General features: G+C 42.1%; 5 protein-coding genes across 29 annotated transcripts; 3 read left to right on the top strand and 2 right to left on the bottom strand.

Annotated features, from left to right (window-relative positions):
• Window positions 1-55,857: 55,857 nt before the first annotated feature.
• On the top strand, window positions 55,858-183,860 carry MTSS1 (MTSS I-BAR domain containing 1). Of its 21 annotated transcripts, none has more exons than XM_048286215.1 (17): window positions 55,858-55,947; window positions 56,724-56,860; window positions 73,193-73,254; window positions 75,979-76,052; window positions 148,992-149,076; window positions 150,509-150,600; window positions 152,340-152,414; window positions 158,105-158,116; window positions 163,311-163,468; window positions 164,710-164,817; window positions 165,771-165,868; window positions 167,862-168,072; window positions 175,719-175,838; window positions 176,835-177,029; window positions 179,101-179,265; window positions 179,619-179,781; window positions 180,963-183,860. In XM_048286215.1, exons 2-17 carry the CDS (start codon window positions 56,789-56,791, stop codon window positions 181,652-181,654), a joined length of 2,382 nt encoding a protein of 793 aa, XP_048142172.1. In that variant the 5' UTR covers window positions 55,858-55,947; window positions 56,724-56,788; the 3' UTR covers window positions 181,655-183,860. The 21 variants fall into 21 exon arrangements, with proteins under 21 accessions (XP_048142172.1, XP_048142179.1, XP_048142189.1 ...); XM_048286222.1 differs by lacking the exon at window positions 55,858-55,947 and adding an exon at window positions 56,145-56,563 and having other exon boundaries at window positions 56,692-56,860; window positions 181,110-183,860; XM_048286214.1 differs by lacking the exon at window positions 55,858-55,947 and adding an exon at window positions 56,146-56,489.
• Window positions 183,861-186,429: 2,569 nt separating this feature from the next.
• On the bottom strand, window positions 186,430-190,395 carry NDUFB9 (NADH:ubiquinone oxidoreductase subunit B9). The gene is given in 5 exon segments (XM_048286238.1): window positions 186,430-186,675; window positions 187,651-187,764; window positions 189,692-189,884; window positions 190,020-190,119; window positions 190,122-190,395. Coding segments are annotated over 5 exon segments (642 nt in total). The 5' UTR covers window positions 190,225-190,395; the 3' UTR covers window positions 186,430-186,543.
• Window positions 190,156-207,059, top strand: TATDN1 (TatD DNase domain containing 1). 3 transcript variants are annotated; one of them, XM_048286236.1, is made up of 12 exons: window positions 190,156-190,226; window positions 191,558-191,623; window positions 192,819-192,868; window positions 195,217-195,229; window positions 196,484-196,627; window positions 196,726-196,768; window positions 200,636-200,721; window positions 200,831-200,871; window positions 202,242-202,318; window positions 203,000-203,070; window positions 203,941-204,067; window positions 206,803-207,059. In XM_048286236.1, the coding sequence occupies exons 1-12, from the start codon at window positions 190,205-190,207 to the stop codon at window positions 206,903-206,905; spliced, it is 843 nt and encodes a 280-aa protein (XP_048142193.1). In that variant the 5' UTR covers window positions 190,156-190,204; the 3' UTR covers window positions 206,906-207,059. The 3 variants fall into 3 exon arrangements, with proteins under 3 accessions (XP_048142193.1, XP_048142192.1, XP_048142194.1); XM_048286235.1 differs by having other exon boundaries at window positions 195,217-195,280; XM_048286237.1 differs by lacking the exons at window positions 190,156-190,226; window positions 192,819-192,868; window positions 195,217-195,229; window positions 196,484-196,627; window positions 196,726-196,768.
• Window positions 206,526-214,773, bottom strand: RNF139 (ring finger protein 139). Of its 2 annotated transcripts, none has more exons than XM_048286234.1 (2): window positions 214,574-214,773; window positions 206,526-209,636 (listed from the first exon to the last, which is right to left on the bottom strand). In XM_048286234.1, exons 1-2 carry the CDS (start codon window positions 214,752-214,754, stop codon window positions 207,826-207,828), a joined length of 1,992 nt encoding a protein of 663 aa, XP_048142191.1. In that variant the 5' UTR covers window positions 214,755-214,773; the 3' UTR covers window positions 206,526-207,825. The 2 variants fall into 2 exon arrangements, with proteins under 2 accessions (XP_048142191.1, XP_048142190.1); XM_048286233.1 differs by lacking the exon at window positions 214,574-214,773 and adding an exon at window positions 213,965-214,418.
• Window positions 214,774-251,721: 36,948 nt separating this feature from the next.
• On the top strand, window positions 251,722-281,738 carry TMEM65 (transmembrane protein 65). Of its 2 annotated transcripts, XM_048286292.1 has the most exons (8): window positions 251,722-252,120; window positions 255,114-255,353; window positions 271,251-271,295; window positions 273,359-273,426; window positions 274,180-274,234; window positions 275,425-275,467; window positions 276,117-276,222; window positions 277,746-281,738. In XM_048286292.1, exons 1-8 carry the CDS (start codon window positions 251,802-251,804, stop codon window positions 277,836-277,838), a joined length of 969 nt encoding a protein of 322 aa, XP_048142249.1. In that variant the 5' UTR covers window positions 251,722-251,801; the 3' UTR covers window positions 277,839-281,738. The 2 variants fall into 2 exon arrangements, with proteins under 2 accessions (XP_048142249.1, XP_048142250.1); XM_048286293.1 differs by lacking the exon at window positions 255,114-255,353 and having other exon boundaries at window positions 251,733-252,120.
• The last annotated feature ends 6,620 nt before the right edge of the window (window positions 281,739-288,358 follow it).

The raw sequence follows: 288,358 nt of genomic DNA, 5'->3' as shown, positions 1-288,358 counted from the left end.
CATCAGGAACAAACTGAAACTGGCCTAAGACTCAGATCACAACTGTTTATTTCCTTATTGCCCCACAGTCACTTCCTTCATCCACTTTGTTTTTTGTAACAGTTGTAAACATCAAGAGCTCTAGAACCAAGTGTTCTGTCTCTATTAATTTGGATAGCACCAAAGGTCAGAGATGTGAAGAGATGCACAATGGGCCAGGAAGATTTTATTTCCTAGGAAAAAATAAGTCAACAGGGTAACTGAAGGATTAATGCACTGAACAAGGGATTAAGGAAGAAATGGCACAGTCAGCAACACAGGAATGGAAAGAACAAAAGCTGTTGATTATCATATTAAATTGCGGTTAGTGGGTCAAATTAACATTTGTTACCTTTACTGGGTTTGTTTATGAAACCTGCAACTATTACAGAAAGTTGCATGTTAATTTAAAAGAAATCAAGAAAGACAGATAATATTGTTTATTGCTAAAATCAAAGTAGTCACTTAGTAGCTTATCTCAATAAGGCCTCACTGAAGTGCGGTGGCATCTTCTCCACAGACATCAAGCTGAAGAAACCTCTCAGGAACCACTTCCTTAAGCACACCTTCCACTGCCTTATTTTATTTAGTTTGCATATCATTTTCTAAGCACTTCTTAATTGATTAACATATTTTTAAGTACATTAGGATATAGCTAATACTGGCTATGCAAATTTGGTAAATCAAAGTACAACCCACAGCTCATCTGCAATACATTGAATTTGCATTGTGTTTTTCAGGCCTGTCTTTCCCTGCTTGCATTCTGCAAAGCTAAACTCAGCAGTAGGGAAGGACAGAGGGTGAAAAGATTTCCAGGGACTCCTCACATATCTTCTAACAAGGTGCAGCAGATCTTATCTCCCAGTCTCTCCTTCCTTGGGGCCAGCATCTCAAGAAACACCAGCAAGTATCAAACTGTGCAAGCAGGAATGGTCAGACAAGGGCCCCTACCAATGATGGTTCTGAGAGACCTTGGAGCTTCACCTGGCTTAATTCTCAGTACTCTCTGCTGCAAGATGGTCATAATTATACTCATCTGCTATGCAAACCGACAATGTTTTCATTAGCTAAGATGTCCTAAGTGTCTGGAAGAAACTGGGCTCATGTACAATGAGGGAATGGATAGAAAAAGAGAAAGAGCACAAAGGCAGTAAAAGTCTCAAAAGGTCTCTCCAGAATGAGAAGCCGTGCTCAGATTAAATAGGTGACATTTGTTTAAAAATACATTGGTGGTATGAAATACAGACACCCCGTCTTCTTATGCCTTGCAGGACCTTGTGCAGAACCTTCAGGATGCAGGGACGAGCCAGCAGGTGGCTGTAGATGGCAGCGGCTGCCTGGAATGGGGCAGGTTCCAAGGTGCCAGAGGAAACCCGGAGAAGGCTCACTGGAGTGGTTAATACCGGGTACCTTTACAAGTAGTCTTTTGGCAGAGTCCGGTCTTTAGTTACCCAAAGCTCAGCCAAAATCAATTTCTCCTGTTCCCAGTGTTTTGAAGTCAAACCACTCACACCAGGGAATTTCTACTTCAGAAGTGCCTACTACTGAATGAATCGTTGCTTTGCACTAAGTAAAAGGTAGTGGCAAATCATAAATACATTTATCAAAGTGTTTCCCAACTCAACAAGCCAGTATACATCAATTCTGAACTCACCTGAACTCGTTCACTTACAACACTCCTTGATACCCTAATTTTGTCAGGCTCTTTATCAGAAGTTTGGATCCTGCAATCTATCAGCCACACTCATCTTGTTACGGCAAGTGGAACTTTAAGGAGAAGGAAAGTGGCTTGCAAAATATTCTCTCTAGTCTCACCAAATGGGTATCAAAAAGCACTAATCTTACAGATTTTTCCTTAGAAAGAGATTAGGAAAGATTTTGTATTGGTCTGAATGCTGGACTCCCATGTACTGGGATTTCAAAACACAGTAGCACTTTTGGGGGGTCTGTCTGTCAGAACATTCCCATGTCAAAGAATGAAGAAATCACCAGGGCCAGTGGAGGCATTAGAGAAGGGAACAGTCTGAAGCCCGTCGTAGCTGCACAAACCAGCACTAAACCAAGAGAATTACACAAGCATTGCACAAGGGAGGCTTCACTGGAAGTGTTGCCTCTGGCTCGCATTCCTTTTAAGCTGTTATAAAACTTTAAATATAATTAATAAATAACCAGGCCTCTCAAGGAGAGATGAGTCCAAAGCTCTGCCCCCTGCATGAACCGAGTTTGTTATTTCAGCTCTTGATATGAAAGTCCAGTGTATCACCGCGAGCCGCAGCGCTCCTCCCAGCTGCGGGGCTGCCTGCTGAGGTCAGCCGGACTGGCCCGGCTGCATTGCTGCTGCCAAGGAAACAAACCTCGGCAGCTCCACAAGGTGGGGTAGGCTAAATCAGAGCCCTCATTCCAGGGCAGGATGGAGGCACCTCCTTCAAACTGCCGCTCGGATGAAGGGCGAGGAAGGTTATTTCTTCCCTGACATCAGGGCGCTTTCCTGCTCCCCCTCCCTTCCCTTCTCTTTCAGTATCAGCAGTGGCCTGAGCCACTCTGTGCTCACAGGGCTGGGAGCTCAGGGCTGTATCTGCAGCCTTCATTTCGGTGTCCCTGCAGGAAGGAGGGGCAAGGTGGCAGGAAAGGCCAAGGAGTCACTGGATTGACGGAAGAAACCTCTGCCTTTTAGTTGCCTGACGGGAAGGAATCTTCACCTCTCCCACCATGTCCTCCAGGCAATTCTCTAAGGGAAAACCCTTCGACAACAGTCCTCCCCCTCTTTCTTTTGTTTATCAGCCTTTGCAAAACTATTGATTAGCTCTGGAATTAAAACATTCTCAAATTCTTTAAGTATGTAAAGACAAGTTTTTAGATTCATGTTACACTTTGTTATTTTTATCCACTCACAATGATTTACAAACTATTAGAAATCTGTTCGCTGAGACACTTTTTGCAATCAGCATATTGGTATCCCCTGTGTTATGGGGTCCCTTTGTGCCATAGTCACTTCTGTGAAACATTAATATCAAATTCAGGAACTACTTTTCTAATATAACAGGCTGTTTAATGGGACTATCTGGGCTAAAGAGGTGGCCCTGGTAAAAGAGATATAACTAGACACAAACACATGACAGTCAATACAGAATACTGCTAATTAGACATACTAATAATTACACTTCATTGATTTCAGCTAGGATTTTATTGGACTTTTTATGTTTCTAAAAATCTGATCACTTTTATCTAAGGGTATAAAAAAGAATGCAGCTTCTGACAGCTTTGAAAACATTAGCTGTGGTTGCTGGTCTGAGACAACATTGACTCGATTTCTAGAGCTGAGAAAATCTCTGTGGGTGTCAAATACCGCACAGAAGGTTAAAAAATTAATGCCATAATCTCATGCTTTATATTGTAGTGTTTTTCCTAGTAAGTGCAAATCCAACCCATGAAACAAAATAAGCACCAAGTACTAAATACTCAGTAGCCAGAAGCCTGTAGGTAGAGATTAAGAACAGGAATATTACTACAGCTTTATAAAATGTTTGGCTAATACAAAGCAATAATTAATATCAGGTTTTGTTTAGATTTTTAAATTAATGATACATGACAAATTGCAGCTCAAAATTGACCTAAGGAAGCATTAAAATTCACCATAAAATATTTTCCAGGGTTGTCACAGAAGATAAAGCCCACAGAGTACATTAGATGGTTAATTTGTGACCCCTGGTTGATGATCCATGATTTCAAGACTAACTCTTGTAGTAATATATTCTTACAATAAATCAATTCAATATTTTACCATGTGTAAAATGGTGACAGGCACTTTATAATCTGCTAAGAACCTACTCACAAACTCTGGCTTTGAATTTGGACACATGAGTATACCAGAAGAACCCATGAATTTTCAGATTTTATCTAAGAATAAGACACAGTAAAAGTAAGGAAGATTAGATAAAGAAGAGTCAGGATCAACAAGCAGGATTTATGCCAAGGCTGATGACATACTCACCTAATGCATTTACATATCATGAGACAATAGGCTTGTTGGTTGCTGCAGATTTCCCTTGTCTTCAAGCGTCATTCTTGACTCATATCCTGGGACATCCAAGAAGAACTGAGACAGAGGCTAGAATAGGGACAAAGAGAGGATGCTGGTTTAGGAGCTTCATGTACTTCTTACAGACAGATTTTAAACGTATTGTTTTATCTGATATAGAGCACTTTAAAAAAAAAAAATCTGCTCTGTAGCTATGTCCTGTGGATGATATGCTATTGCCTTCTCTGCTATTCTCTCTAATAAGCAGCTCTGTGAAGTTTGGAGGACCCCAGGTTTTGTAACATGGTTGCTAATCCCTATTGTGTTATTGTGCCCAGGAAATGTGAAAAAATTCACATAGAAATATTGTTCTTCTCTTCTTATAAAGAAACAAGGAAATTACTAATTCTGCAACCAAGCTTAAAAAAAAAAATGAAAGAAAGAAAAAAATAGAGCAATGTACTTTAGGGGGAGACAGGAAATGGTTCAAGTCCTTGCTGTCCTACCCTGAGAGCACCTAAACTACAGGACAAACTGTATGATGGCTGGGAGACTTGTCCTAGCCATGTTTCCAAAAGTGGCAGTTGTCGTAGGAGGAAAAGGATGTTATAGGTGTTCACTGAGCACAACGACGAGATCAGGACCTTCAGGTGATGTGGGTGGCAGATGACCTGACTGTGAAGCTTGATTGGTGCTTCTGAGCAGGCCCAAAAGCAGAATTGTAGGTTGCTGGAAAAATTTATGAGGGAAAGTTTAGATCTCTACAGACATCATGCAGTGCTAAGTGAAAATTTTGAGATTTGTGTATTTTAAAGTGAGTACCTAAACACAACCAAAGCCTAACCTCAATCATTCACAGCCCTTCACAGATCCAACAGTGGGGTCAGAGAGATGTAGAGGAAAGATCATAAACCAAGTAAACATCAACATCTGTAATAAACAGATATTTGGTATACCAAAGTATTCAAGAAAGTCAATCTTTCCAGTTCTGGAGTAGTGCCCTCACGTCATCACCACTGATTTTATTGTGGCTTACGAAAGACAGGAGACTGACTGTGGACTTTTATACATTTTCATCCACTAAACTATCAGCTTCAGTCTAAAGGATCAATTATAGAGAAAGAAGGGAGTTTCACAGAGAGATAGAAAATAAGTGAAAACAGTTCTTCCAATATTTCTTAAAAATTACTTGTATAGAAGAAGATTTATTTTATAATTCCCAAAACCAGCAGAACATAATCCAGATAATTCTTTTTAAGGGGTTATATGCTGAAAAATGACTGTAAAAATATTAAAAGTATACTTTTTTTTCACATATTATTTGAACATTATAAAACACTGTTCTCCCATGTGTTCTGGGAGTCCGAACTGGTGATATGGAGGGTGTTGGGTTTCAGTGGACAAACTCCCATTATAATACTGTGATAATTTGGAAGGACTATTAAAGTGGTTTTGGCTGGGGTAGAGTTAATCTTCTTCATAGTATCTGTATGGGGCTGTGTTTTGGATTTGTGCTGGAAACAGTGTGGTAATACAGGGATTTTCATTACCGAGGAGCAGTGCTGACATAGTGCCAAGGCCTTTTCTGCTCCTCACCCCACCAGTGAGGAGGCCAAGGGTACACAATGAGTTGGGAAGGGACACAGCCAGGACGGCTGACCCCAACTGACCCAAGGGACATCCCACACCATATGGCATCATGCTCAGCTCATAAAGCTGGGAAAGGAGGAAGGGAGAACATTCCAAGTGATGGTATTTGTTTTCCAAAGTCACTGTTATGTGTGATGGAGCCCTACTTTCCTGGGGGTGGCTGAACACCTGCTTGCCCATGGGAAGTGGTGAATGAATTCCTTGTTTGGCTTTGCTTGTGTACACAGCTTTTGCTTTGCCTATTAAACTGTCTATCTCAGCCCACAAATTTTCTCACTTTTACTCTTTCAATTCTCTCCCCCATTCCACCACAGGGGAGCGAGTGAGTGGCTGTGTGGGGCTGAGTTGCCAACTGGGGTTAAATTACAGCAGTGGTCCACAAAGACCGTTTTTCTCTTGGTCTTTTTACACATCTTTATAACGCGTATCTTAAAATAACACAACAGCAGTCTGCAGGGAAATGAGCCTGATCACGGAATTGAGAGACAAGGATTTTCTTCCCACTGCCCTCTTGGCTAGCAGAATATGTCCCTCATTCACTCTCCCAATATGTTTTCCTGTAGTATTGATTTTCCATTAATTATGCTTTACAACCTGAATATACCAGCTAAAAGCACTTCATAAGAGCAAGATCTTATCACTTGATGACTCTTGATATCATTCATGTGTTTTAACTTTGGTGCCTATCCAAGCAGGTGTTTTATCTTTCTTATGAACAGCCTTCATGATTAGAATTCATTCCCTATTTGCATGTCAGTAATAACAAAAGAAAGCCCCTTCTTCTACTTAATAGCTGGATACTGTTCACTGGAGAACGAATATTATAGATACCATTACCAAATCAAAGAAGTAATTTTTTTTCCTTTTAAATAGTCACAGACATCAAAACTGAGTTGTACCACAAGTATTCTATCTGCTCAGACATGGAAATGTATTGAATGACAAAATCTTCACCACAACCATAAAAAAATAAAAATAATTAAACAGGACATGAAGCAACTTGCCCACCTTATGTTATACCTGGTGTCAGAAAAGCAGATGATGTAACCTCAGGCATTTTCACTCACATCTTAGCTGTTGATCACTACCATACACAGAGGACTGGCTTTAATACACCAAGAAGCTGATCCAACACTGCAGCACCTAATCTCACTGGCTAATTAGAAACACTTGAAATTGATTCTTTCTGAGGACCAGCAACAGCTGGTGCTTTCAAATCGGCAGAAGCAGCTCTGATGTACTAACTGCTGCAACTGAGAACTGTCAACACCCCCCTCCCCCCCCAGAAAAATGAGTCTTCAGGTGTTAGTTCTTTCCGACCTGGTGCAGTAGTGTGCTGGTTTTGGGGAGCCTTTGAGTGTTACTGGAAATAGTGAAAAAAGAGTAATAGCAATTTATGCAGAAAATAACCATAGCTACTCTGATGAGACTTCACTGCTTAGAAGGGCATGTTTTGCTCGGTAGCTACTCAGCAAATCTATTTCTTTTCTGCCTTGCACTTAGGTTGGGGCAAATTGTCAGCCTGCCCTTCATACGAGTGTGGCTTCAAGAAAAACAAAGAAAGAATGGGTTTTTTTATTCCTTCCACCCTCTTTCAATGTTCTGCCTGTGCTGTGTTACTGTGTAATCTTACCTACTGCTGGTTATTTGGGTAATGTAGACATTTACAGTTTGTCATTACAGAGCTGTAAGATAAGATATTGTAAAGACTTAACTTTTCTTATATTATCAAATACTGATTTGTAGCAGTCTTATTGCTTTCCATTGCTGATTAGCCTTTCATGAGGTCTGATAGCAGTGGTGGCTTACACATAAACTACTTGAACCCTCTTGCCTTTGCTTTGCAATTTGCCTGTTTGTTGACAGCAGAATTAGGACTTCTCTTGTCTTAGAACTGAAAGAAACAGCACAAGATGTGAGATTTCTAAATTGTTAGAATTTGCTTAAAGACAAAATTTAATTTAATTTTGGCTTGAGTTTGCCTTGGGTTACTACTTCTGTTGTTTGTATCAGCCCAAAACACTGACTACTCCTGGGATACCCTACCTCTGTAAATGAAAAGGCAAAAAATTCACTAGCATAACTGTTCTTGTCGTGAAGGTCATGTATTAAATTTACCTCAAACCATCTTTTTTTTTATTAGTTATATCTATCTTAAAATGCAGCTGTTTTAACTATTAAGATATATTTCAGTTCACAGTGAAAAACTGTGTGAAGAGTATAATTATGTGTTCATCCTTAACCCAGATCTTAACTCTAAGGGAAAAAAGATTCTTATATAAGAAATAGAGGAATAAAAAAAACTATTGGGTCTATTCTATTAAAGCTCACTCCATTCAGAAAACATTTCCCTGCGGTCAGAATCTAATTGCTTTCTGAATAACCATTATGTATTTGCCTTTGCCCACTGGGCCATTCCAAACGTGACATTCCTTAGAGGGGAAAAAATGACATCCAGCTGTTGTGTTTGAATTTCTTTTTTGCTAGCAAATACCAATATTTCATCCAAGAAGCTGTATTAGGAAAAAAATTGGTTACAAATGCAGTAACTCTGATGATGTGCTAAAATTAACATTTACCACATTCCTTAGTTTATTACCTGTCTGTGTGTTATGATACAGGTTTTCATTGCATCACTGTGTGCCATGTATTCCATATGATGCTTGCTTTGCTTAGTGTTAAGGAGGGGTGATTTCTGCTGAATGATCAGCTTCAACAATTTCACTGTGCATCTTCAGACCATGTTCAAATGTGTTCTGTTTAATACTACACCAAAGTCACAAATGTTAATTTCCTCACAGCCTCCTCTGTGGTTCTTGGAACTATCACCAATATTGAATTCATTTTCATACCTTTCTAGAGATTAATATAATTCCTTGTTTTACTAAGGCAGAGCTGAAGCCCAGTTAAGGAAATACCAAAGATATCCAGTTGTTTTGGATTTCCATTTTGGGGTCATGAGAATTTCAAGTTTCTTTGGAATACTTTACATGTGCTGTATATAAGAACATATCACCATGGAGAGAAAACAGATGAGTTGAAAAGTAGTAAATTGTCCATCCAGTACAGCCCCATCACAACTGCTTTTTCTTTATGTAGTCCCATTTTGTTGGAACCTTTCCATCCATTCTTCTAGTCACCTGAATACTATTTTCTTTGACTGTCAAGGTCAAGTCATACCACTGGCATTCTGATCTTCCTTCTGCTCAGTCTCCTCTAATTCAACATCCCAGGATATGTCCAAAGTAATTACCAGGAAGAACTATGCAGCTAACAGTGTGGGAAAGGGAAGTATCCCAGTATCAAGGCTGCAGTTGTGGCAGTCTTTGAACATGCTGACGTTTTCATGGTTGCTGGTGTCATTTGTATGGGAGGCATGAGAGGGACATGCAGTGGCAGCAGAAATAGCAAATATAAAGTGAGGAGGTGACTGGTGGATGAGTCAGACCAAGAGTGGTGCTGGAAAAAAGCAAGAACTGCAATGTTTGGTCTTATACTAATGAAATAGCAGCAATGGAAGGGCACAGACAGGTGATAGCAGCAATCCCAAAGGTAAGCAAATATGGCTAAGCCAGCAGTAACCGTGCTCAGACCCAGGAGCCACACATGGATTTCCACCAGTTCCAATGTAACTCCTGTTCCACAGCATCTCAGGCCTTGCTGTGGTCATAGACCTCACCTGTGGGATCAAGCAAGTCTTCAGCTGCCAAGGTTTGTGTCATCAGAGGCCAGCTGGGTACCTAAGACAGGTTTTACTGGCAAGGAAGAAGTGATGTCTTTGGAACCACTGATTTCTTTTCCTGGCAAAATCTGTTGGAGTTCAGCATCTGTCATCTCTCTGTAGCATCTTCATACTCCTGCTGGAGACAATTTCCAAAGAGATACCTCAAGTGGAAGAGAGGCTGTGGTGGAGATAGCTGGAGTTTTCTTAAAGGAGCGATGATCTGTGTGTCAAGCTCAATTGATGTGTTCCAATGAATCCTGTGGTCTGGGACCTCTGAGATGAGGGCCCGTCTCAGTATTTCTATTCCTGAATAGCTGACCATTGTATATACTCTGGCAGCTGCTGAGATCAGTTGGTTTGCATCTCCATGTTCCTCCTAAGGCTGTGGTTCCCCACTTGCAAGCAGAACCTGTGTCCTGTTGGATGAAATTAATGTGTGGGCTGTGAATGTGCTTTTGTTACCTCACAAAGACACCTGAGAGGAGGTTTATGCTGGTTTTGGCCAGCTACAGGAGAACAGGCAGCATAAAACACAGCAACACGATACTGGGTACTCTGCCTAATCTACAAAAATGATTTTGGTAAAAAAGAGCTAGCAAATGTAGAAGATATTAATTGAACCAGTCCTTATCATGATGTTTGAGACGCAGTACAAGGGCCTTGAATACAGACTTCAGCATCTCATCAAATCGTTGTCTGGGTTGTACTAGAGCAGACAACTGAGCTAATCTGAGAAGTAAAGGTAAATAAATAAAAATCTGCATTTTATGACAGAATTTAGTGAGCTCTTTTTCTTTCTCTTGAAACATATGTTTCTTTATAATGTACAGGTTTTTTCATCTGAAATATAGGCAGTTACAAAAATAAGGTATGTAAAAATGTCAGCAGGAGATTGACCTTTTTGAAACTTCTAAATAGCCATTTTAACTTTTAATCTATTTTTTTCTGAAAATACAGGTCTAAGTTTAAATGCTGGCTCCAGGCAAACTGTTTGAATTGTTCAACTGTCTAAAAATATACTTAAAAGCTGCATATGAGGAGACAAGACGCTGATGTAGAAGCAAAGGAAAAGACAGAAAGTCAGAGCCTTCGGGAAGCTCTAGCACAAAGACTTCACAGAAGTTCCTTTCAAATTATCCCTCATCTGCCTGCTCTGAGTGCAGATATGCTGAATTCTTCCATGGAAGTTACATAAAGAGAAGTAATCTAAAAATAACATTTTTTGACCAGGAGACCTAGAGGCAATGGAGAACAGAAAGATACAAAACATTAGAATTAAAGAAGGTAATTTGCTTCAGACAATCTTTCTAGTAAGCAACTAGGGACAAAAAAAGTAATGCTGTTTGACATAGCCCCTAAACACAGAAGACCTTGCAAGCTCCTTAGATTTTTCCTCACTACCATGACATAGCAAGACTTTTCTTGGGTGCTGGGTCTGCCAGGTCAGGAACTGAGGAATATAAAAGCAGAAGATTGTAACAGTGACCAAAGGAGCAAGGCTGATGAAATGGGTTCTTGGATTTTGTTCTCTGAAGCAAAGAAAATTTTGCAAGGCAGATCACCTGATTCCCTGCTCCATGCAATCTCTTTTCATTCAGTCACAGGAGGTTGGAGATAGTATGTTTCTTTATAAACAGCTTTGAAAGATTACTGATCTGCCTTTAATTGGGTTACCATCCTGTCTTTCCCTGCTGTTCTGCATGAAATGTTGCTTTGTGACATACATTTCCTCTTCCTTTCTGTACAAAAGCAAAAGATGAAGATCAAGTTATTTCTGAATAACAATGTCTAGACACTATTGCTGGACTCCATCCAAAAATGTTAAAACAGGTCATAGCTTAAGCTGGTGCAAACTGGCACAGCTGCACTGGCTTTGTTCTAGTTATCCTGACCAAGGCAGGTGGGGATGGAGCACATGTTAACCAGGCCCTTCTTGTTCCCGGTGCTCTGACAAAGACTTTTCTGAGCTTTACTCAGGCTTATTCATTTTGGAGTATTCTGAGTGATGGTTTAATGGGAGAAATTAGGAATGGGATTTAAGTGCATGACCCAGTGTCTAGACTATTGCTGGCACTTAATCTTCTGCCTTCCGTGTAGGCATTGCTTTTGTGCACTGTTTGACATTTTACTCCTTTTCCTGCCTGTGTGTTGGACTGTGTGCTCATTTGTGTGTGCAACTTAAGGAATGCACATAGGGGTGGCTGAGGATTGCAGAGAGATTGCTGTAAGTGCACTGTATTACTTCTTTGTGTCTTCTTTCTTCCTTCTCTCACCATCCTCAGCCTTTGGTTGACAACAGCTTCGACAAGTAATTATGAATCATCCAATCCGGGAAGAAATACTTCAATTGCTTTTCATAATCACTGGTTCTGTCATCACTAACTACAGAAAAAACAAAATACTATCAAGGTTGACCTCCACACTCTTGTAAACAATCTTGCTGTTTGCCTGCTGTTGAAACGATGAGGTAGACACTGGGCTGTAGAGAGATGGGCCCAACCCCTTTGCCCAGAGTTTGACAATGACTCATCTCAATGTGTGCTCATTGCCGGCATCGTACAGGTCTCAGCACGCTGTGCTTCATGACAGTCTTACTAACTCAACTTCAATCAGAGGAAGAAATCCTTTCCTTGTTAGCTTTGGAAAGATTTGGGTTCTGTTTCAATGCATTTCATATTAAAACAAAAAAAATATAGAGAAGTGAGACAAAATTGTTGCTGACACAGAGCTGGAAATGAGTGTGTTATCTCACCTAGAGGCACTTTGTTCAGAAAGACTCAAAATGCAAATTTAGTAATCTTGATCGTGTTCCAGGTGATGGCCCTGGTTAAGCAAATGAGTATGTTTCAACTTTGCAAACTGCTGAAAATGCAGGAAATAAAGAGAGAAAAGAGCATGAGCCAGCAGTTGCCTTGTTGCATGGGGTATGAAGTAGGAAAGGCCCCCCCCGTGGCCTCACTGCTTGGGAGCTGGAAGCAGAATGCTGTGCAGGTGCAGACTGCAGGGGTCACAGAAGTGGCCCTGCTGTCTGGGTGGCAGGGGGTTGCTGCTGCTGGTCAGCACAGGTGTGAGGCAGAGAAGGAGACAGCCATGTTACCATCGTCTGGGCAGTTTTAGTTTTGCATCTCTCTTATATTAATGACTAATTTAGTAAAACAGCTGAGACCCAAGGCACCCTCTGAAAAGCTTGCTTCTATATTAATGGATTTCAGGGGTTTGCCATTTGACTACCTAACTCTTTTAAGGGAGGGAGAAATATTCTTTGGAGACTCAGGGATCATTTAGACAGATTGAGTTAATACTTCTGTTCACAGGCAAGCCTTGTGTAGGCAGAGAAATGATGGAACCCTCTCTGTGCTTCCTTATAGCCCAATAGATAATGTGATGGAACCTGAGGGTATTTTTCTCAAATGTCTATAAAGGATAATGCCTGGGAAGTGGCATCTGAGACATGGTCTGTAGTTTAACTGTTGATACTTTTATAGCAAGGTATAAAAAGAGATTTCTAGTCTACTTTGCTCCCCATCAACCACCACAGCTGCCAGATCACCCTCCTCTTGTCAAAGCACAAACCTTTAGAATGTATTTGCTCTCATTTGATTTGGCCTTCCTCTCTCTGCTGTATCTCAGGAGGCCTCGCTCTTCCCTGGTGCCACCATGCAGTGGGTATAGGAGACCAGGACCTACATCTCTCTGTTCATCACCCTGTTCGAACTTCACATCCCTGCTGCAGCAGGGCCTGTCCTGTCTTGCTGCTGCCAGCCTCCTCATCTGGCCTTTGTTCCAGTCCTCACCTCCCCTGTCTCTGAGCTGTCTTCTCCTGTCAAACATACACCCACTCAGGTGTGCCAGATGTCTTGGTCCCTGTTTTATAGTTGGAGGTTGAGGCTTGGGTTTCTTCAGGGCTTTCCTGCCTCACAAAGGGGACAGGAAAAAAAGATTTCATGGGACTTCCTGGTGACATGGGAGAAGGAGGGAGAAGTGCCTGGACCTTCCCCAGCAGGCAGAAGCCCTCTGCACCCTGGCTTTCAGGGGAGGGCAACTCATGGGGCTCCAGTTCAGTGGCTGCTGCATGTCCCTTTGAGCCCAGCAGCTTGCAGATGGACAGGGAGGAAAAGAATCAAAACTTTGCATTCTCTGCTTCCCTTGCAGTCTCTAATTTTTCTTGATGGTACAGCTCACTTCTACATACAGAGCACCCCCATGTCTCTTTGCATTAAAGGATCAGGGAAGGCTTTGCTGTAGCTGGGGAAAAAAATGAAGCATTTGAAGGCATGTTTGGCATAATTTAAGCTATAGCTCCTGCTAACGTTTTTACACAGCAACTTCACTTCTTGTAAGTTGTTCATGAGTAGACTACATTTTTATGCACTTGGTTTATTGGTTGTTTTTTGGGGGGTTGGGGTTGTTTTGTTGGGGGTTTTTTTACACTTTGGTTTGTGTATTCTCTGCCAATTCTCTCCTTTATGTTTGTGAAAGATTGACTACAAACATGTAGTAGTTAACATTTGAGCTGCTACTATTGAGTATATAGAGATACATAAGATTTAAATTTCACCTAGTCATGACTTGAGACACTTAATTTGACTCTTTATTCAGGCTGATCATGTGGTCTAAGAAGTTTAAGCAAACCTTAAAATCAACTGATGGTTGAAAATAGAGGCATTAAGTTGCCTGGGAGCCTAGGTCAGTGCTCCTGTTCATTCCCAGAGGTATTGATAGGAATCCAAATACATTGAAATCTATGTCTCATGAACCTGGGCAGCAGTGAAATCTAGAGGAGAGGAGAAAGATTCTCCCCTTCAGCCTAATGGCAACTGACAGGGTATGAGCCCATTGCTTCCACTTCCTCCAAAAGTGTCTTAACTATCCCCATGTATATACAGAGAATGACGTTTTCTGGTGTCTGCTTTGGCAGGATGCTGGCTTTTGGTTTTGTAATGCTCTGCAATATATGCGGAAAACTTTTTGTGCATATTCCCGACAAACAAATCCATGGGCAAGAATATCCTTAGCAAGTAAGTTGCAGTTCTTTCTACCCTTTGTGCAGGTCCTGGCATGATGGGATGAGTGGCTGTAACCAGTACTCCAAGTCAATATAACACTAGGTATGATCTTCTCATCATCCTGCAACAGGAATTGCACTGCACACAATATGTGTGTTGAAGAAAGAGAGAGCTGGGTCTGGGAAGCATTTCTGTTGGATGTTAAATGCAATTGTACTAGAGTTTTATAGCAAGGTCTTTAAAGTATAGCAAAAAAAAAAAAAGCTAATAATTTGAACTGTTTGCAGTATTTTCATATGTTTTATATAGAATTTTATATGGTAGGTTCAAAGTGTAATTGTTTTTGCTTCAGTTTCTTAAGCTTCATTTCTCCCTGTACTGTCTCAGCAAATTAATTGTGTCAACACACTCCCTCCACTGACAGGAAAAGTGGTTTTTTAGGCACTGTCCTTCAGTAAGTAAGAGCCAGGGTATGAAGCAGTGGTGGTTAGTAGGATTTTTGAAAGGTGACTAACACCGCATTGCCATGGAAATCAATGGGATTTAACCAATTGGAAAATCTCTCCCCCAGATCTGTCTACCTATGCAGTGAGCTCAATGCTTTGTGAAACGTGGCCAGTCACCTCTGCTCAGGGCTGTCGTATTCTTCCTTAAGGGTATTTCAATTCAGGCACAGGGCAGGTTTCTGGCCTCATCAGAAAAGCACTGCAGTAAGAGGGAGCTGCCCTGGATTATGTTATTTCCAAGCTTCCAGTTCGCAGGCACCGGAGGGATGAAAGGCACTGAAGCCTCTCCCTGGCGCTCACTCTCTGATTGTAATGATAAGGTTTTGGGGGAAGTGGGATGGTTACACGAGGGAAACCGCGGTGCTTAAGGTGTCTCCAACCCCTCTGCTCTCTGCAAGTTTGGGACTTCCTAGAGCAGGAAGATGATGATCACATTCCCTCCAAGGTCAACCATCACAGTGGGCGCGTGGGAGTAGGAGGTGTAGTTTTGGCTCCTGTCCTTTAGCTAGTCCCTCTAGGAGACCTCCCACTGCAGCAGGCAAAGGCTGGAAACAACCCATTAGCCTCTTGCTAATGCTGGAGTGGAAATTCCTTTTGCCCTGACCCAGGATAAACACAACAGTGTTCTCTTCTTGCCTTAGCATTTTATTTTGCCCCAGTGAATAACAGCAAAACAGAAGAGAGAGCTTTGTGGTTCAGGAAGCTGACAGTTATTAAAAGTAAATTTTACAGGAAGGCAAGATGGAGGAAGGGGAATTCTGACAAATCCCTGATATGTATGGAATGTTTTTTTTATATGGGAATAAAGCAGAGTTCAGAGTTTCTTCAATTACATTTTGGGAGTTTTGTTATTTGAAAATAATTGTTTGTAGTTGCTTTATTTTTCTTGAGCCAGGGCAACTTTGACTGATGTAACTGGAACAAACAGGATTGCATAAGTCTGCAGAGGTTTTCTGGCATGCTGGCCAGGCTTTGTACTGATTTTTATCATAGCTGTGAAATTCTCACCTGACATCTGTGGTAGCACACATGTCATTTGCAGTAATGCTAACACAGGGCATTCCCGCAGAACGGTCTCCAGCATGTCACTGTGGAGGGATGGAATGCAGACACTGTAAGTTTCTGCTGGACACGGACACAGCAGCAATAAAAACAACACCCCTGATTTAGCAAAAGAAACCAGAAAGACCAGGTCAGCTTTGGGTCTACTAAAAATGGTTCAACACGGATGACATTTTTTTATATCACTTTTGTATTTAATTCTACAGTCTTGTCATCTGGAAGCAGCATGGGCAGGTGCACATGAATGAAAAGAACAGCTCCACGGGGCTTTTCCTAATTTATATTTTTTTAATATTGTCTGCCATTTGTATTTATAACTAATTCAAGAACTTCTGGTTTTATAGTCAATGCTTTTTGAGTGGTTCGGGGATTTCATATCAAAAGAACTCTTTGAAGGACAAAATGCAATATTCTGTTGGAGGCAAGGTTATTACCTGAAATGTTTGTTTGCATGTGAGAGAAAAGCAGGTTTATAGAAAAACAAACTGACATCCTGAATGTCGGCAGTAAGAAGAGAAACGACATCTGTACGTCAGACATCCTGTGACTGTGGTGGCAATAATTCATTATAAACAATTGAGAGCTGCAGAAAATCACCTCAGGAGGACAGTCTGTAATGACCAAATCTCCTGACATTGACACTGGAGTGGTTCCTTTGCAGGTAACATAAAAGTCCTTTGGGACACTAACTTGCATCCACAAGACAGATTCACAAAACCTAGAAGGCGTTTTTCATCGTCCATCTGGCACACTCTTATTTCTGCCTGCAGTGATATTTAGTGCTGGTCACACAGTAACAGAGAGGGGAGAGCCCACATGGTTATGCAGGATGGCCCCTGTGCAACCTCACTTCATCCTGTGCCCCCCTGGCCAGAGGGAGCCATCCAGCCACCACAGTGCTGCCCAGATGATCTGCAGGGTGGTACGGACAGCAGATCTTTCTCAAGAATGGTTGGGCTTTTGGACAGATGTGCAAGTAGCTTCGGGGTTGAGGTAAACTTTTCAAAACCAGCAAAAGCCAGACAAAAAAAAATTTCTTAGCTGTTCTTTGCTCCTGCTGATGTGTTTCACAAGGCCATATTAGGACAGCTAAGGACTCCAAAAACTCAGCACTTTGGAGTCTTTGTTCCATTTCTTATTTGTGAAACTCAAGCTTTTGGCGCAGAGTCCCAAACGTATTGTGGCATGTTGAATCCTACGGAGTCCTGTGATCAGGTAACTCAGCTGCAGCTGCCTCAGAGACTCGAGCTCAAGGGCTTCCTATCACTTCTGAGAAGAAGATTTGCAGAATTTTACCCATTATTTCCGGAAACAAAGAACCCTTTCAAAAGAGAAGCTTCTAATTCCATAGCATGAGGCCAGCTGTGCCATCATTCCCTGGGGTTAGGGCTGCTCTTGCTTCGCTGGGAGCAGCACCAAGCTCCATTTAGCAGGATGGTGAATTAAGGTTGGATTTTGGCACTAGAGTAGCCCTGTTGAAGGATATACCTGCCTGAGGTAACAACTGATGTTTTTGTTCCTCATTCCTGCTTATTTAGAAAGCAGGCAAATAGAGATAAGCTTTAAAACAATTCCAAGAAGTTTGCAATTGCAAACAGGCTGTGGGAACTTTGATTTAAATCAAATTTTTTGTTTTTCCACAGAACATACATCTTTTTACACCAGGAAGCTAATAAACATAGTGTCAACAAGAGCCATCAGATTCATTCTTTAGGATTTGAAGGGCAGTTTGTAACTTCATTCCCTCTCCCTCCTGAGTAAATCTGAGAGACAAAGGGCTCTGGAACAGCAAGTGGGCCCTGTGTCTGCATTTGGACTCCTAGGGATTTTCATTTCATTCTTCTCTATGAGCTTTGTATGAGCCTGTCACTGGCCTTCAGTAAAGAACAAATATGCAGCAATAGCTTGTGTGGTGCCAAAACTATAAAACAACTGACATTAGTGGGAGCTTCCAGTGCTTGTGAGATACTTAGAAATGTGAGCCCCAATGTGAATGACCCAAGGAACGATATTTCATATTTTCCCTGATAGTACAAAATGCTTAAGTTCATACATTATTTTTAAGAGGCTGTAGCTAAGTTAAAATTCTTGAGGAAAGTACAGGCAATGATAGGACTGGATAATGACTTTGTGATCTGGACTCCTGCTGTGTAAGGATGATCTCACATAGGATGCCCTATGATGTAGCTGTTCCTTTTTTCTGTGAATAACATTAAGATTTTTTTTTCTATTTTAGGAGGTCCAAAGCCTTGCAATGCCTCTATGAAAAATACAAAATTGCTCTGTACACAGTAGAAATAATGTAGTCTGATTTTCCCCTGTATTTGAGTCCTGTAACTGGATTTCCATTGTCTAAGAAGGGTTGAGTATCTCCTGTATCCCATTGTCCTGTCATGTGTCTGTCCGTTCACTCTGCTCCCCTCATGGATATATTTTTCCATGAAAAATGTAGTAGGAACTTTGCATGCTTGATATAGATATTTCTCTGAAATCAACTAGAAGATTCAGAAGAGAGCTTCATGTGAAAGAGCAGTGGCAGTGCCTGTAGCTTTACCTAGGGAGGGGTGATGAGCAAGCTGGGAGCTTATGGGTGAGGATAAAAGGGCAGACCAGCGTGAGCAACTGTGGTGGGTGTCTGCTACAGATCATCTGATTGGGAAAACGCAGCAGGCAACTGGGAGAAGTCTCATGTTTGCAGGTCTGGTTCTTGAACCACCCTGGTAGCTGCTGGGAGAACAACTCAGCAGGGCACAAGCAACCAAGGCTGTTTCTGGAGTGCATTGAGGATAACTCTCTTTGAGACAGGTGACGGAGGAGTCAGAAAAAAGGATCTGCTCTGTCTGACACTTAACAATGTGTAAAAACTGCTCAGCAGTGGGAAAGTCAGGGGTAGCCTTGGTTGCAGTGATGATGAGATGAGAATGGGGCAGGGAAATTGGTGACAAAGGACATGGAAAAGGTCAAAGTCAGTTCCTTCTTTCCCTTGTTTTTTCAGGTAAGATTTGAGTACAGGAATCCCAGGTGCCTGAAACCAGTAGGAAAGTTTGAAGCAAGGAAGACTTGCTCTTGATGGATAAGGATTAATTTAAGGAACATTTAGCCAGACTAGACATATACAAGTCCCTGGAATCTGATGGGATGCACCCATTAGTACTGAGGGACCTGGTCAATGTTATTGCAAGGCCACTCTCAGTTGTCTTTGAAAGGTTGTGGTAACTTGAGGAAGTTCCTGAGGCCTGGTAGAAAGTAAATGTTGCTTGTTAAACACAGACAAGGAGAATTTGAGGAACTACAGGCTGATTAGCCTCACCACAATCCCAAGGGTATGGAGGAAATAATCCCAATTTCACAAATTTATGAAAGTCAAATCATGCTTGACCAACCCAACAGCTTTTCTCAATGAGATGACTGGCTCAGCGGGTGAAAGGAGAGCAGTGGATGCTGTTTATTTTGCAAGGCTTTTGACACTGTCTGCCGTAACACCCTCAAGACAAAATGTTGAAGTACAGACTAGATAAGTGGACAGTGAGATGGATTGAAAACTGGCAGAACTGCTGGGCTCAGAGGGTGGAGATCAGCAGCTCGAAGTCCAGCTGGAGGCCAGTTACCGCTGAAGTACTCCAGGGGGTGCTACCGGGCCAGTAGTGTTAATTCTCTTCATTAGTGACCTGGAAAATGGGGCTAAATGCACCCTCAGCATGTTTGCAGATGATAAAGAACTGGGAGGAGTGATGCAAGAACCACAATGTGTCCTTGTGGCAAAGGTGGCCAGCAGCCTCCTGGGCTGCATCAGGCTGAGCGTTGCCAGCAGGTCAGGGCAGGTGACTCTGCCCCTCTGCTCCGCCCTGGTGAGACAACTCTGGAGTGGTGTGTTCTGGGCTCCCCAGTGCAAGACAGACATGGACCTGCTGGAAAGAGTCCAAGAAAAAGGTCACAAAGGTGGTTCGGAGCCATATAAGCAGAGGTTGAGTTGTGATTATGCAGCCTGGAGAAGAAAAAGCTACAGAGGATCTTACCAATATTTTAAAATATCTGACTGGAAGGGAGAGGGCAGTAAGGAAGATGGGCCAGACACTTCCCATGGACACTTCACATGGTGGTACCAAGTGACACCACCAGAGAGGCAACGTGCATGGAGAAATACAGGAAATTCTGCGTGAATCAAAGAAATAACTTTTTTACTGTTCAGTGGTCAAACACTGGAGTAGGTTTCCCAGAGAGTTTGTGGAAGTCTCCATCCTTGGAGATATTAAAAGCCTGACTGGATGCAGCCCTGAGCAAGCTGTTTTAATTGCCCCTGCTTTGACCAGGCATCAGACCAGATGGTCCCCAAAAACGCTCAACTGTTTTGTGATTCTGTGGGATGGGCACATCTGTACATTTATACATGTGTGAACACACAGTATGACTGCATAAGCTCTTCAGAAAAGCAGGCTTACAAAGATAACAGAAATTCTGTGAGGTTTGTTCCAGGGGCAGTTAAAATTTTGCCACTCATATGCAGAGCACTATTTTAATCAGTCTGTGTTTAGGTTTGGGTCTTTTGTGCAATACAGGTCACAGACTTTTTAGCATATAATACACCCAGAAGTGTATTTAATGTATTTCAATGCAAATCCTTCAAAACTAGTGGAAAATGCATATTAAATGCAACACCTTGTGTGTCAGATAAGCCAGTTGGACCAGATTTTGGCTGCCATACAATGTCTCTCACCAAGACATCATGTTCTACCTCTGTGGGGTCTTGGGCTGCCCAGTCTGCCTAGCCTGTGTTTATTCAGTATAGGGAACCACACATCAATTTGGGACCACCCACAACTGCCACAGAAATATTGGGAAGGACCTTCCTCCTTAATAACTATCCAGTGGTATAATTAAAAACACCCAAACAACTTCCACATTTTGTTCCTTCCTTGGGTAGCAGGCACCAGCATCTTACTTCCATCACTTCTTCTCTCCTCTGACAGTGTTTAAGCTCTTTTGAACAGCAGCCCATGGAGGGCAATGGGTGGACAGATTGCCTACTAAAACAGGTAAGTTATTTATTGTGCAATAAAAAATTCAGCACAAATCATAAAGTCTAGCTAGTCTGTTACTTTGAATGTCTTTAAATCAACACATTCTATACTTTATTTTCCAATCAGCTGCAAAAATGATGCAGAACACAAACAAAGCAAGATCAAAGGCTGCATATAATTACACTGTGTAAGTCTATAATTGAGATACAAAGGAAAACAATTTTTCCTCTTCTGTCTATCATGTCACTGTATGTCAAGGATAGTAAATGAAGGCTCTTCCCTGATGCTGAGTAAAATATTTAACAGGAAATCCTTGAGCTGAGGACAAGGCAGAACAGTTCTGGGGAAGTGCTCTTACTCTCCATCACCTGCCAGAGTCTTCTGTCAATCTCCAGGAGGAGTTTGGATCTTGAATCCAGTCTTGTTTTGAACCAGTTAGTGCAGCTGAGCCAGATAAGCTTGGACAGTCAGGGGAAACATGGATGTTATAATTGTTGTCTCAAGGAGTTCGTATTGTGTGTAGGATGCTAGTTAGGGTCTGAGTCAAGAAAACATATGACCCTGAGCTTTGTTCATTCAAATTCAGAAGGGCATTTTGGAGCTTTGTGTACTTAAATATTTTTCTGGAGTGTGATGGTTTCCTGAGGTAATGTCTGTAGCCATCTCAGTGGAGCTAATGGAGAAAGATCCTATTGACTCTTGGAATCAACTTTCTCTTTAGTAATGTTGACAATGCAGAGAAAACCCAGGGATCATCCATAGTATGTAGCCCTAGAAGGGGACAGGTTGAGTTAAGTCACCACTGTTGTTTTAACTTGGTCTGTCCTGGAGCTGCAGAGATTGATACCATTTGAACGTTTCAGAGGACCAACAGTGAAGATTCAATGACAGTTCAGACACCTGTGGAGGAGGTAAGTCTCTTTCTCTCTGCCCTCTAGCTGAGAGACAGTTAATATTATAGTGGTCCAGGTGACTTTACGTGACTGTGGAGACTAAACCATGAGACTGGAAGAGATGAGACCTCCAGAACAGTCATTTCTTCACCCCCCTCTGTTTCCCTCTAGCTGGTACCTGCCAGACCATAACAGAGCAAGGTCTTTGCTGAGGAAGGGGAATACCCTGGGCTAGAGGCCTAGAACCTACCTAAGGGGTGGCAGTGCCAGTCCCCAGGCTCTTCGCAGAAACACCATCCCTGCTACCAGGATGCCCTGCTTCTCAGAAGGCAGCTGTGTAGATGGTCCACAGGAGTCCTGCCCTACCTAGGAACAAGGCTTTCAATTCCCCCTGACACCACTCTGGCCTTTCTGCACCATATGAGGAGGTATGGCAAGTTCACATCTCTCCTGTGTATGTATTGCTGCTCAAACCAAGAGACCCTGTTAGCAACACGCAGCCAGGCCCAGCCGTGGTAACAGCGGATGTACAGTGACCTACTTTTAACACAGCTTATGTAGCCTTTCTTGCTGCTTTATGCTTGAATGGCAGATTTTGCAACAAAAGGTCAATTTATGGCAGCCTTTTATTGCAAGATTCTTTTGCTGTAGTCCAAAGTTATAATGACAAAATGCTCTGTTGGGTACAGTGAGGACTGCAAAAATCAGCCCCACTTTTTATGTAAGGCTTTAAACTTTATCTGTTTTAAACAACTTTTGGCGCTGAGTTTTTTGTTTGTTTGCTTTCTTATGAAGAGAGCTTTATTACTTGCATGGAGAGCAATAGAGTAACATATCTGAATATTAACAGAGAGGCTCAGAAATGGTGGGTTTAAGTAAAATCATAAAAAATACTTCTGAAGCTCAGCAACCCACCCCCCTGCATAGAGGGAAAAGAGCCTAAACCATGGCAGCCCAGAAAAGGGAAAACTGCATGGCAAAAATGAAACGGGAACCTGTCCCCTGCCAAGGGAAGGCACAAAGTAAATCTGATGTGACCCAACCACGCAGGGTCATAAACATGCCGAGATAAATACAGGAGGAAGGACACTGTGACAATAGTTAGCCTGGAGGGCTGAGACACATGGCTGAGTTCCTACATGTCAACTGTGCTGCAAGAGCTGACTGATTCACACACTCCGCCTACGGCAGCTGGGAGGTGAAACGCATTATGCTAAGCCTCAGTGAAAGAGGGTTGGATGAATGTGCGCTCCTTGATTCTTGTAAAGGGGTGAAAGCATGACCATGAGCTCCTGCATGAGTTCCTGCAATTCATCTAATGTGGGCACCCAACACTGCGCTGAGCATCCATGGCTCCCATTCGGAAATGACCGCAACCCCCTTCTAACGAGGCTTAGGCTGCTGCAAATAGGGGCTGTGGAGCACATTAGCATAAACCCCTTCTGCTGCCTGCTCAGGGTAAGCCTATGATGGAGAAAATTGTCCTTGACACCATGTGGGGACTCCATAGAAATTCCCTTCCTTGTCTGAGCCTTTAGCAGGGCCATGCTGTTGACAAACGTTGCTCTTGGGGAGATGTCCGAAGGCTGTACAGAGCCTTGTTGAGCTGACAGGGTGGCTTGTCCTAAATCCTGGGTGAGGGCAGCCTGTGTCACGCACTCCTAGCAGGATACCAAGGACCATGTCCCAGTATGGGCAGAGCCTTGTTTTCCTCTCTACTCAGCTTTCTTCCAGATAGCAAAAGCAGCTTTGCCAAGGTTGCTCTACAGCTTCTACTGCTGCCAATAATCTGGGTAATCTCTTATCTCGTCTTACTTTGCTGTTTATAGCCATGACAGCTGAACCCTAGACAATGTGTAATGGGTGAGTTATGTTAGACATTGTCGAGCCAACAATGATCTGGAGCCAGGGCATTGCGAGCTGTGTACTAGAGCTCAAAGCACCAGGGGTGGAAATCAGCAGTGGCAAGTGATTTGAGAAATCGCTGTGTCCTGACTTCAGTTTACCCATTCAGTGCACAGTCTACTCCTTGGGTCTGATGGAGAGTTTTGCCTAGAGGGAGCTGAGTGTTGCTAGTTATGAGAGACTCAGACACAACTTCAAGCAAAAGGCTTGTTAGTCATCTTTCCTTCTATCTCATGTATCATCACAGTAATAAACCTCTCGCAGCTGCCATTCAGGATGCTGGGAAGTTAGGCTCTCTCAGTTTGAGCCTTCTCTATCCCTGTGTGTTCCCAGTGCTTTGTCTGTATTTGTGAGGGTTAGGACTCTGGCTGAAGTGAATCTCCTACAGCAGTTGGAAAAGATACAAAGAAAACATATCTTTCTTAGCTGGAGTGACTCCTGAGTTTTGGCAGGACTAAGGAGCTCTTCAGCCAGTGTTGAAGCTGCTAATATAATCAGTTAGTCCACACAGAGCATCATCTTTTGCATATAAACATATTTGTACTGTCCCTTTCTGAGTCTTAATGACTGGGTGGACCTAAAAATAAAGGTGATTTAAAAAGTTCATCAGTCATGAACTGACATCCTTCTTTGCATCAAAGAAGTAGGACCACACTTCAATAACATCATGAAAGCTTAACACAAGCCATCACTGTAGAACTGGTGATGCTGATGGTCTTTTCTATAATAAATATGAAACAAGAATTCTTTTAAAGACCTGATCTTAAGTTGAACTGAACATCTCATAAGTCCTTTCCTGGAAGGAGCTCAGTACATTTCTGAATCAGCTGTCTGAAAGAACGATGTACTATGAAGACAAGTGCCTGGATGTATAAGTTTTCTCAGATACAGCCATAACCACATCCTGAGTTAGGGCACCATGTTTGCAGACATCTTATCAAACAACCCTTGCTGTTATCAGCCCATCAGTGACAGCAAGGCATGAGTGTTGAAGTAGAGAGGGAGATAAGGAAAAATGAGCAGCCAGCTGGGAAGACAAATAATGGGGCCCCATAGTTGGGTGTTCTCTCTGTGTAGAGGGTCCCCCCATCATAATGTCCCATATTAACCAAACAGTTTTCAGCAGGAACTGTTTTGAAGGATTTGTGCTTTATTCCTGATCACGATGCTGTTGGGAGAACAGTTTGACCAGGGTGGGTATTACAGGCCTGCTGGTTGTTAATATGAGTATTTTTGGGTCCCTTCATTGAAAGATACCACCAAGAGGAAGAGAAAGGGTGAGCATGACTCTCACCCCAGTGGTACTTGCTCCCCTTGGGAACACACCTGAAGAAAAGTATCAAGCTTGCAGGTTCAAGACCTTAAGAGTAACAGCATGAGAACAACAGCAGTGAGAACAACTGACAACAGAGGAAACAACAATCCCAGAAGTGCTGGGACACACTTCTGTGGCATCTTAGGAGAAAGGGTACAAAGCTGGAGGTGAAAGGCAGGCTATGGAATGGCAGCCAGAAGGCTCTGAGGATGACATGGGCTAAGGCACCTACAGCACTGCCACAATGAGGGGTCTGGTAGCCCAGCCCACAGCATCGAGGGTTCTGACCGGGACGTTGCTAACAGAGACTGAAATGTGAAGAAGTCAACCCTGAAAATGCCATTTTGACTTAGGTATTTATCTGAAAGCCCTGATTAGGTCAGCTCGGGACATGCAACTGTGTGGCTGCAGAACACTGATGATCCACAGTTCACCCCATAGTCCTCCACGCAGACAAGCCAGGAACCAGCTGGGGCAGGTCATCACTTCCAACCCATACACCCACATCTTCTTCCTGTGAAATCCAAAGAGTGGAAGAGAATGGAAGGTTACTACACACCTTGGTGTCCCCATGGCACAGTCAGGACGTGGCAAGGGCAATCATCCAGGCTGGGATTTGCAGAGCACTCCCATACATCACCATAATCCTCCCCTTGGGTGGAGATTACCAGTTGGCTCTTTTTTTTTTCTTCCTGAATACACTGGAAACCGGTAATTCCTTCTATTCGTACAAAGACCTGCTAATTCAAGCACTTGCCCAGAAATGGCGAGACCTGGGTTTCACCCTCAGCCTGAGAGATTTCAGTGCTTCTGCTTCCCTTTCCACTTGAGCATCTTCACAGGCTTTCTGAAAATCAGTGAGAGAAGGAAGTGCTCTGTACACTTCACATCCCTAACTCTAGCTGGTCTATCTTGGTCTTTCTTTGTGTAGGGTTCAGCTCCAACAGAAGGGAAGAGTCCACCTTGTTATTGCCCTGTTGCTGGGGTGCTCCCAAAGTTGGCAGCTTTGGATTTTCTGTTACAGTCTTCACTCTTCAGGTGTAAATTTTTCTAGGCAAAGCTCAGATTTTTTGTGATGTGTCTATAAATCAGATAGAATACCATTGCCAAGCACCTTGTTATTATCTTGTTACTGTCATTAATTACCTAATTAAAGCTAGTCATGATATGTTAATGATAAACCTTAACCTGATTTCAGAGGAAAACAGAAAATTGGCTTAATTTTCCTAGCTCTGGTCTCATTTAAGCCTCATGTCATTCTCATTATAATGGGATTTTCATTATTTAATCCATTATTTACTGCAGGGAGAATCTGAAATGCACAGAACATATTAAGAATGTGAAAAGGCTACTTGGATACTAGTCTTTGAACCAGTGATTTTGTATGAGAAATTGCTTTATAAGTCTGTCTTGTGGCTACTTTTAAAAATAATGCTATTTAAAATAGATATTTAAAGGATGAGTAACAAGTCTTGGCTTTGCAAATGCAGACATTAGATCACAGTGACCCTCCGCCTCCTGGGAACAACTTCCCTCTCACTTCCAAGCCATCAGATAATGTGTGTTGAGTAAAGCAAACTTAGGTCAGAGAGCTGGTCACATACACTGCTAATTGGTGAACTCCTCATTTAGTGTTTTAAGGGATCTGGCACCATGTAATGTTTCAGCCTTTCTCCCCAGAGGACTCCTTGATCCTGTTACACTTGCTCTTCACTACTTTTCATTTCAAATAGCAATCCGTTCTCCATGGAAGTCTTAGTATCCACAATACAAGGTGGTTTTTTCTGTTTCATTCAGAACACAGTACCTTGACGAGCACTGTGTTTTCCCATCCTTGTGATGGGTTCAGTGGTGACTCAGAGTGACACACCATGAACAGCCAGCGCCGCTCCCTGCAGTGTCTGGCCATTCAGAGAACTCCTCACCACTCATACGTCTTTGTGGTTTGAGAGGTCTGACAAGTCTGCCATCAAAAGTGGAAAGTTCAGGGAAGCCCAGCTCTGTTTTGACATCAGCTGTTGGTTTAAAATGCCAAAGCACAGAGAAAGCAAACCCACAAAGATAGAGGAACTTGAACACAACTGTTGTCAAGGTAAATCAAAAGCATGGGGTTTACAAGCTCAGTTTTTCCTTACAGTCTATCACAACTTATCTTCATGAGGACGCTGGAGGGGAAATGGCACAAGAATTCCCTTCCTTGTGTGTACCCATTGAATGGGCCAGCAAGAGCCGTGTCTCTTGCTCTCAGGAGGAGATGTGTCTATCATCCCCAAGAGAGATGGAAGGTGCAGGAATAATGTCAAGCTCTCTGTCAAGCAGGTCCTCGGGACAGATGAGCAGGCTTGAAGTCTTTCAACATTTTTATTGAACATTCTTCCTTACAGCCACTGTATTCTCCTGCTACCTGGCATCTACGGTTAAATCCATGGTTGTTTGACATGCATAGTACTGATCAGGAAGAGTCTCATTTCTCCAAGGAAAACAAGAAGTCCTGTTGCAGTGGGGTCTCCTGCAACATGTATTGGACAGCAAGGCCCGTGGAAATAAATAGGGACCGGTTCTTGATAGATGTTTCAGAGATCTTTCTTCTCCAGCTGCATGGCCGGGGTCTTCCCAAAGAACTCTGGCAATCAGGGGACCAGCAGGGTCCTTCCCGGGCAGGGGAACACAAAACAACTGATGGGTAACAGTATTAGGGTACATGTGACCAGGGAGCAGGGAGACCCCATGCCTAGGCCATGCCTCTACTCCAGGGTCCCCTCCCCTGGACCCCACGGCAGCGGGGGGGAACCCCAACAAAGTCCCTTGTCTTCAAGGCATCATATAGTTTCCAGTGCCTCCATACTTGAATATCAACTGAGAAGTCTGGTTTTGGTCAGGCACTTAGTGCCCCTGAACTTCACAACTATGAAAAGTGTTACGAAGCACCATGGTGGTTCAGTGTTTGAGAAGAAGCAGATGCCTGGAGTTAAAACACACCGTTTGGGGCAGTCCTTTGAAACACAGTGGAAAGAGAGTAGCCGTTGTCCTTACATAAAAGGAATAGGAGAGAACAGACTAAATCATGTCTCATATCTAGTCTTTGCCTTCAAATCCAGCCATTCATGATGCCTTTTTACTCTAAATGCAGCATGCCTTGAGATCTTGCTATCTGCTCTGTTTCCTCAAGGAAAAGTCTGCTTCATTTTACCTCCCTTAAAAGTTAACATCATAAAGAGGAATGCGTTTTGCTGTACTGGGTTGCAGTACACCAGGAGACAAAATGACCACAAGTCCATATCCTTGACCAAATTTATAGTATCTTGGCATGGATGTATTTATAACCTCTAAAAGGTATCCATGCCAAGTGATAAGTGGGCTGGAGCAGCAGTGTGAGAAAGCCACCTCTCTGTGCTGAAGGGTCATCTCTCTGCAGGGAGCCAGTACTGTGCTTGTAGTGTGGGAACATTAATAACTGCACAATGTTCTATCTCAAGCCATTGCCATTGTATTTGATATCCTAAAGCTGCTGCCCCTTCCTAAAGAGGAAGAAGGGATGACTTCTCTCCATCCATGGAAATCCCACCAGGAATAGTCCCAGATTATGTGCTGAATGCCTGGATGTCCCCATCTGGCCCACAGGTCTGCTGAAGGTTTTAAAGAGGCTGTATCTTAGTGGTATTTGGGACAGGACCCACAGTATGGTGTAGACTGGCAAGTTATAACCACATCTGTTTGGCTGAGGATGATGTGAAATGAAGCATGGAAGCAAGAGAAAGAGGAAAGCAGATGCCAATGTGGAAATAACCCTTCACCACCTCCTTCCTCACCCAAATTTCCGGTAGAAAACAAACCACATGCACTGAGGGGGCTGAAAATGTAAATTGAAGCAGAGGGAGAATGGGGAAAACCAGGATGGCACAGTCATGGTCAGATATAGGCCAGAATATAGAGGTGTCTTTCGAGCTGCTGCCCAGGCAGGACAGTGGTCAGCAAATTCTCAGGGACAACAAGACAGGACTAAGATTCCAAGATGGATTTGAATCTCAACAAAGTTTTTGTGGCAGAGGTCATGGAGACATCATTTCATGCTCCAAGTGAACTAGAGAGAACTTACTGAGTTATTTGTATGTGATCATGCCAAATGTCCTGGACATTATAAGAAAACCCCACTGCTAGCAGGATGAGGAAACCAGCAGTAAAGAGGTGTTGAAATGCTCCACACCAGCCTCTGTGGAAGTAAACTGGTATTTGGTGCAGTAAAATGCAATCAAATAATAATCCAAATGGAACTTGGGTTTCTTTATGCAGGGCCTGCTCTCATACTGCTTAATATAAAACAAGGAGGCAAAGAAAAAAAAGAAAAAAAAATGTTTGATTTCCTGATTAAAACTGAGCTCCATTTGTTTTGAATGAAAATTTTGTCGCTACAGCAATGACTCACAAGCTGCAAGTCAAGAAGAAAAGAAGAATTAATCACCAGGGAAGGGGAACACAAAAACAAAACCAAAAAACCCCAGAAGTTCTTCAGCTCTGTGGGGCTGAGAGAATGAGTGTGTATCTTGTGATGCACTTGGCTGTATGCAAGTGGTTTTCCTCCTGTGTTTTCATCTCAGTAAAATTAGAGGTTAGAGCGTGGGGGGTGTGAGCTCAGCTTTTGATTCTGCACAGCTGCCCATGAGGCATAGGATGAATTTTGAAATCTCTCTGGGTCTCACCTGTAAAACAGTAATAACATTCTTTGTCTATTTAAATTACTTGTTCTTCCTGAGTTTCTACTAGGCTTAGAGTAACAGGGCCCTAATGTATCATTAGAATCTCTAGCTGCCACTGTGCTATGAATAATAATGTTTATTAATCATAATAAACATGTCAGTGCTGTCAGAGCATGTGCATGGAGCAAGTAGAGCAGTGTCTGACAATCACATCCTGACATGTAAGGCATGGGGTGGAAAATGAGATTCATTTTACAGGCAATATAAAACCCATGGATGGTCAAAGTCTTCCTGCAGGCAATGCTGGAGGAGAAGAGAAAAGATTGTGTTTGTTCTAAAAAATAATGCAGCAATATCACTGTGTCCCTCTCCAAAGTGCCAAGATAGCTCCTCACATTTCCAGACTGTAGTAGTCAAGGATCCAAGTAGCGTGTCTCCAATCAAAAATATATATAACAGTAAGAAACTCTAACTTATATATTGAAATTACCTAAATCTGTTCCTTAAATCTTTCCCCCACTTGCTCTCCTCCTCTTCCTCCTTTATCCAAGTCACTATTTCGGTGAAGAGCCAATGAAGGACAGAATTCAAGTCATTCTATCCGATGATCTTAGTTACTGGTCTCTCCACCTGTGTGCCAACAAGGGACAGACCAGGTCTTATTCTGACTCACCACACTGAGAGAAAGGTGATGGCAGCCCACCTAGGAGAACCTCATACTTTGCATGCTCAAGAAGCTGATCTTAGGGTAAGACACAACACAAAGTGGGTCAGGTTACCCCAGATTAGACCTCATTTGCCAGAGTAGTGTAAAAACCAGAGATCATTCCAAAACCAGCTGGGGCAGGATCCACCCTTGCCCATATGAAATCATTGCTGCTGACAGCAGGGAGGTCAGCTCAGATTTTGGATTATTTATATTAAAACAAGACAGATAAAGCCTTTGATGCTCCTGGAGTTACTTGAGAATCCAGCTGGTGTAAAGGAGGTTAGAACCTGCTTCTAGGTCCTTTGGTTGCATCTCATTTCTTGATCTATGCTGGAGATACTTGCTGCAGGGTTAGTCATCCTTGTGTCCTGAAGAGACCTCACAGCACTTTCTATTGCTCAGAAATACCTGCTGGGAGGAATTGTCTGGTGAACTACAGGACTGGAACAAAAAAAAAGGAAATTCTGTATATTGAGAAAGAATCTAACCAACCCAAACTGTAAAAATGTGTGCTTTGCAATAGGGAAACAGTCTCTGTCCTTCCTTGATTGCCCATGGGTAATTACAGTGGCTGATTTATTCTCCTCTGGAGCACTCCTGGTCCCTTGCCCTGGTGTAATCCATCCCTGGCCACACCTGACACCCCACCATCTGGGAGCCAGACAGGCCACTGCCACCCTGCATCTACTGACATCAGCCTTTGACTTTCAGTGACAGCATCTCCTCAGCACTGCAGCCCAAGCCAGGAATCACTGGTCTGAACTGAGAAAAGTGCATTAATGCCCGTTTTTGTATTAAATTCAAGTATCAAGTGTTTGTTATTTTAAATGCTGACGGGTGCTGGGCACTCAAAACCCACTGAAAAACTGTAGGATCTGAAGACCCAGCTCTCTTCTGTTCTTCTGCAAATCCGAGCTTCAGAGGCGTACCGGTATGTGAACTCAGTCAACACGTCACGTGTGACTGCCTTTATAATTTTCTCATTGTGGCACTGCCAATATCTTTGTGCTTTTCAATCACTCCGTGTTTGTTTCAAAACAAAACAAACATTATTTGCAAAGTGTGTCTGCTCAAAGCAATTCTCTGAACTGTTCACATTGTGTGCATCACCCATGCCAGGAAAATATGTGTCTCCATGTAAAAACAAACTCTGCACCCTACCTTCATAAACTTCCCATGCTCAGCCTGTGGCCCAACTCCTCCATTACACCAGACGACAGTGATGATGCACTCACTGCTGTGTTCCCAGTGCTGCTGACAGACAGCAACAACCACAATGAAACAAAAAGTGCTTTTACTTAACCCATGTCCTTGCAGTCCCTGGAATTTCCAGCAGTGGCCACTTCATGCCAGGCTCTTGGTACACCTTGCTAATTTTCCAGAACCAGCATTTCTGCAAGGCAGGAAATACTGTTTGGTGCAGGCAGGAGAACAGCAAGAAAAACAAAGCCTTGCCCTAAGCCACCATTTCAAATCAGTGGTGGAAACTAACAAATGCCAGGAAAATCCCAGTCCCTTGTTTCAGCCACAAGGCAAATCCTATTTTTGCAGTGACATCCGTAGCTCACTAAGACCAATTGACTGTAGCATCCAATTCATTTTTACAAGCTTTGTGGCACTACAGTTTGCCAAGGAATCCAGAGTGAACAATAATTTTCATTTGAACCATTTTTCAGCTGTGAATATTAAAGACATAGGTGGATGGAAATAACCGCACATGGCGCATCTTTTTTCCACCTTTTTCATTGTCTTTGATGTGGGAGCTACACCACTGTGTCCTCCATGTCCCTACATCATCTAATACATTGTTTAAAGGGTTGCTGAAATGTCCATACTAAAGAGTGAAAACACGTCAGCTTATGTTTTATTTAGACTGAGAGTACAAATGTTTACCCTGCATTGCCTTTGGGAGAAGTGGCCATGCCTGGGACCAAAACCGTGGTGCCAGCCAAACCTCCGCTGATCCTGAGATGTCACCCCTGACATACAGGTTTGGAGATGCTATTTCCCAAATGCAAATGTCAAAAGGGTAGCACAGGTTCAAAAATCAGCCCCCTGCTTTTGTTGACTGTATGAAATAGCTGTGAATGTGTTTAAAAGCAGGCCAGGTCCCTTACAGCAGGCTGTGAAACAGAAAATCTGGGGTAGGGAGGAAACAACTTAGAAAGAGGCGAAGAGGACTGAGACAGGGAGAGGCCCCCTGCCAGCTGTGCCAGTGGCTGTGTGTCAATATGGTATCACCAGGAGATGAACTCTCTTCCTAAAGCAGCCTTATTTGAGGATTAGCTCTGGAACAGCATCATCTGTTCTCGATCCTTTCCAACATCACGTAGCTGCCATTTGGCTCCTGCTCCCTCCATGGTGAGGGCATCCAAGAGCCACACAGATGGAGTGGGAGCACTGACACTGGCACCTCTTTATAGACCATGTTACAGGGGCAGTGAAGGCCTGACAGCACATATCAGCAGCCTCACAGCAACGTGGGCCCTCTTCCCCTCAGTTCTTCACCAGCATGAACCAAGAAAACACCAGACATGCCTGACACCCTTCTAAATATCATGGAGGGACGGGTTCCTAAAGCCCGTCCAGATCCCATCTTTCCAAACAAATGAATAACAAGCAACTGGGTTAGCCCCCTCCTCTTGGAAGCATCACCCCACTTGGCCAGCAGAATGGGAGGAAACAATAAGATCTATTCTGGATGATCTGTATGACAATATCAAGCATTTCTTTTTTCTTTTTCCTTTTTTTTTTTTTTTCTGTTTGGTGCTGGGTGAGATTGCTTCTGGGATGCTTCTGTAGCTTTTGGCTCTGGCTAAATAGCAGGAGAGCTCCCAATAGCAGGAGTCATATGACCATGCTCTTGTGCACTTGTGAATGGAAAATCATGTGTCTTCATAAATCACAGGAATATAAAGACCAGATGTGATGTTCGGAGCTCCCACATATTCACATGAGAATGGGCCAATGTTAGCAAAGAAATATGAAAGGAGAATTATCTGCACTATGTGTTTCACTTTGCTTTAATACTGAATGTAAGTGGAGAAGGGAAAAAAATACAAATAAAAGAGAATGTCAAGAATAATGCAAAAAATGTGTTCCAGGCTCAGAGAAATTATTTTGACACCAGCTTTCACATTTTTTTATTATCACCCCTTTGGGCAAAGTCATTCAAAAGAACAAACAGAAAATCATACCTCAGACTAAGATACAGAACCTACCTCTCTTAGCAGACTGGATGTGACAGCAGAAATAAGACCCCAGGATCCAAGCATGCTAAAAATAAAAATGTTATTTTAAAACATTGCTGTTTTAACAAATAGGGAAGTGAGGGGTGAACCCTGTGTTATTAAAAAGGTGATTGCCTTACCATAACCTTACCCTAATTTTTCCCCAGTTTTAATACAGGCAGATTGAACCACCACATTCTGAATGTGATAAGCATCTGACAGGATTTCCTCCAGGACTCACCAGGGCTGTCCGTGATTTGCCCTTGAGTGTGTCTGTCCCCTGTGGATGCTGGAGAGCCACCCACAGTTGGTGCAGTGTGTGCTCTTGTGTCTGGAGCTATGTATGCTACTTCTCATCTTCACGAGGAGTACCTACCTACCAACCAACCAGACTAGAGTTAGCAAAGATTAGTTGGACTTCCCTTTGTAGCAGCTTTTCACAGACAACATGGTGCACAGCCCTTCCTTGATCTTTTCCATTCATTCTTTCTGTTTTATACTGTTTTTATTTTCTTTTTTCAGCCTCCTCCAGTATATCACTGTCATGGAAGTTGTTTTACTCACCTTTGAGTTGTAATATATGAACACACATACAACTAAGACCTTTGGACCATTGAATTACTATTCTTCTGCCCTATGGGGCTCTTTCTTTTCCCTTGGGATTTGCTTTCTGACTACTTTTGGAGCTATGCCTCTGGCCTATATGAACTAAGGTTGCTTCCACATGTTTTTATAGAGGAAAAAAAAGTTAAGGGACATAAACATGGAACAGTTTGGGTCAGAAGGGACCTCAAAGATCATCTAGTTCCAACTCCCCTGACATGGGCAGGGACACCTTCCACTGGACCAGGTTGCTCCGAGCCCCATCCAACCTGGCCTTGAACACTGCCAGGGATGGAGTATCCACAGCTTCTCTGGGCAACCTGTGCCAGTGCCTCACCACTCTCACAGTAAAGAATTTCTTACTAATATCTAATCTGGATCTACCCTCTTGCAGTTTAAAGCCATTCCCCCTTGCCCTGTGCCTTTGTTAAAAAGTCCTTCTCCAGCCCTCTTGTAGCCCCCTTACATACTGGAAGGTGCTCTAAGGTCTCCCTGCAGCCTTCACTTCTCCAGGCTGTACAACCCCAACTCTCTCATCCTTTCTTCATACCAGAGCAGCTCAAGCCCACTGACCATCTTCATGACCCTCCTCTGAACTCACTGCAACAGGTCCATGTCCTTCTTGTGCTGAAGGACCCAGAGCTGGATGCAGTACTCCGGCTGGGATCTCATGAGGCCATCATCTCATGAGGTCCCATCATCTATTAAATTTGAGAAAAATGTGCTCCAGGGGCTGCTATGCTGGCTTGTCTCTTGGAAAGACCTGTTTCCATGTCCTGTTCAGATTTTCCTCATGACCTTTAGTGAGCTATTTAGGACCTGATCCTCCAAGCTCTTCAAATCTTGAAAGGTCTGGGGCATAGGATGTGTCTATCTTGCAGAAATACTAGCTGGATGTGCAGCCTGGGACTCAGTAGGGATTGGTTTATCTTGCTGCAAATAACTAAGGGAAATTGTGAACTATGGTTTATGATTACTTTAAACCAGAGATTTTGGTTTTATCTCTACAACACTGCTGCCACTTTTTAATTGTAGAGAAGACACACACATAATGTTGCTGCAGATATGCCAAGGGAGACATGCACTGAAAACTGGGCTAGAATCAGGGGATTCACAGAAATCAGCACCAACCAAGCAGGGAAAAAAATCCTTCATGTCTGGAAATAAGATATTGCTAAACCACAAAGCAAATTAGCACTCATTTGGCATAAAGAGTACTGGGGAGCAGGGTCAAGTACTGGAACATCAACACTGTGAAGCTCTGGAGTGGTCTTGGCCATGACCATGGCCCAGGGTAAGCAGCAGTCTCCTCAACAAAGGTTCAGGAGTTAGCCTGGACCACGGACTAATAGTAATAGTAGGAAGTTTGCAAACTTGTTTTGGAAATGAAGCTAAAAGTAGGGAGATGGCCAGACGATGCCAGCTGGCCCCGGGACCCAAGGGTGGGCACTGGCACCAGTTCCTCAGCACAGGTGTAGCCAGGAGAGGCCAACAGGCCCCACAGTCATCAGCAACTTGGCACCTGCCACTGCTATTCATCAGCTACTTGGCCCCGTTCTGGGCCATAATTTTTTTATGCCCTAAAGAGCAGCTGGCACCTCCACAGACCCAACAGGTTTCTGCTCCAACAAATATCTGTTAAGGTGTAAAGGAAATGTATCTGGGCCAAGGATGGAGGAGGAGACATAGAAGGATATCACAAAGCTCTGAATGCTCAGTCTAAGTGTACACATATCTCAGGTGAATAAAAAGTGATGGTGCACATGCTGTGGGCAAAAACATGTAAACACAGACCAATGAACATTACAAGGAAGAATATTAAAGAATCTCAGTAAGACTTTTTGCCAAGTCCATCATGGTTTCAAAGTGACTGTGCCCTGCACAAATAGACTGAAGGAGTGAAAGATAAGAGGGTTTTTAATGCATCTCATTACATGAGCTGTGAGAAGACCAACCAGGTCAAGCTTTGCACGCAAGTAGAAGAAAATCTTTGGAATCTGACGAGGTTTAGACATGCACTTGATGTCTACAGAGGCATTTCTGGTCTCACCCCAAATCATACCTTGTGATGCACTAAAGAATTGTGGTTCTAGCTCATATCCCCACCTCACTCCCTGTGTCCCCCCTTTATCACTATGTTACACCCCTTGCCCAGAAGGTACCTAAAAACAGCAATACACTTGAATTCTCATAGCTGAGGCCTAATATTTTGGCTTATATTAAAATGTACTTCATAAATAGAGCTAATTTTTGACTTATTTTCCAGCAGACATATGACCGAGGTGTATCTTTTAGGCACACCTCTGGGTACAAGGGATGTAATGTAATAATCTCTGTAATAGAGGAGTTCTGAACTCACAGCACTGCCTGAGCATGGCCAGCAGTCTTCAGAATGAAGCCTCTGATCTGCATGTTGATGATTGCCCAGGGAAAATTGAATGGACTTTGAAACATTTGTCAAGGCTCACAGTAAAGATTCAAGGAAAAGGATGATTCACGGCAAAAATAAATTTTCCCAAGCAAATCAACCCTTCCACCAAAAGACACTTTTTGGGAACATGGACTTGAAGTTTGAACAAAATATCTTGCAAAAAACAGTTATGAAAGGACTCATCTAGTGCTTGAAATATCTGGCCTTGCTGTACTTTCACCAACTGCTGGGCTATATCAGGTGCAGGTGGATGGTTTTGCTTGGTTAAATCAACATACCTGTTCTAGTAACAGTGGCCTGCATGGAAAGAACCTGCAAACAGGTCCACAACAGAGCTGAGCTTTCGTGAACTGCAGCAAAGTGGCACTTTGGTCTGAAGGGGGACAGGGAAATGGAAAAATATGAATTTGAGGATAAAAAGTCCAGATAAGTTCATGTGGCTGTGTTCTTAGTTTGAGTCCTGTTTGGGGTTTGTCATTGTTAACTTGAGTCCTGATTTCCCTGTGTAGAAATATGATCCAGAAGAGAAACCCTGGTTTTGAAGTTCAGTCCCATGAGTAATGCATGAACTTTTCAACTTAGCACTGGTTTTCAAACAATAACTGGAAGTTTGCAGTTTTCCATCAGAACCAAAGGAAAACAGCAAAACATAATTTGCACGAAAAATGCATTCAGGCTGTCACAGTAGGGCAGACTAGGATGGAACTCCTTAGCCCCACATTCACAATGTGAATGATATTTACATTACATTCTTAGTGAAGGGAAATTAAGAAATAGGGGAAAAAATAATCTCTCCGCACCAGTGTGTAACTGTGCTGTATTTTATAGATGAATGATGATGGTTAATGGCTTAGAATAAAGCAAGGAGCTCAGGGTCTCCATTGAATGTCACCATTTAGGGCTGTAGTGCTATATTTTTTGATATAATTTGAATTTGTGAAGGTCTAATTCACCCATGCTTTAGCCTCTGAAGTGAGGAGGGGCGTGAGTGGGGTCCCAGACAGAGTAAGAGCAAGTCAGCGAATTTAAAAGAAAAATAACATCAGTAGATCAGAACATGGTGTCAGTCTAAGACCCTCATGAACAGCTGCTCTCTCTGCAGCACTCGGACTCAATGGATTCATAGATGTAAACTGCTTTGAGATTTCAATGGGAGAGGAAAGCAGGTGTCAAACATTGTTATTTACACCAAGTAATTGTGTAAAGAAAATCCCAGAATCGGATCTTTGTTCTACATTCACAAATGTATTCCCTTAATGATCTCTTTCCAAGCCTTTTGAGCTATAAATAGGTTTGTAAGTTTAAGAGCTGGAAATAAGCCACCAGCAACTGTGACTGGGTATTGCGAGAAGGGTTTCTTAATTTTGTGTTGGGGGAAGGGGCTAGGCTAAATCAGAGTGGAGCAGACATGCTGAAACCAGCCTGTGCCTGTTGGGAAGGAGACCATGGGCTAGGATCCACTGAGGAGAGGGGGCAAGGAATGAAGGGAATAGGGAAGAAAAGCAACACAAAATAATTGGGACTAATATGATACTACACGTTAAAGTTTTTGAAAATAAGCGGAGATAATGAAAAGTCCTTGCTTAGCTAAAAATAGTTATAGGTTATGTAAACAGAGGAAAAACACAAGCACATAGACATGCTGTAGGAATTGATGCAAGTGGCAACGGATTGTGTTTCTCACAGCTAAAAAAATGTTACACCACCAGACACTGGCTTTGCAATAATGGGCCAGTGTGGCCAAGCAGCAGCAGCACGTGAGAAGTGAGTGGCTGTGATGGAAATCAGGGGAAGAGGATCTGCTGAAGGATCTCTTCCCTCTCCAACAATTTGCAAGTGCTCTGCTTACCTTGCCAGCTCCACAGACTCCAGGTACTGAACTCAGGACATCATCTGCTGGAGCAAGCCAGCACCTGGAAGGAACACAGCAGAATCCTGAAGCATTCAGCATACTACTGGTGCTTCTCCCAGGAGTGGAAGCCAGGCTTTAGGCTTTGGACCATTTTACCCCTATTTGACAAAAGCTTTGTAGCTTCTCAAGGCCACTATTGTGGTGCTACTCACTGTGAATTTAGTAGAGACTAATCAGCCTTTCCCTATGCATGGAAATGTTTTATTCTCATGTTGTAACTCACAGAACAAAGAACTGAGTAACTGTATCACCAAGGACGTTTTTTAATGAACTGTGCTAGCAAAAATAACTCTAATCATCTCTGGCATCTTGGATGCATACATTTCCCTGGCTAAAAATTGTCTGAAAGGGACTTCAAAACCATCCTCCTCCACCACTGCTCACAACAGTGGAGGGCTGAGGTCTACAAAATGTCCCAGACTCCACACCCAGTCTGACTCCTGTTGAAAACACCAAAGTAGCTGTTGTGATGTCAGCAGGAGCCCTTCAGTTCTAGCTTTTGGTTCATCATCCACTTTCCCTGTCTTTCAACAGTATTTTTAATGAAATTTGCACTTAACTACCAGCTACATGATAGGGTTCCCGGTGCATTGCACCAGGATTCTGTCTCTCAGTGGGACAACCAAGTTTGTTGCTTGTGCTAAGAGATATACAAGGGCCCAGGGAGGCAGGTAGAGCTTGTGGGAATTAGACAGCAGTGGGACGAAGCAAGCAAAAGAGTTTTTTCCCGGTTTATTTTTTCTCTTCCTTTCCAGCAATGTTCAGTTAATAAGACACAGACCAGGCTCTTGAATTATTTTAATCTTGGTGGGTCAGAGTTGCTTTTTCAGCCTTTGAATACAGAGAACAGAGAAGATACCTGCCCTTATAGCCTCATGCATTGAGTCCACAGCAGAGGTGGGGATGTCTCTGAGCGTCCTGCTCCTGCACAGCCAGTCTGTTCCCAGTCCCACTCTGGTCTTGTCCCACAGGACACAGCCAAACCAACCTGAGGCTGGGTTTGGGGGTGACAAAGCAGTGCAGAGGGCAACCTCATCACATCATCTTTGTGTATAAAATGTATAAAAAGCTACAATCCCATCTTCTCTCTGGGGCTTCTCAAAGTGCTGCTGTCCCCTACTAGAGCTGAGGTCTGCAGAGAGACACAGGTGCCAGGCAAGCTGTGAGACAGGAAAGCGGCAGGCAAGGGATCCTCTGCTGCAGGCTGGGAAAGGATTGCAAGGGGAGATCCACTCTGGGTGCCTGGCTGCTGAGGCTGGTTCTACGTGGGCACACATGAGAGACTGACAGTGGAGGCAGATGTTGTGTGAGGAGTGGCTGCCATCCCCTCTCGCCGAGCCGACGTGTTTGCACACACGGTCTGCTTACTCCCTCTCAGAGTCGTCGTAGGAGGCAGGTTTGGCTGGAAACCACTTCTCACTGCTGAGTCACCCCTTGCTGCTGATACGCTCCCCGATCCCAGGCCCCTTTGAGGATGGTGAAACAAAGGCTCCAGAAGTGCTTTTGAAAGGTAGAGTGCAAGTGAAGAAATCAGTCTGAGTTCTTCTCGGAATGGGAAAAGAAAAGGGGAGGGGAGTGGGGGGTGGGGGGAGGGAGGGGGAGGAAAAAGATAAAGCCATTGGACTTCACAAATTTGAGTGGCTCCTTCTTTGCATCTATCTTTTGAATCACCAGTGTCTGGTCTCATCTGCTGGTTGAAGACCACCAGCTTAAGATCCTCCGATGTTCAAGTACCTTGGAAAATCAGGCCAATCACATCAAAATCGCTGTGCATTTATGGAAACATGGGCTCTGCACATTACATTAGAAGCCTGTTGTCAATAGCCCCAGACTTACACTTACCAAAAAGAAAATGTTTGTGCTTTTTCAATCATCAGAATTTTATTGAAGATTCAAAGCTACACTGCTGTTGGAAAGAGCACAGAAAGTGAAATATAGCGTAGATCCCACTGGGTAACACATTCCTTAATGGTTTTTTTAAAGCATTCCACATTGGCAATAAAATACAGAAAGAGGGAGAAAAGAGCACAGCCTTCATCGAAAATGGAAGACCAAAAAAAAAAAAAAATCACAAGAGTTTTTCACTGATGTGGGCTGTGGCATTGTGCTATCTGCTGCTCAGAGCAGACGACAGTGTTTCCAAAATATACAGAGCACAAATCCAGCAGAGCAACACTTGAATAGCTACTCATGATGCCCTGGATTTAAATAGGTTGTCAGCTCCCTATGGAAAGGGACACCAAAAATAACCAAATCTGGATCCCTGGAATATTCCAGTTGTCCCTCAAATAAACAAGCTCTGTAGTAACATGTGATTTCCAACAATTTCCCATTGAAACTACAAAGGTCTGGTCATGGTGTCCAGTGATATATGACACTGTTGATCCCATTTTCAGGATCATTAGGAGGTATTTATTTGTTGTTACCCCTTGAGAGAAGGATGTGATTTATCACAAAAGAATGGTGAATTTCACAGGAGGGTACCAGGCTCCGTTCAGCTGTGACAGAAATGTCAGCATGGAGCAGGCACTGTTTTTTGTACAGCTCTGGAAATGTTTTAGGGCAGTACCACAGCAAGGTGAAATTCAGACACCATTGAAGTTGATTCCAAAACTCCTGTTGACTTCACCAGAGCCAAGTTTTCCTCAAAAGAATCCCTATGAATATTTTAAGTCCCTGGAGCTTTACTTTAATAGCAACGTTTTCCCCATGGAACCACAGAAATAGAGAGGAAAAAAAGGGAAGTGAAGGCATGTGGGAGAAAGGGGAATCAAAGCTTCCCTCCCCCATCTCTTTTTTGGGAAGATGATCCTGATTACCCTCAGATGTCCACACCTCTCTGCTCTCCTCTACCTTTTGCTCCTACAGGTCTCATCCCTTCAAAGCAAAGGAGCCCATGGGCAGCCTGAGCCTGGTAATGCTCCACTGCTGGCACTTACGATCCATATGATCAGCCAACAGCTTAACAGCATCCTGCTTTCTTATTCACCTTTATACTCAGTCATAAAAGGTTGACAAGACAGAAATGTGATGCCTTCACTGCACCCACAAGTGAAGAAAAGACAATCATGTCTTCTTTCAAGTGAGTCCTGCTGAAGGTCCAGCTTACAAATGGGCTGAAGTGGGACTTTAGCTGAGGCACCTGACCAAGACTCATCACCAAATCCCTCAGTGTGTTGTAGGCAGTCAGTGCTGAAGAGGGAAGAAACATGACAAGCTGTATGTATGACAGTCTGTTTCTCACTAATGTCTTAATTACAAATAATCAGAGCCTGACTTAGTCCCCAAACAAGAAACTTTTTTCTCCTTTTCAAAATGTTATTGATTACAAACTGTCATTAGATGGCCTTGCTACTTATAGAATTGGCGAGGTCTCTGATTTTACTCCAGAGTCAACCTACAGCCAAGCTGTCCACAGCCAAATTGTATGTGAAATAAAAGCGATTTTCTTATTTTGGTGAAAGCTATTTGCTATTTCAGTCACATGAGTGGTAGTGCTTTGGGAAGATGTGGCGGCTGGAGTTTCAAAAGATGTTTTGCCAAGAAATCATCCCTTGGAGAAAGCTGCTTGCAACAGTAGACCTTGCCTCTCCTCCCTTCTTATCTTTTTTAAATCGATTTTTTTTCCAGGAAATCATCATTCCCCCAGCCTGGGGAAGGAGGGAGTGCTGCATTCATAAGACCAGCCAAAAGAGCCACTGCTCCCAGTGAGCTCCTACAAACACATTGCAGCAGGTGAGGAGCAGCACTGTCTGTCACTGTGAGCAGATCTCACCAGCCAGCTGATGGTGATTTCCTGCTTCTGGGACAGGCTGGAGCAATTGGTTTGTAATCCAATTGAATTTTGGCCAGAACGCAGACCAGGAGACTCACTACTGAACCATTTCACTTTGACAGCTGGCAACGATTTGTGGACCACAGGAACGCCTGCAGAGCTCTGCTCAGAGGTGGATGCAGGCTTTGACAGAGCTTGCTGATGTGAGAGACACCTGCTCCTGCCTCCCAGCTCCCACCTGGAGATAAAACCATCAGTGTCCCTTGAGACAGAAATTTTCCTATCACTTGTGAAATGCAGGAGCCCCTGGCATATAAACCATCCCTCTTTCTTTTTTCTTTCTCTATTTTGACCATTGCAGAAAATAATTTTATAAAAGCTTGCTTTCATTTCAAGGACTAAGTTAAGTTCAGAGTCCCGCTCCAGACAAGGCATGGACATGAAATCAATTCAATAATGCAGTGCCATATCTACAAAATCCTCATTATCAGATTTCACATACAATATGCTGTTATCACAACAGACAGTTCCTCCTCCCAGCATTGTAAGTGGGAGACTTGCCATTAGCATCAATAGAAAGTGCACTGAATACCAAAAAAATAAAATAGCAACCTGGCAAAATAAGGATCAGGCATTACGTAGACTGCAATGGTATAAATAAACACCCATATCTTGAAAAATTAATGCTCCAAAAGCCCTGTTTTATTGGGATATCAGAGAGACAAGCTGACACAGTGCTTCAAAGAGCTTATGCTGCAGCAGCTGTGCACGTAATGTGCTCTCTATGTTTGGTCCACGTGGGAGCAGAAGGACCAGGTTTCACAACACAGACACAAATCATCGCTCCTCCTTGGCACACTCAGCTTCTTGCCTGTGATGGAGGCATGGGATGGAGAAAGAAAACAAGCCCAATGAGTGATCACAGCGGGAGAGAAGGAACAAAAGCTGGAAGCATATTTCCTATTTGGTACCACTATCTCAGATTGCATTGGCAATCAATGAGTGATTAATGCAAGGGAATATTATTGTGCTCCTTGTAAAATTACTTCATCTAGCTGCATTAAAGTAAATTCATAAATAAAAATGGTGGAATGGAATATATCTGTTGTGCTAGACTGGATAAATATTTTAAATGCAATGCTTGCCATCTCTGCATTTACTTTATTACTTGGAAAGCTCAGTACCTTTAAGAGTAAAGTTGCTGAATTCAACTGAAAGTTAAAATCTTGGCAGGTGACAGACAAATCAGCTCACTGACTCTCATATTACCTTATTTGTAATCCACTGGTGCCTGTGCAATGCTATGCAGTGTATTTTGTATAAAGAAATAAACCATCTATACTTTTGTATCAGGTACTCAAATTAATTCAACAATTTGAGTACAACAGTTTCTAATAACAGCCTGTTCTTAAAAAAAAAAAAAATCCCAAGTATAGTCTACACAGTCAAATCATATATGTCTGCTTAAAACAGTCTCCAGACCTATATCTCTGATCACATCACACTGTCTGCCTTTGCAGGCTGGGGGAGATGGGCCTTGCAATATGCACCAAGAGGTGGGGAAGGCACGTAAATTCCCAGCTTCAGGAGCCCTTTGTGGGAAAGATGGAAACAAAAGATTCAACTTGTTTGTCCTGGGGCAAGCTTCACCTCAGTTTGGTTCTGCTCAGCTGAAATAAATTTGTGTGGCACTGGGCAACATGAAGCCTTTCCCCACGGTAGTGGAGCACCAAACTTTTAGGGCGTTGTGTCCTCTGTCACCTGATAATCTCCACACAAGTCAGCTGGGCGCTGGCTTCCAAGGCTGGCAGTCTTCCTTTGATGAAGTCCAGCCTCTATTCCTAACCACCCGTGTGCCCTGAAGTCTTCAGAGAGTGAGAAAACATCCTGTAAACACTTGTTCCTTGGGGATCTATTCTCAAAACCCAAGTTCTGTAGCCACACAGCTTCTCCATCATTCTCTCCTGCCACCCAGCTTTGTTACTCTGACTTCATTGTGCATTTGAGGATTTGGGCCTAGCAAGTCTGAGGATGTAGAAGAAAGATCAGAGGTTAATCAGAGGCTAGTGAAGGAGGAAAAAGAAGTGGCTTGAGGTAAAAATGGGGCTGACATTTCCCCAGACCAGCCCTTGTCACAGTCCCTCCATTGGCAAGAGCACTTCAGGAAACACTGTTATTTTTATTATCTCAAGAAGAAAAGCAGCAGACAAAGATCGCAGGGCTCTCAGAACTCATCTCCTTTTGGCTTCCCCCTTCTTTAGGAAAAGATGTCTCCTGAATTCAGGGAATCCCTCAATTCTCTTGAGATGCTCATCTTTACAGCATTGGGGTTTTTAAATTCTAAGAAATTGTCAGGCTCCAAAGTTGTATTTTTATATATCTTGGAATAAGGCCGCATTGTTTCCCCTGGCTTCTGTGCTATTCACTTTGCCCTGCAAATCCTGCTGAGTGAATTACAATGTTTATTGCTCTGTCTTGCGGTATTTTCTTCCCACTTATCTGAAAAATCTGCAAGAAAACCTGTCAGTAGTGGTCTCTTCTGTCATATGTGTCTGAATGATCAGTCCATCGCTCATCCCACCAAGCACCAAGCCAAAACCACATCATCCATCCCGCTGGACAGACACCACCACAGCTCTGGTGCAGCACACGGGCAGCCAGTCCCTCTGAGGCTGCAGCCACACTCTAATGAAGATAGGAAACCAAAGCATGGAGTTTGAGCACTCTGGTCTGAGTGATTAATTTCAGGACACACAGAAGTGGCATGGAGAAGCAGGGAACCAAGCCTGTGGCCCCTGGTTCAGAGCAGAAAGGAGCACAGGGATTTTATTCAGAGCAGTCAGTAGTGCACCAGGTTCAACCAAGGAGTCTCCAGGTCCAGGCAGCTCTTCTCCTTGTACTACCAAGATGGCAAGGGAGTACAGCACTATGCTTCATCCTGCTGCAGGATGCTGTGTCTTCTCAAGGCCTTGTGCTGTCACACAAAGAAGAACAGGAGGAGGAAGTTTGCATTCTGGGATCTTCTGCTAGTGTTGCCCTGTAGTCCTCTACAGGAAGACTGCAAAGATAAACATTCCCCTTTACCGATGTTTCCAGATACACCTTTATACCTGTTAAATTTCTTAGAGAAAAAAATTAGATTTGACAATGTAATTTGATTCTAGTGAAATTTTAGAGGCAATTAAGGGTTTTCTTTTTGGCTTTTTTTTCAATTCCTCTCTAGTAGAGACCAGCAGCTACAAAGACACTTTCATATTATCCACTATACTTCTTAGAATGACAGAATTAAGTTGGAAAAGACCTCCAAGATCATTGGGTCCAACCTTTGACTAATCACCACCTTGTCAACTAAACCATAGCACTAAGTGCCACGTCCAGTCATTTATTGAACACCTGCAGCAATGGTGCCTCCACCACTTCCCAGGGAATCCCATTCCAATGCTTAACAATCCTTTCCATTAAGTTCTTCCTGCTGTTCAACCTGAATGTCCCGTGGCACAGCTTGAGACTATGTCCTCTTATTCTGTCACTTTTTGCCTGGGAGAAGAGTGTGACCCCCACCTGGCTACTTCTACAGGTAGTTGTAGCAATAAGGTCTCCACTGAGCCTCCCTTTATCCAGGCCAAACACCCCCAGCTCCCTCAGCTGCTCCTGGTGTGACTTGCTCTCCAGACCCTTCACCAGCTCTGTTGCCCTTCTCTTGACACACTCCAGCACCTCAGTGTCCTTCCTGAAGCTGATGCCATGATGATTTTTTGCCTTTTCTTTTATACCCCTGTTATACCTTTTTACAACTTCTGTATTCTTAGTGCTTTTTGCCTACATTCTTGGACTTGTTTGTTCAGCTAAGAGACTAAACATTTTAGAAGCTTTGTAGGTAGGGATCAGTGTGCCCCAGACCCCAAGGTCCTCTCCAGAACACATTCTGTAAACTAAGACAGAACCATCCAGGGGAAGGTTCCTTGGGGAGGGGGGCTCATTCAAGCCTCTCATTGGGGAATTTTTGATAGATATGCTAATTAGTAAGACCTATAATGTTATACCAAATCTTTTGGGAGGCATTGCAGTGTGCATTTCGGTGCATTCAACCTGGACGTAGTGCACCGAAGGATCCTTAAAATAAATACCAAGGTAAAATCCCTTTTTCTCTTCTAACTGCATTTGACTCTTGATTTTAAGACCAGGAAAAGGCATCAAAGTGAGTGGCCCAGAACTGGACACAGGATTCAAGGTGCAGCCGCACATGCTGGACTGAGTATTTCAACATGAATACCTCAGGTGGCTGCTGTCAGGGGCCCAGGCTTGCCCTCGCTCTGGGCTCCCCTCTTTAGCTCATAAATTGCCTTCCCTACTCTCTGTTGACATAGCATGGCACACACGGAGGAGATGCAAGGAAAGCAGAGAATGGAGATGGCACATTTCTCTTCTCTTAAGGACAGCATATGTTAGAAATGTGTCAGGATTTCTGAGTTAAAGCAGCATAATGAGATGTCAGGGAAGGCGAACAGAAGGGGAAAATTAAGGCAACAGATTTCCCTGGGAAACTCTGTTTTGCAGAAAAATCATTGGAGGAAAATTCTATTTTGATTAACATTAATTTGTCCCTCTTTTTTTTTTTTTTTTTTTTTTTTAAATTTAATCTCTGAGGCAGGATATAGGGCAGAACAGAGACCAGGGAAATGGCAGCCTCGTCGCCGAGCCAGCGCTGCAGCAGAGCTGATGGAATATCTGGGTCAGCGTGCAGCAACTCTTCGCAGATGACTGAGATCTACAGAGCCAAAGGCCAGCCTTGGCAGTAGAGCCAAGGGCTCCTTTTGTAACTGAAGGGATGTAAAATCTGCTCCCCCATTTCAAGCAGCATTTGCAGGAGGGAACCCCATGCTGCAGCCTCCATCAGCTGGAACTAACGCCCATCGGCTCCGCTCACCCATCCCTGCTCAGCAGAGCACAGGCTGGGAAATCTGCGTTGCCATGGGATTCGGCTACAAAAGGCCAAAAGATGTGGATGTCAACCAAGTATCCAGATATACAGGGAGGGTATTTTCCGCTCTAAAACTGATGTGGAAGCTCTTCTCTAAGAAACAACATTTTGCTTTCTCACTCAGGAGAGCAATGTCACCCAGAGACAATTTTTTGTATTTTAAACGTCCTCATTTAGCTTTGAAGATCTTTGTGTTTCAGGCAGGTTTTAGGAAAAGCTCATACATTCAAACATTTGGCTACTTTTTCCAAATATCCTGCTTGGCCTAGTGAAAGATATTACCTTTGCTGACAGTTGTAGTGCCCTCAGAAGAGATACAGCTCTGGAGACCAGCACGCTGCCCACTGGGCATACACAGATCATGTATCATGGGATCTTTCTCCTTTCTGCTTCTATGCCTCAACCCACTGGGACAGGAGCATGAAAGGATAAGTGCTTTCCTTATATATCATCCCTGATCGTCAGTAGGACTGGCAGCTGTCTCTCAAGATTTGTGCTAAACCCTTTGTTAGAAGTTGATTCACACAGCCATAACCTTCAAAGTCAAATGGTACTGTTAGATCATCCTGTTGGGTCACACGGGCCATCGGGATTTGTGCTGATTTATGTTTGTTAAAACATGTCCTTCAAAAAAGGGTAGTCCACTCTTGATCTGACAGCCATAGAGAGGGAAGATCTGTTATTTCCCTGTACTGACCAAAGTTTAGAAAGTAATTCAGGGATTTTTTTTCTCAGATGTTGAAAGCACCAGGAGAATTTTTCTAATGATCTTGATTCCTGGCAGAATGCATCAAGTTTTGTGCTCAGGACCTGAACTGGTAAAATGTGATGCCAACCAGCTAACTAACCTGCCTTGCCACTGAATGTTTAAAGACACAAAATAGATGAAGTGCCCGATTTTCAGCAGTAATACTGAGGAAAGGTCAAGACCAGAAGAAATGTTTGTGTTTCTAGAATAAAGGCAGATGCTTCTGCAAATGCTTGAAAGAAGGGTGGATAATAACACAAGGATTTTGAGGCAGTAGCTATTTACTACGGGAATTTTGGATGACAGCTACCACATTATAGGTGTTTATCTAATAATATTCATCCTAATACCAGTATGCTTTGACTGAACTAGTCAGACTAATGCAGGTCACTCCTTTGTTTCTGCCATAGCAGAACTCGCTAGAACAGCATTTTTTATTATGAACATTTCTCCTTAAATCCTTCATGTTCTGATGCTGGATAATTTCCACTTCACACTGACAATACAGGGCAAAGAACAAAACAATCTGGGGCAGAGAACACTTAATTTACTGAGTAAATAGTATTGTACTTTTTTTATGTGGACACATAGAGGTACAGCATTTGACAAGACATAAGGATTCACACCAAACTCAGACCTGTCCATGCACTTTTGCCTTGGTCCATGGAGATGACCTCATAAATTAAGCGCAGGGATGGTTGTTCACAGTCTGAGTGATGCAGAGACATGTTCTGAACAGCACATAATGCACATTTAATTGTATTTATTTAGTGGCCATGGATACAGGTATGTGACTTTTGCACTTTTTTCACATTGTAGACATGTTACATTGAAAAACAGTCTGTCCATCACTAGCTCTTGCTTAGGTATATACTCATGAGGCATTAGCAGAAAATAAGAAGGCAGGAAGGACCTCCTATAATCTCTGCATCCTGCTGAGGCTTTACACATCTGCTTACTAAGAAAATAAAGGCTATTATATTTCCAGACAGGTTAACTCAGAGTCTTGTGGAGTCAGAAGTATTTCAATCCATGTGGTAAAACTGGTACAAAGTGTTGCTAATCAAATGCTTGAAAAGAAGATGAAGGGAAGAGGGAATGAAGCTGTAATTACCCACTATTTGGACAGTTGAATCTGGACTATTCATAGTAACACACCAACTGTATCTATCCAATTGCAGTAATGAGTGATAGCTCACTACTCAACAATTAAGTTTTCCTTCCCCACCTCTGAAATTAAGGTCATAACCTTTTCTATTTACTTTTGGGATGTGGTAAATTAGAGCTTTGGCTTCATTACAAAAATTAATTAAAATAGTCACACAATGGCACCATTCATGGCTGTGCTTGTCCCTCCCTGCAGTATGTCCTCCTGTCAGCTCTCTTTGGTTTTAGTCCCAAATTCCAGTATGTGCTAGTCTGCCTGTATTATCTGGATCAGTAGACTAGATTTTTCTTTTTGTCCATCTTCTTTGATTCATTGGAAAATCTCTTGTTTCTAATCCTTCTGGTTTTGGTTTTTTTTTTTTTTCTTTTAAGAAACTGTACACTAGCAGTCTCTTGGCATGATCTGATGTCCCCAAAATGCTTTCTGGCCACAGAGTTTGCAGTAGAACTTTACCTTTGACTCACAGCAGAGACCTCTGCCTAACAATTTCACCTTACTGACATCCCAACTGTCTAGGTCTGGAAAAGAGGATTAGTGTTCTTTTCCTCAGAATTTCAAAAAGTAAACAGAACTACAGAGATAGGAGGAAAAAAAGCCTGACTATTCCCCTATTCCCCAGTCACACAGAGTTGGGAGTCTGCCCATTGAAATAAGTTTTATTTTTTTTCTACGCCATTTCTTTGTGAATGTAGTGCTTGTTTTAAAAGCTGGATTTATGAACTGGCAAAAAATAGTATTTTCTTTTGTAGGAGAAAGTGTTGCATTATGTTTCACATGACTATGTCCTGAGGTGGTTCAACATACTGAGTTCTGTGCATACCAATAAATACAGATCTCAGAGATTTCAGGAATAGTGATTTACTAAAAATTATTGCTTGATGGGAAGTACAGAAGAGCTCAGATTCATTTACGTAACACCTAAAGGGAGAAATGGCCAACAAAGGCTTGGACTAATACGTGCTGGTGATAAAGCCCAACAGGCAACTTTGATCCATACATGTAATTATACTGAAGTCAAAGTTAATGTTGCTCTGAAGATGAGAACATGAGATATTTGCAAAAGTGACACTTATTATAGGCTTTATTTCTTCAGAGCATTTAATCATGTATGTAACTGCAAGTATAACCTGATTTTTTTTTTTTTTTAAACTTATTGCTTGACTACACAGGTGCACTCAGGAAATTTTATCCAAGTTAATTTAAGGTATGACTTCAAGACGCGTCAGCTGAACAGCTTTAGAATGTAAAAGTGAGGCCTGGTTTTGTGGAGTGAATGTGTCCACATTCCTGATACAAGGTAATGAAGCCAGTTTGAACAAGGGTTCAAATCAACAGTTCTGTTTCTAAACCCATGTCAGCTGCAGATGAGAAACAGAAGGTATCTACTGGGGAATGAGCATGGGAAGGGTTATACAAGCTGCCCCTTCTTTGTGAAACACAAAGAGGCAGGATCCTCCTCTGGGCCAAAATAATCTTTCCTTGTAGGCTTAGTTTTCAGCCAAATCAGGTCCCTGTGTGACCCATCCCATGGGTGCCTGAGTTGGTGCTGGTGACGTGGGATGGGGCAGCAAGGAGGCCGTGGGTGGGAGGTGACTGTGGAAATACAGTCAGTGCTACTGTGGACTTGCATTGGATGAAAGCGCCCACATAACCCTGGCCACAGGACCCCCTTGACCATTTACTGAGGTTGATCATGGAGGAGTTTTAAAAGCAATGACAGGAACATTGCTTGGAAGGAGGCAATAGACCTGAGCTCCTTTTCCGAATCTACCAGCCTCAGATGGCACATGTGAGCAAGGACATCCCACCTTCCCACTACTGAAAAATGTGGTCCCTCTGTAAAGCCCTTGATAGAATACACAAACCCCAATTTTCAGATTTTGTGCCTTGTGCATGGAGATACCTGGGGGCAGGACTTTTTTCCCCTATTTGTTTGAGAGGGGGAAATGGAAGACAAGTTTAGTCCCTTAAAAATAATCATCTTGTCCTCTATGTGCCCTGAATAAATGACATCCTGTGTTGAACTTTGCTGAAAATGCTTTTTTTTTCCTTCTGAGAGAAGCTGAAAATGAGACTGCATTGATATTTTGCTGCAGCGTTGTTGCCTGTAGGTAGGCTTTAGATGGAGCCGTTCTATGGAAATCAATCCTGGTACAGCAATAACAGCTGTTATTTTGCCAGCACACAGCAAGCAGAAACAATTGCAGAGGTACCCCCACTACAGCAATGCTACTTGGTAATTTAAAAACAGTGCAAGACATAAAATAACCTGGATAAAGCTATTTTTCCTGTTCTGAAACCGCAGACTGTAAACACACACTCATGAAAAAAAGGGAATTCTTCTTCGCCTCTATGTATGGCCAGTGAGTCATATAATATTTATAATGCTGTTGGGACAGCTGTGTGAAATGGATTCTGTTTGGTTTGCTCCATTTTTTATCAATTCCTTTTGTCATCTTTCTGTGTTGCCTGCTATCCTACCTCTCTGTCCCATTAGGCACTGCAAAGTGAGCTCATCTGCTTCCATGGACTGAGCAAGATTGTACCCTGTGAGCACCTTGAGGACTGGAGGTATGTGAGAGACTCCATCTCTTGGAAGCTCTTGGGCTCTTTTTTCTTAATCTATAAATAGGAAAACATCATCATCCTTCAAAATGTAAATCATTATTAGAAAGCCTCGAATGGGGACAGAATATACTGGTTTCAGAAAAAGAAAGTATTCATTTGCTTCTCAAGTTTATTGACATATTTTATGAAGGCTCAAGAATGAAAGATTCTGTGGCACTATAATGGAGTATTATAATATTAATTTGCATTAATTTCTTAAAGACATAATTCAATTACATAGTTCAGCCTTTAGCAACCTATTCGTTTAAAATCATATCTCTTTTTGAACTGTCAACCACTTGGAGGAACAGCCCTTGATTCTTTCTTGATTGTATGCTAGATGAGGCAATTTTTCCTTGGGGAATAACATTAGCTAAATTAGGAAGACTGTAATTTAAAGGTGATTAAGTACCTTTTGTGATTGTTGTTTTACAACTTCAATCTGATAACACTTAAGTGCATGTGTAATCTAGTCTTCCACAGGGCTACTCTCATTCATAAGTGGTCTTAAATCCTTTTAAGATCAGGACCTAAATAAGTACCACAGTTAAACCTTTTGTGGCACATTGACAGAGCATGTATTTGTTCTGATTCCAATGACATTTCACAGTTGTGCTTGGTGCATAAACAGTAGGAATTCTTTTAAAAATTGGGATTTTCATTTTACAGAAGGAAAAAGCAAGGAACAGGAATGTGAATGGATACATTCTGGTCATAAGGCAAGTCTGCTGGAACACCTGGGAACACGCTGTGGACTCCTGGCCCTCATGCATTTGTGTCCAGCTTCACTCTGGCTGTACTTTTTGCCTTGGTGCTCAGCATGGGAGGAGCAGAAGGAACCATCGAGGCCAGGCAAAGTGACCAAGTCATTGCTCAACCTGCCCACTGATGTTTGAAGAAATTCCTTCCTAACCATCAGCTTTCTTGGGGTTTCAGTGGAATTTTTGTCAGGAGAGCACCCAATGTGTTGAAGGATGTCAGAACATGGGCTACTATTGCACCATTGACAAATTTAGGATTGACATCTGTTGGGGGCTGCTGAGCAAGATGCACTCAGCTGACCCATTGTCAAGAAGTGGTGCTGGCATTTGTCCATGCACCAGGATATTTTACAGAATGTCATCACTTGGTAATGAAATGCTCCCCAGTAATGATGGCTTACGAACACAGAAATAGCCTTTGCCCATAATAAAGTTTTGCAAATAATGCTTGCAGGAAGTGATTTGCTAGGAATCAATCAAGCAGATCCCAGAAATAATGTGGCAGATGGTAACCCGACATTACTGCAACATCACCAAACTACTTCTTACTCGCACTTTAAGCAACCATTTGGAGTCAGGTCTTCAAAGAAAAATGTTCACTCTCACTCTACAGCTGGTTGAAACTGAATTGTCACCCCACAAAAAATTCTATCCTTAGAAGTCACTAAAAGGCAGAATAAAATTAAAAATCTGAAATGTCCTTCAATGAAAAAGAAAAAAGAATTCAGTTATCAAGACTCTATTTTGATGCCTTCAGGCTATGTGCCCGTTCTTTATTTTTAGCTGTGTTAGGCTACAAACAAAAATTTTAAAATATAAAATTAACACAATCTTTGTTCTAAGTGATATATATGAAGAAAATTTAACAAAATAGATTTGAAAAAGAAAATGCTGGAAAGAACAAACACCTTTCTCTTTGCATTTTGATTTTTTGTCCTATGAATACAAAAATTTGTTGAAATCATCATGTCTCCATTTTTCATGCCCTAGCACCTTCTGACAGAAGAATATTCCACCTGAACTGTTGTAAGGTATTTGAACCTTGATAGTGTGCCCCAGCCAAACCATCTTTAGCTATTCTTATCAGAGCCCTCAGAGTGGGACCAGGCTGGAATTACCCTCACTAGCTTCACCTGGCCTTTCCACCTTCAGCCGCAGCACAGCAAGAGGGTTTTTAAGCTCCAGTCTGAAGGTTCACGGGGGGAAAGTGAGAGGGGAGGGATAGGTCTATAGTTGCTTATTGGTCTTTGCTGTTTTGTTGTTTGGGTTTTCTGGACTAACTTGGCTGCTGATCAATGGATGGGTTTTGTTGCTGTCATCATGTCAATGCTGCTTGCCTGGATCAGAAGCCCCACCTGTTAGAGCCCTCAGGAATTCATCAAGGGCTGAAAGGGAAACTGTGCTAAATTGGAAAAGAATTGAGAAAGAAGAAGCTGAAACACTAAATACCAAGACAGCAAGGAATAGATAAAAAGGACTGTGCTGCACTTGATTAAAACCACTCATATTATCAGAAAAGTGTGTGTGGAGCTCATGGACAGAATAGAGAAACCAATCAAGCAATGTGAAATCTCATACACAGCAGTTGCAAAATGTGTACGTACTGTATTATGGATATGTATTATGGATAAGTATTATGGATAAGTTGTAAAATGTATAAGTAGAGTATCATATAAAGGTTGTAAGATGTAGAAGTAGGTAAAGTGCATAAGTACTGTGTTATGTAGAAGTTGTAAAAAGTGTAAGTAAGTAAGAAAATGTATAAGTAGAGTGATATGTGTAAGATAAGTAGGTAGAATGTATAACTAAGCAAAGTGTTTAAGTAGGGTATGATGTCAAAGTTGTGAGATGTGTGAGTGGAGTATATTTCAAACAATAAGAAGCTTCTGTGAAATCATACTGATTTGTTGATCAGAAGGCATGAGTTCCCACACTGAACAGTTTTGATTAGGTCTCTCTAGGTTGTGACTGGCTATGCTTGAGTTACAGTGGTTTAAAAAGTTACTCATCATAACCAGTGAGGTGCACTTTCTTATTTGCAAGGTAAAACCCATTTTCTTACATTGTATGCCTAACCTACTTGTTATAATTGATTGAGATGTGAAATTATTACTTCATTTTTCTGTTGTATACCTGCATATTCTTTCATCGCTGTATGAGACTTGTTGCATGCTACAGAGCAAGCAGCCCTGTTTTATTTACTATAGTATCAGTGCAGTCCTTAAACAACAGCTTTTCTTACAGAAGATTTTTCACCCTCCTCTCCCACACGCATTGTTGCACTCTGAAACCTTTCCAGAAATGAGGTTAGCCAAGCCACTGTTTGCACTAAAAGAAGGATCATCCCAGAAATGGGGTGGCTGAAGAAAGCAAAGTAGGCCACCAACTTTCCCTGCCGGATAGCTGGCTGTGACTGTATCCCAGAGGAACGCTGTCATGCTGGTTATGCGACAGCACCTGAAGCTCAGCATGAGATGAGCAGGTGTCATTATCACAAGCCCATAGGGACATTTATTGGGCTTGTCTTTGGGAGTGAGGGTCATGCAGAGCTCAAAATTAAGCGCCTGGTCAGACCCATGCGGGTCAAAGCAGAGGAAAATTGCTGCTGCAGCCTGTGCTGCTATGGCCCTGTTGGAGACAGGGCACCTGTCCAGCCTTTCCCCTCAGAGATAAATTAACACGGAGGATGCAATCCCTCATATGCCCCTACCTCGGTACTGGCTGAAATGAAGCAAAATACATTGGCACAGACACTGGCTCTTCTCAGGCAGAGTTTGTAGGATAAATTTTAATAACTCGAATTCCTACATTTCCATCTCACCCTCGGTGTGTTTGGCGTGTGCTGCCACGTGCCGGTGTCGCACACGTGCAGGTTGTGAGCCACCGCCTGTCTGCGTGCAGAAAAAGAGATTTCGACCACAGTGTTTTGCAAAATCTGGCGAAATGTGAAAACTGAATTACTTTAAACCCCCACGTTTCATACAACCCACTCTCACAGTCTTGCCTATCGTCTGGCATTTGTGGGAGAGGATGACTGAGCAGCCCCACAGCTGCTGCCGGCTGTACTCCCCAGGCTGTAGCTTTGCTGAGGGCTCTCAGCTCGGTATCGGGGGGCTCAGGCAGACGCCTGTCATCAGAAACAGCCGAACGTCGGCCATTTCGGCGAACGTCAACAGAAAAAACCAGCTTCTTCGCCGAATCCTAAACATGCAAGTCAGTTCCTGCCCTGACGGATGGGACCGGGACCGGGACCGGGACCGACGGACCCCTCGGGGCCGCCCCGTCGGCAGCGGGGCGCGAACCCGCGGTCCCCAGACCCGCGCGCGGCCAATCGGAGGCCGCGCTGGTGACGCGGCGGGGCGGGCGGGGTGCTCGGCGCGGGGCCGGGCGGGGGCGGGCGCTGCCGCCGCGGGAGCGGCACGGCCGGGCGGAGCGGGCTGCTCTCGGAGAAGGGCAGGCAGCGGGTTGGGTGCTTTGGCTGTAGCCTGGTCCGCTGGGGTTGGCAGAGACTCCTCCAGGCTGCTCCACGAGGACCGGCTTGACGCTCGAGCCTGTTTTATAGAGAACAATTTTTTTTTGCCCCTTGTCTTTTCGGAGTGTGCTTCGCCCAGCGCCGCGGGCGCCCGCTGCCCTGAGCGCTGCCGTGCCGGGAGGCGCGGGGGGCCGGGGCCGCGATGCGCTGAGATGGGGCCTGTGGCTGCTCCCGCATGGGCTCGTAGTGCCCGCTCGGCGCTGAGTGCCCGGGTGCCGGGGAGGTGCGTGTAGTAGAGAAGCGCCAGTAGCGCTGGATTTTATCCCGTTGTAGAGGTGCAGGCAGACAGGGGTTCAGGTGTGTTGGGGTGGTTTGTTTTTTTCCCTCTCATTGCCTACATTAGCTTGTTTGCCCCTTCCCCCCTCCCCCCCCCCCTCCGTTTTGGTGGTGATTTTTTGTTGTTTTTTTTTTTTTTTTTGGGTGAGGTGGGAGCCCGGGGTATCTGATTTTCCTCCAGCTGAGCAGTGCAGTTGCAGCGGTAGCGGTGAAATCCTGCTCCTCCAGTGAGCTCGAGCCAGGAAAATGGAGGCTGTGATAGAGAAGGAATGTAGTGCTCTCGGAGGGCTCTTCCAGACCATCATAAGCGACATGAAGGTAAGAGGCTGAGAGGTAAGGGGTGTGGGGGAGCACAGGGGAGGGGAAGCCTCTTCCCACCTGGCCCGGCGAAACTTCGCCCCGGGCGGTGCAGCCGCATCGGGGGCTGGCGGCGGCTCGACCTCCCCCGCGGCGCTGGGGGGACGCTGCCCCGGGGCTGGGTCCGCGTCCCCGCCGGCGGGACCAGCCCGGTAGAGGGGCTCCTTGGCTTCACACCCAGGGTTTGGGGCTTGCGAGTTGGTTGCAGGACACCACCTCTACCTCCCTCCTCCTTCCCTCTTTTCTCTATTTGTCCTGCTCAAATATGCAAGCTGTTACCTTGCACCAGGGTCAGCGATTTCCAAGCCTGCCTCTTTATTTTACAAATATTTTTCTTCTCATTTTTTCTCCCCTGGTGTGGGCTGTCAGATCGGTAGCAGAATGAATGCAGCGGGGCGGGAGCGTGGTGCGGCGGAGCCGGGCCCGGAGCATGTCAGCCGTGGGGTGGGGCTGGGAAGGGCAGTGTGAGCATTTCGGTGCCAGGGTGATGGGCGCGATGGCAAAAAAATCTCTGCCTGGAGATGTTCAAAAGTTGATGTGTGCCTGAATTAAAATTGCAGCTCAGTCGTTTATGTGGTATTATTTTCACGCTGTATATGTTCGTGGAGGTGGCATTTCCTTCTTTCTGTGAATGGATGCAAAGGTTTCAAGTCTCCGGGTCCCTCCACCAGCCACCAGAAGCCTGACTGTGCTGATCCCGTCTCTGCCAAAGGGTCCCTTTGAGAGAGGCGCTCCCAACCTATCCTTGGCAGCCAAGGGCACTTCTGCAGGGTTTTCTTTGGGTGAGCGGGTGCCTCCCACCCTTCTCTCGTGGAAATAAAGAGCGTAAAAGCGCTGCTGTGTTCTGCCCGTCATGTCTCCCCCAAAGCCCAGGGCTCGAGGCGCCCAGCCTCCGGCATACGGCCGTACTGCAGAATACTGCAGTGTTCCCCTGGACAAGGGCAGCTTGTCTTCCTGCCTGGGCCGACTGGGAAGGATGCCGTTGTGGGAGATGTTGAGAGACGTGTCAAATAATGGGGGACTGCCGTAATTTAAAGGCGGCAACCGTGCGTGCTGTGCTTCTCCCAGCCAGGGGCACGGGATTTCTCTGGGTGTTTTAATCCATGCAGGGCTGGTGAGCAGCGAGGGCTGCGGGAGAAAGAGCTGCCGAGTAGTGTTGGAGGACAGGGTCTGCTCTAGGAGGGAGCCTGGCAGAGGTTAATGGCTTCTAGTGTATTTTTTTGCGGGGGGGGGGGGAGGGTGTGGAGAAGCTGTTTGCACTAGAAGTTTTTTTTTGGCAAGTGTTCATATGCACTTTCCTCTCAACAGATCTTAGGAGACATTTAATTAAAAGCGTGGCTTGTCAAGAGCAGGTAGATTGCAGAGAGGAGAGGGGAGTCTGTGTATATCTGTCAGGATAGTGCTGCAGACCTGGCAGTGGTGGTCCTCAGGCTCTCAACCCCCTTGGATTTTTAATAATGACTGCACTTTAAAATGAAAGAAACCCCCCCAAAAGCAGGAAACGATCACAAATCCTGGAATCACTTTAGTGGGCAGTGCATGGAACACGCAGGAGATGTTCTGTTCCAGATGAAGTGTGGTTTTGGGTTTCATCACAGAGGGACACTGAGTATGTTTATTCTTTCCTTCTTTCCATAAGTGGTGCATTTGGTTTTTCTTACTCTTAAGCCAGTGGGCCTCTGTGGATTCATTTTTTTTCTTCTACACATTGCTACTTGCATGGGAACGCTGCTCATCAGAAAACATGTTGACATGAGCTTATGAAGATGGGCACAGGTGTGAATATTTTTTTCTTAATGCTCTGTAGTAGTGGAACCTGTTTTGTGAACTGAGGGGGGAGGTTTGGAAGAAATCACTGCAGATCTTTAGCAGCATGGTAGTTGTTATGGTTTAAAAAAACTGCTCATTATTTAGCATGAGTAGAACAAAGAATTTTTACCTGTAGTTTGGTTTGATGCAGCTGATGCTGTACTGCTCATGAGATGCACTAGGATTCTTTGTGAATTGTGCACAAAGGAACACAACAATTTCTAAGGAAAAGTAGCTATTTTCTGATAGTTAACCAGAACCTTTCAACTAATCATACCTTTAGTAGTAAAGTGAAAATTAGCATTTTAAGTGCTGTTTCACGTAGTCAGATCTGTGTGGGCAGGTTTCTGGCAGGATCTTGGAGATGTTGCGTAGGGGTCTGCCCACGCATACCCAAGTGCATTATCTGTGCCTATTTCTCATCGCAGGCTGTGATCAAGGCCCCACATGCCCTGCAGTGCTGAGGGATTTGATGCAGCATCCGCCTTTTTTTTAACTAAATGGTTCACAGGTTCTTTTATCGTATGTATTGCTCTACCTTAAACTTTGTTGTAAAGATGGTAGGGTTAATGAACAGCTTAAATTACTCTGAAGTCTTGCCAGTGGATGCAGATGGGTGCTGCAGCTGAGGTGATGAAGATGCAGTACATGTGGACTAATTTTTCTCTTTGTTCACAGTAACACAGAACTAGCTCAGGTGTACCTGTTGTTAATTTTGAGCTCTGCCTGATCTTGACAAGGGTACAGAAGCTGGGATTATAATTCTGAGCAATGTGATTGTTTCCATTTGTCTCTGTATACTGTGTTAGATTTGAAACTTCATAAGGGTAATATATGTCAGTGTGACTAACACATCACATTTTGTGACAGCAAGATTGTCTCTTGCTGGCTGAGGTCTGTGGAATGGCCTTTAATGTTTTCTCCATATACCACAACTTTCTCTCCACTCTCTACCAAAAATATTTTTGTGGCTAATACTCAACAAAACCTGCTCCAAAACAACTCAGCATAAAGTTAAGTGATTTGGAGAAATGATGTTATTGAGTAAATATAACAACAGTTAGTAAACATCCTGTTTATACAGCACATTATTGTACATCATAGAGTCACAGGATATTCTGAGTTGGAAGGGACTCACATGGATCATTGAGTCCAGCTCTTAGCACTGCACAGGACTCCCCCAACAATCCCACCATCTGCTTGAGAGATTCATCCAAACGCTTCTTAAAATCTCTCAGGTGCTGTGACCACTTCCCTGGGGAGGCTGTTTCAGTGCCCAGACACCCCCTGGGTGACGGAACTTCTGATGTCCAACCCTGACACAGCTTCGTGCTGTTTCCTCGGGTCCTGTGACTGGTCACCAGAGAGAAGAGATCAGTGCCTGCCCCTCCACCTCCCCTCGTGAGGAAGCTGTAGACTGCAATGAGGTCTCCTCTCAGTCTCCTCCAGGCTGAACAGAACATCTGGAACTTCAATCCCCTGACAAGGGAAGTCCATTTTTTCCATACAAAACAAGGGTCAGATTTGTTGAGTAATATGGTGGTGTACATGATGACAGGGTTGTTTATGAAAAGTCCACAATGGGAATTGTACTTGGCTGTTGTGCTCTAGAATTGGGTTTCTATGCTTTGAGATTTCAGGATCTGATTAAAGAATCATAAAGGTGGGAGCGTGTCTGCCCATCCCATCCTTATTTTGATCCATTGTCACAGCCCTGGTGTTTCCTACGATACATCACTGAGTATGTGGCACTTAGGATTTGTTATACTCTTATGCAAGATGTTTTTCAAAGCAATCAAAGTTTATAAAAGCAAAAATAAAATGCATGTCCCCTCAGAGTAGTCCTGTGTGCTACGTGCAAATGCTCTGCAGCTTGTTTTTGAATGCTGAGTTTTCTGTAGCTCCCTGTGGGAAGGGAGTATTTGATCTGAATGGTAACTCTTTTCTGGCAATTGAGAAATGAGATTCTGCAATGTGCTGTTAATTTCAATATCTCTTTTAGTGTAAAGCAAATCATTGCAGTTAATTTTTGGGAGGGCCTGTTGCGGATGGGTTTCAAAAGAACTTGTCTTCTCATGCAGAGCAGATTTTCTTTAATGCTGCTTTTCCTTCTGAGTTGATTTTACATTCCTTTTAATCACATTGTTCTCCGCCATCCTGAAGAAAAAAGACAACACCTCTGAAAACATTGAAATTGGCTGTGTTTGTAGTTCATCACTTGCTTGATGGTGTTTCTTTGGCTTTTAGCTTGTTGTTTATTTGTCTTGCCTCTTCTGCCAGCATGTGTTTTGACAGAGCAGGGGCTTGCTGTGTATGCACAGCACCTGACACCTGTGCGGTGGGCATGGGAGGAAGATGAGTAATGAGCATTTGGATGAACACAGGTTGTCTGTGGCTTCATTTATACCAAGTCACAGGATTTACTAAATTTTTATGGGTCAAGTGGGTGTTACCACTTAGTCTCATTCATCTCCCTGCATGTGAGGGATGTGCAGGTATTGTCCTGATAATCAACAAAAATCAGGTTCCCAAAGGAGGTGTGAATTTTTGGAAAATTTTAGAAACTCTTTTATTATATGTGTATGTGCCTTATTTATATTTGTTTAGCTGAAAGCGCAATAAAATAAACTTTTTGCTTCTGGCAGTAACCTCTGCTTTAATACTCTAGAGGAGGTGAACCCTTAACTCCATTGCTGCTGCTGGGACTCCCAGCCTAGGCAGTGGTGCACCTTTGCCTTCAGTCCTGCAGTTCTTGGTCAAAGCAGAAGAGAGAGACATGAACATATGGGCATGAGAAACATTTATGTTTTTGCAGCCTCTTATCTCCTTTCAGGAAGTGACCAGTGAGAAGCAGCATTTTAATCTTGCTTTTGTAGAAGCTGGGACCCGGGGGTGGCCACATCAATAATTAAGAGTTGTTTGTTAAGTATCCCTGATTGCTTGTGAATGCCTTGTGATATTCACACAAATAATATAAACTCAGTGGAAAAAAGTATTTGATGGAACAAATAGAACTGCTGAGACAGTTACTACATCAAGTACAGCTGCAAGTCCTCAGCCTTTGTATTAATCCAAGGGACAGCACACACGTAGCAGAGAACCTGGGCAAATTTATTTTAGTGTGACATGTTGTAGTGCAACAGCTCTTCCCCAGCTGTGCTTTATTTGAAGCTTGAGATCTCTGTGGAGGTTAGGAATGTTCAGTTGAATGATTTTAAGGGCTTGTTTCAATCCAGCTGTTAAGGATGATAACTATTGTAAGGAAAAATGAATGTGTCATGTATTGTGACCGGCACTGTTTAACATCTTCGTTGGTGACATTAACAGTGGGATTGAGTGTTTCCTCAGCAGGTTTGATGATGTCATCCAGCTGTGTGGTGCAGTCACCATGCTGGAGGGGAGCAATGCCATCCAGAGGGACTTTGACAGGCTTGAGAGGCAGGTCTCTGTGAACCAGGGAGATCTTATTACACCTTGAGTACCAAAAGGGGTCTACAAGAGGGTTGGAGGAGGACTTTTGACAAGGGCGTGTAGTGACAGGACAAGGGAGAATGGCTTCAATAAAGATGGCAGTGTTCAGTTAGATATAAACAAGAAATTTTTTTACTGTGAGTGTATTGAGAACAGGTTATCCAGAGAAGTTGTGGGTGGGTGCCTGTTCCTGGAGGAGTTCAGGGGCAGGTTGGATGGAGCCCTGAGCAACCTGGTCTACTGGAAGGTGTCCCTGCCCATGGCAGGGGAGTTGGGACAGATGATCTGTAAGGTCCCTTGCAACCCAAACCATTCTATGGTTTTGTGTGCAACAGACAGGCTTGGAGAGGAAGCACACCTGCCATGTTGCACTGGCATGTCCCTTACACAACAGTCTTTAGGACAACTATCTATCTCAAACCTAGCAAACTAGTGTTTCTTCCCCTTCACAAAAAATCTTAAATGAGTTAATTTGGTGCTTTTCTTGCCGCTTTTTTTTGTTCCTTAAAGGTTTTACCACTGAGGCATTTGGAGCGTAGCTGGCTGCTCTGGTTTCTTACCCCCTCTGCCTCCCAACAACCTGCTTGCTCAGGCCGTTGGTTTGCATACACTGGGTTTCTTGCCTTTTCCAAGCAGCTGCAGTATCTTTCTGTAAACATCTTGGAGGGGGAGGGATTGACATGCAGCAAAGTCTGAAGATGGTGCAGGAAGAGAGCCACTGCATGCCTGCCTAAACGCTGGGGTTCAAGGAACAGGGCATAGCTGGGAACATACTTACTCACGAGTAGTTTATTTTTTAGGAACACGTTTGCTTGATCCAAATACTCATGTGAGTGTTAACAATTTATACAACTGCTGAACATTTGCTACGTAAGTGTGTATGGGGCTGACTTATCCTGTGACATACACCCAGGGCAAGGATTTTTAATATCTCTTAAGAGTACTCCTTTTAGACCTGGCAGGATGCCAAGAACTGCATAGTAAGGTTTGTGAGGTTGTAAGTGTGGAAGGAGTTGTGCAGTGCTGCATGAAACACAATTGACTGAACAAATGTTGGAGAACAAGAAGTCTGTGTAATTACAGGCTTAGTGCTGGTTAATACCTAACAGAGGGTCATATTCAGTGGAGGTTACTGCTTCCTTCCTGAGCTCTGAGTTTGCATGAACTGAACCCAAATATTTGTTGTAAAATACCTGAAAAGCTCAACTTTTTTTTGCCTTTTTTTTTTTTTGAAGTATAGGAGTTGCAAGAGTTGGTGGAGTATTCTTGATGAATCTCTGAATGGAAACTTGTGCATAGCAGCATGCTATGTGTTTTCAACTTCTGAAGAACATTTTTAAGGTTCATGGTCTACCCAAAGACAGTGTGGTCTTGAAGATAAGCAGAGAGCAAAATAGGAACTAAATCTAAAAAGGCTTTTTGGTCTACTTTAGAGCATGCGAAGATGACTACAGAGAAGTTTGAGTTAGTATCATAAAGGGGCTACTCTTCAGAATGAAGTAGTCTCCTTAGGCTACATATATCTTCAAGGGTATGTTTTCAATTTGAAAATTATGTCTACCTTGATACTGTAAGGTGCCAAGCACTACTTTGTTTGCTGGGATCTGTGCTGACCTTTAAGGACATTGATGGAATTCTTCCTGCTGGGCTGAGATAGCTTGGATGCTAAGATGTTTGGAAGGATTGGAGACAAAATGTCTAGTAGTTTTGTGGCTAAGACCATAGCAGCTTTCATCTTCAAAGTGCTCTCTGTGTGACTTGGCTCCAAAGAATGGCTCCCGTTTTACAGAAAGGCAAGCTATGGCTGCAGGTTTAGTGACTTCTACTCCCTCCCCCTAGGACAAGAAGAAATTGGGTGCATCTACAACATGGCGTTAATGAGGGGATGTTTTTTAAGCTCCCAGTATAATAGGTTTCTATTCTCACATACATAACACTTTGTTTTTACTGATAAAGATGTGTTGCTGTTCACCACTGTGATAACCCGGTGTTTGTAGGCAGAAGAGATGACATCTACAAATTACTATAAATTCTGAACAAAAGTGTCCTGAACTCCTCTTCTGTAACTGAAACTACAGAACCTCTCTCAGTTTTTAGTGGAGAAGCCTGACTGGAACATCTTAACCATAAGCTGATCATGAATAATTTGTCTGTTTTGTGGGGTTTTGTGTGAGCTCTGTACTTTACACTCTTCTGGTCAACAACCATAAGTGATGTGTAGTTGGTTTTAATCCTAGGATGCTAGCTGGAGTACGGTCATCCTTTAACAAACCACTCTTGCGGGAATGAGCTTGTGTTGGTGTGTACAATGCTACTGATGAGTGTATAACTAGAGACACTTGGTTCATGGTACAGAAAGGTTCACATTTGTTCTCGTTTTGTCTTCCACATAAACTACCACCGTGCTTCTCACCCAAGCATAAGATATATATTTTTTTTTTTTTGCCACGAAAGTCACATGTATGCTGTGTAGTGTCTTTGAAGCCCTCTGTGTAGAGGCATAATTCGGGATTTTTTGTTAATAAAGCTGTATTGGTGATGTCTCCGAACATCCATGTACCATCTGTGAGCATGCCACATGGATGCTCATGGATGCATGAGCAAACCAGGGGTCTGATTTGGAGATTGAAAGGGATTATTTATCTTCTCATGAGTGAAATGGAGAGAAGGTAGCCTGCAATAGTGTACTTGCACTTCACTCTCTGTCAAGAGGCAAAGTTAATTAAGCATTGAAAACTTGGGTACCTGGCTGCTGCCTTTCTCCCAGTGAGATACTTTTGTTGTCAACTCAAATGCTTGTTAGTACTTTGGTTCCTGGAGATTGACATTACTGCTTGTGGAATGGAGGTTGTGTTGAGTGGGTGGTCAGAAATTAGGGTTTCTGCTTGCTTGGGAAGAAGTGATGAGACCCCAATGGGGTTGGTGTTGTTACAAACACAGGGCTGTTGGCTTGAGGCTATCCTGTGTAGGTATTAACTTGAATGACTGCCTCCTGATATTTTAATTATCTTTGTTTTCATCCAGCTGAAATATTGTGGGTTTAGAAAATAGCTGCTGAGTGTGAACAGTGGCCACTTAATGATTGAGTGGATCCAAGGCAGCATTGATGAGTCTCTGAGGAGAAATTTGCTATTCAGGCTTGCAAACTTGTTCAGACCTGTAGGGAAGAATGTGGAACTATATGTTTCCTCTGGAAGACTACTTAATGTCCAGCTTTTTTAATGTGGCATGGGATAAAAGGTCTTCAGAAGCTGTGGCTAGTTGTTTCCCACCGCCCCCCCATCTTGTGAATAACTTCCTATGTTTAGAGAGGGAGAGACTGTTTATGCATGATGTATTTTCTCACAGTATGAGTCTAACTTTTGTTTGCTAATTACCCAGTCTTGGATTTAAACTGTGAAGTGACTGTTTTGGAGCTGAGTTTTTTCATCTTACAAACCATGAAGCTGAGCTGTGGACAGGACAGATTTGATGTGGTCCCTGTTGACAAAGAAGGAGGCTCCTAAGTTGGATTTGTAAGCCAGGATGAGTTTTCATGGGTCCTTGCTGTACTACAAATTAAAGTCACAACCATAGGGCAACTGGTATCCTCCACTGGAGATGTTTAAACATAGACTAATGCAGTGCAGGCGTTATTATAATACAAATTAAAGGCTCCAGAGCTCTGACAACAGAATGGTACCAGACTTAGGTTCCCTCCCCCTTTAAATGGTGTAATAAATATGTGTGTTCTTGCAAAGTAGTGCTGCATTTCAGCGCTGCTACTAAGGGAAGTGGGCATTCTTTAGAGTTCTTCAGATGGTTTAGGAATGTAGAAAAAATGGGTATCTGTGGTGGTGTTGTTGTTTGGGTTTTTTACCCCAGTGGTGTGAATACCCTTTTCTGGACTTTGCTTGTGTAAGATTTAGATTTGATTTTTTTCATGCCATTATCTGTTTTCTTTATTGTCCTAACGTCTAAACACTAAAAACTAAACAGTTCTGAAAATACTAAACAAGTGGTTCTGTGATACATAGAAGTATCCAGTTGACAGGTTTTTTAATAGCATATAAGATGTCTTCAGTAGTGTTTTGTGGCATAATTTTCAATGTTGTGATAATGTATCACCTTGAAAAGCAAAGCTTGGCATGCCTATTTATACTGTGCATGCTGAGGGAAACTAGTTCCTAATCCTGCCGTTCCCTAAACAAGAGGCAGAAATGATGGAAGTAAATGTATGGATATAAGACTCTGATTTTAATTACCCCTGCTTTCTTTCCTGAAGGGTAGTTACTGGTTAAATGACATCTTATTCTGATCCTTGATGTGCCTTTACTTTCACCTGCATGCAGTATAATCTCTCAGACCTGAATCTGTACCTGTCTGCTCCTCCGTTCAGTAATGTCTGTGTTCAGCTCTTGCTGTGAAATCCTGTGAAGTTCATGTCTTTTGCTGTTGATGCCGTTTCATTCCTGGCCCAGTGAGGGTTTAGCACAAATTGAGAGTCCCTTTTGCTGATGGAGCTAAGCTCAAACTTCCTCTGTGCACGGCAGTATCTTTATCTTAGAAAGACAGATGAGACTTTGAAGTCAAGTGGTCTCTTTCCTTGTCTTGTGGGAGTATTTCTGCAAGACCTCTATATAAATGTGTTACTCTTCCTGAAAGAGTTCTAGTGAAAGGAAGCTGCCTGACCTTTCAGAGTTGCCTGTTACCTGGTCTTATAGTTGAATGGGTTGTGCAATCTGAAACTTCTCTGCTGAAGCAAAACTGATTGTTTCTTGTCCTGCACCCCTGGAAAACAGACGATGGACAACATCGGGCTATGGGATGCTCTTGAAATCAGTATTGGGACTCGGCTGATTGAGTTCTGGTTTTGCATACAAGAAAGAGAGAGTAGGTAGGGGAGATTTAGATTAGACACAAATTGATTTATTTTGCAGTGTGGGTGGTGAGACAGTGAAAAAGGCTGCCCAGAGAAATTGTGGATTCTCCATTATTGGAAGTGTTCATGTTCAGTTTGGATGGGGCTGAGAATGACCTGATTTAGTGAAAGATAGGCCTGCTCCTGGCAGGGGGCATGGACTAGATGTTCTTTAAATGTCCCTTCTAACTTAAACCGTTCTGTGATTCTGTGTATTCGAAATGAGGTGGGTAATACCAAGGAGTAATAGAATAGGTGGTGTGTATATATCTGTGTCATTATAAAGGGTGAAGTCTCTCTTGCCAGCAAAATTCCTGTTTCAGTGCGTTGAAAGATTTGAGACTTTAGATGCAGCCTAGAAATATTCATGAGACAGGCCCTTGATGCTTTTCGAAAGAGGAAAAGCCAACAAGCAGAAGTTTTTTGGATGGAGAAGAGCAATTATGAACTTCAGGCACAATGATGCTAATTCTGTATTCTCACCTGTATTTTGCAAGACCTTTTGTGACTTGTTAAGGGTCTAGGCAGTCCTATCCATGAGTCATGGACTTGGCTAAATGAGTGGATTGAACAGAGGGTGTATTAATGTCTGGTAGCACTTTGTAATTCTTGCAGGTATGGCTGGCCGAGTGTTCTTTCACCCAGTTGACTATTGATTCTTCTGGGAAAGAGGAAAAACTTCCAGTGCCAGATGTTACCTGAGAAGGAAAGCTGACTGTCAACAATTGTGTCTTCCAAATGTGTTGAGACATCTATGGCTGGAGCCCTCTTTTATTTTTTTTTTCCCCCTCCCTCTTTTTTTTCAGACTATTACTGTTTCCTGTCCTCTTCCCCTCCACTCTTTCCTGGTTTTGTCTGTTAAAGAACTGTGGAAAAGTGGTAGTCTCTGTGTGCAAACCATACTTGCTGATTGCCGTTCTTTGTGTGTAACATCTGTGACCTTGTGTGGTGTCTAGCACAATAAAGTCTCTTTGCTACTTGGAGGTAGTGTAGTGAATGCCACAGAAATGAGACATTCATAATAATCCTTGTGATTCTGTTATCTGGTAAAAATATAAAAAGAAATCTTTTGTTTTCAGCATAATTTACTTTGGAGGGGTAGGAGGACACATGCACAAGCCAAGTTACAATTTTTGTTCCAAAAATAGATGTATGGCATTTGGATGTGTTACTAGGGTGTGGAGCTCTGTAACACTGTTATGTGTTTGGGACTCAGCTTTTTAGCTTATCATAGCTGAACAATGACACTGAGGTGGAGAAGTTCTAATTCCTGTAGCCTGTGTAGTTGTTTTTTTCCCCATTTCATTGAAGTCTTGCAGTTAGTCATTGTTAGTACTTTCCTGGAAGCCATACAGGTCTTGGTTTGATAACCCTTGAGCTAAAAACAAGGCACTGCTTTCTCCTAGTTCTCTCTCTTACCTCTCTAGCTGAAACAGCCAAAATCAGATTCTGGATTTGCTTTACTGAAGAGCACCTCCTTGTCTCTTTCCCCCTGCCCCAGAAATTTAGATGGGCTGTTGCTCTGAACAAGATTCCAAACTGTTACTGCTGCCTTTGTACTTGATGTCTCAGCAAGAACTGGTAATAAGGCTGAAAAGCCTTTCTGATAAATGAAAGCACTTAAAAGAACACTGTCAAGGGTTTTTCGAAGATGGAATGAGTCTTGTCTATGGGAATTGGGGTGCATGTAAATAAATTAATAAAGTAAGCATCCTTTTGCTTAGTGGAAAAAGAAGAATCATAACTTCTTGGCAGAAGGAGTGACAGAACATTTTAAAACTCAAGGCTGCTGATACTCAAGTTGTAATCTTAGGTACAACAATCTGGGTACCTGTTCTTTCTTGCCATTAGATGTCATCAATAACAATTTCAGTAAATACGATACTTTGCTGCAAATCTACCCTTCCTTTATTGAGAAATCACTGAGTTTCTCATGTGTGTCTCTTCTCACTCCTGCTGTGGGATCACTGGACTGAAAGAGAGGAAAAAACTATCTTCCATAAATCTTTTGTAGTGTTGTGTTTATGCAGGGCGGTTGTGCTGGTTCACCAAAAAGAAAAAAATTTCCAACCAAGGCTTAAATTCTTTTTCCAAAGCTGCATCTTGGTGACCATTGCCTGCTCTTTTCTGGTGTGGTGGGCTGACCTTGACCAGCTGCTTTTTATCTCCTCTTCCTCAATGGGATGGAGGAGAAAATAGTAAGAAAAAGCTCAAGGATTGAGACAAAGACAAGGAAATCACTTACTAGTTATTGTCACAAGCAAACCAGACCTGAGTGGAGAAGATGAAATTTATTGCCAATTAAAATAGATTTGAATGGTGAGGAAGGAGGACAAAAATTAAGACATCTGCCCACGTCCATGCGTCTGGGTGTCAGATGGGATTTCACTGAATGATGATGGTCCACCCTTTTCCCCGTGGCAGTCCAGGAGCTGTGGCTTTCGAGGACTCCGCCCAGGTTTGGGTGTTGGTGTCTGGCACTTCCAGACACACTCTCTGTCCCTGAGGGGAAGTTGTTTCATGTCCCTAATTGTGGACTGGCTACCTGAGTGACAAGGCACGAGGCAGCAGTTTGTTTCTCAGCCCTGAGGCAGAAAGGTGTTTTCCGTGTTTTCCCTGCCTGTGTTTGGTATAGATTAGCTGGAGCTGGGCCGTGGGATCAGGTGACTGATCACCTATACGCCCACTAATTAAGCAATGGGGTAGGATAATGGCATGCTGCAGCTTACTTATGGTGACGTGCTGGGCGGGCAGCAGAGCCCCACTGAGGAGCTCCAGGGGCCCTGACGCCATGGAATGTCATATGGCAGTGGGAAACATCTATTCAGATGAGGACAGGTCAAATTTCTTCATTCGATGATGAAGAAATAATTGGGCACAAAGTTATTTTGGGGAAAATAGTCCTTGGATTAATCCCTTAGCAATTTTTAAGAAAAAAAGACAAACCCTCACTGTAATCGATCCCTTTTTCAATCCATGAAGAGCTAAATGGGAATTTGCAACCCAGAATCCTGCTGTGGCTCTTCCCTAAGCGTGACTGGACCTGGGGGAGGCCTCCTGCTTTCACAGATAACACCAGGCCTGAGTAACCCTGACATTTAAAAGGGGGAAAAATTATTTTCTGCATCAGCCAGCTGAAATTGGAAATTGCAGAGGGAGCAGAGGAAGCTCTGGGAGAGGCAGCATTAAAAATACTGTGTTATTATTCTTCAGAAGTGGCTTTATGTCGCAAAAGCACATCTTGGACAAAGATATCAAATTCCACCTGCTGTTTCTTTGTGTTTAAATTGAGAAAGTAATACATGTTGAATCAAGGATGTGTGTGTTTTTCACCACTGTTAACATTTCTCTTGACTCTGCTTTGACAAAAGCAAGAACTGTTGCTGGAGGTGAGACACAGCGGGGCTGCCATGCTCCAGGTGGCACACGAAGAGGTCTTGGAGAAGGAGTTGCTGCTGCCCAGGGCACTGGCACTGTGCAGATTTACAGCACTAGTTTTATTCCTGCCATCTCCCTGGTTTGTCCCCACAGGCATCACTAAATGGCTTCCTTGGTTCCTAGGTGCTGGAGATGGGACAAACCCTTGGTTATTTGGTCTTGTGAAGTGGTAGGTGTTTTGCACTTTTGCTGTAGGTAGGAATGAAGGGGGTTTTGGTTTCAGCAGAGATAGAGTGGTGGAAATGTTCTTAGGAAAAGCTCAAAGGAATGACACAATTTAGAGCGTGACTTCATGATCTGACGGAGAGATGAACTTGTGGATGTGGCTTCAGCAGGGAAAAGTGAGAGAAAATTATTCTAGAACCCAGATGAAGTACATGCCTCTTATTTTCAGCTGAGTTTATTAGAGATAACAAGATATGGCAAGCTGAGCAGATAATGCAGGACTTCATATCACTGATGTAAAACTGCTGAAAGGTTTTCTTTAAAAATGCAGCAACAAGCAAAAAAAGAACCCCAACAAAATCCACCAGCCAAGGTATTAATTCAGTGATGTTAGAACCACAAAAAGCTCCATTTTTCTACTGTCGAAATGAGATTAGGTGCTATCGGCCAGTATATGGGGAGCCCAGGTAAACAAACTGCGTTGATTTCAACCAAACAAATATAGCAAACTATTTAATAAAATGAACTGTTACAGCTTATTTGAGCAGGCTTGGTTTGAAGAAAACATCATTTTTATAGACAAGAATTAAATAGTTGTGGAAATGTTTGATTTCTCCAATTTTGCTTGCCAGGCTGACCACAAAATAAAAAAAAAGGGGAATTTCTTCCTGAGCTGTGTTTTGATAGGAGTGTCTTAAGCTTCCCTGGGAAAGCAGCTAAACGCAGAGCTGGTATCAATCTCCTGGGAGCCATCAGGTGCATTTAGCTGGATAATACACCAGCGAGATGGAAACATAATCAGGCTGCTTTGGTATCGCCTGCTTGCCGGCTTGCATTTTGCTGGAGTATCCCGTAAAGCCTTGGGCCCTGCTGGTGATTGTCAGGGCTTTCAGGGCTCCTAGCATACATGTGCATAATGCATGAACAGCATGCAGGTGACGTTGAGAGACAGGGTTCAGAGGAGGGATTGCAGTAAGACTAATAGGTTTAAGGAAATAGCATTTTTTGCCTCTGTTAAATAATTGGTGGGTTTCTTTCATTTTTAAAATGTCTGACAGTTTTTTGCTTAGCACAAAGCACTTTATATTCTAGGTCTTGCCACCCAGATAACTGCTATTTTCTCTTTCCCCTTCTGTATTTGCCACTGGTTCTGTCATGTGTAGGTATAACAAGGCTTATGAACACCTGCTTTGCATTGTTTGGGGTCTTTTCCCTTTTTCTTTTCCTTTTAGCAAAAACCCACAAGCCTTGCAGAAAAATACAGAGAGTAGAGTACCAGCAGGCTTCTGAGCAGGTGTCTGGGAGCTGCCTTACCAGGGTATACTGAGGAGCTGGAATTTGTCTGCCAGCTTTTGGGGAAGGTCCTGTCTTTGCCCTGAAAACAAAACACTGTCTCTCACGGCAGTGGGGGCAATAGATTTTGGTTTACTTACAAAAAGCAGACCAGTTTATAAGGGTGGATTGAGTTTGCTACGAGCAACTGCACTTGCTTGCAACCTCTGCCAGTCAGAGCTGGGGTAATGTTAGCCTTGAGGATCTGCCTTATCTGGGTTATATTGTGTTGTTGCTCTGGTAACAGCAAGTCTTATACCTTTATTAAAGGAAGCAGGGATATTTTATTTTACTCTCTAGACTCCAATCAAAGTGAAATTTTGAGGTTTCTTTCTACCACACTTTTGCTGTTAGTGGAAAAATTGTACTTGCTCTGCAGAAAGCAATTTTGGTCTAAAAAATAATCTTGTTTTTTTTTTAACTTTGGAAAATAAACATCACGACTTGCAAGAATGCTTGGTGTCCATATTCTAAGTAAAACCTGTGCTTTTAATCCAGTTTAAAAAAAATGGGGAAAATTCTACAGGAAACTCGAGGTCCAGAAGAATTAAACCTTCTTAAGCACTTTGTATACACTCAGTGCCATGCTGCTTTGTCAGCTTCAATTCAGAGATTGTCTCCAAGGCTTTTGACTGTTTTGGAAACAGGTCTTGCAGTGACAAGGCAGCTGTTGGGAAAGTTGGTTGTCTTGAGCTGTCACTGTGCTTTTCTGTGTCCGATTACAGAGTTATCTTGAGGCAGTGCTTGAGGTTGTCTCTTGGTCAAATCACACTTTTATTATACAGGCTTTGAACCTGGTAAAAACACAGATGATCCATTGGTAGACAACAACTGTGATGCTGCCTTTAGTTTTGGGAGCTTCTCTTTCCATGCTGTTGCAATATCCTAGTACCTCACTTCCAGTGGGCTTGGTTTTTGCAGTATCCATCCAAAGCAAGGCATTTATTTTTGCTGCTTCAGTTGAAATCCCTCTTGCCCAGGGTTTCTATTCAGAAAAACTTTGAAGCCTCATCAGAGGACCTGCTGTTTCATCTGGATTCAGAATTCAATTTTGGTGTTCATGGATTAGGATTTAGTAGTCTTAGTTATTGTTTTACATCTAGTTTAATTTGATCTATAGTATTAAAATCAGAATGCTTAAATTAAGTGTTCATTATTGTGTTTTGTTTTTCTTGCAGGGAAGTTACCCAGTGTGGGAAGATTTTATAAATAAAGCTGGGAAACTGCAGTCTCAGCTTCGGTAAGTTTTACATTACACAGTCAAGATCCCCTACAGTTCCTTGGATTTGCAAACATTAAGATTAAATGCAGCTTTTGCAAGGATAATTTTCTAAGCAGGTCCTAGTAAAATTGTGCATATTACATAGTCAATACCTGCATGTAATTTTTCAAATACTACTACTGGTGTTTTAATATATTTAGGAAAATTCATAATCTACCACCAGCTATACATAATAAACATAAAATGAGCTAAGTTTCATGGATTTTCATGGAAAATTGGAAAGATAGTCTATTGTTCTTTAGTGAGCACACATTTGGAGTTAGGTCTGTGTTGCCCTTTTATTAGTGTAGAATACAGAGGGGTTATGTTAGAAGATGGCTTGAAATACTAAGAAATCTTTGGTAGCCTTAACAGCATTTTATTCTGACTTAAAAATGAAAAAAATTGCTTAGCTGGATCATACATTGGTGATGATTAAAACTTAAGGGCTTGGGGTATACTTTGAAAATGGCATTCTGGATTTTTTAGTATATGGCATAAGTATCACAGACCAATTCTACCTCTAGAATTCATTCATTTGTAAAATTTGTTTCTGTTAATACGAATGCAAGCTCAGTTTCCTCACAGCACTCTCCAAATCACAGTCTCCTCTCTGTTCTCCAAAGCATCAGGTTTTTTCCCCAGCAGCTGTAGTGGCAACAGGTTATTGACAGTCTGGTTTGTGGTTCTGTGTTGCATTATGAACCATTCCCAAAGAAGCTGGGAGTTAGCTTCATTTGCCCTAAACAGCTGGAAAATGCTGTTCTGCTACACCCTGCCTAAAATGCCACACTTGCGTGTGGTTTCTTTCTTTTCCCAGCTATGAGTGGAGTATGGAAGATGCAGAGGAAGTAGAGAAAGAAGAGAAATGGAGAACTTTCCTAGCCTTTTGTACTCTTCAAACACAGGCTTTCAGGGATGGCATGAGGGATAGTTTTGTTTATTTCCCGGTCCTGTGGTGTTGCATTCAATCAGTGCAGTGCTACAGGAACATGCAAGCAGGCAGCTTGAAAGCCCGTGTTCGAGGATTTGCTGTTTGTTTCTAGCAAATGTGAGCCTTTTGCTGCTGTTTCATTTCTGTGTGCTCTGATAAAGGACAGCAGATGTCATTTGAGCTGGAGCCAGGTCTTCCTGGATCTTGTTACTGGGGAAATGGAACTTTGTTATTAGCAATATAATTAATAATTAACAACATGGTACATGAATAACAGTGTGACCCACAAGTTTGGAAGATGAACATCACAAACACTGTTAAGGAAAATCCCAGAAAAGATTCTCTGGTTCCAGGGCCCAATATTGCTAGCTAGCTGTCAGGGTTGGTGGGGTCTGCCCTTCCTTTAATCTACTGAGCATGTGGAGAGCCCTTATGCATTTGCTTGGTCCTCTCATGCATAGGGTGGTTTTTTCTGTGTGTGTGTTCAAATCTTTTGTGCTGTCAGTAGGCCATTTACTATGCTGCCAGTTATATCCTCTGTACCTTGAGCATATTTGGAGTGAGACTTGCATAAAATCTGACCTAATTAAGCAGTCCTGTGGTCTTTCTGGCTGAGGATCAGCTTCCCTGCGGGTCTGCCGGGGTTTTTGAGGCAAGCAAGGAGCTCTTGAAACAAAGTGAAGTTGATAGTCCCTGTTCTGGATTTCGCTTGAAAAGGCTGACTGACACCATCAGGAGAGAAAATCAGTTACTGTTAGAAAAGATGTGCAGAAACAGAACCATGAGGTAACTGTGGAGAGGGCACAATTGTGCTTTACCTGTAGAGCCCTGGCCTACTTTCACTTTAATTGGGTCAACCAGACTAAAAACCTTCAGAAATCTGGACTGACCTGAGGTGTTCAGGGCTCTGGGGCCTGCTTATCTGGAGCAAATGTGTCTGGAAAATTGTAACTCACGTTTGCTGTCCACTTGAACAGATGTGTGGTCTGTGTGTGCTTTCCAGACGTGGAGGGAGATTGGACTAGTGAGGTTGACACTTTGGATTGTGAAGTCTGAGATTGCTGGTGTATCTCTCAGGAAGGGTCCTGCTTGGAGGAGCAGTGGATCAGAAAGGGGTTTTGTTTGTTTTGGGGGTTTGGGGATTGGTGTTTTCTGTGGGTTTGAGCTCTGTGGTTTTTTTTCTTGAAATGGAGGGGTTTTTTTCTTCTTTCCCACTTTTCCATTTGTCAAAGAACTCCAGATCAGTCTGATTTCCAAGAAATTTTCTGTTTCAAGGGATGCTCATGGTCCACAGATGAAAAATGCAGGAAATTGTTTGGCCAGGATCCTAGATAGAAGGAAGTTTGTGCATGTTTATTCTTAAAATACGCATGTTCCCTGAAAATAGCAGTGGCTGTAATTTGTTCGCTAATGGGTGAAGTATAATGTGTGTTAGATTTGTTTTTCATGTTTGACTGCTTAATATTAGTTCATCAGAGGAAATCAGCTAGAAGGAGGGTGGCTGTGCTCTTTTGAAACAGCACCTGTCCTGTGCAATTCTCAGCATGGAATTAGCGTGGCTGCCTCCAAGTCCATAGTGCTAACACAAAGCGAGGAAGGGATTAAGAAATGAAGGAGGGAAAAGGCTAAGTTCAGATATAAAAGAGAATACTTTTTGTGGCCTCTGCAAGTTCACAGTGTTATTCTTTATAAGCCTAAATGTTTCTGGCAGTAATTAAATAGGCATCAATGAGACACTGCTAATGTTTTGTTATCTGTATGCATTTCAGGACTACAGTAGTAGCAGCTGCTGCCTTTTTGGATGCCTTTCAGAAAGTGGCTGACATGGCTACTAATACACGTGGTAAGCAGATGTGTCAATATTGAGTTTAACAGAACACTGTGTGGTTTATACCATTTGTCGTAATAAAAAGAAGTTTTAACTTGTTACATTGACAAGCAGATCTGTGAGACATCTGTTAGATGGACTTGCACTTTGAAAAAGTGGCACGTGAAAAAGGAAGTTGTCTTTACTGAAAAAAAAAATGCTGGAAACCTGTAATTTAAATGTGTCATCAATCATGTGAACACTTCTTAATTACCATTTGAATTATACGTTGATGAATAATATTTGAAAGCAAGATTTACAGAAATCTGTATTCACTGTCGCTTCTGTACCTTGTATAAATGTAAAAGGCTTGATACTCAGCTGGAATAAATAACTGTAGGGCTGCTGGAGACAGAGCAGATACTGGCTGATGCTGTGGCCTTTGGGTTCTGCCAGTAATGATGACCATGACCTGTACTTACATCTTTGAGCAAAGACTTTGCTTGTCTTTCCCCGTTAAGTCTGACATTCTTGGTCAAAATGAATTTTCCTGGGCTGTGGGCTTCTCTGGGTAGCAGTCTAAGCGTGTTGGAGAGTATGGAGAGCCAAAATACTGCAGCTGGCATTCTGTCCAGATTGCTGAGTTGGAAGGAGACAAAAGGCTGCTTCTCTCTGATGCTGGATGCCTGGTGACCACAGCATCATGTGCAGATGTCCCTGCAGTGGTAGAGCATTCCCCATGGTCACTGTCCTTGGACTGCTGCTGAAGAGTAAATCCAAAGTGCAGGTAAATCACTGCTGAGGGAACAACTTTTGGTCACCTTTAACCTTAAAGGTTTTGTAGCATTTTTTTAAAGTCCTACTGTGCCCTTGGCATTTGACTTGGGAGAGTTAGAAAGTAATACTGCTGATGTGAAGAGTGTTCATTCCCATTAGCAGAGTGCAAGCTCAGCCAGAGTTCCTCTTCCCTTCACTTCTGGCTAACAGGAGTAGTAGCAGCTGCTGGAGTGAGTACCAAGAGAATGACAAGAGGGAAGAATTCTTTTTTTCCTGTCTAAAGCTAATATTTACATTCTGATAAGAAGTTCCTCATTATATGCATACCTACTGTAAATTATAGGTAATCTACTCACATAAAATAGTAAGCATGACAGAAAGTGGAATAAACTGAGGATGAGACCCAAGGCAGAACTTGGATTGCTAACATGTCTTTCTTTCAAGCATGTTCTCTTCTATTCCTTCTGCTTTCCCAAGGGGAAATAAAGTAAACTACCAAAATGATTCAGACTTGTCTTCTAGCTATGCTGGCAGGCTTATAGGACTTGAATTTGAGATACCAGAATGACTGAAACTCTCCCACTCTTAAACAAAAATGGCTTGTGTGGGGTTTTGAAGGGTATTTTACACTTTCTGCTGTATTATTTGGACCATGTCCAACAAGTGTTGTGTCTTATCTCTTCGAACACATCCTTTACAAAAGGAGCTCTGTGAATCCAGGCATGCCAAATTTGTATAGCTCCTCTGTTCTGTCTTCTGCCTTCCCTGACTGAAAGGATAGAAAGGAATTTTGGTTTTATTTTTAGAAAGTGATGTTCTGGGCAATGAATGAAAGCTCTGGGTTAGCTGGTGGTTCTGATCTTCCTCCCAACCTAACTTCCATTTGTGCCCATTCAAGTTTACCTTTGAGGTTGCACCTTGGTCCTTTAACAAATACAGATGGTTCTACCTTGCTGTGGACAGGGATAAACACCTGACCCTATGGAAGGTGATGGCAAAAGTCCCTATGACTTATGAGGGCACAATTCAGTAAAAATGTAATTTGCCATCAGTATAAAGAATTGTATTCCAAAACTGAAACAGAACGAACTTACTATTTTCCTTCTCTGATGTGGCAATTTTGACAGGCTGTTTTCCCTCTGAGGGGTTGCCTAACGTGAAAAATTCTTTGTTAAATTTTGCCTGTTACTTACCCAGTTTATAAAATTATCAAACACCTGGCTGTGTTTCACAGTATTTAGAGGGTTAACAGATAAACCAAAGTTTACAGTTAACAGATTAACCAAAGTCAGGCAAGTTCATGTTCAGTTTCTGGGGATATATGAGACTCATGTAGCACTTCCCATGACAATGGCAGGGAGGTTGGTATATTTTACATCATAAGGCTGGTTTATCATTGCATGAGCCAAATACTACTTCTGGGACCTAACTGTATATGCAAATGTTGAAGCAGGTGCCTGCTCTGGAGGGACAACGTTAGTTCCTTGTTAAGATGACTGAAGTGTTGTGAAGCTGGGTGCTGCCTTTAATTTGTAATTGCTTATACTACAGAAAGTGGCCTGTTATTTTAAGACTCACTGATCTAGCTGATGAAAGTGTTTTATCAGTCAACAGAAGCACTCTGGCTACTCTTTAATCTGTTTGCATCAGCATTAGCTTTGAAAGAAGAAAAAGTGTTTGCATGGATGTACATGTCCACACACACACAAGGGGAGACAATCTCCTTTTCAGTCACCAAGTGTTCAAGAATGGGAGCTTATATCCATCATTGCCAGTCCGTGTTCCAACTGGTATCTTTACCTTGTGTGGCATTACTGCTGTTCCCAAGCTTTGTCTTTCCTCTTTTGGTGCATCGTTCTCTCCATGCCATTTACTTCCTTCTATTTCTGCAATGGTAATGATGTTAATCTTCACGTTCCCATCTGGAGCTCAGATAGAAGGCATAATTGGAGCTCTGCCTATGGTAAAACCTATGACTGGATGAATCTGATAACCTGTACTTTGCTGTATTTTCTTCACATTGTAGCTTCTAAAGTAGGAAAAGCCCTGAACGTGAAGTACCTGATGTTTTGTGGTGACTCAGTACACAAATTAATTTCCCAACCAGCTCATTTCAGCTTTTGCTTCCTCCTTTGCTGTCTCTCCATTTAGATGTGTATCAACCCAAAGTTCAGTCTCTTTTTTCCTCAGTTCTGTTCCCTCAGTTCAGTGCTTTTTGATTTTAGCCTGACAAGTGAAAACACAGGGAAGGTGGTTCTGATGCATGTATCACCAAAATGTTGGGTTTCTGTGGGTCTGGTCATCTGAGAAACATCATTTGAATGGGGGAGATTGTCAAGTTATGTTGCTAATTCTCTAGTAATGCTAGCTGTATAGCAGTGTGTGCTGTTTTTGCTGGTATCAGAGATTTTTGAAAACAAAATTCCTTCAGATATTTTGATTTTTGAGCTCTGACAAAATAGAGACATCTATGTAGCAGTTTGTTTTATTCAAGCTGCATCTGTTTGGCATAAAGCCCAGCAGAACTCAGTAGTCTCCAGTGGAATCTGTATTATCTCTCACTATGAGTATTAAAGAGAATGCTCACAAAGTCTTAAATGAATGAGGTACTTCAGGGTACCTTTAAATCCTTAATATACCTTAAATAGTATTAATAATAACTCTGGAATACCTTAAAAGTGAAGTTTCCTTTTGGGGAGATGTATGCTCATGAGTTTCAGTTCAGGCTTTTCTCACATGGCTTATTACTGTCAATATTTGAGATTCTTAATGTTTTTACCTGCATCAGTAATAATTCTGAATCAGAATCAGTTCTGAAACATGGAAGAAATTTACGCATCCCACGTACTGTACATTTAAATGTGATATATGATTATAAGGTGGGTTTCAACAGTATGTAAAAGGATGTGTGTAAATTGCTTTGCTTTTTGTATGCTAGTCGTCTTCTGCCTCTGCTGGATTTGAATGTCCTTTGTAGATAAGTACTAGAGCTCAGGAACTTGAAAAAGTAGGTGTGAAAAGTAACTATCCTCCTTGTGTTATGAGGGAGATTGATGTGAAGACATGCACACTTCTTCTGTATCCACTTAATACACCATTGGCAGCTTCCATGGATAAAACCCTGCCCCAGTTGTGCCTTCCTGCATCTGCACAGGTGTAAATTAAAATTTATGGAAAGATGATCTAAAAGCTTTGATTTACCCAAGCTTAAAACTGATCTTCAAAGTGAGATTGTTAATGAGGCAGCTGATACTCAAGTCTTGTGGTTTTTTGTTTTTCATTCATATTGAAGGGTTTTGCATATACATAGGTGTGTTTGATATTAGCAGATTAGTTAAATCACTTCAAGAGGGTGTCAGCATATCACACAGCTTTCTCTGGCCAGTTGGATTCCGTGGATTGTAGTGCTGTTTGAAGTTCCCTCTTGGCAAGTGCTACTAGAGGTATGTGTTCCCTGCCTTTGGTAACTCTGACATCTATTATGTTTTCCATCTCTTTCATTTTACAGACATCTGAGAGGATTTTAAGGCAATGTAGAGCTACTGACAAGAGTTGCAGGAAATTCCACTTGAGAGGGAGACCTTCTCTGCTGTACTGAGGGGTCTGAGGTCGGGGAGGGAAGTACTGTGGATGGTCAGCCAGCTACCAAGGGACACTGAGTAGACTTGGAAGCAAAACTCAGCCTATGTCTGCATGGCATGCAGGAGCAGCAGGGCATCCAAAATCAGCATAGTAATTTTAATGTTATCCTTTCGAGTGGCAGGATTTATCAGTGTAGAAGAAGTGCTGCATTAAAGTGCCTGTACTTTTTTCAGGCGTCATTAAACTTCAACAGCACACAAAAATGTAAATATGGCTTAACACTTTTACTTACAAATTAAATTTGATTAATATTTGTGAGTATCTGCGTCAGGTAGCTCTTACATGGCACTACTCAGTGACTGCTCTTCATGTTTAGTAAGGCTGCTTAAAATAGTACTTTTGCTGCAGATCAGTGTTCCAGGGCAGACTCTACAACCGTGTTGCTCCAGGTACCGTGTGAGTACCCCTTCAAATAGTCCGTAGTCTGGGTGATACATTTTTATTTTAGCCAGGATCTATATGGTATGTATTGAAGTGGTTTTACAAGGTGACAAGCTGCTCAAAGTGTCGCAGGGCTGGAATTAGCATCTGTTATCTTCCAAGTAAGTGTGCTTAGGCCTCCTGAACCAGTATCTTGCTCAGTGCAAATATGGCACAGTGTGACCCAAGGCATGGTAAATCCTTGGTGCCACAGCAAAATGTGATGGACAGTACTGAATGGTGTTTTTAAAAAATTTATTTATTTTCATGGTGGGGAAAAAAAAATGAAACAGAAGTTAAGCCTGGGGAGGGGAAAGACACCATAATCTACAGCAGTAGACTGTAATAATAAAGCTGTAAAACATTTTTTAAATAAACTGCTTTGCTCCTGGCTATGGACTGGGGAGTTGTGATGGTGAGCGGTGCCTAATTTCAGAGTGAAAACAAAGCTGGTCACAAGAGGAAGGGCATTCTCATTGTCCAATTCCTTTGTCTTTCTGACTCCTCTTTAATTTCAGATGCTCATACTCATAGCAAAACCTCTGTTTGAGCTTCCTGTCAGTTAAGGTATGACTTTGTAATAAGTACTTACTCTTCCTATGGAGTCTTTGAAGTAAAATTACACAGTCCAGATTTTTTCTTTGTGGATTTTCATATATAAAATAATCAGGAAGAAAAGTATTTAAATGAACCATTCAGTCTTCCAATATGTTTTCATGAAGATGATGCAAAACACAGGACCAAATTCAGAATCATTGGCAGATAATTTTGCAGCTGGATGCATATTACATATCTGTTGCATTTGGAGAAATGGAACTTGGATATTCTGTTTTACAACAGCTAAAACTGCAGATCACAAAGGCCGTGCTGTGTTATTCTCTGTTTCCGTGTTCCCATCTTTCTCTAGACAAGTAGCAAATGTCGGTCCATGTCTTTCAGCAAGTGTGTCGCCCTGAGAACTCTGCTTCTGATGTGAACCTGTTTGGCTGGAGCAGTCAAAATGGGATGAGCATCTTAAATGCTCAAACACAAGACAAGTGGTTTGGTTATTAATTACTAGATTTTATACTTAGGGGCTTGGAAGGGCTGCTCTGCAGATAAAAAATAACATGGCCATTTTCTTTTCTTTGGGTGAGTGCAGGCATTTCAGCATAAAGAAATATTATTTATTTATGCCTTATTTTTTCCCTTGAGGTCAAGATGAAATCTAGCTCAGGGTCATTGACAACATTTGTGCTGCTTTCTCCTACCTAAGGAGAAATATTCAGGGCAATAGACAAAAATAATTGCTATAGTAACTTACATAGCCAGCTGCCCCTTGGTACAGTGCAGAGAGTGACGCAGGAGTGTAGTTTGCATTTGCCCTACAACCCAGTATTTTTTTGAGCTTGCTAAGGTGCTTGCTAAGAGACTGAAATGTTGTTAGGAAAGGGAGTAAAGCTACCAGGTGATTGTGTGTGCTAAACAGAAAACTTGAATACAAAGCCAGCTTCTATGGGGGAGAAAAAAAAAGAGTGAGGGAGGAAGAAGCAAACAAGCTTCTTTAATACTTCATCCAAGGAGTGGGCAGGTGTGTTAAGAAAGAAGTGGCTGGACTTTTTTCACATGACCAAGTGTAAGTGTGCTCACTATAATCTGAATTGGAAATCTTTGGGATTTTAGGGATAGGGAACAGCTCAGAGTTAATTTTTCATACAGTTGGTTGTAGTTCTTCCTCTCTTCTTACTTATACAGCTGTGTTGCTTTTAGGAGGATAGAATATCAGATCCTGTTTTTTCTGCAGGCTTGGGATGGATGGATTGTTGTTTCCAGCTACATGATGAATTTGTATCTCTGGGGGCATCTTCATGCAGAGCACCTACACTTCTGTAACTAAGTCCTGGTTTTGTAGCTGTAAAGAATTTTCTTAGTCTTGGCAGCAGAACCAGACTTTCGATGTCTTAAACATCCAGTTTGGGAAGTAATGAGGATAAATCATAAATGGCTCTGAGGATTTCCTTCAGATAATTTATTAGGTTAGAATCAAAGATGCAAAAACATACTTTTGATGATGGGATGTGGATTTGAAAGTGGAGGCTGAGGTTTTGGTTGGTGGTTGGTTTTCCCAGTGCAGCACATGTTTCTGTGGTGGGAGATCCCCTTTCAGGCTAATTCAGGCAGCCTTTTGATGTGATAAATTACTAGTTGGCACACAGTTAAAATGCTGTAGTAACCACAACAAGAGAGTTGTTGCAGCTCTTACTTACTTAGTTTTAATCTGTCACCAGTTGGGTAGCAAAGGTAGCTGAAGATCTGTTCCCATTGAGTTTTATTTAGTATCTTTTTTTATTTGCCATACGACAGAGAAGGAAGTTCTGTGTGGTGTGGGAAGAGAATTAGAAAATCAGCTCAGACTAAGCAAGGTTTCTGTGAAGTAGGGTGGTGCTTCTTGTCCCTTGGACCTTGCCCATAACAAACTGTGGCGGCTGCAGAGCAGTTGCTGAGCTTCTGCAGCCTCACACTTTGTGCCTCAGCTGTCTGGAACTGCAGGTTTGGGGGTTGTCTTTTTGTTGGTCACCTCAGTGGTGGCTTCCAAGAAGACACATGTTGGTGAAGTATCAGATTGGTGCCGTCAGCTGGCTTCTTGCAAACTCACCAGACTCTAGGGGTGTGAGTCTAGACCTGACCAGAGTCCTGCAGTTTACTCAATCTCATTGCATTCCAGTCCACACATCCTTGAACCACTTGTGAAGTTCCTTTGTATCAGACAATTTGTGCAAAGGCTGCAGTATAAAATGTGTGCTTTCACTTGGGATGTCTTCTCCAGTTCCCTCTGTCTATTCCTACCCTGACTGGAAAAAAATTATGTTTGTTTCTAATGACATAAGAGACCTATACAAAAAGTGAAATTATGAGCTGCAGCAGACTAATTGCGAGTGGAGTGTCCATAACAATGGAGCTCCATCTAATCATTAACAAAAGCAATAACAAAAGTAATTTTCAGCAGCAGCAGTGACATTTGCATTGTCTAACAGGTTTTTTTCTGCTCTCCTTAATTCAGGCTGCCTCCCAGAAAAATGCTCTTCCACACATTTTTGTAGGTGTCAGGACCGTAGATCGTATACGTTCACTCTGTGTGTGTCCATGCAAACTAGTGTTATACTGCCAGGTGATTTACTCGGTGATATGATTCATCTCATGTTTGCATACCTGCTGCTTCCCCAGGAAGCAGTGCATGTTCATGGTAATAATGAGGTCTTGCTTAAAAATAGACCAGCTTTCTTAATTTTCTTGTCCTTCTGTTTGCTTGATGATTTGTCGGGTGTTGCCAGCACAAATGTTTGTCCCTGTTGCTGTGCAAGCTGTTCACCCCTTCCCTCCTCCCTTCACGTTAGTTTTCTTCAGTGAAGCAGTTCCCTGCTCTTTTCTTCCCCGGTTCATGTAGTAAAACCTGCACTGTTCAGGCTTATGGGCTCATTTAGAGAGGTGGGGTAGAGTCCCCATCTGCCTAGGACAAGAAGTGCATTTCGCTGTGTGTCTTCCTCTTCCACTCCCACACATGATGGAGTCCAACCTGTAGAACTACTTCTGAAAAGTTAAAATAATATAGTTACCTCACTGTTTCATTTCAGGGCTCAGAGTCCTCCCTCTTGTCTTTGTGCTTTCTACAACAGTTTTTTTCTACAAATAAATCTGTGACCTGCCCTCCATTCAGGTTTATTTTTTTGGACAGGGTGGAGAAGGAAATGAAGATGGGCTGTTTCCAAAGGAGCCCTGGGTTGTGACCTGATAGTACTTCCTGTAAAATGTTTAGACTCTCTGTAGTTACATATATGCTTAAATCCTCCTACTGCTTTGCAGTTGGTGCTTTTTTTGTTGTTTTCATATGGGCCTCTTGCGTGTAAAGTACCTTTTCCAATCTAATGAAGCCATTGAAAAATGCTATGACCTTTTCAGCAGCCATCCCAACTCAAGCTTTGTGGAAACCACTTCAAAACTAGGAGCAGTGACAATTTTCTGCGTGGGCACATTCATCCATAGTGTCGTGGGGTAAAAGAGGTCTGGGTTTGTACAATCAGCCCCTGCAATTGTTGTGAAATTCTGCTCTCCCGCAGCATTTATTACTATGTAAAATTGAAATCTGCATGATTTCCTGCTGTGAACGCCTGTGCCGAGGGACTGGTTTCTATAGTAACTAATATCAGGGAGCTGGCTGGGACTTCAGTTTGGAGCTGTATTTGAGCCTGTTTTGCAGTTCGATGCAACCCTGTGCGAGTGCTTGATGGATGACAAACAAGCAGTCGGGTTTGTGGCTGCCATTACTACAGTAGCAGTGCTGTGCATCTCAGCATGTTCGCTGAGAGCTAAGAATAGGCTTTTTGCAAAATAGATTTGGAGGTGAGGAGGGGGGTTGTCTTTTTCTCTGACACCAGTCCCCTCCCTTGGTAGAGCTGCTAAATGGAAACACTAAAGAATACATCAATGAGTGTTTGTCCTGGAGTCACTTCAGCCCACCCCAAAGTGAAAGATATGCCTGAGAACTGGGTCCATTTTCTCCTGAGAGTAACAGCCATTGGTGTTGCCACTGTTCTGTTTCGAAGCAGAGCTGGTGTTCGTTCTGCTGAGCATGATAAATAGCATTGTTAATGTGTTTTCATCTGCAGGAGCAGCTTCTGCCCTTACTTAGGCCCAGACACACCTGCTAAGTGTATTTGGTTTTGCAGGGTTAAGCAGGGGTTGGAGTGTTGAAGCTTGGCTTGTATAGACTGTAGGCTTTCAGGGTGCCAGGCAATATGCAAAGCCTGGTTTGCATAATTTGTAATTAGTCCAGAAAGGCATAGTGGGGTCAGATACTTGAAAATGTAACTGAATCTTTTATTTAGGGTCACTTTAAAAACTTGAATCATGTGATGGAGGTGTGAAAGAAATGCAGAACAGTGCTTGCTGTCCTGACAAGTCCTCTAAGTACAGAAATTAGACTTAGGCAGGCAATAATGGTTTGGTCTCTTTTTTTCCCACCCCAGTAGTTCCCCATATTGTGATGAGGCCAAGCTCTCTAAAGTAAACTTGGAGCATTGATGAAAGTCTAAAGTGTGAAGATGTCATTTTGTATGACTGAAGGTTGGTTATCCTGGCTGTGCAAGAAAAGGAGATGTGTATCAGATGTGCTTGTCTTCCAAGCCTTGTCCCCCTAGAAGCCAAGCATCTCTGAGGAGAGGATGAAGTTGTATGTCCTGTGTACTTGTAGACGTGGACTCACAAGGAGTGCCATTTGCTCAGCCCGCGCAAGGGGAGCCTTGACTTAGCCACCCTCAGAGCAGCCTCTTACTCATTTGGTATTTGAGGATGCCAGAGTGGGCTGAGGAGAGTGAGTGTAGAGAGGAAGAAATGTATGGTGGACAAAGAGGAGCTGGGTGTGTTGTGCTGGGCATATTTAGGGAACATCTGGTACATATCCATGAAGAAGTGAGGGATTTTATTTAAAAAAAAAAATTTTAAAAGTAAGGGGTTTTATTTATTGTTCAGACCGGTCATCTTTTATATTCACTGTTTACGTATGCAAACCCATAGTAAAAGTATTACAGTGATTTTAAAAAACCCGATAAATTACTGGATTAAACTATTTGCGTCAAGAGAGTAATGATGCATTTGAATAATCTGAGATAATTTGGCACTGAGATATGACCAGATTAACAGTTTCAGAAGTAGGATTGGAAACTGTCATTTAAGAATATAATGACTCATGTTGCTGAGAAATCATCCTCACCTTTGTACTTGTGTAGAAATAAAAAAAATCTCCCTTTCTTTCAAGCAGATATTAAGTAGAGTGCTGAAATGAGAATCTTAGAGTAAGATTTTGTTATATTTACACAATATAGTGATGGAAGTCCAGAACGCTGAGTTGTTATAAATAAATTAAATCCAAAGTACATTTAGTAAATACTTAAAGTGCATATTGTGATGGATTACCCCTGTTTTTAATGCTTTTTCATTTTCTGCTAGTTTGCAAAATCACTGGATTCCAATAGAGCACATTTCCGTTGGAGGCTATTGTGAATGTGTATCCATTTTAAATCTAGGTTGTCTTGCAGGGAGAATAGCAGCTCTGTGTGAGTGTTAGTCGCTGTGGTTCAAAGGTAAAGAGTTCATGTGTAGCTCTTCTGGAGCTGCTGCAGAGGCAGGAGCCTTGGTTATGAATATAGTCAAGGAAATGTTTTAGCTATTAAGCTGGAATGTTGGGGAAATGAATGTTGTCACTGAGTGTGTACCGTGATGCAAAGCCCTCCCCAGACTGCTGGGCTCAAGTGCACGACGTGCGCTCAGGACGGATAATTGATTTAGACGAACAGATTTTAATCTTTCATTGTAAGCTTGAGGCCGGCTTCACTCAGAGCTATAAAGTCCATGTTTCTCAAGCTGCACTTCCGCAAGGGTTTTAGCCGTTCTCTCTGAAGTGGCTGCCTGTTTTCAGAGACTCTTTGTTCTTCCCAACGTGTTCTCTTTGTTGGCAATCTTACTAATTTAACATGGCTTTCAAAATTAGGAGTAGGAGAAAAAGCCTTGTTCATGTATGTTCCCAGCTAGGGTGAAAGTGCTGAACTTGCGGTGTGCATCTATAAAGACAATGAAGAAGCTGGTTGAGATGTTACTCTAGGGTGACTTTATGCACAGTGTAATTAAGCTTCAAGTTTAGATTTGAGTATTTTAAAACAAATGTACTTGTTAGAATAAAGCTTTCTTGTTAAGGCTTTGTGTTAGGGTTAATGGATTCTCACAAGAAAAAAGCTAATGTCTTCAGAAGTGCATACAACCACCCATCTGCCCATCATGAATATTGCTAAGGGATTTTTGAGCCTAAGTGGCAAGAAGTCTGTCCTGTCCTCTTAGGTTGGTTAATGAAGGCTAAAGCTTGGTCAGGTTAAAAAAATCATCTATTCAACAGCCTTTCCAAAGCTCTTTGTCTCCAATGTTTTGACTGTTGCCTAATCTGTTGAAATTGGTCAGAATTCCAGCCTCTTTAGAGTTCCATTTTTGAGGTCATGATTGTCATGGATAAAGTAGTATATATTTTCTTGTTTATGCTTAACTTTTGTTTACTTCAAGTTAGTCACAGTTTGGTTCCAACTTATTTTCACATGTGATTTTTTTTTTTTTTTGGCCAAAAAAGGAAGCTGGACTCAAAACTTGTGCCCTCCAGGTGCACCCGTAAGCTGAAAGATGTATGAACAGCTTTCTTTAAGAGAAAAGGTCTCTTAGATGAAACATACTCAGTGTGTAAAAAGCTTTTTGTGACCAATGGGAGTAAACATTAAACATTCATGATGCAGCTTTAAGTTGCATGGAAACAAACTGGGGCAAGTCAGTTCATTTTACCTTTGAGTCACTGCTTCCAACCATTAGGAAAGGTTGAAGGGACACAAGGCAAACAGGAGTCTCTTCCTTTAGCTTTTTCTTGTAATGACATATTTTGCCTCAAACAATAGTTTCAGTAAGTAGATGAACAAAAGTTATAATTTCTAAAATTTATATATTTTTTTAATTTTTAAAAGCAAGCAATGCAGTAATAGCAATTTACATAATTGCAATGATTCCTAGTTAAAAGGAGATCTAGTTCTGTTTAAAGGGATAATGAAATAAAGACTTCCAAGAATAATCCTGGGCTGTAGAGGTTTCGACATCCCCAGGATGGAGGTGTGAAGTGGTAGTTTGACCCCAAGACTTGGAAGTCATACATTGCCAGGCACATCTATTTTGTATGACCTATCTATAGCAATGAGAATTTCTTTTGGTCCTAAGATCTGCCAAGTTTGTTCAAGTTACTTGGAGATCAGTGTGAGATGCCATGTGTAGTTCTTGTAAAGTGACTACATCAAAAATGTAGGGTCTGTATTTCCTGGTATCTAATTCCTTCAGTAATGTTACTTAAGATCCTAGGTATGCTGCTTTGCATGCCCAGAACTACCCCAGAGCATTACCGGGACTGAACAGTGGGTAACTGTTCACAGGATATGGGGGCAGCTAGAGTTTCACACTCCTCCCACTTTCTTTTTTTTTTCCTTTTTTAAAAAAAAAAAAAAAAAAAAAAAAAAAGTGTGGGGTAACTTGTTTCCTGGTGTTTTGTGGCTTTGTCTGGATTTCCCTCTCTGGTTCACTTAGTTCTGCTTTACAGAGGGTATTGTTTGTTTTTATTGGAAAGAGGCTTACCTGTGGTTTTTTGTTTTCAGCTTCTGTGGGTTTCTGTGCTTTTTCCTTTCTGACTGTGGCCCTGCATGTTTCCTGCAGCATTTTCAATGTATTTGCATTAATATGGATGACTCGGAAATATTTATGTAGAACAGCCTCATTTTGCAAGAGGATTGGTAATAACAAAAGATGAGCAAGATGCAGTATTGATTGGTTGAATGGGATCAGGCCTAGCTGAAGTTCTGTTACTCTTTTCTGGATTCCTGAAAACTTCAAGTGCTCTTCTTGCAGCACATACAGACCTTTCTCAGTGGTTGTAGAGGAAGGATTAAGGCAGACAAACCCGTTTCTGCCATGTAAAGAAGGTGTCAAACTAGACAATCCTGAAAGCCTTGTTTTTAAAGCTCCACTTCCTGGCCATATTAGTTCAGGATTTAATTATACAATAATAAGATTTCTTACATGCAGTATATTTGAACAAAGACCTTTCCATGCAGCAATGAACACTTTGTAATAACTTACCTTCTCTTTTGTTTTCTGTTAACTTGTTTTTGATTTCAATTCTGTAGGTAGAGCTGCAACTCTTTTTAGGATACTTAAAAAGGGTCAACGGGGAGTTTGTTTTTTGGGAATAGTTGTCAAAGTCTTCTCACTAGTTTAAGCTATAATGAAACCCATTTTAATATTTTTATAAGGCTGTTTTTAGACTCATTTATGCTGATGGAAGACTAGGAGTAGAGTTGCTTTGGCACAAACATGAGGAACAGCATCGCGAGGTTGATGGATATGTTCTCAATATCATTTATCAGTTAATTAATTCTGTTTGGGAAGGTTTCTGTGAAAGCACTACCCACTGATGGCCTTGCATGATTTAAATATCTGTGAGTTATTTTAGTATGGACAACTGGACAGGTCAGTCTTGGAAAAAAGTAGCTTCTGAGCTTGGAAAAAAGCCTCTTGGGTTATCCTTGTTAATAGCCATCTAGTGCATAATTCAGAATTTTTTTTTTAATCTTTTATAAAGTATTAGGGTGAAGCATGACTAGAGGATTATTCACTCCAGTTACCTGTGCAAAGTTTTGCAAGCTGATGTGAGTGAGAACTGTTCTTTGATAAGTATGAGTGAGTGAATGAACGGTGGGGACCAGTGGCTGCCATTTTAGGATTTACGTATGGAAAGCATCAGGCCAGAAAGCCTCTCAGGCTCTTGGTCACCCTACCTTTTTGTTTCTTAGTCAACTGAATGCCTCTCTGTCCCACAGACAGAGAGAAGCCTGTCTGGCTTCACCTCTCTTTCCTGGTCATCTGCTTCACCTTGGTTTTGAAATATGTCTATGCTGCTGACCACAGAAATAAAACTTGGCTTTGATTTGAGTTTCATCTTGCAGTGGCTGCTCTCTGTCCGTGGGACTAACTGGACCAGGACTTCAAAGCATCAAAGTGATTCACAGCTAATTTTCTTTTTAAGGACCAGGAGGACCATTAGATCATCTAACCTGATTATCTGTGGAGGGCTGGTCAGGGCTTAGTCTGCTGCAGGCCTTTTGCTGGACACAGCCATGGCTGGAGCCCGCCAGCACAGAGAGGCGTGGGAACAGGCAGTGTCTCTGGAGTGGCAGGTGTGCTGGAAAATGCTCTGGGTGCATCTTTTTTGTATAAATGTATATGTAGGAAAAAAAATGAATCAAACTAGTACCCATTAGAAGTCTTGCTTGGATTTCTGAAGGAAGTACAGACTTCGGGTTCGGTTGTGTCTGTCATCTGTGGATTTTGCATAAAATTCACAGACCAGGGAGAGATTGTTTTGCCACAACTCAAGAGTGTGCAAGAAAACATACTGCCTTCTATAACATCACTGACCTGGTGCTCATGGACTATATCAAGCCATGGCGTGGAATGAAATGTCATGGCTAGGAGAGAGGAAGGTGCTGTGGAGAGGCCGGTGACTCCCATTTGGGGGTGGTCAGCTGAGAATTCAAGTGAAACTGCCGTGAAGAGATCTGCCTTTGCTCTTGCAGGGCTCATGACACCTGTTCAGCACAGAGTTCCCGTGGCTCATGCTGGTATTGGTGACTGAAGTCCTCTTCAGAACTGTCAGTTTCGTATGCTTTCTTTTTTTTCCTTCTTCTTGTGGATTGAAATTTCCCCATGGCAAATGGTTCTATGCTCAAACTGCCTGAAGGTTACCCCTTCCTGTGAAATAAGCAGAGCTGTGTCAGTGGGAGCAGAGCCAGGAGTGGAGGCTTGCATCTTGATTTCCTATGGACTTACTTCATTAATGAAATGGATGGTGGTAGTGGGTCACTTAACACTTGCATATTTTGCAGTTTTTGTCAGTGAGAAGAGACAAAAAGCCCAGCTGCAGCAGCGGTCATGGAAGCTGCAGGTGTGAGCTTGGCTGGAGAATGCCAAACTGCCATCTGTGGTGAGGCTTTGTGGAGTGGTTTTTTTGCAGGCCATTTGCCTAGAAATGAGAGCAAGAATAGAAAATAACAGGAGTAACTGAAGCTAGCTTTCCTCCAGTTTCTGCCACCTTGCTGGTTAGCCAGAAGTCTGTGAAAGTGTAAGAGTTGAAATTGCATTAGGCTTAAGGGGTGAATGTAGATGGTTCCCTGCCAGCATGTTCAATCTTTTAGCTACTTTCTTCCCATGATACTTTAAGCAGGTTTGTTCTCTGGTGTCAAGATCTGGAAAAACAGAAGAAAAGTTGCAGGTGTTATTTGCATAAAATGTATAAAGAGAAGAAAAGCAGCAGCATATTGCATTGCTTACTTATGTGGTTAATACCCATTTTTGTGCCTGTGCTCTGACATTTTAAAGCTAGGTAGTACAGTAAGTCACCCTAAGCATTTAAGAAAAGAAAAATAAAATGTGATGGTTGCCATAATTAAGTCAGTGGTGTCCTGTATGCATTTTAAATTCCTAGTCCCCCAATGCTGTTAAACTTTCTTGTCTGGTATGCAGCACGTCTGCTTGTTTACAAAATGCCTTGGAGCTGCACGGATTCCCTCGCACTGTGTGCAGAGTGGTTTATAACAGTTAGGCATGTGTTGTTCTGACCAGGGAGATGTACTTGGAGCTGTGCACAAATAACAGTTTCCAGGAATGGTCATGAGGATCAGCAGGAGGAGCTTTGAAGAGTGCGTGGGTGCAGCATGATCTTTGGCTGAGGGGAAGCCCTTTGCTCATGACTGGGGGAGTTCAGGCTATTCTGAAATGCAGAGCCTGAGCAGTTATTTCCCCAAACAGCTTCCTGGAATAACAGAAAGAAGGAATCTAAGCATTCTGTCTCTCTTTTCCTCCTGATTTGCACTACAAGAAGGAGTTAGGCAGTGAGGAAACTGGTTTTCTTTTAAAGTTGAAAATATTTGTGAAGGCAAGTTACATTCACAGCTGTCTACTTTTGAGACACTTTTTTCTGGAAGTAGAGGCTTTAAGCAGCTGTAAGACCAGAAATGCAGCACAATGCATTAGCAACTGTATTTGTCATTCTCATCTAGAGAGAAATGTGCTGATTACATTCAGCAGTTTCTTTTTTTAGCTGGAGAGAAATGAGATGCTGGTCTTTATTCAGCTAGCTTTGTGTATTTGCAAATTGCAATTTCTACTATCTGGGCAAAAGTGATGGGCACTTAACAATATAAAGAAGTTAATATCTCACTATCGCTTCATGGAGTTGATTGACTAGTCTTTTCATAACAATGAAATCTACATATTTATGAGCTGGTCTTAGAGTTTGGGTAATTTTTTTATTGCATTAAATTTAATTATATCAACTACTGGTGGATGATTTTTCTTTTGGTGGAGGCTGAGAGATCTTCTGTTTGACAAGACTTGAAAGAATTAACAGATGATTTTGCAACAGCTATCCAGCAGCTTGTTGTTTGGAATTTTGATTTGCACGCTAGACCACTTCAGTTGGATGTGTCCACTATATCTGGAATAAACAGTCTTAGCCTTTGCAGATTTGCTAGTGCTTCTATGCAGCTGCCAGAGTGGCAGGGAATACTTCTGTTATATGAAATTTGCAATAATATCTTAACGTTACTTGTTTCTCCTGCACATCAGTCTCACAGTTACTCTCTTTAGAGGCTGTCTTTGTGTGGTAAACATGGTATTTATGGTGTTAAAGCAATAACAGCTTCAACAGTAGATCTCTGGTTTGTATCCAGTTCCTGTGACCTGGGCCGTTCGTCTGAACCACGGGCTGCAACCTTCAAGTGTGTTCTGTCATACATTCCCAATGGGTCATAAACCTGCAGGTCGTATGACCTGGCATCAGCTGTAAAAGGAGTGGAAATGAGCTATTCCAAGGCTTTGTTGAAAGGCTGTATAGCTCCTGTAAGTTAGCTGATGGAAATGACCAGTGTGGTGCCTTCATGGATCTGCTGGATTAATTACTGTAATAAGCAGGAAAAAATGGTGGACCAAGACAGTGTGTAAAATGTGGAGGATTGCAGCATACCCATTATCCAACTGTCGTCTTTCTCTGTGTGCAAGGTTTGAGGAGACAAGTAGGAAGTATGGTCCTCCTCCATAATAAGCTGATTCTGGCAGGCAGGGACCTCTTTGGCGGTAAACTGTGGTCATCCTAGTAGTTAGAGGAGCTGGTTGGTCAAAGATGGAATTGCACAGATCTACAGAGGTTTATGTCTCAGGATTAAGGCTCAGTGTTTTACTTTAAATGGGATGCTTTGCAGGAAGAGTTAGTGCTAGACCCATTCATCTGCCCTGCTTTGAGCTTTGTCAAGGCACTGACCTTGTCAATTGTTAAATGACCTGAAAACAAGATGAGCCTTAGACTGTATTCAGAGCTGGATGAGGAGCATGGAAACTGAGTGACAATGCAATTGCAGGTCAGTAACTGCAGGTCAATAGTTAACGTATTTTTAATGAACTTTCTGATTGCAAGACTTATGAAACATTGTGATTGCATCCTCAGCACTGTGTGTGACTGGGCTTGTCTTGGAGGAAGGAGAGCTTTTTGTGCCTGGTACCATCAGAATAACAGCTTGAGAGCTCTTAACTCCTCCAGTTCCTGAGACATTTACACCACAGAAGTAATCAAAAGCATAGGAATTTAGTCCAGAGCATGATGATTTCCTTTAATCCATGGCTTTTAAAGCATCACTGTTTCATTTCTGTTAATGCAATGAAAACATGTGTCTTGCAGTTTTTGAGTAGCTCTTCCTGGTATGAGCATCTCTAATAGCTCAGACATATTTCATTGAAATTAAAATGTACAGGGGCCTGTTTATAAACCTCCAAAGCCAGGTTTTTGGCAAAGACACTGACTGAGGCTACTTGTTAATTGTGAGAGTGGATTGGATATTTAGCTCCTAATTCCTATGAATAGGGTTTTTCTTAGATAACATCATTTGAGTGAAAGTGGGAGACAGGGGGAGGAAAAAGAAATGGGAAAGTGTTCACATTTGTCAGGCCAGTATTTTCCAAAACCCTAAAAGTTATGTGCTGTAAATCATACACTATAATGCACATATATAAGATGTGTTTCTGTAATTGCCGGCATAAACACAGATGGCTGTGACCCTTTGAGAAGAGTATTGCAATCCTAAATTTAGCACTTCCTAAGTAAGGAACCTCCCTTGCTAATTTGTACCACTGAGTGGAATAAGGGCTGTGCATTGAAAATGTATTCCTTAAAGTTTTTCAGATCTGTTTGTGACTCTGTGATATTCTGATGCTGTGTGATATTCTATAGAAGACTCAAGAATCAGGAGGGTTTCTAAGGCAGCATCCTGGTGTTCAGGGACATCCCAATGCAAATTCTTGAATTCATCACAGATTTTGATCTTTGTCCTTGGATGTTGTATGTTTTTCAGTTGGTAGCAAATGTAATTTTCATGTGTGCAAAGGAGGATAGTAGTGTGGTATGTAAATGAAAAATTATAGGAAGGGAAACTTTATTGGTTGCTTTATAAAGTGTTTTCCCCATAAACGTTATTGGCAGAAGGTATTGCAAACTTACAGCTCCAAAATAAGGAATTTTACTACATCCTCTTTAGCGTACTTGGAAGTTGTTTTATGGCACAGTAAGTCAATTTTCTGGACCTACTAATATCTTCCCTCTTACAGAGGACAGTATCAAAGAATCACACAATCATTTAAGCAGCAAAAGACCTAAGATAATCTAGTCCAACCATAATGTTCAGGTTTTGTTTAAATTTTTATCTCTCTTGAGTTCTGAAGACAGGATGTGTTTTTTAATAGTGACAGTTCTTGATTTAAAAATAAAACAAACCTTCAACAAAATGGCTACCACGCAGATAACATACAAGTCAAAAGCAAGGCGCTCTCCTAGTTCAGACAGGATTTGTTCCTGCATATTAAGCAAGCTGAGAACAGGGACAAAATAACTTGTTATTCAGCTTGTTTAATAAAAAAAGGTTTTTATTGTTGTTGGCATCAGAATCTCTGCAGACAAATGATGGTCAGACAAAATATAATGTAAGTATTTATGTAAAGAAACAATCTGCCCCAATAATAATACAGCACATCCTATCAGTTCCATGTTTGAACTGCTGCAAATTTGGATACAAAAAGTGATTTTTTTTTCTTTACACTTATTCTACACGTCTTTTTCCAAATCTTTGAATTGATACAGCACATCTGTGCTACTTGAGAACAAAAAAGTATGAAGTCATCATCCCATAAATAGCCTGTAGGATGAAAATGCTGAAGACAGCCTTCTTTTCATCTCCTGTGGGTCTCTTGTATGGGACTCCAGAATCTTGGCTTTGATTCTTCATGCAGAGTTTTCACAATATCCACATCTGGGCTATGAATGTAGCTGAGAACAGATCTGCTTTAGATCTTCACGGCTAATAATAACTTAAAGGAACAAATGCTTCTAGCAGAAGAATGTTTGTGTGGTCTCTAAAACAGACCAAGTTAAGACAAAAAGGAGAATCCGGAGCATCCAAATAGCATTGAACTGGTCTCAGATGCCAGAGCTGTACAAGCAATTTTCTGTCAATTGACAAAGAATTTATTTTTAAACTTCTTGGTAAATCCTCTCTGTCACAGTGAAAATTCCTATCTCATCTTTCTTTTGTGATATCTGCATATTCTCCCAGAAAATCTGCATTGTATTCAGCACAGGCTCTATTTAAAAAAGAGCATTTTGCAGACCTTATTGTTTCCATTGTTTCCTTTTTTGTAATAACATACTAGGTGCTTTTCACTAGCATACATTTTTAATTGTATTTTCTTGGTAGCAGGATGTTATCTATTTAAATAGTGCTGTTCAGTGTTTCTTAATAACTGGCAAAAGATGAATCTGTTTTTAACTGCTAATTACTTTGACTACACCTGCATCTTGTAAAAATACCAGCAATACCTTAAATATGACTACATCAGGCACAGGAAAGCCTCACAATTTAAATATTTGAGTAAACATATCAAATACATTTCTGGTGGGAGGAAGAGAAAATTGATGGTTGGACATTTTTATTTTTAAATGTCATGAGGGTTGTGCTTAGTTGTGAAATAGTGGCTAAAAATGAGGGGAGGAAAAGAGATTGGCAACGTTTCCTCGTTCTTCTAAGAGGAAGCAGCATCGCACAGCTGACCTGGGAGCGTGTGCCAAGAGATGTGTCGCGGGTTCGGTTTGAACCGGGCGGAAACACCAATTTAGAGTGTAGTGGTTTGGTCCAAAGTACTCATTACTGTTTATCTGCTGTGAGATAAGAATTAGGAGAAATGCAAAACAGGCACCAAACTTGAAAGAATATAAAGAAGTTTATTAACAGACCTAAAAGAAGAAAAAAAAATTATACCACCTTCAGAACTCTTCTCCTCCCCCCACCTTCCTCCCTTCTCCCACTGACAATGTAAAAAGACAACCCTTTAGATGTTCAGTCTGTTTACCACTTCCATAATAACCTTGTTCAGTCCATTTAGAAAGAGAAGTCTCTTCTTGCTCATGCTATGAAAACATTATCACAACGAGACAGCCGCCCACTTCCAAATATCGTTCAGTCCATTTAGGAAGAGGAGTCTCTCTGCCTGCGTGTGAGTCCTTTCCCCCGACTTGCAGCTTTTCCCGCAACTGCTTTCGAGGGTCCACTCTTGAAATTTTTTGGGGTACAATTTTAAGGTTGAGCCGTTCAGAAACAAAAACAGAGGCCCTTCTCCTTCCCTGGGAGCAAAGGGTCTTCATCATCTTCATCGTTAGGACTATCTCTGGGGGCATCTCTAGGAACTGAGGTTTTCTCCTTTCCCGTTTGGAGCAAAAGTCCTCATCTGGTTCATCTCTCCCTGTCCGAACTTCTCATGAAATTACAGCTGCGTCAGCATCTGCCTATCTCAGCGCAGGTGCTTTTGCTTACGAGTTGAACACTCCACCCCCCATATCTTCATGAAATTACAACAGGATACTCTGATATATCATAGCTTCACAACAGACTTTCAGCTTTAAGCATCTCCTCTCTCTCTTCCCTCAGGTTTTCAGCTCTTCACAGCAATAAAAAGGGTTAATCTCACCTCGGCCTTGCAGCTTTGCAGCTGGAATGTTGAATTTTTCTTATCGCAGTGGAGAGGGGGGAGAGCCGAGCCGCTCCGGCTGCCCACGGCAAGGCAGTGGGGGGGGTTCCACGGCTGGAACAGGTCCATGGCTTCAGGATGGCCGTGGCCCGGCCCGGCCTGGCCCAAGCAGGGCCTGGCCGGGCCCAGTGGGCCCTGCTCGGGCCCTGCAGCCACCTGTGCCAGCGCCGGAAACGAGAGAGAGCTTGGAGGGGGAGTTTGTCTATTCTTAAATGTGGATCACAGAGGTGATCACAACTTTAAGTGGCTTAGAGAATTGTCCATATTCAAACTGGCCAGCTGATAGGTTCTATCAGTTCCCAGAGGAAACTGTAAGCACCCCTTAGCAAGGACGTCCCTTCCGGGACTATGCTTGCTAACCTATGACAGATGACATGAGAGTCTTGGATTCATATGAATGTTGCTGTGGTCTTTCCAGTGTCTGAGAGGGTAGGGTGAGGCTGGGAGGAGGACTTCAGGATTTCCAGTGTTGGAACAGAACAGGAAACAAGATTCAAGTGAACTTTTGAATGAAAGTTGGAAGAAGTCAAGGTGACAGCAACCTCACTGCAGGTCTCAACACTGACTTGCCTTGAGTGTGAAGTTAGTCCTGGGTACCTGAAAGAAGAAAAAAAAATCTAGTTGGATTTGAATGTTTTACACTTCTACAGTTGTGGGGTTGGGGGGGTTTTTTGTTTGTTTTTTTTTTTTTTAATTGCAAGAAGGGAAATACTGGAATAGACAATGCTTATGATGGTCTGGAGTATTTAACATCACACAGTCCTATCAGCACTGAAAACAGGCGAGTGTGACAATAAATTCATAGCTTCAGATTCATGGAAGTTCATGTGCATTGCTACAGGCTTGGGGAAAGGTGGCTTGAGAGCTGCTCAGCAGAACAGGACTTGGGGGTGCAGGTAAACAGCAGCTGAACATGAGCCACTGTGTGCCCAGCTGGCCAAGAAGGCCAGTGGCATCCTGTCCTGGATCAGGAATAGTGTGGCCAGCAGGACCAGGGCAGGGATGGTCTCCCCGTACTCGGCAGGGTGAAGCCACACCTTGAGTGCTGTGTCCTGTTCTGGGCCCCTCAGTTCAGAAAGGACATGAAGGTGCTGGAGTGTGTCCAGAGAAGAGCAATGGAACTGGTGAAATGTCTGGAGAACAAATCTTACGAGAAATGGCTGAGGGAGCTGGTGGTGTTTAGTCTGAACAAAACGAGGCTCAGGGGGAACCTCATAGTGAGATTGGGGTTGGTCTCTTCTGCCGTGTCTCAAGTGAAAGGATGAGGGGAAATGGCCTTAAATTGTGCCAGGGAAGGTTCAGATTCCATATTAGAAAATTTTTTTTCACTGGAAGAGTGGTCAGACATTGGAATAAATTACCCAGGGAGGATGTGGAGTCATCATCTCTGGAAGTGCTCAAGAGGCATCTGGATGTGACACTTAGGATTGGTTTAGGGGGTGATTATGGTGGTGCTGGTTGACGGTTGGAGCACATGATCTTGAGCATCTCTCCAACTTTGATGATTCTGTAAAAATCAAATCTGGCTCAATTGGTTCACATGTGTTTTTAAAAAGTTTACAAGTAAAGATTTAAAATTGAAGCCTTAACCTGCCTTTTCCTGGGTTAAGCACCAGCTGTCGCCGGTGGATGTAGTTCACTGTATGTGAGATGTGGCTGTAGTAAGCGACCCTTGAGAGCGTGCCTTGGTGCCACAGCCGGGTTTGTTGGTGCCATTTTTAGAATAAATGACAGTCCGTAAAGCAGCATGAATGCCCAGTATAACATCCTGTATCTTTAGTCTTGGAGGAAATGCTGTAATTTAGTCTTTGTGGAAGTAAAATGTAGATCTGTAACTCCATAATTAAAACTACACAAATTCTTTTGACTTCTCATTCCCTACATCCACACAACAGTAAAAGCTCAAAACTATCAACATTTTAAACAGGAGGAAAAGAGGAATTGCAAAGTTTCATGTACCCTCATGTGTGGATGGAAGAATTAAGGGTTAAACAGATATGTAAATTAGTGGTAAGAGGTTTTTTAAAAAATTAAACGGCTTGTTTATTCTGCCTTACTCATTTAATTACAGCAGTGTATTAAAGTTATTTGCAGTGAAATAACCAGTAACAGACATGTTTAAGTTATATTTTTTCCAGAGACAAGTCTCTGCAAAAAAATGCATTTGCTATATTTGCACACCCACATAGGTATAATAGCTGTCTGCTTTTAGTTTCGAGTACTTGTTGAACAACCAGAAATAGGTTTTTGGAGCCTCTGACACGTCTGAAAACCAGAGCTTGAAGTGGGGGCCAAGGTTCACATCAGTCATGCAGGGCAGAGTGTATTTGTTACCATACTGTATGACAAAGAATCAGAATTTGGGGGATTACTTTGGAGGCTTCCCAGGCACGTAAAAGGAATGTTCAATCCTTCTACTTTGTTGTAAACTCAGATTAATTTAAAGGTTCCCATGGAACTTCGTCTCTTCCCAACCTCCCCCTCAATATTCTGTTGGATCTGAAATCCTTGACATTTCAGTGAAGGGGAACTTTGGCGTTTGAGGTACCTGATTTTCAGTTGCTGATCTTCATACACACTTCATCAGAACTGAGGTAATGCTGAGGTGCCATAGTTGGTATTAAGAAGGGGGGGGTGGGGTTAGGGTGCAGTTGAGGTTTTGCTGTCATTGTCCATTTTCACATGTTGCAACCAGAAATGTTTTGGCTTTCTCTGCAAAGAAGCAGATTAGTTTATGTTGCTCCAATTGTGGAATTAAATTTTCCTTTTTAAATACTGCATCAGAAAGTTCTGTTTCACAGTCAGGAAAACTTTCTTCCAAAGTATTTTGCATCTCTTCCCACAGAAAGAGAATGGGAATCGAGTAGATATTAAAACAAGCAGCATCTGAATACATAGTTGGTCACCCAAGCCTCAAATAGAAAGCCACTTGGAAGCTTAAATTTTCTTATTTAATTCTCAAGCCAAACAAGTGTCTAACAACAGCATTAATTCTGGAATTTCGAACTGTTTTTTTACTGCCCTAAAAAGGTAGACTTGATAACCATTGATACAGTTTTAACTATTCTAGTAGTAGTTTACTGAAAAAAAAACCAAAACACCCCCCCATTTATTTTTTGCTGCCGAGTTAGTTAATTTGTGAAAGGAAAGGAACTATTTTCAGAAACTGAAAAGGGAGGGTTCAAATAGGTCTCCTGTTCAATGAATTAATGGCTGAATATCCCTAAAGTTCTGAAAGAGCCATTTATTTTCCTGTGACTATTTCCAAGAGGAAAATGAAATCCTGGGAAGGAAGCTGTGGAGAAACAATGAGACACACGGAATACATTAATCTAAATGTGAGTGCATAAATGGCATAAAACGTGTTCTGGAACATATCCCTCAGATAGAAGTAACCTGTACTTGCTAGCAGAAAGCTGCATCCTGTTGATGTCAACCAACTGTAAGGAAATACTGTTGGATTCTTAAAATAGGATTAAAATAGGCTGTATGGCTTCCATGAAAGTGTATCATCCTTGACTTGCTGAGACTCATGACTTTATGAAGAATCCATAGAAAATCTGTGCCTATCTCCAAGAAGCTCAGCTTTGGTTCCCCCAAATGCATATATGCAGTTGCCAAGTGGCTGATGCCAGCTGTCTGCAGCCTGACTTGTCCCCTCCTGGGAGGCTCTTAGCTGGTGAAACAGTTCCCAGTTCTTTTAAATATAGCAACACCATGAGTAGTGAAACTGGAGAGAGCATGAACTCACACTATTATAGCAAAAGTACAGCTTTGGTATCTAACCATCTTGTTTGCTTCCTACAGACTGGCAGGGTGCGATTTACACAGATTTATGTATCCCAGTATTCTTTCTTGCACTGCTTAACTTGCTTGCTGAAGATAATTGTCTGCTCTGTCAGGGATGGTGAGTGTGCCCGGTGCTTGCACTTACAGCAGTTAATTTCATTGCCTTTAACGTTGAAAAAGATTAAAAAAGGAGCTGCGCTTGATTAAGGATACGGCTTTGGGAAAAATACCCATGGAGTGCCTGGCTATAGATAAACAGATTTGGTGCCATGGCTTTACTGACAATCCAGTTTTGTCAAAATGATTTGTGCTAGGTACCCGTAACCTCAGTGGGACAGGGAAAAGGCTTAGAAAGCTGGACAGTTCTCATGTGATCATGCTATCATGGATGTATTTACATCCAAAATAGAGAAAGCACCAGAATAAATAGCACCAGTGTTTCTTGCAGAACTTTGTGTTCTGTTTGTTGTGCTAACACAGCAAGTAGTGTGAAATAGTAGTGATGGGGAAGTGAGTATTTATGTAATTAGGTGATTTCTGCAATACTACCCTTGTTCTTCTCCCAACTACTGCACTTGCTGCATGAGAACCCCATCTCATGCTATAGTATGTGTTTTCATTCATTCATTTATTCATTTATTTGCATCCAGGCATTAATTTTGAGACTGAAAGTTGTCTTGTAGCCACACTTATGAATGATGTAGTTTGTCTTGACCAGATTTAGCAAACGGTTTCTCTGTACCAGTGACTTTAAAATCTCCTATACAGTACCTGAAAAATAGGAGCTTGCTTATATCTTTCCTGGAGGAACCACCATTTTGGCTTCTGTGGTCTTCAACGCTATAACTACAGCTTGTCATAAGAAATGACTTGTCATAAGAAATGACAAGATACGATGTTCCCTATATAGCCCAAAGAAATAAATGGGATCCCTGTTCACAGAGGTGAAATCATTGGAATAAATGGGAAAATCCTAGTCAAATCCTAACCATTACATGTGCCATTTTCCCATGGCCTCTTTCACAGAAACATCACAGTACTGTTTACCATCACTTTTTTTAATGGAAGTTTTGGTCCACAAACCAGAGTTTATGTTAAAGTGGGGTGATAAACAGGGAAAATAGACTTCCCACCTGGTTATTCAAGGTGCTTCTTTGCATGGTGTTTTATCCTTAAGATTTTCACTGCAGCTGAAGTTGGCATGTAAGGGAATGTCAGGATGAAGTTGCTTTGCTTGGGTGTAAACCTATGGTGTGATGCCCATTGCCCCAGCAAGCCCTTAACTTTGCTTCCCTTTCTTCTGTGCTCTGTGTTTCTCAGCCTTGGTGGGGATGCTACTGGCTTGGTGAGATCAGTATCTGCAGAGGTTACAAATGTGCTGCAGATTCTCTATATAAACATTTTGGTCTTGTTTTTGTATTAGTCCTGGTATTGTTGCCAAATACTATTATCATAATTGGCCAAAGGAAACGAGGGGCCCAGGCTTGTACCAGAAATAGCAGCTCTTGTTAATGTGCAGTGGTTTGTTGTGCCTGTGTCTCTTGCTCCAGTACTCTGGGAGGCAGCTGGTTGTGTTGATTGTTTTTTTAATGTTTGTAGCAGAACTGGTTTTGGGAGAAGCAGAATTCACTCTTGGTCTATGCTCCAGAAAGGTGGTACTTCGTTAACTGGTAAGGGTTTGTATCAGAGGAGGACATTTGTATGATTGCACTTGATGGGGAAAAGAGAGACACTGTGAGTTTAAATAATTCATCCTTTTCTTTCAGTCACTTCTTTTCAGGTGTCATGTGTGTCTTCATTAAATCTTGCATGAGTGCTGTGATGAGAGAAATGAGTTCCTGGCATTAGAGGCAGAATGCAAATTATGTGGGATAGTTAAGTGACCTTGGCTGGATGCAGGGTGCTGTGGCAGCAGCTCAGTCTGCCCTGTTCCAGCCCCATGGGAACGGCAAAGCTCACAAGTTCCTTCAACAAACAGCAGCAAATAAGCCATCCTTGCAACAGGGTTAGAAGGATTTGAGAGTGATTAAAGTTCACAGTTTAAAAACCACTTTAGGCTCCATTCTGCCCCTGTGTAACACTCTATACAGTGCTACAGTTGTGTATTCAGTGGGTCAGACTGTCTCATCCCAGTCTGAGAGGATTCCCCCAAAATGCTTCTTTCTTTGTGCTTGTGGCTGACAGGAAGGCCAGGCTGAGATTTAGGTTTTGTTGTAAAGCTGCAGTTTGTGGTTGCTCTCAACTCCTCTTGAGCAGCTTGTTTCCAAAAAGAGCTGCTGCCTTTGTGTGCCCCAGTCAGGAGATTGTTTCCACCAAAACTGGAGTGTTGTGGACAGTGGTGGGAGGCAGAGGAAGGTCATTGCCAGCCCCCCGAAAGGAAAAGGGTGCCAAGGAAAACTCCAAACCTCTGTGGGGTAGCTGAGCCTGCAAGGCTCAGTTGTGTGCTGTAAACATGCAGTGGAGCGGCAAGCTGCTCTGGGGTTTGGAGCTGCTTACAGCTGTGCAGTGATAGGCAAGAAAAAGTGTCTCTTGTATTTGAAGATGACTGTCACTGTGCACTGAAATGCACTTGAATTTGGTCTGAAATAGCAACAAATTCCTGACGTGAGTACTGATGTGAGCAGCATCGCATCAGTGCCTTCACATGACAAATGGCATGGAGCAATGGTTAATAGTTTTCGCTTCCCTTAGAGGTTTCCCTTTGTCTTCAAAATAAAATATTAAGAAATTGAGACGCAGCGCTTCTCCTTCTCATTCCCCCTCCCATACCCCAAAGGGTGGAAGCAGTGATCCTGCAGACAGCGGCAAGGGTATTGCTTTGGGCCTGTGTAATTCTGGGTAGTGACAGAGTTTAACCCTTTGGAACCCACTGAGCATATGGCCAAACAGCTGTTGCCTATTTACGTCCTACAGCAGCTGCCCTCAGCCCTCCCTTCCACAGCACCAGCTGGTGGGGAAGCCACAGAGAAAAGCCTCTGCACCCACACATTCCTGTTCTTCTGAACTGCCTGTGGGTCGCTGGCCAGCTGGGAGTCTTTGCTGCAGGTTATTAAAAGAGCACCCAAAATTCACTGGTGTTTCTGGGAGTGGTTGCTTTAAAATTGAGGAGAAAATACAGATGCGTTATTTATTACAGCCAGCTTTTCTGTGAGTGTTTTTCTGATGAAAGGGTTTCATTTGCAGGTGACCATTCACATTAGTGGAAAAGCTGTTTTTCACGCTGTCTTTCATATCCATTTGTCAAATTCTGCCTGTCTGAGATGCTTTGCTTGCTCTTTAATCCCTGGAACCCTGCCTGACCCGGGAACTTACAATTTTTTTTTTAAGTTCCTTTTACCCCCAACCATCCTAAATACTGCATTTTATTTTAGCCAGGTGGGAATTAAGTAGCTGAATCCACTTGATGAGGGCTGTTCCCAAGAGCTCCTGGTATTCCCTAGCTCAGTGTTGAGGTTCTAGGCTTGATTCCTGGGTCTGCGGGGAATTTCTTTCCATGTTAAGGACTGAACAAGCAGTTTCCTCTGCCGAGTCTTCTGACAAACTGGTGAGAGGAAGGCTGGTTTCACTAAATCACAGGAGAATGACCCACAGTGACAGAGCTTTGATGTGGTGGTGCACTGGCACAAGGAAGCTATTGAACATTAAATTATGCCACTGCTGATTGGGATCAGTGAGCTGCCTCCTAATACTCTGGTTTGGTCATGGGACAAAACTCAGCAGTAGAGATCTGTGTTTCTTCACTGCCATTTTAAAATAACCCAAATGAGAGTTTGAGCTTACTTGATGTGCAGATCCCTTTGAGCTGGAAAAGCAGGGCTGCGGCTCAACTGAGCAGTGACTGGTGCTCTCAGCAGGGCCTCAGTCCTGTGACTTACGCAAGTTTGGGATATTTTTAGTGTTCTTCCTTGAGTTGTTTGCCTGGTCCTCTCTGCACTTGGTTAATGCTGTGAAGGTCACACAAAGACAATAGACAGTTGTAAAGAGTGCTGAGAGGGCCAGCTGGTTGGGATGGCACTCCACCAGCAATGCTCTGCTTTTGAGATAGAGGGGTCGGGAAGGGCTGAGAAGTACTGGCATGCTGCTTTCAAGATATCAAACCCAGCTTTCTTTACGCCTCTAAGCTAGGAAATAGGTATGTGCCAGGAAACATATCCAGGCAGCAGAAAAACAGTGACCTGGTCTGAAAGGATTAGGGAGTAATGTACAGCCTGCAACCCAATAGTCAGGATCTCGTATCTTGCATGCTTCCCATTCAGCAGGGAGTAGCAGTACCCTTGCTGTGGAGGAGAGGAGATCTGCCATCACTGAATATACTGACAAAGGGAAGTGGCAGGAGACTCCCTTTACTGCTGGACTCTTCTGTAATCAGGTTCCCTAAGTGTTTGTTTTTCTGCTGCTTACCTTTCATGTTGCATTGTAGTATTAAAATTGCTGTTGGTGGAGGGTGAAATTAATCCATCCCAAGGACTGCTGCTGTCCTTACACAATGCTGCTGTTCAGATGACTGGGAACTTAATTGTGTGGCAACATTTCATGAAGAGACCCTAAAACTTACTAAGGAGATCAGGACTGAAGAGCAAGTATGCAGCTGGAGCCATTTAAGACTGTCTCTCAGGAAAAGCCTCTGGGAAAAGTGGGGAAAAAAAAGAATAAAATAAGTCACCAAAATGACACACTGGTATGTTATCAGCACCTTTCCAGCTACCAGTGCAAAGCACAGCATAACTGGAAGGAAAGGATATTCTTGTGAGAAAATAAGAATACAAATAATACTTTTTTTTTTTCTGTGTGTATTAGATATTGAATGAAATACGTTGGACTACCTTCAAAGCAAGAACAATGAGTGAATTCTCCTAATTTACCTTGCAAAGCAGAGTTGTTTTCCCTATGTTCTCTGCCTGGAATTGCCTCATTCAAGGGACATTTCAGCAGAAGCAGGCCTTGACTCCCAGCTACTCCCTCTGCCTCTCCTCCTTGTTTGTCCTTCTCTCCATTTACCCAGGTTCTCTTGAGGGATGAGAGATGCTTTTCGTTTTTTGGAAACTTACGGCTGTACTGTTGTGTCTGTGGTTGCCCGAGGAATGGTTATGTGGGGTTTCTGAACAGCTGCTCAGGGCAGACCCAGGCTGATGACACACCAGCCTTGGAACTCTTTCCATTACACTATTGGCATTTCCCCTGAGGCAGGAAGGCTATCTATCTAATGGAATGACACGTTTTTCAGCACTGTCAGTCCTTAAATATCAAGTAAGTGAATTAATAGGGAGCAGGTGAGCGTTTCTTCAGAAGGAAGTTTAATGTTATGTAGCTGTTTGATGCATTGCCTCTGCTGCAACCATCTTGTCATAAAACCTGACATCATTTGTTCAGTTCTCTTTCAGAATTATTTTCTGCTTTTCAGGTTTGTTGATTGTAAGTGACATTACACACAGTCTGATATGAGCTAGAATTACAACTTTCAGATTGGCTGCACAGAAAGAAAGCACATTTCATTAGGAGACAGTGCAGCCTTCGTCAATGTACCCGTCTATTGATTGACGAATAGCTGAAGGAATTACTTACTAGGTTTGCTGTGGCTCCAGCATTCAGTACAAATAGGTCTTTTTGAGTAGCATGGCACTGCCACAGGAGTCTTTCATCAAATTATTTGAACGGGCTTTCTGCTCTGTAGTCACTGCCTTAATCCAGTGATGCAGGTGTGAAACCACGCTGCAGGCTGAGGAGCTCTAGTGTTGTGAGAAGGCTGATTCCACTAAGCTGCTGTTGCTCACTCCACTGTGGAACATGAACTTGTAACCTTTATCTGAACACTGTGAAGCTTTTCCCAGTGAAGCTATTTATTCCAAACCCAAAAAAGGCAACAATGAAAGCTCCACACCTTTCCCCCACAGCAGTGGTTTGTAGTAGTGGTGTGAATCAGCTGTTCATGAAGTATGTCCCCAAAATGCTATCAGTTGAACAGGAAGAAGTGTGTTAAAAAATCAGACGTCCAGTAAATTGATCTCTAGACAGAATAGATCTAAGAGCTCTTAGGAGCACATACAGCGAGATAACTGCTGGCTGCAGTTAAGGGTGAATGCAGATAGACCTCTCCTGCTGTAGCTTTCTGCAGGATAAATGGCTTGTTAGGGCATAGATGCAGCAGTGTGAAATGTGGGCTTGCAGAAGTTCATATGGTTGTCTGATAGAGGTACCATGGAAAAGGGAGTTGTAGCATTTTCTTCCTGTCTTCTCTACTTTGAAGAGGGCTGAAAAAGTCCAAAAGGAGACATTTTGATCATTGAGCTGCACCTGTTGGGAAAATTGCAGTCTATTGAGAAGATAGCTTTTCGTATATCAATCACAGAGAAGCTTTGTCCTGCTGCTTCTCCCCCAAGACTGCAAACATCAAGAAAATGCATCAATATAAAATGGAGTCCTTTGCCTCCCATTGAGCCCAGTGTTCTTCCAGTATTGTGCATGTCCTTCACATGCCTTCAGCGTGCTTTATCTGGACTGAGTGTTTAGATCGTGATGCTCTATTGCATGTTATTTTCCAGAAGATAACTATCAAATACTTTTCCCTCTCTTTAAGTAGGTCAACAGTTAATCTAATTGATTAACTTTGTAGCTAGTCAGTTAAATTGATTTAGTCGTATCAGTGTAACTCACTGTGTAGTTCTGTGTTGAGGAATTGTGAAAAGCTTTGCTGGGCAGAACCTCAAGGGGAAAACTCAAAACCTCATAGGGAAGGCATTGCAAAAAGCAGGTGTCTTTTAAAAACAAGTTCAGAAATGTTTTTGCCTGAAATTTCAGACTGTCAGCTCACAGGTATCTTCATTGAATGGTGGAAGTTCAAGGGTGTTACACGGCAGTACTTTGCTGGAAACTAACCCATGAAATGCCCCCGTCTTGACAAAGGAGTCACTGAAAGATAGTATTTGAGAGATTAGTTCCTTCAGGGAGTTCAGCAGCCACTGCACTTTCATACTGGAAGCCTGAAGTAGCTGTAACAGCGTGTTTGTGTTGCTGAGGAATGGACCATCATTCAAAAGCTGCCATGAATTATCCATGGAAAACGGCCCTTAGATAGGAGCCCCTTGGTGGTTGGTTAGTATAATTAATATAAGCATCTTGCTGCAGCTTTACATTTTGGTTTAGCAACTTCTCAATTTGAGAAGAGTCTTGGGACTGCCTAGATTTCAATTATCTCCCTGATGCTGGAGGCGGGGTTTTAACTTGATGTTAATTACATTCCTCAAGGGAAATGCAGGCAGCAAGCAATGGTTAGGGTTGTGCAGAGAGCATAGCTCACACCAAACATCTGAACCCAAAGCAAATGTAGAATGAAGGAGTTAAAAGTGCTATGCTACTTGGTTGTTATTTTAGAGAGTCTTTTTTTTTAAAGGGGCCTTTGTGGGATGTAGCAAATGTGGAGTGTTACTGGGCTTGTATTCAAATCATGTATTCCACATTTTTCAATTTTTTTTGGTGAATCTTATTAAATTCGTGGTTAAAAGAATTCCAGTACAGGAGAACGTGAAAACATGAACTGAATGTGCTGTAAACACTGAAAAGCTAGAAGATAGCTCAATTTCTTTACTTGTAGTACCTTTTTACTATTGATGTTGGCTGTACTGCTGTCATGGTAGACAGGTAAGCCTTTGCTATAGAAATGATGGATTAAGCAAGGTTGGGCCTTGCTCTCTCTGGGTAGATGCAGCACACAGGAATTGCTATGGAACAAATCCCTTGGGAAGCATCTTAGGCATTGCTGTCCAGAAAGAATTGTGTTGGCTTTGGAGAAAGACCAGCTAGAAGATGGATGGGAATTTGAGAACAGAGCAGACAGAGCCCTTTCCTCGAATAAGCAGAGGCAGTAGCTTCAGCCAGACCCATGGTTGCAGATCAAGTTGTGAGGGTCATCTTGCACTCTGTAGCACTCCCAGTCTCACAGTGCTCATTTGTCCAACGTATCCCAGTGTTCTATTTAGTGATCTTGTGAATTGCTGCTATTTTCTGTCCTTGGGAAAGAAGTAATGCTGGAGTGATGGCCTGGAGGATACAAACACCCTTGGTACTGCTATGAGGGGAGGCACAGAGGGATGGCTGCATGGGAGCTACTCTTTCGTAGTGGGGAGCTTGTAAGGGTGGAAAAAAGGGAGGCAAGCAGTGCCTGGCAGTTTGGAGTTAATTCAAAGAATGCTTGGATTTTGTTTTTCCCTTTTGTCTGACAACAGAGCCTCGTCCCAGTTTTCCTGCACAATTTCACAATTAGAAATGTTTCAGCACTGGCTTCTACATGCACTTCTGCAGTTTCTGGAGGCAGATGTGCTGAATTCTGTTGCTGGTTTTTTACTTTAGCATGGCCCATCGTCCTTCATGCTGAATAGGTCTTCAATATTCAAAACATACGGAATTGGGATAAGGTTCATCTCTAAATGAACAGCAAAGCATACACCCTTCTGAGAAACATCTTTGTTCAGTAAATGCCTTTGCTCCCACAACCTGTTGGAATACAGATGGATATTGGTATCTTTTTGTAGATAGAGGAAATCAGCTTAATGTGCTGGCTTTATGGCTGTTCTTTTCTGAGGGGAAATTGAGTTGGTGTTACCATGACCAGGCTTTCATGCAAAGCTTCCATTTACAAAACTCTCTCACTTGTTTTATCAGCTGCACCAGATCTTAGAAAAACCCAAACAGTAGCCAGCTCTGACTACTAGCTTAATGGTTTAATACCAGCTTCTTCATAAAGTAGAAGCAACCGGTTATTTAAGACATGTAGGTCAGATTGGTGTGGTATTTTCCAGTGTGATTATGTAAAGACATTATTATTACTGTTAAAACTCTCAAGTGCAGGAGATGCACCTGGTGCAGGACATTTTTTGTGTGTGTTCCTCTTTGCTTCCTGAAGTTCTATTGCAAAGTATACTCTAAAGAGATTTTTACTCTTTACTTCCAAACTTGATATTAACACCGGAGTATTTCTTCTGACTCTTTTTCAGTGGTATTCTTAATGTAAATGTTCCACTCCAAGTTTAGGCTCAGGTTCAAAATGAAAATGCTTTCCTGTGGGAAATCCCACCCTCCTTCTGCAAGAGAGCTGCAGTATAAAACAAGAGGTAAAATTAATGCTAGGTAGCCAGCCCATCCCTGGTTTGTGGTTATCAAAGCTAGTAGCTGCAGAAGGTAAATTGTTTAAAGGATTTTTAATTGTAATTCAGTGTTTCTGGCTAGAATATTTCTTACAATTTAAAGTCCTTAGGTTTTTTGTTGGTGTAAGGACAGATAACTATGTAATGTAACTTCTGCATTATGGTAAAACTAGACTTTGTTAGAAGTACAAATAGATGTTTATGAACACTTAGGGCTATTTGCTGTAAAACTCTGAAAGGATCCTTAAATATTTAGGGCAACCTTTTTCCTGAGACAGTAAAATCCATAGGTGCCTTCTGTAGGAAGTGAGGAAAAGGGCAGTATTTACATACAGAAAGGAGGCAGATGCTCATCTGCTGGAATCTCAGCGCTGCAGAAAAGGTACCATTTACAATCTGTTGTAAACTCTGGTGTTCAAAGAGCAGCAGTAAGACACCCACTCAGCACTGAAACTCAAGCAAGTCTTTCTACAAATCTGTCCCTTTGCTTAGTTGTTGTTAATTGGTTTGGTAATTGCTGTGACAGCTTTCTGTGGGAGCAGCAAGCCACTGCATTCTGGAAACAGCTTGGTAAGTTCTTGCCATTTTAACTGGCTGGCTTTACCAGTCCACAGAGAAAGGGTGGGGAAAAGAGATTTTGGTGTTACTCTGAGGAGGTGGAGACAGGCAGCCATGAATTTTATCAATCCAAGCAAATGACACTTTGCACAGGCAGGTTCAAAATTCATAGCCCTCTTAAAAAATGATTGTTATGATTCACAGAAATAAAGACACGTGTGTGTGTGTGAGAGAGAGAGAGAGAGAGAGGGAGTGAGCAATCATGGAAAACTGCAGCACCCTTGGAAGAAGGAAACAGATGGCAGGAAGAGCTTCCAGATACTTGACAGGCTGCAACAGACTTAAATGCAGGCAGTGATGAATGGGCACGAGATTGGGTTTTGCTGTAGCTATTGTTTAGTCTTGTTAAAATGCCTGATGTGCTCTATGTTAGCACTACCAAGGTTTTATGTTCTCTCTGCTTTGGTGGTCCTTTGTTTAGCTGCTGTGGCCACTAGGGTGCTATGAAAGGCCATGGAGATCCAGGCATTTCTATGAAAAATAAAGTTTCTACATAGGACTAATAGCAGGACTTAATGTTGAGTAACAGCAAGGAAGAAGTGAAACTGCATTTAATTCCTGCATCTGGGTTATTCCAGTCTCTCTGGCAGAAATGGCCATGTGAGGCTAATAATTTAAAAAAAAAAAAAAAAAATAAATTTTCTCATGTGTTTGAATGTTTCGTTCCTCCACCATCCTCAAGTGCAAAGGCATGGATGCTCTGATTTCCTGCCTTGGGAGCTTTATCAGGGACGGAAATGGGTAGCAGTTGATATTTTATACCTTGCTCAGACCGCTGGGAACACTGGAGAGCAGCCTGCTGTGCAGCCAGTGTCTGTCCTGTAAGCACAGTGTCCAATTTGATGTTACTGATTATAACAGATAATAGACCAGTGTATACTGAGGAAATCCTATGGCTTCTGATAGGAGCTACCAATGTGGACTTCTATGAGGCTGTTTGGACCCAACTGAGTAAACACAGCATCTCGTCCTTTTAGGTATGGGTAGAGCACAGCTGATTTTCCTTCCCAGGTTCAGCCTGCAGTTATGCAAGAAGACAACTATGCTGCAGTGTAAGGCTAAAACCATCAAGCCTCGGCATGAGGGTAAAACTCCACAGGGTTATTTAGGCATGTGACTTCTCATTGCTTAAATCCTCTAATACTTAACAGAAGTTTCCTCCTACAAGTTTGCAAAGTGGTTTTATAGGGCAGTTTAGCCTTTTTACCCTGGGTGCTCTTTTCCCCTCCACTAACTGTCTTGTGGCCTGTCAGGCCTTCTGTGTGAGTTTGTTTTCAGCTCTGAGGTGAAGTGTAATGTTACTAAACTCACCTCGAGAAGGAGCTGCTTTATTTTCAGGCAAGGCGGAGCGTGGGCAGGGAGCTGTGCAAGCTGTGTACGTGACTGAGGACAGCTAAGTAAGCAGGTACTTAACGTGAGCAAGCAGTTGAAGGAATGCAGGCTGGGACAGATGGCTTTGGGGCAATGCGAAGCCCCAACAGGGAAAGCAATTAAGTTGAAAAGCATTTGCCCAGGCTCGGGAGCCTGGTTTCCACTGCTGTCTGGATGGCTTCTCAGGATGGTGGAGTGCTGCCTGAAGTGATTGGCTTCACATCCACCACTTAGCTGCGTGCAACCAAAGCTTCTCAGCCGGTAGCATTCGGGCTGAAGCCGAGCCAGGGTACAGTAAAGTTCTGGAAAGTTACTTCTAGAAAATATGGCTGGAAGGAACTGAAGCCAATCTGTTGTGTACCGACTGTTAGAATGAAAACATCTGGGTGAGGTGCTGCTGGTTCCACACTGAATACCCAGGCCCTTCTCTGCACAGGTAGTATAGAACTGCCCATAGGGAATGTCTTTGAGACAACCTGGTCCTGGACCACATAGGGCTCTAAGTGCTTCAGATAGTTAAGTGTGAATATGGTGGCCTCCTTTGAGCAGGGAAAAAAAGCCCTAAGGAATTGCTCCTCTTTTGCAAAATCTCAATTAAAGGAGAAAGTCAAATGTCTGTGTCCTCACTTGACTTGCTGATGTAATATTAGACTGGACTGTAGGAAGTGTCTGATGGAGCAACCGTGGTGATACCAATGATCTGTCACAGAGATAAGTTGCTGTGTAGCATCTGATTTAAAAGGTCATGCAATAAGATTTGGTTATTTGTGATCTGCGTTATTGCTTGCTTCTTTATTTACAGTGGTCAAATTTAATGTCTGTCTGAAGTGATTGTGTCCTGTAGCAAAATAACTTCAAAAAATTTGCTGTTATATTCAGCATGCTCTCAAAGCAGCCTTTTGTAGCAATAGTTTGCTTCAGTCTGAACCTGCTGTTTCGCGTTTTTTTGGAACTTTAATGACAATGTTTTGAGATTGGGGTGCTTTCGTTATGGGTGCTTTAATTTGAATGGCTCCTGTTAGGTAACTGAAAGGGCTCCTTGCAATGAGGGCTCCCTTCTGCCTGTGCAATGTCTGCATCAGCAAATGGAGACACTTTTTAAGTCTATGGCAGCAGTTCACTTGGAGCTGAGGGCTACAGAATGCCTTTTGTTGGGAGGAAATACTAAGGATGCCTGGATTGCTTTTTATTAATTTTTTGATAATTTGATTACTCTTTTTATTAATGTCTTGACAGTTACTTACTTCAGCATCTGTCCAAAGAAGGGAAAAAAATGTGAAATAGGGCCTAAATGTATTGTGTATTATCTCCAGTCCAGTCTTTTGCTGGCCTGAAATAGTGAAAGAAGTAGGGGTGTCCTTAAATTTTCCTTCCTGGGCAGTAGGGATGGCAAGTAACATACATAGTCACACCAGGATAATGGTTAATCCTGTAGGTCACATCAGAAGAAATCTCTGTCACTGAGGTTGCATATCCAGGTTTTTGCCTCCAAGGCTTGTCCACTCGTGGAGTCTGTGATCTCCTGGCATAATATTTACTAGGAAAAGCTACCTCCGGGAGCTGCCAGTCTGCCCTGTGTGAAACAATTAAGAAACTGAAAAGATCTGGCGAGTGTCTCCCTAGTGAGTCACTGGGCAGAGGGAGCTCAGGGCTCTGCATCATCCTCCCCAGCCTTGCCAGGTGCTTCTCTGCCTACCTGAGGGTACAGACACTTAATTTTTCAGAAGTGAAACTGCTCCTTTGTGATCCAGGCACAAAACTGCTGTCACTTACGCCAAAATGGAATTCCTGCCTGGTTTTGTTTTGTCTCCTTTGGTGTTTGTATTGGCTTGGTATATATTTTGTATCCAGTGTCAGTATTTGTTTCTGGGAAGAAAGTTCTGCTTAAACTTTAATTTCTGCAATTTGTTTGTTTAAACTTGTTGGCAACTTTGAAATGCTGCAGTCTGCTCCATATGCTAGTATCAATGTTGCTATTAGTGACTGCCTTCCAAAGAAAAAGCAGCAATTAGACAGGGATTGTTTTCTATGAAATAGTTGGGAGTATTCTCAGTTATAATAATATTTGGGAATAATTTTGAGCTATTTTGTGGCTAGTTTTTAATAAATGTAAGGTTACTTTGTGGCTGGTATTGAGTCAAGACTGTACAGAGCTGAACCCAGTAATAGCTTTTTTTTCCCCACAGACTTGCAGTGTATATGGTGGAAATAGTCCATATATACAATATATATAACCATGATAACAGTATCAATATGATAGGTCACAGCTGACTTGAGCACAGCAAAAGCTGTGAGGACAGACAGATACGTGTTTGTATGTGACAGATGAACAGTGAGTTCATTAGAGAAAAATCATGATGGTATATGTTGTGGTTTACCAGGTTAGCTGTGACAGCTGGACAGGACAACCTGAGACCGTAGCTGACACTTCAGTAGCTCAGTGTAGTCAGTCTGTGAAGGCTGAAATAGCGTAAGCCTGATGAAAGGAAAGAAGAAGTCAAAAACCAGAATGCCAACAATGATTTTAAGAGTCATTGTTGATGTTAGACTAGTGGAAGGAAAGCAAAGTCTGAACAAAGCAACAGGACACATATGTCAAATAGGGAGCTATTAGCATTACCAAAACCCAAACTTAGTCACGAGCTTCAGTGCTAAGGCGGATGGGAAGAGCCATCTTTGCTGCTTGCAGAAGGAAAGTAAGGATCTGGAGAAAGATTTGAGAAGCAGAAAGCAGCCCCCCTATGGCTGGGTCTTTCAGCTGGGTGGTCGTGTCTCCAGTGATCAGGAAATGGGGCTAGAGGGGACTTCGTGACCTTTTTTCAGCAGTGGTTCACTTAAAGTAATGCCTGAACCTCATTAAAAAATGGAAGCAATCCAAGATGTTAAACAAGACTGAAAAGAAGAGCTAATTTGAGTCATCCACATGAAGTTGTTTATTTTATGTTTACATTTGAGAATACTGAAAACACAGATACTTTCTTCAGTGGTTGAGGATGCTTCACTCCAGCGGATCACAACAAAAGTATTTCAGTGGGAGTTTGGTCCCCCAGGAGGAAGCTGAGCAGAGTGCAGAGAGCAAAAAGCCTGGGGGATGGAGCCATGTATGACTTCTGGAAACAGCTGGAGCAGGAGAGATGAGGAGAAAAATGGGAAAAGACTAAACCACAAGAAACAAACAAATGGGTAATTAAAAGGAGTTTGGCTGCTTGTGCTGAAGACAGCTGGAAGGCTGGGGAAGAAGGGAATGGGTTGCTGAATGTTGTCCAGAGAAGGTAATTATTTCTGACTTTGAGTTCTGGCTCTGATTCACATAATACTTAAGGAATATATCTGTATTTTTCATGATAAGCAGCCTGAAAGCAAATGCTGGAAATTTGCCGTCTGTGTAGAAACTTCTTTGCTGTGGATGTATACCATGAAAGTGAGTGGGACTGAAGCAAAGTCCATTAAAAAATTCCTCTGTTGATGGGAGTAAGAGGTGAATGCTCTGGACCAGTTGAAATACGCAGTTAAAAAATGTGCTTAACTGCTGAATTCCTTTCCTAAAAAATTAAGTAGCATATGCAGATCTTTCAATATGAAAGTCAGTGTACAAATTAAAAAAAGGTGTTGGAGGAAGGCAACGGGGGTGTATTTTGAAAGTTAGGGTTCAGATGCAAGAAAAGGAGCAATCATACTTCATGTTGGATTGGGCTGCTATTACAATAAATTAGGATGGTTGACCTTGCTCTATTTCATTTTTCAGTTTTGTCTTCATCTGGGCTTACTCCATGATCTCAAGAGCAATCACTGGATGTATCCATCCATAGTCCTAAGTAGATATATTAACTTTAGCATCTATTCAGAGAGCATGTGTATTTTGAGGAGGTTTTTGAAAACACACTGTCTCTTTATCTTACCTGAACTCTTACTCATTTCAAACCAGAATTTCACATAGGAATTCCTGTAATGAGGTCTCCCTGATTTGAATGGGAAGCTTTTGTGCCTAGAACATTTGGGCAGGCTGTTCAAATCTCAGATTTGGAAGCCTGAGTGGCGATGAATTTATTGCTTTCTTTGCTACACTGGTTAATCTGACCCGGCTCACTTCTGCTAAATAGAAGTGAGAAAGCAAGAATTTGTAAAACAAACTCAGATGATTGTTTACACTGTCATTTGGGAAGAACACAGTTCTAGCAAGCTATTTGAACAAACTCAGATGAGAGGGGGAGAGTTGGGGTGGATGTCTTCAGACTGCACTGCACAGTGAGGAGGACACACGAAGTCACGTACCACGGCATCTTCATTCAGGAGAGCAAGGAGCAACCCAGGCTTCCTGCACACTGAGGCTGCAGGCACAGCACTGTGTTAGGCTGTTGTACCTGCAGCTCTGAAAACAGGCTCTGCTGTACAGGGAGACAGGGACCACCAGCCTTGCAGTGCAGAAGTCTGAAATACCCCTCTGGAGGGCTGCAGTGGTGTAGTCACTGCTCTGATCATGACCCTTAATGTCTGGAGATAATTTTGGCCCAGCTGTTATAAATTAGAAACCACATTAGACTTTATTTCATCTGTCATGTAGTCAGTGATTAAATTTTACTTTTCTATTTTAATAACTATCTGCAGGAGGCAGTTTCTAGCCCTACTTTACTGCTTCAAAATAAAAACCTACATGCTTTAAATTGCATGTTGTGTACAACCTGGGTAACAGGTTACAGGATTGTGCTGCTTCCTACAGGCTGACGCTTCCAAATCCTGAATATTAACACAGAAAATGGTCCCTAGGGACTATTCAGGATGGCTGAATATGCAGTAAATTTGCAGTTTGTTGAAACTATCTGGGAGCAGAGTCTCATATTTAAATGTGTATGTGTTTGTAATGGGTTTCTGTGGTTGATTCTTTAGGATGAAGTCATCTTCTGCTAACCTGAAATACAGTCTCTGAAACATAACCCCCCCAAACAATATTTATCTTCTGTTGAGTATGACTGTCAGTTGGATTTTGTATATTAAACTGGTTTGTTTCCGTTTTTAAGTTCGGGGTTTGGATAGGTATATATAACCTGTCTAGGGAAAAGTCCTTAGCTATGTGTTTTCATGGAGTTTCTTAGAAGGGCAGGGATAAAGCTGTGGTGATACTTGCAGGTTGTGCAGAAAGCCCCTCTAATCATTTATCTTCGGAGATGCCACGTATGAAATGTGAAGTTATTGGAAGCTACCCAGGAAAGAACAGCATAGAAGATGTAAAGAGGATATAAAGCCTTTCACTGGAGGCTGCTGGCTTTCAATGTCTCTGCGCATGGGAGAGAACTCATTTGAAGACTCCACCTGAAGGATGAGTGTCAGCAGCAAGGGGAGGGGACATTCAAGGGGCCACTGGAGAGCAGCTGCCACACGGACCCTCTTTTCCAGTATGAGGTTACTATTCCAGGTTATGATGGAAGAAACTGTGGTGGGAGAGAATTCTGCTTTTGCTGCATGGCATGAAAAGAGAAGGTTTTCCTTTGCAAAGTTGCTTTTTTGGGTCTCATCTCATGTTTTTTAAATTCTGTGTTTAAAATCATCTTCATGTGAAGAAATCTCTCTTGTTTCTTAATAGCTTCAGGCTGGTTTTTGAACACTGACTTTCTGCTTACACACCAGATTTCAGTGTGTTGCATCAGATTAAGGAACAGTTAGCATGTTATTGACAGGGCAGCTTCTTTGCACATCAAATGTTTGTAGAGGGTGGCAGATACTGTAGTTGGGAACTGTGTAAGAGGAACAAAGTTTTGTCACACTGGTGGAGCTCTGACATCTGGAGAGGTCTGGATCCACACTGTGTGGTATGGAGCTGACTCCAGCAGGGAAGCTTAGCTTCCTCCTAGTCTTTGCCCTGACTTGCAGTGCTGCTGCAGTAAAGCTGGGGGGCCCACACAGGACTGGAAGATTTTTTTTTTAATGTGTTTGTTAACTTCACAGTCACCTACCTGAAAGGAAAAGATAATTAAAGAAAATAAATAGAGTGGGCAGGGAGTGAAGGAGACCTTTGGTTCCTCTGTGGCACTAGAATTGACAATTTTTATATTGTTTAGGCCTTGTGAAAAAATGTTTTGTTCTGCCTTTGTTTTATATTGAATCCTGTGTGCTTGGTTAGCTTCTTTTCAAATTAAAAAAACCCCTTCCATACATGGATTGAAAGCTTTATCTGTTTATCTCCTCATTTAAAAGACTGTCTATGAAATGTGCTGACAGGGCTGTTACTCTCTTGCTTTCTATTCTCATCACATTTTCCACTGAAAGCCTCCTCTCTGCTCTTTCTAGTTCCATAGTAAATGGGGCTTTCTGGTGGTGGAGGCTCTGGACGCTGTTCCTGGCTCCTCACAGGCTGTGTCCATTGCCGTGTGTGGGAAACCTCAAACGTGCAATTCAGGCTGCGGGAGGCTGGTTTGGTGCATAGATTTGATCCCCTGAAAGGCACTTGTAACAGCCTGGGGATCCCAGTATCAAACATAGTGAGAAGCTCATCACAGTTGTCTTCCAGTTGGCTATTAAAGGAGAAGGCCACATTTTGGGAACTGTGTATGGAGTGAGCTGCTGAGGCTGCTGAGGGAGAGCCTCGGTGGAAGCTGAGCTTCACAAAAAATGGTGTCAGGACTTCTGGAGCTATGTGAGGAAATTGCTGGACAACTTACTTTGGGGCAAAAAATAAGATACAGCAAACATTATACAATTTGAACCACTTAGAGATTTCTAGTGGCTGAGTCTCCTTGCAGCCAGAGCAAGTTCTCATTTTATAAGAAATTGTGAAGAATAACTTTTGGTATAAGCTGTATTTTTCCTAATGTAATTGAAATTGTACCAACAACAAGTGATAAAAATGATGATTTTTACCCCAGAAGTGATAATGTAAGGTCTGGTCTGGAGACACTGGACCCGTGATCTCCAGCCTTTGCTGATCTCCACCATTGATACTGATCATCCATTACTGTTTGCTCCGCTTTACCTATAACTTCTGTTGCACCTGGGCACTTTTGGAGAGCTTGGTGGTTTGTGAATGACATGTCACGCAATTAAAAAAATACACATTTGTATATATGTCTCTATATCTGAGTCTATTTTGTTTCCATTTGTAGATCAAGAAGTTACTAGATAAAACCAGATAATATACTGTGTGTTTCACTCCCATGCAGTGGCGTCCCTTGTTCTCCACTGTAACAAAAGAAGTTAAACAAAAAGAATAAAAGGAAAAAACTTTTTATTGTAATGAACAGAATTGCGGAATTGGTGCAAAAGATGCATCACAGTGTTCATGTGCCAAGTCCTGCGAAAGACATACTTGCCTGTGGGGTGAAAGCATAGTCATGGATGAGCAGAGTATACACTTTGTTCTGGTTTTTGCACTGCTCTCGCCTGCTCATCCCTTTAAAAAAAAAAAAGAAATTCCTGTGCAGCAACATGAACTTTGTGACGTCTGATATGTAGAGCAGACAGCTGCAGGCTCAATTAATTCACCCCTCTGATTTTTTTTCATAGTATTTTTTTTTCCCAGGAGGCTGTAGTGACTTCCAAACCCTCACGGGTGAGTGGTGTTTATGGTTTGTTGACTTTGATTGAAGTGCAGAGTGCTGTTCACAATGAGAGTGAGTTTGCATGTGAAAGTCTCCACTGGATGTCTTTCTGGGTGGATGGCCTGAGCTGCTGGGTACCCACCGCTTCACTGGCATCCGTCTTGCCCAAAGCAAATGAAATTTTGGGTGCTGAGTGCAGGAAGCTGAGCCTGCCTGGAGTTAAAGTGAGCCCTGGGAGGTGAAACCAAGGAGCTGGATATGGAAGCAGAGGGGAAAGCAAAGTATGACAGCCCAGTTGCCGGTTTGAGCCGCATGTGCTGTGAACACACGGAGGAAAAGTTTGCAGCTAGCTTCTCTTCCCCTCCACCCACCCATGCAATCCCCTGTGTCTGCTCTGGGCGAGCAGGAGGAGCAGCTCCCCAATGCTCTCTGCCAGTGCACACACCTGTATTTCAAACATGCTGTCTGTGACAGCCCCATGTGCCTGGTGCTGTCTGATGCTCGGTGCCATGTGGCAGAGAGGTGTGGATGAGGAACAGAGCCCAGAGCAGAGCTGGGGGGGACTTGCTGTGGAGCCCTCCCTGGCTTCCTAATAAACATGCAGGAGGGGGCAAAGCTTGGGGCAGCATGGCATCTTTGGTAGGAGAAAGAGTTGGAAGCCACCAGTTTCTGTCCATTTGGCTGCCTTAGAAGCTGCTCTCCTTGAATGTGCTTCATCCACATCCATGCTAGTGGTTCTGCATAGTTTTTGTAGTCAAGAGGATTGTGTTATTTTGTTTGTTTTGTTTGGGGTTTTTTTACAATAAAAAGTGATTAAAGAACAGTCTGTGCTAGACCAACTGACTGCTTCATTTTTTTAGTTAACAGATTAGATTTTGTCTAAAGCTGTGTCTCCCCCAGCAGTAAAGCAGCATGATGCCTGGTATGTGCCTGCTTTATGGTACCCTTTCTTAAAGCTTTTGGCTTCTGACATAGGTTACTGTGGGATATTCTAATGAATCTGAAGTTATTAAAAAAACCGAAATCTATTACATTTCAGGGATGTTTAGGCATCACGCTTCAGTAGTGCTAATTAGATATGTGACCCATTTTCATTCTGCTTTAGGTCCTGGGGGATGGTGGAGCTTCATTATTAATAGAAGGATAGAGAATGCCCATGTTCCTTACTCTAAATAGCTTCTTCAAAACATGCCCAAAGGGCTTTAGGGTGTTTTCTGTGTGGACACTGGTCATGTTTTCTTTTTCTTTAAGTGAGGAAGTGGGACAAGGGGAGATCTCTCTCTCCAGAAATAAATAATTCAACTTTTTTTTTTCTTTCATTTGGAAAACCTAGTGGCAAATCAAGGTCCTCTTGAATTCTATGTTTGCCTTGTTTTTATTGACAAGGGAATAAACTTGAATTTTTTTAAGAATAAAAATGCTTTTAATGTTGCAGTAGCTTCCCATTAACTGGTATTTTTAGCTCACAGAATCTGTGCAGCTCATGTCTTCATGACATGCACTGAATGGCTGGCTGGATGCTGACAAATGGTAGCAGTACTAAGAGGTACTTGTTGAGAAACATCCTGACAAAGTGCATGATGTGATGCAAAACTGAGGCTGGAAGGAGCAAACAGCCCTTTCCAGAATCTGTCCTTGGAAAGCCCTCGTATTCTGTGCTCTTTTCGGCAGAACTCAGTTGTTTCCAGAAAATCTGTAGTAAACAAACAGATGCCCCCAATGACTGAAAATGCTGAACTCACTTTGGAGTGAATCCTTGGTGAGACCTGGGGGTAAGTATTAAAAATAATATAAATTAATAAAAGATAACAGAGTGTTCCCAGGCAACTGTCAAAGGAGCTGTGGCTGCTGCATCTCTGGACTTTGCTGAAATGACCTCTTACATTTTGAGCATCTTGCCTGCCCTTGGATGAAATGGTTGTTCTGAACTTTGCTGATACACCTCACAGGCAGCAGTTGAGCTTGTGAGTGCTGCTGTATTTACTGTTACAGTGCTGATGTCCCTGTGCTATCAATAATAATAATAATAATTTAAAAAAAAAAAGATATAAAAGTTATTCAAGGAATTGGGGTAAAGCCGAGCTGGACTCAGCTCTCAACAGTATAGCACTCATTTATGACTGAATAACTACATTTTTGTGATTTTGCTGTGTCAGTGGGGTTAATCTGAAAGCAGGCAGAGGAAGGAACTCTCATTTCACTTTTAATGACTTCACTAAGCAAAAAGGTAAGCTGGGTTTTACCTCTGAATTTACTGGTCTGAGGAGTTGTCCATAAAATGTAACTTGGAGGCTTGATGTTAAAGTTGAGTCTACTGAAGAAGCAGTCTGTGGCAGAGGAGTTTGAGGCAGGTTAGTACAACACTAGGATAGTTTTCTGGGTGTTTTTCTGGGGTCGTCTGAGAGGTGTTTTGGTGCAGAGGAACATGAAGCTGTGCTATGCAGCTCCTTCCTTTGCATGATAGTTTGACGTGTGTGTAGCAGATGATGAAGTTAACCTTTTCTGTTTGCAGAGGAGGAGGGAAATAACCTTTTCAAAAGCTGTGTTTATCAGTATAAACATAACTTTGTACATCGTAAACATGAGCAGCATGACTAGATTTTGGGTGGCTGCTTTATTGCTTGTTTCACATTCTCATTTGGAGTATGTTAGGTGCTGTCATCTGTCTCTACCATGAGAAAACTGCTGTCTAAAAATGCACAGTGTACAACAGGATGAGAAAAATCACTCCTACATGCAGTCTAAGATGGAATCTTACAGTTATTTAAGCCCACATTTAGCTTAATTCGCTGTAGATATGTAGGACTACACAGAGTGAGTAAAGGTTAATGCATTTACAAGACTTTGAAGACCAGAAGAAAACTTGATTTAATTTGAAATTTGCGTTACATTGTGTGATGCCTCACTGCTGAGTATTTGTCAGAAGATGCTGGTGGCATGTTGCATGGCTGTTTGTTTTGCTCATGGGTTATTTTGCAGTTTTTTATCACAAATCAATTTCCACGTTTTTCCTCATCTTTACCACTTGTTTTTCTTAATTCTGCTGTTTTCATTTTTCTCCTGCGTATCTTATTTACAGAAATTTTCACTCAGTTGCCTCACTGAAGACTTTGAAAGGGAAACAAATTGCTACTGAAAATAAATTCTGAAGATTTTCCCTGCACAGAAACATTGAATAGAAGCTAGGTACTGCCAGGACAGAGCCTTCAGCCTCGGAGAACTAACAGCCGACTGTGTCCTGTTAATTAATGTTGTACTGTGCAAATGTACAGCTCCACAGCTGTTGATAAGTAAGCTTTTCCTTGCAAAAAAAAGTGGTCTTGAGGTGATGATTTGGCTGAATGTTTTGAGTGCATATACCCAAACTCAGCTCACTCCCCAGGAAAGCATCTGAGATAGTGGTGCTGCAGTGGAGGTTGTGTTGCCTGCATGTTCCGAGAGGAATGCGGCTCCGTGCCGGGCCCTACGTGCCACGCTGGTGTTTTGCATTCCACTGGAGATAGCGCCTAGGACTTTCTCTTGAGAAGAAAACCAGAAAACACCTGTTACTGTTGGCAGCTGGTGCTTAACAGCGAACAGATAGACAGACAGACCAGGGCTCCTGCATTCCTGCCTACCGAATGCATAGGCTTGTAAAGTCCTGCTTGGGAATAAAGAAATGTTGTCTTACAGAAAAAATTAATGATGTTTTCTGAGTCTAAATGGATTAGACTCACTGTGGATGTCTTATCTAGGAATTCTCAAGGAAGCTGATGGACACATCCCAGAGGTGGTTTTTTTTTTTCATTTAAATTAACTTACCAACTAAATATGGTGAAATCTATAATAGATTGAAGCTTTTTTCTTTGGTGGGGCTGAAGTATAAGCAGATAAGGAAAGGGTTTTTATGAAATTATAGATAAGTGTGCAGAATTTTGCTCTTAAGATCACAAGGTCCAGATATGTTCTCAGGCATAAAGACAAGTTACCAAAAATAAAAATGAAGTAATTTATATTTTTAGTCTTTCAAAATAGCATTTCAGGCTGGATGAGACAATTTTCAAATCTCCTGGATTGGACCAGACAGTAAAAAGCTATAAATAGCATGTTCTCCTGCAAGCACTGCATTTGACAACCAGGCATACAGGGAAGGGATGCAGAATTTAATGCATCTGAAGCAGATTTTGTTGTTCCACCAGTTGAAAAAGAGCTGAGGGACTATGATAAACACCTGGGGAAGCTACTGGTGCATGTTAACAAGTGGTTGTTTTTGAAGACTTGGTGTTGTTACAGAAGAAGCATTTGAAGAGGTTGATCTGTAGAAGATGCTTTGTTCCGCTGTCTGGCTGGATGGCTGGGTGCATTTCCCCAGCATGGGGATCATGATGTGCCCGTAATTGCAGTTAAATGAACATGGCTGGCTCTCAGGCAAATGAAACCTAATTTGTCACAGCTGTCAGAATGATCATGTCATGTTTGTTGCCTTCAGGAACAGTTTTAGGCTGCAAATCCTGTTAAGGTCACAGCTTTTTCTTGTTAAATATTGCACAGCGTGTTTGCCGACCTTAGTATTTATCTTAGTGAATTTTTTTAAAGGCAAACACACCAATTCTGTCCCTTATATAAGCTGGGGCTGAACTTCTGTGAACCTTAGTCCTGTGGGCTAGAGCTTGCTAATTTGGTGGACTTCAAGGACTTGAGCATAGCAGTAATTTGAGGGTTTGCATAGAGCAGTTGAGAGATCTGTTCATGGATTCGTATGATCAAGATTTTGGAAATCATGCTTCAAATTAGAGTTTAAAGAGCAGCCCTCCCAGGCTGGATTGAACACATAGTTACACTGTACATCAGCAGCAGCAGACAAAAGCAGCACAGCAGCTTTGAATTTTGCATTTGTGCCAGCAGGAAATACAGTAGAATAAATGTAAGACCCTGTTCTTAATATCTCAGAAAAACACAGCAAAGTGTAGACTTCTTGAAATCCCCCTTAGTAATAATTTCAGTATTTTTTTGCTTTTGTTTCTAGATTAATGGATTGGGTCTAAATTGGATAAAGCAAGTTCTGTTCTGTAAAACAAACAAATGCTAATTTTTGAATGTCAAGCCTGAGGGAGCAGAGAGCTTTACTGCTCTATTCTTCTTCTAAAAAATGGAAACAAGATTTCATGTAATTATTTGGATCCCTGAAATGCCTGAGACTGATTCGTCCCACTTCCCCAACAGTCCTTCCTGTGCTGGTGGCCGTAGTAGAACTTCAGAGGGAGAGGTGAAGTGTCTGTGCCTGTAGATTGTGAGAGTGCAAGGCTGGAAAATGACAGCTGTACCCAGAGCGGGAAGAGCTGAGCTTTTAACAGAGAGATCATGCAGACACATTGCTCTTGATGCAACACTGGCTGCCCCTTGTCTTGGTCACTACTGAGTCTTGGGGACATGGCCACACGTCCCCTCGGGCTGCAGCTGCCCCTCTCTATGCACCTGCCTCAGCCTGTTGGGGAGGACATTGGGACACAGCTGTCTGTATCTGCCATTAGCTGGTGTCCCAGAGGGATGTCTGCAGGGCCATCCTTTTCCTCCTCCACCCGTTGTGCCTGCATAGCAGTGCCCAGCCCTGGGCTTCCCATCTCCCCATTCTGGGGCTGGGGAGGTAGAGCAAGGCTGGCTGGGGGAGGAGCAGTGCACCGTACAAGGGAGAGGGTAGGAAAGCAACTGCTGACCCCAAAAAGCTCCTTCTGCTCTTGAAATGAGTCTGCCTTCTTCCAGGCTTTCTGCCTGTCCTCCCCTCCCATTGCAGGAGTGCCACAGCTCACAGGAGGAGCCTCAAACTGGCTCTGCTGCTGCCTTAACCTTGTTGTATGTATCATATACTTGGAAATGTAGGGATGGAGTGTACCAGTAGAAGACCAGATGAGGGAAGATGGAGCAGAATTGGTAAAAATAATCTCATAAAACTGCCTTGTTAATGAAGTTTTGGGCACATCTGGCTGCCGGATCATCAGCAAAAGGTGAACAGCCTCACCCTCAAAACTTTATTTGCATATATTTTATCTCCAGTTCCTTTTGCAAAATATGTATTGGCATTCAAGTATCCATCACTTCCATGACAAGAAACTGCAGTCCCTGATGTTCAGGGCTTTAAAAAAAAAAAAACTTCAATCTTCTGTAGTAACATGAAAGTTTAACAGTTGATAAAAGAAAAACAAAAAGTTATGCATTTGCTTTTGTAGATTGTGAGGACATGACATTATAGATAAATATTATAAGCTTTAGCCTAATGATTTACTGAAGCCCATTTTTTCATTTTATTGTAACATTCAGTCTCTTACTATGCAGCTGTCTGGTTTCCCCAGAGAACAGAAGACTAGCTCAGAGATATAAATCTCTGTTAATGATTTTAAATAGCTATCTATCTGTATATAATACAATTTTTTTTTTCTTTTGCCCTGAGCATTCAAGCATGGGATTAGGAGAGGATAATCAATAATCCTCAATGCACAGCAGAGCCACTGTTGGTGGTGAGGGCTCAGAGCTGCTGCAAAATCCCATTGCCACCTTCCAACCTCTCACCATGAGGCCTCTCGCTGTTGATTGTGAGATTTCTAGCAGAAATGGTCCCTCCAAGACCTGCAGCCTGCACTGCATGCCAGAGCAGATCACTGTTTTCCCAGACAGCTCATGTGAGCTGGTCACCTTAAGTCTCTTGTACAACAAGAGAAATAAAGGAAGAGCTGTGCTGTAGCTTGTTGGGAACACTGAGGGGTTCCGTTAAGTTTTGTTTGTCCTTAGCAAACGAAGGTTGAGTGAGGTTTGTACAAATAGAAGAACCTATTGTGAAATAAGAGATACTGTAGGCAAATGTACTAAGGAGCATGCAGTGAATGTGAACAGACCCCTGGGCATTAGCCAGGACGTTCCTCATCTCCTGTAGTTTGTGTCTGAACCAGCCCTGGAGGGACCCTTTTCATCCTGGAAAAAATACGTAGACCTTGGAACTAACATTTCCATCCATTTGTTTCCCCAGTAATCCCAGGCAAGTTTCTGCAGTTGGGATGCAGGACCAGCAAATACTGGGTGTGTTTAAAAGGGCAGGATTTTTATGACTTCATGTCTTTTCTTTTGTTGTATTCACATTAACGATGTATCAGGAAATTAGTGATTTAAGAGATGATGTGTGGCTGCAGGGCCATTTAGCTGTACTTTAACTGGGAGCACGCTGGTTGTGACTGAATATTTCTTTACCTTCAAAGCTCTCCAAAGGCTTTTGCAAATAAATTTGTTTACTATGCTTTTTGCACTGGAAACATGCTCCCAGGAGAGAAGCCACCACCAAAGTTAGTGTTAGATGGAAGTGTCTGCTTGTGAACTGAAGGTGTTGATATCATTTTAGGTCAAATGATCTGGTGGTGTTGGTTCAAATGAGCAATACAGAGGTTTGTGGACCACAGCAAACAAGCTTGTGCTACTGCCTGGATTTAGTCTTGAAAACCAGGTTGTACAAAAGCATGTGGGGCACTGGTTATGAGACCTCCATAGAAGGTCCCTGTCCCCTGTGCTGAATGTACTGAGCACCAGAGGGCTCGTATGTGCTTTGTGATGTAAGATGCGAAAATCTTCCGTAGTCTCAAGAGAAGAGGTGGTGATCCTGCCATGTAGAGGAGTCTGGTTGTGATGGCAGATGTGTAGTGATTTCATGTGGAGAACAGGAGGAAAAAGAGACCTGCCATTGGTGGCTTTGTACTCTGGAGGCTCTTCCTTCCCCTCTTTCACTGCCCCTTTTGCTCCGTGTTGTTTCTGTTGGTCAGTAACCATCAGTGGTAACAGTCCTGCCCTTCATGGCATCATCTCTGTGGACTTCTTTGATGGCCCTTTTGGCCCATCTGCAAACAGGACTGCCTGGAACAGCCCATGTTTCCCTCCAAGACACCTTGTCCAGCCACATTTGCAGGCTGGCTCTAACAGCAACACCAGCATCCATTTCCATAATACCTTGATTTTTCAGGGTTCAGATCACAGGTTCCAGATAAAAAGGAGTCCGTCCTTGGAGGTAAAATTACCTGCTGTTAGTGTTCCATGATCACTGACTGACTCACATGTCTAATGTGCATTCTGAGCTTACTGGTTGTAGTACAGCAGTCCCATCCTGCCAAATTGCTTGGCAACCCTATGTGCTCACCAGCTTGTAGACACTGTGGGACTTCTCCATCTTTTGCCACCAGTTTTTGGCTTAACACAAATGAATTGGGAAGGGCTAGAAGTAAACCATTGCAGGTGAAACTCTTCACGATATGTGTTCTGTGCCAAGTGAACTTCTATCATTGATTTAAAGGCATACACGGATAGCAAATAGGGCACCACTAAGATTCATGGTGCTGTTACAGCGTGAGACCTAATAAATCTTCTTATGAGTGCCTTGTACTTAGTTCATGTACTTATTCTGACCACTGGGATTTATTCTTAGCCCTGCTTTTTTTTTCAGGAATTGCTGTTCCTTTATGAAACAGGAGCAGACTGTCTGCTGTGTCAGACTTGCTTCTCTCGACCAGGCACAGATAGAGATGGGAAATGCCTTGGAAAATGAGAGAGAGGGCAGAGTCGGGTTGAAAGTTGGAAAGGGCTGGATTTGATCTCATTTTACTTGTGGTGTTATTTCTCTTCTTGAACCACTTTTTTACTTCCCGAGGTAATGCCCATTTGCCATTTTAAGAAAGTCAATAAATACCCCTTGGCAAGAAGACCTGTCCACCTCCTACTTGATCTGTCCATGACTCTGTATTTAACTCTTGTATGAATCTGCTTGTGTTGTTTTACATATTGAAGTCTAAGGGATATGAGTACTTAAACCATTTACATAAGGTAAATTAATGTTTTTGTTAGTTTCTGTGCTTTTGAGTTTGCAGTGATTGTGTGTACTCTGGGACCCATGTTCACAAATTTAATTCCAGGAGAACGAACATATTAGGAGTAACTGGAGGAGTATGTGTTGGGATTGACACTACTGGTACTGCTTTTTGTCTGTTGCTGAAATGTCAGTGACAGGTTCTTACTGGCTTGAAAAAAAGGTTGGTAGTTCCTGAGAATGGAGAGAGGCACAAATAAACCAACCCTTCCTGTAGAAGCTTGTTTGATGTGTTCTCTACTCTCTTTGTGCATGAGAGGCAATGTATGAGTTTTGCTGCCATGGCTCAGTTTTGTATCAGGAGAACCCAGAAGGAGGTGCACTGCCTGGTGATTCCTGGTCCTCCTCTGACCTGAGTTTTGGTTTTGAGCTCATAATTGTCTTTTTAACTTCTGATGACTGTTTTGTTTTGATGCTGATGCAGTGCATCTGAGATGGAAACAGTGATGCTGAGTTCTGTGAAAATGGTGGCTGAAGTTCCCTATTAAGCTGGCTTTTTGTGGAAGTGGTTTAGAGGGTAGTGGGGTTAAATCCAGCTGGTACAGCAGGAGCTCTTCCATCTGCTCTGCTCTGGGGTGCAGTTGCACAGTAACAAGCCTGGTCAAGCTGGTGGCGTGTTTACGTTAAGGCACTTGCTGACTCATTAGCAGAAATACAGTGGTGAGGAAATCCTCTGCCTGCCAACTGACCGTGTACTGTTGCAGTCACTGTGGCAACATGGTGGTGCTGTCTGTCAGGGATACCCATGGCCTGCCTTTTTTTTTTTTTTTTTTTTTTTTTTTTTTTTTTTTTTTTTTTTTAAATATTAAAAAAAAAAAAATTAAAAGCCCTGAAATGGGAAGGAGGAAATGTTGCAAGGCTGATTAAGGCTTCTCAAGGTGATCTGTGGGAAGCAGTTGTGGAGTGCAGATCCCCCTTCTCTGCCTTTCTTCCATGAGCCACCCAGAAGTTTGGACAAGCCCTCCATGTTGACACAGACTAAATTATTCTTCTCAATCGCTTCTCCACCATCTCCTGTGCTAATTACTGCTCTGCAAATCTACCCTCTGGTCTGATTTTTAAATTCATCCAGAAGGCTGAGGAGCTCAGAAGATCTGCTGTAAACATGACTTACTCGGCAGACATTAAAGTTGCTCTCAAGCCCTCCAAGGAGAATAAAGCCTGTCTGTTGGGCAGCTGGTTTTATCAGTCTGTGTTGCAGATTAAAACGTTTCAATGTCTTTTCTACCAAATCAAGAAGAAAAAAAATAATGTTTTTGTTACCAGGTCCCTGGCTGCATGTTCATAGAGAACTAATTGACCAAATGTCAGTCACTTGTGCTCCTTGAAGGGAAGGACCGTCTTCCCTGTGCTGGGCATACATGAGCACAACCCATGCCTGTTCTCAGGCTGATGGTGTTTTTTATGTTTTACCCACCAGCGACAGGAGCTGCTCAAGTTATAGTGTGCAGAGCCCAGACTGCCAGGCCAGGGATATATCTGCTCCCATGCTCCTGGGACATGGGATGTGGTATAGAGATTGCACTGCTTTTAAAATGGAAAGGTTTAGGGCCTCCATAGCCTAGCTGCCAAGCATATGCTTTATCCAGGCATTTTCCCCCTTAAACCTCCACTTGTGATGCTTATGGCATGCCTTGTTTCAGCAGAAAGCTCTCTAAGTCACCAGTTCAAGTTTTGAAGGCATTTATACCATCTCAGAATTGGCCAGGGTCTGTTGGGGAGATGAAATCTCATAGGTACAAGAGCTTCACAGCTCTGTACAGGTTGCAGGTATTTGGGCATTTTGGTTGCTTGTGGTGACTCATCAGATTTTTCTTGGAGGAGTGCTGAGGGGTTGAAGCACTGAAAGTGATCTTAGAAAAGTTGAAAGCAAAGATCATGGTGCCTACATACTGCACCTTTACAGTTACTGTGTGAACCAAAGTACAAGATTATAAGGGCACATCAGAGACACAGTTCAAGGCCTTCTTAGAAAGAAATACGAGATTTTGGATTTAAGTATAAGCCAAACAGATTGCATCTTTCTTGCTTTCTAGTCATGAGGTTGATACATGACTTCACTCTTCACCTGCTTTTTTTTTTTTGCCAGCTTATTTTCTTGCTATGTAAGATGAATTTCTTTTCTCTTGATTCACTTTCTGTTAGAGGGACATAGTGTTAGTTTTTTACCCCTGTAAAATTGATTATCTCCCATTCCTGTAGGTATAGATGTCTTAGACATAAATCTTCCTGCTGTAACTGGTTCTGGAGCTCTTTTGCAATAGTGTGTTGCAAAAGTCTCATTAGGGCTTCCCTGTGTCACAGTAATATTATGCCCTTTAAGCAGTAACCCTGCTTTGACGCCTCTGTGAATAGCAGTGCAATGCCTGATGAAAATGCAGTTTTCCTGGGATGAAAATGTTTATGTTAATGAAGCTATGTTCATACATGCTGGAGCTTATGGTACAGATATTTTCCGTGCAAAACCCCTGAGTGATATGCTGGTAAGACTCTTGGTGAGTCTAATCCTGGATTTAAAAAATGTACCATATTCAGTATGGCCTTAGAAATACAACCAGGGTAGGTATGAGGTAAAAATAAACCTTTCCATAATGCAGAACACTTGGTTTAAGAAGTGGAGGAATATTTAGTAACAGGCTTTGATTGAACTATGTGCTGTGGAACAAAAATATTTCATTGATCTCTGTGAAAGCTTGTAATTTGTTTTTTTTTTAATTGTTACAACTGTACAACCCAAATGAACAGACCACAGCAGTGAGGTTTGAACCCAGGATTTCTGGATGAAGACCCATGAGCAGATGTTTTGTAAGGTTAAGCACTTACTATTAGTTTGTAGCCAGAAGAGATTCCTAAGCCTTACGGTCAGTAACAGGTGACCAAAGGTAGTTTTTAAGTAAAAGCTTAACCTGTGTGCCCAGTGGCACAGGCTTGGAACAGGAGCTACTGTGTGTAGTTCAATTCTTGGTAATCATGTTCAACCATAGGTTGATGAAAGAAACATTTACCCTTCCCATTAATTTATATTTGTGTTTTGGTAACCCTCTGGACTATGAGCAGAAATAGGGGCTGGTCCTGCAAGCATGAGTGCAACTCGAGCACACTCTGCTGTGCTTGGGCTTGGTGAACTCAGGTGCTGAGGGAAAGTGAAACAATTCTAGGGCCCAGAGGCCAGCAGGGTACATGCATGCTTTGGGAGTTTGCTGTTGCCATTGCTGACTCAGCTGTGGGGAGGAGGGATGTATGTTTTTTGTTTTCAGAATTGCTTATCGAGCTGGTGGGGAAAAAGAAACTACTCTGGAGAAGTGGAAAAAGCTTTGTCTGTCAAGAAGGCAGTTTGAGCTTGCAGATCCTTTCCTGTTTAATTTCTAAAATCCAGGTGTGATTGAAAGACAGTGAAGTTCTGTGTTACATATTCTATGGGAAACTTCCATTCAGCTTCTCCAGCAATTTCCTGATACCATAACAGCAGCTGAGGAAAGGATCAGGCAGAAGGTGAGGGTGGGTAGGTGTTCCTACACGGCCACACTGAAGTCATTTCTGGAGATGTGAGAGAGCTCCTTAGGAGTATATTTGCTTGCAGCAGCTACAGTAGAAAAGGAAGAATGGTATGTCCGATGTATCTGGAGGATATTGGATAGCCTGAGCAAGTGAAGTACGGTGCATCCTGAGATCAGTGAAGAAGAGAGGTCAGGCTCTTAGTTGTTGCTTGCTGAAAGTTTGCAGCTTGTATCCAGGCACAAGCTCAAGACCTTCTCCCAGATTCACAGTGCCTCCTCCGGAAACAGGCCCATTTCTTGGAGCATCTGGGATTTTCTACAAGACATCTTCTTCAATCCAGCACTGAGCTGGACTGACCCTGTTTAGCTTGTGAGACAAAACAAAATTGTAGCTAGGGGACTACAGCTCTAATAAGCAGATCCCAAACAAAATTCAAGGCTGTTAAAGTGTCTCATTGAATTATGGTGCTACAGGAGCATAGTGACTCATAGTGAAGCTAATCACCTGCTGCTTTGTCTTGACTGCAAAGAATAGATTGCTAGTTAAACATTTAAAGGTCATAGCCTTAGAAGCTGTATTAGTGTTGCTTTCCCTCTTTGCTCCCCCAACCCCATAATGCCTGGATTTACTACGGGAAATCAAGCAGATACTCTGGAGATCTGTGTTCTGAAGATGAGACTTGGCATTCTTATCTTTCAGGCTCATGCTGACAACCTCTATGCATTCATTTATGAGAGAGGCCATGCTGGAACACATTACATTTTCTCTCCACAAATTTCCCAAAGCATCACCAGTATGGCATTGGTGCTCTGTGGAGAATGAAATTACCCTAAATTTTAAATCATAGATATTATGGGGTTCATTCTTCTTCATCTTGGGGAATTCCAGGAGTGAAACTGGAGCTCAGGTCTCTATTCCCACAGCCAGGCAAGTTCAGTGTTTTCAAATTAATAGTGCTTTATTGTTCATTGGACCAAGAGCATCTTAAAGGAGACAGTTTTCTTGGTTCTCCCTAAAGAGGCTGTAGACCTCTCTAGTTGGCTGAGAAAAGAACAGACTGTTTATTTCTGGCATTAACTTGTCTGTGTGGGTGAGCAGAGGAACTGTGTCTCTTGGACAGAACTGTCATTACTGTCCCTGCAGTTGTCCCCAGTTGCAGCAGTCATTGAAGCAATTGTCAGGAAGGTTCTGTAGAGAGAGGACTTGGCTCTTTGCCTAGTGGATCTTCCAATACTCTCTGCTGTAAAAGAGCCTTTCAGGTTGATGAAGGTGATACACTTTTCTATCAAAATGCTGGTCTAGCTCTTCTAAGTGATTCATGCTCCTTAGATCGCTTCCAGTTCACTGCTGTGAATCACCAGGACAGGTGGTGTCTGCCTTGGTGGCTCTCCTGGAGAAGCATTGAGATGGTGGTAGAGGAAATCTTGCAGATAAAATAACAGCAAACCATGCTGAAGAATCTAAACCTCTAGGTCACTTCAAAAGTCAGTGAGTGCAGTGGATATCACCAGCGATATAAGCAGAGTGTTAGCACTCCAATTTAAATATAGATTTTGAAGGAAGTTTGTAATATTTTCTGCATATGGATGTTTTATGGCAGGAAGCGTATCCTGCTGTAAATTACTCTGTTTGAGAGGCTGCATTAAAGGTTGTGTGTGACTTAAGCCTGGAAGTTTTTCCTTTCAGAACTGTTGGCTGTACTAAATTGATAGACCACTGGCATGTTTTAAGCTTGACCGTTGCCTTACTTTTGGACTGGGCTGGAGAGCATGGTGTCAGAAAAACATGTTTCCTATCAGCTGCCACGTTTTTGTTCTTGTAGAATGATCTGGACAAGCTGAATCAATGGGCCAAGGCCAGTGGTATGAGGTTCAACAAGGTGAAGTGCTGGGTCCTGTGTTTTGGTCACAACAACCCCTTGCAACACTACAGGCTTGAAAAAGAGTGGCTGGAAAGCTGCCCAGCAGAAATGGACCTAGGGATTATGGACCAGGGCAGTGATCATCCCCTTGTACTTAGCACTGGTGAGGCCCCACCTGGAGTTCTGTATCCAGTTTTGGGCTCCTCACTACAAGAAAGACACTGAGGTGCTGGAACATGTCCAGAGAAGGGTAGCGGAGCTGGGGAAGGGACTGGAGCACAAGTCCTAAGAGGAGCGGCTGAGGGAGCAGGTGGTGTTTAGCCTGGAGAAAAGGAGGCTTGGGGGGACTTTATAGCTCTCTAAAAGGAGAGCTCACTGAAAGGTGGCTGTAACCAGGTGGGGGCTTGATTTCTTCCTGGTTTCTTCTCCCAGCAAACAAGTGAAAGGACAAGAGGAAATGACCTCAGATTGTGCCAGGGGAGGTTCAGGTTGGACATCAGGAAGAATCAGGATGGTTAAACATTGATACAGGCTGCCCAGTGGAGTTACCATCCCTGGAAATGTTCAAGAAACAACTGCACATGGCACTTAGTGCTATGGTTTTGTTGCCAATTTGGTGTTTTGTTTAAGGGTGGACTTGATCTTGGAGGTCTTCTCCGACCTAAGATTCTGTGGTGCCTTGGTGGCCAACAACAATATGAAGCAGTCTTGTGAACTGAGGGAAGATGGACCTTGGTCTGACATCTGGTGAGGTGTTGGGAGATACTCTGTGTTGATTTCTGTCTTTATGCCCATCTTTCTAGTGCATGTCCACATCTATAGTGGTTCTTATTTTTAGGAGGGATCCTTGGATGCCCTAGTAGCCTTTTCCAGGGTTGCAGAACTGCTGTTGGGAGACATTGATGCAAGTAACGAAGAGACGGAAGGGCCCAAAACTTCCAAAGGAATAGGGTGGATAACAGCATGCTGCTGTACATCCAGAGATCCTCATTTGTGCCTGAGGCTGTCCCTGGCCAGCCTTGCTTGAAATGTACCATGTCACTTTAGCCAAAGAGCTGTCTGAGGTCCCGAGCCCATGAAATATGTGTGCTGCTGGCTGCAGGTAAAAGGGCCCCTCACTTTTGAGGGCTGCTGGCTTGTGCAGATTTTGGGTTGACCTTTGACCTCACTAACAGATGGCAGAATAAATTGATGGTGGATATATTTTTAAATAAGCAGATTGTACTTTCGGTCTTTGCCTGCTTGTCAGGATATTTTTTCTTGAGGTGTGCCTTGGCAGAGAGATGACTGAGGTAGGTGCTTACCTCTGCCTCAAGCATTTGAGGTACCCCCAATTCAGAAATAGGTCAGTGTTTCACACTGACAAAGCCTGGGAGCATTAAAGTTGTTTGAAATGTGTCCAGTGCAACTCTGTTAACAGCACCTTAAAGGAAAGATGCATTTTTAATAGTCAACAGCTACATTTGGCTGAGGGGCACCTGTCCATGTTACTCTGTGGAGGTGACTCCAGACATGGATCATGCTGAAGGAAGGTGGTGCCTTCTTGGAAAATAGCTTCTGCTGAAAAGTTTCTTCACCCTTTTTTTGCAAACTGATTTCTTTTGATGTTGTTTTTTTTTTTCCTTTTGTTAAAGGCAGTCAAACTTCAAAGGAAACCATATCATACCATGTTCTGCATGCACTTTAGGTTTAAAATGGAGTCTTCACACATTTGGTTACAGCTAGAAAAAAGTGTCCATGGGTATCCTCTCCCTCTTTCTGCCCATTGTGACTGCTGATTTGACTTGCAAGTGCTGCCTGTAGTAACGGGCAGTCATTGGATGGGTAATTGCTGATGCTGATTTATACCTGTTTTCTCTTAAGTCACATTCTTAAGTGCTTTAAAAATAGTTACTAGGTTTGCTTTTGTTTTCATAGATAACCGGCCATGTCTCTCTTTGGAACTCAATACGTATTTTAATTGCTTCGTGCCTAGATCTGCCCTTAGCTCACCTGCATTTTAGCAGACCTGGTATAAAGCTTTGTTAATAGATAAACCAGACCTCCTTCAGTGTGATTCTGTTCTTACTAATGTTTATGGTTCAGGAGTCTGCCAGAGAATTTTTTAGTGCTTCCCACCTCTGCTGCTGTAGGGTTTTGCCATATCTTCCATAGAGGAAAATACTGCATGCCCTGTGAGTATTGGTGGTTTATCTTGGGTTGACAACTGAGGTACCTTTTTCTTGTTTTATTATTATCTGACCTGCAAGTGAGGCCTTTCATGGCCTTTGATCCTGTTGGGAATGGCAGATTAATGAGATTAACTACTTTCTTTGGACAGAATTTTTTCTTAAGTAGAGAAACACTCCTTACATCAAGACCCAGTTACATTGTCCTTATTCCAGTTTCAAAAACCAGTTCTTTGGGGTCTGTCTTTTTAATTGAATCATTTATTTTACCTACTTTAAACAAACTGTTCAAAAAATCTAGGCTAATGCCTATTGCAAGTGGTTGTATCTGAAATGAATTGCAGCTGGACAGATTAACTGTGGCAGTTATTTCTGTGGAAGGCATGCCCTTGAGTTCACTCAGGATGAGTGGCAGTGCTGCTGCTGCAGAAGAGGAATTCAGAGATGCTCGTGGCCCGTGTGAGTGCTGCATTGCAGTTGCTGTCAGCTTACGTCACGAGTAATACTCAGGCAGCCCAAGGGCTCATCGGGAGACTGAGGAGAGCGTGGCTTTAGTACCATGTAACAACAGATCTCATGGTCTGTGTTTTCTGTGCTTCTTGGTGTGTATCTTGTGTCTTCTGTGCAGGGAAGCCTCTATCAGCAGCTCGCTTTTCTCCTTAATGCAGTGTAAAAAGCTGTGAGTGCTTACCATTTACAGCATTTGGGTTGGAGGGCTTTTTAGCCTCATTTTTTAATATATATTTAGAGTCTTACACATGTCATACTGTGATTACAGCATTGCACCATTTGAACCTGTCTGTTTTAATTAGCAGTTGGCATTGCCCTATTTATAGATAGATGGAAAAAGCCCAAGCTAGCCAGTTTGCCGTGCAGAGTGTATTTTCTTCTGTTGGCAAGTAGTTTGTAACCATTTTTCCATAGCTAAACTGGCTTGGCAACCTGCAGATGTTGCAGGCATTGGGTACTGATGCTTGAAATAGAAATGGACTCTGAAGAGGATGTGGGATGGAGACGAATAAATCAGAAACTGCTGTTGCATTGGAAGTCTGTTAAGACTGATGATACGACATGCTTACCAGAGTATAACTGCAGAAGTTGACCACATGAAAAACAAGCACATTAAAAATATATATATTTTAAATCTTGCTTCTGTCACATTATTAAGGTTTCTTTTCACTTTGGCATGTTGTGGTAACAAAACTAGTTACTAGTACAAGTGTTTGGCTGTCCAGCATGGTTAAGTTGGTGAGTATTTGTACAAGCAGGAGAAACAGACTGATTCTTTCTGGAACAAGTTGTGTCTAGTCTATAAATGATGTGAAAAGTGTGTGTGCTTTTCTTTTTAACTGCAATTTTAAATCTGCAAAAGTTTTGGCCTGTGTTGACCCTGCAATGCCCAGAAGACTGTTGAGAAACCAGAACAGCATTGTGTTATTAAACACCCGGGTGTTAGCTGCTCCTCAAGAACTGTCTGCTGATGCACTTCGCTCTGGGGAAAACAATTTGAGGCACCTTTGCCCTGTTTGAGAAGCTCTCCTTAACTAAAACCATAAATTACTTCTCAATGCAGATGCTGAATACAGGCACAGGAGTGTTGTTGAGCAGCTCACATGGAGGTTGCTGGGCACACGATGAAATTGCTTTACTCTCTACAGCATTTGGTTGCAATGATTTCGACACAGTTGTGTTGCAGCCTGGGCTTTGCATGGCCTGTGGACTTGTGGTAGGGTGCACACCATTGTCTTGAAAAACACTGCTCATGAATCAGTGCCTTAAGGCATTGCTGCCCATGAGGGGAGGGTGGGCAATTCAGTAACTCCCTCTTTCCTGCACACCTTTTCAGAGTAGCTGCATCCTTATTCTGCAGCCTGTATTTTTCATTGTCTTGCAAGATTTCAGCCTTTCAGTTTAGGACAGAACTGGCAAGCAGCAGGTGGATTTGAGTCAAGCTTACATTTGGTAATTTGGGACTAGAGCCCAAGACTTAAAGCTTCCAAAACCTGGGAGTTGTCACTTCAGTTAGCAAAATAAAATGTCGTCATCTCTGTTGGCTCTCTGTGTTACAAACTGCATTTGAGACCACATGGCAAGAGTTGTGTGATCCAAGACTTTTCTCAGCATGTCCAGCACAGTAATATAAATGTGGGTTTCCTCAGACTCTGTGTGACTATGTGCACGTTTGTGTGTGTAATTTCTGAGTGACCTGTCCTCAGGCTGACTGTCTTTGGGGGAATAGCTGGTTGAATTGATCCTGCTTCACATGGCTGAGCAGGATGCAAGGAAGGGGAAACCTTTCATGTAACAATATCACTGTGAAATATTGGAATGTTGGTTACATGGTGCTAAATCAAGGTAGTCTCTGGGCTAACACAGTTAATAAATTCTAAATAGGAGGTGACCCTTTCTGAGCACTTTCTCTAAACTTGTAATTTATATGCTAGTCCTGTGTATTACAATGCTTAAAGCCTAGGTCAGAAGTCCTCCATTCTAATTTGGCACCTACTCTTGTCTTTAATGGCCAAATTAATAGCAGTAGGTCACAGCCAGCTGTTCTGTAGGTGCAGGTTGATGAGGTCTGTTTCAGAAGAACAAGGGAGCATCAGAGCATGTGAGGAGCTGTGAGGTTTAGATGGATTTCCTGCAATACCAGAGATGTCAAATGACCAGATGAATGTTTCTTTGCTAAAATCAACTTAATTGTAAAGCACTGTTCATTATTTCTTTGAGAAACCTGAAGAAATGAAACAAGTTAGCAATTGGTCTGGCTGCTTTATGTAGGTAAACTGTAATTGGTTTTGTGTAATTTTCAAAATGCCACAGACTTCTTTTTTCATAGATTGGGTTGGGAGAATGCTGGTTTTTGTACATATATGGTGCATGTTCAAATTCCTTTGATATCAAAGCTTTTACTTGCATAAAACAAACACTTTCCACATATATTTGCTGTGTTATGTTGACAAAGCAGTGCCAGCGGTGCTTGGAAAACTGTATGTTTGCACTGCTGGGACAGTGGACTCTGGATTTTAGGTAAGGAAAACAATTTTCACAGTGGCACTAATCAGCAACTGGAAGAGAAGCCAAGGAATCTCCACCCCCAGAGACACTCAAAGCTGGACTGGACAGACCCCCAGGACCCTCATGAAAGTTGGCCCTGCCTTAGTGGGCAGTGAGCAGACCAAACAGCCTCCTGTGGTCACTTCCAGTCTTGTCTTTCTGGTTTTTGCTGAGTAAGATACTGAAAGGAAGGACTAATAACCAAATGTGTTACATCAGTGTTTGGAGGGGAGCAGAGACTTCCCTCCTGTGGAAAGAGAGGCATCCCCTAGGAAGGGTATTAACATAGTTTTGCATGTTAGTGCTACAAAAGCCTTAGCAGCACTCTGTATATGGATTGTAGCCTTGTTTAAAGCTGCCCAGCCCCAGCTGGTTTGCTGATCAAGGATTATAAAATGAGCAGGACTTGGCTAGAATAGTAACAGTGCTCTGAAGATTTGTCCTGTGTGGAGTGTAAGGTGTGCTGCTCCTCTACCCGAGGGCTGGTCAGTGAGAGGAGGTTCTAAAGGTGTTCTGTACTGCAGTGAGAGAATGGATCAAGCGATGGAGAAGGATAGCTTCTGCTCCTCTTTCAAGGTTTAAATTTCAGGATTTGCAAAGCCCTGTTCTTAATTAATCATTGCTTTCTTTCTGCCTTTTGATTTCTAGTCTTTCTCCTTGATTCAAATCCTGGCTTCTTGCAGTTGTTCTCACTACTCAGGGTGGTGGAGTGATACTTCAAAGCTTGGCCTTCCTGTCCAGGTCTTACAAACCTGGTGTGAACTGCGTGTGTGTGGGTCACAGCAGGCAAGTCCAGCCAGATTAGATGCATACAGTTCAACAGAGCTTGTTTGCAAGAAGAAATGCAGTTATTCTGTCCTCACAGAAAGAGATAAGCACATCCTTGGTGTTTGCATGCCAGTCAGCGTTGCTGAGTGTCATGCTGTACGCTGTGCTTGTAATGCCGTACACCAAGACAGCTTCATTTGATCTTTTCTGCAAGATGTGCCTTTTTCTTTCTGTGACTCAGAGAATTGAAGCTTTTCTCCTGCTGCACTCTTCATGGTTTAAGCAAGCACACTTTAAATGCAGCCTGATAGTGTGGATTGTTTGGAAGGGTTCATGGGATAAACAGGAGTTTGCCTGCAGAGCATGTGAATCTGTGCATTCAAAGCAGCCAAAGATCTAGTGAGCCCAGCCCTGTGCTTGTAAGATGTCTCACCTGATCTGCATGCAGCCTTCTGTGAATTTCACTTGCCACTTACAAGGAGAAAGCGTCTGTACCTTTTCTAAATTCAAAAGTTCAGAGTTTGTTGTGTTTTTAAGAGCGTGTGTTTATTGAGTTTCAGGCCAAAAGCACAAAGACCTCCAGTTCCACTGCTTGGAGATGGCTGTCCTCATTTCACTTTCTGTAACAGGTGGAGTGTATCTTTTTTTTAAGCAGGGTTCACTGTTGTGTATCAAATTCCTTTGTACATGCAGGCGCAAACAGCCAGCTGGTGTCAAACCTATGCAGTCACATTCTCGTTTGCCTTTCTGAAAATTCATTATATTTTAGTAAGGCTGAGGAAGCTGAAGTTGAAAATGAGTGGGATGCAGCCAAATTTAAAAAAAAAAAGGCAGCCTATCAGTGAGGACAAAACTGGTTAACTGTTTGAGAGCTGACCTCATAAACAGTGCAACTGTCTTTATACCAGGTAATATGAGCTTTCAGGCAATCTGGATAACTAAATACTACTGGCCTGGATTCCTGTTACACTTTTGCTATCTGCTGCTTTATTAAAGAGGTGTACAGGTTCTCCATGTGGCTGCCACAGAGTCTCCTCTCTAGAGACTCTCTAGGGGTTTAGAGGAGAAGTCTGCAAAGTCAGTGTGTTTCTAATCTCTTCTACCAAGCCATGTTGAAATGAGTCTGGAGTCAGAGTAAATAAATCAGTGGGGATGCAGTTGAGTAATGGGTATTTCAATACATACTTGAGACAATTTTTAAGTGGCATTTGGAGCATACAGAGCAGCTGCCTTGAGAAAGTACCAAAAAGAGGATGTACTGCCTTTTGAAGCACCACCAGCATCCCCCCATATGGATGAGTTGCAGTTAGAGATTGTTAACCCTGAGCAAAGGCATGAGATTGCCCCAGGAGAAGAAACCATGTCCCTGAATCCCCGGGGCGGGGACAGAGCTTTCCCTTGCGCCCAGGGCCTGAGATGTTGCATTCAATGTTTAGGTGTGCATGGAGCCTTTTGGTGGGTTGATGATGATGTATCTCTGTATAACTAACTGAAAAATAACAGACATTATCCAAAATTTCTTGAACTGGTAATTTCTTAAGGTGGTTTGAATGATTTTACTTCCCTTTGTCCCTTCATGATCTTTGCCTTGGTTCACTGAGGAAGTGTGCTCTGCTGGAAGAAGTGACAGCCTGTAAAAATAGCACTGCTTTATTTTGCAGATCTGCTTGCTGTGAGGTTTCAGTTAGATCTGCTGACTTGGATTTAAAAATAAACTTTTCTTCTGATTTTTGCACCTGCTTGTCCTGGCGGTGCTTGATTTTGTGCTTCGGAGGCAGCAGCCATTTAGTGGTAGCTGAAATCCTTGCTGGATTGGGATCAGCAGCCGAGGTGATTGGGAGACCTGAGTTGAGGGGCTTTTGACTTTTTGGGCCAGAGGTGTTCATAAGGCCAGTATCTAAACATAAAGAGGAGAAAGACCTTGTAGGCTTTTTAGAGCCTCTGTGGAAGTTGTCAATTCAAAATAAGTATGTTTTGCCAAGCGTGCAGTGGAATTGCAGTTGGTGTTCCAAGCCATTTGCTGTAAGTGTATTATCCCTTCTCCTCATTGAATATTGCTGTAATCTAATCAGATTACATTGCAGTTCATTGCTGGGCCCAGGCAAAATAAAGAGCGGTACTTCAGAAGAACATAAGTGTCTTGAGTTACTGCCTCTTCACACGTCGGGCTGACGTTAAGTGTTCATTTAGAGCCAGATTCATGGAGGTATGGAGATCTATGAGTCTGGCTATCTAAATAGGCCTGAACCAGATCTCCATCTTTCCACCCTCTGGAGCATGCAGTGGAGTGTGGTCCTCAGTGCAGCAACTGTCCCTGGCTGGTGGAGCTGGCCTTTACATATGTGTTGGCTGGCAGCTTGGCTCTGGGATTCTGCACAGGTGAGTGGTTACTCCAGATTAGCACACAGGCTTGGCCTGGTGTTCTTCAGCTTCAGGAATTCTGTTTTCCTTACAGCGTTCTTTTTATTAGCATGTTCCAGCTTTTACTGAGAGCATGAGCTTGGTGACTCTTGTCACCTGCTTTCCTTGAGCCATTGATGGGTGTAGCAGTTGGAGCAAAGCAGTTGGATCTGCTCAGCTTAAGACTGTTAGGTTTACTGAGCTATGCACAGACTGTTTCTGGAACTATATTTTGCTATAAATCTGAAAAGAAATGGGGAGAAGGTATGGGCAATGTTAGTGGACAGCTTGACTGTGAGTACAGATATTTAGCAGACCCTGTGTGTTTTCAGTACTGAAACTTTTTGTATTCTATAGAATAAAACATAAATAATGGAAAACGCTATTGTGGCATTTGCTCTTTTCAACAAATCTGTTTCTAATCATGCTTTGGTTTTGTGGCATTAAAAACTTGATGCAGAATTCTAGGTTCATAAAAATGAACAACAGGCACCTGTGAGGAGAGATGGATATTAATTCTTGCAGGAAATCACCAGAAGCAAAATTCTGTCTGTGCTGGCAACACCGTTTGTGAAAGGAAGAGGAGGAGGGAGCAAGCCAGCTTGCACTCCTGACACAAACACCTCAGACTAAAGGATTTTGTTCCTGGGAAAGACTTCTGCCTGGACTTTGGCTGCTCTCTGACAGGATTGTGGTTCAGTGATGCATTTTGTGTCTCTTTACAAGTTCATGAATTAATGACAGACTTAGGTTCTCAGAATGAACCGATGCATCCTGTGATAACTTAAACATTAAAACGCTTTTATCCACCTGTGTGTGACATCCTCTTTCAAATCAGAGGGCCACAGGTGAACTTTGCATTCATGCACTGAAGGCTGACTAAACCCAAACTGTCCAGAGATCATAGCAGGACTGGTTCATGACTGAATTTATACATTGCATGGGCTGTGTAGAGACCTCTGTGTGCACGGGTTAATTTCTGACCCTGTTGCTTTAATGGCAATGCTCGTGTTGACTCCCATGGGGTGAGGATTTTGCCCAGTGCTAAACTAGAAGAACAGCTAAAGTAAGCAAAAATGCTGCTCACTGAAGGAATAAGCAAGATCAGAAGAAGTCACAAGAGCTTTCTTGCATATTCTTTAACAAACTGACTGGAACATGGTCATAGTCTGTTCCAAGGACTTCTGAAAGCTGGTGGTTGCCAGGGCAGGCTGTGGGCTAGGGGTGTCTAAGGTCTCCTCTTCCTTTGGCTTCTTTGCTGCTTTAACTAGCTGCCACTGCCACTCTTCTCCTCAACTCCTTCATCATCTAAGTTCAGTGAAAATGCAGTTTGAGATCCTGCTAGTTCCATTCAGAAACAAATGCTAGTTTCTTCTGCAAATGAGAAAATAAACCACCCACTGCATTTTCCTCTCAGCTGGACTGTGGAGGGCTCTGGCAAATGTGACAGAAAACTTCATAGCAGGCCTCTGTGAATGTGTTTTCTAAGTAATTTGCCCAAAAGGGCACCTGATCAAACATTACAAGCAATCTGTTCCTTTGCAATGATGACACCTGCAGAAGTGAAGTATATGACAATGGCCTGCCAGAGCTGTTTTATTAAATTTGGTTAATCCAAAATTCATAGGTGAGTTTGGCCTTGAATCTGCATTTGTTGATCCAGTCTTCACTGAAAGATGTCTAAATTAAATCTAAAAAAAAAAAAAACCTCAGGAATTTTTTTCTCTGGTTTTGAGCAGCAGCTTTCAGAGACTTTACCAAGTGCTGCTCAGAAAGGCTCACAGCAGCTGTAGGAGTAAGGGTGTCCTGTTCTCTTTTCCTGCCTGGTGGATGCTGAAAAACATTTGTCTGTTGTCTGCAGTTTTTGATGTGTTTTTCCAACTTACAAGCTTTACCTGGAGACTGTTGACACCCTGAACATAGAGAGCTGCCATAGCTCCACTTTTAGGTTTCTGTCCCAGTAGTAATACCTGTGCTAGTCACTTCTAAGCAAATCTGTCCTTTTTTCTCTGTCTGCTGTAACACCCTGGAACTGATTCCATCATCCTTGAGTTTCATGGAGACATCCACATAAAAAGTTTGGCAAGACCAAGGTCCGTGCCCCAGGTAATCAGTGATGGAAACTGCTTGCTCTTCTAGCAGCATGAATTTGGATAAGGGTTGAGTAATGGCCATTAACTTAAAATGTCCTACTGTTAGTCGTTTGTCATAGCCTCCATGTTCAGAACTTCATTTAATAATCCAGCCTCCATTCTGCTCCTGCTTGAAGCCTGTTCTGATAACTTTGAAATTACAAAAATATTACACTCATTTTTCATCATTCTCTCCCTTTTGAGAAAGAGGAAAGTGGCTTGCACATTTGAACTATGTCCTTGAAGATAAAATACGAGCTTGTTAATAAGTTGGAACCTTAAAGGCACTTCCTGAAAGGCAGCATCTTCTGAGCCTGCTGGGGTTGCTCAACAGTGAACTGAGAAAAGGAAGATAAGAGGTTGATTGTAGTGAGTTGTTTTGAGTATATAGGGCCATGCAGTTGTACAGCTGCACATTTCATCAAACAATCATTTCCTTGATATATGATCATCACTAAATACAAACATCATGACTCCCATAAAACAATTGAGTCTCTTTCCTACAGTCTCTCCCTGTTGTCTCTCTATGATGCTGAATGACAAGCAAGCATCAAAAGAAATCATTTATGCCTTTATAGTGGACTCATTGTAGTGTCATGGTCCACAGACTTCTGTTTAATTATCTCACATGAAGAAAGTTTGTGGTCTTTTACAGGCTTAGGCAGGAAAGGGAAAAGCAGGGAAGGTGAGAGTAAAGGCACATTTTGCCTTGCAGAGTTGCCTTTTACTTACAAGAAATAAGGCTGATGTTATCACCCACTTTCTAATCAAATTCAACAGGAGCATTTTGTTAAGCCACTTTCTCTGAGTGGGAATTCTGGTGAATACACCTCTCGTCTCCAGTTTCAAAGTATTACTTTAAACTGTTCCCAGGCATTGTTTCCCTTAATGGATGAATTATTATAGTGTGTCAGAGAAGCAGATAATTCACGGCCTCATTTTATAAACTGAGAGCCCAAGGCACAGCAGTTTGACTTGCATAACTGTAGGGCAATGAATGGAGCCCAGGTCACCCACCCAACATACTTATGGTTTGGTGAAAAGTTTGCTAGTTGGGCCTCAGTATTTCTGTTTGGGAAATTACAGCTGCTGTAGGATGTCAGAGATTTTTTCCAGGGACCTGCTTGTAAGTGAAGTGTGGAGAGGGACAGTGCATTCAGCATGTTCTCTGTCAGATGCTCTTTTTGCCACCACATCTGTGGGTTGATACCACTGAAAAAGAAACTATCTCCACTGATCTTCTGCCTACCTGGCTCATGGCTCTGTCCTTGAGTCAGTAGGCAATTGGTCACTTACAGATCAGGTTTTTGAAAAGATAAACCATAAATTAATTTGGAAGCTGAAGCGGGTTTTGTATGACTGTGGCATTCACTGCAATAAACTTTTTACTAGATTTTGATTACTCAGGTGCATAGCCAGTACCAGGACTTGCACACACGTTAATGCTGCTTGTAAGGTCCATCTCTGTGTGCAGAGCGCACGTGTTGGCCGCCCGCTCCGGCTGTGAGTAAACCACTCATCAAACTGTAATTTATGTAAAACATATGTTGGTCGTGTTCGCTGCAGCTGAGATTGGATAAAAGAAATCCGAATTACCATCCCTTGTTACATTTGGATATTTTCAAACCACTGCAGTGGTACAAAATGATTCCCTTCTGCCAGTTTGTGTAGCCAGCTGAACCCAACCCTTTGGAAACAGGAGCATCGGTGCAGTTCTGCTGGTGGGAACCAGCCTTTACAATAACCTGCCGAAAGCTGAGATAAACCCTTTACACTGCGGGTGTTCCTGGAAGAACAGCTGAATGCATTGGTGATGGCCATGGTCCTCCAGCTCAATAAATCAGGGGGTGGTGAGAGGCTTGTTTTTTTTTTTTTTGCTTTCTCAGGAAGCGTTTGTATTCTTGACTGTTAATATAGTTGGCAACAGGGAAGTAAAGCTCTCTTTAACTCCAGTGCTGTTGGAGTCCTTCATACATTGAGGAGAAGCAGTGGGATTCAGGTGTGGGAGAAGATGCGCTGACACTGCCCTCTGTTCAGTCTGGTGAGCCTTGCCAGCCTCAACCCACTCCCTGCATCCCTCCCTGGGTCCATGCTGACCAAGCAGAGGTGCTGGCTCAGCCCTCCCAAAGTTTTCAGCAGCACCCCTCCTTCTTCTTCCTGAGCAGAATCCTAAACCCATCTTTTGCAATACCTTGTTTCCAGAAGGGACATCAAAAATTTCTCAAAACCATTTGTTTTCCTTTTACCTTGACTTCATTAGAGTAGCCTTCATTCGCAGAACAAAATAAACACCTCATCCTTTGATATTCTTGTAAACTACGGATAACATGAGGTTTCAAAAGGTGGGAAGAACCAGTAGCCCACTCATCACCAACCAGTTGCATTTGGTTTTCTTCCATGAGAAAGTGTCTTTATTCCAGGCTTAATTTATTCTGTTGTGGCTTGTCATTTTGGTTTTTTTTTCTCTGAACTTCGTTTGGCTGTTCTGCTGACCTTGCCCGTCCATCTGTATTATGTGTTGAGGGGATATGTTAATACTTTGGTTGGTTGTGTTTCAGGTAAAAATCTGTTACCTTGGAATTTAATATTAATAGTAAGTGACCCTTATTTCCTAGTCTCCCCAAACCACATGGTGCCTTATTTCCTTCTTACTGTTCTGATACGACCCTTCCTTTTTTCATATAACAGACTTAGGAAAGCAGTGTCACTTAACCATTGATGGTCCTTAATATTCCAGCATTTCAGTGAGTTTTCAACCTGAAAAACCTACCTTTTCCCTAAACTTGATTCAGAATTGCTCTGCTGGTAGCCAGGGAAATTTTTGGTTCATTTGTTCTTCTCTGCCATTGCAGTTGTGCCACATTAGGCTCTGAAATAAAATTACTTTTATTTGGCAGTGGATCCAGAGAAAAATGTCCATGTTTTGGGACAGAGATCCACTCTTTCTTGTGGATGTTGTCCTTTCTCCACTTGCTTTCTCTCTGTTACACCTCTCCCCATCTTCTGTACTGCTTTTTGAGTTACTGGAGTCAGTCTCAGCTTGTGCAAGTGCAGCATCGCCAGAAGAGATGGGTCCAGACCCAGCCTGGAGTCTGTGTGCTTTTCCCACCTGTATGCAATGAGTCTACAGCTCTTTGATGTTACCAAATAATATTATTTCAAAAGCTCCTTATAAAAACATGAGTAATCAGGCAAGTGACAAAGGACTTTCTGTTTATCTTTTTGAACAATACCAAATAGCCACAATTTGTTCCAGTTATTTGGTATCTTTGTTCCAGAGCCATTTCGTGGGCACAGGACTTAATTCTGCAGGAATGCAGGAAGATGGTGACTTGTTTCCATGTTTAAAAAATCAAAATATTACAGTTTCTTAGGAAGATTTTTTTTTTTCTACTTGAGCAATGCTATTTTTAAAGCCTAGGGAAGATTTTGCTCTATGATACAAGTCTAAGGTTATTTTAATAATCAAATACAGTTTGGAAACGGTTCGTAAGAAGGTTGATGTTTGTATCCTGAAATAGTAGATTTAATTTGCCAATGGGAACTAAGCAAGTACCAAAACTAACGCTAACCGAAACCAACTTATATGGAAATTTAATAGGCTGATGGGAGCTGGTATTGCTGATTGAAGCGGGGAAGGAAGGGATGTGTGTTGTGAGGAGGGAGAGCCCGGGGGGAGCGGGGGGTTTGTGCCGCCGTGGGACGGGCCGTGGTGGCGGCGAACGGCGCCACCTGCTGGCGATGCCGGGAGCACGCCGGGCCCGGCCCTGGAGCAGCAAAACGCGTTTGAGGCATTGGGCCTAAAGAATCTGGGGATGGGAAAGTTGCATCGAATCCCCTAGGTGTGGAAATAATGCCCGCTCCCTTGACAGCTGTGCTGCTTGGCTTTTGACATCTCAACCCCTTTTCTTTCAAGTCTTCTGCCACAGGCTTGGGCCTCATGGCACAGAAAGCTGCCTGGAAGAACTGTCTTTTTAATCATGTTTGGTTGCTTGATTCTGGTCTCCAGGTGAGCAGGAATTAGTCTCTTCCTGGGATGACAGATACCACTTAGATCTGCCCTGTTAATAGTCTGGTTGATTCTACAGTTACTATTACTTTGTTTTACAGTTGCTGTGGAAGACTTGGCGCCTCCATCCTGGTTGTTATGCCTCTACACCACAGGCAGGAATCTCATCAGTGGTCTCACCTGCCTTTTTGTTTTTCAGGTGGTACCAGAGAGATTGGGTCTGCTCTCACCAGAATGTGTATGAGGCACAGAAGTATAGAGTCCAAACTCCGGCAGTTCTCAAGGTGAGTGGCTCCGTACCTGGGCCAGCACTGGAGGTTCCTCCTTCATGTGCTTCTGGGGAGCATCTAAAGCTGTTCACCAGCATTGTCTTCTCTGGTGGCTTCTGCCCATGTCACTGAGAGCAGGAGTTGTTTTCTCCCTGCAGCATGTTCAGTGCTGTGACCATGCAGGGTTTCACTGCACATTCGTGGGGCTGGGCCAGTTCACCTCAAATCACCTCTAAATGCTGCAGATTCTCACTGTCAGTTCCTGTTGCTCAGTGCTGAGCAGGCGGCTGCTGATGTGACCAACTGACCTGTCTTTGTTTCAGGCCTTTAAGCTTTGTCTCTTAAGTTTTAAACAAGCAGCAGCAGCAGCAGCAGCGTTGTGCTGCTTCCTCAGCTTACTGCACAGCCCAAATAGCTTGCGGCTCAGAGAAAAACCTTTAGCAGAGCAGTATACAAAATGCAAATTCTCTCATCCTGTTTTTGAAATTGAAGTTAGACTGTAGAGGTAATGAGAGAGAATTAACTCATGTGAAACCTGAGCTGTACAAAAACAACCTACTTATGTAGTAAGTAGTAGTTTGCATGTGTATGCCTTTTTTAATCAGACCTGAAAGTTATATTTGACCTTTGGGGAACAGAAACTATGCTTCACCACTTGCCTGATGTCCTGCTTTGTTTTTTCCCTTTTTCCCCCATCCTCGGAAGTTTTCAAAGCCAGGTTGGATGGGGCTATACGCGGCCTGGTCTAGTGGAAGATATTCTTGACCACGGCAAGGTGGCTGGAACCAGATGACCTTTAAGGTCCCTTCCAATCCAAAACATTCTGTTATAATTCTGTGATTATTTTAAAGTAAAATTATTTATGAAATTGGTTGTGAGGAGACAATTTTAGTCTCCAGTTACCACAGAATTAGCTGTTTAAATGGTTTGATCCCAGTCTCATTAATTAGTGGAGCATTACTGGTTCTGTATCATGGACTCCACCAATATGAGGTGAGGCACATCAGTGGGCAGGATTTTGTTCTCTTGTACAACTGCTCTGTCTTCTTGTGTACATACATGTGCTATTTAAGTTTATAATCTCCATGGCTGCATGAACCTTTCTGGTCTCCAGAGTATCCATTTAAATTGTGTGATGGTTGAGTAGGATCTGTTTACACTGAATTGTTTCGGGTCACTCCTTTGCTTTACACTCTGTTCCTCAGTGTCCTGACCTTCTGTAATTCTGGTTATCTTGTGATGTGGATTTTTGATTTTTTTTTTAAATCTACTTCTTTCTTTTGCTTTCTCTAGTGTAAACATTTTTATGTTCTGATATTTACATTATGACACTGGTAGCTGTCACAGCAAAAAGTAAAAATACTCCAATATTGACCTTGGCTCTCTCTGTAAGAATAGGGGCATCTGCAGGATTTGATTGCTCTTTGTGTTTTTTCAACAAAATTAGTGCTTTAATTGACTGTCTGATAAACCCACTTCAAGAACAGATGGAAGAGTGGAAGAAAGTGGCCAATCAGCTGGATAAAGACCATGCAAAAGGTAGTTACGGAGGAAGAATTCTTTAATAGGAGTAAGATTGTAATATCAGTTTTTCTTCCTCTTTTTATGTTTGTACTGGGGAACTGAATGACATGCTTAAATATGTATAGCAGTTTTTCTCTTTTAGAACACTCCTCTCCCAAAATGCTTAACAAAGTGTTAACCCTTCCCATATGCATTTTGAAGATTTAGTTTGCAGGACTCCTGGGGATGGGTTGTTTTTCTAGACTGGTAAGCAGTGACTGGGTCTAACTCTGTTAGCCCACTCTGCCTGTATGTGCTGAGGATTGGAGATGCCACATGTATCCCTGCAGAGCCCTGGGGTGTCATTAAAAGCAGCTTGTAAGATCATGTTATGCCTCAGCCATAGCATCCTCCAGAGACTGCACAGCCCTGTAAAACATTGAGCATCGTTATTTTATGCCTGATGCCATACAGAAAGTGCACCTGGGGAACGGGAGAGCTCTGATGTTGGACATGGGATGCCCAGGGCTGCAGTGGTGATGATGGCTCCAGAGGCTTTCCTGGGGGAATGAGCATCAGGCAGCCAAGTCTTGCACAGCAGGTGCATGTTGGTAGATGCCTTTGGCTTTGTAAAATTTGTACTGGGAATGGTGGCCTTCTAGCACAGGTACTGAAAGCAGATTGCAGTTTGCTACTGACTGACCCTTGAAAATTTCAGACTTTTGTTACATCTGAAAGAAGCAGCAGCAGCATAATTTATATTGGGGAGGGTGAGAACTGATGGGAAGGAGTGGGCTTGACCTCCAAAAGAGGATTTCCTTCTTCCCCATTATTACTGGGGTCAGATAGAAGCAGTTGAATCAGCAGCTCTTGAAAAACTTCCTGCCTTGTGCTGCAGAGAGTGTTAAGCATGTAGTGAGCAGGGGAGGGGAATCACATGGGGTCATGCAGGTAGGGGTGACCCAGGCCAAAGTGGCAGTGAGATTTAGAGTTTGCTGGGCAGACTTGGGTGTTGGGAGTGCAGTTGGCCTCGGTACAGCTCCTGTGCCTGCCATCAATCTGCTTCTGTTTTTCCATCTACAGAAAAGTAGTAACACTGACCTCCTTTGTTAAAGTGTACGTGTATATGTATATACATGCATACATGCCTTTTATCTTTTTTTTTTAAGTACGAGTTTTCATATCTGGTACCTTTAGTGTTCCTGCAGTAGAAGTTGAATATTTTGTCCTGGGATTTTAATTCTCCTGGGATTTGTACCTCATCTGAAAATGAGGACAAGTGCAGTGTGCTCCACTTCATCAGAAGGATCTGGCAATGTGACCCTTCCTTGGGCAGAGTTTTAGCACCCTCTTCCTCTGCCTGACGCTCATGCTGGAGAGGGATCACAGGATATTCTCAGCCTTGCCATTTCTGGATACTTGTTTTTTGAACACAGATGTTTCGAGAAACCTGTCATCTCTGTTTTCCATTCCTGAGAGTGGATGAGTCTTTGAAATGAAAAGCACTCTGATTTTGTACTGTGTTCTCAGTTGTTATTTCTGTAAAGGCTTTGTTTATTTGGGAAAGATTTTAGTATGTGAATGTGCTCACACCCTAAAATGTTGCATTAAGCCAAATGTATAGGCTTTACAAAATGTGAGTTCTAAGCTGCTTTGTTTAACAGTAGCTGTTCTCTGAAAGTTTGTAGTCTAACGTCTTTAAATGTAGCCTTTTCTGTGAAAAACATTAATTCTGAAATTGATTATATTGATAATAGAGATTGTGTCTTTTTTAGAATACAAAAAAGCCCGCCAAGAGATAAAAAAGAAATCGTCTGATACACTGAAGCTACAGAAGAAAGCAAAGAAAGGTAACTTGCTTCATACTCTACTGTTAACAAGCTTCTGAGCTGTGCTCATTGACAGAGACTGAACAGTGATAGGACTTTCTACTGCAATAATTCTGCCACTCTAATGTATTCCTGGTACGTACTTGGGTACCAGGATACAATTACTATGTGTCATTTAAATCATGTTCTGAAGCTGCCTCTAATGTTCTTACACAAAAGCCTTAAAACTGTTTGTGCAAAGTCAATCATGTTTTAAAATAGAGCCCTTACTGCTAACTTTTTCTTTTTAGGAACATTGACACTCTTAACATGACTTGTGCAGATACTTGTAAAATTTTCTAGAATCTTTTGGAATAATATTAAAAAAGCCATTATGTAAATGTTCCCTAACTATTAACATTTCTCACTGTTCTCCCTTTTTGCCACTTTTCTTCTTTTTCTTTATTTTTAACAGCCTGTAATCTTCTACACCTTACCTTATTGATCAGAGTGTGAGAAGATAGCATGGGTTGTTACTGGGGGGGAGAGCACTTGGCAATCATAGAAAACTAAAGATGAGTGAGAAGAGAAAGGGACTTTTCCTGAAAGGCAGTTTGTTTCTTTTGGCAGCTCTGTTGCTCCTGTTGCTCTCCCACCACCACCTTGTCACAGGGGTTTCATCACTGTTTTGATGGAAACATGCGGCACTGCTAGCTGCAGCTTTGCCATCACTAAGAGTTTTACTTGGCCATGTGCAAACCCCACCAGGCTTTGGAATGATAGGGAGCTTGTACAAAAGACTTCCTGGTTCCCTTTCCTGTGCTGGGCTCTTCCCAGCTGGGTCAGAAGTGTTTGAGCAGCTCTCAGTCTGCAGGTTGCAACTTGTCCTTCCCCTCCTGCCTAAAAACTGTGAACCCAGGGACAAGCAAAATAAATGCTGGGGTGGGGAGTTTCTTGAAATTTTGAAATTGTATAAGTGTTACCCAGAACAGGTGAGCTGTCTAACTTTCCTTCCTAATAGGTGAGTCAATAATTACACTGGTAGAAAGCCACATGACTGGAAAACTGCTCTTGAATTTTAGCTGACTTTAGATAAGAGATGAGAAGAGATGAAAGCCAGCAAGAGGGAGCTTAGCTCAGTAGGTTCTGTGTGTCTGTCAGTTTAGTGTTCAAAATCAGAATGGTGATCATTAGGGGAACATGACTTTTTGAGATAAGATTTTATTTTTGGGTAATGCATAAATATGTTTCTCGTTTTGTATGATGAAATGTCTGACTTGAGACCAACAGGTTTAGAGAGTTTGTGATATTCCTTCCATGTCTCCTCCTGTCTCCCCACCTTTTCTAGTCTTATTTCTTGTCCTTGTGTGGTACAAACAACCCATCAGTGCACGGAAGGTGAGCACTGCGAAAAAAGCATGGAATGGTTTGGGTAGATGTCTGGGATCTGTGAAGAAGGAGCCATTTTTTAGCATGTTTCTATGGATTGACAGCTGTCTGGCTCCCTCTCCTCTTTATTCTGCTTCTGAGTGTTCAGTAAATCAGTCTGCAGTATTGAAGGAGGAGACATCATTTTCTGTAAAGTGTGAAGAGGAAGGAGAAGTACTTAAAAGCTGCTGGAAAAAAACGAACCCACTGTTCTCATACTGCAGATGCCACCTGCATCTGTCAGCAGTGGTTAAAGCAAGCAGACTTGGTCCTTGGATTTTCTAGTTTCATACCCCCTCCTCAAATATGAGCCAAGTCTCATGATGAGAGTCAGGAAACTGGTGTTTTGTCCTCCTTCAGGATTAAACATCCTTGAGCAAGGAGTGGAACAGGCCTCATTTTGCCATCATTACAGCAGTCATAATGTAATTGACGTTTTGTTTCTTTTTTTTTTTTTTTTATGTAATTCCCTTGCTTAATTTTGCTGTTAGGATATTCTTTTGGAGTTGTGGTGAAGGTGCTTTATTTCTGTGCTGTCCCCCTTGGAATTGCTGTCAGACTCATGGTGTTTGGTCCAGATCACAAAACCAATAGGAGTCAGGAGGGGTTTGAGTGTATGGGGCAGGTGGAAGAGCTGAGGTCTCACAGGTAGCCAGTACAGGGAAAAGCAGGAGCTGCAGTATTTTTGAGGAGCTGAGAGTTGTTCTCATGTCCACTGGGGAGGAGAGATGCAGGGAGGCCTTCGCTCATATGGCTGTGCGTGTGAATGCCCAAAGCTGTTGGCCCCAGCACGAGTGGACAGGAGGTGGGAGGAGGGTCTCCCTGCCTTCTTGCAAGTTATCTACAACACTTAAATGTAGAAGAAAAAAACAGGAGCAGATGCCTTTTCCCCTCTTTGTTGTTTTGATCCCTGTCTTGAAGAAATAAAGCTTTGGTCTGACTGCAGTGTCAAATGTTGTTGTGAAAATGTTTTTGTATGTACCCATCTTGACAGATCTGTTCAGTGTCCTGTGAGGTGAAGTATGTTGTTCTTGCTGCTACTGCGGAATAAAAAAATCATGATAAAGCTGCAGAAGTGATTCTGCTTTAGGGCACAAATGAGGTTTGAACTATGGGACAACTGTGCTGGCAGGCATGTGGCTGAGTGCATGAATGTCTTCCTGTGTCTTCAACTCTCCTGTTTCTCTGTTTCTCAGACATACTTTTTTTGTTCTGTTCTTCCTCAATCAGGACCTGTCCCTTTGATTTTTCTGTAAAGTTACTGACTCACCTATGGGAACTCTAAAACAACCAATTCATCCCCTTCCTAGCTCTTGTAAGAATACTTTTGAAATAACTTTATGATTATCTGTGGGCAAACAGGATGTTTGCTAAATTCTGGATTTGCTTCAATACTGTGCATGCTACTAAAAAGGTCCTTTAGGCTTATTCTGCTATTTCCCATCTGACCTTACAGGAAAGTGCTTTTCTTCTGTTTTGGGCAGAAGGAAACAAATACAACCCTCCACTTTCCTCATTTGTGTCATGGAAGTGGTGTCCCCTGGCCCTGACATGTTGGGCTGCAGAGGCTGTATCTCACAGCTGATGCTGCAGCATGCACAGCAGCTCCTTGCTCCTTGTCTGCATCCTGAGGACGTTTAGGAAGGAGGGTTGTGGGCTGCGTGGCTTGTCCTGGCAAGAGTACTGCAGGCTGGGCTCCCCACCTTGGTCTGAGGGGCCAAATACACGGGGGTTTGCCTCTTCCGTGGCTTGTGTGTGGTCTGTTTGTTCTTGTACCATGTGGCCCAGTTGAAAGTTCAGGCTGGGAATTTAAGATCATGTATTAGAAATTACGTTTGCGGAGTATGTTAATTGCAATAACGGTGTTTCCAAAGCTTGAAGTGATGGGGAAAACACCAAGCTTTCCAAACAAAACAAAAGGAAGTCCAGGGTCCTCTTTGGAAGTTTGCTAGGGTATTTTTAGTAAAGTGACACGACTGTGAAATGAAGGTCTTACATTTCAAAAGACCTCACAGAGAAAATTTTCACTCTATTTGTTGTCTTTAAATATCCAAAAAAAAAAATCCACCTGAAGCTAAATCTGTGTAGTCTTAAATAAGATCCTGGTGCACCTCCCAGATCCATGCAGTCCCTGAAGGTGTCATGGTGATCTTCAAGGTTCATCATTCTCCTTACACCCTTGTTCCCATGGGGAACAGGCCCCTAGGGCTTGTTGCCCACCCCAGCACTGAAACTTAACCTCTTGCTGAACAGATGAAGTTGTGTAGTGCATGGGATTGCAGACACCTTCTAAATTTCTCTTTGTCTTTAGGCAAACATTGGCCATCAGAAGTCAACCCAGCTAACCTGACTCAGCAGAATTATTATGCATATACTTAAAATAAATTCCATGTTTAGGTTTCTGCTGAGTCAGGGCCTCATACATGGATCCATAGCTGCTAGAAGCTGTTGTTGCTATCTTGAATCAGGAGAGAGTCAGCAGCTGTGGCTCTGCACGTAACCATTTGGCAAGGTTAACAAAGTGCATGATTCTTGAAGAAAAAAGGATCAAGTGACTAAATTAAAATATATCTAAATGTATGTATAAAATCCAGAGTGCACGTTTGGTCTATTTTCTGTATTTCAGCTTGGCTATTAATGAAAAAATAGACAGGTTTCCCTTCTGCATATAATAACATGACTGGTAGGTTTCATTTTCAGGTTCTTCATGTGACACTGGGTGAGCTTTGAGGAAAATGTTTAAATCCAAGTGGATATGTAAGAAGTTGTTGAATGTAACGCTCCCAATAATATAACACATGTTAATATGAAAACTGAGTTTTATCTGTCAGACATGTGTAGAAATTTCTGCAGAGTTCCATTAACATTCAGTACAACATTTCTTCTTGTGTCCCATCAATGTTGAGTAACCAAACTGACATTTTCTCCTTTTGAGTATGCAGCAGTTTTGGAAAGTGTTCTGTGATTCTAATGAAATTGAGATAATAGAACATGATTTTTATTTTACTGTAGAACATGATTATTAATTTACTGTAATACTGCCAAAAGTGCATTTTCTTCCTCCTCCTGGTTAGCAAAGATATGACCTCTTTGTGTTTTAGAGCCTTTTTAGCTATTTTTGTGTTATCCTCTGGTCTTTGTAATATTGTATTACTGCTCTCAAGGATGGTCATGCAAACCCCGTGACTCTAAATTAAAAAGCATAAAGCTCTTCAATGTAATTATAACTGAAGAATGTCTCAGTTCTTAAAGCAAGTGCTGACCTTCTCATTCAAGCACTTTGCACTCTTTCTGTACGTGGCACTTTCCCCATCTATAGTGGCAGGCTGGGGAGGGAGAATCCCTGGCCAGAGCCTTCCTCCCCCAGGAGGGAGCCTCATTCCTCTAAATTGATCAAGTGTGGCACAGTGACTGAAGTGAGAGCCAAAGCTCTGTTGAGTCAGTAAGATACAGCTCAGAAGGAGGAAAGCTAATGAGCAAATTATCTTTATCTGTTGCAGGGAAAGAATCCTGTGTGGATGAGGCCATGATGCCTGCAGGGCTCTTTTGGTGCGTTTTGGGGTTTTTTTCCCTGCAAGTTTATAATGCAAGCTTTCCTTAATAAAAATGCAGTGAAGACATGTTGGTAACTTGGTGACTGAAGACATTTCTTCGATTCACTTTCATTCCTTGAGTTTTGAAGGCCTCTTGGTAGTTCCCCTCTTTTTGACAGCAAGCCAGTTTTATTACAAAACTTTATTACATAAATTTTTTTAATTAAAACACACGTATCATAGTTAATCTTTTTGATGTTCTTCCACATTGCATCAGCAATTAGCTTTTCATTTAATTAACAATCTTTTAATGTAATTGCAGCAGAGGACATCAAAAAGTGCTGTGGTTACTCATACAGGACCCGCCTAGAGTTCTGCAGGTTTGAGTTCCCTCTTCCCTTCAAGGGAATGAGCTTTGTGCCACTTGACCAGGGTCTGGTTGTCTGTGTTGTGCACTTTTTCTGAAGCACGGGTTAACGTGTTCTCACTGAGGAGTCTAAACTGGTTTAAGTCTCTTAAAGTAAAACTGTATGGTTAATAACCAGGGGTTTAATTTGCGACAGCTCACCAGGATGCAAAACTAATGCGTTTGTCTTTATCAGCAACGGAAGAAGTCAAAATAGTCTAGTCCAAACTGCTCACTCTTGTCTTGGCGCTGATGATAATGTCTAAATTCTAGGAATGCTGGAATACCAGTTTGACTTTTTTTATTTTCCTTTCTGTGTCAATTTTGTGTCCTGCAATTTCTCACCATGCGTACCTGCCTGACAGCTGAGGCTCTGGGTAAGTCTCTGCCATGCTGTGACCCTGGTGGCTGGTTTATTGTAGCCTTTGCTGTGGCCTTTTTATGGTGTCTGGTCTCCACTAACTGCCTAGACTTTAATTTCTAATGGAACTAAAATATTGCCTAATCCTAATGAACAAACCATTTTTTGATTTATTTTCTTTTGGTATCTAATTGGAACACTATAAAAGAAGAAAACCAGTATTGTGAATAAACCTCTGGTTTATTTTAGAAAGGGATTAACGTGGACAGATAAGTCTTGTCACAGTTGGGAGAGAAGTTAAATGGAATAGACATGTCATCAAGGTGATGTTCAAATAATTGAGTATCTTATTGTTAATATGACTTTTAAAGTCTAGAGCCTGAAGTCCTTAATGTTGGTCTTTGCAACTTGTGATCCAGACTCCCTTTTTTTTGAAAATCGCATGCATCTTTCTTACCTGATAGGTAAGAAAACACTATATTTACTTCATGCTGGGGAAAGGGTTGGAATTCAGCATCACAGTTATCTCCTGTTGCCTCATCACATCTCAAATGTGTTTAAATTGGGGTGCTGTTTCAGCTGTTTTGCAAGTTTAAAGTGGCTGCCTTGAGATCTCGTTGTGAATGAAGCATGGTGTTTCTGAATCTGAGCAAAGTACTCATACCTGCACTTGTAAGTGTAGTGATGTAGGTGTTGCCTTTGGGAGAAGCCTGGATTGATTAAATTGGGAAGCTCTCAAACGAGGCACCTCCGCTGGGCTCCTGGAGCTGGGCCTTGTTGAGCCCTGCCGCTTGTCCCCAGTTTTTGAAACCACATATTGTAGTTTTCCTGGTTTGTAATTCAGTCAAGAAATGTCATTTGGCAACTTGTAGCTTTTCTGTTAAGGCAAAACTTTGTACTTTCGAACATGAGCAGCTGACTCCAGTAGCCAACAGAAAGGCTCAGATTTGGTTTCTGAAGGAGTCAGAAGTTAAATCCCAGTTATGAGGTTTTTCACCTTTCCATAAATGGTGGCAGAATTCTTCTGTTCTCAGCACAAATCCATATCAGTTAATTTGTTAGCTTTACTATGCAGAGCTTAAAGGAGTTGTTCATCCTGGCAGCTGAAGCAGGTGTGCTCTTGTAAGGAAGGTGGTTTGGGAATGACTGACTCGGAGCCTGCTTTGGTTTGTACAAGTAGAGGTGTACTCAGCATTGTCTCTCATACAGTGTAAATTCTGCCACTGTCAAGTGTCCAGTACTGAATATTCAAGTTCTGTGCAGATGCTTTAAAAAGTCTTTATGTGAGAACATGGAAAATAGTAATTTCACCAATATTTGCTGCACTGCATTGTCAATAACAACAATAGCTTCACCAGTCTGAGTTGCACAGAGAGAATTTAAAAATTATTCTACTTTGGTGTTGCTGAGAGTTTTGCTAGTTTACATTGTCTTTTAAAATACAGGCATGAAATAGGGTTGAAAATTAGATTTGCCTTTTCCTTTTTCCCCTAATATTTTTCCTTTACTAAAGTTCTGTTTGAACAATAGTTATTGAAGGAATTGCATGAGGCTTTCAGCCAGGATTCACGCAAAACCCTGTAAAATTAAAATGCAAATTCTATTGCATGTTGGTCCTTTAAAGCCCTTGCATGTCATGGTAATGATGTAAAGCACCTGCTCTGAGGGTAACATATTAATAAGCCTGTCCTTGAAGTAGCAGCAGATTCATGTTATTTTTGATGGGAAGCAGTTCAGCTCCCTGCACATGATTAGCTCCCACTTGCCTGTATCCAGCAGCAGGTCACCAGGCTGTTGGAGCATGGTGCTGTTGGAGAATTCAGTCCACAACTTCTGATCTTGCATTTCTGCTCCTTTCTGCATCACCAGAGCTCCACTTTGAGAAAGGCTGGATTTGAATTCCTTTTCAGTGTTCAGATTGTTGACTTGTTCTGGGTGCAGCCAGACATGCTCTGCAGAACCATCCCTACATCCTGTTCATGTCTGGCTGGTTGTAGACCAGCGACCTGTGACTACAATGGATGCTTTGACATCAGTCAGCTGTCGCTGATTGCTGTGGTGGGTCACTCAAACCTGCCTGCAGCTGGAGTAGTAGTGTCCTTCCAGGTGCACTTTTACAGCTGCTCCATGATAAGATTGTTCTGGAACTATCTTATATCATTGTAGTAGTTGTGTTGGTTTGGAAGTGTTTTGGAATATATAACCTAAAGGCCAGAGAATGTGGGCTGGAGGAAATAATCACTTGCTGATGTTCCTTATGAAAATGTGCCTTACGAGCACAGCAAAAATGCTGCAATCAGAAATACTGCCTTGGCCAATTAACCTTCTCCTTATGGTTCAAGGGGAAAAGAACTGCATTGCTCTCCCGTGGTCAATATTCCCTTCTGAGATAAGTAGCAGATTCAAATCAGTGGAGACCCAAGGTGGCTGAGGTGGAAAGGTGGTCAGCAGTTGGCCTTCACACCTTTGGTGTTCTCTGGGTGTAGCAGTGCTGTCGAGGGGGGTTATGCTCTGCTCTGCTTAGCAAAAGAAACTGACAGAGAGTTCTCATCCCTCAAATTCCTGAGGTGAGTGCAGCTGGTGATTCAGGGAGTAGGAAGAGCTATGCCTACTTTCAAACAATTTGCTAGATTGATGTCTGCATTGTGGAGCTTTCAAAGGATGTTGATAAAGCTTTCCTCCTCCTAAAAGATGAGTTATGAGAAGTCACCAGGAGAGAGCTGTATTCATCTGTAAACATCTGACTTCAGAGCCTCATCTAAATGATTCACCTGAGCTTGTTTCCTGCTCTGAATTATACCCAAGACAGCTTCTGTGTTTTCACAGACTACCCCAATGCCCCTGAGTATAAAAACGGGTCTGTGAAAATACTGGTGAGGAGGTGGTGTGTCTGTTACTGTACTGACTCACTGGAAGAAGTAAAATGGGAATTTTGTAGAGGTACAGAGGATGCTGGAGAGTGGTGCAGTTTTACACTTGCTTTGGCCAAAGGGTTAAAATAGCAGCCTGAACCTTATCCTCATAACTTTGTTGAATTGAGTGGATTACACAGGTGCAAATGTGTTTTATTCTTGCCCCAGGTTTTGGCTGCTCTTGTTTCTCTGGTCCAAGATGTGGTGTTCTGAGGTCTACATAAAGTACCAAAACTCACTGTAATTGAACCCACTTTGTCAATGGAGTCCAGTTGCTTTTAAAGTGTGTGTTCTCTCACTGCATAGGCAAATGCATTTAACAAGGATTTATTGCATTATGTGCATGATCGTATGGTGGAGCAGCTGAATGTTTATAGCAGTTCTCCAGTGCTGAACTAATGAGTATGTGATTTAGTTTGCAGCTAATATAGTTTGCATTTGGTACATCCATGGTAGTGAGCCAGTGTCGAGGCTTGAACAACAGGAGATTATTTCACCCATTGTAGTTCCAGGCAGCACTCAAAAAGGGCCTGAGCAATGATGCAAGTTTCTATCTCATAAAGTATTTGAAAGAAGAACTCCAGAGAAGTATAAAATGTTTAACCACTGCATCTGATATGGCAGAGTGTGGGGAGGGCCTGAAATGTACAGAATGGCCTTGAAGGAGGAAGGCCCAGTTTGTTTCCTGAGGGTGGCAGACAAAAAGGCACAAGACCTCAAGGGAGATACCCAAGGCTCTCCTATAACTTGTTTCTGGTAGATACTAATTTTGATGGAGGAGGCAGATGACTGGACCTTCAGAGTCTGTTATTCTTAAAGTTATTTACTTCCAAACAGTTTTATGACCACATTAGAGCAGCCAGACTGATCTGCAGGATCAGACACTGCTGGAAGTTTGGTACCAGTGGCCTTGGCGGTGGCCGTGTCCATGTTGCACTGCATGTGATTCTTCCAGAATCCAGTGTAGAGCTCTGCATGTGGGTGTCAGTGCAGTTTTATCTCGACTGTGTCTAACTCTGTACAGAGGAGATTTGGATATATCCAGCCTGTAATGCCACTAAGCCAGCATGATTCTATTTGCTTCCATCACTGCTCTCTTTTCCTGCGGCTCTTGGCTGTGCAGGGGAGGTGATGGCTTTGCCTTGCTCTGGAGTATTAAGGAAATACATGTGATAGTAAGGCAAAGGTTTTTCCTTTGTAACCCTGACATTGAGTCATCTGCATTGTGTACTACACACATCAAGAGACGTTTTTCTTCCTCTTGCTCATAGCTTTAAATTCTCCATGCAGAAAGGTTATTGTCCAAAAAGATTGATTTTGGGTAGCTGCTTGTAACTCACCCACCATTTTTTCAGTGTTATCTTCCTGGTAGTTAAATTGCATGTGATGGGATTTCTGGGAGATTTGCAACAAATTTATACAACTGAGGTCCTTTAAAATATTAGGGGCGTAAGCTGCATGAAAACATCTTGCAACTGCAACATTATTGGTTTTAGTATGTCTAAGCAGCAGCTCTTCATTCCTAGAGGAATATTTTTTTGGCATGATGCAGTGTAAGCAGTCAATGCAGAATAAGGTTGCTTAGCTGTCACAGAAAGTTTTGGTATTATGAGTTGACTGTAATTAGCACAGTGAAGCTTTTTAATTTCAAAACACTGAAATTTTATTATTTCCATTGACATATATTGGACATTTATATATATATATTAATAACCTGTGTTGAGAGGTTTGGTTTAGTTGGACTCTGGAATGAAGAAAACTGTTTCAGCAGTTGGTTTGTGCAGAGTACTGGACTCAGTGGTCCAATGATCAGTAACATGTCCTTAATAGCATCTTGTATAGGAGATTGATTCATTCATTTAGTGGCTCCACAAAATTCTCATTAGGACCTTGTTAAGCACAAATGCAAGAAGGAAGAGGAACACATCTGGGTGAGTGATTAATACTCTCCCAGTTAGTAAGATGTTGGTTTTCAGCAAGGAGGATGTGAAGAGTTTCTACAGCTAATGCTTTGAGAAAGTCCTTACTTAAAATGCTGTCTTTGGCTTGTTGAAACCTTTTGAATTGAGCTGGATTTCTATTCTGTGTAAAAGGAGAAGTAATAAATGCTTTGAAATGCTTGATTTAATTGGGGGGGGAGGGAGGGAATCCTTACTAATTTGAATTAAGGGAAAATGCTGGTTAAGATTTGAATTGCAAAAGCACAATCCAGCAGCGGTGCTGGCTGAAAATAATGTCATCTTCTGTGGAGAGGCACAGTTTTGACAAAATGTACTCTTGATTGTTTCCTGCATACAGGACGGGGTGACATTCAGCCCCAGCTGGATAGTGCTTTACAAGATGTCAATGATAAGTACCTGCTGCTTGAAGAAACCGAGAAGCAAGCTGTCAGAAAGGCTCTGATCGAGGAGCGTGGTCGATTCTGTGCTTTCATCTCGATGCTGCGCCCTGTGATCGTAAGAGCTCTTCGTTTTCAGTCAGTACAATTCACAGATTAGATAAGTGGCCAAAAGCCTCTGAAGAGAGCATCTCGTTGTGTCTTAGGAATGAGTTTCTAGAGCCAAAATTTAGCCTGTGTCTCTGTCTAGCAAGTGGTGAGAGTTGGGACCTTTCTTGTAGGCACTCAGAGTAATTCAGCAATGGGAAACACTGAATACCTTCAAGGTGACTGACGGGTAAACAATGGGCACAAAGACTGAAGTCAGTTTGTGTTCTCTATGCATTCCAGCCTGAGACATTGCAAATGCAGTTTTTTCCACTGTTTTTCTTCTAACATCACATTTTAATATAAATCGTTCTTACTCCTACTCCAGTGCTAGGACTGATAAATGTTTCAAGACCTCCCCTGTGTATATAATGACATTACCTGACAAATTGCAGGCTGCTTCCATGCAGTTTTCTGATAGCTCCTTTCCTTCTACATGACAGTTTTTCAGCTCGTTGGAAAGGTTTGAGTAAATTTTCATCATCTCAGGTTGTCTGAAGCCTGACAAGGAATTATTCGTGGCTCTGCACAAGCGAGGTGCATTTCTGAAGGGTCACCAGTGTACTGGGAAAATGTTCCCAGTGCTTGTTTACAAAGAGCATCAGTCTCAACAGGAAACCATAGTTAGAGAAGTAGGAAAGTCATGGCTGAGCAGGAGGAGGTGGATTCCAGACTCAGAGGACCTGGAAGAAATGGTAACTAAGGAATTACTGTGGTAGTTTACAGTGCAGAAATCATCATCTGAGTTAGCTGTCGATATAATTTGAGCCATAATCAATCTCTGTATTAATGCTCTGTACCTGTATAATTCCTTTAACTTTATCAAAAACTATGAATTTAACCCCTGTTTACACTCAAGCTTAAAATTGTTAGGGCACATTAGTGAGTATACATAGAAGAGTTACGTATTTGTCAAGTGCAGCAAAACTGACACTTTTTCTGAAGATGTCACAAAAAGAAGGCTGAGACTTAACTTATCTTGTTAATAAGAGAAAAAATTTCTGGGCCTCAGAATTTATAGCAATCTTAAAGTAGTTACAGAATCCTAAATTAATATTTCAACCTTTTGTAATTACTTAATATGCAAAGAAAAAGCAGCTCCACTGGGCATCTCCCCAGTCATCAGCAAAATGAAAAAGGTCATACATTGTGTTACAGGTCTGATTTTTAAAACCAAGGCTCTGGTTAGCCTTGCTCATTTTTTCTTTTCAGGAAGAAGAAATATCAATGTTAGGAGAAATAACCCATTTACAAACCATATCAGATGACCTGAAAAGTCTCACCATGGATCCACACAAATTGCCATCCTCAAGTGAACAGGTTAGCTCTTGTTACCTGGCAAACATTTTATTTGTGGCTTGCACCACTTTTCCTTTTGTGTTGTGAGGAATATTGACTACTAGTGTTTAGTGGCTTAATGTGATGTTTTGTAGAAGCTTTACTGCAGCAAGGTCATTTTTAACATGAGCAATTTTTAAAAAACCGTTTTGTTTTGAAAATTTGTGTTTAGGGGCTGAGTGCCCCTGAAATACTTGGTGAGACCAGAATGAAGTGGTAGCAGTAACACTCTGAAGGGTATGAGGATGCCTGATTTCTGCGGAGAGTGTATGAGAAATGAGTGTCATCTCCTTGTCCTACGTTTGAGCATCCCTGTCTTTTTGTAGTCACAAAATTGGTGGGGTTGTGTAGCTTGATGGAGTCTGACATATGAGCATTTTTCCATGCTGTCCTTAAAATGGATAGGAAAATGTGTGTCATTAAATGAATCCAAATAGGACATTTTTCTCCAAGCCTGCTGTGTGAACGCAGCTTTTTTGTCATACTTTAATCACCTTGTCATTGACCTAGAAGTGCAAAGTGTTGTGGTTGAATACTAGATCTTCAATTAATTGTTTAAAATGTTACAGTACTTCAACTCAAAGGCTGTAATAATTTTTTAAGTCAAAACAAACAAAACAGACAAAAACCAGAAAAACTTCCTTAATGCAAAAAATAAATCTCCAATTTACTTTTTAAAGATTTTTTTCCATTCAAACCTGAACTTTCCCTCTGTGGTGGCAGCCTTAGTATTGAAGTATCATAGTACCAGGAGGGCCAAGGATGAAACCGACTCTCCAGTGTGATAAAGCGTAATTTTGGGAGAGAACTGAGATTGAGTCAATTGGCACTGATCGTTTGTAGCAAGGATGAATGTTGTATGACAAACAGATGCTTTCTATTAATAGAGGGAAAATATTTCCACATCCTTGATGCTATTGATTATCTTTCATCAGGTAATTTTAGATTTGAAAGGTTCTGATTACAGCTGGTCTTACCAGACTCCTCCATCCTCTCCCAGTACTACCATGTCCAGAAAATCTAGTGTTTGCAGGTAAGTCAATTGGTAATACCTGGTTTTTAACCTGTTTGGGGGCAAAGGGGGGAGGCAGGTTCAGACTGTGATACGGATTTGTATACATTCTTAAATCTTAAATAACAAGTCTTACTGAAACAGTCCCTCATGGTCTTCATTCATTTAAGTGTGTGCTGGGAATATTAAAAAGGATGGGCATGACTGAACAACTTTTGAACTCAAAACAACTCGAAGATGCTTTTGATTCAGTTCTCTTGAATCCATTTTGGGTCAACGAGCAGACTGTACTGATCTAAACTCTTAGATTGTTCATTCATAATTTCCTTTTCTGTTTTTCATGTGATGGCTTTTTAGATTATTCTAAGTAGCTGTTACTAGTCAGTAAGTTAAACTGTTAGAAAAGGGAAAACATCCTTGGCAATTGCCCTATCAGTCTGGTAGATGGAAATGCTTTTTTGATACAAGTTTTATTGACTGTTTAATGCTGTCTAATGCTGTCCTGAAATATGTTGAAACACTGGATTCTGTCTGTGCTTTCTCTGTAAAAACTGTTTTCTCTCATAAAAACAGTTTATTAGCATGTTGCCCCCATATCCTGGTGTCTACATTTACTCTTTCCTTTTACTGAAAAGGAAGATGCCCTGTTGTGTATTCTGCTCAACACGTCTCTAGCTGCTCTCAAATGATTACCTTTCAGTTTGCTTTATGAATAATGTACTACAGGTTCCCTGTGTATGAGCAAAGTTACCTACAGCATGTCAGAGCAAGTGAACACAACTTCCATGTACCTACTTGTCTCTGCATGCAGATATATATAAAAAAATTCAGAACTTTTATATATATATATATATGCGAAAATGTGCATATTTAGAGCAATGAGCACAGGCTTAAAGATGCAATATCCTGAAGCTGTAAAAGAAAATGGCAAAAAATACCTCAAAAATTCATCATGTCTTCCTAATCAATTTAATCTTTTTGTATGGTAAAAACCTGTATGGCACAGACTGGTGTGTGTGGGTAAAATACAGCAGAGCTCCTCTTCCTCTGCTCCACGCTTCCTTGTGCATCTCCTTTGTATGTGCCATTTGTGTACAGGAGGTGCAGGCCTTACCCATGTATCCTTCAGAGCCATCCCTCAGGCCAGGCTCCTGCCAATGGAGCAGGAAGCTGCCTTCAGGTTGGTGCATCCTGCTAGTCCTGCTCAGCCACCCCAGCAGGAGATTCCAAAAGCTCCCACAGTGTGGCTGGCATGTCCTTACTGTCATGAATGGATTCTGAGGATTAAAAATCAATCTCTTTCTTTGAAAAATCACATTGGTTTTTTTTCGTGGTTATTAATTTGGGGGTTTAATTCTATGGTTGTCCTATTAACTAAAGCTCCATACCCAGCAGCTTGGCTTCATTCTGTGTGCTGTCACATGTTTTTATCTGGTAGGAAGCCTTCAAGTGAGCAAAATGAGTCCCAGGTACTCTGAAGTGTGGGGGGTTGGTGATACTTTCAGAAGTCTCACACTTTGTCCTGCTGGCTGTCTCCAGCAGCATGTCTAGAGGCAGACTTTTAGATGCACTCCAGTGTCTTTGGTCCTCCTGCTAGAAATCACATTGGATATCTGGGCCAAATGTAAGTCAGGAACAGGAGAGAACCATCAGCAGACAGTTTTTGAGCAAGTGCTGTGCGAATCGTAGGGAGGGCATGTAGTGATTCCTTCATCCCTAGCCTGAGTTTGAAGTCTAAGTGATTAAGATTTGATCATTTGAGTGACACTGAAGATAAAATGCCATTTTCTCTCTGGTCGCCAGGGATACTGCAGCTGCTTATGGTTCTTTACTGATATATATGTGCGTATATATATATTTTTTTAATTTGTCAACATTTTTCTTTTCTGGTTTATGCTGCCTGTTGCTAGAGACATGTGGAATGTTAATTGTACTGTATATGGGTCTCTCCCCACCCCTCCCTTGTGTCTTTTCCTCTCCCCTTTCCTTTCTCTGTTCCTTTTGTCTCTCACAGCAGTCTGAACAGCGTTAACAGTAGTGATTCCCGGTCCAGTGGCTCGCACTCGCACTCACCTAGTTCACACTATCGCTATCGCAGCTCCAATCTGCCTCAGCAGGCACCCATGAGGCTGTCCAGTGTGTCCTCCCATGATTCTGGATTCATGTCCCAGGATGCTTTCCAGTCCAAATCGCCATCCCCCATGCCACCAGAAGCACCTAACCAGGTACGTGCAAGCATGAGAACAAAAACCTGAGTGTGAGCTGGACTCTGTAACTTGGCTCACCTTTCAGAAACAGGATCTGATGTGGTTTTGGGGTACCTTGGAGTCAGTTTAAACATTGAGGGTAAGGTTTGTCTCAGTGCATTTCATTTATCCAAAAGCTGGGCCTCTAGCAGGAGTGATTTATGCTGCTTTTGCAGTTAGCACTGAAGAAAGGGATGAGTCACTCTTGGATGATTTAGTTTTCTCTCTGGCCCTGGAGGGAGCCTCGATGCCTAACTTTTAGATAAATACAGGCAACAAAGGGCAAGAAGTCCCACCTTGTAGGAGGGAATAATATTCACTTTACCCACTGAGATTACCACTTAATATGCTGCACAGGTTGCAAGTGGTTAATATCTGGTGGCTCTTTGCTCTTTAATGGGGACATATTGATGTCAGAACAGCCTTTTGACAGCCATAGTACTGATACTGGTGGCTTTGGCGTCAGAGAGACTTACTTCATTCCTCCCCTGCAGAGGATCTGGGATACTCTAAATGCTACCAGCATTATCATATGGAATTGGTTTTGCCATTTTTTATGACACCCATTTCTATGGATAGACTTGCATTTTGGACTCTCAGTTAAGCACCTTGCAGAAATAAGGTTTCTGCATGAAAATGAGAGGTGTTCTTAATTCTTTTTGGAACTCACAAGAAAGGAGTATTTGTATAGTAATATATGATAACATCCTGAAGCCAGTCAAACTAAGAGGATTTCACTACAAATATAAGCAAAACTTCTCCTGAGCATTTTTGGGTCTGCAGAAGGAAATTGCCACTCTATTTGTTCATTACATCGTTCCTCTAAAAACTCGCTGGCCATCTGCAGGCAGAGGTTTGCAATGCTCCATGGCCTGTATCTTCCAGCACCTGAATTCTCTTTGCTGCTTTTTTTTTTTTTTTTTTTAAGAAATCACACAGCGACTGTAATATTTTTAAACAAGGCTGAATTGCCTTCTCACATTATAAATCCCTTTTAAAATCTTAGCTGCAAACTGAAGTGAACCTAATGTCCTGGGTGTTACTCACTTTAATACACCCTGAGGTCACTGGAGAAGATTGTCTTTTACTTTTAAAATGTAGTTGCACTCCTTTTCACATGTTAGAGAGTAGGTAGTTCTGTAGGCATGGTTGGGGAGTGTTAATCCTCATAGTCAGCAAGTGTTAGTGGTTATCAAGTGTCACCTGCCCGTGTAAACTACCCTAGACCACCTTTGATAGCACACAGATCCTTGCCTTCTGCAGAACATTTAATAAGTAGTACCCTTAGAGAAATTTTTAAGGTATCATCCAAAACAACACTGGTTCATTTAGGCTTGGAACACATTCTCAAGGGAAGTTCAATGGTTTTTAAATACATTTACTTTACTCATTTTAATAGAAATGCTTTCTTTTCAAATGATACCTTTTCTGTCCCCAGTCTGGACACATCAGCTTTTTTTTATAGATTACATCCTGAAGAACTTTGTGCACACTAATAAAATGAATGTTTTGTTTAGATTGGCTATGGCTAACCTAAGTGAAATGCAAAAAAGTAAATGAGCAATAATAAAGTAAACTGGAATAGTAACAAGGTAAGGAAGTTGACTTTTAAGATAGATACATCAGTTACACGTGCTAGCATCATCTTTGGTTTTCATAATATTCACTGCATAAAAGGGCAGTAATCCACATGATGATGCTGTGTTTGCAGACAAGGATGTAACTTTGCAATTGCTCTTAGCATGAAAAAAACCAACACCTCTCTTTGCAAATTCCCTTGTTAAGCAGAGGAGAGAACTTAGGCTGGTATCAGGTGGCAGAACATCCTGAAAGTTGATGGGAGTCATGCTGATTTACACCAGCTAAGTTCATATGCTTTCACTTCATTTTAGAAGCTGTCCATAAGGTTGCAAACTGATCCAAGCATCACTTGAGCTATTCATGAGCTGTGGAAGGCTGCAGCAGTGTGACAAGTGTAGTGTGTTGGTATAACAAATGGGTATGTGCTCTGTATGTCTCTGGTTCTGTTTACCTTTACGCAGAGGAAAAGGTAACAGATCATTGCCTGGCCGCTTCATCTTTGCTTAAGTGTCTTGCTTTCTATGTTCAGCACTAAGTAAATTGTGTGTGTTGTGCTGACAGATAACTGTGACTGTGAGCTGACCAGCAGCTGTTCAGTAGGCAGCGTTACCCCGTGTTGTGTGTCTCTAACCAACTGACAGATCTCCCTGTGGGGCTGTGCTTGGAGCATCGGTGCTGGGTGGGGAGGAGGCTGCTGCTCTGTCTCAAACACTGATGTTGTTGTTTCTAGTAGTGACACTGAGGAGGCAGAAAAGCAAGCTCTGGAACCAACAAAGGAAATTAAAAGCTGTATATCTTGTGCAGGTGGACACTTTGATGATGTTTCCTAGCTACATGCTGTGGCATATGCTGGATCAACAAAGCCCTTTTTGTTTAATAATGAATTCTAGAAAAAAAAAGTAGAAGGGGGCTATGTAAAATTCCCATATTATAGGAATGTGAGTATATGAGCTATGTGAAGCTATTACATATATAAGCTCACCTACATTTTAGACAAGCGTTACTGAAAATTAAACTGAATTTCCTCAAAATCACGTGTGGGGGGGTGGGGAGTTGGTGGGAATCTCAAACAAAGAGTAACTGGCGATTGAAACAAGATACAGACTATACCAGAGGAGAGATCTCTGACAAAATGAAGACTGCTTTCCAGCCTGTAGTTGTTAGTAAGAGTAGTAAGTCTTTACAATTATCACACTTTGCATAGAAGATAGGAAAAAAAGCAGTTATAAAAACAGACTCTGCCCTTTCACTGGTGTGTGAGGATCACCTTTCTGCAGCATTGCTGGGAATAAAAGTGTTATCCTGTAGCATGTGGCTGTACCTGTGGGAAGGTCACTGTAAAAGGCTTTAATCATAATTAAAGAGGGACATTTGGGCTTAGCTGAACAGCTGGAAAAGCATCACAGGTCTCTTTCAGGAGTGGAGCAGTTTCTTTAAGTGCCAGATGTAAGGTCAGCCATGGCCAACATGGCCCTTGGCACGCAGTGACCTCATGCAAAGCCCTTCTGACAGACCTGCTGGGAGCACAGAGTGGCTTTTGGATAGATGCTGGATGTGACTGGTGCTGCTAAACCCACTCATGCCCTGTGTAGTAGACAAACTGAGGCCTGGGAGTATCTGTGATCAAATGATGTGATAGTAGTATAGTGATGTTTGATTCTGGGGATGAAAGTAGTAGGATCCGCTGGATTTGAAGTGAACAGTTGGATTTTATAGGCTGCTTGTGACTTCATGGAGATGAAACCAAAGGGAGACAAAGAAGCAGGTGAAGATAAAAAAGTTGATGTGCTGTCAGACAGCAGAGAGATAAGTATTGTTAGAATGCTCTGGAAAGCACTTTCATTAACAGTGATGTAGGGGGAAACTGAGTGTGAAGTTGCTTCTGCATGTACAGGTTATAAAGCTGAAAAAATTTTGCTTTTGAGGAGATTCCATTGCTTGAAATAGCTGCAAGTTAGAATAGGGGAAATAAATTGTTACAGCTATTCTGTTTTCCATTTAAATTAAGAAATGCTTCCAGATCAGACCTTAAAAAAACCACCCCCAAAAACAAACAAATAAAAAAAAACCCCACCAAAAGCAAACAAACAAAACAAAAACCAAAATCAACTCCAAACTGAAATGCATCTGTAAGTTATCACCAGATATTAGTTTCTCCTAAAATTCCAAGTTGTTTCCCCACAGTTTGTCCCTGACTAGAAAGAAGGGTCAGTAGAGACAGATTCCTGGAAATGAGACAGTTTGAGGAGGTGACCTTGAGTTACTACCCAGAGCTTTTTGAAAAGTAGCTGAGACCATCTTCCAGTGACTCTAGAGGGACATTGGACCATGCTCATCATTAGGATTTGGTCTCCCTGGAAACCCTTGTCCAGGAAGCTCTTTCTCCTATTTGAGAAAGGGAGAGGGTTAAGAAAGCAGTGCTATGTTTGAATGGAAAACATAGCAAACAAAAGATGCAAGTAATCCAAGATAACCATGGTCCTTTTATAGGTTAGTTGGACAGCAGATGGAAAATGTAATTGTACAGTCCAGTAGCCCAAAAAATCTTTTTTTTATATCCCTGCTGGAACTCATGCATACCACACCAAGTAGCAGGCCACTATCCAAGAACAAGCCATGGCTCATCTCAGAGACCAGACACCAAGCTGCACTTGTACAAATGTACATTTGGGGCACTACTTGTCACTGCAAAGCACGGTTTTAGCTTTATAGTGTTAACTTTAAGCTTTTCGCAGAAGAGATGGTTTTAGAACAGAGCAGGACTGCCATTATTTCAGCTGTGGGAAAAAAATGGCTAAAGTGGAAGAACTGATTTTAAAAACTATTCAAACAAAAATTTTAAAAAGGAATCTACTAAAACAAGTTGAAAACATCTGCTTGTCAAATTTCTCTCACCATGGGGTGGGGAAATTGCAGAATTTGTAGAAATTACTCTGTAGAGCAGAAATTGCTCTGCTCTGTGTGTGTGGTCCCAGGAGAGGTTGTGCCAGGGAATGTGCATCTAGAACAAGCACTGCAGAGTCTAAGGATTCTTTGTCCAAGCAGTAGCTGTGCAGTTTCTGTTTTCACTCCCTCATGTACTTTATGCTAAGAAGTGATGGGTGGTCTGTGCTTCCCACACCTGGGTCCAGCCATTCAGGACTGCCTCTCCAGTCTGATCCAAGCATCCTTTGACCTGCTGCCAGTCATGTTTTCCTTATGCTTTTCCTTCAGGAGTTCAGTTTCTTCTGCCTCCCTCTCCATTGTTTTCTCGCTGTTGGAATCCTTTTGTAGCAAGACCAGAGGTTCCCTTTCTCTGTGCTTTGCAAGTGTCTGAAGACAAGGAGAGCCTGTTTCTGTACCATGACCTCTTGCATTTCCTTCACCTTTCAGGATGTTTTCCCCATGACATCTTGGTTCCGCCTTTTTCTAGCTTTTCTTGCTGAAAATGGACACACTGAATTAATGGGAGAGTCCTTTTTGTCATCTTCTTATTCCTTGCTTTGGAGGAGTCACTTTATTGCAAAAATAAGTTCATCAATTCCAGTGGTTTTTTCCCCGTACACCAAGTAAATGGAACAATTCTTTGCATCTTTAGAATCTGCATTTTTGACCTTTTTTTATCTATTTGCTACATGCATCTTGGTAATAAACCCCATCTGTGAGCTATTTCTACCATTACTTGACACAATCTTGTGAAATTTCTGTCTTGTAGACACAAATAGTGTATTAGATGCAAACTCCCAAGTTCTTAGTTGTCGCCCTTGGGGCATCTGTAGAAAACAAGGTAGCATGGGAGATGCCATGCTTGGAACTCAGACCCTTAACTGTCCGTCCTGCCATGTGCAGAGTATGCAGACCCAGGAGGGTCATTTGAGCCGTAAGTAGGAGGTTTCAGACAGCATTTTCTGTAATTACATTTTTCTCTCTTGGTTTTTTCCTGGCCAGACCATAACACTAGTGTGAGTATTCTCATGAGGCTTCTTTTGCTGAGGTACCTGGAATGTCAGGCAGAACTCTGGAATTTAGTGTAAAAGCTAGTTTTCTATAATGAATTTTTCTCTAGGGACAGAGGCAATAGTCTCATCTCCATTTAGTGCACCTTGCTTATGTCTGATGGCAGTCCTCTGCAGCTCATCTTTGTCAGTATTGTTATTTTTAGAAGCTTTTCTCCTGTAAAAGGACTTGGATAAATCAAGAATGTGACAAGTTCCTCTAGATATCAAGCCACTGCCTCATCAGGTACCCCACTTTCAGTGCTCTCCTTAACAGCCATGTGTCATTTGTTGCTGTTCCCTCTGTTCTTACCTTTACCTCAACTCTTACTGCCCTTTGAATATAAGCCTTGTTAGGTGACATACTTGTACCCTAAACATGTTTGACAGGTCACCTGCAGATCTGATCTCATGTCAGCATAGGGTGGGATCAGTGTTACTTATATAAAATACTCTGTCACTCTACATGCTTTAAAAAATTTTAACAGCCTTTGCAAAATTTCACTTAAATCAGTTTATCAGTAAGCTCAAGATGCTGATACCATGTTGACTTCTCAGCTGCCCCAGTACTCTTCACCAAAATCCTTATGGTGACAGTGTTCTATCCTGCGAGACCTACATCTCCTTTTACTCAGGCAGCTTGGCTGTACATTACCCATATGTAGCTCCTGGTGAGCAGTGAGACAATTTGTGGGTGTTAGGAGTATTTGCTTCTCTGCACTGCCTCATATCCAGCTGTCCTTCCATTGCAAACTCACCCCAGATTTTACCTAAGGTTAACTCGTGAAATTTTATTTCAGGTGAGATTTCCCTTCCTTTTCAACATGTTATTCCTTGAAATCTCTGTCTTTGCTACACAAACTTGATAAAAGAGCACATTCTCTCTGCTGTCATAAAACACCTTGGATAGACTTGTTTCACAGGTCCTTGGGTACTAAACGGTGAATTGGTCTTGCTACTATTGAATTTCTGACAGTGAACAGAGCTCAGTACTGCCCTGACAACTTGGCCAGTATTCTTGACCATTTCCAAGGTCTCGATGAGACCTGGATGCACATCCCTACAGAGTAGGATGCCACTTCCAAGGGGGAGATGTGGAAGAGCATTGTAGTTGGTAAAATGGTCCATGTGGTTATTCCACTTGGCCTTTGCGTAGTTGGATTAGATGCTGTTGTAGAGGTCTGGCAGCAGCAAAGGTACATAAAGGTGTGCACTGAAAATTGGAGAAGTTCCTAGATAGGAGCAAAATGTTTGATGTGTTCAGTGGACATTTTATGTCCTGCATTTTCCTTCACTCTCCATTGAAGCCCCTGGTATTTTCTGTCTCTGCTGCTAGGAGAAAGCAGGTGGCAAGCACATGTCACCACTTCTGCACTCAGCAGAGTGCATGTGCCTTCCTGCTGGCTGCTGGGTAGGAGGGTTTTAGTCAGAGTGCTTTTGGTGTATGCATCCTACCTGCAGAGGCACATGCATACAGGTCATGCACTTTGGAAACCTCCAGTTTTGGTAAGTATCACTTCTTTCTCTGTTCCATAATACTTGAACTCAGACGAGCTTTTCACAAGCACTTGGCAGATCAGAATATATGAGAACTTGTGAATATAAGTGACATTTGCTACTCCATGTTTTAAATCTAAAGTTTGTGTCTTTGAAGTACTGATGATCTGCTTTTCTGTATAAATCATTTGTCTCAGTACATTGCATGTTTGGACCACAGGTGCCCTAAGCTCCCCCAGCTTCTCGCTCTGAGACAGCAGCAGAATTGAGACACTGAAATTGTAATGAGGAGTTGAGATCACTGCCTCAATTCCCTCATTCCTAAGTAGTGTGGCAAGTTCTCGCATTAAACAAATGGCTTATTTTTTTTTGTAGATTTCCTGAACATTAGCAATAGTTTTGAGCAGTTTCTAATTGATTTTTAAAATCCTAACCCTTTGCTTTTCTCATCCTTCCCTCTCTCCTGTGTGTCTCTGTGTATGTGCTTTTTGTCTTTTTGTTTGTGATTTTTTTTTCTTTTCTGGTGGCTTGTGTATACCTTTCCCTGCGTTGCGGTGCTGTTTTATGCTGCAGAATTCGTCCAGCTCTGCCTCTTCAGAAGCCTCTGAAACCTGCCAGTCAGTGAGCGAGTGCAGTTCCCCCACCTCAGTCAGCTCAGGCTCCACCATGGGGGCTTGGGCCTCCACAGATAAGGTGAAAAACTTCATCTCCAAGACGTACAAACCTATTAGCTCATTATCCAAACTCTGCAACATTTGGACAAAAAAAAACTCTGTGCATGGGTTGCAGTCAGGATTCCTCTTGGTGAAGATGAGAATAGGAACTGTTGCACACTCCCTTGGAAATTAATCTGTTTGAATAAAAACCACAATTGCCTTTAAACTAGCTACTAGGAGAAGCTACAAATTGGGCATTTTACAGAAGTAATTTTCTAAGAAAAGCTCATTCTCCACTTTTTCTACTCAGAGAGATTGTGGAATGCTGCCCAGACCCAGCTGTTTGCCTGACAAAAAGCACCTTCCCCAGGTTGTGCTGTTTGTGGCTTCTCCCCTCTCTCCCCTTAGGTAGCACACATTACACTGAGTAATGGGAGGTTGTTTTTTGGCCAAAAAGGAAAGCAAAATACACATGGTTGGAACAAATTACATGGGATACACTGAATTGGGGGAGGAAGTGATAGCAGTCTCCTTTCTCATCTGATAAATCCTTGCTGTTGGTTTTAGTTGTTTTTTTCTTCCATATCATCACACAGCCAGAACACGTCATGTTTGAAGGCTGTATGCTTTTCCCCTCTGTCCAGCTACACAGACTAAATACCACTTAGGCAAATGCCTTCAGGATTGGAAAAGTTCTGGTTTTATTTCAGCAGTCTGCAGGGTACCTAAATTACAAAGGCTTTTTCACAGTGTGCTGCTTTCATGGACAGAAGGCAAAGCTGCTCAGCCTGGAGACAATGACCGCTAGATTGATGCCTGAAATTTGTTATAGATAACAATTTTCAGGCAATCTCACTTCTGAACCAAACGTTGTATCAATTTTCTGGTTTTTATTCGCAGTGAATTGAAGAGCTTCCTTTCTTTTGTTTTAAGATAGAGATTTTCTCCCTAGAACATCAGTCACAGTGTATTTTCGTATTCATTCTGTTTATATTAATTTCTCTGTTTTTGTTTTTATTTGTTTCATTTCCAGTTGTCTAATGGGTTTTATCACTGTAGTTTATCAAGTGACCCATCCGTAGCTTCAGTTGGTGCAGGTCCTTTCCCTCATTTCCCGCCTGTCTCCCGCGCGTGGACTCGGGCTCCCTCAGCCCTCCTTCCAGACTACGTTCATTATTACACCATTGGGCCAGGCATGTTACCATCATCTAAGATCCCTAGCTGGAAGGTTTGTGTTCCTTTTGTTGTGGCAGTCCTCACCTCCTCATACCAACAGCATGCACACGGCAGTTGTTGCTCCCTTTCAGTCCATGTAATTACTGGTTGATTTGCTCTGTTTGGTATCACTCTGAATGGGCACTGCATGGTGAAAATCAGACCTAAAATCCGGTTGTGGGTATTTCTGAATGACCTTGTGTGTTCTGGCACCAATTAAAAGATATCAAAGCTGACAACACCTAGGTAGGAAGGAATAGTTTAGATTGGGAACACTGGTGAAAGCACTCTGTGCTCTGTTCAGGGGGAAAAGAGCTTATTTAGCACTATCAAAGCACTCACTTGAGCAGGGAGGGGCATCCAGTTGTCTTAGTAGGACCATACATTGGACGCCCCAACCTTCTCCCTGTGGCTGGGCCCTTGGCTATAGGCAGGCACAATCTCCTAGATCCAGCTGGAGTGGTTTAAGAAGGTGCTCAGCACCAGGTGAACCCAAGTGGTGACTGATGATTTACTGCCACAGACTAGAAGTGCTCACCCAGCTCGTTTTGCTCTCTTGGGGAGACCACCAAAAAAGAGTGCAGTAACATCTTCCAGTTGCTCCAGCTGGATCTGCAGGGATCTTAACTTGGCATCAGAACACGTCTGCTCTACTAGAGCCTCAAAGTCCATCCCTGCCAGGAGGTTCCCCTGGGAGACTCTGCCCTAGAGCAAGGGAAAAGGTCTTCTTGTCTGTTGCTTTGCATCTTCAGCAAGGCTGATGTGCAGTCAGCCGTAGCTGTGCAGATTTTAAGTGCCTGTGGATGGTTATATAATACTGCTTATGCACCACGGGACCCATGTATATATGTCTAAATTGAGATACCTTGTTACAGATCCCCCTAATCTCTCTCTCCAGCAGCTGGAGACTCTTGCGGTACACACAGGGTGGCCACAGTGGTCCTGGGGCTTCAGAGTCATTTGTTGTGTCTCTGTTAGAAGCACTTTCCCAATATATTTCACAGCAAAACACTTAGAGCAGAGACACAGTTATCAAGGCAAAGCAGAGTTTCGTATGTGTTAAAAAAACCAAAATACCTGTCCGTACAAGGGGATATGTCAGTTCAACTGCCTTGCACTTCTCGTTCCTTGGACTGAGACACATCAAGAGCCCACAGTGTGGTTTTAGCCCGTCATTCATTGTCTATCAGAAGGCTATGGGAGGCTGCCTAGCAGGCAGCTGAGAGGGTGTGGGGCCCATTCGCATGTACAAATTTTTTCTTTCATTTTTAAAGCAGCCTTTGTCTCAGTGAAGGAAAACTGTTTTAGGACTGGGATTGCCCCTGAAGCAGCTGGCAGTGGGGGAGCTGCTGCTTAGCACTGGTTCTGCATCCCAGCACAGGTCACAGATCAGTCCAGCTCTTTGTGTGCAGTGTGTGGGTTCTAGACACCCTCAGGATTTTGCTTAATAGAGCCCCTAGTGAATACAGCCCTCAGGGCCTGAGGAATTTCTGTTTCAAATTTAGCACCAGTAATTCAGAGTGAGGTTAGTCTTTGTGCAGTACAGATTATCATTATAAACTAGACTTCAATTAGTAAGTAAACTGAGAGATTACTCAGAGTAACTTGCTCCACTAATGTGTATGAAAAATCTGTTCAAGCCTAATTTTTCAGAACTGAGGACATCTGTAACAGCACATAATACTAGAACCTGTGTACATCTGGAACAGTTACATCACTGATTGGACATTTATGCATATCTTCTGCTGTGTGACAGTGATTTTTGTGCTTGAAATTCTGAAAATATAGGCTTTAACACCATGGAATTTCATTTAGATAACCTATAGTATCAAAATGTTAAATACCTTCATATAAGAATGCTTGGGTAGAATGGGAAATGTAGATTCCTTTTAATAAAGGAAATAGGTTTAATAAGTGCAGATTTTTAATATCTTCAAAATTAATTTATTTCTCGCCTTATTCAGAAAGGCATATCCAGTTTGATACACGATCTGTTGCATTAAAATTGCCCTTTTGCATAGTTTTGCCTGTAATTAAAGCACAGTTCCTGATGAAAGCTGTCCCTAACAAGCTCATTTCCTTAGGACTGGGCCAAGCCAGGCCCGTACGATCAGCCCATGGTGAACACATTGCAACGTCGCAAAGAAAAGCGTGAGCCAGATCTCAATGGAGCAGCTCAGAGCGGACCCCCCGCGCCCCCCGAGGACACCCAGAGGCCTCGGAGCATGACGGTGTCAGCTGCCACACGGGTGAAGCTCTCATTTCAAACACGCTGTTTGGTGTAAAGGAGATGGCCATGCTGTCTCCTGCCAGTACTTCTGATGCACTTTATGTTGTGTTTATCTGGGAAGTGGTACTGGTGTGGTGGTGCTGTGGTCAGTGGGAATCGTGTGGGCAGGAGGGAATGCACCATTGGGTATTGACTTTTATAGAGCAATGGACTCCAAAGAAGCATCTGTTCCTAAGCCCAAGTAAATGGTCGGGCACAATCCTGTTGGATTATGATGGTGACAAGCTCTGCTGGGGAGGAGAGACAGCTAAAAGTGGGTGAAGGTGACTGACCCTTGCAGGTGTAACAAGTCTCTTTCCTGTGTGTAAGCAGCAGGGTGAGGAGATGGAGGCCTGCGAGGAGCTGGCGCTCGCTCTGTCCCGAGGGCTGCAGTTGGACACCCAGAGGAGCAGTCGGGATTCCTTGCAGTGCTCCAGTGGCTACAGCACCCAGACAACAACTCCGTGCTGTTCAGAGGACACGATTCCATCTCAAGGTATGCATCCAGGAGATGTTCCTTTTTAGAACATTCCCACCCTGGCCACATTCACACCATGGTGCCAAGGAGCAGCTATTGCTTGCTGGCTTTGTAGTCAGCTGGGGAGGAAGACTGGCATTGCTGTTGGGAAGGTTTTTCCAGCTTGGAATGCAGCCTGGATTTTTTAACTACGTAGAAATCTGCATTGCTGTGTAGTGTACTGAACAATTGTATTTTTGTGTGCATCACTCCAATGAGTTTCACCTTAAGGATGCCACCATTTTAAAGAGGGTCCTGATGCCTTAGGCTCTCAAGGCATCATCCTGGAATTATAAATGACACTGGTATTGCATCCAGTACTTCTTGGGTCCTTTCTGAGCTATTGTCTCAGCAAATACACACTCACAAGCTTTGCTGTGTTCCATCAGCACTCTCAGTCTGCTCTTGGTTTCCCTTGGTGATCTTTTATTTCCTGCCTAAGCAGAAACTTTGTAATTGGAAAAAGAATCCATTGGAGACTTCAACTTGGGCATATCTGGGAAGCTGCAATGAGGTGTTGGGTTTTGTACCCTGTTTCAGAACCAGCAGCAAGCTGGGAGGGACCAAGTTTGGTATTTGCAGTTCAAGCCTTGTTTGCTCAGCTGGGGTGGTTGTGTTCTGCAGTCACAGGAGGCAGCAGGGCTTGTGGTGGGCCAAGCTTGGCTCAGCACTTAGGTGGAGAGGAAGGAACCCAGTGCAATTACTAAAGCTGAGGCTGAGTTTTCAGAGCTGACAGCTGGGTTTTACTTTGTTTACAAAATAAGCAGATTTGCTGCTGAAATCACTGGTACATGGTCCCCTGAACCCACTTACCTAATCTAAAGTACATTTTTCAAGTATTCCTATCTACAAGTCATGGCATATGGCTTGTAGGATGCCAGTTTTGGTATCTTCACATTGATGACAAATATTGAGCTCATTCTCTTTCACAAGAGCCATGGGCCCCCTGCAGCTGTAGGATTGGTCTGCTGTGATGCCTTCAACCACGCAGTCCTCAAATCTTGGTCACAGAACCTCGGACTTTCTTCCTTCTGAAGGTGGAAACTCCCTTAATTCTTATGGACTCCCAGGATTTTAGGTTATCTGTACATACTTCAGACTTACCGATGTGACTCAGCTGTCTGCTCCAACTTGATCCTAACTCTGTCTTTTGGCATCAGTTTCAGACTATGATTATTTCTCTGTGAGTGGTGACCAGGAGGCAGAACAACAGGAGTTTGACAAATCTTCCACCATCCCAAGAAACAGTGACATTAGCCAGTCCTATCGCAGAATGTTTCAAACCAAGCGTCCTGCTTCCACTGCAGGTCTGCCAACCACACTGGGACCAGTCATCGTCACCCCGGGCGTCGCCACCATCCGACGGACCCCTTCGACCAAGCCTTCCGTCCGGCGCGGGACCATCGGCGGAGGCCCGATTCCCATCAAGACACCGGTGATTCCTGTCAAAACACCAACTGTCCCTGACATACCAGGGGGGCTGCCTGGTGCCCTTGCTGGCACAGAAGAGTGTCCTGAGCAAAATCCGGAATCTCCAGCAGCAGGAGATGGTGGGCAAGGTGTCACCAGCGTGCCCTCATGGAGCGGGCAAGCGTCTGTCAACCCTCCGGCGCCAGGCCAGAAACTGGGTGCTGCCGAGGAGCAGAGGCAGGCGGTCCCCGAGAGCGAGGGGGAGGAGAGCGAGCGGGATGGGGTCGGCAGCCTGGCACCCGCGGGGCAGGCGGAGCTGGAGCCCGGTGAGCTGAGCCCCGGCGATGTCCCACAGGGGGAGGATATGCTCAACGCCATCCGGCGCGGGGTCAAGCTGAAGAAGACGACCACGAATGATCGCTCAGCACCTCGTATTTCCTAGGAGCAGAGGAGCTGCCAGACTGCTGAACACCGAGAAGGAACTGTGAGAAAACTAATGTCTCTATCCATTCCAATCTGTAATCAATGATTTTTTTAAGATACTCGGTAACAGACAGTCTGAAAGTACTCTGAAAGAGAAAACAAATGAAAGAGCATAGTAAGACATAATCTTCAGTGGTGTTTTAATTTGTAAATATCAATGATTTTGTTTCTGCATTTTTTTGATCTAAGTTACACTTTTAATTTTTTCTGAAGGTGCCAAATCCCATTTACCTTTTTTATAACTCTCTTTGTAAAGTTTTAAATCATAGGAGAAAAAAAAATGTCGAGTAGTTAAGTTCAGCAAAGGGATTTAATGAAAATTTGGCTTTTTTGCAAGCTTTTGTAGTGCGCCTTGTAATAGTGAGATTAAAAAACAGAACAATGGGACTTACTACAGTTTAAGTCAAGCGATATGGAACAGATCCTCATTTAAGTATTAAAAAAAAGTTTGAAAAGCAGGAATAAAAATTGACAATAAAGCAATATATAATGCAAGGAAGAAACCTGCAGTCGGTAGAGTTATTGGGGGTAGTGGGGGGAGGGAGATGCCATCAAAATAGCAGATGCTGTTGCACAAAAGTAGCCTAGTAGGATATCAGAATAAGCCATATTGGATTGCAGTGTTTTGTTTCTGTAGGGTGTTTTAAAAACTGGGTTTTTCCACATTTCTTTTTTGACTGCACAGCACCAACTCTCAGTCACATGCATGCAGCCTTAACTGTGTAGGCTTGGTTCTTCCACCTTCACGTTTTGTTCCGCTCATCCTTCCGCTGAATGCAAACAAGGACAACAGGCTTAAGGCAGTTATAAATGTGAAAACGTTCTTAAAATGCAAGCAGGGAGTTCTTAGATGTTATCAAAATGCCTTTTTCTGACTGTGCCCAGCAGGCTGGGCACCTTAGAAAGCCCAACTATTTTGAGAAAACACTTAAAAATTTGACCGATGAAACCAGCTTGTGATCCAATAAACTGCGAATGTTTCTTTCCAATACAGGGGCTTGTTTTTCTTAACTTCTTTTAAATGGCAGTTGATTGGCTTTTCTTAAATACTGAAAAGAAAGGGGTGAGGGGTGGGTGGGGGGTGGGGGGAGATACTGGTTTTTTGATAATACCGGGAGTCTGATCACTGTAATCTTTTTTTGTACTTTTAAGTAATGTTTTTTGGCACGCTATTGATAGAATCATTAAGAGTTGGATTTTTTCCTTAAAGTAAATTGTTGCTGCAATACCCGTCTCCTAAAGCTGACAGGAATGTGCAGACCCCTTGGCATGACACGTGTTCCAATCACACAGTCCAGAAGGATGCTGTCTGCCCACCTACTGCAGACCCACATGTGGAGGGACACCAGACTTGTGGATCCAGGATTGTTTAAAAATGCACCAAATAACACACATAAGGGGCTGGTTTCTACCACACGCTGCAGATTTCTGTTGGCTCCAGACTTGCCTACATGACCTCTTATCCTTTAATACATAACTGCATTGGATGTGAAACTTCTAGTAACTGTGTAGTCACTGTGTTCTATATGACATTTTACACTGCTGTGCTTGCTAAACTTTTTTTTCTGTTATGGCTTAAAAGCAAAAAGAAAAAAAAAAGCATGATCCTTAGAAAATATTAAACCTTTCTTTGAAAAACAAGCTCCTTATTACAGAATATAATAAACAGTAGTGCCTGTGGTGTAGCCCACCAATCTTGATACAGTAGCTGATGCATTGTGCAAATGAGGCTTTGAGATGGTTTTTGCATAAACAAAAACCGCTAGGAGATAATAGTTAAAAGTGTTATTTAAACCTTTGAAATAAATGGATGTAACTGTACCCAAGTACAGCTTTTCACTTGTTTAGTTCTTAAACGTTAGTATAATCAGTAAAATTTAATATAAAATGTTGCCAAATTCAATGTAGAAAGAATGTGACAAAACACTTTGGATAGTTCTATTGTTTGTGTTTTTGCATATTGTAAAAGCAGTGTCACAGCTGAAAAATAAAATGTTTCTAATGGTAAATTATTGTGGTTTAGTTGCTAGTTTGTACTGAGAGTTGATCTCTCCCTGTGCAGTTTTTTGTTCTAAACTGGTATAAATAATTGCTGTAAGTGTGTCTCCCTTCTACATTGTAATGATTGCTTAAGCCTACATTATAAATAAAGAACTGCTGAAAAACTTCTGTATTTTGCTTCTTAAAGACTTTCTGCTTCCAGAGCATTGGATATCAATGGTGGCCTTCATCAGACATCTCAAGATCATGCACGTTTCATCTGTGTGTAATAGAAGCAAGAGAGAATTAAAAAGCAAGTAAATAAAATTGCATATAGCTGTGTTTTACTGATGGGTACCAGCAGGGTAGCAGTGGAGCAGAAGTGCACTGCTAACGATGGAAATTCCCATTAAATAGTAACTGATGACATTTCCCTGCACCTCGCTGTTACCTGGCCAGGAAGCACTGGTAACTGCATTTTTGTGCATCCACCTCAGTGCTGGACCACAGTTCCTTAGGCCAGAGGAGGAAAATTGCTGCTATCAACACTGCCCGTGCTACAGCCAGAATGTATCAAGCACAACACCAGCACCATCTCCCACAGTTCCCCAGGTGACTGAAGACTTTCAGCTTTCTCAGCATTGAAGGCAGAGGGGGGAGATACTGCTCCCTCTTGGAGCTGCCATACAATAGCTCCGTTTATTTGCTTGCTGCTGCAATGATTGCATTTTTGTCTAAAGGTTTCCATTTGTCACTGCCCTGGGTTTATGAGGCCAGGTTTAGGTAGCTGGGGGCTACAGGGGTGGCTTCTCTGAGAAGCTGCGAGAAGCTTCCCCCATGTCCGACAGAGCCAATGCCAGCTGGCTCCAGGACAGACCCACCACTGGCCACAGCCGAGCCCAACAGTGATGGTGGTAATGCCTCTGGGATAGAAAATTTAAGAAGGGGAAAAAGTTGCTGTGTGACAGCAATAGCAGGCGGAGAGAGGAGTGAGAATATGGGAGGGAAACAGCCCTGCAGACACCCTGGTCAGTGAGGAAGGAGGGGCAGGAGGTGCTCCAGGTGCCAGAGCAGACATTTCCCTGCAGCTGATGCAGCTGTGCCCCTGCAGCTCATGGAGGTCCACGGAGGAACAGATCCACCTGCAGCCTATGCTGGAACAGGTGCATGCTCAAAGGAGGCTGAGAGCCTGTGGGAAGCCTGTGCTGGGGCACACTCCTGGCAGAACCTGTGGACCTGTGGAGACAGGAGCCCATGCCCTTAGGTCAGTTTGGGTCAGCTATCCTGAGTCCTGACTATGTCCCCTCCCAAGATCTTTCCCACCCCCAGTCCACTGGTGAGGAGAATGCCAAGTGGACACCTTGGATGCTGTGGAGCACTGCTCAGCAGTAGCCAGAGCACTGGTGTGCTCTTAACACCTTCCCAGGACTATGAGGGCTGCTATGGAGAAAGTAAACTCCTATCCATCCTGTCCCAATACAGTCAGGAAGATATTAAAGGAAAAGCCACGGTGGTCTGGCTGGAAATGTCTCCAAAAGCATCATGGTTTCATTGCCCCATCTCTCTATGGCTGTACCTCAAGTACTGCTGAGCATCTTGTCTCACTTGGGTGTCAGGGCTTTTGCTCAGCTGTTTCAATACGGAAGGCACTTGTTCCGAGGGAGAGCTCCAACCCGAGGTGCGGCATGTGCTGAACAGCTGTGCTGGCAGAGGGCATGCCTCAGTTCTCCCACTACCTTTGGACTAAGTGAGCACAGAGAACAGATCCTGCTTCCTGGCAGGATTGAAAATTTCAGCTATGGAATATGTAAAGCTGTTTTTCTGGCTTTTTTTCTTTTTTTTTCCAAAATTCAGACCTATTTTAGCATGTAGACTTACTGAAAAGGAGCACATTAAAACTTTCTAAAAATCAGCCAGATTAAAGCCTGATTCCTGAGCTAAATATGTTTAGTCCTTAAAAGAGCTGAAGTTCATGCCTTGCCATCTTTTGTTCAATTGGGGTTCACAGAAATATTAAGCTTTAGGTTAAAATATGGGCACAGTCAAGAAACTTCTGTAGAATGGAAGTAAGATTAGGCAACCTACATCTCCTCTTCTAGCCCTAAAAATAGGAAATCAGCTGAAGAGGCAGGTTTTCCTATGAGCTTTTGTTCAGTGGCTGTATCCCATCTGTTCTCTCACAGGGCAGTTAGTGAAAGTGTTAGCAGAACTTTCTGTGTCTTGTACCAATACTCTGGGAACTGGGCCAGAAACAAACAGCTTTTTGTCCCCAGTTCAGTGTGTCACACTGCCAGAGCCCTTTGTTACCCATGAATGGGGACACAACAGCCACAATCCTCAGCAGCCCACCCGTGTTACCTGATGCAGCTCAGTGGTTATCTGGGATTCAGTTTATATGGGGGTCAGCTTTCCTCTGGTGCTCTACAGCACTGCTATCCATGCCATGAGGAACACACCATGGTGTAAGGAAGGTTTGTGTCTTGTGAGATTTGATACCAAAGTGAAAAATTCAGCAAAGAGCCTAACAAGGAGGGAAGGGAGGGAAGATGTCTTGATCCTGCAGCAAGGTCAGAAATACCCTCATTACAGGAGCACCCAAAGCCCATCTCTGCTGCTGTCAGTATCTTTAACTCCAGTTTTAACACCTTGCCTGTATTTAGTACCACATTCCAAGTTACGGGGCTGATATGAACTGCCTGCACAAGCTGGCACTTAAGTGTGAGTGTGCCAGAGAAGAGCAGTATGCCGGTAAAACACCTTCTCTGTTACTTTATTTGGCTTTATTCTGTATTATTTTGAGAAGCAAGTGGTCACTGAGGTGCCACCTGCCTGCAGCACAGACTGCTGCCCTTCACACCCGACGTGCTCTCACATGGGCTGTTCACGAGGTCGAGTGACGTGATGCCACCACATGGGGGGCAGATGCCCTTCCTTACGAGCTGGAGGCAAAGCTTCAGTTCTTGGGCCATCAGCTGGAGTTTCATCTTTTAACTGCTTAATCTAGAAGACAAGACAAAGAACTGCTTTAACATATTAACACACTTCGCCATAATGTGATTTTCAGTGCCCGGGCAGTGAGCAAAATGAGCCCTACTTCCACAGGGAAGAACCAGTGGTAACACCTTTGGCTGACAGGTTTCATGTTTCCTAACATTAACTTCTACTCAGTAACCACTGTAGGTTCATATTACCTAATTAAGAAGGAATTTCTAAGAGCAAGAAGTGAATTACAAGGGAAATTTCACTTAAAAGGTCATTATTTCCATGTAATTCATGTCTACCATTACTATATTAAAAAGGCTGAATTGTGCTGCTGTGGAAGCTGCCAGATAATTCCAAGTCCAGACCAAGTTTCCCTGCAGTCAGTAGGAGACTTCTGTTCCTGCATGTCACCAACAGCCCCCTCACATGCTTTCAATACCCACTCCTTGAAGCAGCACAAGTGCCGGCTGCCCCTGTGTTAATTCTGCTCAGTGCCACACTCCATATAATCCAACTGAATCAAAGAACTGTTCTAGGAACACCAACTTCTTCCAACCAACTCTCAGTTTAGGATGGCCAGAAATTAAGTCTCAATGCCCAACTGATGACCACTGCAGCAAATCACTTTCAAAGGTGTAACCAGGAAGTGTCAGAGCTCCACAGCAGCAGAAGAGGAATTCTCTGGTCATTAGTCTCCTTTCATCCCACTTTGGAATTTTTTTTTCACAAAACTGCTACAACAGATCTCACTAACTGACACAAGGCTGCAGGTTCAGCTTTAACTTCAAATTCCCTTCACAACCTTTCAGAAGCTGTAACAAATGTGTAGGCATTTTAGGTCAAGTCAGTGTTTCACACTGGCAAGGGCTCCAGTACTGAAGAGTCTAACTGAGACTGCAGTAAATATTCAGTAATTCTTCCAAGAACACATCTGTGTCACACAGGATACCTGTGTGCTAAAGAGACTTTCCTTCGCATAGAGCAAGCACTGACCTCTCTTTCCCAGCTTTCCTGCTGCAGCTTCTTCCATTGCTCTCGTTTGGCAAAGTAATCAGGATACATTGCCTTCTCAGAAGGGTGCCAGAAATCCAAGCACCATTCAGGATGCTGTTGAAGAAAAATATAATTTAAAATACTATTTTTATATATGAAATCACATTTGTACACAGAAGAACAAAACACAAAGGCTGAAGCCAGTGTTACTCCCTAGGTTTTTTCTACTTTGAAGGACTACATAAAAACAACATTTAAGAGCTGCCTGACTATCTCAAGGCAAGTGACAGAGGTCAGGACTTTTCACACATTATCCTAACCCATAGGAAGATATCACAGTGACTTGCTTAAATCACAGCATTCCAAAACAAGTCCCAGGTCATCTTAGATTATTCTAAACTTCTCAAAATAATTCCATCTGGTGGAGGAGAAGATCTGATTTCTTCCCTTCCTTCTCTCAAAGGCAGCAGGTTCGAGGAATCCTTCTCTCCAATTACTAATTTATTTTACTTGACAGAGACAGAGCATAACAGCTCATTTCTTCTTATTTACAACTACCAAGAAATGAGCAGTTTCTTAGGCCTTTAAGATCTTGAGGATGGTCTGACCTCTAAGACCTTCTGACAAGAGAAAAAACCAAAATTTAAAATTTTGCAGCCATTTAAGAATAATTAATTGTTTACATTTTAAAGAGAGGAACACTGAAAAAATCACACCAAAGCTCCCAATCCTTAAAAAAAAAGAAAAAAAAGAAAAAGTTGCTCCAGTACCATCAATCATTCAGAGATACTCACACTTTTGGTTTCCTGCTGTGATTCTGATCACAGAACAAACCTTTGATTGAACAGAAATAGCACAGCTGATGAAGTAAAAAAATATCTACACACAGCAAACTCCAGTTAAAACCACCACACAGTCTGAGATCTAAAAATTACATTTTGCAGCAGCATTCCACAATGGACAGTCACTGATACACAAACCAGCCAAATCCTGGTGACAGCCATTTTGTGAGCACAGTTTTAGCCTAACTGGGAAAAGAGAGCATAACCCAGTTTGTGTTTCTGTATGAAGACTAATCTTGACCATTTGATTGCTCAGCTGGCCTTTTTTCTGTTCAGATTCTCTGTCACTATTATCTCCACTACTGCTCAGGCCTTTGACCTTAGCATAAGCTTAAGTCCTTCTCGTTTCACTCCTATGTTCTTTATTCTGCCCCTGATAAATCTATGTCATATTTTTCCTTTTCTGTGGATTATTATGCAAAAAGATCCAATCAGATCCAGTCTTGTGCCAGCACTTTTTTCAAACTCATAAGAAAATGGCTGCATGCAGTCTCTAGGTCAGTATTAACTTCTAATGCATGAAAAAGATGATGCCAAGAAAGCAAAGTCCCTGTGTTTTTCCATGCTTTTCGATGAAAACTTTTGCTCCTAAATAAAGCAATCTCGATGGTCAAAGCCTGTAGAAGTGCCTTAAAAAGTCTAAAAATAAGGCTTCTATTTCCAGGCACTGCTCCTTTCACACAGTGGCACAATCTACACAATCTGGCACTGCAGCATATGAAGTGAAATGATAACTTGTACCATTACTCAAAATGATGGAAGCACCATAGGACGGAGTGAAGGGAAGTCCTCGATAGCCAAGGTGACACCTGACCTCACCAGAGGAACCAAGGCTGTGCTCGGGAGGCAGCAGAGCTTCCTCGGTGCTGCTCACTCCCCCAGCTCAGCCTCCCCTTTTCCAGCCTGACCCGCCACTGTCAGCGGGCGGACTGCGTTTGGCAAAAGAGCAGATTATTATCCCGGGGGAAAAAAGCCCAAAAAACCAACTAGCGGTGTTCAGACTGATCAAGAAACTCCATTTTCAAGGACCAGAGCAGCTCCTCCCACACAAGCGGCAAGATGTTCAGCGAGCTATGAAGTGACACTGCTGAGCCAAGCTGCGGCCCTGTCCAAGTCAATGTTACATAAAACAAGCGCAAAACAAGCGCAAAGCAAGCGCAAAGCAAGCGCAGCAATCCACAGCACTACCGGCTCCTCACCTTGTAGCACTCGTATCTCTCGTAGGAAGTGCCCCCGGGGGAGTCGGGCAAGATGTACGGCTGCGGGTGCTGGCTAGCCCAGAACTCTTCCTCGCCGGCCTTCAGCAGCGCGGTGGCTTTCACCATGTCCTTCACATCCTTGTTCTTATCGAACCGGTCCCTCAGGAGGCAGGCGAAGTAGCGGTACTTGTCCCTACAGACAGAGGTCATGCACAGTAAGGAGGAAAACAACCACCTCCCCCCACCCCAGGCCCAGCAAAGCGCGGGGCTAAGCGCCCCGATGTGAGAGCGGCCAGCGCTCCCCACGCCCAGCTCCCCTCGCCCTCACCGCTGGATGCACCAGGACTCGAGGTGCCGCAGGGATTTCTTGTACAGCCGCAGCACCTTCTGCTGGTGAGTCAAGTACGCAGCCATGGCGCCGGGCCCTCACGGCACCTTCCCCTCCGCGCGGGGGATGTCGGGAGGGCGGCGCGGCCCCGCCCGCGCTGCCGCCGGAGCGCGCCGGGAGCCGCCATGAGCCGCGCCAAGTTCATCGGTGAGGAGGTGGCGGGGCGGGCGGGGGGTTTCTGTCCCCGTGTCCCCGACCCAGGCTCCCTGCTCCTCGCCCGGTGCCGGGCCGAGGCGACCGCCGCTACCCCGCTTCTTGAGGGTCCGCGCGCAGCAGACGGAGGCTCGGGCTGTGCTGTAGTAGGGCTTGTGCTAGCTCTTCATCCAGTGTTTATCGCCTCCTGCTGCAGTCCCTCATCCAGGGCTTCTCCCAGTTCCTCAGGCTTGTCACAGGCTCTTAGGCTTGTTACAGTCTCTTGGGCTCGTCCCAGCTCCTCTGCTAGGGCTTGTCACGTCCCGCCCCAGCCCCTCTGCCAGGGCTTGTCGCCTCCTGCGGTGCGTCTCGGTGTCCCGGGCCGAGGTTTGGCGGCCTCGGAGCCCCCAGGAAGCGTTTGGGAATGTTTATGCTGTGTCTGGCACTGGGGCTGCTGTTCCTCAGTTACCCCCCAGCTCAGGGGGTTCGGCCGCCTCTCGTTCCCTGTCCTGCATTGGCGCATTAGTCGTGGTTGTTTCTGATTGTATGGACCTGGCTTGGATGAAAATGTTAGTATTTTTAGGAAATTCAACGGAAAGCATGTAAATAACTTTAAAAGGTCGGTTCATATGGAACCCCTGTGTGTGGTAGAGCAGCTTAATATTTCCTTGGAAAATTTCCCTTCCCGCTAGAATCCCCGCTGGAAGCGCGGGGTCTGGCAGCTGCAGCGCTGCTGTTCCTGCAGCCGGTGCTTCAGGCCTTGGCTGCAAGGCTGCGGCGCAGGGAAAGCCGTGGGAGCCGAGTGAGGAGGGCTGGGCTGGGCAGCTCCGGCCGGTACCTGCATTGCAGGTGTCCTGTCAGCGTCCTGTCAGTGCTGCCGGGCGGGTGGGATAGCCCAGGGATGGCAGCAGGAGGGAGAACAGGCAGCTCTTGGGAGGCATTCTGCTGCTGCTGCTCCCACCCGTGTAAAGGCTGTGTGGAAAATGCCGCATTTTCCCTTCCTTTATGGTTGTTTGCATAAATTTGTGTTTTCATGTGAAAAGCGGATTTGCTTGCAATAAAAAGTGTATGTGTATTTGCTTTGGCAGCTATGAGGGTGTGCATAATACACTCACAGAAAGTCTGAAGTTGCACAGAGGCAAAAGTTTAAATTTTCTGTCACTTCTAGTAAGGAGTAAGTTCTCAAGTTATGCAAATAAACTTATGCTTGAGCATTTTATGATTTACCAATGTGCTGGTCCAGTGGCTATTAATTTAGGGTTTCTCTTGTCTTCTCTAGTTAACTAATGCTCAGAATAAAATGTAAAACAACTATAACTTCTAATTTTTACTTTGGTTTTCCATAGATATTGGTATTAACCTGACAGATCCTATGTTCAGAGGAATCTACAGGGGAACACAGAAACATCAAGGTAAATGTTTCTTTGTATCTGCTGGAAGACAGTATACCTTTGTCTAAATTAGAACCCTCATGCATGTCAGAACATGATGTTAGAGTGTCTTTCTTCTCCTCTGTCCTGGGGTGATGTTATGAAGTCCCTTCATTCCTTAACCATCCGCTCAATGCCCGAGGACGCTGTGCCTTCAGGATGGACCCGGGGGCGGGGCCGGAGCCGCAGGACCCGAGTGCGGGGCGGTTCAGCGGCTCAGCCCAGCGGCTCGGGGGCTTGGGGAGCTCGGTGGGGCTCGGGAGGGAGCGCTGGGAGCACTGTGCTGCTTTTCTGGGTTTCCTGCGTGTTTCAGCTAGCTGGGAAAAGGTTCTGTTGGTTTTTTTCTTGTTCTTTTTCCCCCTCCCCTTGCCTCGCTGCCTCCCTTCCCTCCTCGCCGGTCTTCGGAGCCTGCAGGGCCAGTGGCCCCAGCTGGCCCGCGGGGTGGCCCCGGCTTGTCCGAGCCTGCATGTCTGTTCCCTCTCCGGGAATTTGTTGTATTTTGAGGGGTTTTTTTACTCCTGTTCTACCCTGTTTTGTTAGCGTGTTAATAAACAGTTTGGTTTCTTTTTCCCACTTTCACTTCTTGTGACCCATTTGTCTCATTGACAGAGGAAAATGGGAGGCCCTTTTCCCTTTAGAGGAGACCCTCACTCCAGAGTGTTTCCTCCTGAAGTTTTGTGTCAAAAACCGAGACATCCTCCTTATGTATTTAGGCTTAAAGAAGAAAACCTGACTAAATAAGTTGGATACCCTAACCAAATGCATTGTCTTAATTGCTGTTGTCATGCAGGTAACTCTGCATCTAGAGCAAAATGGACAATTGCTGATCTACATTGAAAAACTGATATGAGAGTTATGAACAGTAGTCTGTCAAAAGTATTGCATTGCTGAATCATAGTTACTAATTATAATGTGGGGCTTTTTTTTACTCTTATGGCCTTGAGATATGGATGTAAAAATGGAGAGCCTCCTAAAGTATGTGCAAAAACTTCCATTGACTTCTTGGATTTAAATTGGATCTTCAGTTATTGTATTTTGTTACTGTCTTATAAAAATTAATTAAGTATGGTTTAAAGATTTAATGATAAGAATTTTGACTGCATGAAAATTGAAAAGTAGTTAAATTATGCTGTAAAATCTCAAGTTCAATTTATGACATTCTTACGAACTTTTGCAGATGACTTTCTGGATGTAATAGAGAGAGCAGTCAAAGTTGGCATTAAAAAGGTAATTTCTTACAATGAAATTGCTTTAAAATTTTAAGCTGCTTTCTAATATTTGGGGTTTTTAGTGCTCTCCTACTAAAACAATGTTTCTGGGACTTGCAATGGAAAATGCAGTAACTTCCTTCAATAGCACAAAATAAAAGTATTCTGTGCAGACCATTGTCTTTCCTTTTGGACAGATGATTATTGAAGTTCAGTGATATTGTAGGTGATGTGGATGTAGAAGTTATTTTGTACAGTTTTGACAGAAAGAGATTCTCTGACCTGCTGCAGTGAAGTGGTACATAATTTTCGATGTTGTATTATAGGCAACCATTCCTTTCTTCTTGTATCTTGTGAGGCTCTTAGAGAATAAATCCTATGAGGAGCAGCTGAGGGGGCTGGGGGTTTTTTAACCTGAAGAAAAGGAGGCTCAGAGGAGACCTTATCACTCTCTACAACTCCTGAAAGGAGACTGTAGCCAGGTGGGGGTTGGTCTCTTTTCCCAGGCAACCAGTGACAGGACAAGAGGAAATGGCCTCAGGCTCTGCCAGTGGAGGTTCAGGCTGGACATCAAGGAAGAGTATCTTCATGGAAGGGGTGGTCAGGCATTGGAACAGGCTGCTCAGGGAAGTGGTGGTCATCGTTCCATGGGAGTGTTCAAGAAATGACTGGATGTGGCACTCAGTACTATGGTTTAGTTGACAAGGTAATAGTGATCTGTCAGAGGTGGGACTCAGTGATATTGGAGGTCTTTTCCAACTTTAATGATTCTGTGATTAGTAATCAACAATTACTGCTGAAGATCAAACTCTCCTGACTGAGGTTCTTCAGATATTTCTATATGTAAAGGAAATTGGTAGCTACAGAAGAGCTGGGAGTGCCCACAAACTCTTAGAGTTGAGACATCTGAATGTTTGCTGGTAAATACTGGCTTACATGTATTAAAACAGCATCATTATGAGAGAATTTGTAACTGAACTTGAAATTGATGTTTTCAGCAGTGCATCACATTCCTTTAGATACAGTAGTTTAACCTGCCTCTCTCTCTTTAAACTAATACATTTTTGACAAAAATATGAATTAACATAGAATACAATGCATACTGGTACAAACTGTTCTACTGCACTCATAAGGCTACCAGATAAGAAATAAAGAAATAAACGCTCCTCTAGCAGCTAGAGGAACAGGCATCTTCAGAGTTTGTTGAAAAACTCTCATCTGAAAAGAGTGTGAAATGCACCGGGAGACAAAAAAAGAAAACTAGTGATGGAGAAGTTACCCTACTGCAGCAAATACAGGATTGAGGTCACATTTATATGTGCTATAGAAGTGCTATTTAATCTTTATACCAGCCTCTGAAAATAAGTAGCATTTTTTTATCTTATCACCAAAAATAGATTAGCTGCATAACTTTTTCAAGATGCACAGTGGATTGAGACATGTTAATCAGGAGTTCCTGTCCTTAGCTGTTCTCAGTCTTTCTACTGGCCTGTACAGTGTCAGAAACCTATTCCATCACAGATTGTTCCTACTTGCATAGAAGCTGAATCTGCTTATTAGAAAATACTTTTATTTTTCTGTATAGCTGCTGCTTTATGGTAATTTTTTGTGAAGTTTTGCCCTGTGTTGTGTACACACTGAGCCATTTTCAGCTTAACATTTCTTAATGGTATCGTTGGGATGTGCCTGTCTGTCATGAGCTCACTGCAGGAATGTCTGAGCTGGTGCTGACAGAGCCTGGTGGATAGCACCTGTAGAGAGAAGAGTTGTCCAAAAGCACTGTAGTCATGGATGTTACAACCTAGGGTGAAATATTCTGCAAGTGGTAGTTCAAAAAAGTACACTGTAGGCAACAATTCTGGTGTGGTGACTTTGAGTTTAAGGTAAAATAAAAGATCAGAGATGGAAATTCTTAAATTTATAATCCCAGCTCTGATACAGACTTTTTTTGGTTTAACTACTTATTCTTATCTTGTTTTGGATCTTTGGGATTCTTTACTTTCCCCAGCTCTAAGACAAGGAGAATGTTTCCAAGTATCGTTTCTTGAGTGCTAATACAGTGTCTTTAGTCACTGTCTAATGAAGTGAATATTGCTGCAAATAGAAGTATTTTATTCCTGTAGTGATTTAAATGCTTAGCATAAAAGATACTTGATGAAGGGAAAAAAAATCGTTTTGCTGCCTAGTGTATTTACTAGCTCCTGAGGACCATCAAGGTTTATTGCTGATTTATGAAATCTTGTTTTATATATATTAGTAATTGTATTCTGATGTTTTCTGTTGAGATTCTTTCTCATATCTGTTTTCTTAAACATCCTGTTTGATGTTCAAAGAACATCCAACTGACAGTACTTTTCTTGTTTCAAGTTTTTGATTACAGGTGGGAGTCTAGAAGATAGTAAAGATGCATTGCAGCTGGCACAGACAAATGGTATTTTCACTTTAAATTTACATTGTCAGTCAAAAATGTAACATTCTCTGCTCTCAGAATTGAGTTCAAAAGGACCTGCCCCAGAGGTGTTTACAGAATCCCAGATTAAAATGAGAAATTACATTTCAGAGTGGGATGAATGCATTGTGTATGAGTTTCTGTGTGTTGCTCTTTAGATCCCTGATGTTGGAAGGAATCACTCTTTTCCTGGGTGTTCTATTTCTAAATAAAAATTAAAATTATAAGAAATTTCTGGAATAAAGATATTGATACAAGTTTCTGTTCTAGAAATAAGGTAAAATGCTAATATGTTGAGAAATATATGGGGTTTTTCTGACTTTTTGTTTGTTTTTTACTCACCAATCTGTCATGACTAGCTTAATCAAGAGAGGTATCTTTCTTTTGATCCTTCTCCTGGCTTTGCCTTTCTTTCTGTGAAAGAAAAATGGCTCTTCTTTTATCTTTAGGCAAATTTCAATCTACTAATTATTTAAATATGTATTTGAACTAAAACACATTATACTATTTGCTAACAGAAATATAAAATAATTTTGGTTTGAATGAACCCAGGGAGGTAATTTGGTTTGACCCAGTCCACCTCCCCACTTCCCATTGAAGGAGGACTGGCTTGAACATTAGGGCAAGTTGCTCAGGGCCTTATCTATTTTTTTCCTTCCCCAGTGCTTTTACACTTAGCAGAAATGTTAGTTTTGGCAAGGTAATTTAGATTAGATACTTGGGAAATCAGGCAGATTTGACCTGTGAAACTTTGACAGCTTACACAGGGGCACATGGGGAAATGCTCTCTGCAGATCTTACAGCTGGGCTAACCTGATGCACTTTGAACAAGATGTATTTCTAAATGATCTCAAGTGGTCTCTTCTAGCCTCAGCAGTTGTATGATTTATTGAGGGCTGCTCCACCAGAACAGTTCAGCTCTGAGTTGCAGTTTTGGAGGACACCAAATAAAGTGTACTAAAAAGAGACACGTGCACAAGCCCCCATTGGAGATATTGTCTGATATTTTTAAGGCAGAAAATGTCTGTCTAATGAAATTATCACTAAGATAAAGATGTTCAAAGGTAGTTTTCTTTTAAAATTATGACCAACTAAAAATAGTCCTCCAGAGGCAGATACTGTCTATACCTTGAATAAATTTTCTTTTTGTTTTTCTTAAAACCTCCTAATACTCTCTTGCTTTAGACATGTTTTTCAGTACAGTTGGCTGTCATCCTACTCGCTGTGGAGAATTTGAGCAGAGTAGCCCTGAACAGTATTTATCTGAATTAAAAAATCTGATTGAAAAAAATAGGACAAAGGTAATAGCAGTTGGAGAATGTGGCTTAGGTAAGTGTTCTCTTAGTACTTCAATATTTACTTTTTCTAGACATGTACTGAAAAACTCCTAAAATACTAAATGGGTTTTTTGTTCTTTCTGTTTGTAGATTTCGATAGGTTAGAATTTTGCCCAAAGGACATCCAACTCAAGTAAGAAACTTTTGATGACTGTGAATTGACTTGTAGCAATTTACAGGAGTGTTTCCTATCTATTTGTGTTCTGCCATATAACATACTGTCAGGTCCAGCCCTAAAATTTGCAGGATTGGGCCCAGGGTTTTTTTGGCAGAAATGGGAATTTAAGGAAACATGCCTACATTCAAGTAGTGCAATGTGCTATATTTTGCTACCTGCCTGGTGTTGACTTATGTCAACATGTATTATGTCAGCATGTCTTTTTCTGTAAAATTGATCAGAAATTGTCAATTTCTGGTGTGACAGATGTTCATTCTTGAGTTAGAGCTTAGTTAAGTGCTCTAAGAGGCTCATGGGGAAAATAACATAAATGTAGTATGTGAAAGAATTGGGTTGTTGAGTGAAAGTCATGGGGAAGGGAACAGAACTATCAGCAGTGGGGAAAAAAGAGCTTTTAGTAAGGAAGGTGTTAGCTGGGAGCCAATGATGGAGAGCTGATGGTAAAGGTAATCTCAGCAGGTGGAGAAGTAACGTGCAGCATAGATGCTAAGAATGGAAAGAAGCTACTACAGTCCCTAAAATCAGCCTGCATTCTTGCATTGAGAACTTACCTCTGCAGAGGGAACTGACTGAAAGATACAGGTGATAAATTCAAATAAGATGGGTGATCGATGACTTATGCTTGCATGTTACTGTTTTGAGTAAATTAGTCACTGGGGGGCAGTGGTTGGATGCGTTTTTTCTAATTGCTACATGTTAGCGGTAGGAGGAGTGAATTTCTTCATAATGCTACAGACCTGCAGTTAAATACTCAGCAAAGGGGACAGGACTTTTTTTCCCAGTAGAATTCAGTGTACATGAAGTTCAGCAAAGCACACCTTGGAGCAGAAGCTGTTTTTTTTCTGTGGCAAACTAAAACACTGATGGAGTATCAGATTTTAAGATCCTTAACTGCCTTGGTGTTATAGAGAGAAAAAAATACATATCTCATTTCACTGTCCAATGGACTGCAGCTGAAGAGCTGTAGTGGCTTCTAATTGGGTGCACTGAAATTGAGTTGTGAGGAAAGAGATGACAGGCCTGATCAGTGAACTAAACAAAGGAAGGCAGAGTGTGAAATACATGGAGACAGTTCACTGGTTTTCAGCTGCTCTATAGTTCAGGTGCAGCACTCACAGGGAGGGCTGGCAAGCAGCTGCACAGTTCCCCCGCAGAAGAGCAGCATGTTTGTTTCCCAGGCAGTATCAGAGCATGACCTCTGTTTCATTCAGTATTTAATCATTATTTTTCTGGTTAGTTATACTGTGTTTTCTTTTGGATAATTTTCACCTGTAAAAAATGAAGATTATTTTTGACCCTTTTTCTTCAGTTAAAAAAAAAAAAAGTTAATAAAGATGAGAATCTAATAAAAATTAAATTCCTTTGTTGTAGCATTCCTAAGAACTTTTTATTTCAAAAATTTTCCCCATTCTCAAAACTTTTCCAACAGAAAGTGGTGATTTGAATGGTAGTAAGATGAAGGTACTGCCTTCATATTATGGTGAAAGTTGTATTATAAATGCACTGGTAAGCATGTAGAAGTTTCATATCTGCTGTACTACTGGGAGGGGTTTGTGGGGTGTAGCAACACAAAGCCAGGAGTTTTCTCAACCAAACTGGGTGAAGTGAACAATATCACATGCACCATTACTCAAATTAATTCAGAAGAGTTTATCTGGAGATCCACCTGAGCAAGGCCAGTTTGCTTTAGCTCCTTTAGTGTCTTGATCCTGTAGCATTTGAACATGATGGTCAAAAGTATGATGGTCAAAACTAAGCCTGCAAACAACCATGCAGAAGTATTTTCAGACTATGAGGGAAATGGTGAAGTAACACAAAATTGGCATATATTGAATGACAGTCTGCTTGCTCAAAGGAACAGGTTGTTCCTTAAGCACTGGAACTCATTAGGGTTAGTTTCCTACTGAGTTATTTTGTTACCATTCCAATCACTGTATGTCTGGTTTCTTCATGCTTTTCCAGGGTTTGGGTTTTTAAAATTTTTTTTAATTATTTTTTTTTCTTTTCAATAACTTCCCCATCCAGCTCCCCTTTCTCTTTGACAGGCCAAGGAGCAACGTGTTTGGCTTCATTGTTGCTAGAAATGGAAGAAGCTTGAGTTACATTTCCATTTGTAGAGGCAGTAAACTTTGTACTTTCAAGGCACTACCCTTCTCAAAATTAAATTGAACTTGGCCAGTAGGTTACTTAGGGAGCTTATTTGCAGTTCTGTCTCTAAAACCTCTTTCCCATATGAAACAAGTATTCTGTTAAAAAAAAAACCCAGACCAAAAATCAAGCAATTGTGGCTATTTAACCACAAGAGCAATCATGAGTTGCAATTAATTTATATTGAGTCAAACAAGCTAAACTAAGCACAATATCTAGACAAAGAAGATTCAGAGTAGGTCTAATGCATTCTCATGAATTTTCATGTCAGTTTTCAATGTTACAGCTGATTTGTTTAACCTGTTTTATAGCAAAGATTTGCACTGATTAACAGGGAAGGTAACTTTGATCTGAGAAATATCAACCTGTAATATACAGAAAATAGTGAAAATTACATGAAATTAAATTATCAGTTGCATATTTGTTTTGGGGTTTTTGTTTGGTTGATTTTTTTAGGAAAATGTAAATCAAACTGATGGTTTGCTGCCACTTTCCCCTGATTGATATATGACTCATACACAACAGCATGTGATCACTGGAGTTTGCCTTTGAAATGGGCATGATAACTGATGGGAATTTCACAGTGCCCTGGTCTGTTTTTTAACAGCAACACCTCAAGAAATCCAGTATGTGCATAGAGCCCCAGCCTGTTGGGATGGGCAGTGTTGTTCTCCTGTTTCGCCCAAATAACGTCACCTTTCAAACTGTGGGTGGACACTGAGTCATCCATGCACTGCTGGCCTTCCGCCATGCTTAGGTTCCTCTGCTGTGTTCCCTGAGCATGATTTCCCTGCCTGGGTGGAGTGGGGCAGCAGAGATGTGGAATGGTAATTGCAGAGCTCGCTGCTAATGACAAGCGCAGGTTAGTTCAGTGCTAAGTAGTTTCCTTTGCATTCAGTTGCATTGGGGAACCTGGCTACCTCCTTACCTTCCCTCTGTCCACATTCCAGTGTCTCTTCACAGGGTGCAGCCTCGCTGTTACCGCCCCATCGAGGGCAACTCTAGGAGTACAAAGTAGGAGAGGGATAAAAATGAGTGAAAAGGAAAGGATGAAGGAACACGGAGGAGGGGAGGAAAAACAGGTGAAGACAATGGGCAGAATGGGGCAGAAGTATGATGTCTAATCTGGTATTTGTTCCATCCCAAGAGAGGCAAGGCTGACCTCCATGGATTGTTATTCACAGGTCAGCAGCTCTGATGCAGTTTGGCCATTGGAGGCTGTAGAAGCCTGTACAACGCTCCCCTGCTCACCCTCACTGTTTATGAGTGCTTCCTGAAATAGTGGCCTCTGTGTCATCCACACTCTCCATTCCTGACATTTCAGAACTTTGTGGAAAGAACAGTCAGTTCCTCTTCCATTAAAAATAAATAAATAAATACAAATGAACTCCAGCACCCACACTACATAGGAGTACATGCTCAGCATATACATATATACATTCTGCAGTACTGATGCTCTTGGCCACTTACCTGTCTTCAAGCATAGGTCACGGCTATGGCAATACACATGGGAACGAGGTTCTTTTAAATCCTTGCACAAATAAGAACTTTTCCATGGCAAATCCATTAATTCTCTCTTTAGCTCTGGAGGACAGAAGCTTGGGGAAAAAAATCTTTTACTGTCTTTATTTGTTCTTACACTGAGTTTCTCTAAAGGTGAATTTTATTTTACAGGTATTTTGAAAAACAGTTTGACTTGTCAGAACAGATGCAGCTGCCCATGTTTCTCCACTGTAGAAATTCACACACTGAATTTTTAGGTGGGTTTTGTTTGAGAATTTCATATCCAGAGTAAATTCTGAACATGATAATCTTTCATATTTGTCTGTTATAAAGCTATCTTACATTTTTATTTATTTCATTTCATAGACATAATGAGAAGAAACCGAGATAGAGTTGTAGGAGGGGTGGTAAGTGTGGACTTCAGTGTAGCATTCATTTTTCCATGCATGTGTGTGAATATTGTTGCTTAATATGCAATTTCTTGTTTGTCATGGAATCTGGGTAGGCTTCCTGTTATATGATTTAAGCTGTTATTAATCAGTGCGTTTTCCAGTCCCTTTTATTATTTTTATTTTCATTGCTTATTTGACAGAATTTTTGTAAGGTAAGAAGATAGGCTGAGAAAAAGCTCTGCAGCTGATGTGAAGAGTTTTTCTTGGCCTGCTAGAAGGACAGTTAAAGCACCTCATCATTGCCATTGGCCTTTTCCCAATTCGTCAGTGTCTGTAACTGCAATGCATTCAGACCGCAAATAATTTAGATGCATGTTCCCAATGGAAGCCATAACCTCAGACATTTGCTTCTGATGTTAAGACGTCGTTTTCAAATTAGATCCAGATGGAATTTTTGATTACTTTATGTCTTTAGATATTCAGATCACATTTTAAATTCAAAAGCCTAACAGGAAAAGCTTTGGGTGAAATGGTTGGAGAAGTCCAGCATTGCTTTTTCAGGTTTTGATTATGACTGGATTTTTCAAAAGGGATGAATACTCAGATTATTCTAACATGAGACCACACCTTCTACAAGAATATTGCAGTCCCCAGGTTTGTCCTTTGTTACCACAAAACCCTTCCCCACACTCAGTGCTTTGCATGTTCTGCTCTTATGTAATGCTGTGAAGGCTCTTCTTCCTTCCTCCCTTTCTTTTTTCCTGCACAGCCAGGAACCAGGGGAGAAACAAGCAGGTATCCTCTGCAACTGCCTGTGCCTGTCCCAGCACAGGGAAGCAGAGCAGTCTCTTTACTCCACTCAGGCTGAGAAGATGCAGTTCCCAGCTGCATTACACTGTTTGTAACTTGCGACCCTCCACTTCCTCTCCGGTCCCTGGAATGACCAAGCAGTCTGTCTTGCTAGTTCCATTGGCCTAACATCTGTGGAGAGAATGCTACTCCTATGGTGTCCCTGACAGTGCCCTGTAGGGAATACTGAGGAAAGAATACAAAAATTCAGTGTGCACAGGATTACTTCCTGAGTATGATCTCCCAGCTATCACTTAGAGGGAGTTCCAGGGCCAGAAGAGTATCACTGGATAGGCCTTTTCTACACGTATTTATCACTGTTAAAGTGTGGTAACCAGTTGTAGTGCAGCATTCAGGTGACTTCAGCCTGAACTTTGCTCAAATTCAGAATCAACTGAGCCATGTCCTGTCCTGATGTTTGTAATGATGTGTAATGCATACTGTCAAAGGTATGTGATGCTAATAAAAGATAATACATACTTTTGAATGATTGGAGTTTTAATAAAAATACATTTATATTTTTATTTGTGTTCTAGGTACATTCTTTTGATGGCACAAAGGAACAAGCAGCAGCACTAATAGATTTGGATCTTTATATTGGAATAAATGGCTGGTAAGTTCTTTACAAGAAATGTAACTGCTTTAAAATGGCAGCTGTAGTGAACTCATTGCTTTCTTTTAAACAATGAGGTCAAGTTTTCAAAGCTTGCTAGACCCTTAATCATCTGACAGATTTAGAACTGCTCTCTGTCTGTTAGCCATCAAAGTTCTTGCCATGCAGCTCAGTGAGCTAATCTAGGTCCACTCTACTACCCACAGGTCAATCTTTGTTTGTAAATAAATAAGGCTGTTGAGCGTGGAAAGATTCCTTTTGAGGAGTGTTTAAAAAACAGCCTCATTTTAAGCTGCCTGTCAAATGCTGGAGTAATGCAAATTTAACCTGAGTACCTCATCTCCTGGTTATGCAGTCTGAATTCTCAGCAGTCACCTGGCCAAATGCCAGCCAGCACCACTTTGTAAGGCACAGAGCCTGTTACCAGGCAAGCAAGGGCAGCCAGAGAGGGGTTCTGCAGCTTACTGGGGTGAGATGGCTTCTCCCAGTAACTCTGAATTTGCTGTTTTCTGCAAAATTTTAATTTGCAGGCAGTACTGTTAAAAAAGGAAGCAAATTTTATTCATTAACAACATTATTTAGGAAGCTGCCTTTGCTACAAAACACTTCAACAGGCACAGTAATTACTCTTATACACTTTTTATGTTGGTTTTTTAACTAAACAAACTCTAAATTTTCTAGTTCACTGAAAACAGAAGCTAACTTGGAGACACTGAAGTCAATTCCCAGTGAACGATTAATGATAGAGACTGGTAAGATTTTATATCTTGGTCAGTTTGTGACAATGGGCAATGAGATCTGCTGGTGTGACAGTCATAAAGCAGAATCAAGACCTAAAGAATTCAGACCAGGAAAAGGACTGGCTGTTTTTTCCACTTGAGAAAGCAGTGTACAGAAATATTCCTTTCCAGCTTTCTGCTGGAAGAAATAAGCTGCTGTGTCAGTTCCTGACATTGCAGGGGAAGATGAAAAGGACAAATTGACAACCCAGATTTTTAAATGTACCAGAATCCTGCTTGAGTATCTTTTAAAATGTAGCTTGCTGGAGATGTGCCAAGCACCGGGCAATGGCTATGAGTTAGCTGCTGGCAGCAGTAATGGCATTTGGAAACAACTGCTCTTTAAATGGAATAGGTGGAAGAATGCTTGAATTCCCTTAGCCCACTCAGCAGTCATTTTAATAGACTGACTAGGGATGTTTTCTTTTTTCATGTTCAATTATCAATAACTGACAGTCACAAATACAGTATTTACTTTAATTTCTGAATCTGAGAAAGGAAATCACAAACTGCTAAATCCTTAAATTTACTTGCACATGAACTACAGACGTTACACAGGAAGTTTCTGTGGAATGCATGCAGTATATCTGGCTGTCTTTATCATGTCAGAAGAAATTAGTGTTGTGTATTACTGCTGATTTTTTCAAGTGTAAAATCCTGAAGAAAATGGCATAAAAATCCAAGATGTTAAATTGCCCAGACCTCTTAAATTTCCTTTTGAGTTGGAGGTCACTGCTAGAAAGAGACTGCAGGAACTTTCGTCTGTAGAAGTAGTTGATTAAACTATCTCATGCTATTCTCAAACAATTGCATTCCTAATTCTATTTTTTTTAATTAAACTAGATGCACCTTGGTGTGGAGTGAAAAATACTCATGCTGGATCAAAATATATTAAAACTACATTTCCTACAAAAAAGAAATGGGAAAAAGGGCACTGCTTGAAGGACAGAAATGAACCCTGCCATATAATGTAAGTGTACCACTGTACTCTTATTTTAAATACTTCAAATCTCACATGAAAAAAAATAGAAAAATCCCAGTTCACTAGTAATGTATAAAATAGAAATTAATTCTAATTGTACTGAAACTTGTGCAAGGTTTTGCTTTATAGGCTGTGGAAAAAATTAGAAGTCCTAATTTTCCTACATCAGCAATTCTGGATGTACAATGCTCCCTGAAAGTGAAACAAGTACTGTTTTTATTTTTTCACTTGATACATTGTAGAAGAGGTTAAACCCTGTAAAGTAACCTGACTTGAATATTCATTTCACTCAGTTGTTGTTCAGGTAGTTTTTAAAACTGATCCAGCCCTGGGGATCAGGGGACAGCCCCACAGCTGGGACAGTGCCGAGACACCAGCAGTGCCTGTGACATTGCTCCTGTCACAGGCCTGTGACATGAACTGCCACAAAATGCATTTTGTCAGGGACATGTCTTCCTTCTGCTGTTGTGCTTCAAAGAATCTGATCCTATGAAATTTAGATATGAATGACAGCAGCCAAGATACAGAGTAGTGAAAGAAAACTCCAGGGGCTTATGGACAGAATTGGTAAGCACAGACACTGTTTTCTGCCTCTTTTACACACAGTCCCTCACAGAAGTGTAAAAAGCAGGAAAATCTGTAATTGTTTTAGTGAAAATGTTATTTGCATTAAATACCACTAATAGATGAAAAGCCGAGTTTTCAGAATGCCCTGTCTAGATTTAGAAACACTGCTCAAGATAGTACTAAAGATCCAGGTATGCAGCAAGGTGTCTAAACAAGAATTTATTTGAGAACTAAAGGGAATTCTGCTGCTTTTTGAGACATGAAGGAACGTAGAAAACCACTGATGATGCTAAAAGTACAGTTGCAGCTTAGAGCTTAGATGGTGACATCTCCTAGTGTTCGGATATATCTTATGCAATTGGGTCAATTGTAATACTCTTTGAAGTTCTTTTTTTTTTTTTTTTTTCATTTTAAATGTGAAGTGGACACATTAGCACAGAAGGGTTCCTTCAGTATTTTAAGACTTTCTATAATTTTGGAGTAGGGAAGAGATCAACTGAAAAGTTTTCTGATCACAAGTGAAGGGCCTCTACTGTTAATATTTCAACCAGCCTGTATGTTAACAACACCCTCACATCTTTGTCTGCTGGTTTAATTGTAGTTTACAGAAATGTTTCAGAAACCCCCCAAACTCAAAATGCACAGTCTGTTCTAGGTCATTACACAAATGCTGCGCTTTGGCTTTTGCCTTCTTTTATAAAACAAAATTTTTCTTGGCTCTACCTTATTTCAAAATTATCATCCCAATAATGTTCATTATAACCAGTTGTAATTTGAGAACCTCTTAAGGTTTAAGAAAAATGAAGAATGGTAATTGAGAATTGGTATTTTGTGACTTCTCAAGCAGCAAAATCTGGTGTGAGGGAATGTTACTCCACAAAGTGGTTTTAATGTTTAGGGTATATATACTGTTTAATACAGCTCAATTGGCAGGAGGAGGTCTCCATTTGTTTGTTTTTGGTGGTACTGGACACCTTTCAGTTTTGATGGTGATATTTCTGCTTCATATATATATAATTTAGGAACTACTCCCCTTTGAAGCTATTTTTAAAAAATTTAGCCACCAGAGGCTTCTTTTTTCTCCTTCAGTTTCACATACACAGTGTTACAGTAACATAGAGCCTTCTACTGCATCCAAGTGAGGAGAAGTAAGCCCTAAGTCTTCAAGGGTGAAATTCTTTGGTATTTGTTACTTCTTTCTCTGTAGGCCTGATTTCACCCCATCTCATCTGGAATATCCTCTTAAATCAAGAAGGTGTTTGGCTAATTCTGCATCTAGGAAAATATTTGCAATACAGTAATTAAGTAATTATACAGTAATTATTAATTTCCTACTCTTTCTCAAAAAGAAGTTTAGCTATTGCCTCAGTTTAAAGGCAAGATCCAAAATCCACCAAACCCTACCACCAAGCTTAAGCTTCTTACTCTTCATGGTGAAGTTTTATGCTACTAGTGGAAAAATCAAAGTATGACACATCTCAGGAAGTGTACAGAATATTACTTTTTTTTTTTTTTAAGAATGACTGATACAAAATCAAGAAAGCAAGTGCAGAGAAAAGGTTGTGGCTTGATTTTAATCATGTCTATCCCATTTCTTTTGCCTCCTTTTCCTGGCTTGTATCAAGACCCTGGGCCTTTTGAAATTGCTCATTTAATATTTACTGCAAATATCCAACCACATTAATCACAATTAAGCTAAAGAACTGGGAAGTAGGAGCAAGTTACTTTGACAGCACTGTGCTCAGATAAAGCTGTATCTGGAATTTAAGCTTCCCATAGACCAGTCTATTCATAGTGCAGCTTTAGCCTTGAAAGGCTAATGAGTTTTAGTTTGAAAAATGAAGATCATTGATAAAGACACCCACAAAATGACACTTCCTTCAAATCAGAAAGCTGTTTAATTACCTCCAAACAAGAGTCGAAAGACCAAAGATGAATCTGTACCAGTGAGCAAACCAGTGTTCAGTGTAAAGAAAATGGCAGTTAGTAAATTAAAAGTGAAGCTATTTGCATATTTGAGCACCCTGCCCTATTGCTCTTAGCATAGGTTTTTATTCCAGGCTAATCTTAGTGACTTGTACATACACATGCAGCAATCTGAAGTACATTCTGAAGTACTGGGTTTCAGTCTTCTAATATAAATCTTTCTTTTTTAGTCAAATTCTGGAAATAATGGCGGCAGTAAGAGAAGATGACCCACTTGAGTTGGCCAATACTCTATATAACAACACCATTAAAGTCTTCTTTCCAAATATGTAAAGTTGTTTTTCTTACATTTATTCAGCATAACTTCAGTAAATATATTGCAAAAACTTTAAAATCATCATACCTGCAAGTTCTAATCAATGGAAGCCAGTATGTAGTGGGTTTTGGGTTTTTTATGGTACAAGATTAAAGCTGCTTTTGAAAAGGTGGTCTGCATTTGTGCAGTTTCTCAGCCCTGTTCCCCTTTCATCAAGATTCAAGATCAACTTCAAGGCCAGCCCACACCTGTAACTCCAGTGAGCAGTGGAGGCACAGGATGAGCACCAGGCTGCTGCATTCACATGTAAAGCACTTCAAGCTACTGCTGGCAGTTCAGGAGGGTGGGACACATCCATGGCATGCGCCTTGCTGCTTCACCAGAAAGCTGAGCAGTGTCGCCTTTTGTTCCACATACGCAAATGCTGTAGCATTAAGCCTACCAACCTAAATTTTTATTTATTTTTTAAAAACGCAACTCACTATTTTTTTGCGATAAAGCTCTGCTAATACTGAATTTGTAAGTAAAGCTGCTTTGGCTCAGGCGTTCGTTTCCGAGTTGACTGGCTGAAGAGTCTGTTTTCACCAGTATTTTTCATTTGCATCCAGAAGACATTGATTGGGGATTACTGGTATTACAGTCTTTGGCACAACATTATCACTACATCAATTAAAGAGTGTTTTTCCAACCATCTTAAAAATGTGAAAACATTTTATTCCATGTACAATAATGTACATAATTTTAAGGTGGTCATGAAAGAGACCAGCAAAAATTAGAGGTATATTTACAGTAGCACACACCACAGTAAACAACCACCATTCACAGACTCAACACTGAGATACTGCTGTTGTGCTTAAGTACAATAACTACAAAGTGATACTTTTATTCTGTTGAAGTCAATCTTAAACAAATACCTCACGGCTTAGTAAAGGACATCTTAATCACCAAGAGAGTTAGAGTCAACATTAAGAGTCTCATTCAAGTGCTGTGCCACACAGTCGCCATCTTCCTCATCACTATCAGAACTGTCATTATCTTCATTTAATTCATTTTCAGCATCAGCAGCTTCTTCTGCAACCCGTACAGGATTTTCATTTGGTGCTACAAACCCGTTGTTGTTAGAGATATTGGCATTTTCTTTGTCCTCAATGTACACTTTCTGATGGCACATCGGGCATGTGTCCTGAATGTACAGCCACTTCCGAAGACAAAGTGCGTGAAAATAATGGTTGCATGGAGTAATGCGCGCAGAGGTGGTGAACTCGTGGTAGCAAATTGCACAGACATCATCGATTTCATGTAACCGAGCTCCTTTTACCTCTGGAAGCGAGTTGATTTTCTTCACAGCAGTTCGGCGGTTTATAAAAGTCTTCCAGCCATTCTTGGCTTGCAGGTAGATGTTGAAGTATGCGTGCAGACACATCATGCAAGCACGAATCTTGCTTCCCGATTCAAAAACCATTGTGTAAGCTCCATTTCCAAACATGATTACTCCAAATATAAATTCAATAATATTGCCAGTTGAGCGAACATAATAGACATAATCATCAAGTTTTTCCCATAGCACATTATAGTAGCCATCAATCATAAACAATATATAAACAGTGATAGAAACTATTACTTTTAGGCAAAGCTCTACACAGAATGCTGTGACTGCAAAAAGCCAAGTATTTAGTGCATAGTGGTGCCAGAGGATGTAACTGAGCAGAACCGGAAGAATGAAAAGGCAAGCGGAGACAAACAGTACAGGAAAGTGTCTGCGGAACGATGACACATGGGAGGCACTGAGAGACATCAGCACAGGGTCTGTCATTCCATGGATAAAATGCAGGACTGCAGTCAACAAAAGGCACATGTTTCGACTCAGGCGAACTAATCGTTCCTCTGGTTTCAGTCCACTTAAACCAGTCTGCAGAGCCAAAATGAAAAACAAGACGGGTGCTACAAACCCAAGCCTTTTGTCATCCTCATCAGTTGATCCAATGAAGGCCAGGATACCAAGTCCCAGATAATGCGCTATTGAAGAAATGACAGCACTCATGCCCAACACAGTTAAAGTAGAGTCACACCCACTTATGATCAGGCTGCAAATCAGTTCCCAACAGTTATCCCACGATATCAAGAAGAATTTTTCTTCCGTGTTATTTTCAGCCATCTTTACAACATATGTTAATACCACAGCTTGTGCTGTAAGTCTTGTTAGCCAGAAGACACGCAGTACAGCTGGAAACCGGATCCTTTTCCATGTATCTTCCATCAATAGCTGTAATCCGTAAATACGATACATGTGCCTCACCAGCAGATAAACATATCGTACCGAATAATAGAACCACTTAATTTTCGTAACTAAAATGGCTGTGGTATTTAGTGTCAGAACTAGGCCTGAAATAAAAACAAGTACTTGCCGGACATTTAAAGGTAATTCAACAACCAAGCCAATTACAGGAATCAGTATATCCAGGATGATAAGTTGAGAGTATATGGACTGCATGTTTAGCAATGTAACATATCCGATTCCAAAGGTAAGCTGAAGGATGGAAAGTGCCATCCATAGCGAAGGTCCTTTATGTGGGAAGATCTGAATTCCAAATGCAGCTGTGTAGTAGGCACTGTAGAAGTTTATGTGCAAAGCAGCATAGTAATTCACCAACACTGAAGTTGCAGCCAGCAGAAATGCCGAGGCGATCATGTAGAACTTGAAAAGTGCTCGCTGTTGTAAGACCAGAACAACACTGGATACAAAGACACCTAAAACCAGATTGAAATCATTTAGTTCTCAACAGAAGTTCAACAACAGATTTTAACCTATTAGCTTTGGAGCTACATTTATTTAATGTATCACTTCCCCATTAGTCACTTGTAACTTTGCATTACCAATGGTGCCCTTTTCAGAGAACAGGCAAGAGGACGAGTTAATCTCTGCATTTAACAGCTGTGCACTACAGCTGTGATGCAAAGCCAGTGCAAGCCCTAAGTCACAATTACTATGAAGTTTGTTGCAGTTTCAGACTAGAACAGTGACAACTCCCAGCCTTTCAGCCTTAGTCCTGAAATCCAAGGGTAGACAAGTTCTAAAAATAAACCCCCAACAGATACAGCATCACCTTTATAAGCAAAGCTAATAAAAAATAAATGAGTAAAATTTTGTAAGTCCCCTAATTCACTTGAACAAGGCACTCAACTACAGCTCTCCAAGATGGAGCACTAAAGATAAGTAACCAAAACACTTCAGTTACACTCTTTAATGGGAAAATAGTGAAAAATTGCTGTAGTTTGCTGTGGGGAAGGCATTCCTTCTATTTCCCTTCAGTTTGCTTTTATTTCTGGTCACAGTGGCAACAAAGGTCACATGGGGAAGACCTTCCACAGCATACACCTTTTGTGCACAGAATCCAAAACTGCACCAACTGCCTCTTTGCCAATGCCAGTGCAAACTTGTCTGTCTTGTTAGAAGTCAGATTTAGGCCTTGAAATTCCTGTTTGCTAACCTCTCCCTCATACTGACCATGACCACATCTTGACCGTGACTGGGAAGTTTGCACCTTCCTATGAGAAATCCTATCAGAGCAACTGCAGTACTGGGAGTTTGGGATTATATGTCCCTGCAGTAAACTTCTGTAGTGTAATTTATGAATCCCATCGCTGTGTCCTACATAGGTAAGGGCTGTACCCTAAGAGGTGTTAAATTAAATGGCACTTAGCACTAGATCCATTTCCTTAAACAGTTTCTTTTTCAGGAAACACACTGCCTTTATTTTGGCCTTCTCAATCAGCTTCCACTCTATTCAACTGCTTTCTTATCCAAACCAGATTGGAGACATTTCAATCTCTACAACTTATATTTGATTCTAAGTTGCTTTCAGTCTCTGTACTAAAACCAGTGCAATCACCAGTAATCCTCTTTCTGCTGGAGGACAGCATTGGTCTTTTCTGATGATTGTAGTTTAGGTTGTTCTAAATCCACCATAATCAAGTGTTTAAAAAATATTTAAGCCATAGTCTCTTGATCATGAGAATAAATTCTTTGAAACAGCATTTGATTCTACCAGTAGTGTGACCACTGCTTGTATAAAGAAAAACAACAACAGCAACTAAACACACACAAATATACAAAAAAACCCCTCCAAAGCCTGGAGAACTGAGAAGAAGAGAGAGGATCAACATGAATCAACTACAAAAGGCAGGCTACAAATAAAGTTATTAATACACCTCAACAGTATTCCTTGCCAGCAGCACTGGCTGATACAAACACATTCTCCCTGATTAATCATTAATCTGGTAACCTTGTGAAATGGACTGAGGAAAAGCCTCTGTCAGTTTTCAGAAATCCCCTTGCATTGTAGCTCAGTTCTTCTAGGAAAAGCTGAGTATTTGTTACATGCAGCACTTCTTAAAAAATAAGCTTGACAGTTGCCTTGTCATCTTAACCACTACAAACATCTTTAGGAGAGCCAGTACTGCTGACGAGTTTGTAGCCGTTGTCTTTTCTCAGAAGTCACAGAAAAGGCTCACATGCCTGTACAAGGACGTTATTTATGTAATTCTGATCATTTGAGCCAAAGGAGATGCATTTTGCACTAAGCAGGCTGCTCTGAAACACGCCTTAACAAAACCTATTTTTGTGTCTTGCAGTGGCAGTAACAGGCCTGTATTTAGATACTGCAGGTCATCTTAAAACACTGACGTTTCACATGCAAGACACATCTCTAAAAACAGTACAACAGTGAGTCAATAGAGCTTGCCCTACTGGTTCCTCTGAAGAGGGACTAACAAAAAGTACATCATACCTCTGTTAACACTTGTGGGGAAAAGTCAAGACTCACTGAAGGAGTCTCAAAAGACTGTAAGAGGTAACAAATCTCAGAAGGGGCAGTGAGCACTCCTTTCCCCCATCTCCATTTATGTCACTTAGTCCACCTCAACAGAAGACTTTGCCCTTGCCCCCTGCCCATCCCCCCTTTCCCTCCAAAACAGTAAGTCTTTTTCCATTTTCTCTCTGCTAGGAAATGCTGCAGTTCCTCGTTTGGTAAGGTTTGTCTTTCCACTCATCTTTACTGTTTCCACCTGTGCCACCCCATTGCCAACTGTCCCAGTATGGCCTCCAAACACAGCACTGAACCAAACCATGCTGCGCTTACTTTTAAAATAATTTATTGTGTTAAAATGAATGTCTCCCTCTCATTTTTTTTCCTTTAAATCCTGAGTTTTGTCAGTATCTTTATAGTAACCCACTACTAAGGATTTGACTTTCAATCCCTTGCAGGGAACAATCACTTTTACACATCAGCATTTCATTCATGTGGAACTGCCAAACTATTGCTCCCTAGCTCCAGTAATTCTATTTACTTCCACATCTTTCTGCAGACTCAAGTATTTATAGTACCCTTCTCAAAACTCAGTGTCCTCAATGAGGAGGGACTGCTGTCTGAGGTGACAGTCACTCCTGAGGGTGGTAGTTCTGCTGGAATTGAGATACTTAAACCCAATGCAAAGATACGAAAAGTAAACATTGCACTGGAGACAAAGCAAGGTTAATCAAAAAGATGAAAGGGAAAACATGCTCCAGCTGTGGAAGTTGGTTCTGTGCTCTGTATAACTCTATTTACTTCTGTAGAAAGTGATGGAAGAACCAGACCAAGGAATCCTGCTGTAAAACTTTGTAACACCCACACAGATCTGTATTAACATTCCTGAAGAGCTGTACTTCCAGAATATTTCAGAATTGTTTAACATCACCCCCAAAAGTCATCAGTCTCTCCAGAGCTCCAGTCTTCATATCTGGTGGACAGGTTGTCCATTTCTCCTGTGCTATGGGAAAAGTTTGGAACAGTACTTCAAAGTCTGCAAATGGTAAGTCAAAGGACATTTTCCCACTATTTAAACACAGAATGATCCAAAATAACTATCACTTTCCTAACAGCAGCAAAAACCCAACCCTGCAATCCTTAAATTCAGATGAGAAAAAAAACAGATGCAAAAGCACTGTTATCTGAACCACATGGAAGGTGTTTAAGATCATCTTCAAGTGGCTACATTTTTATCTTTTCTTCAGTTTTGGAAAGCCAAGAACCACCGACCCGTTTTCTAAATGTTCAAGGTAAGTTTCTTGGCATAAAACATTCCCAAAGCTTTTTTGCAGAAGGCAAAAATTACCCACTTCTTAGAAAAGTGTTCATATAAATGCAAACCTCAAAAGTGGCTTAATCTGTTAATCCCAGTATCGCACACTTAAGGGACATCATTGAATAACACATCCACCACTCATTTACACAGGTGGGATTAAATTTAAGGCTCTTCCTACAGCACCTGGATCATATGATGAAGAACTCCTAAAATGAAGTTGGTGAGGCACTGCAGTGTCATTTTTTAAAAAAGGAATTATCAGTGGGATTAATTACTCTTAGCAATTCCTTAAGTGTTGAACAAAAGGTCAAGAAAATGGGAAGCAGGGAGGAAGAACCCCTGCTCCCCATCCCGGAGCTGCCGATACCCGTGGCACGGCAGGCAAAGGAGACAACTTAGGGCCTCCTCAGCTTTGCTTCTCATGTGAGCAGCGACTTCTCCTGGCACTCTTTACCAAAGCAGTAATAATAAAAAACATAAAAATATAATAAATGTAAAAAACCAAAATAAAACACGGCGTTTTGTTACCTCCTCCCTTTGTTCTACTCTGACCTGTTGTCTTGCTATAGATTATTTTTTACTTTTTCCCCTCTGCTCCTCGACTTGTTTGATGCAGTCACACCACACTTCTCACTATGCACATTTCCTTTAACCTGCTCTCCTCTGCTTCCTGCCTCAAAAGCTGTACCGCCTATTTCCTTCCTGTTTTTCTTCTACTATAAACATCAAATAGAACTTAAAATCCATCTGTCTTAGGCCTGCAAAAAAACCCAAACAAAACAACAACTTGATGTGTTTTGTGTTTTCCTTCCTGCCTCAGGATCGCCAGCTCCAAAATGTGAAACACAGCACAATATCACCTGTACAACAGTTCAGAAACGGGATTCCCACTAAGCCGAGGCTATGTAAGAACCCAAGAAAACGATATTGAAAACAGTATCGCCTAGTTATACCTGTCACTTTCATCCTTCATGCCGGGAAACAAAATAAAGCTTGAAATTAACCATTGGCAAGGTTCAGAAGGCTTCCCTTTCCCCTGGGAACCAAATTCCCTGCATTTCTGAACTGCTGTTGCAAAAATAAGGCTTTAACAACGTATTTCAGGAAGACATCACACTATACAAAGTGTTTTTAAAAAAACACATAAACCCCCTATACCCGCTAAGTTACATGTTTTCCGCCTTGGAAGCCCCCAGAGTAGGAGGGGGAGTCACAGCCCCGAGCCCTCTCCGGGTCCTTGCACCGTTACGGGGACGGGAAGAGGCGGAAGGAGCCGGGGATGGAGCGGGGGGGTGAATCGGGCCCGGAGAGGGGCACGAGGGAGCGAGGTGACGATCCAGCCCGGGCAGTCGAGCAGGGGCTCGGGGGTGGCAGAGAAGAACCAGTGGGGACGGAAATCAGGGACGGGGGAAGGGGAGAGACGGGCCGCGACAGTAGCAACAGCCAGGCGGCGGGTGAGGGGCGGGGGGCGGCGGCGGCCGCGCCGTGCCCGCGGCTGTGAGCGGGGCCGGCGGGGCACGGTCCGTGTCTCTCGGGAGGGGGAGGAAGGGAAGGTGTCTCACCCAGCAGCCGCAGCAGCGCGCCCAGCAGCGCGGCGCTCACGGAGCCGCCCGGCAGCGGGGCCGAGTTGAAAATGGCGTCGATGAGGAACAGGCTCGGCACCCGCAGCGCGACCTCCAGCCCGGCCCGCAGCCGCGGGCCCAGCCGCAGCCGGGGCAGCCGCGGAGGGCCCGGGGCCGCCATGCCCTGCGCGGGAGGGGCAGGCGGGCCGCCTCTCCCGCCGCTGGAGGAGCGGAGGGGGCGGGAGCGAAGGAAGGGAGGGAGGGAGGGATGAAGGAAGGGAGGGAGGGCGGCCGGGAGCCGCTACCGCCCCGCGCCCGCCGCCCGGCCCGCCCGGCTCTCCCGCGCCGCCGCCTCCATGATCCTGCGCGCGCCCGCGGCAGCGCCACCCGCCGGCCCGGGGGCGGGGCCACGCCGAGGGAGGCGCATGCGCGGCCCCGCCCTGGGAGTTCCAGGATCGATTGGGTTCGGGAAAAGCGCGGAGGCCAGGCCGGGGCTGGACAGCGCCGCGTCCGCTGCAGCACGGCACTGAGGGCCGTGTCCAGTCTTTCCTTAAGCACCGCCAGGGACGCCAGCACCTCCCTGAGCAGCCCATTCCAACGCCTAATCAACCTGTCTCTGAAAAACTAATGTCCAACCTAAACCTCCTCTGGCGCAGCTTGAGGCCATTTCCTCTCATCCTGTCGCTGGTTGCCACGGAGAAAAGACCGACCCGCACCTGGCTATAACCTCCTTTTAGGGAGTTGTAGAAAGCTATAAGATCCCCCTGGGATCTCCTTTTCTCCAGGCTAAACACCCGCAGCAACCTCAGCTGCTCCTGGTGCTCCGGACCCTTCACCAGCTCTGTTGCCCTTATCTGGACACACTCCAGCCCCGCAATGTCCTTCTTGAATTGAGGGGCCAGAGCTGGACACAGCAGTGATGTTGTGACTGCACCACTGAGTACCAAAGGACAGTCACTGCCCTGGTCCTGCTGGTCACACTGTTCCTGATACAATCCAGGATGCCATTGGCCTCCTTGCCCACCTGGGCACATGCTGGCTCAAATGGTGGGATGGCAGTGGGCCTGGTCCCATGAGCGCTTTGGTCCCTCATTTCCCCAAAGTGCCTCTAAAGCCCAACCGCATCACTGGAATCCTCTGCCAGCCACAAAGAGGTGCATTCGTGCTGCAGCCCCTCGGGAGGGGTCAGCCCCGTGTCCCCCATCCCGCAGCACTTCTCATGGCTGCAGCTTTGCCCTGTGCTCTCTGGGGATGTTGGAGCACTCGGTACTGTCCAGGGCTGTCAGGGAGTTGTGCAGCCTGAAGGACTAATGGGCTTTAATCAGAATTCCCAGTTCTCTTGAGTGGGATGCATAAGACCTGTCTTAGCCAACGCATAACCATAGGTAAGGGTCAGAGGAAAAAAGGCATTTTCCTTTCAAATGCTTTCTCCTTCCTCATGCATTATCACAGAAGCCACAGATACAAGGACATTTGGAAACTTCAATCTGCCTTGATTTTTCATCAAGAACTGTAGCAATGGGACAAGGAGTAATGGGTATGAATTGAAAGACGAACAATTTAGGGTAGACATTAAGAAGAAATTTTTCACTATGAGGGTGAAACACTGGAACAGGTTTCCCAGGGAGGTTGTGGCTGCCCCAACCCTGTCAGTGTTCAAAGCCAGGTTGGTTGGGGCTCTGAGCAACCTGGTCTAGTGGAAGGTGTCCCTGCCCATGGCAGGGCAGGTTGGAACTAGATGATCTTTAAGGTCCATTCCAACCCCTTAACATTCTATGATTGCATGATTTTTACAAAATAAAAAAAAAGATTACTAAATTGAAAGCAATGTGTAACAGAGTTAGCCTGTCTGAAACTGGGACATTTCCCACTTCATCCCCTGTGGGAATTAAAAGCAAGTTCCAGGACACAACCAAGATGGGCTTGTGAACCTGTTGGCATCTGCCACACTGCAATTTCCCACCAGTGTCTGCCTCCTGCTTCACCTGCTGGGGCTCAGCATTTGCATGAACCTCATTCGTCCATGGCTTAAGCCCTTGGAAGCCTTTCTATTGTTTCCAAAAGGGTTTGGATCAGACCATAACTGTATTGCACAGGAATTTTCTAAGCAATGCCCCAGCTAACAAAGCCAGAAATGTTGCCAGATTGCTAAAGGATTGTATTACAAAATCCATGGACATTGACGAAGTGCATGTTTTAATCACATGCTGAAAGGCATAACTCTGACCTAGTAAGTCTCCCCACGCCAAATAATAGAGGTCAGGTTTTAAAATGTGAAAACATTTGAATATGGCTGAATCACAGTAATTCAGACTTGCCTGAATCATTTTACTGCTCAACTAAGTATAAAGCTGCTGAATGCAAATAACAATATTTGATTTGAAATGAAAAGCAATGTAAATCAAGCACATCAGAGTACTTGATAATTCCCAGTAATCCATATGAAAATATTAATTTATGTGAGGTGTTATGTCAAGAAATAAACAACTTAAAGCAATACTTATGGAAATGGAATTCCCTGACCTCCCAAAGCCCTTTCAACTTCATTTAATATTCTCATCTGTAAAGAGGATCTTAAATCTATTTTTGCAGTACAGGCTTCAGGATCAGAGGCAATGCTGTAGTACATATTTATATTGCTTTAAGGACATGTGGATTAAATGGAACCCATTAAGTGGATTTTCAGGTTTAAATACATGCATTTACTGGCATATTTTACAGATATTATTTGGGCACAGATATCTGCAAATTACTTTGTGCACGAACACTTCCAGGTTGCAAACATTCCAGAAATCCGAGTGTTAATAAGGTGTATCAGATCAAATGAGTACATGTTTTACACAAGTTTTTCAGAAAACTTCTTTCTGTTAGGAGTCCTACTTTTGATTTCAGTTCAGTTTTAAAAAAGTAAATCTAAACTTGATTATCAGGCACATGGGATGCAGGATGATGACATCTACTGGATATGTTTCATTTTGCAATTTGTGCTACCTAGTTTCAAATGTGGAATAATAAACCAAATTCAGCGTTGTTACACAAGCGAACCTCTCCTGAATTCACTTCAAAGACACAAGTGCAGGAAAATTTGGCAAAACATTTTGAGAGTTAAATGCAGTCTCAACTTCTTTGTATATTTGGGGGTGAAATACTGTTCCCAGTACATTTATATTAATTCACGCACACAAAAACAATTCCTTGGTTGAGGAATTCTTCAATTTCTCATTCATAACTACCATACAAATTAAGAAGAAAGCTGCTTTATTTGTCTGTATATGTGAATTGCTAAGGGGAAATAGTCCTGGCTCCAGATGAAGGTTGTTCCCCCTAGTATCACCAGGACCGGGGGTACCTGCCCTGACTTGGTGTCAGGCATGAGGCCCACACCCACGACATGGCAGCACAAAAGAACAAGCCCTGGGGAGCTGTTTCATAATAAATTAGAACTTAAAATTCAAAAATATTTTCAGAATAACTTAATACACTTCCTGTATGAGGCTGAGTCAGACAGATGCAGATCAGTCTATTTCAATAACAAGTCACTGGAATTCTTTGACCTTCTTTACCGTATGTGGCAGAAGGCTGGATTTTACTCTGTCACGTAAAAATTATTTTTGGGGCATTTTTGATAGGTCAGAATTCCTATGATTTTTTTCAAAAGCTGTTAACATTTTTCCGTCTGAGATTTTTAGAACAAGAGGAACTGCATAAATACAGATTATCAGCTGCATATGTCACATGCCTTGAATTAACTGGACATAAAAGAATCTTTATTATCTTCAGGAATGGTAGAACAGCCTATTTTCTATATCAGTGTGCTGAGACCATGCTTAGGGGCTGTGCCCATATATTATGGCCAAATCTAAACCCATCTTTTAGCTAAACTTTAGATTTCTTAAAACTCCCCCATTTGCTTAAATGCTCTCCTTATCCCTTCGAGCCAAAGGTTTTATTGGATTAATGCAACAGCTCACATCAGACAGTGAAAAATCACATGGTCTTGCAAAAATCACATTTTCATAATTAAAAAAGAATAAAAATGCAGGGAAGGTTTTAAGAGGATTGGCGCTTTTTTTCTAACTACAAGATCCTGAAAAGCTAAATACACATGATACCTTTGCCTTGAAATACCCTGTGTAAATTTAGCCTGATTTAGTAACTGTAATTTTTGTAAGAATGAAAACAGTTGGCTCCTAAGGAAAACAGTGCGAACATGCATGTCAAAACTGTGTTTTAGTTTGCAGTGTGTGTAGCAATCCATTAACTATTCCCAAATTCCATTTCTCCTTTCCAGAGACCTTTTGTGGTGAATTCCCTGCTATCATACTGGATTCCTCATGTAAGAATAAAGCCCTGTACAATGTATCTTTCATTTTGTTGTAATAGTTTTTCATTACCATCACTAAGAATGTCTGTATTTTGGACTGAAACAAAACCCAGAGACTCATGAAAGGAACCTAATGTGGATTTTCTTCTCCTAGGATGATATTCTTGCATTAAATAGACTGATCTGCATTTTTTAAAAGCCAAATATCAATGTTTTATTAATGTAGGCTTTGGTGGATTCAGCAGGCAGCTGTGCCTTGGTGGAGCAGCTCTTTGTCTCCGACAGAGAACAGCCATGCCCTCAGCTCTGCCCGGCTGCAGCAGCGTCCTGGCACTGTCGACGTGAGCACTGGGACAGCAAAGTGCCAGCTCAGGCAGTAAGATGCACAGGCTCTCCTGCATCTCGTGTTCGGTGTAGACAGACTTGCATGTGTGGCACTGCCAATGCAGTAATGGCAAAACATTTAAAGATTAACATATTGCTGTAACATATTAAAGTTCAATGGAAATGATTTACACTCATGTGAGTATTTTTAATATTATTATTGAAGACACCAATAGTCTTTACCCAAGAATAGTCTATATCTGTGTCTTCTTCTGAAGAGAAAAAAGCAAATCAAGGTAGCATGTGAAAAGCTACGCTAAAACCTGTAAATATAGTTATTGACTTAGGGACCTTTTGAATATATTAATAATTTCCCTGCAAAAATTAACATGGTTAGGAGTAGTTATTATTAGGTTTTATTCCTTCTCTACAGCTAAATGCCATGGGCTTAGATAGCATTTCTTAAAAGATGCTAAGAAAAAAGAAATTTACTTATAGTTAGTATTTAGCTAACCAAATTGTAATAACTTGTTTGTGTGAAGGATTGATTTTAATTTCTCCTCTGTGTGATGTGACAATGTCTGTAACATATGAGCACTGCATCAGGCTCTGGGGTCTGCAACACAAGAATGACATGGACCTGTTGGAGTGAGTCCAGAGGAGGCCACCAAGATGATCCAAGGCATGGAGTACCTCTCCTACGAGGAAAGCTTGAGGGAGTTGGTTTTGTTCAGTCTGGAAAAAAGAAGGCTTTGGGGTGACCTGACTGTGGCCTTGCAATACCTGAAAGGAGCTACAGAAAAGATGGAGAGGGACTTTTTGAAAGGGCATCCAGTGACAGGACAAAGGGGAGTGGCTTCAATCTGAAAGAAGGTGGATTTAGATAAGGTAATAGGAAGAAATTCTCTACTTTGAGGGTGGTGAGGCACTGGCACAGGTTGCCCAGAGAAATTGTGGGTGCCCCATCCCTGGAAGTGTTCAAGGCCAGGTTGGTTGGGGCTCTGAGCAACCTGGCCTAGTGAAAGGTATTCCTGTCTGCAGCAGGGAAATTGGAACTCGGGTGAGCTTTAAGGTCCCTTCCAACTCAGGCCATTCTGTGATTCCATGATTCTATGACTCTATTCCCCTTAGTGGAGCATGGTGTTATTATGTATGTTATTTGAAGAGAGTGCTCATTTGGAAAGCTCGAAGTGCCCAAAGATTTTTCTGCCTTGACAAAGCAAGGCGGGTGCTGGAGAGTCAAAGTACATGGACAAGCCTTGGGTCATTGCTGACAGGAGAAAAGAACAAGTGCATTATCTGCAAGCCAATGAGAAGAACCTCTTAATTCTGTAATTTTCTCATAGTCCTAGAATAACAAATTTTTCATTCTCATTAAAGTAAATGATTACTAAGAAATGTGTTAGACCTTGCTGGTTATGGCTTTACAATTTTTTACTGAACAAAACTGCACAGACAAAGAGCCTTTGGCTTTTGCCTTCTGTGAAAATATAAAGGGGCTAAGAGAACAAATTGTATTAACTGTTGCTCGGCACATTTGTCTCATTTCCTAACTCTGACCAGCATACTTAGCAAGGAGACAAGAAAGAGAGAGACAAGGAATATGTCTCAGGACTGCAGCCCCCTTCCCGCATCTGTCCTGCTCCGGAAGGGATGTACTGGTGGACATTGCTCAGGGCTTTGCTCAGCTCCTGCCCGAGGCACCATGCTCAGGGCAGCACTCCCCTCTGGCTTCCTCGGCTCCACGTCCCTTCTCTGCTGGGGCTCTGGGAGATGCACCACTTAAGATCGTTCCTCCCAGATCCCTCCTGATCCGTGTTGTCGTTGTTCTTTTGTTTTCCAAGCACTAAATGGAGAAATGTCTGTCTTTCCTAAGTTTCCACACACACATTGCAGCTCCTGCTGCAGAGATTTGCCTTCCTTCCGAGAGCTGCTGACTCCCTATTCCAGGCCTGATTTGAAGGCATAACTAAGCAAGCAAAAAACAAAAGAATAAATGAAGATCCTTTTTATTTTTTTCATTATTGTCATGTATTCCTTTGTCTTCTGCCATGGTTTTTGAGTGTTTGAGTGCATCTTGCTTGAGACAGGCAGTATTATGTGCTTGCCTGTTGGGTATCATCCCCTTTCTTAGTGGTTTTCCCAGCCCCCTAATCCTGTTATTAATCCATAGTAAAAAAGACAGCATGCTTTCCTACTCAGTAAAAACAAGTCTAGAATGTTAAAGTAGTAAAATATATTAAAAGTATATCAGACTAGATGCTAGAAATTTGTCCTAGGAATTAATATTCATTATAATTCTAATATTTCTGTATTTTAATATTAATTTCTGTTCTGTAGCTGTTCTTGGCTATTACTTCTTATAGAAGTTCAGTATCTATTTGTTCAAAGAAAAATGTGTCTGCTAAAACTGACAGGAAGCTGGAACACCCTGACAGCTGGTGCAGCTCATTTTTTCAATTGTCAGACAGCCTCTCAGAAATGGTGTGCCTGAGAGGGAGAAACGGAAATGATTGAGATATTTTGTGTGGAGCACATGGAAAAGCACATGCTGCCATCATAGCAGTTTCTCTGACCTCAGCCATGCTTTGTGTTAGGCAGCTGTACCTGTAAGAAATAAAATGCAGATCTAGTGTTAATTTTAAAATTCATTAATGAAAATTTTCCCTTTGAAATGACAAATTAAATAACAGCTGCACATATAGAACCTTGCACTATATGTCGGTTTTTGTAATTAAGGAAATTAATTATGCATTACACTCAACATTTTTTCCCCTTACAAGGTGATGCGTGGCTGCATGTGGGGAGATTGTACCACTGAAAGGCAAGATCTGACTACTCCCATTCAATATGTGCTCAGTTATTTAGTAACATCTGGAATGCAGTTACAGAACTCCTGAGTTACAAAGTAAAGTAACAGAGGGCAAGGCAAGTTCCTTTTGCTTGGGGTTCGACATTCATTTTACCATTTGTGCTACTTGTTTTGTGAAAGACAGAAGTGGACAGGATCTGTTTTTTACTGGAAACTAGCCATACCACAGCAGAAAATGTGGTCTTGCTGAAAAATCCTGCCTTGTAGAGGAAATGTCATCTGGAAATGACACCAGTCTCCCTGTCACCCCCGAGCTGAGCCTTGCCTGCCAGAGCTTGCCTCTGCCTTGATGTTCATGCTGCAAAGTCTTGCTGAACTCCACTGTCAGTACAAAGACTTGGCAGAAAAAATCATAGCGGAAAACCTCAACTTTCCAAAGTCACATACAGGACAACGCTGTCCCTAGTTCCCCTGTCCTCTGCCTACGCAGTCCCAAACAGGAGCTGTTTGCTGATCCGTGGGCTACTAAATTTAGCTGGTTCCTGATAGCTGAAAACAGCTCACAGACTGGATTGTACTGCTGGTCACCAGCACCTGTAGCCAGATAACACCAGCTAGCTGATATAAAACTAGGTGAAAACAATCGACTGTGTCAGCTGCTCTCTATTGTAGCATTAAAATAATAGTAATGGTAATATTATTATTGTTATTATTATTATATAATGGAAAGAATGTTTTTTATACTTTTGTCTGAAATTATACACTTCTCAGGATGATTTCAGTCTTCAGAAGAGTTGATCTGGGAGATATGTGTTCACAGAAAACATGAGAGACACAAAAGTAGAGAGAATACAGAGTTATACAGTAAAGTAGATCTGCCATGGCAGAAGATGTGATCTTCCTGAAAGATCCTCCCTAGCTGAGGAGGATATCAAGGTGATATCAAACTCTGGCATTGGCATTAATTACAGCCACATCAAATATTTGTGTTGGAACCTGATACCATATGAACTTTGTTCAGACTCACCTTCCACTGCAAGGTTGGCGTTTAGTAACTGTTAATGAAAACTAATTCCAGTTTTGAGTAACACTAGTTTCCTATAAAAGCCTCTGAAACCTGTGGTTTAAATGTAAAAGCAGCATAATAATCCAGACTTTTGGCCAAATGTCTCTTTTAGGCTCTGAGTAAATGAAACTCAGGATATTTGCAGGTATGAAGACAAAAGCAAAAAACTCATGCAAATCTTTATGAATCAAGAAAGATGAGTTTTGCACAGCTTGAAAGATAAATTCTTCTGTTATAGGGGAACTTTCCAAAACAAAATTTAACTTCAAACTCTTTGCTTGGTTGATTTTGTTAACAGCTGGGAAAACCCATGGTACAGACACTTGAGAGTGCACTTCCAGCTGTCTTCGTGATGCTTGGTGGCCTGGCCAGAAGATGGCAAGCGTGTTTTGTGGGAGAAGAGAACTGTGCCAGGCAGACACAGTTCTGGTGGTATAAGAATCAAACAATTCACAGTCAAGACTAGAAATGTTAACATTATTTACATGATCCTTGTAATGCTTGAACTGTGAGATAATAAAAGAGACAAAACCTGTGATAATTTACAGCTGCATATGCACAGGGGGAGTGAGGAAGTGCTTGGGGAGGCAAACACCTCCGACCCCACTGACATGGGATGTGCTCCTGAGGGATGCAGCAGGTGCCAGTCTTGCACCTCTGCTACCCCCCATTTAGTGTGTCTCTGTACAAGCAGTTTTGAAGCAGCCATGGAAGAATCCCACACAGGTTACAAATAGTACCCAGCATCTCCTCCCAGCTCTGGGCTTTCTGACCCAGCATCTGCCCTCGCAACAGACAGGAGATGTCTTTTCTTGCCTTATGAAGTGACAGTGAACTACAATCCTCAGTTAATTATTTGCTTTGTTCGGCTGTTTCTTTCTTCTATACCTTTGGCATGGGGAATGGCAAGGACAGGCATGCAGTGAATTTAGATACTGCTTTACAGCCTGGCACTTCTCTCTTTCAGCTATCAAAGACTGGCAGTTCCTGAATCCTTTCCAGAATGGCAAGCAGTCCTTTACCTCCTTAGAAGTAGAATAATTCTGTCTAGTGTTCCGGCCACTGGTAACTGGATAAAGCTCTTTGTTTATCAAATAATTTTTGAGTTGGCTGGAAGTGCAAATTGGAGAAAGCAAAGTACGTGCCTCCCATTAGGGGCTGAACGTTCAGTTTCTACAAAGCTCCTATTCATTGACCTGGCATTTCCCAGTGTGGAAATAGGGAAGACTAAATTGAAGGGATACATTTACCACTTAGGGCAAAATGTCATGATGCTCATAATGCCCCTGAACTTAGGGGAGATCATGTCACAGTTTTGGACCAGGACTGCAAGAAGTGTGACTTTCTAGACCAAGGAGCTTTAGTGTAGCTGTAAGATACTCTGCTCTAGTAGAGGGCCGAATTGCTGACGCTAATTTTCATTTGTAGACTTTAGCTAATCTATCAGATATCCAGGGCACAGGTCACTGGTTCCCCTAGGGGTCAGGACAGAGGCCTTGAACTTAATTACACTTTGTAATATGAACTGTCATAGGGAGCAAAGGACTGGGTTGTGAAGAGATAGGGCAATGTTACATAGACATTTGTCAAAAGTTTTAGGGCCAGATGTGTTGTATTGCTGTGGTCCAGCTGATGCAAAGGCAAAAAATGTTTCCCACTGCTACAGTCTGTTTTAGGGGTGCTATTGGGGGCCTCAGACAACATTTTAGTCCACAGAAGTGGCTGGACATGATGGCTCAGACAGGTGGGGTTTGAGTATTGATAATACTTGAATTGGATTCCTTGGACCGGGTCATGAGGGGCTGAATTCACTTATGAACCAGAGAGAAAATGAATCCTCTGTAAAATGTTCTATTTTCTGTCATTGCACAGGATGGGTTCAAACACTAATGCTGTCCAAGCAGTCCAGTCACTTTGGACACAGATGGACTCAATGATCCTACCTTTACAATTCTATGATTCTATGACTTTGCTTGCAGTGGACCTAAGGAGTGGAAAAGAATTTTTGGGAAAGAAGGCTGATGCAAACAAAATAGAACATACCACAAAGAGGAGAAGGCTTTTCCCCCATGCATTTCCATTATGGTTGACTTTTGTTAAGCTGATTTCCATATGCACATTCTGAGCAGCTAGGAATGTCATGAACAAGGAATGAAACAGAAATTTTAGATGTTTCAGTAATCAAAAGTGGAAATCATTTGGAAATGATACAGGAAAGATAGATTTCTTCTGCTTATTTGAAAATACTGTAGCTTTGCCATAAATTTCAAATATTCCTGCCAAGGATGATGTTATATATGAAGTTGAGGAAGAAGGAGTTACCCCTTCATCTCCATTATTTCATTTAAGATGTATTTCTTCTAGTTAAAAGCATTGCAGCCTTAAAACCAAAACATATCCATACGCCAGTTGATTTTTTGAGGACAAAATGTCCAGTGGTGATCACATCCTCTGCATCACTTTTGAGGGCAGAAAAAAAGTGGATGGCATAATATGCACCAAAAGATTATTCAATTAGGTATTACAGAAAGCTTTCCATCTCCAAAGGCAGTTCAGCACAATGCTGAGCTTCCTAGTGAGCTGTGGAAATTCTACTATTGATGGGTTTTATAACAGGAGGGCAGAGAAGTAGCTATGAAGATTTATTTTAATGCCTCCTATCAGTGTATTGATTTACAGAACATTCATAATTAACATCTATATAGTAAATGTTGGAATGTTTCTACTGTCTGCATTGTGCCACGGTGATGTGCTCTGTTCTATTCTATTCTATTTAGCTTCACAGCATCACTTTAAGGTGCACTGAACTTTAAAAGGCATCCTGCTGGGAAGAAAAAATTTGGAAGGAAAAAATTCTTCTCTTCTACTGGCTGGGCAGTTCCTCTGTCCAGCTCAGTGTTTCCACACAAGCCAAATTCCAGGACTGCTTTTGAAGAAATGTTCCTGGAATTGAACTCGTAGTTTTCTATTGCGGTGACCCAGCTCACTGCAGGGCTGGGGTAGCATGATGCCAATCAATCCCAGCCCATCCCCTGGATCGAGTTTCCCGAAGAGGCAGACTCAGAAGGTGGGTCGAGGGGCGGCTCAGAAGCCTGAACTGCACCCCCTGGGCGGTGCCCGGGTACAAGCCACCTCCCCCGGTTCAGGAAAATTCTCAGTTAACTCGGTTGTTCATTGGTTCTCTGTTATAACTCCCGCCTCTCGGTTTCCCCCAGTGGTTCTTGTTAAATTGTATCCTCCCCTGGCTTGTAACTCATTGGTGGTTTTCCCCTTTCACTGCGGTTTTCAAATTCTCTATAAAACTGAGGACAAGCCTTGGGGGAGGATCCCATCACATTCCATCCCTTCCGAGCTTGTTCGGGTTGTGAAACTTCTAACAATAAAACCTGTCAGGAGCCAGACCAGAACAGCCTCTCTCTTCCTTTGTCTCCGAGCTAACGTGAGCTGATACCATCGGCTCCTGCCGTGTTCCCTCTGCAAAGAAGCCAGCTAGCTAGCTCAGCCAGCAGCTCTTTTCCTGATGCCGAAGTCGCTTCAGTGATGCACAGACGTAACGCAGCTGGACTCTCTCTGACCTGGGGCATGCCAGAGCTCATGCCTCGAGCACAAGAACTGCATTAGTTTTCCCCAGTCTGGCAATTCTTACAAAAGGATTTATTTGCACTGTCAACAAAAAAGTATGGTATATTCTGCTTTCTGAGAGCCAAATTCTTGGTCTTTACACAGGATCTTATTAGACAGGATTCACTCCCTACAGCTCAGTGCTGTGAGAAACCTTTGCAAAGTTGCAATGGATGATTCCCAGATGTTTTGGCCAGGGTGTCCATAGTGCTGCTATGAGTCGCTCTCTCTCTGCTCACCCATCTCTGAAATCCTTCCAAGAGGAGATAATGTGGAGGGCTCACAGTGGCTTTAGCAGGATTTGGATCAGGCCATCTGGCTAAACTTTGTTGATCTTTTTGAACCAATGGACTTCTGTGTCGCTGGTGAAATGGGTGGTCCCTGGTTTAATCCCTGTCCTCCCTTCATCCCAGCATGGAGTTTATGTGGCCCCACAATGAACCAGACTATGGACTGAGCATTCTTTTTTCCCAGCCCCAGATTAGTTCCCTGATTTGCATTATCCCATGAACACGCGACTGCAATTCTGGCCTGAGGAAGCGGATGGGATCACACACAAAAAGAAGGGATAAGGACAGATCCATCTATGACAGATCTACCTCACTGAATATGAGTGAACACCCTTTGAAAACCTATTTATACTCTTTATCATCATCAGTGTCCCAAAACCTTGCAGTTCACATATGGTAAAGATTGTAACTAGAGGAACTAACAGCTTCAGTAGCTTTTTCATTATCATTCCTGGACTGGAAGGAATATCTCTTGGGAGTCAGAACTGGACTTTTTAACAAAAGCAAAAGATTGAAATAAATTTAAAAAAAACAAAAAACAAAACCAAACCCAACCCTGAAAATCCCCAGTAATCTCTTTTGCTGAGGCTCTTCACAGGAAAAAGTAAGTGGCCTGTGGTAATTGTGGGAGGGAGGAGAAAGCCATGGGAAGAGCTTAGTACATCAGACCTCAAAGTAATGCTTCTAACTATCAGGGCTGAGTGGTCCATCCCATTATTATTCCCTCTCTTGCTGCAGAGTATTGTAGCACTTTGTCTCTTTGTTTATTCTTAAGCCATTTTAAAAATAGAAACTGTCATAACTGGAATGCTTTTCTTCTTGTGTTGGAAGACAACAACTGTAAGAATTATAAATGTGGCACTGGAAAATGATTCATAGGTATGTGTGTTTATGAACTTTGCATTTTCCAAAGTCAAATTAATCTCTAGAAAATACAAAATAATTGTGGCTGTTGCCCAAAGTCTGTTATACAGGGACCACCTATAAGTGTTGGTATAGTTTCATCTTTGTTAAACGTTTTTAAAGACATATTGAACCACCCATTCCTGTTCCCACCAAGTTACGTTGCCAGATTTAATCAATCATTTCATTTCTGTCAAGATTTTTGTCTCAGCAACCAACCTAATACACTGGTGTTTAACTTTTCTTCTTTTAGATTCTGTGTATTGGAATAACACTCAGGATTTATATAATGGAATAACATTTAGCCATAAGGACAATTTGTCAACTATTCTCAGATTATTGGGCTCAGTGGAATTATGGAAACCAGCTGAGTTTGTGACAAATGGGGAAAGTTCCTACAGAACTGGCATTATTTCTGTTTAATGACACAAAAAATCAAGCAGAGGTGTCTAAATCTAAATGTTTTTCTTCAACTCTCAAGAGAAAATGATTAGAACTACAGCCATTTACCTTGTTTCTTCTACTGTAACAGCAGGCATTGCATTAATAACAGCAATTTGTATAAATTCCAGCAATACTGAGGCAAGCACTTCAAGGTCTGCAATCAGTGCATATTCAGTTCATTTTGGATGGAAGGTACTTGGGGGTGATTTCACCTTAGTTGATGAAAATTGAGTGATCCGAGGGATAGGATTTGAAGCTCTTTTATTTGAAATGAAGCCTGACAGGACTTTATGTTTCTAGTATAAACATTATAGAGACAGGTGACAAGCATTACTTTAGAGAGATACAAATATGTGCTTAACAGAAGCTGTTTTTCTTACCTGTGGCAGGTCTGAGACCCCAGTGCTTGTGCTGTCCAATGGAAACTCCACAGCTTTCAACAGATTCCTCCGTTTTCTGAGAAATCTCCTACTACAACCCCTTTTTCTCTTGTTGCATTCATAATTCCAGTCACTATCAAATCTTAAAAGCTCTTTTAAAGGAAGAAATCAAAAATATTCATGTATCATACCATATAAAAGAATCAGATTTGAAAGCATTTTCTTTTGTAGCTCCCATATTTCCCTGTGCTCCTTCTTATTATACTTAATATAACTACACTTTTAAAATAAATTATGTGCAGGATGTCCTTCTGTGAGGTCCAAGAGGCACTTTGTGAGCTCTCTGACAGTTACAAGAGGCAGCGGAGTGGGGAATTACAGGTCAGCTAAACCTGGCTGGGATAAAACTGTTAACCAGTAGCACATAGAGAACATTCCTGGGTTGGACTAGGAGGATTAAACAACATGAGCTGATTATGCTAATTTTCTTCATCTCCTAATGTCTTTGGATTTCTTCACTGAAGTTGAAAGAAAAATTCCTAGTAGTTTATATGGAGAGATATTTCACCCTTCATTTCCCAGAAAGATATCTGCTTTATATGATAAATACAGGATAAGTATGAATTTGTTCTCTACACAGCCAAACACTCTGTGCAAGAATTCAGAATACAACAGTAAATGTTGTGTTACACAGACTTGGTTTTAGCTCTAATCAACCACTGCGACAAAGTTTAATACAATGTTACTTTCACTAGCACCAAATACCTGGCAGCTTTTCACTATGATGTGACAGCAGCAAAGTGAGTCATTTACTCTCCTTGACTGCACATTTTCTCATTCAGGCTGTTTTCAAACTCATCTAGTTTTCACATTACTTAAGCAATTAACCATATGAAACGTCTTGTTCTCAGTTCTCTGGTCCCAAAATACAATATTCCACCAGACAAGCCCATTAAGTCCCCATTCTGGGACACATTATCACCTCTGCTGCTGTGTACACAGAGAGGTGGTTGGAGCAAGGACGAATTTGCTGTTTTCTGAATGTCCCCCACTTCCCTATGTGCTTAGACATCAATAGAGATGGAAAATAATGTAATGAAATAAGCTGAACTGTAACCAGGAAGAGAAAGAAAGCCTCCTTCCTGTCCTATTAGCTGCTTTTTACCAACATCTTCAATCTTCACATGTAAAGGTGGAAGATTACCTTAAGCAAGCAGTTACAGCAAGAGATGGGAGCCAGCAGAGTTTTAGGATTAACTTATCCCATAATGGGCTGTTCAAAGCAAATGCTGGGCCTCTCCTAATCACTTGAAAAAGACATGGTCCCATAGTCAAGTGCAATGTATGACATCTTGGTCCCTTGAAGTTATGACAATTTTGCAACTGAATTCACTGGGGAAGGACTTTGTGTTAATGTCTCCATTCCTACCACTTGTTTTGCCTGCTGGAGCCAGCTCCAGGATGGCACGTATTTTCTGTGATGGTGGTTCTCCTGTAGTGCTGACTCCAGCAGTGTGGTTCCATGTCACTTGATGGATGCGGGTCTCCAGAGCCCTGCTCCTCTTCTCCACAGCATAATGGCTGCACACAGATCAGTGTCAGGGGAGGTTTAGGCTGGATATCAGGAAAAGGTTCTTAACCCAGCAGGTGCTTGGGCACTGGAACAGGCTCCCCTTGGTCACAGCACCAAGCTTGTCTGAGTTCAAGAAGCCTTTGGACAATACCCTTGGATACATGGTGGGACTCTTGAGGTTGTCCTGTGAAGGGCCAGGAGCTGGACACAATGATCCTTGTGGGTCCCTTCCAAATCAGATTAATCTATGATTCTAATGCCTCTCATCGATTGTCTTTGTTAACTTCTCAGGTGTTTCAAAAACTGTGATGGCTGAGGATTGTTGACATGAGAGAAAACCAAGCTCCTACTGAGGCTTTACTTGATTTAAAGTAAAACAAAGGCAGGGGAACATGCCCAGTGGCTCCCAAGTGGTGGGTACTGAGGCTGCAAGGTGCTGTCTCCAGCTGTTAATGGGTGCAGGTACAGGCACAGCAGCTGCACCAACTGTGTGGGCTTTGAAGGCTGGGGAGAGAAGCACATGTGAGAGTCATGTCATGAGTTGTGTCCACACTGGTCTGTTGGATGGCTTCTGAAGAGCAGTCACCTGCCTGCACTGGTCACCTTTAGATATGTCCCACACAAGCCTCTGCATCATAGTCCTTGCCCAGCCTCTTTGTCTCAGCTCCTGCAGGCTTGGACTGGGATCTGAAAGGCCTCTGGCTGGAATCCTCTTTGCTCCTGTTTCTCCAGTGCCCATCCAGGATCAGAACTGAAGCAATTGTACACAAGAGCCTCAGCCTCCTGAGATGACTGAACAGAGGAGGTTGGTCTTTCTCCCCAGTAACACGTGGCTGACCTTAACACTGTGGATAAAGCTGTTACAGAAAATCACCCCACAGCTTCATCTTTGCCACAGATATTAACCTCTTTAATGTAACGTATTTCAGTTCCTCTGTTGCTTTCCCAGAAACACTGCTTAAGTGGAAACCACTTTAAGAAGTAAGAATGAATTTGTATAAAATCCCACATTTTCAGATTGCTTTTAAACCATCTGAGTTGCTAATATGATATGGACATAACTTGGACATGAACTTCATTGCTGATAATAGAAAAGAAATTTGGAGTGAACTAATTTAGTATGGGATGTTTCTGTCAGTAAACAAGCAGAAGAACATTCCACCAATTTATAATTTGTAAAACTGAATGTCTACAGCAAAGGCTGAGAAAACTGCTTTCTTCTTTCCCCACAAGGGTGTCCTAAAAACTAACATAACTATGATGAAAAGTAACAGTATCATTTTCACGTATAAGCAAAATTCCTCTTCTGGGATTTAATGCACCTGAGGCACTAACGAATTCCTCCATAACATCAAAAATTAAGTCTGAACAACTGCACTTGAGTGGGATCTTTCTGACTCTGATGAGAGAAAGCAAAAAAATTGGCAATGTCAGTCCAAAGTTAGAATATATTCCAGGGCAAGGAAATTTAGAACGTAGCAAGTTTGAATCCACCACACAATAAATAATAAACTTCAGAGATTCATAATAACTAATCAAATCTGCATAAAGATATATGCACAGTAAAGTGATTATTTTAAAATTAAGGCTCTTTTAAGACAGTTAATGGTAAAGATACCATGAATCTTCACAGGAAAAATATTGACAGTAGGTTTCACTCCCCCTCACCATTTTCCCTCCTCCAGAACTGGCAAAAATAACATGAAATGTCAAGCACAACATCAAAATAATTCAAGGGTGATTTGCTGTTCCTAAAATATTTGTAGCCACATAAACCATCAATTTACATATTATTGCCCGCACATGTATCTGGCTAACTGTGAATGCTGTCTTGGGGTGACAATGCAAGACAATGCAAGCCAAAGCATATTCCTAAATCCAGCTGTTTCTCTTGATGCTGCAGGCCAGAAGTGTGAATGGAGGGGGTCATCAGAGAAAGGACCTGGTGTGCTGGTAGAGTTATTTTGTTCATATTCAATACTGAGGCTTGAATTGTGAGAATGAAAAGACACAAGATAATTGGCAAAGTCAGTGAATGCAGGAAGAAGGGGAAAAGGAAGCTAATGGGGCTTCCTGCAAGAGTGTGAAACTGAGAATGAGAAATGTTATATTAATGAAGTTGATGGCGAAAAGAAGTACTCAAAAAAGGAAGAAACAAATGACACCCAGTTTAGAAAGTGTGGGTGGCAGGAAGAACAGTGACACCATTAGTCACAGATAAAAGAAGTGAGGGGACAGGAATGCTAAGAAAGATGCTGAGTTCAAACACTACTGCACTGCGACTGTGCAGTTGTGTAAAAACCAGTCAGTGAAAGGATCTTCTTGTATGTCAAGGAGAGATAACTGTCTTCATTCATAGACTTCAGAGGTTTTGGAAAAAAGTTTCCCTATTGTTTATACGTGCGAGATGGAGTTACATAGCAGGAACAGATGAATCTGGGATAAGGCCAAAGAAAAGTAAATATTACATTATATCATATTGAAGAATAAAGTAGAGTAGAGCAGAGTAGAATAGGGTAGAATAGACGATTTCATTTGGAAAGGACCTAGAATGTTCATCTAGTCCAACTGCCTGACCATGTCAGGGCTGACCAAGAGTTAAGGCCTGTTAAGGGCTTTATCCAGATACCTCTTTAAGACTGACAGGCTTGGGGCATTGACCACCTCCCCAGGAAGTCTGTTCCAGTGTTTGACCACTTTCTTGGTGTTGAGAGGCTTCCTAATATCCAGTCTTTTCCTCCCGTGAGGCAGCTTTGAGCCTCTGCCATGCATTCTACCACCTGATCCCAGGGAGAGGAGCTCAGCAGCTCCCTCACCCCCTCCCTTCCTCAGAAAGCTGTTAGGGAGCAATGAGGTTGCTCCTCAGCCTCCACTTCTCCAAACCAGACAAACCCAGAGCCTTCAGCCACTCCTCACTGTTGGGGTTCGTTCCCCCTGCCATGTGGTCCTGGGAGAGGGGCCCTGGGGGGAGACACAGGGTTTCCCTGCCCCTGGTCAGCCTCGTTCCTCATTGGTTGTTTTGTGTTCCCTTGCGTGGGTAAGGACCCTCGGGTCCTGTGATTGCCTCAGTTCCTGGGCAGAGCTCCGGCCATGCAGCTGGAGAAATAAACATCTCTCTGAAACATCTATCAAGAATCAGTCCATATATATTTCTTTTCCCTGGGCCTCATTGTCTGATATGCGTGTTGCAGTATCCCCACTGTAACAAATGGTGGTTAACACGAGCAGAACAATCCCCGATCCCTAAGGACAGCGATTGATTTGTGAGTAAACTCTGGATTTCTCTTCCTGTTTTTGTTTTGCTGTTCCATCTCTAAACTATGGAGGAACCGTGGAAAGACTCTTGGCTCTCCAAGCTGCATATGGACATTTATCTTAAACTTGAAAAGATTCTTGAACAATGATTTGTAAATGTTATCTTAATTCAAGCACAAAAAGGAACTGAAACACCTCCTGGCATGGTTGTTTAAGAACTTTTTCTATGTTTCTTGGGATTTGATTCTTACCAAAGACTTTTGGAAGACCGTTTGGACACAGTTAATTTCTGAGTCAAAATATATGCCGATGGAAGAATATTTTTGTGAATATTATTTAATTACCGAGACTGTTGAACAATGTCAGCTGTGTCCTTGCAAAGTTAAAACTGCCTCAGGGACCGTGTGGCCTCGGCCACGTGCGCCGAGCGCTCTCCGAGCAGCAGCGAGGCAGTTCCCATGCGCGGGCAGAGCAACGCGAGCTGCAGTGTCGGCAGCAGAGTGAGGCGTGGCGGGAGCCCACCTGGCTCCACACAGTGCATGGTGCAGCAAGCCCCGTGAGAAGAGCGGCGTGCAGGCGGTGGCTGGCAGTGATGGCGGTGGAGCGGAGCCGAGCCTAGCCAAAACACACTGGAGCAGGGCACGGGGGGCCATTGCTCAGGGGCCCAGCCAAGACATGGGCGCGGCCCCAGGCAGTGGCAGTGCAGCTGAGAGCAGAGGCGGCGGCATGCGGGGAGCTGAGCGGCGCTGCCCAGCCCAGCCCGCGCGGCCCCAAATGCGACCCCAGGAAGAGCGCGCAGGCACGAGCAGCCCCGATGGCCCCAGCAGCCCTGGCAGTTCCAACACGGGAGCGAATGAAAACGAAAGAGAAAGCAAAAACACAGCGAGACAGAAAACAGCAGCCACTCGGAAAAAGGAAAAGATCACCGTAGCTAAGGTTTTAGGAATAGTAAAATGGTATAGTGTTAAACAAAATTATGGTTTTATAACAAGATGTGACAACCAGGAAGACATATTTGTTCATAGAACTGCTATTAAAAAGAATAATCCTGAAAAATACATCCCAATCTTAGGAGATGGAGAAGTAGTAGAGTTCAAAATTGTGCAAGGTAGTAAAGGGTTACAAGCAACAGAGGTCACTGGGCCTGATGGTGTTTTTTGTGAAAGGCAGTATATATGCTAAAAATCGTAGTCATGTTAGACAATATCTGCATTATAAACAGTCCCTACAGTCTCCCTTTCCTAATCCCACCTTTCCCTTTTACCCTATATCCTATTACCCCTAGTGTATTCCCAATCTGTTTTTTCACCCGTGGTTTCCGTCACAAAACCACGCCTTTGCCAATTGTTTCCCAAAAAATCCCTTTCCAATGCCGAATGGGGGATGAAGAGGGGGAGGGAAGAATTTAATTATTGTTGTTTAGAGTTCCAACAGGTACAAATGGAAGAAACCCTCTCCTGCCTCAGTTTCCCCACAAAGCATGCTCAGAGAGTCCTGTCTCCCTTCTGTCAGCCTTACGATGTTCCAGAGAATCTGTTTGGACATTTAAAGACTCAGGAGGGTGGCTTGTTTTATTTTGAAACTGTTCTTGTTATATTTATCCAGTTGTTTTCAATGTTAAGTTTTAAATCTCTTTTTGTTAAAAATAAACGGGTGAAATGTTGGGGTTTGTCCCCCCCTGCCATGTGGTCCTGGGAGAGGGGCCCCGGGGGGGGGAGACACGGGGTTTCCCTGGCCCTGGTCACCCTCGTTCCCCATTGGTTGTTTTGTGTTCCCCTGTGCGGGCAAGGACCCTCGGGTCCTGTGATTGAGCAGTTCTTTGGCAGATCCCGGCCATCCGGCTGAAGAAATAAACATCTCTGATACATCTATCAAGAATCGGTCCATATATATTTCTTTTCCCTGGGCCTCGTTGTCTGATACGTGTGTTGCAGTATCCCCACTGTAACACCTCACAGGACATGCCCTCTAGCCCTTCCACCAACTTTGTTACCCTCCCCTGGATGCATTCAAGGACCTTCACTCTTTCTTAACTGGTAGGTCTCAGCACTGGACATAGAGCTCCAGCTGAGGCTGCACCAAGGCTGAACACACCAGGATAATCACCTTTTTTTCCTGGCTGGTCCTGCTGTGTTTGCGACAGCATGGGGTTTGCCCTCTTGACAGCCAGGGCACACTGCTCCTTTTGAGCTACTGCTGACCAGCACCCCTGGATCCCTTTCTTCATGGCTGATCTCCTATCTATACTTGTATCTGGTGTTATTACATCGTATGTGCAGAATCTTGCATTTGGACTTGTTAATTTCCATTCCACTGCAATTATAGTATATTATATGATATCAGTATATTTTTGCTGGACAAGTTAATCAAGTATCTGACTGGTATAGACTAATTTGGTAAGATAATTCTCTTGGGATCGAGAAGAAATTTTTTAAATTCATATAACTGATTTTTCATTGAAATTACTTTTATTTTTGCAAGTTTATCAAGTAATGCAACTTTCAAACTTTCTATTTTGAATGATTGCATAAAGGTCTAGGTGTTTAATGGTCAAATGTTGCTTTTATTTGAAATTAAAGAGGAATAGAGAGACAAGCTAGTTTAGAAACAAAATTCGACAAACAGTTCTGAGCTTGCGCTTCTTTAGTTGTAGTGAAATACCAGTATCAGCATGTAGAAGCATTTGGTCCTTGTGAAATAATACAGATTTCTCCCTCATTTGTTGAGGATATGATCTTCCAAGCTTCATGGTCTACAAATAACATCACATGACTGCAGAAAAATAACCAGTGGAAAAATCTCTATTAAGAGTTAAGAGAACATGTTCTTTGTCTCAAAATCTCCCTCATTATTATCACAGGCATATGACAGATAAAGAAAAGATTTTTAAAGTAAATGGGGAAAAGAAGAGGGGATTTTCCAAACTTTCATCAGAAGGCCTGGCTCTGCATGTCACTGTAAGGCATGCTGCACCCCTTTTGTTTGTGTTTGTGAATATGTATTTTCTTTGGACAGGGTTGACAGCTTTTAAGATCATGATTTTTCTGTACTGAAAAACACTTACAGAAGGTGCTTCTACTTTGCCTGTATCTGTCTTGCATGTGATTGATTTTGTGTACTCCACAATGGAAACCATAAGGACTCAAAAAATGAATGAAATCATTAAAACACATTCAACTCTGCTTTCCCTTGCTAGGCTCTGCAGGAGAGCTGCCCTTTATCACCTCCAAAAAGGAGCTGTGCTGTAACCTGCAGCAGTTTTGAGGAAATCCCCTCTGAGTTTTAGTTGGGTGGCTGCCTGGAGATGGGTGCTAGAACTAAATTTGCTACAGGATTCTGAGTAACCAGGTGAAAGGGATGATTTCAGCAATGAGGTAGAGATCACATTGCTAACAAGACTACACTCAGCATGCACAGAGAATGTCTGCATGACCAGAAGAAATCTGACCTTCTCTAAGGATGGTAAAAAAAAACTTTTATGTGAGTTGATCATTATCTTAGGAAGTAGTTTAATTGGTAAATACATAAAATATATAATTATATCTATAAATAAGATAAAAGAAGATGTGCATAGTGTAGCAATTCATTACTAACCTACATCATTTATATTGATACATAGTTTCAAGCACACTTAAATAATGGAAATATTTTAAAATCTACCCAAAACAAGATGCTGTATGTTTGTGCTCAACATCTCTTTTTGTTAGTACAGAGAGGTGATGGTCTCTAGTGAACTCTGTATAGGACTACAGCAAAGCTGAGGCTTCAGGGTAGATATAATTGCTACTATTAACTTTTTAAAACCTACTGCAAACTGGGGAGGTGCTTTGTCAATTTTAAACTCAGCTGGGGCTATTGGATGGACAAAGCTTTAGTGCCTTGGACTTTTTAAATTGAATTTTTAACAGCCATTTCTAGAAAGGCTTTAAAGCCAATTCAGGCTGCTTGGCACATGACCTACAGTGGGACTTCAATGGCTTTAAAAGCATGATTAACTTGTCCCACTCTGGGCTGTATGCCTGTGTGTCAGATCACACAACAAGGTCAGGATGCATCACAGATCACAGTGCAAATCTATAGCTGAGGGCTTTGGCTTCTGGAAGGGCTGGATGGCAGCAGGCACTGCTGGGTACAGCCCTCAGCTGCAGAGAGCAGCTCACCTGCCCCTCACAGCAGCTGCAGCTGGGAAAGGGCTCTAGGATGCCACTGGCAAACAGACCACAGCACCCAGCATGGAGAGCAGGAGTGAGCAATGTGGCTGCACAGCAACCTCGTGACTTGGAAGTGCCACAGCAGAGGATGATGAAAGGGAATCAAATGAGTCAAGTCTCACATGCAGTGGATGAGACTGGGTAGGTCTTAAATCAGTGACTCACTGTTTTCACTGTGCGTAAAATAAAGTGGAGGCACCTCGTTCCAGAGAGAATTAATCCACTGGTGTTTATCTGCCTCTTCAGAAGTATAAAGTGCTATACAAATATGTTGCCAGAATGGCAGGAGAATTTACCTGTGACTCCTTGATTGCTGTGTATTCTTGTCACTACCATTTCATAATGGTTTGGTATCGAGGTTATTGATAGGATGGTCAGTGCCAGACTGGTTTGACACAAAGCTCTCCAACTCAGGGCCCTATTCTCTTATTTCCTCACAATATTTGCAGCAGGGAGACCTCTGTGGAGACTTTGAACTAGTAACACAAACAAAAAACACTTCTTGTAATTTAATCCACACAGATGATTATGTATTAAATACTCATGAATATATGTATGTTCTCCAATACTTCAGCCTACAGAATTTTACCTATTTTCCATTAATTCTATACATCTGTGTAATTGGATCCTTATAGAATATTTTTCTTGAGCCAAGTTTTTCCTCTTTCATTTTACGACTATAAAGCAATCCTACACAGGCTGTAATTTTTCTTTGATTGTTAAGTCTGCTATTGAGCTATTCCCTTCCTGATGATTTGCTGAGAAGATGATGGAAAAAGAGAAGTTTCAATCAGATCTTTCAAAACAAGACAGAACACGCCCAGAGGTAAAGTGCATGCACAAGTAGAATTTGAAACAAGTTCTGTAACATATTTTAGGCATAATTTCATATTCTGTATGAGAAATGCAAATTTCTGGATAATCTTGGTTCCTTGTGCTTCAGTTGCACAGAGCTCTTGTAAGAGCTTATGGAGATTTCATTAGATCTGTCTTAGAGCTGTATTTTAGATTAAATGCACGCAGAAATCCATTAACATGGGAAGTTTAATTATCTAGACAGTTTGGAAATCTGGCACAGTTTGTTCAAAACACTCCTAGAAATCTTAATTTATTCATTTGACTATAAACAATATTTACAAATAGAGATGTAAAGTCAAAATTGGCACATGGCACCAGGCTACTCTGTAAGTACCTCTGACCTTCAAATTACAGTACACATAGCCCTAAATTTCCAGTGTCTCAGTTGCCATCTGATCTTAGATGTGCTGAGGATCCCCCTACTGTCATTTAATTTGATGAGGTAAGCAAACCTAAAAGCTATGCGCAAGCAGTTTCAATCTCCCTTCCATATAGTAAAACTCTGATCTGGGCAATCATTAATAGTTTCAATGATTCTCATGATAACAAGTGGGGCTTTTGAGAGCTCAAGTCTAAAATTTACACAATAGTTCTCTTTTTTTTTTTTTTGTCATTTCATGTAAATTTCTTGTCATTGTGACTATGATAAAAACCTTTAAAACATTGACAGAATTGTCTTGGTTTGAAAGACAGGTGTCTGCTAAGGAAGGCAGGAGCCTCCCTTGGAATGGCAGATGCAACCCCCTTCCCTCCGAGTTATTATAATTTTGAAATCAAGGGGCTTTTAGGCAAAGATGTGGGAAATAGGAATAACAGTTCTCTACTATTATATATTATATATATAACCAGTCAAACAAACAGCAATAACTCTGGCAGTAACAGCAAACAATCACAAACCCAGTCCCAGCCTTCTCGGCTGTCGGGCCCTTTCCCCTCGGGTGCAGTTTTGCTCACAGCCGGCAGGGGCGCTGGCGGCTCCCGGTGAGCAGGGCAGGTGCGATGGTTCCCCCGCGGCTGCAGGGGGCGCTCCGGAGCGAGCTCGGGGAGCACGCGGCACCGGTGCCCTGGGATCCCGGGAAGGGATGGGACAAAGGCTTCACAAACCCCTGGGCAGCCGATCCCGGTGTCCGGCCGGACCCTCAGGAACAGCAGGCTGGAATGGCAGGGACAAGCACAAATCCCGGGTGGCAGATGAGATGTATCCAAACAGGGAACCCCCAGAGGTCTGGGCAGGCAGGGTGAGCACGGCTACAACATAGCAAAGGCTCGAAGCAACAGCGAGGGCAGCGCGGCCACAGCCCGGCTCCCAGTGGGGCAGGGAAGGCGGGCTGGGGATCCTGGGATTTCTCTGGCAGAAGGAAAAGCAGCTGAAGAAGCAGCCTCTCTCTCCATCCAAATGCCGCCGGGACCTACTGACCGCACACCCAGGTGAAACAAAAGAGTAGCCAGATGCACCCCACCCTCAGTGGCTAGGTCTTTGTTTTTCTTAAGTACCCAGCAATTTGTCCCCCTAGCAACACATATGGGGAAAATTCCTTTAACAGAAAAAAAAACCAGGAGAGCTCCTAAAACCCCAACAAGAATGTACTTTAACAGCCCCAAATTCCCCAGAAATAATAAAAGTGGGAGCATAACCTAAATGGTGTTTTGTTAAGATGAAGCAGTACAGCTTTTTAAGGGAATTTCTGACTTCTGCAGTCTGTCGGCTCATTTTAAAGTGACCAGTGTCTTCCATTTAGTGAATGTAAGGCACAGCTATAGGTAAGCAGAAAATGAGACAGGATGGGAATAAAAACCCATAGAACTATTTTGATGCTAATTGAAGCTATTCCCAGTTAATAGATGTGTTAAAAAATTGCTTTTCTTGTATCTCTTTTTATGGATCGCTCTGGCCAACCACACTTTGGTAATGAAACTACACAACCAAGGAAGCAACACCTTCAACTTTCTGTGCTGTGGAAAACCAAAGGAAATTTCCACTGTTGAGAATCTAACATTCTCCTGTTCTGAAACTCTTCACATGCATTTCGTAGCATCTGATATACACTGTCAATTTAACAAAAAAAGGGCCTTTTCTATTACTAGACCTCAGGTTGCATACTCTAAAAAAATCATCTCATATCTTGGTTTTATGGGTTATATGCCATGTTAAACTGCAAACTTTCAAATTGCAAGTTCATTTGTTTCTGTGCCTTGGGAAATATTTACTTAAAAGAGAGTATAGTAAGCTCATAGAACTTCAAAGAGGAAGAGGTAATATGCACAACACAAGTGAAGACAGTGCATCTTTTTGTCATACATATTGAAAAGTTTGTTCTTTCTCCTCATATAATCACACAATTATCTTGCATATGGGAGGGACAGAAATCAGGAAAAATTGTGTTGCAGTGACTTGGTATAACCACTGCTATGTAACTGATCATTTACTTGGCTTGTAGCAATTCCACAAAAAAAACTTCTGCTCATGATTCCACTTGTACTTTTAAGTGGCATTGCAATCTCCAGTTTGGAGTCTGCTTCTCTGGAGAACACCATATCCCCAATACATCTACAGATGAACATTTACCTCCAGTCCTTAACACTGTGTCTAATTACCACTTATATTTGTCAAGGACAATGTGCTTTGGAGCCCTCCACAGCAATAATTTTGTAAACCACTTAAAAATCACATTTATGACTGGCAATACATCAGAAAATAGCAATGCTTGGTATCAACAAATTGCTCCTCTGGTGCATCATGACAAGCAGCTTCTAGAAAAGTAGTTGTTTCTCCCTCAGTTCATGTGCAAAGATTATTTGGTTTTTTTCTCTCCAAAATACATAGTTTTTAGAAAAATATCAGTTGTTTTTCAGATAATAATTTGTACTGGCAAGAAAAGTTTATATTCTGGATTAATTTGAGAGAGAAGAGTGTAAAAGAATGGCATAAATATGGATGAAGTTAGTCCAGACTGTGGGATTTACCTTCTGACACATCTGGTAGAAGATGCAGGATCCCTTATTCTGCACAAATCAGCCGACCAGCTGAGATTCCATGCACTGAGCTCATGTCCTGTTGTCCTTTGGGTTTATTTCTTGCTGAAGAGCAAGCACTCTGCTGACCAGGTTACTACCCAGGGTTTGCAGTAGAAAAAAAAAGAGTAAATAAAAGTAAAGTAGCATCTGAGGACAAGTAGTATTTGTGCTTTAAAGGTGGTTTTGCATAAGCTTCACCTGCTAAAGCTTATACATCTGGAAGTTAAGCATTTAAGTCAGTCACTCGCAGTTCTCTTTGCAGTCTGTGCAGATAACCAGGCACCAGTAGAGGGTGGTTAAGCTCCTCATTGGACAGGCCTCTAAACTAAATCAAGTGAATTGTCTTCCCGAAGTGTCTGCATCCCTCCCCACCAATACTGGGAAGCCAGACACCTACACACAGATACCTGCACTTAGATGCTACCATGGACATTTAGGTGAAAATTTAGGTGTGTAAATCTGAGCTGGTTGCTCTACTCTCTCTTTATAGTCTGTGGAAACCTGAAGTTCAGGCAGTAAAGCCCAGGAGGGAAATGCAGATCGGCCAGACAAAGGAGACTGATAGAAAATATACAAGGGTGACACATGGTCAAAACTGTAAAAATTTGTGTTGCTGCTCCAGATCACGTAGGCTGCAGGGAGTAAGAGGTGAACTTCCAAGAGGCAGCACAGAGCTGAAACGCAAGAGACAGGTGCCTGGCAGAGATCACTGAGGTCAGGCAATACTGAAGCAGAGTAATAAAATAAAATCGATAGCTTCTTGGATTACACGGTTGTGAAGAAACCAGGAAGGACAGACTCTATCCTTCCCATGGGCAAGCAGTCTTAGATGTTGAGGAGTATGGGGAATTATAAGAGAGAATTAGGTTGTGAGCTGTAAAACCTGCCTGCAGAGGCACATGACAGAACAAAGGAGCACCTGGCGGCACAGAGAAGCTTGTCTCCAGCGGACCCTGGGGGGAGGAGGTGTCACACGGCAGACCCCTACGGAGAGGAGACTGACAGACGAGAGAACAGCGAGTGATCATCCCATAAAAGGAAGTGTGTTACTGATGTGGCAACACGGGATAGGTCACGCCATATAAAGAAATACTGTGCCTTAGAAAAGTGTATAAAACCAACTCGCTCCTTTGAATAAAGGACTCAGATTCCCTGCCGGCCTGAGTCTGTCATTCAATCGCGGACAGAGGAGCATTGTTGGGGGCAAAGTTTTTTTAACGTAAGATCTTTATTTCTTGTAGTTGTGCAAGCATATATAAAGACAGTGGAATAAAGCAAATAAATAAAAATAGAAATATAAACTTGCAGTTCATTTTGCTGTTAAAACTAGACTATAAACTGAATGGTTATGGAGCGGTACATTGAGTGATAGAAGTGTCATAGCTCCACTGGGCCTCTTTACCTCCGGGCACCTAAAAGTTTGGCTTAAATCCTCTGTTTGTTTATCGAATACAAATATCTATGTAGTACATAAATCTCCATATAGGCACTTTATTCCCTCCCCATCTGTTATTTCTTTTAGAAGAAAAATCTTCTTGAAAAGAATTCCTGCATAGCATTAAAGAACCTGAGGAAAACAGGTCAATAAATCAATAAACATATTTTCAGTTGTTGTAGCATCTTTTAAGCCCACATGCAAATTTTGTACATTTATTCTGTCCCTATATGTAAAGAAGTTAATTCTAGGAGACTTTGCTGTAGACTGAGAGCAAAAGAGAAAAACAAGAGTACAGTACTGGCCTATTGTGTTAGTAATGAATAAACTCAAGACTGAACTGTCCTTTGTTTCATTTAAAAAGATCAGAGCACAATGAACAATTTGGCCACTCTTAACAATGGCACTGCTCTGTTTGAGAGAACATGGGTCAAGGTATTCTTCCATTGGTTACCAAGGTGGTGGAAAACTCAAATTAAATATAAGCAGTTTAAAAGCAAGGTAAATCCCTGGATTTCACAAGTGGCAGCGAGCATTCTCCTTTATTAACAGAACTGTTTGCTTGTGTATCCACTCTAACATCTTCCAAACAAATGGCTAAGGATGTGAGAGAATCCAGAAGCATTGGTTCTGACATTGTTCATGCAGCCTGTTGCTCCTCTACACAAATCTCACCTCTGACAGTGATTACTACCTAACCTTTGCATGAATATAAGAAACCCACAGCGGGTAAGTATGGAATAACCTGCTTTCCATAGAAAGTGGCTCATAACTAGAGTTTGGCTTCACTCCTGACTGATAATGTTCATTCTCTTTCCAAGCTTTTCACATTTAATTTTGATAACCATTGTTCTGACTCTTCCTTAGCTCAGAGCATTTTCTTAAGGGTTTGCACGGGACAAATTTCATACCCTGCATCTTGTTTTATAACAGCACTCCCAGCAACAGCCCTGGAAAAAAATGGGTGAGGACATCAAGAGATCAAAGAGAATGGAGCCAAGATACAGTGCCCAGAACCTCATACTTTGTTACAATGAATATGGACAGTTTTCTGCCCCTGCCTGTGAGATTATGAGAATTCCTTCTGTCAGCTGCTTGTCAAGGTGTCCTGGATAAGGCTCTGTATCCAAAATTTGGGAATGACCAGGTTCTTCTTCTTTTTTTTTTTTTTTTAATATACTAAAATTTGTTACAATTATCATCTAAAGTACTAAACCATCACAGATACTGACTTTTGCAGCATACATGCTAATATTATAACCTACATGCAATAGTCATTCCTTACCTGTAACAGCTGGATGTCAACTTCACTGGGTCATTTGAAATTTAGTGCCAAGGCAAGACTTCTCTCCGTGTGCTACAGCTCTATTCACCCACCTGGTACAGCAAGCACCTTCAGGGGTTGCCAGCAGTGAACCCTCAGTGACAGTGAAGCAGCACATCAGGCTGTGCCTTGTACCCAGCCAGCGGCCCCTGACAATTAAGATTGTTTCCAGTTTGACACAAAATGCTGTTGTTCAGGAAGGAGCTCAGGGTGTTGTACTGCCTGAGACACTGCAAACCAGTGGCTTTTGGTTGTTACTGATTTATTTTACATTTGCATCTGGTTTTCTGGGGGTGAATAAGTTTTTCTTTACGAACAAACTCTTTGCCTCCTCTCATATCCACTTCAATATTAGGTTGAATACAATACTAGAAACTGCTAGCCAGAGTAACTCATCATTATTTACCTGCACAGGAGTCAGTCATGCAGGCATAACATGCATATTACGATTCTTTGCTGTGAGTGGCCAGTTACTATAAAAGTTCTCTACCTTGCAACTCTTATCCCTAGAAGTTATTTTCTTTTTGCTAAAGGCAAGAGGAATCAAGACTTTGAAAAATTTTATCTTTATTAATCCCCACAGAAATTAAGTGGATAATTAAAAACAAAACCACCATGACATATAACATGTTAAAAACACCATTTGATTTAATGGTGGATTTAGCATCTGACAGTCACTTGCACATTTGCAGATGATTATATCTCTGTAGTTATTATGAACTGCCTATAGCTTTTTCTTTCCATTGCTAAATGAAATATTAGTGCAAACTATCATCATGATCTTACACACCATCTGTTTATGCTCCTCTTTTCATCTTTCTGTGATCATACATCTCTCTATTTTAAATAGATTTATATGTCCTCTATAAACAATTAAATAAATCTTGTATGCAATAGAACTTTTGATGATCTCACTGAAACAGATAGGAATTAAATATTCATTGCCACTCTAAGAATGAATTAATCCAGCAGTTAAATTCGCACAGCAGCTATTCAACAGGAAACTTCTAAATGTGGATTCTATTCGAGTATTGGTAATTTTTTTAACTGGAGGGTATATACACATGTGACCTTGTTCAGAAAAGAGTTCATTCACTGCTGTGATGACTCTCAAGCTTCCAGACAATGAGGATATAAATAATTTTACAGTAAGACGTTGGATTTTTTGGCACCTCACACCTGTTTCTTTCCTTCTTTAAAACTATGTGATAGAATCAGTTAATTGATTGGCATCCTAATTTTTACTCATAGAACTCACCATGTGATTTTTTAAATGAAATTTTCAAAAAAGAGTTTACGCTATGAAATTTTACAATTATTGAGAGGGGCCATCACATTATCATGGTGTATAATTGTATTTGCTTCAAACAGCAACTTAATTACGAAGAAAATAGTGAACAGAGATTGAAAATTGCACTGAGGACTTCAACACAAGCTGTCATGGTTACTTCTGGAAAAAGAGGGGACGAGCAAGTAGCAACTGGGCTGGAGAAAGCCTCCAAAAAGCAGCCATGGGTCCTTCTAAAGTAACAGACTGGGCACAGCCAGGCTGAGTTAACAGGGTAGTGTGGGTGGAAGACTTCTAGAGTAGAAAGTGAGAGAGCAAAAGAAAGTAAGAGACTGATGAAAAGGAAAAACAAGGAAAACAGAGAAATCTGTGAAGTCAAACTGCCTGAAAACCTCTGGCGGGATGTAAGAAAGCTTTTGTTCATGACCTCTTTCACTGAATGTGTAAACAGGCTGAACAACAGCTTGGGCTGCCCTTTCGGTGGTACTTAACTCTCATCTCTTGTGACTAATTAGCTTTGCTCAATAGAAGTAAACAGGATCAAGGGGCAATGTGGATAATGGTAGCGGTGATGTTTGATAAAGCGTCAGGGAACAGCAGCCTCAGACACAGTGAAACATTATGAAGATGCGATCGCTATAGGTCATCTCAGCCGTTTTACACCACAAAGTGGTGGGTGTCTCCAAGGCCCTAACCCAGCTTGTTGTAAGCCTTTGAGACCTTTGTCTTTCTTTCATGTTTCAAAGAAAGGCAATAGTACAATATCCTTGGCATGATACACCACCCTAAGGCTTAGCAGCTAGAAGCAGGTGCTGGGCAAAGGTGCTTTACAACATCCACGTGTTCAGCTGACTCCAGAGCTGGGCAGGAGCTGCTCATTCCTCACAGAACATCAGCCACCCCACTCCCTGCTCAGCATTTTTATAGACCCAAAAATCAATCTTATACACTGGAAATATGCTTAAGCACCCCCTGATGACAGTCACAGCATTACACTGATGTGGGAGACCCTCTGTACAGCAGAAATTACCAGAGAAAATTTTGGACCACCTAGTCCTTTTTTGGGAGAGATAAAATAGAAAGCAGCTAAGTTGGCCCAATAAATGTAAGCTATATATGCTGCTTTCCTCTGACATTCCCTACCCTCTTTTGGAATATTTCTCTTCTTTCATACATTCCTCCTGCCACATTTTAATGCAGTTCACTAAATGAAACAGTTCAGTGCTCTCACCTTACCCAATTTACCAACAGAATCATTTTTTTGATCTCAAAGAATGTACTGATCTTTATCTTTTCCAAGTAGAACACCAATACTGGAGAACAAAGGGCAAAATTTTCTATCATGTTTAGTGTGAAAAGCTCCAGGACTAATTTGAAGAAATGTTGTGAACCATATATTATAATTGTGGGAGGAATTACAGTAAACACCTATATTTGGCTCTTCAAAGTAAAAAAAAGAACTAAGAGCTTGTCTAAGCAGAACTAAGAGCTTGACTAAGATAAGACTTCAATTAATTATTATATGAAGCAGATCCCATCTTTTAGAAAATTAACCTTCAGAAAGTTGTTCCAGTTGTTATTATTTTCACTGCTAAAATAAAACTCTAATTCTGTTGAGCTTTGGCTTCAAGATTTGCCATACATCAATATACACTGATGGCTGTGACTGTACTGTATAATTTTATTGTGTGCTGAAAATGTTGTTTTATAAAGTGTCTTAGATACTACGTTTATGTTAAACTCACAAACTTCCAGTTAATAAAGTGAATAAATTATCTTTGAAGTCTCAACCAGCATTTTCCCAAATCTTTAATAATTTTCCCAACATTTTTTTTGAACTATGTGCAATTTATCTTAGACTGGACACTGTAGCTGGATACAATATTCTAAAAGCATTTACCCTGAAAGACAGAATATGTATCACATCTTGTATTTGATAACCCCATATTTATAATTCAAAAACACTTGCTATCCCTTTCAGGCACAGTGTTCCAGGGGGACCTTACTTCAGTGATTGCCTACCATGATCTTCAGATTTGTTCAAACCTCACATTGTGCCTTCTGCTTCCTGAATGTTAAAAGCATGGAATAATTTACCTGAGCAAGATGAGAAGCAGAAAAGGCCTTGACACTGTGTAAGCACTGTTCAGCAGTAACTAAAACATCCCTGTGTCATCAACACTGTTTTCAGTACAAATCCCAAACAGAGCCAAATAATCCCCACACAATTCCCCATACTAGCTACTGTGAAGAACTTTAACTGTCCCCAACAAAGCCAGTAGAGTCTAAGCCAAAAATTTTAAGTGTTTATCAATATAATAATGCATATGATTGTACACAGCTCTACAAGGAGGGAATTGGTGATGGTCAGAAAGATCCTCTGGTTGCACTTGATCTCCTACAAGTTCTTAAGCTGGGAGAGCAACTTTTTACACAGACAGATCAGGATAGTAACAGGGGCAATGGTTTTAAATTTTTAAAAGAGGACAGATTTAGATTAGATGTCAGGAAGAAGTTCTTTACTCAGAGGGTGGTGAGGAACTGGCACAGGTTGCCCAGAAAAATTATGGATGCCCCATCCCTGGAAGTGTTCAACGCCAAGTTGGATGGAGCCTTGAGCAACCTGGTCTAGTGAATGACATCCCTGCCCAAGGCAGAGGAGTTGGAATAAGATGTCTTTCAGGTCCCTTCAACCCAAGATATTCTGTGATCCTGTGATTCTATGATTACTATTCTAAGATTACTGTAAATTCTTCTTTTATCTCTAAATGATAAGCTCTTACTCATTTTTTTGCACTATTGCAATAAATAATAGTAATTTAACTTCCTGATCTTGTCTTACATTCATATTTTAGATTGTAGATAGAATTTTGAATTTTAGCAAGTGGTCAATATATTTCAGGGCTCCTTTTCTGAGTGAGCTTTTGTGTTTCATACTCTGGATTCCTCCACCTGCCAGCACACAAAGGGTTGTAGGGTCAGCCCCTAGCTGGGCTAGCAGGACCAGAAGAGCCACTTCTTCTTCAGAAATGTGAGGCAAAATAAAAGTAGCTTGTCCTCTCTGGGGCTATTTATCTGCAACTCTCCTAGAAATTTTGACCTGCATAGGTCAAAATATAGTACTTCATATAAAAATATAGTACTTAACTGGTAAAGCACGAACTGGGCATAGTTTGAATTTATGTTATCAATTATCAACCTTTAAATCTTGGTCTCACCTTACGTAACAATACTTGCCTTTACACTGGGCAGAGAAATCATCCTTAATAGAAAGTTCCTTCATCAATATTCTATTACTCGACCACATAAGAATATAATTATTACATGTGCACCCATTATTTATATAGGATGAGGGCTGCAAAGTATTTCCTGCCAATATCCACAAAAATATTTGTCTCTCAGCCTGCAGTCCCTAGAAGGCCTTGCAGAAATTCTCTTAAAGAAGGTTGGCATTTTTCTGCTGATTTCTACATAAACTTTCTTCCAGCTTTTAAGGCTGAACTTACCTAACTTTCAGTGTAATGTTTTTAACAATTTCCTTCTAGTTCTGTCAGTTTGTGTATAAGCATTCTCTATTAGTTTGGTCACTCATAAGATAAATCATATTAGGAGAAAATTAGGCTATCAGCAAAAAGCCTAAGAAAATACAGTGAAACTTCTGCATTTTTCAGAACATTGTGGGAAATATGAATTTCAGCAGGTTCTCAAGCTCCGCTGGAGTGTCAGGGACTAATGAAAGTTATTCTACACCACCTGCTGAACAGAGTTAAATAAATAGTCTGATTAATTAAAGTGTCAGTTCAGCCAATGGTTCCAATTTCCCTTTTTCACAAAATAAAAGCTCCAACAAAAAATTATGGAAAAAACCTATTCGATTATTTAGGTAATTTCCTGTCCTTGAAGAATAGTCCCTCCAATGACATTTTTATTCCAATTTGTTCAATGCAGTTTAAAGGCTTGGAAAGTGTAAACCACAGCTGATGGCCACAGAAGAAGTTACTGTCTGCTAAACCCTGATCTCTATCTTGACAGACATGTAATGACTTTTATTTTCATAACAGTATTGTATGTTGTCTACTTAAATAATGTCCTTGTACCTCTCTATACAGCAAATATTCCTATACAGCAAATACCCAAAGGCTATGCTAGAAACTTCCTACTCATTGTCCTTCAGTGTCTGAAAAGACCTGCAATGTTTTGAGTTCTGTCAAAACACCCCAAGGATACTCCAGATGCAATCACTTTTTGTAACATCTGTACAGCGAGACATGGGCTATGGTGGTGGGAAAGAGAGAAAGTCTCCTTTCTTGCCAGATACCAGTGTTCCTCCTTTGCTCTGTCTCTGTAGTCTGGTGCAATCCAGCTGTGTGAATGTAAAATCAAATAGAATATATACCACAATCAGAAATATGTCAAACTGAAGTATCAAAGGTCTGGCCTCTGGAAAGTCTGGTTTTTCCATATTTTTAATGTGGCATTTTTTTCAGGGTTTTGTAGCCCCATTGCATGTCCTGCCTTTCCATGTGGAAGCATGCATTTTTATTGTAAAAGTGATCTGGTTACCAAAATTTTAACAGCATTTTTGAACAGATTTAAAAACATTGTTGTTACAGTTCTCTGAAAACTATTACTGATTTCCACATTTCCCCCCAAGAGTAGCAGAAGATTCCACTTTTTAAATAAAACAATTGGGAAGATAAGCACAGTTCTGAACACCATCAAAGGCTTAGTAGCTCTGGATCAGGAGTATGCAGAGAGACAGAATTGAAAAAAATCTCTCAGAGGCAGGCTCTATTAGATGCATGGAAAAAATGCATTTAAATGAAAATAGTAGCCTATACTCCTCTATCTCTGCTGTTTCATTAACAGGGTGAGAATTAAAATATTATATATTCAGGACTTTATGACTTACTTTCTGCATTTCTGCACTCACTTTCTGCTCCCTCTCTACTGTACATGTACTATATGTAAATACTCATAATTTTGAATGCATAATCTAGGTCAGGCACCTCTGTTTACCATGAGATCTTTGTCTTTATACCATACGTTAACTCTGCAGCAGTGGAACTGGAAAGAAAATGCTGCTTTTTCATGCAAAGTTTAAACTTTCTGTTTACCTTCCTCCAAGAAGGCAGCAGATCCCCCTGGCTGAAGAAACCACCTGGATGGACATCAATAGGTCTGCTACCTTTGGTTAAAGAGCTAGAGATATAGCAGTAAATTTTGAGTACCTTCTGAAGCCACTTACCTTAGTATTAAATGAGCTAGGCATAAAATATGTGAGTCCCTTGTGGTTATTTAGGTTCTCTGCAGTCTAATTACAGTATCTAATACAATTTGAATACAGTTTTCACAAAACAGTGAACAATTGTGGATTATCCCACAAGGACGGTATTTGTAGCAGCGAAGCCAAGTGAGGTTTAAAACCAAACGTGGTTTTAAAGCATCCTCTGTTCCCTCAAGACATAAATTCTGTCCTGAATGGGTTTGGTTTGGTTTGTTTTTTTTTTTTTTTTTTTTTTAACTGTTCCGGGTGTGTCGGGTAGAATACCTGCCAATTAATTAAAAAGAATACAAACGCTATATGCAAACAAAGTGTACTAAACCTAAAACTGGATGATGCAACACCACAATACTGTAAAGCAAGGGCCTGGAAAACGGGAAAGACAAGCAAAACCTCATTTCTGTTGCCCTGCTGAGCTGCTGGAACCTGGCGCTGCGAGAAGCCCTGTGGGCTCTCAGGCACCATAACAGTGGGTGTAACGTGAAGGATTTGGGAAGCAGCGCTCCTCAGGGCCGAGGCTCGGAGTCGCCGGGCGCTGCCGACACGCTCCCCTCAGAGCGGCCGGGCGGGCGCCTGCGCGGGGCCGCCCCTCAGGCCCCTGCGCCCCGCCCTGCAGCCGAGGCTCCCCGAGCGGAGCGGAGCGGGGCTGGGCTGGGGCCGGGGCGGGGCGGCGCTGCCGCCGCTGTTGGCGGGAGCTCGGCGGGGCGGTGCCTGGCGCGGACCGCCCGGCCCCACCGGCGGAGCAGCCGCGGGAGCGCGGCCCGGGCGACTCGGCCGCGGGCGGTTCTGGCGGCCCGAGCGCCGCGCCCTTCCCCGGCTCCATGTCGGCGTGGCTCGGCCGGGCGGCGCTGCTGCTGGGGCGGCCGGGGGGCCCCGCCGCCGTCCCTTCGTCCTGCCTGGGCTCGCTGCGGGGCCCGCGGTGCTGCTGCCGTCGCCGCCTGGGCAGCCTGCGGGGCGGCGCCGAGGGGCTGCTCCTCCCGCGAGGGTCGCGGGCGCTCGGCACGCACCCCAAGAAGGAGCCGATGGAGGCGCTGAACACGGCGCAGGGGGCCCGCGACTTCATCTACAGCCTGCACTCCACCGAGCGGAGCTGCCTGCTGCGGGAGCTCCACCGCTTCGAGTCCATCGCCATCGCCCAAGGTGAGCCGCGACCCGCCCCGAGCCCGGCTGGGGGTGGGAGGGCCCGGCCGGAACGGGGGCTGAGGCTCCGAAGTTTGGGGGTCCTCACGCTCTCGCCCAAGCGACTCCTTCGGGCGAGTAGGAAACTCCAGCAGGACGAGGCATCGAGAGGTGCTCGTCCCTGTGTGTTCGCGTAATCGGGTGTAAATGAGGCACACGACCTGAAATGTAGTTTCCAGAAGCATCCGCAGCACCTTCGGAACTTAAATCGACCCAGTGTGCCAAATCCTCGGTGGGTCTGTCATCTCACCGGGTGTTTCAGACAGCCACGGGTGGCCATTTTTCCCAATGAGAGTAGGAAAGTGTGTCTCATAAAATCCTCCTGACACTAGGGCAGCAGTAAATTGATTTCAGACCTGTTAAGAGACGCCAGGCTGCTGCTGCTCTGGGAGCTCATTCATGAGTTACACTTCCCTGCACAGAGAGCTGCCGGTTGGTTCTCATTCGGGAAGGTGTATGTGTTGGGGAGGTTTATAGATGTGTCTCTGAATACAGGGCTGTGCAACGCTAATTAAAGTAATTCACAGTGATTTTTCTCGTCTGATCCAACTGTTCTTGCCAACTTGACACTGTTCGTTAAACAAATCAAAACCTGACAAAACCAAATCCTCTTAATTACAAACTCCTTACTTCTAGTTCTGATCCTCAGCAGTAATTTACAATCCCTATTGCAGCGAAGATGATAGCGGGTGCTTAAGAGATCAGTGTGCATTTGATCTAGGCCTCTTTGTGACTTTGATAGTAGCGTGCCCTTGGAAAGGGCATTTCTGTGCCTTGTGGCTCCTCTGTAGATGTCTGGAAAAATTTTGGGTGGGCAGAGAACAAGTTTGAGGGTCAGCTGTAGAAGTGCTGCTTTTGTGAAGAGACAGAACCCTTTCAGGTGTCTCTTTGGTTTTGTTTGTAGCATACTTGCATATAAACTCTCGTGTTTCTAGTCAGAGTGAGAGTAGTGCACTTATATGCCTCGTTTCAGGAGCAGCAGTGCTTCTGTTTTGCAGACAGTGAATCAGTTGTATTTGTTTTACAACATAGAAGGTAGTATGCTTTGAACTGGAAGTTGACACTAACTTTTGAATACTAACAACTAATACTCTTCCCACATAAATCCTTCTCAGCTTCTGAAGGGTTCTTGCCACGAGGTTTTTGTGTGAGTTTCTATCCCATCACTTATTGGGCAGGTTAAACATAATGGAGCTGTGTGCCTGGAGAATCATGTGGTGGATATCAAAATGAGACTTTAAAATTTCAGTATAGTGTCTCAGCGTTTACACAGATATAAATCAACAGATGGTTGTATTTAATATCTTGTTGCTCAGATGCTGCTAGTTATAATATGAAAGTCTATTGTGTAAAATAGTGTGACTTTCTGATGATTCGGGATTTAGAAGCAAAGTAACAAAAGCATTAGTTTGAATTTAGACACTTTACTGCATGGGACATTATTAGTTGGTTTTAAATTTATTCCACTGCTGGAAATTGCAGTTCACTTGTGCCTGAATTCATTAATCTTGCTGGAGAGATTATTTCAGCAAAATCTCACTTGTGGGCTTAGTAGTCTCACAGGTAAGGGCTGCATAAAGTGTTGTAATGCCATCAGACCTCATCCTTGGAGTCAGATTCTTGATCTGCCGACCTAGTAGCTTGATAAGACTTTTTTTGTAGATAACCTTTTCCTTTAGCTAGTTCTATTCATGTGATATTTTTACCAGACTGCAGCATGGTAACAACGGTCAGCTTTTACCTATAAGAAATTCTGTTTCTTCATGTGTTACAAAAAAAGAAAAATCATAACTGAAAAAGGCCTCTAGTAAGTCTGTTAAATAGAAATTGGAGAAAAAACCTATCACGGTATCCCGCAGTAATAAGGAGGAGAAGAGAGATCCAGCAGGCAGGAATTGTGCAGCAAGATTGATTTATTTAATTATTTTACAACTCTTTAATAGACTTTTTTTCTTCATAGTCTAATTGGTCAAAGGATCAGCCACCCCTTGGGGTGATTGGCTAAAATCCTAAAACATCCATTGTCAAAATACTTTTCTACTGTACCATAAACAAAGCTCTGCAGGGTTGCAGATGTTCATAGTTTATAGAACTCTGCAAATATCTTTGTGAGAGAGAAACGTATCTCACGGGACTGGAAAGAAGCAAGAGAAATTCTTGCTAGCTGCATATTTGTATCCACAATTACCCATAGCTGTTTTCTGCAGAGGATTGATATTGAAAGAATTCAAATTTTGCGTGAAGAAGGGCAAAGGGGTGTCAGGTAGGTATTATCACTCTCAACACTGTGGAGTGCAAGGAGAAGACAAGGTGGATAGAAGGGCTGCACTGGAAAGAAAATTGGAGACTTTTCTGAGCTACATGTTTGTATTCTGTACTTAAAATGCTTTATTATGTTTAGAAAATACTTTGTATGATTGCTCTTTCCTGCTGTTGAAATGGTGTAGCAATGACCTCAATAGGTTTGTGAGTGAGTAGCAAATGAGGGGAGAGATACTTGCTTTTAAAGTACTTTCTCCGACCGACTAGTGTCACTTTTGATTTTTACAACTCATGAGTTTAGTCAAGACAAAACTGTTTTAGGGATGTTGGGTTTCTTATCAATCTTCTCATTCATTGGCAGCATGCTGTAGCTTCCAGCAGCTGATTCTTTAGCTGAGGTTGTTGTTTGTACTTTTGTGTTGATTTCCAATGAAAGTGATCCAAATGCAGCCTTCAAATTCTCTTCTTTACTGCCTGAGTAATTGTGTTCTGTTTGAGTCTGAAAAAATCAGTCTGAAAAATCATGACATGCCTGTGCATTTTGCCAACTGTGCTTAAGCTTGTTTTGTGCCAGTGATCTTTTCATAATTCTTTATGGAAAGGGAGGTGTTAGTCCATACCCTTCTTAACACAGTCCTTATTGGGTTAAGTTTTGACCTTCTTCCTTCACTACCTCTTCTGTGCCCTAACAGACCCCATATCAGCTAGGGGAGGCTGTCAGCAATATGGGGAGACCTGGGCACATCAAGAACCAAATGGGGCAAGTTCCTCAGCCCATTCCCAGGCCTACCACCAGAAGGATGCAGTTCCACCAACTAATTGCCCTAGCACGAAATATGACAGGACACACTATCTGTGGCCTCCGCTAATGGCAGAGGCTGTGGGGAAGCCCATCCTTTCCTGCGGCTGCTACGCTGAAGGACGGTCCTCAGGTAGGTGAGTTGTAGCTGTTACCTGTAAGTTAGGTGAGTCTCTGAAGCATTTTTGAAACTTAAAACATCTGCTTGTGCTGTAGTCACGAAAACTGTAGGTGGGGAGAGGTTTGTGAATATGTTCCTGCCATCACCTTGTCACCTGTCTTACCTGGAGGTCTATGGAGCTTCCAGATGCTGGGTGCTAGCAGTTGGTTAAGCAGTGTAGCTTATGAATAAACACTGACTGAAATTCTGTTGTTTGTTTTAGTGCTTCAGTAGACAGAGCTCTATCTGTGAGCATGTGATGGCTGAGAGCTAAAAGCCTGAGTTTAAATTCATAGATGCGTTTTGCATAGTAGAAGCTGGGGAAGACTGTGAGACTGAATCTTGATAGAATAGTTCTCAGAAAATATTTTGAAAACTGTCCTGGGTTAGACTATAATCTGTATCTTACCATTTTAAAATTTAGTCCAAACATCACTGAGCTGTTCTTTCTGAAAACAGCTGCAAATCCTTTTCATCTGGATTTAGTTTTCCTTCTGCATTAAAGTATTTTTTTTCCCTTTTGAACCTTGGAATGATGAATAAGGTGTCCAGTGTTAACACAACAAAGCGTTATTCCATCCTTCCGGAAGTCTTGTCTTGTTTGAAGATTGATGATTTCGTGGTGCAAGTGTGGTTTGTGGTGAGGACTGCCCTCATCCCACTGAGCTGGGAGAAGAGGAACTATTTATGCTGTTGTGCTTTGACAGGTACCATGGCACCTGGTGGGGACAGTTCTCTCTTCCTCTCTCCTTTACAGACCCAGCATATACAGGTGAATGTCACGCTGTGTGTGGTGGAGCAATGTCATCTACTTCTGTTTTCTTTGCTGTGACCTAGGTCAATAAATTTTTTTAACTCTAGTGTTTGATTGCTATTCTAAGAAAAGGTTTTCTGGCAGACTGCTGGCAAGTGTCTAATTCACAAGTTTGAAGTGCCCTGTCAAGCTGGTAAAATAACAAACTCTTGCCAGCCTGTGTGAGTCCCTTTGTGTTCTTAGACTATTGCAGCCTACCTCAGGACTGTTGCTAATCTCACTGCTGACTCAAAAATACTAGGTGGTGAAAGGAATATTGTGTTTGAGATGCAAAGATGTGCTACTTCTTGCTTTTGAAACTTCTTTTTTTTTAATATACTCTCTACCTCCTGCCCTGAGTCTTGGAGCCCTCTCATGAAGACAGAGTGCAGAAGGAAAAGTCCTACTTAGGCTCTGCTGATCCTTTTCATTAACATCTGAACCCCATGAATCAGAATCATAGAATATCCTGAATTTAAAGGGACCCACAAGATTCATCGAAACCAAGTCCTGCGCTTGCACTGGACATCCCCAAGAACCTCACCATGTGCCTGAGAGCGTTTTCCAGACACTTCTTGAACTCTGTGAGGCTTGGTGCTGTGACCACTTCCCTGGGGAGCCTGTTTGAGGGCCCAACCACCCTCTGGGTGTAGAACCTTTTCCTAATATCGAACCTCAACCTTCCCTGACAAAACTTCAGGCCTTTCCCTTGGGCCCTGTAACAGACAAAAGATCAGTGTCTGCTCCTCTGCTTCTCTTTGTGAGGAAGCTGCAGACTGCAGTGAGGTCTCCCCTCAGTCTCCTCCAGGCTGAATAAGTTTGGGCTATTCAGCCTGGAGAAGAGAAGGCTCTGGGGATGCCTTACAGTACATTCCAGCATGTTAGCAGGGTTTACAAGTGCGCTGGAGAGGACTTTTCATGAAGACATAGTGTCATAGGTCAAGAGGGAATGGCTTTAAAGTGGAGGAGGGTAGGTTTAGATTAGCTATTGGAAAGAAATTCTTTACTATGAGACTGGTGAGACAATGGCATAAGTTGTCTAGAGGAGCTGTGAGTGCCCCTTTCCTACAAGTCCAGGTTGGATGGGGCTTTAAGCAACCAGATCTAGTGGAAGGTGTTCCATGGTGTTGGAGCTAGATGATCATTAAATTGCTTCGAACCCAAACTACTAGGTAATTTAGGGGATGAGGTTTAATGTCATAAACAAGAAAATTCGTGCATGGTCACTCATGGTAAAACAATTCTGAAACTGCTCTCTGAAAATGTCAGCTGTATCTGTCTGCCTTTGAACCTCTTGCAGCAAGGTAATGTTTTCTGAAGTTCATATTGTTTTTGCTATGGTGGTTTGATTTGCTTCCATATTCTGAAATTTCACCTTCTCATGTAACTTAAAGCAGGTTCTAGTCTGCTTAAATGCAGAAACTTTGTCTTACATTTTTGCAGAGAAAACCCTGGAAACAATCAAGTGGAATTGGTGTAAAACCCACAGAAATCCAGTCTTAATATTTATAAAGGATCTTTTTCTTGCTGGTGGATGCTCCAGTATTGATTAAAAGATTTTAAATAATGACTGATTGCTGTTTTGCTTTTGAAAACTCATTGTAGCATGCCGGTATCCTAAACCACTGGTACCACTTGAGAAGCCAGCAGAGGAGGTAGAGTCACCAGAGACGACCAGTGCTTTTGGTACAGTAAAAAAAACCCGAACAGAAGAGTGTGTTTGCTGAGATGTGCATTGCATAAGGCCAGCAGGCTGCTGGTTTGACAGACTTCCCGCATGCTTGTTTTGATGCATTTGGCATGTATTGCTGCAGGAAATAAAAGTACACAGTTTTTGTTCATATTCATATAAAGCCTTCAGTCTCAAGAATTTCAGTGATCTGCATCTTCAGGTACTTACTCTTAATTTGACCAAGGTATTCAAGCATAGGTCTTGTGGAAACTGCTGCACTATACCATAATTTCTAGTTAATACTTGACCAGAGATTTCAGACTATGGAACAACATTTTTATGAAATAGCTCAGTGTCAGCTACCTTATGCTTTTTTCTCGGAAAGCGATGTGCGTAAAATCACATGGTCCAAATATAATGCAGAAATAATACTATTGTTGAAAAATATTATTTAGTTAGCTGCCTTTGCTTTTTCCTGCAAAAGGTAAAATAAGATTTCTCCAATTAAAATTTGTTTTGTCTTTTGCATGTGTTTAAACATGTGATGAGTACAAAATAGGTGTCATGCACAAATGTCTTTTAAATCACAAATCAGAAAAAATACCTGAATCTTAAGCCAGTGTTCTTCAGCTGCTTCTTTTGTAAAATAGCACATTTTAGAGCTAAAAGGAAAATTTGTCTCCCAGTAACTCTTGTCCAGTACAAAGACTGCTTTTGATTTAGGGCTTTTCAGGGAAGATCACTTGAAATGTAGCTTTTACTTAGAGTGCAACTGAAACCTTTGAGAGTGATAGATTCAAAACACTCAGATCTCCCTGCAACAGGCATGAATGAAATAGATCATGTTCATTCTGTGAACACAGAAGTTCCAGTGTGTAACCTCAATGAAAAGAAAAGGAAGTCTTCCAGTTTCTCTAAGAAAGAAATTATTTAAAGCTGACTCATTCAACTGAAAACTCTTAGCTTTAATCAGCCTTATTTATTATTTAATCAATCCAAATATGAAACTACAGAGGTATCTGGTGTCTCCAGAAAAAAATCCTTTGTAAAAACAACAAGTAAGTGGAAAAATAAGATATCATGCGAGCAGAGTACTTAAAGAAGCTGTCTTGGCTCCCTGTGCTGTTGTTTAGATTTTTCTACAAAAACGACTCATTTTGGGGAAAGCTGGACATGAATATGTGAGCTGCCTTGTGCCCCCCTTCTACTTTATCCTTAAATAGCATGGTGATATTTCAAATATCTGAAAGCATGCCTTTTTGTTTCTGTTTTGTTGCTGTGTGTGAGAAGTTCCTTTAACAGTGAATGAGCCCCTTGGAATTTCTGGGATGTGACTAACCCATGCCTGAAACACATGCTTCCTCTGAAACTTGGGGAGCATTTTAAGACAAAGCCCACAAAATCCTTTTTTCAACCCAGCTGAGTGCATGTTTCGTTCAAAACTATGGAATAGGAAACCATAGGTTTTTTATTCCAGTGTTCATTTACTTAGGATTCTTAGATATTTATATGTTAATTGTTAATAAAATACCCTCCCTAGCAGCCATAATACTTAGTGATACTTGCTATACTTTTTTTTAAAATCACATTATTTTCTCTAGATAATAAAAAGGGGAAATAGGAACATATTTAAGACTCTGTATTTTGAGATGGATCATATTCTGTATCAACTCTCCTATTGGCTTAAAGCATTCATAAGAAGCAGGTGGTTTGTTTTATTATCTCCTACTGTATCTAGGGTTAAAACCTTTCCTCAGTGCTCTTAAATACTTCATGGCTTTTAGGCATTTCCAGAATTAAAACATGCCTTACTGTTTGACAGTGATCCTAGTGAAAGGCTCCTGCATGATGTGGGGAAAGAACACAGCTTTGAAAAATCTTTCTAATTTCAGGAAAAATTGAAAAGTTTGAGACAAAAAGGCTTCTACAGTGAGACCAATTTCAACTGAGAGGAGACAGATACAGGGTCCACAGTGGCCCAGCCTTAGGTTCCCAAAGCTCACTTCTTGGAGATAGTCTGGGATGTGTTGTCTGGGCACCAGCACTTCTTTCAAAACTTTCTGGGAAGCCTTGAGGCAGGTTTAGGAGGGGGCAGTCCCTGATATGTGATTCTTATCTGTGCCATGGACAGAGGTCTGTGCTTTGAGTTGTGTTGTTGTATGTAAAGTTGTATTGCCACAAAGCTCAGGTCCAAATGCGTACTGGGAACCAACAAGTAACTGCTGCACTTTCACCTGCTACATTTTTCTTTTAGGCATTATCAGTTTCTGGTTATTCTACTGTTAGAGTAACTTTTCTTCCATGGCTTTTAATTATTTGCACTTGATGGCATTTGACTTTGTGCAGTGATCTATCCCTTAGTGCTGTCAGGTTTGCTGTAACTTATCTTACTCTAAGAGTGTGAATCATTGGTCTCCATGAGGATATTATCCCATCTTTCATAACAACCTGAATTGGTAGAAATTGTGTTTTATTGGCTTTGTTTAATTTTGTGGAAGACTAGAGAAAAATGTGCATGGAACAAACCAATTTCTTTAGCCAGCTGCTCTTTCAAATACCATCATCTTGTGTTTTCAGATTACAGATAACCTTTTTGATCCAGTTGTTTCTTTGCTTCAGTTCTGGCAACAGGCTGATTTTCACAAAGTGCAAGTAAAGCTGTGATGTTACAAATGTAAAATTAACTGTTTTGCTCAAGATTGTGAGATGTATGAATTTCTAGCTAGATTCACAGCCTTCTTGCCTAATAAAGTTTTTTGCCACAAAGAAGGGATGGGACAACAGCTTGAAATCCACTGCTCCTTCCCCAGTTTTATTATCTACTTATATTATTTTATGGAGTAAAGTAAATAAAGTAAATAGGTAGCTGCAAAAGTGACAGTGCTATTACAAATAATCATCCTGGTGACCTTTTCCTCTTGCAAATATCCGACAGACAAATTCTGATTCAGTGTCCCTCTCTCTCAACAGAAGAAATGTACCAAAGGTGCAGTTGAGTTCTGATAAATGACAAATGGCCCAGGTTGAAAAAGACTGCTCCCATGGGAAATTATATGTGACCTCGTATAAGTTTTTTACTCATTTATTGGATCTGGTTTATCAAAACAAAAAAAAAAGTCTTTGGATTTGTAAAGTTTTCACTGTTGGATTACATCTCAGGGTTGGATGCTAGGAACCTATTGTATCTACCTGGTTTCCATGCTTATATCAGTTTTTGCAGTTGCACACTAATATTGCTGAGTTTTACTGTGGTTTGTATCTGACCCTGTGTTAAAAGCTCAGCTTAAAAAAAAGAGCTCACTTTAATTTCTTTTTCCCAGCCATAGAGGAAAACCATTTTCCTGGGTTTCCCACAGTGGGTAAGGGCAGGCCCGCATGAGCTGTGGATGAGGTGATGTGTAGTAGATGTGACTTGGCCATATGGGTGTGGATTTACTGCTGGCTTCACCTGTGTTGTTGTAAAGAGTGTTCTGTTCTTTCCCTGCTCCCAAAACCTCTGGGTATGAAAGTCTCAATTCTGCTTCCCATGCTAGCACTGCTGTTCTTCTCTGGGCCTGGCTGTGTACCTGACTAAGAACAAGTGCCAGAGTAAAGGACAAGTCCCAAATACATGATCAGGAGGGAATTTAGGGGCAAGAGGAAAAGTATCAAATCACCCCTTGCAGTAACAACATGACTTTAGATCACTTCAAGGTGCAGTTTTCTGTTTCACCTAAGGTTCTGTCTTTCTGTTTTCTGATGGGAAGTGCCAGGAGCATTTTTGTGCCTCAGGCAGGAGTCTGTTCTGGGATCTCTGTGTTGCTAACAGCACACAGTGACTTGCACTAGTGAGCAATACTGGCTTGATCTCCCAGGTTACCTTTGCAGTTTTGTCAACTACTTGCAATTTTAGTTTTTACCTCAACATTGTCTTGTAGCTAGGAAGGGAGCTGTCTCTCCTCTCCCTTCCTCTGGCTCTCTATTCAGGATTATTTATTGTGGTGTGAGTGGCTGCCCCCCCACATCACACAGTACTTTGCTTCAGCACTGCAAAAGGCAGCCTCAGCCTGAATCCATCCCCTTCCTTGCTGCTGGAAAAGGGGCTGTGTAAACATTGCACAGATTTTGGAGAAGCAGAGGGAGGGAAGGATACTGGAGGCAGACTGTGATCAGTCTCCATTGCACAGCGTGAAAAACTATAGGGGTGCATATTTCATTAAGATCTCCAGTAAACAGTGGCGTTGCGGGTATGTCACCGATGCAGGCAGTGCCACAGCATACTTTCCATTGCCAGGGGGAGAAGTGTTAAATACATTAGATTCCATATTTCCTCCCCTGTGGAAAACAAAACAGGCTTATGCATGCAGAAAACTTTGAACTGAGGATTTGTGTTTGTATTTCACTAATTTTCAAGATGATTAGGAGAACTGGAGGTGAAGGGTGTAATTTCAGCATTCACAGGAGTCTGCTGCCTGCTTACAGTAAAGCAATGACAGAAGAACAAGTTAAAAATAATGGTGGAAAAGGGAAAGTGCATAAAGTTGAAAAACAAAACTTTCTTAAGTAGCAGAACTGTGTGTTTCATAACCTGGCATTGGATAGTTTCTGGGAAAGTTAAGAAGCGTTGGGATTAAATAGATGGACCAGATGTGCAGCTCTTCATAGAGTAGAGGTCCTGAAGCAGCTTTAGAGGGAGTGTGTGCACAGCTGGCACTTGCAGGGATGTGACAGGAACCGAAGCTTGCAGTGGCTCTGCAGCTAGAAGCTGCAGGGATGCACTGAATCCTCCTGAGAGAGGCCTCATGCTTGCCAGAGGCTGGAGAAACACCGACCAGGAGAAGGATGTTCTTGGTTTTTTTTTGTTTTGCAGAATAAAGGCAATTGGTTGAAAGAACTAAAAATGAGCTTAGTCAGAACTGTTCACTTTTAGGAAGAGAAGAGCACAGTAGCCTTTGTCTTCTGTTTCTCCTTATTTATATGACTTTATTTACAAAACCAGCAATCTTAATATTTCAGATAATTTTGAACAGAGTGAATTTTTTATTAGAACTTAAAATTCATGTGCAGAATAAATTATTACATAATGCAACTGCATAACAGCCCTGTAGATATTCCGTATTCTTGTAACATAAAAGCCAAAAGAAAATATTTTAAGGTAAAGTTGCATGTGAAGTGATTTTATCTGTTTTTATATTATAATCATTCCTTCAGCTGTTTGCCAGAGAAAACTGTCATTGCAGCTTGAATTTGATTATGCAGGGAGTCAGATGGGGAAGTAGGACTAATTTCACAAATGAGGCTTTGCTAAGTTACATAGGGAAGGGAAGGGAGTATCAAAGTCATGAATCTACTGCATTACCTCTAGCAGCAGGTGAAGAGTTAAGAATAGCTTCATTGCTTACTGCATTCTGTATTCATTAGGCATTTATAGAGAGAGGCACAAATTACTTGCGTGTAATTTATGGCTGGAACTTAAATTGTCAGTGGTTTCTTATGGTGTTCCTTTTGCTGACAGGATTGAATAGAGTCTTAAGAACTTCAAGGCAGCTGATACTTTTGTCTTTAATGCCCCAATGCAATGAAAAATTAGAAGGAATGTCATTACACTTAGTATGAGTCTGTAACAAAATGTTTGACGATCATTCAGTTTATCTGGCCTCTCTGTCTGTCTTATTTTGGGTAGCTATATTAAAGTCTGAGACAGATGAAAAGCAATAAACTCTACATGCATTTAAAATTATTTCAGACAGAAGCTTATTTTTGTGGTTGTACTTGCTTCCAAGGTTGTCCTCAGGCAGGGAATGGAACTTTCTGCTTACAAGAAGGCTGGTACTTAGTGGTGTGTATTTTAATAGCAGTTTTTCTTCAGGTCTCTGTAAAGATTGTAGTCGAGTTCTCTTAAAGGAAAAGGATAATCCCACCAAACACATTTAATGTGCCAGCCCCCGTCTGGTGCTCGTGCACTGCTGCAGCTGCCTGTGGGTGGTGGCGGCTGTGGGAAGGGTTGTTGCTGTCTGAGTGCAGGTGCTGCTGGTACCAGGGGCTGTGGGAAGCATGGCTGTTGCTGTTGCCCGAGGCACAAGCCCCCTGTGTTGTTAATACTCTCAGTTTTGTGCCAGGGCAGTGGAGGAAGGAGTGTCCTGGTTCCCCTGGGTTCTGCACAGGCTGTTGTCAGTGAGCTGTCTCCTCTAAGGGGTTCTGCTGCTGGCTGCAGGTACCAGACCTGGGCCTGAAAGCCAGTGCTGCTCCCTGTTCTTAAAACTATTTTCCCACTCGCTTTCTTTCCTGGGGAAACAAGTATAGTTTTGTGCAGGAGGGGAAAGGGCGTAAGTGAGAGGAGGGTCAGGAATAAACCAAGCTTGTCTCTCACCAGCTTCTCAGATTTCTTGTTAAAACAGGGCCTGGGGGAACATAAATGAATAAATGATATTATAATTGTGTATATATAACTCCCTAGATATTTCATGAGCTCTCATGTTTAAACATCAGTGATGCCTAACACAACTCTATTTAAAGGTGATGAAAGTCCTCCAATAGATCAGATCTCTGATTGTGCACAGAATGCTGATAATTTTTGTTAACAAATCTTCTGTGGTGTCCCACAGAATTGCTTTGCTTGTCCTTTTACAGGAACATGTCATGCCCTGATAATACACAGATACCACGGTCTTGTTTCCAGTTCAGCACTGTTGCTGTGCTGCTACTCCATTCAACTGCAAACCCATGAAATGTTGGATAGATCCCTGCCTCGAATGAGAGGGGCCCAAGAAGATCAGTACTGACAGAGAAATGCCGGAACAGTTAAATGAATATATTTGGATGAAATTAATTCCACTCCTGTTAGTCAGAAGGACTCATCTGGTCTTTTTCCAAATCTAGTGGAGACATTGCAAATAATCCCAGGGGAAGATTCATTCATCCAAAGATGGAAGAGTTTGTTATGCCACTGGGAGGTGTCCCTCCTGTCGCTCCTGGGAACTCCCTGCAGTCCTCAGGCGTTGAAATGGAGAGGATGAGGAGGGAAGGCAGAGCCAACCTCCTCTTGGGGGACTAGTATTTGGTTTTATAAGGCAGAGAATTTTAACTCTGAAGATTAGTTCTTTCCAGTCAGGGAATTGCTATAGCAAGTTTATTTCCTGGCAACTCTCAAGTACCTTCTTATTTTTTTTTTTTCATTAAATAATAATACAACCATTTACTTGTGGAACACAGATTAGAATACCTCATTATTGTTCTTGTTTGCTCTCCTGTCAGTGTTACTATGTTGCTGGTGCTTTTATACAAACACTTCAGCTGTTTTTCTGACATTTTCCATTTCTTTCTGAAGGAGACAGCTCGAATTCTGTATTTCTATCCTTATGCTGCATCTCTATTACGAGCTGCAGGTCCTTTCTGTGTTGTCATCATTTTATGTGATTAACCCCCTTGAATCCCAAGGCAAGCATCTTACTTATAATTTTTTTTTTCCAGCTGTGGTTTGAGACCTTTTTAAACAAACCACTACTATTTTGGCATGAACTTGCTCGAGCGGAAATGCTGACCTTTACATTTATAAGGCACTGATAGAGATCAGGGATAAAACCCTCTTAATGATGAGGACAGTGATTTGAGCCTCTGGATACCTGTTTGCATTTTATGCTTTCTCCTCGATTTCCAGTCAGTGTTTCCACCTTAGGTCTCTCTGTTTTGTCAAACATCCTTAAAAAGGTATGAATGCTGTGTCACATTTTTGGAAGGGATAATAGGATAAGTGTATTTTGTACTCACTACAGGTGATCACAGGAATAACCTAAGCCTGAAGTCACTACTGGGGTTTGTTCTGAAGGGAATTGATTGGCCAGGGAGCACACTGCATTCCTGCAAAGCTTGTTCAGATCTTTGTCCAGTAGTTGTAGCAAAAGTTTCAAATAGAGGTGATAATCTCCTGCTACTTCAAGGTTTTTCAGGGAGGGTGATGCAACATGATCACTGTGTAATTCTCTACAGTGTTACAGAGAATATTAAAAAAAGTACTGTTCTATTTGTATTTATGCAGAATATCTCTTTGGACATAGTTACCTTTTCCAGAGCAGTAGAGAGTTTTTCTATCTATTTTTCTATATTTTCCTCTGTCTATTTGTACCAGAGCTTCACCCAGCTTTCCCTCTGCTGGGCGTGTGACTGAAGGGGCCGACAGCCAGGTTTATATTTAGCATTGCAGGAGTCAGCATCCTTTCATGCCTTAATTGCTGTAGTAACAGGAAACCATTTGTGAGTTATAACAAATAATGGAGAATTTTTCTTTACTGTCAACTCATGGATTGTTGTTTACCCATCTGGAATATTAAGGGAACCCAACTGAAGATCAATGGGACAAGGTTTTTTAATTTTGCTAGATTGCAGTTTTGGTGAAAACATTGAAGAAGAGCAGAGGAGGAACAAAGGACAATGAGGAAGCATCTTACGAGTTTATTCCATGAATGAACTCATACATCAGAGTCAGAATTTGCTTTTGAGGATTCACCTCTGAACAAAGCAATAACACATCTCATTTTTAGGCTCCAATCCAGAATTTTGGGGGTAAAGATCCTCTTGTGAACTCACGTGCAAAGGAGTACCTCTTTTTAGTAGACACAACAATTGCTCTGATTTCTTGTTCTGTGCTAGTGATGCTTTTGCTGTTTCAGTGATAGATATCTGAATGATTTGCTGAAATGATCTGGACAGGCTTTTTGGAGGAAACAGATTGATGAATTCAAGACAAAACACCCTCTGTAACTTCCAGATTAGATGCCTTCAGAGCCTAAAATGATGTTATAATAGATCTAGATTATTAATATTTTTTATACTCCTCTTCTTTCTTGATATTTGTTGTTTAATAATTAAACAATTCAGTCACCATTTAAAAATCTATGAAACACTGGTCATATTTTTGTCTCAGATTTAACAACACTCAGCAGTAGCAAGTATTTTCCTAGGGTAGCTCTGGCAGTAGTACCGGCATTCAGTGTTAGTGTTTCCTGCCCCTGGGTGACAGTAACAGATTCAGCTATAAAATTTATGGTGATGTTAGCTGCAATTCGAATAAAACATAATACATGCCTTTAGGCTTGCAAGTTCTCTTGTATGCCAGTTCTTAAAAAATTGGTAATTCAGAAACCTGTGATGACAACATACTAGGTTTTGGTTGGGGTTTTTTTTAAATAAATGCACTCCCATTACCTGTTAGTTGTGGTGAGTTTGTCAGCTAAGAATAATAATTCTAAAACTAAATTGCAAGTACTTGGCTGCAATTGGCAGAGTGACTTTAACTTGCTGGGTTTGGGCCAAGTTGTGGATGATATTATTTATGATGATGGTTTTATATTTCACTCCTTTACCCCCTGTGCTCCCCCCAGGTTCTAACTATTTCTTAAAATAGTTAGAAAAAAAGATGATTACTATAAATTTAAAAAATTTCAAGAACATATTTAAGAAGCAGTAAATGTTTTTCTGCTTCCCAGACTTTACTAATTCAGGGCTCATGACATGTATTGCACTTGAACCTTGGTTTATAACCTCACTTATGGTAATGAATGTCAGAAAATAGCAATATTCCTCACTCCACCATTTCATTTTGTTCCTTCTGCAGTAAGATGAATTCTGTGTGTTACTGAGCACTGTGGCGCAGGATGAGCTGGTGAATGGCCATCGTGAAATGCAATTCTGGAGTACTTTAGAGTTGTTTTCTTTTTCCCCCAGACATTTAAACTCTGAATTGTTTGATTCTGACTGAATTGAGCTCTTCAAAGAGGGTTTTGCAATTTGGATTCTTGTTTTCCCTCTGGTAAAACAAGCAAAGGGCATGTTTCCTTTGCTGTACTCTCTGAATATTTTTATTCTTGTTTTTTGCTGAGTCTTGAAAATTCAAATAGTCAGAACAACTTCCTATGAATAAATACCCTATTCTGAAATATATTTTTCTATCTAGAGTTTTAAAAAATTGGTTTAGAGAATTTTTTTGGCTCTCAGTCCGTGCATATCTTGTGGAGTTTTAAAGTATGTTATGCTTTAAAGAGGTGGTGTTGGAAGTGATTCTGTAAAAAGGTTTTTGGCTTTCCAGCCACAGTGGTTGGGGTTTTTTTTCTGCTTTAATTTTTTTTCCTTCTCCATGGCCCAGCATTAAACTAATCTTTGGCCTCTGCAAGTAGAGCTGAGCTGCACCAGCCCTTTCCCTGCAGCAGGCAGTGCTCTACACCTGGCAGAGGCAGAGCATCAGTTTTCAGGGAAGTCTCCTTTGTGCTTTAAAGCCTTGTTTTGGTGCTCCATAGGGGACAGCTTTTCCCATGAGCCTGGTCCTGCAGGTACACTGTGACAAAGTGCTGAGTCCCCATGTCTGACTTGGCCCTGCTTGTGCTGGGGTGGGATGAGATGCTCTCTCAGGCTCTGTCCTGGCTCAGACAGAGAGGGAGCTCCCCTGTCCGGCGTGTGTGCAGGGTTCACCAGTCCCAGTTATCTGAACTTCATCTGGCAGACTTGTCCAATCCCTGTCTCATTAATATGTGTAACCACTGATTTTTTTTCACAGATTAATTTTTATCTTAATGATGAGGGAAGCTGTAAGCTAGGCACACTTCCAGATGAGTTGACAAGACTCCCTTTAATAAAATAAAGTTCTTGCATGTGCAGCACAAAGACCCATTACTGACATGAGCTCCCTGTGGCTGATCAGGAGCAGTCTGGTCTCCAGAGCATGGTGCCACCATGCTGTCCCTAGTGGCCTCTCTTGCAACTTTTGTCCTGATAGTGTTGAAGTACTGCTTCATAAAATGCCTATTTAGGAGGAATCCCACACTACTGAAACAGATTATGTCAATGATTAAGTTATTTTTGCTTATATTTGATCCCCTGGTATTTCCCTCTATCTTGTACTAACTTGCCTTTCCTCTAACCTCAAAGTTGTGTCCCCCAGCCTCCCTTCTTTTAGAAACATCCCAAGGAAGTCCTTGATGTATGTTCTGAAGGACAAGTTTATGTTCTTTTTAGTTATTTAGTTAGACTCGGAACTGCCATTATTCCTAGACGCAAGACATTTTTATTTCTTTTTCCTTCTACCAAACACTTTTAATTCTTCCTTTTGGTACTAAGTTTCTAAAGTCAGTTATGCACTGGGTTTTTTTAGCTTTTTTTAATAGTTGTCTAGCTAGACTGAATAGAATGTAATTGTGTAGGCTGATGGGTGCTAGCAAACTCATTTGTAGTTAAATCCAGAGAACTGATGTTCTAGAGCACTGTAGTTATTTTGTGACAAGCTGAATAGTTTTTTGTATTCTGTATTGGTACCCAGAATAGATGGAAACTATATAACCTAACTGGCTGTCATAACCAGGGAAAGCTATGAAAAGATGTCTTCCTCAGAGGTAGAGTGTTTCCTGGAAATTTGTTGTTACAGTTTCTTAGCACAAAATGCTTGCATATGGAGACCTAGATCTAGAGACTAGATGGCACTGTAGCAGGGATGGTTTCAGTGGCAGTGCCACAGGAAGCCTAGGAACCACAGTGGTTGGTGTGATGGCTTCCCATCAGAGCAGAAAGCCATGGAGGGCAGCACTCTGTGACCTCCTGTGCTTGTGTTCGGTTTTGGGTTTTTATTCTCTCCCTGGCATTCAGCAGGATGGAGCAGATGAGTTTAGGGAAGCTTCGTCAGGAATGTGAGGGTGTTGACTTAGGTTGCTTGGCCACCCTCAGGGCATCTGTAGCTTTAGGAAACCGTGGCCTCAGCTACTCTCTTTGTTTCAAGGTGGTTCTGATTTTCCCCAGTGTTGTAAGAATTTACGGTCTCTGAGAAAAGCTGCCCAAAGAGCAGTACTGGTGTATATAGATCTTTCTTTGTCCATGCTTCTATAAAAGATTTGCTTAACCTGTGAGGACAGAAGGAGACCATATGAAAATGGGTCCCATCCCCAATCTCATCCTTCTTGAACACAAGCTGAAAATTTTGGTCTGACGTTTTCTTGTTGTCAATACTCGAGGCTTCAGAAGATTGACTCTCACAGGGCTCCCCTCTGTTTATCATGTTCCTCTTCCATGTTCCTCTGAGCTTTGAATCTGTGAATTTCTTGGCATTTTCTAGAGGAAAGCAAAATAATCTTTATTTCTGTAGTATTTGGGCTATACTTGTCCCATTTGCATGGTAAGTACAACTGCTGTTTCTAGACCTTAGGTAGTGTTTACATCGGGCAGAGGGAAGAAGCACCTCTTCAGTAACTGCTATAGCTTGAAAGTTGTTAAAGACCTTCAATTAATGAAACTTTTTTGGAAGTCAGTGTCCTGGTTGGCTGAATACTGGTATTATGATCTCACTCTTTTCCTCAAAGCTACTTTAAGTGAGTATTTTAGTTTCTTCTTTACAATAGTATTGAATATAAGAGTGACTTGGATGCAAGAATACTCACTCTAGTCTCTACTGCTCAGATATGTGCTCAAATGAATCACAGTCTGTGTTTGCAGCATTGTCTTTCCATGTACTTGGCTTCCCCAAGTAAAATTTGAATACTTGAGTGTTGTAGGTTCTGCATTTTACCATTTTTAACCTTCTTCTGTAGAAGTTACTTCAGCAGAAGTATGGAAACAACTTGTCAGAATCTCAGGGTTCATAATATTGGAAAATATTGCGGGAATGACTTCTTTTGTTTTAAAAAGGAGGTCTTAGTCTCAATATTGACACGAAAAAATACACAAAACAAGAGAAACCTAAAAAAGTAGGTAGGTTTCTTTCCCTTGCTGTTAAATGAGTAACTTGCTGCTGCATTCTGCACAGCATCTCTAGTCATGACTGCATTGATTTTGTGTACAGAAAGTACTCTGTCAGGTTCAGGAGTGATGTCCTGGTCCTTGCAAACTCTTAGTGATTTGAGGCCAGGATACTTGCAACATGCACCAAATGACCAAACTTAATCTGCTGTTACTGAAATCAGTGGTCTCTATTTTCCTTTTATTCTTATATTGCTGTGAAAAGATGCCTTTTGTGAGAATATAAATGGTAGGGGTTTTTTTTTTTGTATACTCTCTATGGGGGAAAGAAGGTTGTCAGCTGCATGTTTATAGGACCTCTAAAAATTAATAACATACAATTGTCTCTAGAAGATTTGATTTTTCTAATTTTAGTGTGTTTTTGTAATTTTCAAATGAAGATGGCTGTTGGACTGCTTCTGAAGTGTGCTGTTACTTTGCATAATCACTTGTGCCAGTTTAAGCTTGTAATATTCTAAGATTTTTTGGCTTTAATACCATGTTTTCTTTTGTAAAAATAGTAAAAATGTAGGTGTGAAGTATTTTTCTTTCCAATTTGAAAGCTGTTAAATAACATAACTGCTTTTTTGCCTGCTAGTAATTTGGTAAAGACTTTATAGTAAACCAAATTTGTGATGAAGCAGCTAACTTTCTCATTTCGTTTTGGCTTCTCTAGAGAAGTTGGAGGTTGCACCACCATCTCCAGGACAACTGAGACATGGTAAAAGAAGAATGTTGAATATGGTTCAGTATTTGTGGAGTCTCTCTTTGAATTGGTGTCATCTTTGTTGTACAAGTGCTTGTCTGTCCTCATCCCTGTTGTATGGAGTAAGAGAAAACCAAAGCAAGCACCAACACTCACCCTGCTGCCTTTGTTTCGTAACACCTCGGCTGGAGAATGTGCAGCACTTAGTGAAAGTAGGACAGAAAGCCCAAATGAGAGCATGCTGTTCAAAGCCAGCAGCAAGCACTGTTTTTCTAAGCCAAGCAGTGTTGATGCTTCAGTACCTTGTGGAGGTTTTGTGTTTTAAAAGGACTGAGAAGTGGTATAAAATTGCAGAGAAATTGGAATATTTATAATACCGTGATGATTCAAATTCTGATTTAGTTTCCAAATTAGTGTATTTTTGTGATTTTATACTCTCCAGTGGGCAATTTATTTAGGCAAACATTCTCTTTTTCTAAGTATCTACATTTATTCTCATTTGGGGGTTTTTTTCCTCCCTTTGTCCCTGGGGTTCTGTTTGCTCCATGAATTCCAAAATTCTGTCCTTTTCACTAAGAATTTGAGCTCCCTTTTTAGCTCCGGAGTTTGGTACACACATTTGAAAATACTGGGTATATCTGTGTGCTTTTTTTGTTATTTATATTTTGGTGGGTTTGTCTTGTGATAGCTTAAAAAAAAATTGAAAGTTTCATACATTTTGTGCTGTCTTTTACCTGTGCAGTTTGGAAGATAGGTGTATTCTCACAAAGTAGTTGCAACTGTCCATTCACATTCTAGTACCTAAACATGAAAGATCTTGAGTGTGGCTTTGGTTTTTTGTGTGGTCATGGATTCATACTGTCTGCAGGAAGGAAACCCAAAAGGTACTGGTACCAGTTTCTTTTCACATGATTGTGAGGGTCATGTACTCTTCTTTCTTCCCTCTTCGTAGGTTTGCATCTCTTTATAAAATGTAGGAATTATAGTCCAATCTGAAGTGGAAAAAACCCCCAAACTCCAACCAAATCCAAAATAAATATCTGCTGCATTATGAATGTTAAAGAAAATGAAAATTTTCAACTTTCAGCTGTGTTTTTGTCAAGTAGCATGTCCTCGAGCTGTGTTTAGTCTTACGAAGTGAGCGCCTTGAAACTCAGCTGGAGGCAACGCTGTGCAAATTCAATCCCACACCCATCAGAAGCTTACAAGCTAAAACCTGGGAGAGAAAATGAAGCAGGACAAAAAGGAATGATACAGTAGCACTGTACTCATTCTTAGAAATTACCCAGAGCAGCATGTTCCAAGCTTCTGCAATAGAAAATATTTTCAAAAAGGATTTAATGGGTTTCAGAAGTAAAAAAGAAGAAAATGCATGAAACAAAAGGTGGAACTTGGTTTCTTAAGCACTGTATTAAGGAGCAGCTACAAATCTAACTTGTTCTGAGGACAGTGCACAAACAAAATCAAGACACAAGTTTGGGTTGAATTAGTGAGATAATTAACAGTATATGACACACTAATGAAAACTACCTTAGCATTTGCCAATTTGGCTGAAGGAGTGTTGGCAAGAGTTGTCTAGCTCCAGACAATGCTTTTAAAATACAAATTTTTAGGAATGTATGAAGAAGATGGAGCTCTTGCACAGAAGTAGTGAGAGACTTGCAGAGAAAGGGCCTTTATTTCAAGCAAGAGAAGCATGCGGGGAGTCTGGTGAGACAGTTTGGTGATCTTCAGTGATACTGCAACATTATTGGAAGGTCTCTAAATAATACCAGAGTTTGTGTAGCTTTAAATATTTCTCTTGTGAACTAGTAGGCTTCCATGTGAAATTGTACAACTATTTGCAGAGTAAATTGTTTAGCTGGTTCTTCACAAGCCATTAGTAACATTTCTCTGTAGCCAAGGGTTTTACCACACCTGCCAGCAACAAAAAGGTCACCAGCAGAATTAGTAGGAAATGAATTTTGTGTATGTTGCCTTTGTTTCTCTTAAAACCAGTATTAGACATTTCAGTTGTTCCTGTGCACGAGTGAACTCTCTTATAGTTATTTATTTTCTCTTTTACTTGTTTCTTTTAGTGTTCTTCCACAATGCATTACCTTTTGTAGGGTTTGGATTTTTGGATAACGCAATTATGATTGCTGCGGTAAGTTCATTGTTTAATTCCGTGATCGAGTCTGTAAGATTCAAGTGATTTTCAAGTGTTTTTCAAGAGAACAGAATAGACTGGCCTGTGAGGTCTAGTCTAGAAGGTCCCCCTGCTCAGGACTGTCTCAGGATCTCTAGTCTAACTCCCTGCCCAAAGCAGAACCAGCTGTAAGATGAGACCAAGTTGTTCCTGGTTTTATCCTGTGGGACTTGAGAAATCCAAGGGCAGCCTGTCTGAGCAACTTGTTCCAAGGCTCAGTTGTGCTCATGGTGGAACATGTTTTGCTTTATCCGACTGGAACACGTCTTGTTTTAGTTCATGCACGTTGTCTCTCATCTTCGGACCACGTCGTGCTGTTTCATAGTGCAGTCCATGTGATTTTGTTTCTTCAGCTGAAAACATAAGGAGCTGTGATACTGTGTTTTATTTGTTTGCTCAGTATTTGTGGAAGTTTTCATTCAGTGCTGTACATTCAGCTAAGAATTGGAGTGGAGAAGGTAGTGTGCAGGGATAGAGGTTGCAGGTTTGTCCACCAGCTGCCTGCTTACAAGAGTATGAAATATTAAAAGAATTTCAGAAGTAGGCTCTTGCCTTAGGGGGAAATATATATGCCAGGAAGGTAGGATCTGTGTGATCCTAAATGTCCATTTATCCTTTCACTTTTAACATAGACAAGCAGTAAGCAATAATTCTGTCAGTTGTATCACTATACAGATCCCTCAAATAATGAGAAAACTGTTTATTTTTCAGGGTACCCAAATAGAATTGTCAATTGGAGTTGTCTTAGGAATTTCAACTATGGCAGGCAAGTATTAAAAATGCAGCACATTTAGACTAATACGGCACATTCCTATATTTTAGGCTGAAAGTAGCACACAGGGCTGGAAATGGCACTTCCTCAGTCTTGCAGCTACCTTTCCTAATAAAGAAACAACCTCTGGGTGAAGCAAGGACATATTCCATTTCCAGAAATGGAATTTCAGTTCAAATAGCTTTTGAAATGCTTGTTGTTGGTTTCAGCCTAATAATTCAAATCCTGGGTCAGTTGGGAAAGTATATTTGCATTTCTGTAATGGAACTGCTCTAAATTCCCCAGGGCCCAGTATTGATGTTTGTGGATATATGTATTTGTACGTTGCTGTTTGCTTGCAGTGCTAAGTGGAGATCAGTGTTGGTGTCTTTCTACTGCAGTTCTTGGTGGCTCCTCTGCCTTGGTGAGATACCACAGGAAGGCCAAGGAGCCACCCTGCTCCTGCCCTGGGCCAAAACTGATAAGCTCTGCTTGACAGCTTTGGTGCCTCTGCAGTGTCAGAGGGTACAAAGCTGCTCATGGATCCACCAGCTGCAGGTGCAGCATTGCTCGAAAGCACATGGAGGGAGAGCTTAACTGAAAATGTTACAGCAGAGCGAGTTAAAGATTTGGGAATTTGCAGTCCTTGGTTCAATGTGAGAGAGTCACAGGCAAGCTTATCTCAGTAAGGCCTGCTGTGAAATCATGTATTTTGTGTGTAACTTCATTCACAGTATTTCTTCTTAAATTGACACAGTTCATGGATATGTTGACATTGTTTATCAAAGCTGCATATCTGAGTGACAGCTCCTTCTATTTCCAGTGCTCCTGTGCCTCTTCAGGCGCTGGAAGGCTTTGCTTGGTGTCCAGCATTAGCTGCATGGAGCTGGCAACCACGCACAGCTGTTCTTAACATTGATCTCGAAACTTACGTTGATTTCCAGGTGTTAGTGTTGTCTTTTTGTATTTGTCAAGTTTTCTCCGTGTAAATTGAGAAAAATACTTGCACCTCCTATTTTAGTCTGCCACTGTTATTAAACTGTAATAAGGTCAGAATAAAAACATTATAATAAAAGGAACTTAGTTCCTTAGTCTTTAATTCTATATAAATTGATAATAAGCGAGGGTCACTGGGGGCTGGGAGCTGGTAGGTTTTGTTCGTAACTAGAATAATACCTTTTTCTCTTCCCTCTTCCTCCCTCCAGCTGCAGCTTTGGGAAACCTTGTTTCAGATTTAGCTGGACTGGGGTATGTATGAACTTGTATTAGGAATATTAAGTGCATTCATTGAGATGCAAAGTGAGAAAATAATTTTTTTGGTAACATAATACAGCTCTGCCTAATATACGTTCTCAGATTGTTATCCCCACATCTGAAGAGATTTTCTTTCTCCTCAGCTAAAACAATATCTTGGCAATGTCTTCAGGTCTAGGCACACCTATTTCTGATAAAAAGAGATACAGCTTATTTTAGTTTATAAAGGAAATTTTTGCATAGCTGCAGAAAGTAAAGCTGTTTGTTATGCCTGTTTTTCCCACTTTGCCTCTGTTTTGTTTTCTGCAAATTACAAGGCTTACCACTAACTAGTCTGTGTGTGACCTTTCCTCTAGTAAAGGTTACTTAAAAAGCTCTGCAAAAATGCATTAACATTCGTCCCAGTTGTGCTGTACTGCATAAAGTTTTTCTGGAAATACTGTATATTAAATCAGTGAGATAATTAACTTACATTGGAAAATGTGACTTTTGGAAGTCTAAACTCTGCCATAGTTTTCTTTCAATCACTCTATCGGTATGCTGAAGGAAAAGCTCTTGATTTTAAGTTCAAGTATTTCAAAACCCTCACTAGATGATACTGTGAGATTCAAAATAGTTTGTTCTTGTCTTGTGGTTCTTCCAGTCTTGCAGGTTATGTAGAAGCTTTGGCTTCACGACTGGGTTTGTCAATCCCTGACCTGACGCCCAAACAAGCTGACATGTGGCAGACGCGTCTCAGTGCACACTTGGTGAGTATCCTGTGGGCGGCACTGCTGGCATGGAGTGTTTTCTGTTTAAACTAGCTGATAAATGCTTTTTGTCACTTTTTCTATTTATTTCTTAATGACCACCAACATCGTGCCTGTTCCCCAGAAGATTTAGTCATGATCCCATGTCAGGGAGAATCATGAGACTGGATTTTTTTGGGCTTGAGTGGTTTTTTGTATGTAGCAAGCCCCAAGTAACTAGTGGCGTGGATAGTCTCTGCAGTAACTTTGTGTATGCTGTGCAGATACCTGGGCTGAGCTCTGGCTATGGTGACAATTTACTTGGAGGTTGTGACTCCTTAGTAGTTTACTGCTATACATTCTTTGTCAAGTGCATGCTATTTATATACCTGTGCTGGTATGTAGTAATTTCTAATATTCTATAATTAGCTTGGATATGAAATTAGCTTTACTCTGGCCAAACTTTTAGCATTTGCGTAGTAATCACTGCCTGCATTTACGGTTACAGGATACTCATCTTGCAGATTCATTTTCATTTCTTGTGATTACTTACTTGACATTTAAACATTTGAAGTGGTCCCACTTCAACACTGAGAGCAGTGATTAAAGAAATAGATTATCAGAAACTGAGTAAAGAAACAGATACTATTTCACTTTGTCAGAATGAGCCTTCACTGGGAAAAATACTTTCGCAGATTTAAGGGAAGAGAAATAGCACTTACTGAGGAAAAGCTGTGGGAGAAAGTTAGGTTTAGCAGTGATACATCAAAGCACTGAGCAGTGAAGGGTTGGCATATTGCCCTGTGGTCTGTCCGTTCTAAGAGTCTTCTCAGTAAAAGCTAAGCCTATGGAAAAACCCTTTCATTGCACTCAGTTTGTTCACATCCCTTTTCTGTGAAGACTTCTGTGCGCCTTTGCCTGTATGGTAGCATTTTTTCTTTTTTACCTGCTGTCTCAAGTGTTTCAGCACTATCCACCTACTGCTGGTGATGTGGTTTGGAGGCTGCTTGTCTTTATTTCCTCTCCTCTTGACTTATACATTCAGGTCAACTCTGAAATGTTTTTCAATTTTTATTGGTTTTGCCTTGTGCCTTTGAAAGCCATCATGTTTGCAAGGAGCCACTCATTTCTGACTTCCATGATTTGCAGCAGATACAAGCAAATACATTTATAATTGAACCTAAAATGTGTGTAGGTGTTGTTCAGTGGTTTGTTGTTTTGTTTTTTTTTTTTCCTTTCCTGTCTTCCTGGCCATTTTGCTAATCCTTTGAGTGTCTGTTTTCTCTCTTGCCACTTGTGCAGCTCTTCATGTGCATTGCTCTCCTCTTTCTTCAGAATTGTCTTTTATCACAGCAAACACTGTTTCTAACCTTGTCATATCTGTCTCTCTCATAGACTGTGTTTCTAGTCTGCATGCTAAGAAAAAATACGACTCCTAACTGAAAACTAGAACGAGGGGTGTGTGTTCCTGGTTGTGGTGGTACATGGGAAATGAGTAACAACTGATCATTGAAAACCTAAATTTTTTTCCCCCCTTTCTTTAGGGTAAAGCTATCGGAGTGACCATTGGCTGCATTTTAGGAATGTTTCCTTTGTTGTTCTTTGGCGAGGAGGAAGAAAAACTGGAAGAAAAATAATAATCTTTTTACAAGACATATACAGATGTAAACTACTGTACCTCAATTATTCAATTATGCTGTCAATATTTAGGAATTAACAGACAGTAAAAAATGTATAGACTTGGGAACAAAACCTTCAGCATGTCATTTTATGGAAACACTAATTTATTGTGGCCTTGTTGTGTTCAGTACTTCTTTTTATAAGATACCATCTAGGTTTTTATTTAATTGTAAATTTTTAAAGTGTTTTCACTTATGGCAAGATGTTTACCACTTTCCCCTTTGAACTTATTCTTTAATGGATTATTACTTCAATAATCCACCATGGATGACAGTATCACTCTTGAGTTGCATATTGGTTGCTTAACAGTTGTAATTGCATGACAGATATATATCACTGGTGTTCATCAGGTCCTTCAGTGCAGATTATTAAGAAGGTCAGTGATGAATAATTTGAAGTCCCTCATTTTGCAAGGTGACTGGTTGCCCCTCACCAGCCATCATTTTGCACTGCCTTAGATTAGATATTTCAGTGAACTTTGACAGTATAGTTTCATTTTTTTCACAATTCTGACTTAAGTGTCTCTGAATTGTCTTCTGAGATGATCATGTTGATGTTTTGACAAGGTAAGTGTTTCCAGTGTAGGCTCTCTACCAAGTCCACTTTAAAAGTAGTGTTTTAACACCTTCTGTCTTTGCATATTCATGCCTCTTTTTTCCTTTCTAAACAGTGTTTTGAGAATTCAGTTGAAATATCCTTAAATTTGTCTTCCTGTATTTTGAGTGTGGTAGTGAAGAATTCAAAACGACTGTTTCAAAACCACAAACAAATTTTTTAATTGTTCTGCTTAAAATAAGGTGTGAATAGTTGATTGGGATGAGGCCAGGGAGTAGTTCAGGGTATGAATGAGTGCTAGTGTTGCAAGTTTGTAATGAGTGGTTTAGTTGAAATGATAAGCGTACCATCAGTCTGGATTAGAGGACCTGGTTTGATGATAATACCTTTGTATTTAAGATTAAGCCTTTGCTACTTTTTTTTCTGTGAGACAATTAGTAAAAAAAACCAAGCAAGAAAAATATGAGAATTGAGGCCTTTTTACTTTGCTGACTTTTATTTTTGCAGTCTTACTTGATGTATTATAGACCTGACAGTGCAGTATCATGTAACTGCTTTTTTATATGGTTATGAATAAAATGATGACAGGTATTGAATATTCATAATATTTCAAGATCTGACGTGCAAATAGCATAATGCTAAACTTCTAATTGTCCCTTAGAGAAGGGTTCTTACTTGTTTGAATACTATTCGGAAAAGCCACTAAAAAGTGGCACAGCCAGGCACTTTGAAAGTTTTATTGCTGAAATTGCTAGCACTTCACAAACCTAGAAAGAAATGTTTAAAAAAAAAAAATTAAGTCCCCTGATGATTTTTATTTGCTCTAGGAAAAGTCTTACTGTAACATGTGTGTTTTACAAAGCTCATTACTTACCTCATTGTCATAAATCTGACTTCTGTGTTCTGATTTCTAGAAGCCCTTCAACAGCAATACTGAAACTTTGACTTTAATGAAGGTGATACTGTTGTATCTGTTTCTTGAAAAGCAGATTTGGGAAGCTTAGACTGAGGAGTTCTAGTAGTATGTGCTGTACTTGGCACATTAAACCTTAAAAATCTGGACCAAGCTATAAAACTAAATGAAAGTTCAGCCAAGTATCAAATACAAATGCAGGGGAGTTTCTGCTTGCACTTCAAAGATGGAAGCTTTATTGAAATAAAATTAAATAAAATAACAACAATAACAAAAAACCCCACAACTCTAACAAAAAAAAAAAAAAAACCCCCCAAAAAAAACCCCAAGCCACAAAAACAATCCAGAAAACCAATTATGCACTCTTTCCCCAACACACTGCTGCTGGTTTACAGTACTTCTGTGTTCAGAGGTTTTTTTACTCATCCACACATTTGTCTTGCTTTAAACTTTTAACTGTTCTGCCTCTGCATGCACTTTTGTTTCTATACAAAGCTGTATGTATTTCCCATGTTTTTCTTAAACTGAAGTACAAGTCAAAGCAATTTTGCATAGCTTCTTTTGTAGCTGTTTTTATAATGATTTCAACACTGTTTACCACTATGATACTGGCATTGTAATTGGAATCTTCCAGCAGTCGCCAAATCTCTGTTCTTTGGCATTGTACCATTGGAACACTGTTTTCATCACTCTTTTACAGCTCATGAGAACAACTGGAAGGTTGTGCCAGCTGTCACAGTACTGATTGTTTATGATGGCAATAGGAAAGACTGTGTACTATTGTTAAATAGCTTGTGCGTGTAAATTGAGTACCTTTTGTTGCTGTATGTCAAACTATTGTACTGCAACCAGTGCTTTTATTGAGAATCAATGAACTAAAATGTCTTGAAAGAAGTTAATCATGTGTCGTCTTGTTAAAATGTTTAGCTGACCACAAAAATGTGGAGGGCAAGTGACACATGGTAAGAAATCTTGGGTATTTCAGTCTGATACCATAATGAAGAAGGTGACTTCTGGGGTCTTAATATTTGACAAAGGTGAAGAATAGCTTGTGATTTGAGAGGATTAGTGGTGCTAATCCAGTGCTGCTGGAGGCTGAGAGAAGGTGCTTATTGGGGTCAAGCGGCCCCCCTGAGAACCATGGGGTAGTTTCTTTGGCTACAGGATCCACACTTGAGTGGACATGGCACTGCTTCGTGTGGAAGGGAAGATTTGTGCCTGATCGGTGCCCTGTCTCTCCACAAGGAGAGTGGGTTTTTGTGGGGTGTATGGATGAAAGTAATCCCTGATGCTCTGATCACAGTTTCTAAAAACTTAAATGAGAAGACAGAGTCCCTTTTATTTTCTGGTATCTTCTCCCTCCTTGATACAAGGAAAACCAAAACACTGCAGGCTTGTTCAGAGACTTCAGTATTGCTCTATTTTTGTGTTCTATCAGTTTGTCCTGTGTTAACAGGAATTTTTTTTTTTTTGCATTGAAGGACTGGTAGACTCAAAATTGTTTTTGAAATACTGTCTCCTGTTGTCACTTAAATTATAAATGTATTTTTGACTGTATGTTACCTCTAGTAACAAAGAACATGCATCTGATAATAGGGTTACCCAAATCTTCTTGCCAGTATTTTCTCATGCATGTACTTTTACATAAATTATTTGAATTCAGACAACATATTTTGTATTGTCTTTAATTAAATTGTTGAACTTTCTGTAAACTTTTGTACTACAGCAAAGCTGTTCTGTGTTTCTTTATTAGACCAGATGCTGGAGGGGAAATGTTAATAATATCCTGTGGGTATTCAGCCTCAGTTATACAAAACAGGAATTTATTATAGTTAAGTTATATGCAGGTGGTCCTTTGTCACTGTCATAGGAAATACCACCATGGAGTGGTACTTCTGTCTCTTCATGCTTGGAAGAGAGCAATTTAAATAATTAAAATATTTGCATGGTAAACTGGTGGTGTTTGTGATTAATATTAATCAGAAGTTCACTTGCACTTGAACTTTTGGAATTAACTGAGGTTTTTTGTATGTAAGCTAAACCTTTTTGAACTTTCCTGGACTTTGGAGATCTTCAGTTATTTTTTTTTACTCATTGGTCAGTCCCTTTTGTGGATGTCTGTGCAAGAAGAAGTGCTGTGAGTAGAACATCTGTACTGTAAGGATGGTCTCATCTAATTTTGAGAATCTGTACAGGTTGGCTGTTATTTTACTCTATTCTGGTTGCATTGTGTACTTGAACTCTTCATTAATGCTGTTCAGAGACTCTGTCACACTTCTACCCAACATTTCCCTCTTCTTGGTCTGATGTTTTACGTGGTCGCGTGACAAGCTGACAGAGCAGCAGTTTATAAACGGAAGGCTTTAATAAAGGAGGAATTATCACCCTGCTCTGAGAGTCCTATGCCTCTGGAATTTTTCAATCTAAAATATTAAGAAAATAGCTAGAGCTCTCATAACACAAATTGACACATGCTGGAACATTGGAAGATTCCAAAGAGCTGATGAGGTTTCCTTCCCCCAGACTGGCTTCTCTGCATATTTCAGCTATTGAATCGTAGAAGGAACCATTAAAGGAAAAATGATAGAAAAGGACAGGGGTCCTTGAACAGGAAGAGGAGAATGTTTACAGGTGATTTACCTTTGCAATACAAGTGTCAGGCTACCAAAGGCCACACCAAAAGCCAGTTGGATATTAAAGGGAACAACTTATTTTGGTGAAGTTTCAGGTAAGCTTTGATGCAGATCTGTGAGTGATTTTTTTCTCTGCATGGTTTCCCCTGTTAGTTACTTGCCCCCTTTTGTGTAGAAACACTGAAGGGTAACATTTTCCCTCTATACACTGTTCCCTGAGAGCCCCACAACCTGTAAGGAATGTCAGGACTGGGGATGGGTCTGCAACCAGAGCCATTGTTTGTAGGAAAACATCCCAAGAAGAGCCCATGCTGTGATAGGCAGTTTCATCTTCATTTGTAGTCCTCATTTGCCTTGTAAAGGCAGGCAGACAGTGGAATAGTTTCTCTGGGAAAAGAAATGTTTTTCTTGGATTGTATTCATTTATGGCAAGGGTTATTGTGCTGACATGCTGAGGAACAGGGCAGTCCTTCATGTGGATATTGAAAAAATAAGAGGTTCCTCTTGACCTCCATTGGAATCCTGAACGTCTCCTCTCCTTACCTCTGCACTAGATGAATGGCCTGGCTGTATGTTTTGGCAGATTATAAAGCCCTGGGAAAGCCAAAATGCAGTTACATGTCATTTTTCTACAGGTCACTAAGATGACATGCGAGGGGTTTAGGTACTTGTGAACTCAGTCACATGTGGATATCCTTGAGGCTTTAAGGCTCAGTTTTCATGTTTGGGAGATTCTTGAAATGGGATTTCCCTGCCTAAATGTAGACTTTCCATGTTGCGACTGGGCCACTCTGTCTGTGTTACACACCTCATGACCCCTTTGTGTATGGCAGAACCAGTCCTGTAGGGTGTATTTTGTCTGATACAGATGTTGCAGTTGAGGGTGGGATTGCTTATGTGCTGCTGGCAGGAGGGTACTGGCTTACAGCCTCTGCACCAAAAATACAGTGCTGATGTTAATTTTTACAGTCTTCTAATATTCTTTAAGCCATGGTGAGTGTGTGGAGTGTAGTGGAGTTTCAGCTGTGCCTTTTGTCCAGAGTTTGTACAGGTTTTGATTGACCTGACCTGTGCCATGTTGCTTTTGGTCAGTGAAATTATGAATTGTGCAAGTTAGCTTGTTCCATGAAGTGGAAGAGTTTATTTCCCCATGAAATAACTGGTTCATTGGATGGAAACTGCTGACTGTTGTAAAGCAAACCAGCCTTGTGAGTGGAGCAGCTTGGTAGCAAAGAGGGGTGACAGGGAAACAAATTACTTCTTTAAAACTTTCCAGCGGGGAAGAGCTGCTCCTTTCTTGATGGCTGTTCTCTCTGACACTCTGTGTCGGCAGCAAATTACAATTTTTTTTTGGTTTTCATTTCAGCTGCTGTGACAAGTGATGCCAGTGTTCTGTGTAATGCAGCAGCAGGGATCTCTGTAGGAAATTACTCTGCTTGAAAAATGAAGTCTGCTAAAATAAACAGATTGTCCAACAAAAAGGAACTTAAAGTCTACTTACAATTAACCTTCTGCTAAAATCTGTCATCTGGTGTTGTTGAAAGTTGGTATAACACAAGGTAGGCCAATGGTGTGATGTATCAAAAAGTGTCACTGATGAATCATTAAGAGAATTATGTCCTACAAAAAGTTATGGTGATTTTCATTAACATTCTGCAGCTGTTCCCTCTCAGTGCTGGGTTTCCTTTTTTTTTCTTGAGTGACTTGTGGTTCTGATGTTAGCATGGGAGGCACATCATGAAACATTAAAATATAATTGCAGAAGAAGAGAACGTAGAAAGGAAATAAACCCTCCCTTCAAAGAAATGCAAACAAATTATTAATTTCATTAAAATACTTTAAAAAAACAACACTAGCAGTGTTTCAGTCTAAACCAGCTACTACTGATAGTTGCAAAAGTAGAAGGTTTCAGAGTTCTAGATGATGAAAACCCCCTTGCTGCAGGTCCTGTATTGACCTGATTCTGATTTAAACTGAGTTCTAGTAAAGAGAAATTGTGGATTTTGCATGGTTTATTTTTAAATCCTTCTATTTTCACATTATGTAGTTAGCATGCTTCTCATATGTAAAAGCAGCCTGTGAAAGTGTAAGAGTTGCCATTTCTGCTTTGTGCTTGGTATTGTAAATGACTGTTGGGTACAATAGAGGGTAGGGTTTTTCCCTATATGATAACATAATACCCAGCATACTTAAAAATTGTTGTATGGTTCCTAGTTGGATAAATGTTGTTAAGATGGTGTCACACATAAACCACTCTGAATCTAAAAAGGGAATAGTTGTTAGGATGTACTTCCTTTTCTCCATTAATGGCAATCTGTGCTTCACTTTGATTAGGTAGGTGATGGCAATTACTAGTGTGCTTTATGATTTGACTGTTTCCCTTAAAAGACCTTTCCAGCCATGATGGAAGATACAATGGCAGCTGTTACAGCGGGGATACTGCAACACGTGTATCAATCAACGAGGCCCAGGGAAAAGAAATATATAATGGACCGATTCTTGATAGATGTTTCAGAGAGATGTTTATTTTCTCAGCTGCGTGGCCGGGGCCCTGCCAAAGAACTGCTCAATCCCGGGACCCCGGGGGAACACAAAACAACCAATGGGGAATGAGGCTGACCAGGGCCAGGGAAACCCCGTGCCTCCCCCCCAGGGCCCCTCTCCCAGGACCCCACGGCGGGGGGGGGAGGCCCCAACATTTTACCTGTTTATTTTTAACAAAAATAGATTTAAAACTTAATATTGAAAACAACTGGATAAATATGAGATAACAAGGACAGTTTCAAAACAAAACAAGCCACCCTCCTGAGTCTTTAAATGTCCAAACAGATTCTCTGGAACATCTTAAGGCTGACAGAAGGGAGACAGGACTCTCTGAGCATGCTTTGTGGGGAAACTGAGGCAGGAGAGGGTTTCTTCCATTTGTACCTGTTGGAACTCTAAACAACAATAATTAAATTCTTCCCTCCCCCTCTTCATCCCCCACTCGGCATTGGAAAGGGATTTTTGGGGAAACAATTGGCAAAGGCATGGTTTTGTGACGGAAACCACGGGTGAAAAAACGGATTGGGAATACACTGGGGGTAATAGGATATAGGGTAAAAGGGAAAGGTGGGATTAGGAAAGGGAGACTGTAGGGACTGTTTATAATCCTAAACTTGGATTTTTCAGGGTTATTCTTTTAATAGCAGTTCTGTGAACAAATATGTCTTCTTGATTGTCACATCTTGTTATAAAACTGTAATTTTGTTTAACATTATACCATTTTACTATTCCTAAAACCTTAGCTAGGATGATTTTTTCCTTTTTCCGAGTGGCTGCTGTTTTCTGTCTCGCTGTGTTTTTGCTTTTGCTTTTGCTTGCTCCCGTGTTGGAACTGCCAGGGCTGCGGGGGCCATCGGGGCTGAACGTGCCTGCGCGCTCTTCCTGGGGCCACGTGGGCTGGGCTGGGCAGCGCCGCTCAGCTCCCCGCATGCCGCTGCCTCTGCTCTCAGCTGCACTGCCACTGCCTGGGGCCGCGCCCATGTCTCGGCTGGGCCCCCGAGCGATGCCCCCCCCGTGCCCTGCTCCAGCGTGCGTTTCAGCTCCGCCATCAGCCGCCGCCCATGCGCCGCTCCTCTCACAGGGCTTGCTCCACCATGCGGTGCGCAGGGCCGGGAGGGCTCCCGCTGCGCCTCCCTCCGCTGCCGACACTGCAGCTCGCATCGCTCCACCCGCGCGCGGGAACTGCCTCGCTGCTGCTCGGAGAGCGCTCAGTCCATGTGGGCGAGGCTGCACGGTCCCTGAGGCAGGCTTCCCTTCACCAGGACACAGCTGACATTGTTCAACAGTAATTAAATAATATTCACAAAAATATTCTTCCATTGGCATATATTTTGACTCAGAAATCAACTGTGTCCACACGGTCTTCCAAAAGTCTTTGGTAAGAATCAAATCCCAAGAAACATAGAAAAAGTTCTTAACCATGAAAGGAGATGGTTCAGTTCCTTTTAAGCTTGAATTAAGCTAAAATTTACAAATTGTTGTTCAAGAATCTTTTCAAGTTTAAGATAAATGTCCATATGTGGCTCTGAGAGCCAAGAGTCTTTCCACGGTTCCTCCATAGTTTAGAGATGGAACAGCAAAACAAAAACAGGAGGAGAAATTCAGAATTTACTCACAAATCAATCGCTGTCCTTAGGGATCGGGGATTGTTCTGCTCGTGTTAACCACCATTTGTTACAGTGGGGGTACTGCAACACGCATATCAGACAATGAGGCCCAGGGAAAAGAAATATATATGGACTGATTCTTGATAGATGTTTCAGAGAGATGTTTATTTCTCCAGCTGCATGGCCGGAGCTCTGCCCAGGAACTGAGGCAATCCCGGGACCCGAGGGTCCTTGCCCACGCAGGGGAGCACAAAACAACCCATGGGGAACGAGGCTGACTGGGGCAGGGAAACCCCGTGTCTCCCCCCCCAGGGCCCCTCTCCCAGGACCACATGGCAGGGGGGGAGACCCCAACAGGCAGCAACTTGTTAACTGTGGTTTCATACTGGTTTCATAAATTTTATTTCCTTCTTGCTTTCTGATATAAACATGCAACCTCTTCTTGCTTTCTATTAGGACATTGATCTTTTGTACATCCTGGTTAGGTGGCCCTGAATGTTGTGGAAGAAACCTTTTTGGTATGATTTGCCACCAAAATAATCTGGCTTGTGCCTTCAATTAATGTAAATCAAGTTTAAAATGTTCTGATGGAAGTACTTGAAGTATAAGTCTGTTATATGCTGTGAGTCACACATGCTGGTGATCTGGTCAAGTCATGAATCTCTGTTTCAGTTCCTGTAGTTTTTGTAGGAAGTATTTAGGAAATCATCCTAAATCATTATTTAGAATCCATCTCTGTGAGTGGATGGGCTGGAACTCTGTTACACACATGCATCTTGTAAGCCTGGGCATGGCAGCATGGGAGACATGATGTCCACGTTGCAGCAGTGCCATTGCACACCTTGAGATTTGCCGTGTAGAATCAGAATATCCTGAGTTGGAAGGGACCCACAAAGATCATGGACACATTGATGGCTCCAACAAGCTCAAGTGTAGTTGGCATAATTCCTGTGGTGAGCAAGTCCCTCATGGGGCAGCGCCCACGCTTCGTGCCTGTGAAAACAGACCAGAGGGCAAGGACAGCAACTCAGAGGCTGGAAAGCTGCTGCTGCCAGAAGCACCTGTTTAAGAAAGAAACAGTCTGCTGCAGGACAAGTCATAGGTGTCTTCCAGCATACCAGGGGTTGTGTCCTCTGATAAACCCGCAGTATGCACTGTGGTTTTTGCAGATTTTCTCACACGACCATCTAATCTTACTCTACGTAAAGTTTGCAGATAGCTTCCTTTAGCTGGTGATGTGGTGATTGCTCTTATGTCCTCCATGTTGTGAGAAAGTGCAGAGGGAGCAGTGGTGCCACAGGTGGTTAGAACAAAAGGTGGGAGAGTTTCTGCACTTCCTCAACATGTTTTTTTCTTTGCATGGATGCTCTGGAGATGTGTGTATGTTAAAAAAAATTTAAAAGCATCTATAGCTGTTGCTGTGTCCATGGATCGCTGTTCTGCCTACACCTGGCAGAATTGTGTCTGAGATGTTGCAGGCAGGATGACACTGTAGCTTTTTTACAAACTGTGGTCTACAGCTTTGATGTATTTTACTTTCATTTTCACAGTTGTGTGGGGTTTTTTCCCTAACCTTCATTTTTAACTGTTCTCCAGTTTGCTGCTTTGAATTAGTACTCCTCTGTGTCATACTGAGTAATTCCTCCCCATGGTAAGTGTACATGCATATTGAAAAATATTCATCTGTTAGAAAGATATCCATTATTTTAACTACACTTAGTCACTGTTGGAACATAACCACTCTTTTATGTATATCCCATTAAACCCCTGTAGCACTATTCTTTCCACAAGTAAATAAGCTCCATTTTCCTGTGCTTTAAAACACAGGATGAAGTAGTTCAGGGATTGCCACAAGATAGCTATAACAAATAGGAAGTTTACTGCAGTTACTTTCCCTTTCTCCTGATATTCTTGTCTGTGCAGTCAAAACTGTGTCAGCCTTTATGACTACACAGAGGAAATGTCCATCATACTCACTCACCTTTGAATTTCCAACCCTGATGACTCCTAATACTCACTGGTTGTTCCCAATTTCTTTCTGCTTGTGCAATTAGATTTTATTTTGTATTCAAAATGTTTGAATTTCCTCCTAACCTCTTTGACTCCTCACAGTATCCTGCCATTAGCAGAGTGTAAGCAGTAGTTGAGGGGAAAGTGTATTTAGTTATTAACATTAATATTTTGCTTCCTGTCTTGTAAATGCCAGTTATGTCAAACTGTCCTTA

The sequence above is a fragment of the Corvus hawaiiensis genome, chromosome 26 (genome assembly GCF_020740725.1).
Source record: "Corvus hawaiiensis isolate bCorHaw1 chromosome 26, bCorHaw1.pri.cur, whole genome shotgun sequence".
NCBI lineage: Eukaryota > Metazoa > Chordata > Aves > Passeriformes > Corvidae > Corvus > Corvus hawaiiensis.
Note: the sequence above shows the minus strand (reverse complement) of the source record. Positions and strands in the feature narration are given on the sequence as shown.

Bases quoted from the DNA above. Each gene is read 5' to 3' on its own strand.
- TATDN1 (XM_048286235.1), top strand. From the start codon at position 190,205: ATGAGCCGCGCCAAGTTCATCG. The intron at 195,281-196,483 runs GTATTTTCACTT...CTCTTGCTTTAG, and splicing joins GCAGCTGGCACAGACAAATG to ACATGTTTTTCAGTACAGTT. The intron at 200,872-202,241 runs GTAAGTGTGGAC...TTTGTGTTCTAG, and splicing joins ATAGAGTTGTAGGAGGGGTG to GTACATTCTTTTGATGGCAC.
- TMEM65 (XM_048286292.1), top strand. From the start codon at position 251,802: ATGTCGGCGTGGCTCGGCCGGGCGGCGCTGCTGCTGGGGCGGCCGGGG. The intron at 252,121-255,113 runs GTGAGCCGCGAC...GTGCCCTAACAG, and splicing joins GTCCATCGCCATCGCCCAAG to ACCCCATATCAGCTAGGGGA. The intron at 274,235-275,424 runs GCAAGTATTAAA...TCCTCCCTCCAG, and splicing joins AGGAATTTCAACTATGGCAG to CTGCAGCTTTGGGAAACCTT.
- MTSS1 (XM_048286215.1), top strand. From the start codon at position 56,789: ATGGAGGCTGTGATAGAGAAGGAATGTAGTGCTCTCGGAGGGCTCTTC. The intron at 163,469-164,709 runs GTAAGAGCTCTT...TTTTCTTTTCAG, and splicing joins CGATGCTGCGCCCTGTGATC to GAAGAAGAAATATCAATGTT. The intron at 168,073-175,718 runs GTACGTGCAAGC...TTTATGCTGCAG, and splicing joins CACCAGAAGCACCTAACCAG to AATTCGTCCAGCTCTGCCTC.
- RNF139 (XM_048286234.1), bottom strand. From the start codon at position 214,754: ATGGCGGCCCCGGGCCCTCCGCGGCTGCCCCGGCTGCGGCTGGGCCCG. The intron at 209,637-214,573 runs GTGAGACACCTT...ATCTGGTTTTAG, and splicing joins CGCGCTGCTGCGGCTGCTGG to GTGTCTTTGTATCCAGTGTT.